General features: G+C 44.7%; 5 protein-coding genes and 2 long non-coding RNA genes across 23 annotated transcripts; 5 read left to right on the top strand and 2 right to left on the bottom strand.

Annotated features, from left to right (window-relative positions):
* Positions 1-6,507: 6,507 nt before the first annotated feature.
* On the top strand, positions 6,508-110,424 carry MAPKBP1 (mitogen-activated protein kinase binding protein 1). Of its 5 annotated transcripts, none has more exons than XM_056346160.1 (32): positions 6,508-6,783; positions 7,479-7,817; positions 37,377-37,468; positions 61,258-61,320; positions 61,922-61,979; positions 65,016-65,186; positions 68,079-68,216; positions 69,048-69,230; positions 69,838-69,855; positions 70,394-70,554; positions 72,742-72,931; positions 73,897-74,043; positions 74,947-75,131; positions 75,241-75,332; positions 75,713-75,838; positions 77,569-77,639; positions 78,091-78,212; positions 79,271-79,346; positions 81,883-81,994; positions 82,576-82,639; positions 85,462-85,587; positions 91,777-91,925; positions 92,628-92,677; positions 93,171-93,407; positions 94,389-94,558; positions 96,154-96,299; positions 96,785-96,955; positions 97,815-97,893; positions 99,435-99,745; positions 100,533-101,594; positions 104,898-104,983; positions 105,984-110,424. In XM_056346160.1, exons 2-32 carry the CDS (start codon positions 7,701-7,703, stop codon positions 106,275-106,277), a joined length of 5,067 nt encoding a protein of 1,688 aa, XP_056202135.1. In that variant the 5' UTR covers positions 6,508-6,783; positions 7,479-7,700; the 3' UTR covers positions 106,278-110,424. The 5 variants fall into 5 exon arrangements, with proteins under 5 accessions (XP_056202135.1, XP_056202134.1, XP_056202138.1 ...); XM_056346159.1 differs by having other exon boundaries at positions 7,474-7,817; XM_056346163.1 differs by having other exon boundaries at positions 6,509-6,783; positions 7,474-7,817; positions 100,533-101,444.
* A 46-nt stretch (positions 110,425-110,470) lies between these two features.
* JMJD7 (jumonji domain containing 7) lies at positions 110,471-118,722 on the top strand. Its single transcript, XM_056345226.1, has 8 exons — positions 110,471-110,556; positions 110,934-111,087; positions 111,935-112,188; positions 112,855-112,911; positions 113,320-113,415; positions 115,228-115,304; positions 116,392-116,551; positions 118,101-118,722. The coding sequence occupies exons 1-8, from the start codon at positions 110,490-110,492 to the stop codon at positions 118,187-118,189; spliced, it is 954 nt and encodes a 317-aa protein (XP_056201201.1). The 5' UTR covers positions 110,471-110,489; the 3' UTR covers positions 118,190-118,722.
* On the bottom strand, positions 116,930-119,651 carry LOC130152170 (uncharacterized). The gene is made up of 3 exons (XR_008822905.1): positions 119,382-119,651; positions 119,056-119,169; positions 116,930-117,294 (listed from the first exon to the last, which is right to left on the bottom strand). It is a non-coding gene; the product is annotated as an uncharacterized LOC130152170 (long non-coding RNA).
* A 114-nt stretch (positions 119,652-119,765) lies between these two features.
* Positions 119,766-123,747, top strand: LOC130152168 (acyl-coenzyme A thioesterase 1-like). Its single transcript, XM_056345225.1, has 3 exons — positions 119,766-120,263; positions 120,931-121,133; positions 122,469-123,747. Exons 1-3 carry the CDS (start codon positions 119,798-119,800, stop codon positions 123,069-123,071), a joined length of 1,272 nt encoding a protein of 423 aa, XP_056201200.1. The 5' UTR covers positions 119,766-119,797; the 3' UTR covers positions 123,072-123,747.
* Positions 123,748-130,328: 6,581 nt separating this feature from the next.
* Positions 130,329-182,736, top strand: LOC130152167 (cytosolic phospholipase A2 beta-like). Of its 13 annotated transcripts, none has more exons than XM_056345213.1 (26): positions 130,329-130,517; positions 131,444-131,760; positions 131,938-132,082; positions 132,281-132,834; positions 134,380-134,545; positions 135,003-135,121; positions 156,823-156,895; positions 158,080-158,256; positions 158,892-159,028; positions 159,735-159,866; positions 161,074-161,132; positions 163,190-163,232; positions 164,483-164,546; positions 164,937-165,064; positions 165,176-165,286; positions 166,319-166,356; positions 167,275-167,410; positions 168,384-168,520; positions 168,781-169,003; positions 169,625-169,742; positions 170,791-170,928; positions 172,114-172,218; positions 172,788-172,973; positions 175,974-176,140; positions 176,647-176,833; positions 180,034-182,736. In XM_056345213.1, exons 6-26 carry the CDS (start codon positions 135,080-135,082, stop codon positions 180,276-180,278), a joined length of 2,646 nt encoding a protein of 881 aa, XP_056201188.1. In that variant the 5' UTR covers positions 130,329-130,517; positions 131,444-131,760; positions 131,938-132,082; positions 132,281-132,834; positions 134,380-134,545; positions 135,003-135,079; the 3' UTR covers positions 180,279-182,736. The 13 variants fall into 13 exon arrangements, 12 of the variants coding, with proteins under 12 accessions (XP_056201188.1, XP_056201194.1, XP_056201191.1 ...); XM_056345219.1 differs by having other exon boundaries at positions 131,938-132,415; positions 132,575-132,834; XM_056345216.1 differs by having other exon boundaries at positions 131,938-132,447; positions 132,575-132,834.
* Positions 182,737-185,200: 2,464 nt separating this feature from the next.
* Positions 185,201-284,395, bottom strand: SPTBN5 (spectrin beta, non-erythrocytic 5). Its single transcript, XM_056344847.1, has 67 exons — positions 284,247-284,395; positions 281,753-281,920; positions 280,367-280,486; positions 279,424-279,581; positions 278,340-278,568; positions 274,887-275,518; positions 273,756-273,894; positions 272,115-272,347; positions 271,524-271,677; positions 270,427-270,627; positions 269,053-269,259; positions 267,695-267,886; positions 266,802-266,954; positions 265,268-265,398; positions 264,073-264,324; positions 263,404-263,691; positions 262,514-262,760; positions 261,544-261,683; positions 260,455-260,554; positions 259,528-259,698; positions 259,271-259,435; positions 258,303-258,529; positions 257,543-257,729; positions 256,078-256,278; positions 254,806-254,922; positions 254,050-254,213; positions 252,306-252,438; positions 251,361-251,506; positions 250,509-250,623; positions 248,469-248,579; positions 247,149-247,328; positions 242,895-243,098; positions 241,503-241,652; positions 229,079-229,183; positions 227,897-228,082; positions 223,580-223,735; positions 222,758-222,949; positions 221,353-221,448; positions 218,528-218,646; positions 217,779-217,893; positions 215,876-215,989; positions 214,214-214,335; positions 213,415-213,577; positions 211,391-211,579; positions 210,272-210,349; positions 208,743-208,915; positions 207,610-207,700; positions 206,831-206,977; positions 205,117-205,254; positions 204,133-204,389; positions 203,783-203,969; positions 200,788-201,000; positions 200,231-200,427; positions 199,431-199,635; positions 198,515-198,709; positions 197,380-197,535; positions 196,733-196,950; positions 195,048-195,237; positions 193,913-194,089; positions 192,310-192,414; positions 190,669-191,289; positions 189,628-189,699; positions 188,169-188,255; positions 187,671-187,762; positions 187,391-187,476; positions 186,764-186,899; positions 185,201-185,500 (listed from the first exon to the last, which is right to left on the bottom strand). Exons 1-67 carry the CDS (start codon positions 284,355-284,357, stop codon positions 185,371-185,373), a joined length of 11,634 nt encoding a protein of 3,877 aa, XP_056200822.1. The 5' UTR covers positions 284,358-284,395; the 3' UTR covers positions 185,201-185,370.
* On the top strand, positions 190,884-203,878 carry LOC130152033 (uncharacterized). The gene is made up of 3 exons (XR_008822860.1): positions 190,884-190,958; positions 193,194-193,262; positions 203,801-203,878. It is a non-coding gene; the product is annotated as an uncharacterized LOC130152033 (long non-coding RNA).
* Positions 284,396-284,965: the final 570 nt, after the last annotated feature.

Genomic DNA, 284,965 nt, shown 5'->3' with positions numbered 1-284,965 from the left:
TTCAGCAGCTACCACATGGTATTCTGATCCCCGCCACTGAAAAATGAACATCACAGACAGGTCCTGCTTCTGGCAAAAATTTAGTAGAGCTGTAACATATCTTACCTCCCTCCCAAACTGGCTAACGCACAATGTGTGGGACAGGCCACAGCTAGCGGGGATAACTGTTCACACCTACTGCTGCACTAGCTGAGAAGCTGGAACAGAAGTAGCTGCAGCTGGGGCTGCAGCGTGGCCCTCGGGGAGCTGCAGGCACCTGCAGTGCCCTGGCAGGCTTGTCCCCACCACAAAGCATCCAAGCACTGATGTGGCTCTCTTGAGGACCATTCACAGCACGTGCTGCCAGAGGTGGCTGCGAGAAGTCCTGCAACCATTCCTCCAGGCTTAAATCAGCTGGCCCAGATTTTTGTTTGAACAGTCACATCTGCCAGCTGACAGCAAGCTTGGAAGCACACCTTGCTGCACACCGGATGCGCACGTGCCTCAGGCACCAGGTGAGTCATGGCCATGGTTTGACAGCTGAACGGACACATGTGTGCACTTCGCTAATTACGTTAAAAGTAGTTTTAAATGAGGGCAAGGATCTCGTTGATCCCTTGAAATACAAGACTGAGACATAACTGGGCTAGTTTACCTGTATATAATAGCAGAGCCAAAATTTAAACGGATTTGTCATTTTTTCCTTCAGTTAGAAGCACATTCTTCTAATTCAGAAAAAAAAAATAGTTTAGCTGTGCTTAGGCCTTCTGAGTACATCTGTGCACGGTTTGTCTTATTACAGAAATTACCTATCCTTGGTGGATACGAGCCTTTTCTAAGCAGCATCCTCCTATCTTCAATTGGGCTTTCTACACTACATATTTTTCTCATATTCCCCATGCTTTCCCTTAATCAGCACAATTTCCTGGCAGCCAGCTGAACGGCATTCATGCATGTGTGTTTTTCTGTTTTTTAAAGCTCAGCTGCGATCTATTCTCAGGCATATTCTCCCTGGATGCATTATGACCCATAGATGTCCATGTGACTTTTCCATGGGAACACATGCAGAAAAGACCCTGTGTAATTGCTGGAGGGAATCTAAACATTTCAAGTCAGGTACCAGAAGCCTGATGCAAAGACCCAGGCTACAGTTGGAAACAATTTCCAGAAACTTGTTCTGCTTATCCCTTGTAGCTGTGGCAATAAAGGAGAGAGAGAGAGAAGGGACAAAGCTCACTGTGGGAAAACAAGTCAACAAAACCAACTGATTCTGGGCTTGATCACTTGACATGCTGTACATAGAGCTTTGGCCTGCAAAAGAATCCTTGGTGCCTTTTGCCTGGGAGAACTCACATCTAATTGAGAGGTTAATAATGAAATTATTATTAAGCTTGCAGTTGTTTTCATAGTTGGAGAAAAAATAAATATAAAATGTCCTCTATATATTGCATGCTAGCTGCTTTTGCCCTCTACCCATCTAGTTTATCATGTAGTTATTTTTATTGTGGACTAGACCAAAGCTATTTATCTTTCCTCCTCCACCCTCTCTCCCTGTCTGAGTGCCTGCTGTTCACCGTTCTAACAAGTCAACAGGTGGGAAAAGGCATTAGGACTCTGCTGAATCAACACCCTGTGAGGCTAAAATGATAACCATTAGCCTGACTGGAAAGCAGCACCATGATCCTTTCAAGGTTCTTACAGAAGACCGAATGCTCTTCTTCCACAGAGTGTCAAAGTTTGTGGGGAAAATGTGTTCTCTGCTCTTGGTCTGAAAGCTGATGAGGAAAATGGCAGTGAGGGGGTGGAGCAAAATGCCTCCCCGCTATTTTTGCAGACACACATCAGCAAGTTCAGCCCATGCTCTAAGCTGTCTGGTAGCAATGAATGTGCAGGAGTGTGACGCTGATCCCTGACTAACTCACCTGGTCTCTGAGCTGGCCTCAATTGCTCAGGCTGGCTGCCACAACTTGCAGTTTGGAGCTCCCTCTAGTACCAGGAGAGCGGGTCAGCTCCGGCATGTCGGTGTCTGAAAAAATGAAAACCTTTCTCAGATCGGTTTCTCTAAGAAATCAACAAAAAGATGGCAAAAAACAAGCGGATCAAGCAACTGTCCTGGTCATGGCTGCAGTGTGGTATCAACACGTTGGGGGGTTCCAGAAGCACGGAGCACCTTGCTGGCCCATCACACAGCGCCTGGGCAGCACTGGGGGGATGGGACCACTGCCCGCATGCAGCCAGTGCAGCACAGCTGGCTGGAGAGTCACCTCCCGCTCCCCGCCTGGCCGCAGGTGGTGAGAGGGGCTTTGTGTCTAAGAACAAGTCAAGGAAAGGATTTAATAGCACACTGAGAGGGCTTGTGTAGCACTTCTGCTCCGTTGCTTTGTGTCTTCTTTTACATGATAACTTTTTTATCATGATATTTTTGAGTAGGAAAATAATTTTGTTTAAAATCACTTCTAAGATGTTCCTTTTGCTTGGAGCCCTACAGGAGAATTACAGGATTGTTTGCAAGATGCTATTTCTTAGAAAAGCACAGAGGATTTCTGCAGTAGAGAAAAACATTTTCAGATACTTGGTTACCTAATGCTTAAAAATACAGCGCTTAATGCACTGAGGCATCTGTTCTCATTACTTATGGCATCCCTCAGAAGACCACTTTAAGAACACATCACTCAAGATCAAATGCTGCAAATGCCAAAGAAAAATGATGTAATTTATTCATGGTACATTGTCCTTTCTGGCAAGGAAGAAATCATGACCTCTAGAGCAAAGCTGAAAATGCTGTTGCCTTCGGTTATCATTAACTGATCTCAGTCAAGATGCTGCCCTGTGGAGACAGGCTCTACAGGAACATACTGTAAAAGACAAGCCTTGTTCTGAAGTAAAGCAGTCTACAAAAAAGCAAGCAATCGTGAGAAGACAATAGCAGCACAACAAAAGGAAGAGCAGTATTGCTGGGGTGGGTGAGCACAGCCAGAAGCACACACACCATCACAAGCCACACGTGTGCCTTTAATGAGCTTCGACAGAAGCAGCAGCAATGACTGGCCAGCAGATTACCAGCTTAACTGCTGCCGTGGGAGAGCTTATTTTGGACACCATGAGCATGAGTAACATCAGGAGGCGTATCATGGAACAGTGGGTTTAGCAACTGCTTCTAGACATGCCACTGGATGAAAAGTAGTTTATTTCTCTTTGAGTTGTTTGGTACTTATCGGAGGATAGGACTGGCAGAACAGAAACCATGCAGGTTAGCATCATCTCCTCTGGTTTCACCCAAGCTAAAGCTCTAGTAGTTGTAGAGTCAGTGCAAGGGTTTTGATTGAATCTTTCATAAATTTGATATTACAATTGGAAAGTTGAGCCCTTCTATCGATGTGGTAGGTGTGTGGTAAGACTCGTACTGCAATACCTAGAGGAAGCTGGTGATTCCTGCTTGTTTTCTTTTGTGTTAATATAATCAAAGAAGAAAAGAGCAAGTGTTTGTATTAATAAAACTATAGACAAAGTTTATTTACAAATCACTGGCAAGATCCTACTATTTAGGATGAGCTGAAGAAACGCTGTGACATTTTGTCCTGCTTAAAAAATAACTAGAAAGGTAGTATGCTCTAGTCACAAAATCAGAAACACCCGTTCCCCGTCCCAGTTCCTTTTCACAGAATTTAGAAGTCCATTGATGTTTCACAGTTAGCCTGTCTCTTCAGTCACTTCACAGACACAAAGAATTGTAATCACAAATCACTTTATGCTGTGCTCAGCTTTCAACAAAAGAGGAACAATGCTAGTTCCTTTTGAACAGCATCTCCCAAGCAAACATCTCAGCTGTCCCTTGTTTTCAAAGACATCCCTCAGTTCTTCCGCAAATGTATGCATGTTTCTCCCAAATGTGATGACTCTAACGTTTTACTGTTGAACAGCAGAAATTTAAGAACTATCAACTTTCTCTTTTTTTTTTTTTTTTTTTCTCTCCCTGCACAGTGCCAGGGCCCAGTCCTTTACAGGCTGGTGCACATTTTTAACTTTACCATGCCCAGTGTGAGTATAGTTCCACTCGCTAGAACTGACAGTCTGGACAAAACTAAGCACACGTAAAACTTCATAGAAGAGCAATTTTATTTTTGCAGCAGCAGCTCTGGTTTCCTTCATGAATTTCTCCTCACCCTTAGCAACAGGGCACTGTTATTCAGCAACAGGACAATAGGGTCGGTAGGAACAGGCAACATTCACATTTTTCTTGAAGAATCCTTTCCTTATGTGCTACCTCTTGGGTTGCAGGCCATGTCTGGGGCTGAAAGCCAAGATACCTAAATGATTCTAGGATTCTATACTTATGTTCCTAGCTCCCATGGACTTCCATTACTTTTATTTTAAAAATAATTGCAAGGTTACCAGCTCTTGCAATTCTATTGTAAATTTCACAAAATTTGGTATCTTTTGGAAAGCCCCAGGTCCTGGAACCTCGTGACCTTTTGACATAGAAACAAGCATGGATTTCTCTATGGTACCTGTGTATCAAAGCTAAAAGCCTAACAAAAGTTAGAAACTGATATTTTAAATTTACTTCCTGCAGGTTACTATGACATGACTGAAGCTGATAAGAGGTTAGAAAGACATCCTGTGTTATGCCTCTGAGTGTTTTTATCAATACATGCAGGTTTCTGACCAGTTAAACCTTAACATCCCAGTCCTGCAAGCCCTTGTGCCTGACCGGAATCCCACTTTGAATACAAACAATCTTTTCTTGAAATTCAGGTGGTGCAGGTTCACACAGTCACAAGCCGTGATGGTGGCAGCGTGCTGGCCACAATGGGCACCATCAAGGGGAAGACCATAGCCCATGTGGATCATCTGTTGTGGGAAATCTCTGCCTGAACTTCAGCACACTTTCGTGGACTTTACTTTTGGAACAATCATCTCCGATTGCTGTGGGTACTCTGGGCTTGAATTAGTCACTGAAGATGGGACAGTCACCAAAGATGGGAAGGGGGGGTGGGCACCCACAATGGGAAATGGGGAGCGGGAAAGATGTTCTGAGGACAGATTCCAATAAATGGCAGAGCATGTGAAGGAAGGGGGTGCTAGCAGGACTTTCCCATCCTAAGAAGTGCTTATTTTCTTTCCCTGCCTGTAGGCCTTTGGTGTGGTATGTTTTGGTATGTTAGGCCAGTGTGGACACACACAGTCTCTTTGAACTCTTAGAGAGAGGGTTACATCCTAAATGTACGCCCTTTGATATCCATTCAGACTTGGTGGCCGGTGAAATCTGCCCCCCCGTCTCCTCTCACGTGGTTAGTAGCTGCCATGGCGTGGCAGGGCAGCTGCCTGTCCCCACTTGGGAAGCACAAGAACCAGCGCAGTGGCTTCTGAACTCTCCCGTGGGGAACAGGTGTTGGGCAGCTACAGAGCACAGCCTTCCTGCTGGCCTGCTGTACGTTTGCTGCTAGGCCCTCGCCTGCCAGGAGCCAGCACGCAAGCGTCCACATTTGTGACATCCCTGCATCTTGATGTGACAGTGGGCTGTCCGGCTCCCGGCAAAAACTTGGGAGAGCTGATGGAAGAAGGAGTTCCAGGACCTCCTGGAACAGGTGGGAACATCTGGAGTGCTACCAGGACACTGTACCAGGCTGTGGGGTCCCATGGTCATCCAGTAACACCCAGCTCAGCTGCCATGGGTTTGATTTTGCTGGCAGCCTCCACACTGGCTAGCTCTGTGACTGCTGTAGCCCCAGTAAAGGACACAGAGCATTAGATGTGCACCACCTGAGCCAGCCTACCCGGCAGTAAGGCGCTCACTCAACACTCTCACCTCTGTAGCAAAATGCAGGACCCACATCTTTCCTGAAGCACCCTCAGCACCATGGCCCTCAAGAAGGCCTGGAGACCCCACGGGTGCCATGGCAATGCTGTGTGCGGCAAGGCCAGCCCAGCTATCCCACAGCACACGGGCACGGGCTGACCCCGCTGTCCCCTCTCCCACCCGGGGTGGCAGGACAGCAGCCCCCCAGCCCCCCGCCCTGTCACTTCCCCGGGGGGGTCCCCTCAGCACTGGCAGGCTGTGACACCGAGCCAGAAATGGCTCCCCAGTGCGTGAGGCTGGCGGGGCGGTGCAGCACCCCCTGCCCCAGGCATGGGGACAGCGGCAGGGAGCACACAGCCCAGAGCCCCGAGGGTGGTGAGGGCCCTGAGGGGGGGGAGGCCCTGAGGGGAGGCGGGGGCACACGGCCCGAGGCCCTGAGGCGGGGGGGGGCGACCCTGAGGGGGGCGGGCACGGCGGGGCGCCTCACTGCGCCCCCTCGCCTTCCCGCGGGTCCGGCCCGTCTGCCGGCTGGGGGCCGCGCTCCCGGTGCCCCCTCAGAGCCCCGGTGCCCCCTCAAAGCCCCGGTGCCCCCTCAAAGCCCCAGTACCGCTGCGCGGCGCGATCCCTCCGCCGCATCCCTGCCCCGTGTCCCTCCGCCGCCCCCCCGCTCCGCGCCGCGGCCTGACCCGCGCGGGCCGCCGTAGCGCGGGCGGGCGGCCGCAGGGCTGCCGGGGGGGGGCGGCGGGGCGGGCGCTCGGCTCTGGGCCGCTGCGGCCGGCGCGGGGCTTGGCGGGCGGCTCGGCCCCCCGCGCCTGGCCGAGTCCTGAGGCTGCGGAGCCGCCCCCTCGCTGCCGCCGCCGCCGCCGCCGAGGGTACGGCCCCCGCCCCGCCCGCGGGGGCGGCCCGCGCCGCGGCCCCTCCTCGGGGGAGGCCGGCTGCATGGGCAGGCGCTGCGGGGCACCGTGGGCGCCGGCCTCGGCGGCGGAGCCGCTCCTGGGCGCCAGGTAGGAGAGGCTGAGCCGGCGGGTTCGGCGGGGGCTGGGGCTGGGGCGGGGGCGCCCCGCAGGCCGCAGCGGGAGGGGCTGGCGGCTGTGCCGATCGGACCTTCCGCTCCCCCTCCTCCCCCCTTTTTCGCCCGCTTCCCGCCGCCCCCGTTTGCAGCGGGGGCTTCCAGCCGGCCGGGCCGCGGGGGGGCGAGCCGGGGTCTGCGGCCGCGGGCGGCGTGCCGGGGGCGGGGGTGCCGTGCGGTCCGCCTGCCTCCTCGGGGCACCCGCTGCAGATGTGTGCTCCGAGCAGAGCCAGACCGTGAGTGGGGAACTCGCCGCGTTTGCTCTCGGTGGGCTTCCGCGGCTTGCCGTTCGGTCACCGAGCGCTGCGGGCCGCGAGGGCGCGGTGCGGTGCGGTGGGTGCCTGTGGGGCAGCGGTGGGGTTGGGTGCACCCACAGCCGCTCCCGTGGCACGAGGCTTTGCCTTTGTTGTGAGGCGATACTGAAGTGCAAAAGGTCTAAATTTTGGATCAGGGCATTGGTTTAGATGTGCTAATTGATACTTAAAGGATGATAGTTTTTGCGGAAGCCTCCGAGAATAAGTAATGTTGTGCCCACCAGTAAACTCTTGCCTTTGGCATTTCTTGGTGAAGAACGAGGCTAGAATTTATTGCAAATGCCGGATTGACTCACAGGGGCATCTTTCAGTTTAGGTTACTGCTGATTTGATCCTCTGGACTCTGCAAAAGGAAAGCCTGCCAGCCTCTGTTAATAGCTTTGTGGTGTAACAGGAGTGGAGCTCCCAAGCAGAATCGCTGAGAGATATGTGAACGCGTGTGAGCAAAGCTGAGCACGTTGGTATTCCTGCCTCAAACCTGGGCTCGTTCCCCAGGCACAGTTTGCCTGTGGGGTGAATACCCTCTTGGCACCTGAAGATGATGTCGGTCGAAGGGTCTACAATAACAAGTCGGATCAAAAACCTACTTCGCTCCCCTTCCATTAAGCTGAGGAGAAGCAAGCCTGGGAACAAGCGTGAAGATATAGGCAGCAAGGTGAGTGCCATGTGGTGCGGCTGGCATGCTTTAACTTTGTTGCCTAAGGTCCTGTCTGTGCAAACAATACTGCTGTGGGAGACCTGGTGTAACTGTAGAGTGATGCAGAGCAACTGATACATGACTGTAGTCTGTCTTTTAGTTGGGGTCTTTACTGCACTGTGGATCCTTGCTAAAGCCCAGATCCCCACTTCTGAGACACACTCTTTTCACTTGTGTGGTACGTACTGGGTCTGTATCAGAAAGTTTTTGGGATTTCATGCATTGTGGTGTGTGTTGTTATGGATGCCTGACAGGAGAAATAGAATTCTGCCTCTTCCTCCATGTTCCCAACTGCTAACCTCCATTACCAGCAGCTAATGAGACACAAGAGCCTGTTCATCTCTGTAAGCACTTGCTCTCAACCCTGCAAAAGAGTGTTCTGTGAGCATGTGGGGAAGGGTAGGAGGATCCAAAAGATGGAGGATGTGAGATATGTCTCGGAGGTGAGTGTTCAGATGGGGTCTGTGTTCCACAGGCCTGCTGGATGAGCTTTCCTCTGTGTTCCTCCTCCGTGTGCCTCAGCTCCGCTTCCCTTGGGGATGTCTTGTCTGGGGCGTCATTGCTTCTACCTGAAAAATCCATCATTCTTCTTGGTGGCGTGGAGAATTCCTGCCAGTCACTCACTGGGAATTGACTGGTGTCATGAGGAGAGGAGGATGACTTAACCCCAGCTGCAGGGAGAACAGGAGCTGGATGGCATTGCCTTGTGCTGACAGCAGGTGCCTCTGAGTCAGGGCTCCTCATTCTCCCCCTGCCACTGATTCACCTGTAAACCTGGGCAAACCACAGCCTTTGCATAGCTCGCTCTCCACATAAGTAGAAAGCTTAATCCCTCCCATCTTGTGAAGACTCACTAATAAATAAGAAATGCTTGTAATCCATGACTGGAAAGCACATTCATTTGTCTCAAAACAGTACTGCTTCAAAATTTCTCTCTCAGGGTGAAGAGTGTGATTAAAACTTCAGGGGAAATAAATGACACCTTACTTAAATGGCCTGTCCCCAGCCTGCAGTCCTCGTCTCAGAACTCTTGGTTCAGGTCAGAGTTTCCCTGAGATGGCTGTTTAATACCAAGGAACACAATATACTTCTTTTGTCAAGCAAGAGAAAAACCTGCTCGGCTTCCTCAAAGTTGTTAAGAGGAGGGTCCTTGGTGTTTGTGCATGACCTCGGTGTGTGCAATGTGTTGCATTTAATGCAGCCTGTGGACTGCCAGTGAAATGTACTTTGCAGCTGTTGCTGAGGAGCAGTTTGTTGATCTCTATTCTGCAGAGACCTCTGTTGAAAGAGCCAAAAGCCACCTGTACCACCATGTACTACAGCAGGCACTGGATTCTGGCTCTAGGAACGGGAGCTGAGGGCTGCACACTCCTTTTCAGAGCTGGGACCTACTGCTACGTATGCTGGCTGTTCCCTGATACCCGTTTCATTTTGTTTTGCTTTGACATGAGTTTTGGAGGAGCTCCGTTGTATCCTTTGTGCTGTCTTCCAGTGTGCAGCCAGGGCTGTCTGATCCCCTAGGGATATCGTGGATTCATTCGAACACCATCAAATTAGGGTTTGAGGGCTGGATTTTGTGTATCTTGTTAGTAAAAGCAGTTTATCAGTGAGATGCAAAGGAATCGATGGGGAGTTTGCTGGCAGAAGCAATTTGTCAGGATGAGGAGTTAGGTGCTGGTGCTGGTTTCCTAAAGCAATCTGCTCTGAATTTCCCTCAAGTGAGTTATGGCCTGCCTTCAGCGGGACAGCTGGAGCAGGCAAGGCAAAAAGGAGTGGGCCCCTTACCAAAGATCCAACATATGTTGGATGTCTGTGGAGATGTTCCCTCTGCTATGTGTGTGCTCCACTGCCTTCCAAGGTGAGAAGCAGCACTACTTTTCTAAAACAGCAGGAAACAGATCCTCTCAGTCTCCAATTTGTTGTGAGTGTAAATCCTTTGGAAATGAAGCTGAGCATCATACACATCGCTTTTGAAGGATCCTTGCTGACCTGCAGAGAGGGTTTTTTCAGGCTGCTTTGTCTCTTGGACTTTTTGAGAAATGACTGCTCCAAGAGATGCATGTGACTCTAGTCACATGAAATATGGAAGGGGCTATGAAGCTGATAGCTTTGGCTGGTCACCTATGCTGAATGCTGCTTGGTTGCATAGGATGGAGTAAGACTGCGGCGCTAAGTTAATGCCTGAAAGGTGATAGTGTGCTTTGTATGTGCAGATGTAGGTGAAGAGCAAGCCCTCAACAGCCCTGTGGTTCCTCTGAGTCCCTTGAGCTTTATTGCAACCAGCTGCTCAATTTAAGATGGACAAGTACCCTCAGTGGGACTGCCTCAGCTTCCAGTGCTGTGATTTTCTCCCCACGAGTGCAAAGTGTCCATGGTGTCCCTGCTCTTTCCTAAACAACCCTTTGGTGGTGTGAAGCCTGCCAGGCTGTCTCAGCGGTGAGGGACAGACCCCTTGGACAGTTTGTCATGCTGAAGAGAAGCCCTGTGAAAATTGGCTCCTTACAGCAAAGCAGACATGTAATGCCAGGCTGGATGTGGGCAGGCTGTGGGAGGCTGGCTCCGCAGACCTGTTTGTGCATTGCTCTGGAAGGGGGAGTGTGTGTAAGTAGAGATATTTTGCATGATGGCTGTGCAGGACTTGCAGTGTGTTACTTGGGAGCTGTACAAGAGAGAACTTGTTTTGTGACTTTTATTAGGACTTATTTCTTGCCTATACTTTAATGCCTGGTTTTACGGAACAGCTACAGGAGATCTCTACAGGAGTAAAACTAAGGAACCAATACATAATCATTGATACTTGAAAGAAATAATAAATAAAATAAGGGGAAGGAATGGGAGCTCTTTAAGTAAAGTTTGTTGGCAAGTTGGGTGTAGTGTTTTGTTTTCTTGCTGCTTTTTGGAAACAACTTATATTTTGTGGGAGTCCTGATTTTTGTTGCCGTCTGACTAACTCTGTTTAGACCTTTTCTGTTTTTGTCTTCTGATGTTTGTGGCTCAAATCCACTTTTTCTGTCCTCTCCAGATCTCTGGTTTTTGTGTTGAACAAATATAGACCCAGAGTACAGTGACTTCAGTCTAGACCTGTTGATTGTTGGGATTGTAATGTGTCTGTGTGGTGCCTGGAAGCTAAAATTTCCTCAGATAAGTTGGTTGGCCTGTGTTCAATTTCTAGATGATTACTAGCCCTACCAGAAACCCGGCCATGCATCTCGTCACCGTGCTTGTCATTCCAGTAGAGATGCAGGGTTAAAAACTGGGCACAGAGTGCCTTTAGGCAGCATCGATCACCCTGAATGAGTGGCACTAGCAGGACAGTGGGGAAGTTAAGGGTCAAGCTGTCTCCCATTGCTAAAATGTCCTGGTTGCTGTACTGCCCTGCAGCTTGGCTATGTAAATCTCTCTGCTTACAGAAGTAATGCACCTGAACAGGTACAGTTCCTGCAGGGACTGTTCATGTTCACAAGAGTACAGCTTAACAATATAAGCATCTTTTAAACTGATGTAGCTGTGCCTATTGTAGAGTGTACGTGTGGCGGGTATACTCAGTCAAACCAGATTATGAATATCAATGTAGAAACAAATTGCTACGAAGTCTGCTACAGGCTTTTCCCGAAGAAGGTAAGCTAGTGGGTCAAAAAAACCCAAACACAAAACCACACAGATTTGGAATTTGCTGCATATTTCTTTGATCTCTCTTGTTTTTTTTTTCTAAGCCAGAAATATTTCAAGTTGCCAAGTTGGAAAGAACGCTTCGACTAAAACCTGACATTCCCCAGCAGGAAGTCATTCGGCACGGGGACTGTTGTATTGTGGTCTCTCCCCTGCCAAGTGTCGTGCAAACATGTGCAGCTGGAGCGCCTGTTGCTGCTCCATGATGCTGGGTTGGACTGGGTGGCTCCACAAAACCTTTTTGAGAGCTTTTGTTCTGAAAATGAGCCCTGACTAAGTAGCTCCTAGTGGGACAGTGTTTCCTGTCGTCCTTTGGTGAGGCATGGTCTGTTCTTACTGCCAGCCTCTGGGCTCCCGTCAGCCTGATGGGAGCTTCCCCGTTAGGGCAGCAGAAACATGTACGCATACCTCTGTGTCCTGCCAGCGAGCAGACACAGATTTAAGAGGGAAGCGGATCCATGGAAGCTTGAGACCCCTCATGCCTTGCCCTGCCCCTTGTGTTCCTAATGCAGTTCTCCAGCTCCTCAATCCCTTGAGAAGCTGCAGGGCTCAGCTAGGACCACAAGCTGTCCTGGACACAGGAGAGTGGAGTAATGTTTCTGGCCTGGCTGTGGCTTCCTGCCCTCAGTACACAGGCCTTCTTGTTTGAAAATATTGTAGCTTCCAACTTGAATCAGTTTAGACCACTACTGGTCTTAACCAGATCAGCAGAGAACTGCTGAACCTGAACTGGAGCAGAACCAAAACCCACAAGTTTGATTCACTGATACAAACGCTTCAGAAATCATCACCTCTTATTAAATCATTTAAGGTGAAGTTGAGGCTTGTTGAGGAGTGGGATTCTTTGTAAGTCTTTGGGTACAACTTGGTCCTGCAGCAGCAGAACGTGCTGGGTTCCTCATGGGCAGAACTTCCCAGGGAGCTGGCTGTGGGGCTGAGCAGCCTGACTCTGTGGGTGAAGTAGAGAGCAGCCTGTCTGATGCTGTCATAAGCTTTTGTTTTGGCAGGATTTGGAAGGGTCTTTCACATAATGGTAGTGCTTTTGAGGAGCCGTTCAGGCAGTATTGCCCTTCTGCACTCCACTGGAGTCTGAGTGGTGCTCAGACCGCCAGCACTGGGACCAGCGCAGCCAGTGGCACAGCTGAGAGGATGCCTCTAGCCCTGGTCTGGCCTTCTGCTGCTGTGCCTGTTCTGCTTCAGCCTCCACGAATGCTGCTTGGCCCCAGCTGGTAGCTAGGGATCTCTCTCCCAGCTCTGCACCGCTCAGTCTGAACACACCCAATTGCTCCAGCAGCCTAGGGGCTGCTGTCCAGAGGCAGAGGGGATTTCCTGTCTGTGTCTGGTCAGGCTTATAACAGCGACCCTTAAAGCGGAGAACGGAGGCTGGTTAGCTTCTCCGCAGCCAGACCTGCATTTCGGTGGCGTGTCTGTATCTGTGGATTGTCAGTGGAACAACTGAGAGTCTCGTAGCTTAGGGGCTGAATCTTTCCCTGTGGGGCTGCTCTTGTCCCCTGTACCCCATCCTCAAATACACAGTGCTCAGGATGACCCTGTGTTCATTTCACACACAGATTTTCCTTGTTCCATTCTTTGCTATAAGAATGTTATGCCTTGACTTGAAATTACAGAGTGATCTGGCTAGCTCTCCTGGCCTGAGTTGGAGCCAAACATGAGTGTTGAACGTGACTTAGAGCCACAGGGCATATCAAAGCCAAAGCTTTTCTGCTGGAGGACTGTAACACCGATTGCTCTCAGTTCTTGAAGTATGGTGGATATAAAAGGATATAACAGTTTGACATGTTTGGTTTTGTAGCCTGCAACAGTATCCATGAGCCACTGTGATCCTTCTTGCCAATTTTGAGACAAGATTGCTGGAAAGATCCGCCCTTCTAACCACCCCTAAACAATGTGCTGTCTTTACTGTAAGAGGCACCAGGAAGACCTCTCCGTGACGGGGGGAGAGCGACAATGTGCTAACAGCTGGGGTGCAGTCAGCATAAATAACACAAACCAGGTCATTTGCCTGGTGGGTTTAAATGGGTCTTGCTTCCCTGGGTGCTCATATGCTCCTTACCTGGGTGGTCTTTTAGAGCTGCTGAGGCCTCGCCTTGCGTATTGTTCTTTACCTCCTTCAGATGAGCTGGGTATTCCGAGAAGGCACGTGGGACTTAGCTAACCTGGCTGGACAGACTCGTAAGCAGGTTTTACTCTGTTCCTGCTGTGCTGGATAAGCCGTACACATATAGACTGATGACCCCCTTTTGCTTGGTGGCTGTTGTTCTGCAGTGGGCTGTGAAGCATGTAGGGTTTCGCCAGAGACCTGGCTGGGATGGTAAAATGGCAGAGGTCAGGGCTGGTCAGAGATGTTGCAGGTGGTACATTTGCTGCTGGCTGGTCAGAGCTGTTGTTCGCTGTGGCGTATGGAGGTGTGGCGGAGAAAGGCATCCACGGACACAGTGGAAAGGGACATCCTCCAAAGTGTGCCATCTGTTTCGCTAGCTGTGTGCTTGGTACTACCTGTGGTGTATTGCCTCATTAGTTTCAGGAGGACAGAACAGTTGAAGTGATGGTTGGGAGTCCAGCCAGGTTGGGCCACTATCTGCTTTTGTATCATCAAGGGTCTGCAAGAGCCTGTGTATTATTTCATTCCCCTCTGTGTCTAGTGGAAAGCAACTGCAGGGCATCACCTCCGTTTCCAGCTGAGAAAGCGATGATCAGCATTTTGTTGGCCTGGTGAATCTGAGTAGATATTTTGGTTCCTGTTGATCAGGTCGTAGGGAGAAGTTGCTTGATTAGTCTTGGTACAGTTCTCTCTGTGAGAGTGAAAGCAAACAGCGTGCACTAGCTAGTCTTTGGCTTTTTTAAAAGGTCTCTTGTCTCACTGTCTGGGGCAGGGAGTGGCACTTACATGGCACTCAAACAGTGCTTAGCAGAATGGAGCCCTGGCATTAGTGCTGAGTGATCCCAGCTAAGGTCTAAATAATTAACTAGCACCAAGCCCAGTTTCAGTCACTTCAGGCTTCTTTTTATGTCTGATGTACCTGCCTCTGCAGAGCTGCAAGTCTCTGAGGGCTCCTGTACGTGCGTAGCAGGGTTGCGGGACGCTTTCTGTTCTGGTTTCCAGCTTCAGATGTGGGCTGGTCCCTGTGCCTGAAACCCTGCAGACTCTGCTGAGGCTGTGCCCACCGAAGGGTGGCTACTGCAATTCAGAGAAAACCTCCCACTATTTGCTTTCACCACAGTGGTGCTTAGCCTTGCCCTGAGCATGTTTGCATGTTGTGCAAGGAAAATATAGCTGAGGCCTGCGGCTGTTGTAACCAGCAGTGGATCTGTGCCATGTGATCTGTCTTCAAAAATATTGGCGCAAAGGTGAGTCACTGCTGGTATTCGTATGACCATAGACTGCAGGAGCACCCCATCACTACCTTCCTTTGGTGAGCGCTGGACGGACACATGACAAAGTAGACCCAGCCCAGAGGAGCTTCAGGCTTAAAAAAAAAAAGGTGCAGGGGGAACGGGATATGCTTTTCCTGTACAGACATGGCTCCAAACTCCTTCAGGAAGTCTGAGGCAGATGTAGAAATTGAATCCTGATCCTCTGAGGCCAAATCTTAGCCTTAGCCACAGAGCCCAGCCTCTTGCAGATTACCAGGGATGTTTCTCACCTTTCCCATGTGAGGACTGTGTGTTCATTTAGGATTATTTGCTTAAAAGTCCCAGACTGTTGTGCTGTTGTAAATGCTGACTTGGTTCCATTGTCACTAATGATTTCAGTAGCTTTGGTGATGATGACTTTCCAACAGGCTCAAGCAGATTAAGCACCATATGAATTAGAGCTGTGGAAACCCCAGTAAGCCTTGTAATTTTGCTAGTGTCCCAGGAGACCAGTACTGTTGTTAGTTACTGTGGGGAAACTGATTGAAAATAGTACTATAGAACAGCCTATGAACTGCTGGTGTATTCAGTGTTTCCAAGTCAATAGCAATAAAACCCAGTCCTGCTTGTTCTCCCAAATACAGTATTAAAACTCACGGCTGGTCAAGAAGGCTGATGTGATTTAACAACTAATAGGAGATCTCATACCTGGTGGAATTTGAACAATGGCATTCTTTCCTTACAGTGATGTTTAGGAGATGCAGAAATTAAAAAAACACTTCACATAGTTAGGCTGAAATTTCCCCCTCATGGATCCAGAGAGACTCCTTTCTCTGGAAGAAAGAAGGTTATTGGAGGTTGCATAGTGGTAGAGAGTCATAACACTAACAAATGGCTTGAGAGCAGGCAGACGGAGGAGTTTCTGAAAGGAGAAGGCAACTTTATGGCAGTGTCAGTGGATTGAGGGATACAGACTTGTAAAGCTCTTTGCTCCTGTTTTTCTTCCAAGTAGGCACTGTGAAAAAGTGTTGCCCATTCAGAAATCCTTCCTTATCGGCAGGCAGGCCCGGCACAGGGCAGTTGTTGTTTGAAGTGCCAGTCCTGAAGTGTTATCTGCGTCTCCTGTGCTCGACAGTGGTAGCCTCTGAGCTCTCCCAAGGGCTTTGAAATCAGTTACTCACCTCTGAGTAGCACATAAGGGGCTGCTTGCCTTTGAAGTCTTGTTTGTATTAGGGATGCTTTCATTTGAAGGGGGGGAAGCGCCATTGCTCAGGCCAGGACTTTGCACCAAAGGAACTTGAGTTCATTGCACAGTCCCTGATGCAGTCTAGATGCTGGAGTTGCTGAAACATCGAACAGGACTGAGGGTGCAAGGAGTGTGTGCAAGACCTGCCTCCTTTGTTGGTGGCAACCCTCGGTGCTCAGTGTTTCAGCCATGGCTGTACTGTGGGGCTGTGACCTGGACTGTAAGGGGATGGGGATGGTGTTGGAGGTATCCAGAGTGGGCATGAGTGTAGGGGTGTACTTGGCTAAGCACTTGCCTGTGTTTAGAAACAATTTGCAAGCTGAGCTTCCACGACAAGCTGTCTTCGTGGTGACACAGCGTCAAAAGAGTCTATTGAATGATCCTGTCCCTCAAAGAAACAGGCTATACCAGTAAAAGGACTTCTTTTTGCCAATTACATTGCATCAATATTAGCATCTTTTCTGCAAGAGCTTTGTCTGGGCTAAGAGTGATGTTTTTCACGCTCCTCACCAACGCTTCTGTGCTGCTGAAATGTGTAATGGTAGAGTGAACCTTGAGACAGAGCTGTGTATTTTTTTTTAAATGCTATTAATCGTTTTGGGTTCTGTGCTGTGTGCTGCAGACTGTCTCTGAGCCTTTTCCCCCTCAATGGAAACCAGACAGGATAGTTACCCACTTATTGCGAGGTGTCCCAGCATCCAGGGTTTTAGAACAGCTGCATAACTCCTTGCATTTGGCTTACCTCCCAGTTTTGAGCTAGATATAGTGGTCCCAAGCGCAGTTGTTTCAAACCTGCTTTGGGGTGTCATCCTTCTTGAGCAGCTGAGTCCAAAAGCATTGCTGACTGTAAACTGGAATGGATAAATCTGGGATCTGCTTCATTCGTTCAGTCCCTTCTTGTCCCAGCTCACCTGGTTTTCTTGCCTTGAATCACGGCCAGACAGGCTTCAGAAATGGTTCTGCGTCCCTTGCCCAACCGTGGGGGCTAGCTGGAGGGTGTTTGTCCAGCCTGTGCCTGAACCCTGCTGTAGGGAGTGGTTGCGGAGGGGAATGGGGATGGGATGACATAAACCGCTTTTAATGAAATGCATTAACAAGTATTTCTGATGAGCGTGCAGTGGGCCTCAGTGGAAGTAGTTGTTTTGAAAAGCCTGAGCTGCTTTTGAGGCTGGAATTGGGATTCTCTCGTGCACTGGGAGGATAATCGTCCTGATAATCCACGGCTTGTGTTGCATGTCTCTGCAGGCTTCCCGAGCTAAGCTGTTGAGATGTCTTTGACATGCAATCAGCGGCGTGAATAACTGGCGCTGGGGGAGGAGGGCGGGCAGGGTGCTCTGGGCTAGAGGCAGCTTGCCTCAGCTTCCTCGCTGCCACCTGCTTTGGCTGTGGTGATGGCCATAACGTCTGGAAGAGCGGGTCTCCTGCATCGCCGCTGTGGTGGGGGGCTGACAGAGGCTTGCTTCGCGAAGCTCTTGGCCAGCTTTCTGTAGCGGGGATGCAGATAAGCTTTTTGCTTTCCGAGACCTGTGATCCATACTTTGTGAACGGAGCCATCGGTGGGAGGCAGGGCAGAAGATGCAGTGCCTGGGCTGTCTCTGCGGTGCGTGGCAGCTGCTCCGGGCCCTCGAACGGCCATCTCTGCCCAGGAGGGCCCGAGAGCCAGCACCACCTTCCGCGAAGCCAGCGGGCTGCCTCGGCCTTCTGCCGGGCGGTAGGCTGGGGCGCAGCCGGCGAGCGGCGCAGCACCGGGGCTGCCGTTGCGCGGACCGGCCTGCCTGCGCGCTGCCAGCCTGGCGGTGGCCGGGCGCCTCCCGGCTGCTCCGTGCCCCGCGGCGGGCGGGCTTCGGCCGGGCGGGCTCCCTGCGCCGCGCCGCGGGGGGGGCGGGGCCTGCGCCCCCCGCCGCCGTGGACAGGCCGCCAGCCAGTGGGAGGCGGGGGGCGCTCTGGCCCCGCCCCCGGGCGTCTGGGCGCGCCGAGCGCGCGGCGCTGCCTCTGCCAGTGTCCGCGGCGGGGTGGGCTGCGGCTCCGCGCCCCCAGCGCGGCCCGGGCCCTGCGGCGTGCCCAGGAGGCCAGCAGCGCCCCGGCTGGTGTCCCACACGGCGTGGCCAGCGGGGCCGGGGCAGTGCCCGTCCCCCTGCGCTCGGCACGGGTGAGGCCGCCCCTCGAGCCCTGGGCTCAGCTCTGGGCCCCTCACGGCCAGAGGGACACTGAGGGGCTGGAGCGTGTCCAGAGCCGGGCGGGGGCTGGGGGGGCTCAGCCTGGAGAGGAGGGGGCTGGGGGGGCCTGGTCGCTCGCTGCAGCTGCCTGACAGGGGCTGTGGGCAGGGGGGGTCGGTCTCTGCTCCCACGGAACAAGCGACAGGACAAGGGGACACGGCCTCCAGCTGCCGCAGGGGAGGTTCAGGTTGGATGTAGATCGGGTGTTTGGAACAACTGCCTCACTGAGGGGGTGCTCAGGCATGGGACAGGCTGCCCAGGGAAGTGTTCGAATCACCATCCCAGAAGTGTTTAACAACACACAGGCGGTGCTTAGGGACCCGGTTTAGCGGCGGGCTTGGCACGGCTGCGGTAATGGTTGGACTTGATGATTTTAAAGGGCTTTCCAACCTCAGTGATTCTAATTTAAACAGGTTTTGGAAAAAACCAGACAAACCAAGTTCTAGTCTAGACAAACCCTATATAATATGCTGAGTGTGCGTTGTCTCCAGGCAGCGCCCGGCCCCTCGGCGGGGCTGCGGTGCCCCAGGCCGCGGGTGGCCAGCGGGGCTGGCCGAGCGAGCGCTCCGGGCTGCCTGGGCAGCGGCACCGTCCCCTGCGGCAGAGGATGCGGTCGCACGGATGCAGGGGGCAGCTTCCAGCGCTTTGTCTCTGCCAAGGAAACTGAATTGCCCCGTTAGATCCACTTCAGTTTGTGGAAATCTGTCTCTTTTTTTTTAAAGAAAAGTGGTTTACAGGGCACCTGGGGAGCTCGGGTTACCACGGGTGAAGTACTGCTCGCTGTGGAGAGCCCTGTGATGTTCCAGCAGGAAGAGGAGAGTGCTTGCTGCGATAAGGCATTTAGTTTTGCTGTCAGTGCTTTCCAGAGGTTTAAAAACAATTGGGAACAGTCATCACCTATTGCTTAAAGGTTCGTTGGCAAGCAACAGAAACGCTTTCTGCGGGTAGCTTTTTCTGGCACTTAGGGCCTGTGTCACTGGGAGGAGCAGCCCGGCTCCCCTTAGCCAGCAGCCCCGGCTGGGGAGGTGGCGGTGTAAGGAACACTAACTGCAGGCAGAGCGGAGCTGGCGTTCCTGCCCTGGGCTGCGGGGCAGGGAGCCGTGGGCCTGGAGCACATTTGTGTAGCATTTGGGATTACTTGAGTTGGGGAGCTCTCGTGCTGAGGACGTGGCAGAACTGTAAATCATCAGCGATCTGTGTAAGCTGCGGAAGCAGTTGGGGCATAAGGAAGGGCTTAGAAGCAAAATCCATTATAAAATGCCAAAGTGGGTGATTTCCTGTGCTGGGGAGGGGGGTCTTGTCTCTGGGCAGCAGAGGGAACGCTGCCTACCTGTTGTGGCCATCCCTCTGGAAGAGGGATTTACTTCCAGGTCTGCCACCTGGTTTCTGTCCCATGTCCTGCCCTCCCACTCTCCACTGTGATTTAATGTGGATGCTTTTCTCAGATCCTCAGAAAGGAAACTGCTGTAAACAGCTGCCAAGCAGGATTTTGCATTGTAGAGCATACTTAAATGCTGGGGCCTGGTTGCATGATGGTGTGAGTATGTTTCTATTTTTCTGCTTGAGTGTATTTAATAGGAAGAACATATTCAATTCTGGTGGAGCGTATGTTACTTTTCTTAGTGTGCCTGCTAATACAGTAACGTACAGCCCACCCTTTTCCCCTGCCTATAAGGTCCCACTGGTATTGTGTTACAGCTGTTACGTACACAAAGTCTTGCACAAGGCTTCGTGTAACATTTTTACAGTCATGATGACCTTGAAGGGTTTGAAAGAAAACAATGCAAACGCTGGTGACATTCCTGTGGATACAAGCATGTGCTTAATTTTGTGTGAGGTAGTATGAGTGTGAGTAGTTCCATTTCACCCAGTGGGCGTAAAGATAAGTGCCTCTGTGGCTGATTGCAAGATCAGACTCTATGTATGATGATTCATTTCATACACATAACTGTATGTGTGTGCATCCCTGATATCTATATCATGCAGGTGTCTTCATCATGTTGTTTTGACCAGCTGCACTTTGTCCATTAATCCATATTCCCTGGCCATGTGGGTTACCAGTCCTGAGAAGCCCAGAACAGAGACTGTTTCTCTTTCCCTGCTTCCCATCCACCAAATAAACAATTAACCAGAAAAATTCCATTCTTCTTTTGTACCTCCATCATCTATCCCAAAATATGTACTTGGTTTCCCCTTTTCTCCCCAGTTAGAGGCTCCTTGGCAGAGCCTCTTCTGATCCAAGCAAGATGCTGACCTGACGTGTTCAGGAAGGGCAGTTTTATCCCTGAAGTTACAAACAGGTTTACGCAAGGATAAAGCTAGGTTATTTAACCTCCAGGACAAGAGACGCCTGTCTCTGCGGAGGCCTGAGATGGTGGTCATTAACTTTTCCACATCACATAACCAAAGATGCTGGTGCCTTTATAGATACTTCTGAAGTGTTGATTATGCTTTGCTCCTCTTTAAAGTCCAGTCCCATTGGATTCAGAAATAAGAAAAGGCAAGATATATATGTATTTTTTCTTAGAACATGTTAATATTTAGCTGTTCCAAAGAAAAATGTGATGCAAGGTTGTTTTAATGTAGTCTGGGAAGACTGGTGGAGCTGTCTTTGCAGCCCATGAGAGGGACAGTCTGGTGAAAGGCATGGTAATTATCAGCTGGTGGTTGTCTACATGTGGTAGCAGAAGCATCCTCCTTTAGGAGAGGGAATATTGCAGACACCTGTCTCCCTGTGGGCTGCTGCCTGGGGTCTGGCTCACCTGGGGTCATGTTAAAACCTAAGTCTAGCAGTGGGATCAGTGTCCTGTGGGTTTAGAGCAGGTGCCTCTCTCCTCTATGTGCCACTGAAGTCCCTGCAGCCAGTACCAAGGGAAGTACATTTTGGATGTCGATCCGTGGCTCCTGCACCTTGCCCTTCTTGTTTCTTTTCAGTATGTGAGCTTAGGGTATTGGACTAAAGTCAGACTCGTTAAAACATGGTGGCACTACTGATGTTTTCAGTACAAGCAGGGTTTGCAAATAGGACTATGCAAATCTGACTCTTCTGTTTGTCCAGCCTTTATGTTTATAAGATTATTTTAAAATGCAAGTGGATACTGGCAGATGCTTTATGTATTGCATGTCAGCCCTTATGCTGGCCCACACCCTGGTCACCTCTATGTGGTCTCTTAGCAGTCAGGCACTATATCTTGATGTGACAAGAGCTGGCTGTTAATTTAAAGCTATAAATCTGTTGGGGCTATAGTGGAAGTCTGTCAGTGCTGTGCAGGTGGCAAGTGGCTTGCTTAGCTTCTGGGTGGATGACTCTTTCTTTTTTTTTCCTAACGCGGCTTGTATTTCTGCAGTGGTAGAGCCTGTTCTGGTCACAGTGGAGCAGCAGTTAACAGCATTTATGGGACATTCTTTCCAATTGCTGTGGTCTAAACATATGTACACCAGCATTGAGTTACTTCTGCCTGGAAATAAGCCACAGAGCTATATATAAAATATGTTTGAACTGTTGCACTAATGTTGTTGGTATAAATAGGAGAAAGGGGTAGCACCAGGGCTTCCCTTCCTTAGAGCTGATTCAAGAAGACTTCCCAGTGCTCCACTTTCAGTGGAAAAGGCTGGGGAAGGTGGCTGAAAGCAACAGCAAAACTCCATATGCTTCAGGGAGGAGCATAAAGTGCAATGTACTTGGGTCTGGAGCATTGGCTTCCTGCTTGATTGTTGCTCAGCTCGTTTCTTTTCAATGGAACATCTGTCAGAGATCCCACAGGGTTCAGTTTGTAGCAACCTGGTCCCCCAAAGCCATGGAGTTCTGTCTGTGACAGTGTCTTGGGTTTTTGTGACTCCAAAACTGTTGCTGAGTTTTCTTGAACTCTTTCTGGCAGGCATTTCGGTGCTCAAGCTATTAGACAAGTAGTCCAGGTACTTCTAGTTGCCTTGGTCCTCGTGTTGTGACATCTTATAGGGAGCAGTATTTTGAAGTGACATCATTGTGTGGCTTCAAAGGTGCATTGGGATGCTGCTGTCATCTTTTGAACCATGTGAAGTGTCTATAGGACTTCTCCCAGGCAGTGCTTGGAAGCGAAACAACTGCAATTTCTGAGTACCTTTCTGGTTCTTTGTGTAAGATTGTTCAGTGCAAGTCTTTGCTTGGTCAGCTTGGCTGCTGTAGCAGATTGTGCCAAGTCCTGCAGGCCTTTCTGTCACTAATAGATTTTTATTTTTTTTTTTCCAAAAGAAATGTAGGAAGTGACCTCTACAGAAATAACAGAAAGTGCTGATAAGTGTTAGTCTTTGCTTGTGGCTGATGTTAATTCCATCTTTAAACTCTTAAGTGCTTGTTTGTCTTTGGCTAATTTGTAAACAGGTCCTTCCACAATCTTGTCTCCTGAGTGCTTCATTGCAGGTATCAACATGTGATGTTCTAAGGACGTAAGAGAGGCAAGGTCTGCAGATAGAAGTCTTTTCTTAAACAGACCGACACGATTAGAAGAGTGTCAAGATTGGGGACAGGTGGGAAGATTTTCAGGGTTCAGTGCTCCATGAACAATTCTCTACAGTAATTTCTTTCTGCTTTTTTTTTTTTTCACTCCAGATCATCAATTGCATTCTTACAACTCAGACAGGCAATGAGCTCCATTTCATCTGACAGTTCTTCCCTGGTCGGCGATGGGAATTGCAGCCTGACTTCACACAGGGGCCAGTGCCTGTGCGGGGGTGACAGTAAAGCTTGTGTCCAGTGGTTGCCGGTGTACCACAGCAAGGAGTGGACACAAACTGTGTAGAAGCTTTACAGCTGTCTTTTTGGTGGAGGGCATAAAATGCAATTTGAACAGGGTTAGCATAGTGGCTCAGTACAAGTAAGAGTCAACAGCGATGTTCTGACTCGTAAGCGTTGCTTTGCTGTGCAGTCTCGCTGCTTGCCTTTCAAGTGTTTGTCTGCCTCTTACATCCTTTGTTTAAACTGTAGAAATGTACTTAGGACTAGTAGTTCAGGTATTTCTGAACTACGTGTGTCACTCAAAGTTATTTCTTACCAAGACAGATTCTGCTAAATGCTTCAGAGTATGTGAATGTTTCTAAAATGAATGACCAGAAAGTCATGCGCTGGGAGCATTGACTCTTTGCTGAAGACTGGAGTTCTATACTCTCTTTTTTTATGTTCTATATTTTACAGCAGCAGTTTTTGCTAACAACTAACCATGTAAGAACAGACGTACTTTGTGAAGTGCTGAAGGAACAGGAGCTGGTTCTGTGCCTGGACCTAGGGCTTTCTGGATTTCTAAACAAGGGCAGTAAAGACATGGTGGTTGTGGTTTGCTTTTTGGAAGTGTGGCAGGAGCTAGTTGGTGACAAAAACAAAGGGGGTTTTAAGCCTGTGGATAAAAATTGCTTCCTCTGAGGGTGGGTTTCCTTCCTCAGTTCTCACATTTGGTAATTCTACCAGTTACCCCTGCTGCTGAGCCTAAACGTAAGCTAGAGGAGACTGCCTTTCCAGTGTTACCTCCCTCTGTCTCAGGTTTTTAAGTCACTTAGATGGCTGCCTGCTCCCTTTTTCTTTTTTTTTTTTTTGTCACCTTTAATGAGCTGCTCAAATAAGTCAGCTTCTCTTGGAGTATTGTGCCTCTTGTTTGCAGACTTTGTTTCCTTCAGGAAAAGGAACTGAAAAGGTGCTTGGGGAAAAAAATCACAGGAGTGATTTAAGGGCAAAGTGTGTGAAGGAAAGTGGGCTGAATGAATGATTTAACGAGTTTGTTTAGGATTGCTTTGTAGTTATCTTTATAACCACTTGTCTCTGTGTGGTTTATTGTCTGGTGGTAGTTTCCTCTGTGTGTGTGTAAGGGAGAGAGGATCCATCGTGTTTCTTGCTGCTGGCTCACAGCGGGAGTTATTCAGGTCTTCGGAGTGCTGGGTCTAGGCCATAAAACTTGCAGGAAATGTTAAGTATTTGGAAAAGACTAAACCGAGTCCTGTCTTGGGTAGCTGTGACTGTGAATGGTGATTGCCTTTCCTGTAGTACCAGCGTGCCTCTTTGAAGCAGAAGGATGGCCCGGTGGTGTGTGCCTCAGTGAGCATGTGTGGGTTTGCTGGCGCTGGCCGTGCCAGTGGCCAAGCAGCAAGTGCAGTGATGGGGACACTGTGTTACTGGTGAAAGACTTTCCAGCTGTGCTGGAACAGGAGGTGGTGGCAGGGTTGTTGAGGCGGCAATGGAAATCAGTGCTTGTGCTGTTCTCTTTAAGTTTTGTTTTCTCGATCTTTGGCCTGCATTCCTGTTTATCACTTCTCCTGGAGGACATGGTCTCCTTTCTGGCTGACAGGAGAAATCTCTTGGGTGCTCAATATGCACGTTGACTGACAGATGCGAAGAGCTTCTTAATTCTGGGATGCCTGGAGTGCAGATGATGATAAAGGCTCTTCTGTAAGAAGCTTATTCCTCAGGGCAGAGGGCAGGGAGGAGTAAAGGAAGGGATTGCCAAGAGCTAGGCAGTGAGTGGCAGCTGGGGGTGGGTGGGAAGCTTGGGTGGCTCCTTCTATATATCCTGATTGGGTTGGGAAAAAAATAAATAAAGAACTCTTTCATGTTTTCCTTTGATTCATTTTTAAGCATTCTTTAAAAATACTGTCCCTAGCCTTGAGCAGGAGTGAGATACTGCAATGGTGCAGCATGGTTGGTGCAGTAGATAGCTGCTGGAATTTGGGAGGGAGGTGAGGTTATTCCCAGCTCTGCTGCTAATTTGTTGCACGACCATGACCAAGACATTTTGCCTCAGTGCTTCTGGGCTTTTTTGCCACCTAGTCCTCTGATCTCTTTATAGATTGCAAGCTGTGTGAGAGTACATGTTGCTGCCTGCTGTAAGCACAAGAGGCCTTCATGTTTGTTGGGGCTTCTTGCAAAGGACCATGAAACAAATACTACATAGTCCAGTCAGCATTTAGGGAAAGACTGAATGCTAATCTCTTTACCACCTGCCTCCTCTGTAGGGGATGTTGTCTATGTGATAAGTGGCGTGTACTCGCTCTGTCCCTCCTGTTGTATTTATTCCAATCTTAGCAAAATTGCTGGTAAGTGTTTTTTTAAAATATATTTTAAATCAGTTTACAACAAAAAAATTTTCTAATGTCCTGAGGATGTGAGTGTGTACTTTTCCCCATAGCATCACTGCAGTCTTAGGGAGATGCACATGTGGGAGGACAAGGTCTCTAGTCCTGGCATGGTTCAGGTGTTACAGGCAGGAGCCTTTGGGCACCAGGAGGGATGAGCTCTCCAACCTCCGGTGGAGGGGATGGATACCTGCTCTTGGGGAGGAATCTGGGCATAAAAAGGCGAGGGTTTTGCATACAGAGAGTCTCTTTAAAGCTTTCTTAGGGACTTAAGTATAGGATTTACAGCTGTCCCCTTCTCCAGAGGACCAGTGTGGTTGCCTTCGTGGCAGTGCAAGCTGGGTAGGTAGGGATGAAATCTAGAGATTTGAAATTGGCAGTTGATGACTTTTAGGACAGAACTGCTGTGCAAATCAGCAGTGAAGGATAAAAATAGATTGATTTGGAGTGGGACTTTATGCATGAATAAAGAAATAACAGATGAATTATGAGTGTCACCTCAGGCAGTCTGATGAAAAGGCGCTTCTGCCTCCTGCATAGCTCTAGCTTGTGTGATTCTACTCTTGGGCTCAGGGTCAACCACCAGGTTTCCCCTCCAAGCCTTGTCAAACAGCACAGTGATCTGTTTATACCAAAAAAATAAAAGGCCCAGTGAGGAGAAATGAAGGGGAAGAGGTTTGTAACATGGTGCTTTTCTTGAAGTGTTGAGATGTGGCTTGCTTTCTGTGGCTGTCCTCGGCAAGGTTCACTGCGAGGAAGGCTTTCTGTGCCCTCTTTCAGCCTGTCTTCCCTGTGCCCAAGTTTAGTTTGAACCCAGGCGTTGTTTATAGGGTTCAGCAGGAGGTGATTTAGGATGCAGCTCCTCACCATGGCGCTATCGGTATTAAAAACGCCGTGTTATGGCCCATGTGTTTGAATTCTCTGGAGTCAGGAGTTATGTGGAGCTGCCACGGTTTCCTTGGAGTGGATGCCTATCTCTGACATGAAGCTGTGGACTTTTAACTGTCAGCTGTTTGTATTTAGGAGCTGGCCCAGCTTTGGCCGGGGCTGTGGGGACCGACTTTGGCAGAGCTGCACAGGCAGCAGCCTTGCCAGTCCGTGCCCACATCCCTTTTTGGCTCTTTTCCTTATTCTTGTCTCTTCCTTCTTATGAGTGCTAAAGCCTGAGTGAAAGAGGGCGAAGAGCCTTTTCTATCTGGGAAGTGATGATTAATGATGATAAACGGTGACCCTTATGCTGAGAGAACCGTTTGTGCCTGCTTGATTTCAAACCCTTATATGAGTAACTGAATGCTGCCCCAGGGAGCCGTATTTTTTTTTTTTTTTCCCCTCCTATTATTATTTCTTCTCACTGAAGGACTTTCTTTGCCTATATTCAGGCTCTGCGTATGGATTTGGAGGAGACCAATATGCAACACTGCCAGAAAGTTAGAAGTTGTTTCCTTTGATCTCTGTTGGGACAGACTAGGAGGATGTTGCAACTCCTTGCTTGTACCTAATCCTTTTACAGATTAGTCTTAGTCTGTGCAGGGGAAGGTGAATTGGTTGATTTTCCATTATGAAGAAGAAAATCACTGGACAAATTGCCTATGTGGGAGGGCAAACCCGCCCCCTACGTAAAGTCTGGTATCTTGCCTGCTCTCTTTCCTTATGAAAAAGTAATGTATGTTTGCAAATTGGAAAAATCTGTTCCTTGTGAAGAAGTGGTCCTGCACAATTCCAGGTCCTGAGAGCTTAAGGAATGGCTTCTTTGAAGCCTGCCCACACAGGATGCAACTCTCTGTTGTGTCCCATAGGGCTTGCCTGCCCGTGGAGCTGGTCTGATTGATTCCATGTGCAGATGCTTAGTTTGGAATCAATCAGGATTGACTCTTCATGTGCCAGCAAACACGTGGCCTATTTGATGTCACTTTCTTTTTTAAAGTGTACACAAACTTATATTGACAAAAAGAATTCCCCACACCAAAGTCAGAACAACAACATTGCAACGCTGACAGAAGTGGACAATTTACACACACTCCACCCTTTGTCCCTTCACCATGCTTGTATCTCTGAAGCTCAGGTATTCTGAAGATTTTGTGAAATTTTCATGAAATCTGAGCCATTGCCACTTTTCCGGTGAGAATGACGGCTGAATGGGAGGAGGAGAAGTCGCTGCTTGTGATGTCTTTAGCCAGGGTTGATAAGGTTACATGTGCCTCTCCTCATCCCTGCAGTATTTTAGAAGAAATTGGACCTTGGTGTGGGGGTGGGGAAGAGAAAAATGGGGGATTGCGCTGGTGTTAAGTGAAGAAACAGAAGGTAATTATGTAATGATGGCTAGGTCATGCTGCAGAAGCTGGTAGGAAATTAACCATCTATGTGTCTTTTGCGGGCCACATACACACTTGCAGATGTGTGCTGCTGACAGTTCTGAGTTCCTAGCAGAGGTGCTTTCAGCAGCCTCCCACCCGCATCCCTGGGGCTATGCGGTGGTATTTGTGGCCTCCCTGGGACTGCCTTACTCCAGGCATGAAGAAGGCAGCAGAGTGCAGATTCAGCACGTACCCCCTGACAGCTGGGGCTGACTGGTCGGGAATGCAGTCCTGACAGCTGGAATCGGACTGAGAGCAGCCAGCACGGTGGGGAGAGCAGGCAAGAGAGGCTGTGTGGAGAGATGGACAAACGCACGCATGCTGTGTGCAGGCGCATGTGGAGAGACGGCTTGTAGGGACCCTGGGTTGCTCACATTCCCCCTTTCTTCCGCCTCCCTCCCTGTTTTGTTCCCAGTTCTCTCAACTGCCTGGATCATTTTTAAGAAATGCATGCACACCCCTGTGCAACCGTTGTAGTGACACCTGGCAGAGCCATTAGAGCTGAGGCTCAGCATTTCCATTGAAGCACCCCCCGTCCCACCTCTGCTTTTATGCAGGTTTACAAATGTAATGTAATACTGCCCATAACTCAGCAATTCAAAACCTTTGGGCGAGTCGGTTTCTAGCCTTACCGCTCTTGTGCCAAGGTGCATCATTCATAATTTGTGTTGTGGGAGATTGTTCCTTGATGTTCTTGAAGTGGTTATCATGAAATCAAGCTGCCTAGAATTGGCAGCTGCTTGTTGCACGTGACAATGTTCTGGTCAGGTGTGTGTGGGTTTTTTTGTGGGTTTTTTTTTTTGTTGTTGTTTTTGTTGTTTTTTTTTAAATTTAAATTGGCTAAATTGTGAGGGCTTGTTCAGCAATCAGACATAGCTCTGAATCCTTTCACCCCATGAGTGCTGCTTCACATTGAGCTTTGGCTGGAAACACCTTGAAATGCTGCAACAGCTCTGTTTGGTAGATTGCATGAAACCACTTTGATGGTCCTGGAGTGGTTCCTGTGGTCAGTTAGGCAATTGGTATGAGTCTGCAACAGTGGCAGCCAGCAAGGCTTGTAAGACTTACTGTGAGAGATGTTCTGAACTGTCGTGTGTTGGAGCTTGGCTTACTACTGTTGTTTCTGCAGGTGGAATATTTTCAGTCCCCAGGCTTGTCAAGACAGTACTCTGCTAGCACTGGGTGCTGAGGGACAGAAGGCTGAGGCTGGAAAGGAGGGAGAGGATAGAAAAGCTTGTTTAAAAAAAAAGGGCATGTTCTGTGTGCACATATGAAAACAGGGGGAGGCACTGGGTAGCTGTGGGACAGAAACCAACTGTGCAGCTAGTGGTTTTGGTTTTTTGTGCTTTTGGTAAGTCTGACATGCCCTGCAGTTAATTCTTTCCACCCGTCTTCAGCCCTCCCCCTGCCAGACCAACAACAAAAGCCCCAACTCCTGAAAAAACAAACAGGCAGAGGAACCTGGGCCAAAGCCAGATCATTGCATGTCAAGCTCAAGTGCAAAATGAATATCTCACAACTGTGTTATAAAGTCCTGAAATGAAGGCTTTGCAGTGGAAATGCTGACAGCCCCTTAAGTAGAATAGTATACCGTAATTAGTGTTCTGTGTTTAACGTGCCAAACAAAGCGCAGTAGGGCTAAATGTAAAACTCCAAGCCTTTGTTTTTCTGGAGCGGTAACAGGAGATCAGACAGCGTGTTCAGATGGTGGATTAGAGCCTACGACGACGTGTGCATTGGTCCCTGGGGTTTAAACGTGCTTTTTTGTGGTGGGGCTTAGGGGTGGCAGGAGCCAGCTGTGAGGGTTGGTGCCCCACATCAAATGTCACTTCTGTAAGAAGTAGACAGCGATTTCTTAAATGCTGACACTGACAACGTACAGCTATGGTGCATTTTCATGTGTTGGGTGCCAGAGAGTATTGGTGCGACACTGCTGTGTTGCAGTACAGAAAACACGCTGGAGTATGTGCAGCGGTGCTGAAAACCGGGAGCAGAATATAGGGAGATGGATGTGAAAACCACGGTGCTTTGTGAAACTGGCCTGACATTGGAGCTCCATGTGTCAGTGTGTTGGACCAAACAGTACTGGGGTCTCAAGCTGGGCCATAAAAGCATTTTATTTTTAAGGCAAAAGAACAGATGATTATGTATCCACTCCTCAGACAAGGATAGGGATGTGCTAGGGAAGGCTTTCCAAAGAAACCCTCCTGGGTTACGTATCTCTGGGATTTCTGCGTCCACTGCTTTCTCAGGAGTACGTGTCTTTGCAGTATACATTATTAATATAGCCACATTCAGGCAGGAGAGGGATGAGGGCAGGCAGATTGTGCAGTGGGTGATAGATGAACTCTGATGGATGTTGTCTTTTCATGCTGACTTGATGCCACTACTTAATTAAATGGATTCAAACGTTAACTGTGTTATGCACAGGCCCATGGGAAGGCTTTTAAAATATAACTTGTCTGCATGTGGACATTTATTGAAGTAGCCATTCTGGAGTGGAGTGGAACTATTGTGCTGCAAGCAATCCCTCTGAGGATGCTGCTGTTCATGAATAGGTGCTCACAAAGGCATGGAGAAGAAGGGGGAAGTTGAAATCAAACTGTTGCTTCAAGAATAGGATTTCCCTTTCCATAGGGCAGCAGAGGAGAGAATGGGGGAGAAGTTTCCAAGTGCAAAGCAGCAGTTCTTAGCCATGACTTTGTTGAGCAGGTGACCTCTTTGCTGCTGTCTGTAAATGATCCTAGATATCAAAAAGGCAGATTGAGTGTAAGGTATTAGTGGGGAAAAAAATAATGGAGAACAAAACAGAAGACTATATTATTCTGCTCTGTAAGCACTCGCTGTGACTACACCTTGAAAGCTGTGTGTTGTTTTGGTGTTTCCTCTTCATCTCAGGAAGGATATAGTGGACCTGGAAGGTCATCGCAGAAGAACACCAGAGCTGATCAGAGATGTGAATTGGCTTTCAGGAGAGCCATGAACTAAGAGAAGACTCTTGTACTTGGAACCCAAATGACTTGGGTTGATAGCATAGCTCCTCACAAAATCATGAGCCACCTAAAGGTGATAGGTAGGTGGGGATTAACTATCCACGCTCTCTTCCTGTACAAGAACTAGGGCATATTAAATGAAACTAGTAGAAGTGAGGTTTAAAACAAGCAATGAAAAGTTGTTCTTCTTGCAACATGTACCAGACTGGTGGAGTTCCTTGCCAAAAGATGTGGACATGTTGTGGTTTAACTCCAGCCAGCAACTAAGTACCATGCAGCCACTTGCTCCCCCCCAGTGGGATGGAGAAGAGAATCAGAAAAAAGGTAAAACCCAGGGTTTGAGATAAGAACAGGGTTTTTTTATAGTTGAAATAAAATATGATATTAATAAAAGTAATAGTAATGAAAAGGGAGACAAGAAAGAGAGAAATAAAGCCCAAGAAAGGCAAGTGATGCACAGTACAATTGCTCACCACCCACTGACCAATGCCCAACTCCTTGAGCAGCGATCGGCCCTCCCAGCCAATTCCCTGTGGTTTATATACTGGGCATGATGTTCTGTGCTATGGAATATCCCTTTGGACAGTTGGGGTCAGCTGTCCTGGCTGTGCTCCCTCCCAGCTTCTTGTGCACCTCCTCAGTGGCAGAGCCTGGGGAATAGAAAAGTCCTTGACTTGGGGTAAGCATGACTTAGCAACAACTGAAACATCAGTGTGCTATCAGTGTCACTCTTCGCCAAAACCAGGACAAGAAGGCTAAGCTTTTATAGACATAGTGAGTAAGTTCACCATAGAGAATTCTACTGAAATAGGTTAAAAACTGAGAATATCTATTTTTGTTATTGGGAGATTGACAGGAGGTGAGAGAATCAGATTTGCTTTCCCTGCTCTTTAACAGTATCATACACAAGTGTATGGATAAAGTTTTTGCTGACACTTCTCCTTCACTTATGGCCACAAATGGGAACAGGAACTGGGGCTGGATACTGGTGTCTGATCCAAGCTGGCCCATCTCATGAAGTCTGGAACAGACACGTCTGCTTGCTGGACATGGTTTTCCCAGGCTGTAGCCTCTTGCCTCATGCTGTAGGTACTGGGACACATGGGCCGCCCTGTACAGCAACACCAGTTTTCTCCCCTTGGTGGTCTTTCTGAGCACTAGAGTGATGCATGTATTCTCTCAAATGCTTTGCTGCTTTCTTTCTATGCTTAAATAAATTGTCTTTGTAGAGAATGACAAGTTTTGGGGCTCAGAAGAGAATGTGGATAGTATTAGAAGGCAGGAGGTGAGATGATAGAGTCAGAAAACTCTTCAGTTTCTTTAGCATTTTTTCTTTGGGGAAGAGGGGCTGAAATACTACCAAACTCCTGCTTAGTCTTTTGCTGGCCTGGGGTGGATGATGGGGTGAGTAGCAGCATCATTCAGCTTACAGCTGAAACTTTGAGGGATGCCTGATGGTAAAAATGCCTTTCTTCTGAAATTTTCCTTTTCTCTCTTTCAAGCTGAAGCCAGACTGCAGAAGCCTGCTGGTGGGCCAGCAGGGACACAGGAGCTCGTACCCAGCAGCAGCGGCTCAGTAGTAAAGCAGTGTGGCTGTAGGGAGGGTTCCTGTGAGCCCAGGTCGGGCAGGACTGCCACTGTGACTATGTTGTCCCCTTTGGCACCTATTTTGGTGGAAATTACTACTGTGCTGGGTGGGCTTACTGCTGCTTTCTCACAGCATGCTGCTTGGGTGTGCAGGCCAGTGTTTGCCTTCTGCATCTGCTGCGTGGCTTTGCAGTGTAGGTGGTCCCGAAGGGATGCAAAGGTTGGAAGAAGGAGAGTTGTTTGCAGGGGGATGAAGTTGGGTTGATCCTTCAGGCATTTCTGTGTTACCCTTCTGGCACGTGGAAACAATTGCCTGTGGTGGTAACTTCCTCAAAATAGCAGAAGCAGCTCATGCAAGTAAGAAACTTGCTCTCTGGGAATGGGGAGCAGCTTATCATGCATCTTGTTTTGTGAAAAGACAAACGAGGCTGGCAGGGACTGTTGAGGCCAGCCCTTCCAAGAGGATTGTCTGCGCCTCAGCAGTAAGGCAGTGGCATGGTTTTGTCAGGCAGGCGTGGGCTGCATGGGACCGTGCCTGAGGGGGGCAAGGGCTGCTCTCACACCTGCTCCTTGACCGGCAGGTGGGACTGGGCTGCAGCAGGGCCCACTCCCTGGGGAGGCTGGCTGCCCTGAATACCTGTCGGTACCTTCAGTCCTGCAGTTCAGGGCTCTGCTGGTCTGGTCCTGCCAGCTGTGGGAACTCTCTTGGGATCTGGTGTGGAAGGAGCAGGGTAAGTGAACTGCTTAGGCACTAAAATGTCTTTATGTGTTTGTGCAACTCCGAGCAGCCAAATTTAGATGTAAGCCTGTAAAATGGTTGAATATCAGATTGTGCAAGATGGGTGATAGCTGCACAGCTGATTCTGGTTTTGGTGCCTAAGAGTGTGTGTTGAGCCTCCAAATTTGGAAAAAAATTGACCTTAAATGAATGGAGACGGGGTGATTACAGGTAGCATAGCAGCAATGCAAAGCGAACTGCAGAAACATGTTGCGTGTGGATCAGTTTGATAATGCTTGCAAATTGCTTAGGGAACCTTGACTGATAGTGCCAAATGCTATTAATAGAAACCTTGAGATGCAGTAACAAATGCGGATAGCCAGCCTCCTCTCTGTGCCTCTAATTTAGGCGCACAAAATGACAGGTTTAATCTTGCAGTTGTTTCCAGGCTTGAATGTGGGTGGTGAGGTGGCCCACGGGTTGCCTGGGAAGGACGTGTCCGGTGACGGTGGGAAGCAAATTGGGCCGAGGTGGAAGCTGTTGGAAACACAGTGTCTCAGTTCTGCAGGGGAACTCTCCAGCCCCTGTGGGTAGCTCAGATCAAACTTGGAAAGGTGTGTCAGGGAGTTTATTTCCAACTGGGCTGTGCTGAAGCATCACCTGGGAGACTCGTATGGTCAGCAGTGGTTGTGGCTGCGTAGGACTGGGAGCCCGTGCTGGCCACGCTGAGGAAGCGGGTTCCTACCTTGTACGTCATAACTTCCAAAGTGGGATAATGGCAGTCCTGTGTCAACAAATTTGCCCCTTGCTGGCAAATGTTAATTCCCGATTAGGAAGCTAAAGTTGGTGTACTTCTGCCCTAATTAACTATATTAATAATTTCTTTCTTTTAGCAGGCGAGCTGAGAGGAGTCCTGTTTGTACTGCATTGTTACCTGTTGCTTATTCTCTCTGAAACATTTTCCGTTCTTCTGTCTGGTTTTGTGACAAGTGACTGACTATCTCTTGCCCTTACGTTACTAGTCTGGAGGTTGTTCACGGGGATAAAGCTGTGTTGTGGGCAGGGCGGTGGGAGTGGAGCTCACAAGTGTCGTAAAACCAAATTTGAATGTGCCTTACTCCTTTTCAAAGCGAGTTGTTTTTAATATTCAAGAGTTATCATGCGGAGGTGTTCTAAGAGCATCCGTTGGATAGGCTCAAGGTGACCTTTCAGATTCTTTACATTAGGAAGGTTTTAAAGCTAAGACTGGGGAGTAAAAGAGGGATATTCCTTTTCAGGAAGCTAGTAATGAATCTCTGGACACAGGTATCTGTTCCTGTGGCAGTAGGCCTTGTCAGTACCAGTGGTACGGTCTTGATAGTCGTTGTCTTTCTAATGTTCCATTAGAAACTGTTTCTAATTGAATGAGTGATCTGTTGGAGGCCAGCAAATGCTCACTGGCAGTGGAATAATTGGACCCAAAGACCAAGATACTTCTTTTGTGTCAAGCTGCATGCTGGCCATGGGAGAAAGGTAGGCTTACTGCCTGCTAGTATTGCCACAGATGGTCCCTTGGCAGAGCAGCACGAGGCCCCCACAGACCCTGGAGAGGAGGGGACGCTGGAGCACACGTGACTTTGTGCAGTCGGTGGGGTGGGAGTGCCAGGGGAAACCAGTTACTGCTCTTCAGTTTGTCTTAAAGACTCAGAAGGGGCAGGTTTTTCTACACCACCAAGTACAAGGTGGGTTTTGGAGGTGCAGCTGGGTTGACCTAGTTGCCAGTGAAAGGGGACAGTTTTTCTTTCCCTGGCTTTGAGGTCCCCATGGCTTCCCCAGGCTGGCAAACAGAAAACAAAAACTACAACATGGTTTTCTGTTGGCTTGGCCTGCTGGGTAGGCGCTTGCTATGCCAGTGCTGGCACGAGGGAAATGGCAGGGGAACTGGGCTGAGTGGGATGAGGGAGGAAGGACCTGTCCCCTGCAGAGCAGGCAGCTGTAAGATGAGCCCGGCTGTGGCACAAGACTGCGCTCTGAGAGGCTGATGTACATCCTTGCCGAGCAAAAATATACCTGTGGGTGAAAGCAGGTCGCTGCATTGCTGTTGAATAGCTGCATAGCCAAGGTCAAGTAGTACCTCTTAGGATGGCTGCAATTACAGCCAGCCTGAGCTAAAGCCCGTGCTGAGCAGCATAAGCACAGCGTTGCTAAATCGATGTTTGCTGACAGCACCAAGAAATTGGTGCCTTATCTAGGCTGGAGCACTTGAATGGCACATGTCTCTTCCACCTCCTCCTCCACTGTCAAGAATGCAGTTTCTGTAGGAATGCAAACCTCTCTTGGTTTGATGAGTTGGGAACTGCTGATACGATCTGGAATCTCAGCAGTAGAAGCATTGAGTTCTTTTTTTGCATTTGTTGAGGCTGCTTTAAAAATAAATGTGTTTTCAAGTATTGTGAGAGAGACTGGAGGAGCAGATACCCTAGCCTCCCTCATTCCTTCCCATCTCTGTGCTCCCCCCGCGCCCCCCCCCCCATTTTTGTTCCAGCATTAAGTTGGAACAAAAGCATTTCCTTTCTTTACCAGTGGATTTGTAAATGTATTTTTAATTGTATGTTTTTATACTTAACAAAAATCTGGTTCAGTTTTGTAAAAGCTATTTTTTCAGAGATACTAATTTTGCAAGGGAAGGGGACAATTTGGTGTTCTTGCATACTGTCTCAAAGTATCTGGGGTATGTTATTACTAAAAGGGAAAAAAAGACCAAGTTGTTCCAGAGACTGGGGCATGAAATCTTCTACTTGCCATGCCACTGGTTTGAAGGCAGGCCACATTTGAACTAGCTGAAGCATGGATGGGTCACTTCGAATGGTGGCACCTCAGCCCTGCTTTACCTGCTGCAGCAAGGTGGTTCTCCGCGTGGGGTTACTTCTGTCACTTCTTTAGTAACCTGGGCCCTGAGCTCAGTGAGACCTTGTTTCTTCACCCTGCAGCTGAACTCCTCTGGTCTGGTAAGCTGTGAGGTGAGGGTGGCCTGAGAAACCTGCCCTGCCCCTGCCTTTTGTGCACTGTGTTGGTATAAATACAAGATGCTAGTCTTCAGGGCAGCTATTAAAGATAGCAGTAATTATTACAATAGTAACTTCTTATGCCGCGTCCATGCCCTTAAGGCCTTAACCAAATGTAACTTAGATGATGATAATTAAAAACAGAAAACTGTGACCCAGTAAAATCTTTGAGTTTGGCACAGACAGCAGTGCTGAGGAGGAGTGTATGCGTCAAATATATAATATGTAAAATCAGGCTGTGCAAATGTAAAGGAAAGAGAATAATCTTCTGTTGGTCAAAACAACCTCAGGGCTGAGAACTGGTCTGTGCTCAGAGACTGAGTCCTTTCATGCCACAAACCACAATTTTTGTGTGGTGTAATCCCACTGCAACCTTTTGCTTTGGGGTAATTGCTAAATTCTGATGTTTTCTCTGCCGGGGAGTGCTCCCCAAAATACTGCATTGTGTCTGTCTGTTGCCCTCCTTTCCCCTTTTGTTTTTGCTTTTCCCGGCTTCTTGCCACAGAGGCCTGGCTATGAATCTTTGTATCTTCCAAGTAGCTCTTCTCAGTTGCATTTTTCTTTTCCTAAAAATAGTTGACATCTTTGCTCAGGGGGAAAGCAGACATTTTGCTTTACTGTCTCTTGCATGGGTCATTGGCATGTGGGCTTGTGAAACCAGTCATGTAAGCTGCTGTCTCTTGATATTCCTGGGGAGGGATGCCCTGGGCCACTGGACATGGTTTCCAGATCGAGCACTGTGGGAAAACTGACTGTTCAGTTCCTAGGAATACACGGGGCTGGGACCAGGCTGAACCATCTCTGGCTGGATGGAGGAGATGAGGAAACAGGTCAACTTGGAAACGATTTTCAGGAAAGAGCTCTGGAGAAGGTGGTTTGCTGCTCTTGCTGGGAGAATGGGAATTGGCGGGCCGTGAATGTGAGTCCCAGTTTCGCACCAGTCCTGTTTGCTGCTTGCAATCCTCTCTGCAGTATGCTCTGGCGTAGACAAAGTAATCAGTGAATTGACAACTCCTGTGTACCCCAGCAGTATTCTACTGTGCCTGTCTTGAAAACTGAGTAGAGTTGCTTCTATACCTGGGTGCCTGTCAGTGAATTTCTAGGAGCTGTGATTCTTCTCATCACCAGTGCGAACCAGACCATCAGCATCTGTGTACGGGTCCATGTGAACTGCACTTGTATTTCATGATTCTTCTTGTTTTCTTTTTCATGTTCGTTAGGTGACTTTGGAGAAGGTGTTGGGGATAACTGTGTCAGGAGGCAGAGGACTAGCCTGCGACCCCAGAACCGGCCTCGTTGCTTATCCGGCAGGGTGAGTTGCTAACCGCATTCTTCAAAGCTAAGATAAACCAGGACTGATGCATCAACTTAAATATATTTGGGGTGTTTCCACTGTGGCTTTCTGTAGGGAGGCTATTTACTGTTCTTCAGTCTTTTAACACCAGAGAATGATGAGACTCAGAATTGCTGGTGTAATTGGCAAGGGAGAGGGATTGCATTTTACCTGTCAAGTTTTAATGGGATCCCTTTTAATAAAACCCCTCTCCTTCCTCTTGCTCTAAGCTGGGAATTAAATACATTGTGGACTTTTTAAGTATGCTTTATAATGTGGTGAACTTAGACATAACTGGAAGCAATTCTCAAGCCAGTGAGTACCTAATGAAGCAGGTGATGCTTTCAATGAATTGACAAAAGCCTTTTTGTATATGCCCTGCAATTTATGAATCTCCACATTCCTCATCCAAGTGCAGAGAAAGATTTCAGGCTGACAGCCCCTTGTATGTTGGTTCTCTGGAGTGCAACACATTGTCAACCAGTCTTAAGTCCAAATAGAGATACCCACAAGTATTTGATGGACATCCATATTTGATGGACAGTGAAAGTGCTACCTTCTGGATATAGCTGAGGGCTGGAGAGTGGCTTTGTGCATTGCATATTTAGCAAAATCGTAGACATCTGGGGCCAGATCCTGATCTTGCTGAAGGCAGAGCTCACCCAAAGGGCATGTGTCCCTGGAGGCGCAGAGCATGTCAGAGTTGCTGGTCTGTGGGATGGGACTTGTCTGAAAGAAGGTAGCCCCTGAAAAATTTTAAAGGAACCGTGAGAGGTGCAGGTAGAAGTCTCATAAGGGATGGCATTTTGAAAAAGCTGGGGAGGAAACACATTTTATCCTGCCAGTGGAAGTGTGGCTGTTGAGATGGGGTATATGACATATATCATATGACTTGGATGAAAGGATATGATACTGTAGTGGGAATAGATTGGGAGGACAGAAGAGCGACTCTTCAGGAAAAGCCTGCAGTGCTTAATGCAGCACTGTGTGGGGATACTCCAGCTGGCTGGGTTGCAGAAGTCTGTATGAGCGTGGCTCTTCCTCTGAGCTTGTTTATTCTGCTGGTCAGCAAGCTAAAGGAGAAGAGGAAGGACAGTATCTCCAAGTGGCATCGTGCAGAGATACTCTTAAGACATGGAAGCTGGAATTACAGGATAGGAACTTCCACAACAGTTATAGATGATGTTTTCAAGTGTACAAGAAACAGGCTAGCAACACTTAAGGATTCTGTGTTTGTGGCCAAAACAAGAGATGGGGTCAGTAAAAGTGGCTAAAAATTTTTGCCCATTCTGGTGATATCCTAGTTCACAGAATCGTTGTAGCTGGTGGGAAGCACTTGAGATCTAGACCAACCGCCATGCTGAAGCAGGGTCACTTAGAGCAGGTTGCCCACAACCTCTTTGGGCAGCATGTTCTGGTGTTTGAGTACTGTCACAGTAACGAACAAACAAAAAACAAAAAAAAAAAAAAGGGGGGGGGGGAGAAGTGTGGAGTGTTTGTTTTCTTTTCCTTTGTGTTCAGATGGAATTTCATGTGTCCTAATGTCTGCCCATTGCCTCTTTTTCTGCCAGTGGGCAGTCTGTTAAACTGCAAACAATTTGAGATCCATGTCTGCACTTGACCATATCTGTTATGCTTGAACTCTTTGGAGCCAGGCAGATATATTCCAGCATGTGTTGTCTCTTCCTCTGCATCTTTTCTGACGCTGAATATGCTCACGCTTGAAGAGGGCAAGGAGCGAGAGAAGAAAACAAGTAAACAGATGTTTTGAGCTCTTGCATAGCTAAAGATAGATGCGTTTTGTTAATAGCAGTGTCCTCTGATGAGCTTGTGCATTGATTTAATCAAGCATGAGGACACCTGGGGATTCTTTTGGGTAATTAAAAGGTTATGTGGTTCCTTAGGGCTTTACAGGGAAATTCCTGTTCTTACTTGTTGGTGGTAGCATCTCATGGCCTGGACACGAAACCTATGGAATATACCAGATGTGTGTTGTAACAGTTTAATGGCTTATATGACTTGCTGCTATTGTGCCGTGGCTGGTCTGTTTTGTGATGCTGTTATGATTTGCTGCAGTCAAGATAGTCTCTAACAAAACTAGCATTAGCTGAGTCAGAACACAAGAGGGGTACTGGTGCAGACCTTACTGAGTTGATGCAAGTTCAGTTTGTTGGGTTTTATCTGGGGTCGTGTTCCCCACTCCCCCCCCGCCCCTTCTCATTTCTGGTGAATTTCTCTTGAATTGCAAGAATCCTGGCATTTCTGGTGCATTGGCTTTATTTTGTTTCTGTTTGTTTGAATTTACTGTACACCAAAGCTGCTTACAGGAGGCTGATGTAAGCAGACTGGGTATGGCCCAGGCACAGTTGGTTCATGACCTGTCCAGGCAACTTGGTCATCTTCAGCTGTGCCTCAGGTATTCCAGTGATTTCTTCAGCCTTTGCTCATGTACTGAGGTTTTGCAATCCTGACATGCAGATTCTCTGCTCCTCCAGTTTGTCCTACACCTAAAACCTGAATTTATGTAACAACTCTATATTTTCCTAAGAACACTTTCAACATACCTGAATTCATTTGGTTCAGATCAAAACAGTTGCCCCAGGCATCCTGACTTCATCCACATCAGGCATACAAATAACTATGTGAACGAGGACTTGTGCGTGAGAAGCTTTGGCATTCTTTGAGCGGGACCTTAACTCTGGTCTCTGGTTTGCCTAAAATGATTAAAAAAATAAAAAATAGTTGCTTTTCTGAATTTTCTCTTTGCTGGACTTTCTGAAATCTGAGAAGTTTTTGAATCTTGTGAAAGAAGCAGTTCCCAGCACAATGCAAGCTCATTCCAACTCCACAGTGGTGCCAAAGAGCTGAGTGTTACATTACTCTTTCTTTTCCTGCTCACTGGCTTTTGAACCTTTTATCCTTTCTCTTCGTTGACCCTAACAAGGCTTTCTCTCTGGCAGTGTGTGACAGCAGCTTTGCTGACCCTGGTACTGTTTTGGTAGGATGTTTGTATTGTATAGGAGGCCTTTTCTTCACATCTGCCATGAAGGCTAAAGGCACTGAGTACTGCAGATATTCTAGGCCACCACTTTCATATAAAGCTGTTGTTTGTCTTGGGAGATAAGTCAGTGTAGGAGAGAAAATTACATCCTCTCCAGAGATCTTATATCTGCTGCCTGCACTTGCCTATTCTTATGCTGGCAAGCGAAATAAACCCAAAGTTGCTTAATTTGATCTCTGTTAGGGTTATGCAGTGAGTAACAAAGTTGTTCTTGTGGGAGGAGTGAGTGGGACAGAAATGTACTGAATTTTTTATTTCTTGTGGCAGGATTGATGCTCTGTCCTTTTCTTTCAGTTTTTTCCCCCCTTTCTTTTTTCCCTGCCCTTCTCTCATTTTGGTTTATTATCTTTTTTTTTTCTTTTTTTTTTCCCCAGTAGCTAGTTGAGGTCGTGTTTCCTAGAAACAAGAAGGGAAACAAAGCTAAGAAAATCCTCTGAGGATGACTAGTATTAAAAAAGGGGGGGGAAAAAGTGTGTGTGTGTGTTTGTGTAAAATGTCTATCTGTTTAAATTCTAGACCAGCTGCTCAGATAACTTGAGTCCACTTAACCTGTTTTTGGTTTTGGGATTGTGTTTGCAGTTGTTTTTTAGGCCTTTAGGTTGGTGTGAGTGATTTATTTTGCTTCTATTATTTTTTCCTGGGCTCTCAACTGGTCATGGTAGCTGGTTGTGAACCTTGTCTTTGTGTGAGGCACCTGCCTGCTTGAGGGAGCAGCCTGTGCTTTTTCTTGAGTAGGAGCAGGAAAGTAGTGTTTCATACTGGTTGGTGTGCAGTGTCTCTTAAACACTGTTCTGTTATGTTTTGGCCAGCTTAAGCCTCTCTCTAGCTCTGCTTCTCAATTCCCAGGCACTCTAATAAAGGTTCAGCTCTCTAGCGTAGCTCTTTACATAAAGCAAATTACATGAAGGCGGACAGAGGTTTAATATAGTCAATCCTCTCTGAGCCATAGTGAAATGAGTTTCCTTGGGTTTCTCTCAGAAATTACTGTGGCCAGTACAGACACAGCCCCTGCTAGCTCTGTGTGTGCGCAGCACGTTTGCTGAAGAAGTGATTTGGATGCCCCCATATTCAGTACCATTTCAGAATGACTAGTCACCCTTATTTGTAGATAGGAAGGGAGGAACAATAATCGAAGGAGCTGTACAATCAAAGTTAAGGTGAAGATATTAAATCTTTTCCCCTGCTGCTTTTTGCTGCAAGATCTTGTTGAAGAGCTAGGCTTGTTCTCGCTTCAGCTTTATCACCTTGAGGCTTTTTTTTTTGAGATACAACAGCTAATATTTAAAAGTGAAGAGTGGCATGATGCGTTCAAAATCAGAAGATTGCACAGCTGTCTGGGTCGCATTTTATTTTACTGCTACTGTGGCATGCCTGCTGGATGTCAGCGCAGCAGCCTCTTGTGTGCCAACCTGCACTGCAGCAGAATCAAGCCACAGCCTCCTCTTCTTGTTTCACAGTCTCTCCCCCTGTTCCACCCATTCCGCATCCCCGGCTGATTTGCAGTACTGAGTGGAAGCCTCTTAACTCTGTCACCCCTTCTGAGTCATACCCTCCTGGTCCCTGTCTGCTGGTCCAGGGAGGTGTCAGGTCCTGCACTGACAAGGCAGTGACCACAGCCTGTGTCATAGTGAAGGGAGGAAGGGGATGAGCACAGTGGGAATTGAGTGAATTTGTTTTAATCTAGCTAGGAGTCTGCTCAGCATGTGTGGAGCAGTCTCGCGTAATTGAGTGGTAAATTCCACTGGAAGCTGAAAGAGTGAGGATTTTTCTTTTCCAGAAGTGGTTGCTGGTTTGCTCCCAAATACCTCTTTCCATTTCCGATAGACAGGCTGTAAGGCTAAGTGATTTCCAGCTCATCCACATGTGGAGTCTCTTGGAAAGTTTTAATCATTTTCCATCATTATATAGATAGATTACTGCACAACATAGTAAGTTATCAGCTTAGAACAATTTCCCTTTACCTGGAGCTGCGTATAACCCATAATGAAGTAACATATAGGATAAATCTTGCATAATTTTATGAGGCATGATGCCTTGCTCTTCCTTTCCTCTTTAAAGTGAAAGGTTTTGGTCCGTGGGGTACAGGAATGGACTGTGAGAGGCAGGTCTAGTAGTTGACTGCCAGTGAATGAGGCAAAATGCTGTTCTGAGTTCTTTTCAAGACTTAGGACCATTGTGCCCAGGTTAGTCATCTTGATAGACCCAGTGTAGCTTTTGGTACATGTGCAGTTTGTGCAAAGCTCTGCAACTCTGTGCAGGTGCAGTTCTTCACTAATTCTTCCCTAGCATAAATGCTAATGCCATCAGGCTGTATCCCAAATGCAGCTTGGATGAGTTCAAGGACACTGAAATATTCAGACTGCTGGGTTGTCAGTAGATAAATCCGGTTCTGGTGATGCAGGCTCCTTCAAGGAGCTTCCAGACCTCTGAAGGCAAATTTCTGGGCCTTCTTTGTATGTTCTTTTCTGAAGGAGAATCCTGTGGTGTTGTAAAGATTGTAGAAACCTACTCTAAAACGAGGACAAGTTCTCATCTGTGGTTCAAAGTGAATTTCAGTGGCCACACCAGAGGCAGCTTGCTTTGCCCTCTTTAAAATGGGACAGTTGCCTTTCAGGAGTTAAACCTCTTTCCTGGCCCATCTCCCAAGAATCTGGACTGTTTACGTATTTCTTCTGTGAGGGTATTGCGCTTGTACCTGCCATCTGGGAAGATTTGCCAGCTGGTAAAATTGTGGTGGTGGACCTGGAGACGGAGATAAGAAAATTCTTTTCATTGAGATTGTTAGACACAACTTGAAGAGCTGAGACTGTATCTGGGTTTGAGTTGGGCCACTACAACCAAACCAAAAAAGTTTTTCTGTGTCGAGAGGCAGCAACATCAGGTTACAGTGTCCTGGAAGTGTCCAAAAAGATGAAAAGTAACCAAATCCTTCCCTCCATTTCCTTCCCCAGCAAAAGCAGATTTCTCAGAAAAAAGCAGAGATACTTTAACTCTTAAATCTCCCTGTCTTAAGAACCCACTGGAGGGAAAGGAGTGTATCTGCACTGAGGCATCAAGACCTGAAGTGTAAAATACTTCTTTTCACTCCTTGCTTTTATTGATGTAGATTTGACAGAGATGGGGGGCTGTGGAAGGCTAATGTCGTTGTTTTTTGGCAAGTGAGCAAACTCTGCACTTGGGACAAGAAAATGGAGATCCCCTTTGCAACAGTGCTTTATTCTCAGTCCAAAGAATCATAATTTTGATATTTTATTTTGCATTGATGGATTTAAAGTGGCTATGGCCTTTCCCCTGCTGTCTTGCTGTTGGCCTGTGAGATTCACAGATAACAACCATGCAGTCCTGGAGCAATTGTCCTCTTCCCATCTAGGTGGCAGCTGGGTCTGCTCTGAGTCCCCATCATTGCACTTCAGACAGAAAAGACCCTGCCTAATGGAGTAGGTGCAGTCTTACCTGTATGAGCCGTTTCCACGTGCCTGTAGAGCTAGGCAGCAATTTCTACACTGATTTTTGCTTGGTCTCCCTTTTTGTGAGTGCTGGAGACCCTTCCACATTGAATCTATGTCTCTGTAATAAAACTGCACCTAAAACGTAGAGTTGTTTGCTGAACGGTTGTGTGTTGATCCAGCTCAGCTGTAATCTCACTTGGTTTGGCAGAAGCGGAGACGAAGCAGCAAACAGAGCAGTACCGCAGCCATCATCTAGAGCTGCGGGCAGACTCCCCAGGTTTAAGTACTTAGCAGAATGGAATCAAGGCTGTCAAACTGACTTCCAGGCAGTTTCCATCAGCCAGCCTCCAGGCATGTGTGCATGCGTGGGGGCTTTTGATGTCATGTCTAATTAAAGTCTTTACCTATGACAAAACAACTGAGGATGTAACACTTGGTAGAATGTTAAATAATGAGATAGCTGCGAATCTCCAGACCTGCAGCTAACCTGCCGCACAGCAGAAAAGAGAAAAATAGGACAAACCCTCAAAATAGCTGGCAGAAAAGCTTCTTGCTAAATCAGAGGGAGACTGTGTCAATTCTCTGTCAAAAGTGCTGCTGTCTGTGCTGCACATGGTGAAGATTGCAGCACTGGGGTGCTGCCAGACTGCTGGGGGGAAGGTATGGGGAGCGTGAGCCCTTGACTCCAAGAGCTCAGCTGCTGGCTGGGGCGGTGGTTAATGTCATCTTTGCCAGCAGTGGCGTAGGTAGAAGCTCTTCTGGTGGACAGTGAGAATGTTGTGGGATTTTTGGTTTCAGTCCCTGTGTGACTTTGTACCTTGTGTCACACTTGGTTGAAAAACTAGTCAGGGCGGTGCTGATGTTTGGGGTTGCCAGCTCCCTTTGAGACAAGCTGCTGTTTTGCTGTACATAGAGCTGCTGTTTTGCTGTACATAGAGCTGCTGTTGTGCTGTACATGGAGCTTCTGGTTACTTCTCCAGAGTGCCATATGCTAATCCAGCTGTCAAGTTAGAAGGGGGTTGGTCACTGTCCTGTAGCCAGCTGCTACAGCCCTGGGATAAGCAGAGATGAGATGTGATGCTTTGTCCCACAGTTACTATTTGAGGAGCTGGCAGCAGCAATAGGTCTGATAGGGCATCCTCCCTCAAGCCGCCAGGTACTGATGTGCCCATTTATCCCCTGTCTTTCCACAGAAGCCATGTGATAGGAGTCCTTTCTCCCAAACCCCTTCCTTTGCGTACACCCCATCCTATCTGGGGTGAGCCTGTGCTCATCCGTGCATCTGTGCTTCCTCCTTTCTGTCAGGCACCCAGCAAGGGCTGGGCTCCGGAGCTGTGCTGGATGTAGGAGCATGCTGCTGCATCCTGGCGGAGCCTCCCTGAGCGAGGAGCAGCAATCTCTGCTTCCTCTTGCAGCCCTTCCAGTGGGTTGACCCACCCTGTTGACAGGCAGTACCTGCTCTCCAGGATCAGGGATGAATCACAGGTGAAGTCTGGAGACCCTTGGTAGCAACAAACTCTGCTGTTTTTTAGAAAAAAACCACGACAGGAAGCCTTGACCTGTTTAGATTGCCAGATGTTTTTTGACATTTAGATTGAATTGAGAATTTTTCAAGGGAACAGTCCAATTGCAATGAAATATTTTGGGATACGCTTCACAATTTTTTTCACCAGGAATTCTGTGGAGAGAGGAGGTGTATGAGTGGGAGCCTTTTCCCAGAACAAATTGTCTGAGAACATCTTGGCGTGTGGCAAACCCTCCTTTGAGTTGAACAGAAAACTGGTTTCCTTTCAGAGGTGAGCTGGTAACTCTTCCTCCTTCCCCTCCTCACCTCCAAAATTACAGGGTTGGGGGCAGGAAAATCATGGAATCATAGAACAGTTTGGGTTGGAAGGGACTTTTAAAGGACATCTAGTCCAGCCCCCCTGCAATGTGGAGGACATGAACTAGATCGCGTTGCTCAGAGCCCCGTCCAACTTGACCTTGAAGGTTTCCAGGGATGGGGCATCCACCACTCCTCTGGGCAATCTGTGCCAGTGTCTCGCCACCCTCAGTGTAAAAAATGTCTTCCTTATAGCTAGTCCGAATCAACACTCATTTAGTTTAGAATCATTACCCTGTGGCCTATTGCTACAGGCCCTGCTAAAAACTTTGTCCCCATCTTCCTTACTAGCACCCATTAGGTACTGAAAGGCCACAATAAGGTCTCCCTGGAGCCTTCCCTGGGCTGAACAGCCCCAACCTTCTCAGCCTGTCCGCACAGGAGAGCTGCTCCAGCCCTTGGATCATCTTTGTGGCCTCCTCTGGACCTGCTCCAACAGGTCCATGTCTTTCCAGTGCGGAGGACTCCAGAGCTGGATGCGTACTCCAGGTGGAGTCTCACCAGAAAAATGTTGTTCTGTGTTTGGGATGGTAGAGTTTGAAGGACAGGAAGACTTCTCTGAGAAAAGCCAGCAATGGGGAAGGGGCAATGTATTGTAGGGCATGGAAAACTGAGGCTCTTTTTTTCTCTATTTTTAGTCTGCCACGGGACTGGATGGTAGAGAAAAATCACTTGTTTCTCCCAGCTTGCACCTTTTTCTAAAAATAAGAGTAACAGTTTTCTATTTTCTCCCTTGTAGAGCTGTAGATAACAGGAGCTGGGTATTAAACGGATTACTTAAAACCAAAAATACCAAACACCCCCCCTCCCTCCCCCCCCCCCAGGACTTAAAAGTGCTGTCTCATACAGCTGTCCTTACCTTTGCTGGTTTGGGTGCTCTTCTCCCAACATGACACACTAGCCAGCCCTGAAGGCGGTGGTAAGAGTCCACAAAGACATGTTGTGCTCCATCTTACGAGCCTCTGCAGTGTGCTGCTCTTGCTGCGTGTCCCACAGCTGGTTCCATGCATGGGAAGTGAGCTCAGGTGACATTGTGCTAGTATATGCACAGAAAGTTAAGGATGTGATTAAGGCAAAGAACACCAGATGCTGCTGACGCCGCTGCCCCTGTGTCCTCCTTTGTACCTGTTCCCAGTTCAGAGCAAGCTCAGTACTTGGCAGAGAGGAGAGCAGAATGAGGCAGTGATGGAAAGAAATGCTCTCAGAATGGTTTTGTAGAAGGAAATTGGATGGAGGTTGCACAGGCATCTCTTCAGTGGTGCCTTTTGCATTTTTTTTTTGAACATCAAAGCATTTTTACATGCGATTTCTTTAATTCAACAAAATAAGTAAAAACTTTTGTTATTTCACCCCTCTTCTGTTCCGTACTATGTACCTTTGAACTCTGACCTGTCAGTACGGCAGCATGGCACACAACTGTGTTAACTATAAGCAACTTTTGTACTTAACTGCCAATGAAGTTGGGGATGGTTTTTAGTGTAAGAATGAATTGCAGGACCCTTATTCTGGGCCCGAGAAGGCTCCTTGCCTGCAGTGTGCATGCAGGCAGTGTGAATGCGCTCTCACCTCCAGTGATGGAAATCCTGGAGAGAGGGTTTCTTCCTGTGTGCCGTGCTGCAGTGGTGTGAGCAAGCTGTAAAGTTTGCTAGTGTGGGTAGGGCAAGTCTGGCCAGGTAGCTTCAGTCCAGTGTTTGCTGGGCAGCCACAAGTATTAGCTGTGCCCTCCAGAAAGTTTATGTTAAGAGCGTGGATTCTGGCTGCTGCTAAAAACGTTTAGTGATGAAGAAAGTGAGAGCAGGGAGATGGGAATGCCCTTATCTTTGCAAGGCTGCAGTGAAAATTCTTGCGACAAAGCACTTAACTGCCCTTGAAGCTTCCCTGTGCTGGATTCCTGAGGCTGGGAGCAGGGAAGGATAGGGCTTCTTGAAGGAGTCCTGTGAGTTTGCTGCTGTTTGAGTTGCCTGACAAACCCTATTAAGGAGAACTATATAGTATGTGCTTGTTACTGTTTCCATCCTAGTTCCAAGGCAAATATTCCAGTTCGCTCAAGGGGAGAGTGCTATTGTGCCTGTCAGAACAGCTACAATAGTTGCAGTTTTAATGATTATATTTGTCACATCTGACTTTAACCTGCCTTGTTGAGAGGCTGACTATCCTCAGTCTTTCACTGTACCGATTGTACCAATTTGATTTTTAAAATGGGAGGCAAGCTAGAAGTAATCCCGTGTAGATGGTTAGTTTGTTACTTTGTGCTTTGATCTCATTAATCAGCATGTGAACTAGCGGGAAGTTGCTGTTTAGGAGGGATATAGGCCAAAAAAAAAAAAAAAAAAAAAAAAAAAAAGCAGTCCTGTGGTGAGGGTCACTTGCTCTTTATGAGCAAAGAAACTAAAGCAAGAGAATAAGCATGTCTGCTTTATTTAATAACAGAGCTAAATGCTCTGGTAGAGCTCTGCCAGTGGGAAGCTTTGACAGGTTTGGAAAGCTATTGCATGCTAGTGAAATAGGGAAGAGGAGCGGTTGCAAAGCTCACGCTGCCTTGGCTGTTATGGAACACCAAGGCCTTTTCTCAGCTGGAAGCTCTGCAGCCCCCCAGGGTTTGCCCATTGCCTGAGAAAGGAGGGGGATGGCACAGGGCAGGAGTGCCCAAAAGCCTGTGTACCTGCAGGTAGCAACCTGCTCTCCTCGCTACCTGCTTTGTGTCTCTCCAGCAGTTACACCTCCTAGCAACCAGTGCCTTGGTGCAGCAACACGGCTTGCTTGTGAGCCAAGTCCTGAGCTTGCATAAGTGCGAGGCAGGGGGGAATGGAGACCGAATAGCAAAGTCTGGGATGAAAATGAGATACCAGCTGCCTCAGCTGAGCTCCACCCTTTCTAAGAATCTCAAAACAGGCACTGTGTCTCCTGGCAACCTAGACACAAATCATAAGAGTTTAACTTCAAAAAAGTACATACAGTCCAAAGGACATATCCCATCACCAGGTGTGAACAACGGGGAGTCTGTCCTTCTCCTCTTCCTGGAGGATCTGGCACTGTAGATGGTCTCAGGTTCCACTCAGTGTCAGGAAGGCAACAAGTTAAAGGTGAAAGAGCATCATGTTAGGAGAGCTAAGAAGTGCCAAGAAGCCGTGTATTTTGTTTCCTGTAAGCATGCCCAGAAATGCCCTGACTGTTGCTTGGGAAGCAGATGCAGGACTTGGCCCTCCCTGCTAGGCTAGCGCTGGCAGCCGTGCCCTGCAACACACGCACGTGTGCACTGGCCTCTTGTGCACCTGCACCCGGTTCTTTTGGCTGGCAGTCAAGGACCAACAGAGCTGATACCAGCCAAGTCCCTGCCTTCAGTGTCAGATGCTATGCTTTTGCAGTCCTAACCCAATGCTTCTTTGTCTTGGACTCTAACCTAACCACGTTCGTCTGTGACAAGAGATACAGATGTATGAAAAAGCAAAACTGGATTCTACTGTGATTGCTTCCCCTTCCAGAAAAGCTGTCTTTTCAGATCTGACAACTGATCCTCATTAGCTACTCTGAAGAAGAATTTTAGTGCATTTAAAATGCTCTATATTATGCTGAAATACAGGCCAAGCAGAGGTAAATGTTCATCTTCCATTAAAGCTGGAGCTGTCACAGGGCTCCTAAAAAGGTAACGTAGGCAGAATTGAATTTTGCCACTCTGGCAAGGCCTGAGCTGTTCCCACTCTGCGAAGCAGCAGTGCTGGGGCAGGGTGCTGGTAAGAGTCCTGGTTCGGGCCCAGGAGCTGCAACAGGCTTCACCTGGGCTGTGGCACCACCAGCAGCTGTGGGGCGAAGCAGGTGCCCCCCTGCCCCTTTTGCCAGCAGCCACCAGCCCGACCTTGCAGGGCTGTCAGCAGGCAGGGTTGGCCGGAGGCTGCGTTGCCTTTTGCTGGCCCTGGCAGCCTGCTGTCCGAGGCAGCTGTGAGTCTTGCCTGTGCCTAGAGGAGATGAAAACAACCGACTGACTGTCTTGAGTGGGTGATTCTTTAACTCCATGCTTTTGAAGAAGCAGGTTTGGGTTTTGTTTGTTTGGTGTTTTCTTTTCTTTCTTTGTCTCTGACAGTTACAGAGATACAGCAAGGATTATGCTTACTGAAGCATTCAAGGGGAAAAGCTGCTCCAGTTTCTCTGCCGCAGTGGGGGCTTTTGCTGTCTGCTCTGGAACGCAGGAAAGATCAGCGATGGGTCAGTGGGCAGCAGAGGGTCCTGCCCAGCACCTTACCCCCCCCCCCGCCTGGCCATCCTCCCCAGGGAGATGGTGGTGGGGAGCGGGCTGGGAGGCAGACCTGCCTCAGCCTGCTTCCTTCTGAAGGTTAATCAGACGAGAATGGAGAGTTGAACTGTATTACTCTTTGTCTTGCTCCTTTGACTGATGCCTCTTTAATATTGGCTACACTGCTTGCTCATGGTAAAACAATTAAAGCCCTGAGGCATCTGCCATCAGCCATCATGTTCGTCTGCCCCAGATGATTGGTTTGATGTATAGATCTTTCTCCCGGCTCCTAAGTGGCTCAGGCATGATGAGGGAATACTCTGGCTGCGCTTGCTGCTGGAAACCGAGGTGCTGGCCAGTTGCTCGCAAGCGGGATATGTTTTTCCTCTGGGTCTTGATTTTTAAAAGAAGACACTGAGCTTTTGTGGCTTTGTGGCGTGGTGGCAACTGCTCTTGCAGAGAATTTGGTGCAGACGTGAAGTGCAGAGCGAGATATTCCCCTGCGTCTCTGCAGGGAGCCGCTTGCTCCCAGGAGGGTGCCTTCAGGGAGAGCTCCCGTCTTCTGTCTTCTCTCAGTATACTGTTGGGCTAGAGAGCTGAATTTGCTTGGGGCTTGACGGCAGATTTGATTATTCTACAGGAATTTTATTGTAAACTTTGCTTCTCTTTATCTCTTTCTGGCCTTTCCTTCTGAACTGCTATTCTCCTGGGATTGTAAAAGATTTTTTTTCTTTTTTTCCTTCAACTTGCTGTTTTCATTGCTTCCTTTTCCCCTAGATCTGCGCATTTTCTTTTTTCTGAGGCACTCCCTTTGGGCATTGATACACTCAATGTTGTTTATGGGCAAAGAGGAAGCACCTCTTACCCATGTGGGCTATGTACATAAAAGAAGGCAAGAATTTATTGGTAGTATAACTGAATCCTTAACACTAACTAGAGAGTCATTTTACTCTACCAGTAATTATTACAGGGAAAAAAAGAAGGATAATGCATTAGAATACTTCTATATTGAAAAAGGTCTCAATAATTGTGATAATGCAACTAAAACTGTAACACATTTCATTGTTTCTATTCCTTTTCCTGGTGTTACCCTCACCCTTGTCTCTCTCCTCTGGATCATAAAGGCAGTCATTGTAGGGTAACACCATAAATTCTCAGCCTTTGTAGCCCTTCACCAGGAGGAGCATGATGTAGATGTTGCTGGATTTGTCCTCAATCCAGGGTCGACCTGGGTTGTTTTTTATATGTTTGCTAACACACTTTCACACCTTTCTCTTTCTTAGTTGGTCTGCAGCTCCATGGTGCTTCTATGTATGGTATCTTTCATGCACATTGGGTATTTTTTAATTTGTTACCCCTAAAACCTGTTTTGTTCAGCTCCAGGTCTGTATTTCTTTAAGGGACCATCGCTGAATTGTTCACAGCCATGGGGTCTCTGCTGCCAAGCACGTACGTAGTCTCTTATCGTCCCATGCCTGTGTTCCTCTGCACTGCATCCCGCATCTCCACTTCTCAAGGCTTCTGCTCTCATGCCATTTCTCTCTGGTACATTGTGGTGTTAGTTGCAAATATCTTAGTCTACATAAAATAACTGCTTGTTACTGTTATTTATATAAAACTATGGGTGTATCACACTAAGATAAACAGAAGTAAAACAGATTAGCCCTAGACACCTGGTCAGTTAGAGAAATTGCTGTCACAGCTCAACCAAGTGAAATAGAGCTACAGGCAGGTCAGGCAAAGTTCAGAGCAAGGAAGCACAGGGAGCCTGAGGCCTTTCGGATTCCGGACAAAGCTTAGGGGCTGTTGCTGAGAATGGCAGACCTGGGGCTGTCAGCCAGATGCTGATTGAAGAGGGACTGACTTTTGGGAGCCGGCGAGGGGTGGGGAACAACTGGGGAGCAAGAGGTCCCCGAAGCAGGTGTCCTGGCTGGTCTGTCAGGACAGAGTTGTTCTCTTCTACGTGCTGATGTGCCTGTGACAGCTGTAACTTTGGGAGGAGACCTCAGCATATGGAGATGAGTCCTTTGTCAAGAATTAACACAGTAGGCTGTGATCCTGTAGCATCCATCCTGGAAAAAGTTGCATTCCCTGTCCTGATGCAAAGTTCTTCAGGTTTTCAGCTGTGTTCTGGCTGTTTGTTTCATCCCTGTTGGTTGCATCTGGGAGCAGCCAGGTTCTGCTCAAGGCTCTTTTTTCTACTGCTTCTCCAGTCTGACTGATCGGCACATTCTCTTGTCATGAACTGTCTCAGTGATCCTTTTATTCCTCCAGCCTTCCTATCATCAGTTGCCCATTGCTCTAGCCCCCGAGGCTGCTGCTCATTTGCAGTGTTCAGTGGGTGTTTGCCAAGAGTGCTGAAATAAAATGCAGCTCTGCAACTCCTACTCCCAGCCTAGTTGATTTAATGCTTCATGTAGGTGTATTGCTGGCATTGCTTCCCTGCCCCTAGGGAAGTGAGTGCTTTTGGAGAGAGGGAGGGAGAAACCTGGACTCTGTATGTGTGCGTGTGTGTTGTAGTCAGCCATGAGCCATATGTACGCATGTGTCTGTATATACCTACATACACACGTATATATGTGTGTGTCTGTGCACATGTGTTTTTCATCAGTGGCCTGTGTCCTTTGGAGCTCCTCAGACGTGCAGGCTGGCAGGCATTCAGCGTGTGCGCGCAGCTGCTGCTTTGCATGGCTTCCCTGTGGCACCTGCCTTTACTGCGGGCTGAGGAGAGGCGGGGTGCTCTGCAGGGCAGGTGAGGTGGCCTGTCCCCTGCTCTGCTGGGGCAGGGTGTTAGCCCTGGTTTCTCAACCCTGAGTTTTTGGGTTTTTTTTCCTCTCCCGGCTTTGGAGTATTCAAGGGAATTGGGATGTTTTGAAGGTGAACTTCCTGCTGAATCATTGGTGACTAGGCAGCCGTGAGCCATAACAATTAACTGAAATAATTTTCATCTTCCTTGCAACTGTAATGATTCCCACTTGGTAAACTGGTTTAAATTTTGTGGTTTTCCTCTGAGCCCTTTTCTCCCCTCTGCTTTCCCCACATGCATTTCTTGTCCAAGTCTTTCACAATCTCAGTCTGGCTTAGGTTTTTGCCCCCTGGAAAAGGTGCCTCCTTATTGCGCAGCTCTGTGAAAAGCCACTGCTCTCCTGAGGGCAGTACCGCTGCGTCTCTGGCTCCAGCGTGGCTGCTGTGGGGTTGTGTGCAACTTACCCGATGAGAGACAGGAACCAGGCTGTCTTTTATGCCTGCATCCATTTTGTGTGAAGTGTGGGGTCTGGGTTTGTTTTCCAGAGTCATCACCCTGTCTTATGTTTGCCCAATGTCAGAAGGGTTGCCGCTTTGAAAAATCCCGCCCCCCCCCCCACCTCCTCTTCTGCTCTGCCCCCTTAAAAAGAGACCTTGAAATAACCTGGTGTTTGTTCCCAGGCTAAGATGGAGTTTCCTGCGTGTGGTAGTGCCAGGGAGCTGAGGTTGTGTGGCAGATCGGCTGGACCTGCTAGAAATCGCGGCAGGCAGCACCTTTGCTCTGGTAGGAGGCAGGCAGGGGGACCGCGGCGTTTCTCCTCGGTGTTCCTGGTAAAGCTGGCACTTCAGTGGTGTCTCTGCATAAGCGAGGAGAGGCCTGGACCGGTCGGTGTGCGGGCACAATCTCTGTCCTTGTTGGCTCTTGTCACTGTTCTACAGTTGGACTTGATGGTCTTGGTTGGACTTGATCTTCAAGGCCTTTTCCTACTTAGAAGTTAAATGTGATCTATGTGTTGGGTTTTTTGAAGTATTTTGGGTGTCTTTTCAGATCTGTGCATCTGTCCTCTGCCGCCTGCAGCTTGAGCTCAGAGATGCAGCAGGTTGTTGTAAAGATGCAGTCTGGCAGGTGTGAAGGGGCTGCCGAGAGCCAGAGCCGCCGCCGGGAGCTGTCGGCCACCCGTGGTGGGAGCGCATTGACCCTGTGCAGGGCAGGGGCTGAGGAGGAGCTTCGTGGGCACCGCTCCTGTCCCCTCACCTGCAGCAGAGCCTGTGCTGGTGGACAGGCACAAACCACACTGTAGCGGATCATGGGGATGGCAGCATCTCGCCAGGTGGTGCAGGGAGCAAGTTGCCTGTTCTTCTGGATGTTGATGTATCACATGGGCACTGGTGGGTTTTCTGCAGGAGTGGTGGGCATTTTGAGGCTGCCGTATTTGGGGATGTAGTATTTGTTCTCTTGTAAGGCTTGCTTTTCTGTCTCAGTCCATTGAAGGTTGAATGGGAAGTGATCTGTCACTGGTGCTCAGCACCTCAGCTGAGGAGAGCGATTGGAATGCTGGCCTGCGGTTGTGCAAAGCCTATGACACTGGGCAGAGAGAGAGAGAGGCTGCTGTGCCGCTTCATCTTGCGTTCCCGTGTACTGGATACATCTGCCCTATCAGTCAATGCAGTGGCTGATGTGTATTCAGTAGGTTGAAGTGGCGGGGGGAACAGAGGCTGGCTGTCCTTGTCCCTTTGGGGATTTTCCCTACAAATCCTCCTTGGCAGTTCTGCCCTGCTTTCGTGTCGACTCAGTTTCCTGTGCTGCTCTCCCTCCTCTCGTGTGCGGGTGCCCACTGGCCTAAGATATCTCTGAATGTCACATTTCTGGAGGCTGGGAAAATAGTCTGGACAAGTGTCTTAAAATCTACCCTGTTCTTCCCTGGGCCTGGGCTTCTGGGGGCAAGATCTTCGGCTTCAGTTTGGCCTGGTGGTTCTTGTGGTTTTTGGAGCAGACCCTGCTCTGTGGTGTGTTTGAGCTCCCTGTCCTGCAGATTTGGGGTGCCACACAGCCTTTTAAACAGAGAAGACATGTCCCTGGTGGGCAATCAGAAATTCCTACACTATTAGCCTAGCATCATAAATATATCATTCACTTTCTTCACAGTGGGTTTTCTGTTCGGTATTCATGGCTTTTCATTAGCCTGCATTGGTTTCTGAAGCGTGATTTAGCTGCATGTGTCAGGCTCCCGCCTTCCCAATCTTCTTGGCCATGGGTTGGTGCAGGGAGCTCTGAAGGCTTTTCTGCTCAGGCAGCAACACCTGAATCTTAACCTCTCAACATGCATTTAATTAATATAGCTTGCATGAAAATACCTATTCAGTTACATAGTCAGCATGCACATCCTCTCTCATCACTGTTAGCCCGCTCCCAGTACTGGCTGTGAATTAAAGAAGCTTTTTGGCAGGAAGAGTTGCCACATAGAAAATTAACACCAGCTTTTGTAGACACTGCTTCACTCTGATCAAGCTTCTCTTGGCAACCGGTGCGGTGTAAAAAAGATTTTGTTCTTATCAATGTCTTTTTTTCTTTTTCATGCATTTAGTGCGTAGGAAGCTATTGCGCTCTCATTTGAATAGCTTTGGGTGGGGGGAAGAGAGGAGAGTATAAGCCAGAAATTGAGAAATGTACTGTTTTTGAAGGGATGGGACTATTTGCTCTTTTCATTTATTCATGCAGCAGTATGAAAGGATTATATTGTGGGGGGGAAAAAAAAGCCAACGTTTGTTTTTTACATCTTAATGGAGTTTTCTTTCCTTCATACAGCATCCTCTTTATAACATAGGCTGCATGCGTTTAGGAGAGCAGGATTTGACCCAAGGAGGACTCGACCCATGAACTCTGCCTCCAGTCACGTGTCCCACAAGATAGGGCAACGCTGAGCTGAGGGGTAACTTGGAAAGGAATGCTATCGCAGGCTTTTAATTTTCCCAAGCCCCCTGGAGGGGAGTGTGGCCTGGGGAGGAAGGAAAGAGGAAAACTGACTTCTGCAGAAATCTGGTTTTTATTAGTTTGTTAAAGGAGGATGAGGAAGGAGGTGGCTGGGGGAAGACAGCTAAGACTAGAGGGATGCGTGGGGAAAACAGGAGGACGACGAGAAGAGTAAAATGCCCAGGAACTAGGATTTTTGTAAGAGCAGGACTGAAGCCAGTAGGAGAAGAGGCAAAAGGAAGGGTGGGGGGAGCTGCATGGAGTGACCCACTGCTGCTGACTTAGTGAGTCAGATACTTCATGTAAGTGTGATACTGACGTCCAATTCCTCTCCATTCCTACTCCTATATTTAGCTTAGGAAAATTGCTTCTTTTTCGTATTTTTTTTTCTTCTTGCTGGAGCCAATGGAAACTGCTATGACGCTGCTTTCCTCCGCTCCCCCCCCCCCCCGCCCCGGGCCTTTGAAACACCACTAGCTTTTTATCTGCATATATGGTGCACAGTTGTGCACATGTGAGGTAGGGCTGTCTTCATGGAGGTTTGGAAAGCTCTGCAAGGAACCTTCCTCCACTTTCTTGTTGGCTGAACCAAATGGGCTCCCTGATGGGGAGGGTTAGGGTTGTCTGCAAAAATCTTTGACATAGTTGTGAGAGTTGATTCTGTCCTTCCCTTGTGTTTGAGGTTACCTGAGTGTCCTGCAAGAAAGAGGAGAACTGGAAAAGATTCCACAGCCAAGTTGTTTTTAAAAGCTGCCTGTATGAGGAAGGTGTACTTAAAGTTGTGGGGTGGCATCACAGACCTAGAAATAATACCTTTAAATACGTACGCTGTTGCCAACAGCCTCTGCAGGAATCGGCGTGCAAACAAACAGGACACTTGATCTCAGCCGGCTGATAGATGGTTTGTACAGCAGTAATCCATACAGCAGTGAATAGTTTCTATAAACATCTTGGAAATCAGAACATACTTGTGGATTAAAAAGGTGCTGAGGTCATCAAGCCTTGCCCACAGCTGCAGAGGAGGGGTAAGGTTTGTGCTGAAACAAGCGTGCTAAAAATGTTGACCTTCTAAACAGCTAGTGTATGCCAGGGTCAGTGTTTCTCTCTGTAGGTCCCATCTGAGGTGCTGTTGGAGCTAGTCTTAGTTTGTATGTTGGCACTAACGTTTAAAAAGATGTCTTCGGACAAAGATGGACTGAGACCTTGAATTTGTTTGGAAAGCTTCAATTTGGGAAAGGGGTGGAGCAGGTGGAAGAGGTGACCATTTTAGAGGTGAAGGTTTGAAGTACCTTGCTTTGTACATCCACAGTTGGAAGCTAGGAGCAAGCAGATGAGTGCTTTCTTTTCTTGCGTTCTTTCCATCCCGCTGGCTGTAAAATACGGAACGCAGCCTTATAAAGGAGCAGACAAAGGTGGAGGATGGAGAGATGGGTGTATGCAATTAATTTTCCATGGTAATTATTTTTATTATTTTAACTGCTGTAAGATTAAAGCCAGCATAAACGGAAAGGAGTAGGTACTCTGAGTCTCCTGAGGGCTTGGTAGCCTTACTGGACTTGGAGGCAGTGTGGAGCAGGTGGGTCAGTGATCTGACCGTTCAGTGTCTCCATTCCCTGTATTTTGCTAGCCTGATTTCCTTGGCTGAAACGGAGCTCGCCCAGAGTACTCGTGGGCTCTGAGCCACCTTGTTTGGGAACTGCTGCAGGTTCTGCTGGAGAATGACTTGCCAGCTGCGTGGTGGGGAGGAGCTCCTCTGGGGCTGAGCTGTGAGTGTCTGAGCAGGCAGCTGAGGCTGCCCTGAATCATAGAATTGTTTAGGTTAGAAAACACCTTTAGGACCATCGAGTCCCACCATTAACCCAGCATTGCCACACCCACCACTAAACCATGTCCCAAAGTGCCACGTCTACACGTCTTTTAAATGCCTCCAGGGATGGGGACTCCACCACTTCCCTGGGCAGCCTGTTCCAATGCTTGACAACCCTTTCTGTGAAGACTTTTTTCCCTGATACCTAACCTAAACCTCCCCGGGTGCAACTTGAGGCTGTTTTCTGAACGCTCAGAAGAGACTGAAGTGCTAGAAGTGGTTCCTTTCTGCTCGTTGAGGAGATGCGCTCTCTAGGACGGAGTGGGCCGAGTGTCTTCCCACGCTTGAGAGGGAGCCGATTTTCAGAGTTGAGTGCTCCTGACTCGCGGAGCAGTATGTGTGTCCCGCTGTAAGTTTGGTGGTTTGTGGCCTGCCAGCTTGCTGAATAAAGTGTCCCTGGAGTTGGCTGGAGCCTTTGTTGCCCTTGTGTATGGCAGACAGGAGAGCAATGGTAGACAATTGGCATGGGACAACATAGCAGCAGGGTGGCTTTTGTTGAGTAGTGGCTAATTTAAGAAGGCAAGTTTAGAAGACTAGTTTATCCTGGCTAAATGACTTTATTGGCAGAGAAGTTCATAACCAATTAGCAAGTTACATTGCTTATTAGCCTAGAACTCAACAATGTACAGTCTTGTTTCACTGAGTCTGAGTTAAGTTTACCTTTTCGTGGCATGAATCAGTGCTTGCTGACCGGTAAGGAGATACTGGGACTTATTTCTCCCTGCCTCCAGATAGCGTTTATTAATTATGGGTCAAGCTCAGTGAATTGAGCATAGGGTTGTCTTAAGACAAAGTTAAAATACCTGGCTGCTCTGGCACTAGAAGCCGCGTGGCTCATGGAGCGGTTTGCTGATTTGCCTTGCTGTGTGAGTGGGGTGGCTCTTGCCTTCACCGTGGGCTCTGGCCTTGGCCAAGGGCTGTGAAGCAGGGGGGAAGCCCACGGGCAGACAGCCTGTGCTGGAGTGCTACTGAGCTGAAATTCATGCTAGTAAGTAGCCAAGGGCTCTGCCGTGCAGGTTAATAACGGCAGAGCCCTGGACCTTTGCGGTTCGCTATACTACTATTCTAGGAAGTGGTATGTTTGCTTGCCTGGTTTTAAGACCATGGTTTGTATTTTGCATCTTTCCTGTGTTTTTTAGACTCTGTTCAGTTCTCTGAAGTCCTGTTTTGCTGCAGAGTTCCTCACAATAAAACAAAAACTTAAATGTAAGAGCTGTATAGGGAAGTCTTTGCCAAGATTTCATGTCTTTCCTTTATTCTTTCAGGGTTTTTTGAAGCTTATTTTGAGCACAATTCATCCCTGTCATAACTCAGCAGGATTTTGGTCCATTACCCCTATCCAACTCCATATAATGGGGCTTTGCTTTGCTTTTCTGATTAGCTGGGGGCTTGGGATTAGATAGGAAGTTAGCAGATGTGAAAATCTATTTCATATCTTGTGATTTGCGAGGCTTAACCTCCCCTGACTTGTTAATGGATCACAAACCACCTGCTTCTTTACATTAATCCCTCAGAAATATATAGCATAGCTTTGACTTGAAACTTTCCAGATTGGTTCCCCAGGGTAAAAAGCACAGAAGGATGGGTCCTGGTCTGAAGAAACTGCTTATTTACACTTTCCCTGCTCTCTAACCACAGCTGTCTGCTTTATCTATCAATTGGTGCCTTTGTTGCCGTGGCTTTCAGGGTAGGGCACGAGTGGAGAAGGGCAGGTGGGACGGCACGGGTGGAGAGGAGTGGAGCAGTGTAAGGGTGTGCGTGGGGGCATATCTTGGGAATGGTTGGTGCTTTGGAGGTTAAAGCTTCGGTACCCTCTGAGGGCGTCTGCTTTGAGCTAGCGATGTTAATGGAGCGTGACAGCTTTGGCCAAGGACTCTGAGCTCAAGGTCTCGGTGCGTTGGGTCCTCCTTTCTGCTCCCTTGTGCTTTTCAGATTTAACACCGCTTCTGGCAGGGTAGCCCACTCAGACCAAGGGAAGGGTCAGCTGCCTGGACTAGGTGAAGAGATGCTGGACGCATCGCAGGTGCTGGTCAGCCCTGAGCTGTGCCTGCAGCACCGCTAGCCCTGCCAGCTGCTGGGGACGCGGAGAGGGGCCTGGAATGACGTGGCTCTTGCCCTCGGCAGCATGGTGCCAAGGTGTGCTTAGTCCTGTGCATGAGTGTGCAGCTTGCAGTGTTGGGGAGGTCTGTATCTGTAGGTGAGGTGCAGCAGTAGGTTTGGGTGATGCCAAAAAGCTTTTGCCTTTCTGGTTGGCTGCTTCAGGCCAGCTCCTCCACTTCGCAGTCCCGTGTGTTTCTCCCCCTGCCTGACGGCCGCAGCCTGGCACACATTGCAGGTGAGCCCCAGCGCGACGGTGCCGCCAGTGCAGCCCCAGCGTGGCGAGGGCGGCTGGCACCGGAGCAGGGGCACCCTGCAGTGCTCCAAAGCGCTGCAGCGGAGAGGAGCTGGGACCCTGCGCACTCTGGCAGCCAGTGCTAGCAGAGGGACGAGCGAAACCCACAGTTTCTGTTTTAGAGGTGAAGTGGGAGATAGGACCCAAAGTCATCAGAGCAATTACTGTTCTGTCTCCTTATTCTCTCAACAGTTTAGGGACGGGGTGGTAAGCACCATGTGTTTTCTTTTACTAGTCGCTACTGCTCTCTGCTATGAGACAAATGCTGTAATGTGAGAAATGAAAAATTGTGTGGGGGAGTGGAGAGGGCTCTGTACCTGGGACTGCCCCAGCCTGGTTGTGATGGGCTGAGACCCCGAGGCAGTGTGCTATGGGCAAGGTTCGTGGGGAAGTGGGGCCTCTGCTCCTTCCCTCATCTCCCAGTCAGCAACTGTTTTGCTCTCAATGGAGGTGATTATGTTGCTTACCAGCAGTTTACTACTACTTGCTTTTGCAGTTCATCTTGCTGAAAGATTTCTGAGAGGCCCCTGAGCAAGTTGTTTATTCAGATACATCCCTTGGGTTGGTGGTTTTTGGCATCCTATGTCTCTTTTCTCACGTCCAGCCACTTCTTGTGCTATGCTCAACAGTTTCTGTCCTATCTAGTGTTATGGCCAGGCACAGGAATTTAGCCCCTCTACCTCCCCTTCTTGCCTGCGCCCCCCCCCCCCCCCCCCCCGCCCTTTCTGAAAGGGATTTTCTGAAATGATCCCCTCTTTTTTTCTTCCTGACCTTCTTATTCTGTTCTAGACATGCTGGTTTGGTGCCCAGTACATAGGGCCACTTTTATGGCAGGGAATGTAATCCACTGGGGCTGTTGCACAAACTTTCATGGTTAACCTTTTAGTCTGGCTTGAGCAATCGAAGAGTCAGGCCTCCCAGATGCTGGAAAGGTAATTATTTATGATACTAGCATATGGCACTCCTGAACACAGGAGAGACTTGTGATTCCCCTCTGGGCTGCTCTTTTTCTTTGTGATTTCTGGTTAACCTTGGCTCAGTCTTTGAGATATGGGGGATGAAAAGCTTTTTGGGACTGCTTTTGCTCTGCTCTGCTAGCAAGGGTAGCTCTTTGGTTTTCTTTATACATATCATTGTGTCAACTCTTTTTGTTCTTCTGTTTCCCCCATCTAGGTGTGTTGTTGTGCTGTTCAACCCTAGAAAAAATAAGCAACACCACATTCTAAACAGTTCCAGGTGAGTGAAGCTTTAAGCTGGGCTTGCTTTCTGTGGGAGGTGAATTCAAGGTTTTTTCGGCTTGAGTGAAATGCTGGAGGTGTCACTGCTCCAGGCTAAATCCCCTCAGTGAGAGCTGCCCTGGGGAGAGGCTGCCTGCTGTTTGACTGCAGCTCCTTCTAACTTGAGCTGAAATTGCTGACGAGGTGCCACCTCATAAACATTGTGGTCCCGTGAGGAGCTGCTGACAGGCATGACATGGAGGAGATCTTATGAGAACTCTGTAATATCTGATTTTTTTTTTTCTTCCCTCCACTGAAGACTTATGATCTCATTATTGAAGCCAGGACTGGGATGTGGTCCTGCATCTGGAATAAAGGCACAAAGAGGATGAGTCTTGACTTTTGGAGCTTTTCTGGTGCTGTAGGCATGCTGCTTGGGACTTGGGGAGCAGGGAATCCCCATGGCCCGTGTTAGACCTCCAGCAAAGCCAAACCATTGTGTCAGGCTTTGTGTGATTTTAGCCTCTTTCCAGTTTGTCCCAACCTACTCCCCAGTCATGACATATTGAAATGAAATCACGTGTTGGAAATGTTTCTCAGTGTCATTTTCTCTGTTTTAGGAAAACAATTACAGCACTTTCTTTCTCTCCGGATGGAAAATATTTGGTTACAGGAGAGGTAAGTGGGAGAGGAGAGAGGGCATACCTGTTGTCTGTTGTATTTTGAAGCAAGACAGAGGGTGTTTGAAGAAACGAGCCAGTGAGCTGCCTTGGCACAGGCAAATCTATTTCAAGTGTTGCATCTCTGAGTGGACCTGCTGGGTTATGGGTGGCTCTGAGTGCTCCCGCTGGCAGTTTTTCAGTGTGTTGTCACTCATCAGCTTGGGGGATGGGTCTTCTGGGGTGGCATCTGCGGGCTGAAGGTAGAGTGGAAATAAGTGGAGTGATACACAGCGTGGCTCTGCTCTAGCGTCAGTGAGTGGACCTTATTCTTGGTCTGAGTTTAACATCCCTTTAGGATTTCAGGAAGTAACTGAAGCCAGTAAGAGTGTCGTGGAAAAAGTGAAAAGTGCATGTGGAATGGAGCTTTAGGAATAGTGACAGAAGACACTGGTGCCTGTGGTTTGGCATCGTTGTTTGGCTGGGGGCAACAATTGCTCTTTCCAAGGGTGCCTGAGGGGGAGCATGAGGATAAGTGCACTGTGAGTCTGTTCTGCATTAGAAGTTCAAGACGGGGGCTGTGTCCTGAGGCTGGAATCGCCGGATGTTAGAAATCACAGAAATGCTGACTGTCCCCGATACGGCTGAGCTAGCTCAGTTTGCTCTTGTGTGTGATCAATGGTAATGTACCACTAGGCTCTGTGCCTCTCAGATGTGGGGAGGGTCCGCGTGTGGAACAGGTCCCCTCCTGAGCCTCAGCCACAGAGAAGCGTGTCGCAGCCCTGTGTCAGAGCTGTCAAGGCGGAGGCTGTTCGCCCCATGATGGCAGGATGGCAGCTGGCATGTCACCGGGTGGCTCCCAAGCTGGGCCTGACTCCTGCATGGATCTGGCCAAGGACAGAAACAACAGTGTTCTGGGGTGGAGGCTACCTTGACACGGAAAAAATCAGCACAAATTTTCCATTAGAGCGTCAGGATTGTTGTTGTTATTAACTTTCTAGGGAAACCATGAGGGGTTTTAGCTGTAATTTGTTTTAATGCCTCTTTACACTCTGGAAGCCTTAATGTAATAAATTCCCTTTTATATTAAAATCATAAAATATAATTATTATTTTTTCTTCCTGTTGTTCAGTTCTGATGCCTTCTTTTATTATGTTTTTTAAAATCTCTAGTGCTCTATTCTTTTCATGTGAGGTAGGAAATGTGGCAAAAAATGAGGTGGGTTTTTTTTCTTACTAACAACTCCGATTTTTCTGTTTGAAACTTAATTGGCATAAATGGCAAATTCGGGTGGTTTTTTTTTTTTTTAAAAAAAAAGCCTTTCCAGTTATACTTGAAAGGGGCTTTTTCTTGCCTTGTTGCAAAACGTGTCTCCTCTTGCCCTGTTGTAAAACCATTTCTTTTTTGGGTATCCTCCCACGTGTCTGAGATTTGAGTTATTACATAGTGTAGTAGTGTCCCCTGCTGGTGTCAACAGTCTTATTTTAGTGCAACCTCTGTCCCATAGGGAAATGCTCTCTTAGTTTTTGTCAAGCTCACTTTTAGCAGTCTTCTGCTAATTCTGTGTAGTTACACCTGAGTTTTCTGCATGGCTGGCTTTTCCGGAAGGAGAGCATGGAGGTTAGTCCTTGGACGCTATACATAATACATGTCTCTTATGCATTTCAAATCCAGAAGAATATTTTTTTTTTTCTCCTGTTCTTCTTTATCCCCATGGAGGCATAGATTCCTCATCCATGGGGATTGCGCAGAGCTCACTTCTGGTAAGCGTTTCTTAAATAAGGAAATAAAAATTCAGTTTGTTACGGTCTTGGGGTGTATGCTAGGATGCTGGGAAATACCTATATATATATATATATATGTATATACGCACATATGTATGTATGTGTTTAAGTACAGCAATTGCTTTGAAGAGCAGCTGATACAGCTCATTGTAACATCTTGCCAGCCACCTTGAGACCTGAGCTCTGCCTTGCAGGAGGGAGGACTGCACCAACTGCGGTAAAATCTGACCACGGCATTTTTCCAGGCCACAAGCAGTTACCTGGCAAAGCTTTTGAGCAAGACAATTAAAACTGTTACAGTTCTGAATTTTTAAAGCTTTGAACTTCTCCTCGTGATCAGACTTGTGTCTCCCACACAATCAAATGACATGCTTAAAGCTGATCAGAAAGGGTACCGTTTTGCCATGTTGCCATGGATATGTTATCTTGCAAGCTACTGTTTTGACAGACTTCAATGAGAAATCATGAGCAGGCTCTTGAGTAGGATTTGCCCATCAGGCACATTTTTGGCCAGCATTTCAGCTCATCTTGTGCACCTGGTTTTATTTTGGTTTAATAAAAACCAATGAAACAAAAGAATAGAATCGTCTGGCAAAAGGTGCTGCTGAATTGGCATTTCTGAGGTCTGTGGCCTTCTGTTTCTCTGGAGAACAAGCATAAAACCAGAGGCTCTGTTCCCTCAGCACCATCTTCTCTGACACTGCCCATAGTCTTTCAGGCAGCATCGGTGTGTTCCCTTTGTGACAGAAGTGATGCTGCTAGCCTCCCAGAGGCCTCCCTCCACTGGTGTGTGATAGTTATGGCAACAGTCAGGTCATGGTTTTGCATGGCATGACCTGGCCTGAGATCTCGGATGTCCACGTTGTGTTAGGAGCAGAGGATGTGAGGGCCTTCTAGTTCGCCAAGATGTGATCTATTATCTGTATTGTCTTATCATAGTCCTTTTTGTGAGCTGAGAGTTTCTGTTGCAAAGATCAGGGATGTGCATCAAAAGTATTGTAGTCTCTGGCTGTTTTGTGAGTAGTGTAAGAAAAGGATTAAAGCAGGAGAGATGGTATTAATTCTTCCAGGCACCTGCTGAAATGCATATGCTCCTTAGGTTGTCAGTCTCAAGCTGAGCTTCAAAGAATCGAAGGAACCTCTAAACCCAGTGCAAATGCGCCATCTAGACATCTTTTTCCAAGGCCCCCCGCCCCTTTACGTGCTCGGCTGTGTCAGAACTGACCTCGGGGGTTACATTTCCTGTTCTCTGTCTCCTCTCGCCCCCCCAGAGCGGGCACATGCCAGCAGTTCGCGTCTGGGATGTGGCTGAGCGAACCCAGGTGGCTGAGCTGCAGGAGCACAAGTACGGCGTGGCCTGTGTGGCCTTCTCCCCCAGCTCCAAGTACATTGTTTCGGTGGGCTACCAGCATGACATGATTGTCAATGTGTGGGCATGGAAGGTAAGTGCTCCTGGAGGTAGGGTGAACCCTGAGGTGCTACTAAATTTAAAAAAGCAGATAGTCTGACTGCAAATTACTTCATCTTGCTTTCTGCTTTATTTAAAAATTCTGTTGTTTGTTTTTTGACATTCATAGACACAGACAAGTTTGGACATGGAGAGAGCTATGGTCCCTTAGGGAAGGTCTGAGTCACTTCAGTGAAGGGATGTTCTTTATACTTGGGGACATGTGACATCTTGCTGTCCAGCCAGAGAAGCCTGGACCATGAAACCTTGTCAAAGCCTTATGCTCCTTCAGAAGCTTATTAAAAACTAATTTATGAGGTGGTTGAGGAAGGAAGCTCTCATCAGCCAGGGATTTCTTTTGTGGTTTAGTGGATGCTCTTGGCTTGTTTTGTTTTTGTTGTGCCAGGGGTTGTGGTACTTGGATCCCATCCGTGATGACTGAGAAGGGGAACATTGAGAAATCACAGTGTGTGAAAGCCAGTGGAGGTCACACTGTCTGCCACTGTGTTGGGGCAGCACTCTGTGGAAACAAAGCCCGTGTCATATCCTCTAGAAAACATTTAAGTGTGTGCTCTTTGTATATAAGAAAGGAAAAATTCATTGTCAGCAGGCTTGGAGTCTTCCGCATCAATAAATACTAAGCACTTATTCAGCCCCTGCTACCTCTTCAGGTGCTGTAACCCTCCCTAAAAGAGATGCGGCTTAAAAAAAACTTAAGTCCATCTGTGAAATCTCATGGGATCATAGAGTGGTTTGAGTTGGAAGGGACCTTAAAGACCACCTAGCTGCCACCCCCTGCCACGGGCAGGGTCACCTTCCACCAGCCGGGGTTGTCCCCAGCCCCGTCTAGACATTGCCAGGGATGGGGCACCCACAGCTGCTCTGGGCAACCTCTGCCAGTGCCTCATCGCCCTCACAGTGAAGAGTTTCTTCCTCCTATCTGATCTAAATCTGCTCTCTTTCAGTTTAAAACCATTGTCACTTGTCCTGTCACTACGCTCCCTGATAAGAGTCCCTCCCCATCCTTCCTGTAGACCCGCTTTAAGTACCGGAAGGCTGCTGTAAGGTCTCCCCGGCGCCTTCTCTTTTCTTGCAGCTTGTAAGTCTGTGCTCATTTAGTATGTTACTCTCTTCATCATGTTTCCGGTGTTGTAAGTTAAGATCTCGCTGTTAGTTCTCTCCTGCATGAGCTGAAGCTTGACCTTGCTATTTTTTCATCTAGCTGAACTGTGTAGTCATAATACATGTGGATGTCCATGTTGGAAACTGAGTGCTCAGCCTGTGGTTCTTTCTAGTGATGCAAACGAAAGTAGTAACTTGGAGGTGGTCATAATGCATGGCATCTGTGGGACAGTACTAGTAGCTTTGTTTTCCCTTGCTTATGCAGGTTTTTCTGTTCACTGTGATCCTGTTTATAGTTACGTCCATGAGAGCTTGTGAGGTGAGGACTATCGCACCCTTCTGCGCTGAAGAACACGCACTTTAAGCATACGCTCCAGGCTGTGACTATGGGGGGGGGTCCAGCTAGACTTTATTTTGCAGGCTGGGCACCAAAACTAGAGGGGTTTTACCTGACCAAAGCCAAAGAAGAATAAGAGACCAAGATGTGAACACAGACCTCCTGAAGGACTTCCCTGTACTTCTAACCACAACCCTTCTTCTGTCTGCTGCTTTGATTTCCCTGTTTTTCCTGGCTGGGAGACTTACGCAGTCATTTGATTGTGATGGAAAAGAAAACCCCTGTTGTCTGTAGGGTCTCCTTGCTTCCCTAAAGAAAGGCCACAGCAATGATCCAGATGTGGAGGTCTGCAAGGGTCCTAAGCCTTTCTGTGTGCGCTGTCTTGAAAGAAGTTATGTTAATGTCTGTCCCCCTTGCTTTTTCCCCAGTCTGGATTGGGGGTCCCTCCATGGTCATGGTGCAGCAGCCTAGACTCCTCTGTTGCTGGTTTCTTCAGTTCTGTCAGCACACAGCCCGGTGGGCCCTTGGTTTGTGTGCTGAGGGCATTGCATTGGGAAGACCGGGAGCAGCCGAGTCCCTAGAAGGAAGGGTAAAAGAAAAGAGCGAGAATAAAAAGTGGCACGCTGCTGTCGATTGTGTGCTACGTGGTTGAAACCCCCCAGCAGGCTGAGGGGAAAACTTACTCTCACTTCTACCGATCCCTGGGGAAAGGCAGGGGGAGGAAAACTGAGCGTTGGTGGACAGGGAGCTCCTGCCATCTGACTGTTCTACCTGGGCAGCATCTGTTCTTGTTTTTGGTCCCTCCCGTGTTCTTCCTCCTTTCCCAAACTCTTTGATGTTTTGAGGTGCACATTTGAGGCGTAGCAGATTTGGCTTTGTCCCTTCCAATACAGGCATGGTCTTTTTCTGTTTTGAGTCTTTCAGTAAAGCACCATGTCTTTAAAAAGAAGAGAGAATTTATGGAGGAACTGGTACCGTTTTCCCTGTGGAAAATACCTGTTCCCTATCTTGAGTGCCTTGCCCTTACTGCTGCCGGGAGGCTGGGAGAGCTCTTCCTCATGCTGGCTTACATCTGCTTTTGCTGTTTAGAAATGGAAATGGCTTTGCTCTGAGCTCCTGGTGACTGTGAAACCAATGTGTTTGTCATGGCTCAGACAGTAAGTTCCTGCAGGCGCTAGTGCCTGCTGGTTTGTTCTCGATCCCAGTCAATGTGGAAGTGGAGCTGAATGTAAATGTGAATTGTACTATCTGCCAGATCAGTGCTCCCAGCTGATGCTGGGGAGGTTGCATTCAGGGGTGAACGAAAAATAGTTTGAGCCTCGTCTTTTCCCTGCTGCGGTGCTTGTACTGGATATATGCCTGCAATTGAAATAAGTTCCTTTGCTTCTGAACAAAGAAATTAAGCTATCTAAACGATTATGTTTCCAGAAAAACATTGTAGTGGCAGCCAACAAAGTCTCAAGTAAAGTGACAGCTGTGTCATTCTCGGAGGACTGCAGTTACTTTGTCACTGCTGGAAATAGACACGTCAAGTTCTGGTACCTGGATGACAGCAAAACCTCCAAGGTGAGAGAAGGTGCATCAAGGCCAAGCTGTGGGCAGATATTTCCATCTTGCAGCAGGGTGGATTTTGCCCCAGTGAGCTGTGGGAAGTGGGAACCCTTTGATTTTGCTGGGATCCAAGTTTAGCCCTCCACCCCAGGCTCTTGAGTCTCAGTCTCATGGGCTGGTAGCACCAAACGGCACCAAAAGCTTGTCTTACCCTGCACTAAGGTAGGGGCATGGCTCCTGGGGTTGTATAGCAGCATGCTGCTTCTTTAGTAGTCACATGTACTGAAGGATCAAAAAAACCTAGAGAAGAGCTGCAGTCACTGAACTCCTTGGAGCGCAGAGGTGGGAGAGCTGTTTGATGCTGGTATGAGCATCTCAAAAGGTCGTCAGTGTTACTTTGAAGTGTCAACTGACATTTTTAAACTTTTTAGCTGTTCTGTTCTTCTCCAGGGAACAGGATCCACATATGATAATTTTAATGTGTGCTTGTGAGCAGGTGTTCCTACTTCATGCTTGGACGCTGCTTTGGCGCTTGGTATAAATCACAGATTGGCCATGGAAAGGTTGTTCTTCCAGTGATTGATCTGCTCTCTCTGGGTCATACGTTTGGATGCACAGTTTTGGTGGCATTGATAGTGTTCTGTTCTACTCACGTGCTAATACTGATGGTCCCAGTACACTATGCAGCCAGTGGGTCTGCAGCAAGTAAAACATGTCCCTGCCTCTCCTTGTAGGCTGTTTGCAGTTCTCTTTCTTTGAGGTGCTTCAGCACTCAAGGCTTGATGTCCTAAAAAATGTCTGTCTGCCTGGAGTGCCTTACTCTAACAAACTGTTTTTTGTTGGTAGGTCAATGCCACAGTCCCCTTGCTAGGTCGCTCGGGATTGCTTGGAGAACTGAGGAACAACTTCTTTGCGGACGTGGCTTGTGGAAGGGGCAAAAAAGCTGACAGCACCTTCTGTATCACATCCTCAGGCCTGCTCTGTGAATTCAATGAAAAAAGGCTGCTAGACAAGTGGGTGGAGCTGAGGGTGAGTGTTACGTTCTCCTGTCCTGCAGTATTTGTGCCTGTTGAAGCAGAGCAGGAGCAACAAATAATAAGGGTTTTGGAGCGCAAGCTGGACGCCAGCAGTGAAAATCATTGGGCCTCTGCCACTCTGTGATTTAACCTGGAAGGACAGGTAAAAATAGCATTGCTTCTTGGCAGAGGGGTTGTATTAATCGCTGAGGCTCTTTCATTCTCAAGCCTCACTGTTACAGCTACTGCTCTTCTGGCAAAGCAATGTCCTCATGCAGCTTTGGCAACCCCCGCGTTGTCCCTCCTGGATTGGCCTGGACAAATAGGGGTTTTAGAAGGATTCTGATTTCTGCCCACTCTGCAGTGTCATATTTGGCTTATGCATCTCAAACACAGGTTCCCAAGGCTGGTTTGGCTATTCTAAACCACCAGCTTGGCCCATAGTTGGAATTTGATCATGTTTATTTTCCTTTCAATTGAATGTAAGGTGCCCACTTGAAAGGATTCAGCGTATTAAAATCAAGGTAAAAAAATCTTTCCATGCTTTCACTCAAGTGAAATGCCTCTTCTTTTCTTTCCTTTCCTTTCATCCCTAATATCTGCCTTTTACTCTCGCTCAGAATACAGACAGCTTCACAGTAAGTTGGAAAAAAGTTTTGCATTGAACTCATCTCCTTATCACCACACTCCATTTTGTACCATTTTCTGCCATTTGTACAGATCCCAATGGGAGGGGAAGAAAATCCATTTATTTTTTTTCCTTATCGCCTTGTGAGAGGTAATGTATTGGCATGCTAGTGGAGGGTGAGGTGCTGCTTGCCTGCCAGTGGTGTTGAATGTCACAGAGGAACAAAAAAACATTTTTGCATCTTTGAGTAAGGCTCAGCTGGAGCAAATATGTAGCTCTGCTGACGTCCTACCACAGTGGGTGGCAGAGGAGGTGGGCTTTTTCCTTAACCACTTGGAATCTGCAGTGGACCTTGGCTGGGAAGTTCCTCGGAAAGGAAAAATGGATTTTTAAGCTTTTTCTTACTCCCAGGGCTCGACTTCACTTCAGCTCTTCTGATCATGACTCCTTTGTCTGTCAGTTTGCTGTTCTCCCTGTTGTGTGTCCGGTGACCTTTGAAGCGAGAGCGCATTGCTTATTCGCCTTCTTGTCTGCTGTGTCCTCCTCAGACCACTGTGGCAAACTGCATCTCTGTGAATCAGGACTACGTCTTCTGTGGCTGTGCTGACGGCACCGTGCGGATTTTTAACCCTCTGAACCTTCACTTTGTCACCACGCTGCCAAAGCCGCACTTCCTGGGGACAGACATCGCGAGTGTCACCGAGGCCAGGTACCGTGGAGAGGGTGGAAGGGAGCAAGGCAGGCTTGTGGGGTTTAGAACTCATCCTTGGACCTTTGTCATCTGGAGTGTGCTCTTCCCATGGATTTACACTGGCAGCCTGTTGCAGAGCTGCGTGGCCGCAGCCTTGCCTTGTGCAGCTGGGCTACAGCCCAGAGCTGGTGGCTGCACTGCACAGCACGTCTCGCCCCTCATCTCCCTGGGCTTGCTCAGGTCTGGGGGCTTTTGTCGTTAGTTGCTACGAGCAAGCGGGCAGAGAGGGCACAGGATGCTGTGGCACACTTCAGTCATCCCTGTACCCTGGCACATCCTTTGCTTATCACTGGTAAGGGTTGAAGACTTTCCTCCGTACCACTATAATGACATTGCTAAGAGATGCCCAGGCTCCCACAGGGCATTTCTTCGAAGTCTCCCTTGCAATCTTTTACAGACCTAAATCTGCTATTGTCTGTAGTTTTTCCTCTCCCTCAATCTTGTGCCTTCTTGTCTTGATTTCCTACCTTGTTTCAGTATCTTCTGCCTTGGCCCTCTATTTCTCACCACCTGAGGTGGGTGATGTGATTTCTGTACAGTTCTATCTGCTAGCTTGTGGAGGCTTATGCTAGCGAGAACCCTTCCTGTGTGGCTGTTTGCCAGTCCTGATTGGAGCCTTTCCCAGTCGTCTTCCGTTGCTCTCTTTCACTTCTGTCACTAGTGGGGAAAGAAATCCAAAGGTGTGTGAATCCATCAGCCATCATTCCACTGCATATATGGAGTGCCCACATCTACAGATACATACTCCTTTGGGGGTTTGGTTGTTTGTCTTTCTTTTCCCCTTGTATCTCAACAGGTTTTCTCTAAACTCTTCTTGGGAATTTGAGGTAAAGGTTCAAACAGTGCACTGTGTAGTTCTTCTCCAGAAGAGGGGAGCTGGAAGAGGAACTCTCTTGATTTAAAACATTACTGGTTTCTGGTAGTGCTGAAGTCAAGCAGTTTTGTGTATGGACCTCTTAAAAATACTCCCTGCTGCTGTCACGCATCAGTCAAGCAGAAATATTCATGTGATTCTTAAACATGCATTTCTAGTGCTGATTACAATCTTAACAATTTTTTTTTAATTGCTTCCAAAGAAGCTTGAGAATACAGGACGATTCATACTCCCATGCATGCCAGAAGCTCTCTGTGGGATGCCACTTGCCTGCAGTGAACTGCCTACAACTATATCAATGACGACTTGATTTTTTGATAGGACCTGGCCTGCATTCTTCTAGCCCTCAAAGCTTTGCACTTGCAGAAGCAGGGCTCCCATTGTCTGGTGTGCTATGTCCACTTTGGCCCTTACCCCTGCACCTCCATCAGTCCTTCTAAATTACCTGCTTTCAACACCCTGGTGTTCTAGCTATAATTGCCTTATCGATATCATTACAGCATTGTGGCATAACTGTGTTCACCTCAGGTCAAGAGAGCAGCTCCTTTACATGCATGGCAGGAGGACTTAACAGAGACTTACTTCTTCCCTGGAGAGGAGATACAGGGTTTGCATGGCGTGATCATGGTCTGACCTGGGGAAAGAGGTGTTTCCTTGTTCTGCAGAATTCCTCTGCTTTTAAGTTTGCATCGGAGAGCTTGCCTGTCTAGCAAGGACTGTGCCCATCCGCAGTTGCCCATCTTGGGAGCAGCATCAAGCTGGCCTGTGTGGGGCAGGGGTGGAAGGGAGTCATGCCAGAGAAGTGGCCGCTGAAATGGATTGTTCCTTTGTCCCTTGTGCTGGTGCTGCAGGACTGCCCTTCCTGCAATCGGTAAACGAAATACAGTACCCACCAAAAGATGATCCTCCCGCTCCCCTTTGTTTTGAGATTGACTTGGATTTTGCCACCTGGCTATGCAGGGGTAAATGGTGATGATCTCCAGGGATGATCAAGTGTCCCATCTGGTTGTTCTTCAGGGAAAGCCTGCCACCTGCCTGTGGTGAACCCTTGAGCTGAATAGCAAAGAGAATGACGTTTGCCATGGGACTTTCAGGCTTCTTTTGGGACTCTGGTTGTTCAAGAGATGAGTCTTCCCAGCCAGTGACTCTCTCTACTGATACATGCCACAGAGCTAGTGCCCTGTAGGGAATCTAAGCTCTCATGCTTTACCTCCTTGCTCTGACCCCAAGAGAGCACAAGTTAACTGGGCTGTTGTTCTCTCTTTGTGCAGTCGTCTTTTCTCTGGTGTGGCTGATGCAAAGTATCCAGACACGATTGCCTTGACATTTGACGCCACCAACCAGTGGCTTTCCTGTGTATACAATGACCACAGCCTGTATGTGTGGGATGTCAAAGACCCGAAGAAAGTAGGCAAGGTGTACTCCGCTTTGTACCACTCTTCCTGCGTGTGGAACATTGAGGTATGTTGTCTGCAGACAAGCGTTGGATTGTGAGTTGCAGCTGAGGAAGTCATCCGAAGAGCTGCTAAACTTGAATGCAAACACTTACTGCAGAGAGAAAGAATTGACTCAGGCTTCCTCCTGTGGTTAGTGTGGTTGCTGCGGGGCTTGGGTTGGAGCTGGGAACAGTTCTCTGGCTGCACTTGCAGTGGCTGACGAAGTGTGTTAGATGCAGTGTGTTACTGGGAACAAAATGTCTTACCATTAAAGGGTGAGAGGTGGGAAGAGGAGCAGAACTGGGCAAAGCTGAATGTAGGGGCTCCCAAAAGATTGGTTTAGGTCTGTGGTGAGCAAGTGCTCCACAGTCAAAGGAATAAAACAAGTGGTAAGATTTCAACTTGGATCCTTCTTAACCTGTTTACCAGGACATCTGGAATTAGCCTCTCAAATGGCTGTCATCTTCCAGTCTGACTAGTTGACTTTCCCTCGGAGGGATGCAAAGGTTGTATAGGAAACAGTGTAATTGTTAATAAGTTGAAATATGTCCAACAGTGGTCAGGAAAGGGGGAAGTGGAAAGAAAGTGGGAAGAGGTTGAGGACTCTTCTTGTAATTATTTGTTAATTACACATCACCCGTTTCTTCTGGATTATATATCAACAGTAGAGATGAAAGTTGAAAACAGTGCAAGGTTGTTGCGTGGTCTTTGAGGTGCTCTTTGAACTATTAGAAACAAAGGGTGCTGACTTGTTGCGCACTACTTAAGGGGATGTTATGCATTCAGGGAAGCACAGTGAGCATTTGTTTGAAGTGGATATGAAGCTCTGGTCTGCAAACAGGTTTTCATTAGGAGAATGGGCTGGCTCCTGCCTTTACACAGCAGAGAGGACAGTCCTTTTATCTCATTCTGTTTTGAAACTTGCTAGCAGTGTCTAGGAAGCCAGGTGCCAGGCAGCCTTACTCAGGGGTTGATTTTACCTGCCCTTAGATGTATCCGGAGGTGAAGGACAACAATCAGTCGTGCCTTCCCCCTGGTTCCTTCATCACCTGCTCCTCTGACAACACCATTCGTCTGTGGAACACTGAAAGCTCCAACATTCATGGCACAGCCCTGCACCGCAACATCCTCAGCAATGTAAGATCCTCAGTTTTGATCACCTCCTTGCCCCTGCTCTTCCTCATGCACAGGTATTCCCAAGTTAAGGCCCAAACTTCTTTGGATCTCTTAAGTCAACACAAGCTTCTCTGTAAACAGAGCACAAGTCTGGTATGAACCTGAAGAAATATGAAAGGAGTATCAGGTGGAAAGACAGTTTGTCTGAAATGGTCCTGGGAACTACTGCTTTTTCCATAAACGGCCCAAGGATTTGCCAAGCTTAGTGTCTTCCAAAATGGTTCATATTGTCCAGGAAAGCTGTTGCTCTTTCTCCATCTCTGTAATGTGTAAGCACTTTAAGTTTTGTTTGGAAAAAGTGTATTAAACGAGGCAGAGGTTTGGGAGAACTGAATGAGAAACTTCTTACACTCTCTTCATGTATGTAAGAGTGTACACTGAACAGTGATTCCTTAGAGATGTTTTCTTCCATTCTCAGTTGTGTTGGAAGATCCATGGGCACAGCAGCCCTGACCTGCCCCTTCTCAGCAATCTGCTATGTGGAAAAAAGCCTCCTGCTTTTTCTGCCCCTGCTTGAGAGGCATGGGCTGACTTGGATGATCCCTCGAAGTCTATCTGATCCCTGCTGTGTCCCCTACTACTTTGTAATCACTAGTACCAGAGCTTGTCTGTTGTGCGGGAGATGCTGTTAGTGTCTAGCTTGAAGGGAAATCTTTTGCAAAGGATGATCATGAGACACAGTTGTGAAACTTTCATCCTACAGTATGAAGGGGCTGAGTGCTTGATCCTAGCTAAAAGATCCCATCAATTACAGCATTACTGCCAGTGAAGTGTATGTGTTGGCCAGGAGCCCAGTTTCTAAGGCAGATGCTCACTTCAATATTTTGTAGCTGGTTAGTATTTGTGCGTGTATTGTATTCCCAGGACTTGATGAAAATCATCTATGTAGATGACAACACTCAGGTACTTCTGGACACTGATTACAACTCAGCAGGAAGCGCAGACAAAGCTGATGCACAAGTGATGGATACAAAGGTGGGAATACGCACTGTCTGTGTCAGTCCCAGCGGGGAGCACCTGGCCTCAGGGGACAGGATAGGCACTCTCAGGTAATCCCATAGAGCTTCTGGTGCAGACTGCGGGCTGGGCAGGCGTGAGAATCAAAACCAGGCCTTGCTAATTATTAATAAACGTACTGAAATCAGTGTTGTGTCTTAGGATATATGAATTGCAGTCTCTGAGGGAAATGCTGAAGGTGGAAGCCCATGACTCTGAGATCCTATGTCTGGAGTACTCCAAACCTGACACAGGTGAATGCAGTGGAGCTTCTTCCCTTTTGCTTATGAATGTAGTGTTGAACAAGTCAGAATGTCCAGCCTTTGTATGTCAATACTTTGTGGTGAGCTGCTCCGGCATTTCAGAGCAGGCTTGTAGCATTGGACCAGTAGAGCCAGCCTTCAAAAAAGGCTTCTTTCTCATACTTTTCCTTGGAATATTAGAGGTTGAGATTGAAACTACTTCTGTTATTATAGTGCGAAATCCAGGGGTGTTCCTTTCTGTCCATTCATGTAGTTAGCTGCAGTATAATGTTTTTGTCCCTGGGATGACTTGAGAATCTGTTTTAAAATAGTGACTGAAGAGCAGATGACTTTTTAGTAATGGTCTTGCACTCTTTTTAACTTCCTGCCAGGCTTAAAGCTCTTAGCCTCAGCCAGTCGGGATAGATTGATTCATGTTCTGGATGCTGGAAAGGACTACAGCCTGCAGCAGACCCTGGATGAACATTCTTCTTCTATCACTGCTGTGAAGTTTGCAGGTAGAGAATCATGGCCTCCCTCCAAAGCTGGATTTGAGCACTGCTCTTTCCCCAGTGTGCCTGTCAAGTAATTTTAACTGCTTAAATGCCGGGATACGCCAGGCTGAAGCTGCAGCTGCTTTTTTGTCATCTTCTGTAGCTGCAGTCTTAACAGAAGGTGGTATTTGGCGATACTCACCGCCTTTTCCCTTTTGCTTTTTTCTCCTTTCCTTCTTCCCCACTCAAAAAACCTCTCCTGATTGAAGCCCTCAACATGTCTTTGGGAAGCTGTTTTCTGTAATGATTTAGTCCCTTTAGCTGATGTCAGATGGCTATACGCTGTTCTTGGTGAGGAGAACTGTGGAACAGTCATCCTCCAAAACAAGTCCCCAAACCCATAAAAAATGTTTTGGGATTAACTAGTCACAAATAAATTTGTCATTGCAAACTGGTGTAAGACTTTGCATTCACATAACGGAGCACATTGCATCCCCGGCCCTCGGTCACTGCTGGTGCTCAGACGTCAGCGCAGTGTGTTGTGCTGTTGTTGGAGAGCAACAGGAGTTGGCCGCTCTGCAGGGGGAACCAGTAGCTGCGGGTGGCAGGAGGGCAGAAAGAGGTAGTGGCATCACTGGTGATGGGGAAGTCCTGCAGTGTGTGAATGCGGTGGGACAGATCAAGGCCAGTGACAGTAACTAGACCCAGCCGGTAGTCCTGATCACCAGCCAAACCCACAGTGGTAAGGCAGGTCAGCAAGTCAAGGTCAGGATCAGTCTGGAGACAGCGAGCAGCGTCAGCCACAGTTTGGTGCCTGCCAGGCAAGCCCATGGCAGCGAGGCAGGTTCAAGTTGGGAACCTGAGTCCATGGGTCAAGGTCAGGATTTGGATCAGCGGGGTACGTGGCCAGGCACAGGTGTGGCTGCAGCGCTGCTGTGCTGTAGCTCAAGTTGGTCTTCAAGGATGAGAACCTCAGCTTGGAAGTAGCTCCCAAGTGAAAAGACCTGGCTGCAGCTTCATAGCAGAGGCTCTATGAAGCCACTGTGAGGCTTTTTCAAGTTATCTTCTCAAGGAGCTCCAAGGCCAGCAAAAGTTCCTCTTGGCAGGTGTCTCTGTTGGTGACCTGGCCTGGAACGCCGCCAGCCCAGCTCCTAGGAGGGAGCTGCACTCGGGGCCCGCCAGCAAAGCCTTTGTGCTGCTCTGGGAGCGAAGCGTGGTTGTGCTCGAAGTGGGTGCTGTTCAACTGGGCTCCGGGGGTGCTGGATCCCTTTTCATTATGTGGGGCTGTATCAGGTGTTGCTTTGCTGAAGGAGCGTGTTGGGTACAAAAGAACGCTAAGGGGAGAGGGGAAGCTCGACCCTGCAGTAAGGAAGGGCAGCGAGAAACATGTGACTGAGGACTGGAAAGTGCCTATTGCCCGTTTTCAGCTCATACGGAGTGTGAACTTGTCACACTGCTGCAGAGTGCTGTGGCACGTAGGGAATAAGCACGTGAGCATGCTGTTGAGGGAGAAGACAGTTATACCCTAATCTGTTGTTGTAAAGCCTCTCCACTAATGCCTTGTGCACTCGGAGCATTAACAAATGCTGTCCCAGAGAAGGGGCTGGTGTTTCACTGCAGCACCCTGCTGCTTAGGCAAGAGTCAGTCTTAGCTAATCAGGACTGGAATAAATGAGCAGTGGTATAAATGAAACTTTTCCTGCACCTTGCGTCTGTGTTTATCTTCTGATCGGCTCCTGCTTTTTTTGTTCCAGCCAATGATGGGAAAGTGCGAATGATAAGCTGTGGGGCAGACAAGAGCATCTACTTCCGTACTGCGCAGAAGGTAAGCTTATTAAAGCTTTTTTGTGTGCTTTTTAAAAAATAATCTCTCCACAAAGGAAGCACTTTAAAGAGTGATAGCAGTTTTGTCTGAGCTTGTTGCTGTTTCAGCCTCAGTGTCTCCCACTGACTCAATGCAAGAGATTACATTCAGAGAACCAGTTCTGTGAAGCGTGCGGCTGCTCCCATCCTGACCTCTTGCAGCTAGATGCAAAGCAGAGAACCGTTAGGATATCTGCTTTGCTTTTGCTGCCAGGGCTGTTGTGAGGAGTCGTGTAAGACTGTGGGCTGGAGGGAGGAATTCATTGTGCCTCCAGTCCCAGGGGCTCCCAGCAGACCTGGTTAATGGGAAGGGCTGGTTTGTGCTGCCTGTGTGAGAAGACTCGTCCGTGTTTAGAAGTGTTTGGTAATGGGTTAACTACTTGATTTTGACACAGTCTTTACCCACTGCTTAGACAGGAGAAGGGGTTCAGTTTACCCGAACACATCACATTGTTAGGAAGACCACTCTGTATGACATGGATGTAGACCCCAGCTGGAAGTACGCAGCCATTGGATGCCAGGATCGTAACATCAGGTTAGTTTACTTCTTGCCTTAAAATTATTTTTACAGTTATAAATGAGTTGGCTAAGGCAGCCCCATCCCCATCATTGTTCCTCTAAGTTCTTTGACACAGCATTTTCAGACAGATCTGAGGCCACACCTCACACTGTGAGGTTGAACTCTGCCTTTCCCTTCGCTGATAAAAGGCTGTGGATACATGCAAGTGCCCATGGGACTCTGGGCTTCTCCCTGGGTGGCTCTGCAGAGCTCAGCCTTTCTATTGGGAGAGCAAGTGTGCCTGCCTTGGCACCTCATTGATGTGTGGGGCAAGAACTGCTGTGCTGTGGTAATTTTTGCTTTCAAAGATACGTCCAGTGAGAAGCTGTGAGGTCCTGTAGGAGCTTAAAATGGAGCTAGTTGTGACTGTCTTTGGACAAGTGGAATCCATTCTCTGCTTCCTTTCTATCCATTTCTTGAATCTGTCTACTTCTACCTTCAAAGCAAAGGAGACTCTCTGTAGTTGTGTGTCGTCTCCTGTTATATCTGGGTGAGAGTTTTGGTCCTACATAAATACCACTGCTGAATGTGATTTGGTTTTGTATTTTACTGTAAATAAAAGGTTTCGCTCTCTTAACCCTTTCCTTCGGTATGAAGGAGTCACAGGTATTTTTGTAGCAGGGAGGACTGACTGAAGCATATTAAGAGCCGTGCCCACTACGTAACTGTTAGGCATTACAAGGCATGGCAAGGTTTTCTCCTTCCCATTTGATCTCTCCTTTGGTGCCGTGATGCTATACTTGTTTTCAATTATCAGCTTGAGAATTAAGCCTCAATTGTAATTCAGTTAATCTGCTTGATAACATGTCATCCAGTCTTGGGCTTCTACGTTACTGTCAGGGTTGTTTAACCACCGACCATTTACATGGTTCAACATAGTTCACAGAGATCATTTCTCCACTTCCTGTGGCTTGGCCACGTCCCCGTGTCTCACGTGGAATGAGGGACAGAAAGAGGAAGGGACCCTGGTGATAAGAGACACAGAGCAGTACCTGGGCAAAATGAACAATGTTGTCCTATGTTGTACCCCTCAGGGTTTTCAACATCAGCAGTGGGAAGCAGAAGAAGCTTTACAAGGGATCCCAAGGTGAAGACGGCACTCTCATCAAGGTAGGCTGTTTCCCTGTTTCCCCAGCTCTTCTGAATGCAGCTCAGGGCTAAGAAAATGAAATACAAATCTGAATACATAACTTTTTTAAATTATTTTTTTCCCCTCTTGCTCGGTACTTTGTCCCTTATCCTGCTGCTGCTTCCTCCTCCCTCCATCCTTCGGGGCTGATAAGGTATTTGGTTCCGTCATGCTAAAACAGGAAAAAAGTCAATGCTGAAGCTGACACGTAACTTCCCTCCCTGTCCTGTTTCTGAAGTGAGGCACAGGCCCATGCTGTAGAAGCTAGTAGAACTGAAACAGTATCAGTCAGGAGAGGATTTAGTCCACTCACTTTAATAGTTTCCTTTCTGCTCCAGAGAGCTCATTGTGGCTTTTTTGACTGTTTTTGTTACAGTCTTTAAGGTGGAGTTGCCTGTTGATCAGTGTTTGAGAAATCTGTGATTTTCAGAGGGCAAATACATGTGAAACTGTTTGAGTTGATGAAATTAAGTAGCTTCTGCCCTGAAGAGCCTGTACTCTTTGGATGTTGGAGTGCTGGCCAAGCCTGGTACTGCTTAGAGAGGTTCTGTTCATGTTTCACACCTGCTGAGGGCATCCTGGCCCTGGGGGAGGGGAGCATGCCTGCTTCTGCCACGGTCCGGGCTTGCCCTGGTGAACCAGGTGTCTTCAAGATTCAGCATTAAGAGTGATGCCAGCACGTTGGGATGTGGAAGAAATGCATTCTTGTCTTTAAAGGGGGAAGACCAATTGACACAACCAAAATATCTCTCAAGTTGCCAAACAAGCTTCTTCATTGTATTTGTTTTCACTGATAATTTTTCTACTTTTTAAACCAAATATTTCTGTTCAGCTGCACAGGCTGGCAGTATTATTATTAAGGGCTGGAAGGCATGTCCTGTGAGGAGCGGCTGCGCACTCTGGGCTTGTCTGGTTTGGAGAGAAGGAGGCTGAGGGACGACCCCGCTGCTCTCTGCAGCTTCCTGGGGAGGGGACGTGGAGAGGGAGGTGCTGAGCGCCTCTCCCTGGTACCCAGGGACAGGATGCCTGGGGAGGGATCAAAGCTGCGCCAGGGGAGGTTTAGACTGGCCATGAGGAAGCACTTCTTTACCGAGAGGGTGGTCAGGCCCTGGAACGGGCCTCCTGGAGAGGCGGACGATGCCCCAAGCCTGTCAGCGTTTAGGAGGCATTTGGACAATGCCCTTAATAACATGCTTCAGCCTGGTCAGCCCGGAACCGGTCAGGCCCTTGGACTAGATGATCATTTTAGGTCCCTTCCAACTGAAGTAGTTTAGTCTAGTCTGTTACTGATGGATGTAAATAACTGGGCAAAAAGAGAGAGGAAGGCAAACAGCTTTGTTCAGTGTCACCTCTTCTGTTTTACAGAGAAAGGTAAGTTCTCTTTCTCTTTGGCCATCATAATTCCTACAAAGTTTTTTATAAGTCAAAATAATGAAAATGGTACACTTTATTACTGGTAAGCTTGGGTGCTTGATTATATCTTTCGCAGACCACAAACCATGAAATGTTGCTGTGAGCTGGATTTTTCGTTTTTAATATGTTTTATGGTTTTGGTTTTTTTCATGTGTGGTTCAAGTGGGGAGTCTCAATTATTTTTAATGTTGCTTTGCTCATTTTTAGGACAATTATGTAACCAAGGGATTATGGTTGTCTCTGGGATTTAAATCTTCTGATTTCTGAGATCATAATATACATTGCAATTTAACAAGTAGAACTCAGTGACATTGGAAGCAAAAGACACTTCAACAAAATAAACATAGCCAAATAAATTTATCATTATTTAAATAACACATCTCCCTCAAAACCCACTTTCACTCTCAGTTCCTTGAAGTTCTACAAAGGACAAAGCAGACATTTAGTGACAGCAGCTGTATTTGCTGTGTAGTGCTGCTATAGACCTAGCAAGGGATTCAGAGGGGGGTTTATGTTTGATCCAAGATAAAGCCACAAATGGGCACATATGAAAAAAAACCAACAAAAAACCAACCAACCCAAAAATGGGAGTTGCAAATGCTGAAGATTTGACAGCATTGTTATCAAAGACAATTTCTCAGCAGTGTTGAGTTCTTTTTCAGTTTCTCTCTTCGAGATTTGAGTCTTTTAATATCTCCCTTTGTCAGCTCTCTTTTTTTTTTGGAGGGTGTGTTTTGGGGTGTGTGCATGTGTTATTTTATTTTGATCTTAAGATAGACGAAAGGAAGACCCCAGTGGTTAAAAGGAGGTAGGAGAGAGAGGTATAAGCCTGTCCTTTGGTGATGGTGCCTCCAGAGTCATGAAGGCATTTGATCTAAGTGCCTTTAGTCTTTGATTGGGTTGCAGATAATTTTAGTAGTTTAGTCACGTTGGAGATTTGTCGAGGCATGCTGGATAACCTGGTACTCAGTTGAGTCCTGTGGGAGCTACTTGCTTTTTATTCTGTTAACTACTATGACTGTCTTGGGTATCCTGGACCACTTTCTTGCAGTCTGAAGGCACTTTCTTACCAGATCTTTGCACTTCTCTTGCCTCCTAAACCAGGTGCAAACAGATCCCTCTGGTCTTTATATTGCAACCAGTTGTTCTGACAAGAATCTCTCCATATTTGATTTCTATTCTGGCGAGTGTGTTGCAACCATGTATGGACATTCAGGTAAGGCACGTAAACTTCTGGAAATGCATTTTTTTCTGCTATGACTATATAGTAGGGTCTGATACTAGTCAAAGCTTTCTGAAGGTTCCTCCCCACCAGAGTTTACCCAGTGGGTATTTTGCAGTAGGTTATAGTTGGATGAAGTTGTAATAGCTTATTTCATTGCAATTTCAACTTTTTTCAGACTGCATTTTGCATTGTAAAATACAAGCACACGCATGCCTGTCAGGCCATGTATTTGTTTATGCAGTTTCTCCAATAGCCTAAAAGGTGGTCTGTGTTCTTTCAGCATATATTAAGTTTCATTAGATACACCCTCAGCTCCTACCGTGCATGGGCTATTCTATTATAGGCAAAAAGAGACTTCAGTCTTCCTGCTTATTTTGCTGTGGTATACCCTTTCCACGTCAAGCCTAGATTCGTTGTTAAATGGCGTTGGCTTTAATCAGGATTCAAATTACTGAGCACAGATAGGCTATTTGGCTAATGATCTCTTCTGTCAGTTGGAATAATTCAGGGAAGGTTTTCCTTTTTTTTTTTCTTTTATTTTTTTTTTCTTTCTTGTGCTTTATTCCACACAGAGATTGTAACTGGGATGAAATTCAGTAATGACTGCAAACACCTGATCTCTGTTTCTGGTGACAGGTAAGAGCGGTTTGCTTGTTTGTGATATCAACTCATGCCATTTCACACTGGATTTAATGTGTGTCCTGAAGGAAGGCAGAATTATTTTCTTTTTTTAATGAGGAATGCTTTATGAATTTCAAATCAGCCTCAGAGCTTTCCGCATCCTAAATGTGCTGTTGGCAAAGCTCACAAAGCTTATATTATCCTTCCCTGGAAGGAGACGCCTGGGTGAAGTACTTCCCTTGTGGTTTGCTGAGCATGGGTGCTATTCCCTGCTGGAAAGGAGACAGGGAGGTGGCCTGTTTCCTCACTAGCCTTCAGGGCTGTGATGTAAGGCAGATTGTGACATTCTGGCCAGTGGTGCCAGAACGTTGTCTTGCAGCACTCCTGTTGGTGAGGTTTTACCAGGCAAGTGAGTCTGTCTAGCAGCAGCAGGGCTGGCCTGTCCCAGCTCTTTGCTCCAGTCCCTGTGGTCCTCTTCCCCACTCCCCGCCATCAGCTGTGCTGCAGGGCTGACCCTCATAAGCCGATTCAGGTCCCTACCTCAGCACCCCTTCCCAGCTGAGTTTTGTGCTGATTCGGTGAGCCAAATCAGCTGGCCAAAAGCTCAAGTAATCACTAGACTGAGCCCAAGGGGAAAAAGAGACTATATGCCTAATACGATGATTGCAGAGGTGAATGGACCCACTGCTTCTGGGATCAGTGAATGCTTAAGTCAGCTGAACTGAATAAAATTTTCCCTTTGAGAAAGATGGTTCCTGGAGTGCGATTTGAAGGCCAGAGCAACCCAGATTCTCTTTTTCTCTTTTCTATTAATAAAGCACAAGTGAACTGGCAAAAGAGTTTTAGAGGGTGAGTTGTTAGAGAAAATACAATATATCACCTTAAATCATATCAGTTGGGTTTTTTATGTCTTTCAGTAAAAAATAAATAATCTAGTTTTTCTCTTTCTTTACCTTTCATGTGTGTAAATAGATTAGGGGAGAAGCTTCTGAAGAGAGAGTTCTTTTGTTGTGGATTCCTCATAAATTCCAGAAACATGGAAGATATGAGGTCCCGGTGAAGCTTGTAACTTGGTACAATGTTCACTCGTTGGCGGGCGCAAAAGGGTCATTTTCTTCACTGAGGGTGTGGAGGAGATGGGTGAGAAATGAGGAAAGGATTTGTGAAGAACTTTGCCATAAGGAGATGAGAGAGCATGTTTTTCAAAGGGGAACGGGGGAAATAGTCTGTTCACACACAGCAGCATGTGCAAAGAATTAAGCTGAGAATAGAAAGAAAAACGGGAGTGAGGAAGGGCACAAGGAATGGGACACCCATGAGAGAAAAGTATTGCAAGGGGAGAAAAAAAAAGGCAGCAAAAGGGGTAGGTGGGAGAGTGCTTCTGTAGAGCTCTGCATTGGATGCTGATGTATTGACAAGTTCGGGCTGTTTGCTGCTTATCTCTAGGCTTTGTAGCTGTGAGGGCGGGATAAGTGAACAAGCCAGATTTGCTTTCTGAACTTTGTTTCCTGCTTTTCAGTATTTTCTCAGTTGCAGTTAAGCTGGAGAGAGCTGCTGCTTGAGGGGAGGCAGCTGGCTGGGAAGCTGAGGCAGGAGGATGACAGCATGTTCGCTGCTGATGGGCAGCATCTGTGTGTGACTTCAGGAGCTGGAGTGACACTCCAGAGCTTTGTCACAAAGACAGTGGTGCTGGGGGCAAGAAGGGAATTTTTAGATTTTCATTAAAATCTCCGCAGACTGCATAAGCGGGATTTTGGTTTTCTTTTTGTGTGATATGGAAATAAAAATCTTTTGAAGTGTCCTCTCATGAGAGGGAAGAAAACTGAGAAGATCAGGCATTCAGGATCCTGGTGCTTTTGGCATTTGCTCCAGGTCAGGGAGACCAAAATTCATAGCCCTTGTTCAAAATGGCAGAGCATGTTAACTTTCACAGGCTAGCAAGGAAGAGGGGAAAGCCCCTCACTGAAAACTCCGCTGTGAATTGGAGTACCCATGAGTATGGTGGCACTGATGGGTCTTGAAGAACCGGATTAAATCCTCTTTGGGTTCCTAGGTAGGGTGTAGGATTTTATAAGTGATAACAAAAGCACCACCTCTGTGTCAACATTGGCGTAAATATACCCAGCTAGACAGGAAAGATGCATGAGATGGAAAGAATTAGCACTGAGGTTAAAATTCAGAGAAAATACTGGTCACTTTATTTTCTAGTAGCTGAAGGTGAGATACAGTATTCTCTAACATGATAAGGATTTTTAAAAAAAATTTTTAGCCAGATTTCTGAAGAAAATGAGAGCAATGAGATCGCACTGTATGTTTCCCTCTGTCCAATGCTTTTGAATCCATTGACCAAACTCAATCGAATTCCTTAAAAGCTTCCCTGAGAGAGTCCAAGTAAAATACTGGGAGCGCTGGAGAGGCTCCATGGTGGGCGTTAGGAGGGCCTTGCCCCTGGGGGCAGTTGCAGTCAGAGGCTGCAGCTTGGCCACCGCTTGAGGATGCAGAGGGCATCTGTGGGCGCCGCGTGCCCTGCCGACCGCCGTGGGGCTGTTAGAGGGGCTGTTACGGCACTTCCCGCAGCAGCTGGTCAGATAGTCAGATAAAGGTGTAGGATCACAGAGCAGTCTGTGCAAATCTCTCTGCCGTTGCTCTCGCCCACAGTAGGTTTTACCCTTTTGCCATGAGGCTTGTGATGGGATTGAGTTTCTGTGAAGCTGTTCCTGTGTGTGTCTCTCCCCACCAACAGACAGAAGGGCTCTTGTTTGCCTCTGCAGTGGGAATTGATAATGTCAATAAACCAAACTGAGACTTGACCCTAGCCTCACCTTTCCCTCTTACAGCTGTATCTTCATCTGGCGTCTCAGCTCGGAGATGACCATCAACATGCGGCAGCGACTGTCTGACATGAAGCAGAGAGGGAAGCAGGCAGAGAAGTCTTCCCCGCACAAGACGGCTGGACTCATGAGGTAAGCAGAGTAGACTGAAAAGAAGTGGCTCGCTTTTTAGGGTTTAATATGGGAAGCTTGGCACTGGGATTTTCGACAAAAGTTTCACTGTCTTCACTGATAGCATCTTCCAAAAGCTCTCTCGCTCTTCTGTTGGATTTGCTGTGGGTTTTGGGGTTTTGTGCCCTCCCCCGCCTTCTTTGGATGTAGAAACCTGACTGTGATCTTCCAGACAGACTGACTTAGTGTTGCTTCACTGAGGGCAATGTGTCTGCAATGCCCCTTGTGTCTTAATTTATTTTAATGATGTGGTCAGAAAATTCAATAAGCAGTTTACCTAGCAGTACTGAGACTGGTGCACAGCATCCCAGAAGAGAAGCCTTGCTCCTTCATGAATACAAGTTCTCTGGGTCTTGGCTGAATGCAATTTAAAGGCCGTTTTCTGCAGTGTCGGTACTGAAGTATACCCGTGAGCTGTACGAGTTTGCGATGTTGATTGTCATTCTGAAAGAGTCCTTACAGTTGTGCTGTTTCTTTATTAACTATTTTCCAGAGGCTTTGATAAAGGTCACCTAAAACCAATTAATATAAATAATAAATATAAAAAGAATTTTCATGGGAAAAGTTTGTGGCAGCTAATCATATTATCATTTTTTGCTGGGTACACAACGTATCTAAAAACAAACTACCGCAGCCTACAAGCTGAATAGATCTAAATTTATCTGCTGACCTTTCTTTAAAAGTGGTGCTTAAACACAGACCATGGCTTTAAACAGAACGAGACTGATAGGGGATTATGGATTATTAGTGTAATGTATTTGGTTTCTCCGTAGTTAGTAAACAGCTAAGACTAAATCAACCATAAGCAATGCAGGAGGGAGTCCTGACCGAGCTGATATGGGATAAAAGTAAGGAGGGAAGGATAAACACGGGGTTTTGGTACTGTGTCCCGCAAGTTTCCTCCAAATGATTACAGATTTGAGTTCTGGATATAAAAGTGCTGAAGTGTTGGAGGATTTACCACATTGGTTGTTGTGGTATTGCAAGGACCTTCCCACTCGCTTGGTAGCAAGTGATGTTGAAACAAGCCTGTCTGCATAGCTCCATTTGAGAACGTCTCGATCTGCTCGTTCTTCCGACAAGTCTTGTCTAATAAGTGCTTTCGGCAACGATGCTGGGAGAACCCAGGAAGCCTTTTTTCTAGCTAAAATTCTGGAGCTGTCAAGCAATGTGCTTTTTATAGCAGACTCTCCATTATTCCAGCAGCTGCAGCCTTACCCTACCGAGGCGCAGCCTGTGACAGATAACCCCAGTCCTCTTCCACATTAGGTGATACTTGTTTCCGTCACAGACGCTTGCTGAAGGGCGGTGTTAGTGCCACGCCAAGCCCAGAACTTTATTAAACTTGTTTGGTAACCTCTTTGCAAGCCTGGAATCTACTTGTTTGGTTAGCTTTGAAAGCTTGTTTTCAGTTTTGATCGGCCACTGTGGTCACTGGAGATCAGCAAAGACATAACTCCTGAGCATTTTGGATTGGGACTGAAGATGGAGGAAGAGCCTTTTGGACCAGCATTACTGAGGTGGGAGAAGGAAAACTAATGAACTTGATTAAGATGGGTTTTCTAGATGCCCTGTACCTGTTCTGGTTGTGTTTTCAAAGTCTGTCTGTGTAGGCTGCGGTGGAGACTTGGGTTGCACCTTGTTTCAGGACTCACAGTAGTATAAGAAAGCTCCCTGCCTGGTGATATGTCATTTGTTCTGCTAGATTTTCTCTGAAACAGTATTGCTAGGGTTTGGTGCAGAAAGTAACGCATTCTGCTAGTTCCATGTTATGAACTGACAGGATGAATAATCACAGTAATATTGGGGGAGCAAAACTGAGCAGAGGTGGCAGTGGGGAGCTTAAGATTTCCAGTTCACAACGGTGCTGTCCCTATCCGGCTGTGTCTGGCAGGGCAGGGATTGGCCTGGGTGAATAACATCTGGAGCACACAGGAGATGCCTTGCTGGGTCGTACCAGTGCTCCATGAAGCCCAATATTCTGCCTGTGACAGTGGCAATGGGAGATGCTGTTTAGTGAGGCAACTGTGAGCCTTGCTATATGAGCCTTTGGGGTCCGTTTGTTTCATGCACGTTGTTACATCGTGGATGTTAAGAGGTACATCTCTACCTCTGCCTTTTAGTATTTGGTTGTGGACCCATTCTCCACTGAATTTGTATAAATTCTTTTTGAACTTCATAATATTGTCTGCCTCTGCAACCTCCTTTGGTGGCAGGTTCCTGGAGTTCACTGCTATGGAAAGAAGGACTTTTTTTTTGTCTCTGTTAACAAAACTAGCAGGAGTGTGGTTTGAAAGCTCCTTGCTTCTGAATATTGTGAGCTTTGGTGAACTATTGTTCTGCATCCAGCTGTCTGCAGTCCCCACGGTTTTGTAAACCTTTATCATAACCTTTTCCCCCAACTGAAGAGTCCTAGCTCTGTCCTCGTCCCACCAAAAACTTCCAGGGAGTCTAAAGTTTCTCCTCTGAAGGATTTTGCCGACTCACCTTTATGGGATCATTTTGGAACTCATCTGACCAGTATCACCCATCGTTCTCCATAGTGCCCCTGAGAGCCTTTCAGTTCTGGTTGTGGTAACTGCAGATGTGTGCTTTTCTCCTGTCTGCTGAACATAAGGAGCCTTGACTGTTCGGGGGAACAGAACTTGTACCCAGCTGATACTGCTGGTACGTTTTGATTTTGAGGCATTTATATTTTCAGAGAAAGAACCATGTAAAGGCCTTTTAATGGGGTTTTGATTTTGATCCAAGTATGCATTTGTGGTTTGGAAAAGCTTGTCTCAAATTTTTGGAAGGGAAGTTCTAAACTGATTTTGCTGTGGAATGTTTGCAGGGCTTATACTTGTGTTCTGGCTGAGCATTTACATTTTTGTGTTTTAATTTTAAAAATCACCCTTTCTGTGACTTTCATTGAAACTCTAGTGTAAATAGCAGGAGATAGAAATGTTATCCAAATTAAATTGGCTAAAACTTATATATGTATGCTGAAGAAGTACTGTGTGCTGTCAGATATATTTGGAAAGAAATACTCCTTATCAAATTCTCGGTCAGGCTTTGGTCCAGTCCAGGAAAGCTGTGTGCCTTCCAGGGCTCAGAATGGGCTAGGCTTTTGATGCCAGATCAGAAGTGGTGTCCGAGTCTGTGCTGAACTGCCGCAATTGTAACACCTGGAAAACTCTGAAGTCAGCAACACTGTGATCTTTCTGTGGGGAAAAGCAGGATAACTTTCTTTTTAAAACCCTTAGTCATTTGGGCAGGGCGAGGGGGGCAATTTGTTAGTGATCCCTACCACACAGGATGTTGCAGTTTGACAAATACAGCCCTAGAGCTGAGGGTTTAAGTAGCACAAGATCAGAGTGGGAATGCTCTTTAAATGAATACCTCTTTAAATGGATAGTTGCCATTCTTGTTTGTGTTGTTTTGTTTTAAGAAAAGAAAGAAGAGTTGAATTCAGGGCATGCAAAAGAATAGAGTACCTAATATCAGATGTCTTAATACTAGAACTCCATAAAGACGTGGCACTTTTAAGTCTACATACGTGTCCTGGAGACTTTCTAACTGAAGGTCCTTCCCTGCTGTTGACTGTGTCCTGGCAGACCCTTCAGAAACCGGGAGCTGCAACTGACTCTGCCCGTCTGTACAGAAAAAGATCCAGACGTAGTACTAGGATGGGATAGTCCCTCAGCAAAGGAAGAAGGCAAGAGCGAGGACAGTTAAAATCCTTGCTCTGAGTCACATGTATCATGAGAATTGGACATGTCTGTACATGCTACTCTGGAATAACTGCTCAGAAACGCTTGTTCGGGTATAATGATGCTTTGCTGGGGTTTGGCTGAACCTGCTCTCAGCCCGAAATTGGCAAAACCCAGAAGTCTTACTCCTTCACTTTCAAAACGCTCTCATGTGGTGCTTCTTTGGAAGCAGCTGCTGGGCTTGCAACCTCACCCTACCTTACTCTGACTGCCATCTAAGCATGAACAAGAACTAAGGAAGAGTGTTGAGGAGATGTGTGCAACAGAGTGGCTTAGAAGAAAATCCAGAGCACACAGGGGAAGGCAGGGAACGAAAGGAGAAAGTAGCTAGGTCCAAGCTGAGGGGCTGGCTTGGGCAAGCAAAACACACAAGACCTTGTGAACCTAGGTTTTGTTTTCAGGAGTATCTCGGTTTCAAGTCAGTGGGCCTAAGATTCTTTTGAAAACCCCATTCAGGTATCTCCCTTCAAGTCACAGGACTGAGTTGGAAAAGGATATTCGAGTTGTGAAGAGGAGGATGTGGAAAGGGGGCGTGATATTTTTGCTGCGGTAATGCAAGACAACCTTATGTTTGTTTCAAACACATGTGACTTCATAATTTGTTTGGCACTTCCTGTGAGGTATGAAGGAAGCCCATCCAAATTCCAAAACATGTTTTGCATTCTCTTACTCAGCTCCTTTGAGGATGTCAGAGCATACTTTTTCTCCACTTACTAACTTTGTCAGTCACCGTCTGATGGACAGGGGCCATCTTTCTATTTGTAGCACAAACACATTGGTAGAAGCCAACCTCTCTCCATTTACACCGAAGACAGTACGTGCAGCGTTCAGCAAACATATAGCCTTGCCTTGCTGTATCACCTCATCATAGTGAGGTGTTCAACCAGTTAGATGTTGAAATGTCTATAACAATCCAACCCTTCTTCCTCAATAAGCTCCTCCAGCCACCGTGATGGCTACAAGCAGAAGTATGCTGTCAAAGTTACTGATACGAAGTTAACATTGCCTGCTGTATATAAATGTAGTATACCTCATAGCATGGAACAGGCATCACCTCAAACGTGCTCTGGTGCTTGAACTTTGTTGGGATTCCCCTGCTTAGACACAAGAACCTGAGAATGGCAGTATGGACACCCAAAGAGACAGCAGAGAAGCTGAAGAGACTGACAAACTCAAATGTCAGAAGTAGATGAGGACAGCCAGCATGGAGCCGTTTCACTGGAGGGCTCGGCAGGCTATAGTCAGTTCCACCCTTCTTTTTTCCAGAACACCTCAAAGCTCATCTGAAAGGGTTGGGTAGTTGTGGCTCAGCCACTCCTGATAAAATGGAAGTTAATGTTCTGCCACTACATGGGAAACCACTGTAACTACTGCTCACCGTGTCTGCATGCTGCCTGCTGTCTGTCAGCTGCAGCAGAAGCTGCTCTGTCGCCAGGCCGCTCTGTACTTGGTGGATGAGCTATTTTCAATTCATGAATAATGCTTGGCACTCAACACCCACCAGTGACACCTATAAATGTCACTAATGATGAGTTTGGCACTCTAGCTCAAGGCCATGGAGTGGGTGCTGCTCGGATTTACTTGTTGGGGATTCTTTATTTGTTCAATTACCGTCCAGAGTGGGTTAGTTGATTTGGTTCTGTTGGCTGAAGGGGTGAGGGGAGGGTGGGGAAGAGCAAGAGGAGGGAAGACAGACAGAGCTTGGTGTTGGTAAGCTCCTCGATTGGTGCTGGGGAATTCTATGCTGGGAGTGCCTCTGAGCTCTGTGTGGGAACACTTGTGTGATAGGCTTTGATTAAAGACCTGCCCCAAGCGTGTTTTACATTATTTCTGGTGCCTGAAGGCTAAAAAGGGCAGCAGGGTGCTCCTAGAGCGCGTGGGCTGCAGCTGCAGGTTCTGCCCGGTGCAGCCCGTGGTACAAACCTGCCTCTTATGTGGTAATTTGCCATATACCCGATTGTTGTCAAACGGGGAGTATCTCTGTGGTGGTTTTGATGTGTAAAACTTTTCCAGAGAGGAAATGCTTAAGGGTGGGGAAAATATTTGCCTCTCAAATACACTCTGCCATCTTGACCTTATCAGTTGGCGGGGTCTGAAATGCAAGGCCAAGTTTCACTCCACTTGAGTTTCTCAGACCCGTTTACTTTTGTTCTGGTTTCTGTCGTCCCCGCACCTGTGCGAGGCCGTTGCTGCGGCAGGCTCCACACGCCTGGGTGCGGGGCTTGGCTTGCCCTGTTTCCGCGGTGGGTTTATGCTGGGGGGAGGGCTGCGGGGGGGAGCTGAGGCAGCCTGCTGAGTGTGGGTGGGGATAAGGTGGAGAACTGTCTGGCGTAAGGATCAAAATGGTGTGCCGTTCTTGAGACAGACCATAATACTCCTTCTGATTCCTACCTCCCAGGCACGAGTCCATCTCTGCCCTGTCCTCTGTGCCTGCACTCTCATCGGACAGTGACAAGGATGGTGAAGATGAAGGGAATGATGAAGATGAGTTACGTGGGCTGCAGTCTTTCCATATTCAGTCCGACTGCAACACTGAGAGAGACTCAGGTACAAATGGGAGAGGGGTATGGGCAGAGATGGAGAAAAATGGCCTGAAAAGTGGGAAGAAGATGAGAGACACTGGCTTAGGGATAGCAAGATATGGGCAGAAAGAGAAGGACCGCAACAGAGACTGATGGATCGACACCAGTGCGTAATGTGGAGTTGCCCATTCCTGAGTCTGAAGAGGGGAGCGTTTCAGAGTTCTCTGATCAGAAATTACTGTTAAATTCCCAAGTTTCTTGCTGGTTCCAGCTGGCCAAACAAATTTTGAATTAGTGTCCTGGGCTTGGGTCTACAAGCTATTAGGAATCCACAGAAGCCAAAAGAGATCTCACAGGGGATTCTAGAGATGTCTGACAGAACGTATGGTAGAGATTACCGTTACTAATTTGAGGTACTTTTACCACAGATGCTGCAGTGTATTAGAGCAGGGTTTTTTCTCAAGCCTTTGGTGGGCGACTGCGCTGCAGCAAATGTCCTGCAGTGGGTCAGCTGAGTTAGGGAAAATCTTACATAAAACAGTATGTCTCCATTAAAATTTTGATACAAGCATTAGGTAGTCTATGGGAAAGCATGTGTTGATGGTGGTCTGCTGGTTCAGAAGGTGTAGGAATGCTGCCTTTGAGGAAAGATGAGGTAAGGGGTCTTTAAAAAGCTGGACTGCTGGCCAAGGATGTCAACTAGGTACATATCTTTTTACATTTCCAGACCCAGACCTTACCCTCTCAAGAAGCCTTTCCCATTGGGAAATGAGGAGGGTGAGTTGCTAAACCTTTAAATTGTATTTCTTGTCATAGGGAAACTGGAAAAGAAATTTCTGTGGAGGTTAAAAACTTAATTTGCACTGGTGTGAATGAAGGGTGCGGTGGGAAACTGAGAAGCTTCTCTGTGAAGAGCAACTTGAGGATGGTAAAACGGAACCTAGTTTAAGAGGCAGTTTCACTTGGGATTTTTACATTGGTATCTTTCTATTAGTTGTTGTGCTTTGGCCCCTTCATTTCTGTGGTTCTGAAGCTGATCATATACTTGGATCCGAGTGAGGCATTTAAATGTTCAGTTATGCAAGAAGCAGCAACAAAAGTATCACATTTTCTCAATGCTTTATGGTTAAGGGAGGAATTTTAAGCTGTCTCACAGGCTTTTATAGAGATGAACATAATTGCATTTTTCTGTGGGTCTTGTGTTTTCTCTCCTGTTTTTCCATCAGCAGAACTCAGTCCCTAAGACCTTCTTTCTTTCAATTTCCCTCAGGCTAAAGAGATAGCAGCAATGCAGCACTCAGAGGCACCAGCGAGCAAGATGCCCCGGCAGCGTGGGCGCTGGTCCCAGCCAACCAGCAACATAGAGATGACTGTGAAGTCCATGCTTGACTTGCGTCAGCTGGAGTCTTTCTCTGTTTCCCGTTCCCCGAGTCGAGACTCCCTGTCTCAGAACAGCAATGGGGATGACAGAGAAGAGCAGGCAGATCTTCCTGTGCACATCAACAAAGTAAGGGCAGTACTGTTCTGAGGAGGTGAATCTACTCTTGAGCGCATCTGTCCCGCCTCTATTTATGATTACCTCCATTTATGACTACCTGATGCCGTTCTTAATATCATTAAAGATGGCTCTAATTGCCTTCTGAGAAACTTCTTTAGATAACTCTTCTGCAGTTAGTCCTCCTGCAATGTGTGACGCTGCTATCTTATAGTAGAGCCCAGGTGGAATCAAGGTTTCTTTCTAATGACAGGCAAGACCTTGTGTTTTCTTTTAGCTCATTGATTATTTATGGCAAAACGAAGCTGAGCTCAGATGTGTATGTGATTACCTGTTAGCTCACTCCACTGGGGTGCAGTTTCTTGACTCCAGTAGCAACTGACATGTGGCTCACATGATGCCCTTAGTTGTGGGCTGTGTTAGATGATTAAGTTCTCTTTAATCTTTGTATTGGTGAGTCACAGCAAGTAATGTGCACTCATCCCACAGAAAGCTCATTCTGGTAGCAGTCTGTCCTGGTTCCTAACTGCATTAGAATTTTTCCTTCCTTTATATATATATATGTGTGTGTGTGTGTGTGTATGTATGTAAAATAACTGCATGACTGAAAAGAAGATTGGGCTTGTTGTGTGCAGTAAATTCAGTGTTTCTCAGCTGTGGCTTGCAGACTTCTCTGAATAATGTTTGACCAGTTTAAAAGGTAATGGAAGGACCTGCTGCCACGTGGATTATACTACTGATGTCTGGCCAGACAGGGATAGGGAGCCCAGTACTTTACTGGAGAATTTTCAGGGACTGCAAATGGGAAACTACAGCAGTAGTCTGTCAAATTTAGTGAATAAGGAACAGGAAAGACATAGGAGTGCTGTGTGCTCTGATCTCAGATATCTATTCCTACTCGGTGTTGTAATGCATACTTTCTAGCTCTGCACAGCACTTGCTGACTTCAGGAAAAATGCCGATAATATCTGGTTTTCTCTCTTTTTAAACCAGGTTAGCAGCTCAATACCTCCCCAAGATAACCGGTCTTGTTTGCGACCCCAAGTCATTCGGCTTGTCTCTTGTGAAGACGGGATTTTCTCTCAGGAGCTGGAACCTTCTGAGAGTGAGGAATGTGTAATCTACGCTGAGCAAGATGAAATCCATCCCACAGACCCTAGCAGGTTAAAAATAAGCTCTCTGCTGTGCATGGCTTAGATGTTTCTGGTTTAGTTTGCTTGGAGCTTATGTGGTAACTTGAATGAGTTGATGTACTGTCTGATTGATGGCAGGCATGCTTAGTTGAGAGTTTTGTGCCGGCCTGATGCTAAAGGAATCTGAAGGCACCATTAAAATAACCTTTCCTCTGAGGAAACTGCACATTAGCAGCCTCCTCCAAGCTTTTATTTTTGTGGAATAAACAACTTCGGAGCAGCCTTTTTGCTTTCTCCCTTGTCTGGGTTGAAATAAGCAAGGGAAAAATTGGAAGCTGGAAACCCACCCAACAGTGATGTGTATGTGGCAGTGAAATGTCTGCCCAGGAGAAATGACAGGACGCTATTTATGACACTTTCAAACGTAATTGGGCAAGAATTTAACAAATGTAATATGTGATGACCCTTTTGTGGGAAATAGAATGGCTTGCCATGAGATAGATGAAATTGAAAAGAACACTGGAGACAGCGGAGACCTTTTTTTCTTCCTGTGCTGTTTCTTCTGGTTTAGTTTTACCCTCACTTAATTTTCCCATTTCATTCTATGCTCCAGTTCTTTTCCTTCCCTGAATTTTTTTTTCTTCCCTTCCCTTCTTAACTAAGAGCTGTTTAATTTCCTCTGTCTCCTCCTGCTCTGTCACAGAGTGGGCTGATAGCTTTAGGCAGGCTGTTATGTAAGAGTGCATGCCAAGATTTTGCAGTTGAAGCTACTAGGTTTCTCCCAGTTTCTTTTTATTTACAATTTTAATTTTATTGTGATACATTTGGACAGAGCAGACCCACGTGCTGCTCCATGATGTAAGAAAGGGAGCCCCCCCGGTGATGGTGGATATAGACTGGAGGCATCTCAATGTATACAGAGTTTACATGCTGCCAGGGGTAATGGGCATTCAGTTCTCTTGAGTGACTTCTGCACCCCACCTTGCATTGGAGCACATCTGAAAGCAAAGTATTTCTTAAAGTGGAAAACTGAAGTCCTCAGGCATCAGGCAAAAGAACGGTGCTGGTGTCATTTGGCAAAATAAAACTCGTGAAATCACAACAGTCATCAGGAGCCCTGTCCTACAATATTGAACTTTTGTAGACATTCTTCAGTAAATTAGTCTTGTTCAAACCCAGAATCTTCTCTGTTTTGCAACACAGAAGTTGCCCAAAGCAGCCGGGCATAAACATGGAAAAAATAGTATATTAGGGCTCAAATCTATGGCAAACTGGAGTTTCTATCATGCAGGTACAAGCCTGGTTTTAGTCCCTTTTTCACGGTGTAGACCTTTACATGTGTTCCTCACCTGTGCTGGAAATCAGGCCAGGGCGGTGCTGTGCTAGTGCCTGAAAATCATGGGAAACCGGCAGTGCCCTGGAAGTCTGACAGTCCCCTTGAGACTTCACTGTCCAAGCTTAATGAAATGCAAAAAATATAGTGCATAATGATGAGAGAAATCAACTTCTTTTTAAAGCCTTACTTTTGTAATCAAAGGTGTTGCTAACACAGGTAAAGACTGTGCTGCTTTACATGTAAAACAAGTATCACTTCTAGTGCTGTATCTTTCCTGTCTCTCTCGTAGTGAGTTCCAGGTAAAAGCATTGCCCCACGGGAAGCTAAGTAGAGGTTATCACAGTAATGGATGCCCAGACAAACACAGTCCTGACAGCGCCTGCTCTGTAGATTACAGCAGCAGTCGTCTGTCCAGCCCAGACCATCCGAACGAAGGTAAGATGCAAAGACGTTATAAATGTATTTGTGTGATGTGGAACAGTGCAGAAACCAGCTGGGCTCGTTGTGTGCCATGTTGATGAGTTGCTCTCCTGATCTCTAGGACCTGATGCTTTTCATGAGCTGAAATGAGGTCACTCTCCTGTTAGTTTTGCTGGTATTGCTGTAAAGATTTGGGCACGTTTTAACAGGCACTTCAGTGAAGCCACTGTCAAGGCAGGAATTGGTTAATGTGTGCTTTCCTTGTGCACCTTTGGCTTTCTTTTCCCTTGCTAGGTAAGGAGGCAGAGTTAGTATTGATAATCCCATGGGCTATGCTGTTTGGGGGATATGGTAGATCAGAGAATTACAGTGAATGCTGACTTTCGCTTTAACTTTCTGGGTCCACTTAGCATCTTTGCTGAATATTTTTTGTAACCTGGCTAATGTTACCATGATTATGCTATTACAGCATTTTTTTTTACCACCCCGCCCCTCCCCAGATTCTGAAAGCACTGAGCCCCTAAGTGCGGATGGCATCTCGGACCTGGAGGGAGAGGAAGGAGAGGAGGACGTGGGCACTAGCATGCCAGAGGGAGAAATCCCCCAGATACCCGATCAGGAAAACTTCCTCAAGCAGCATTTTGGGACCCTGGGCAGCACGGATGGGAGAGGTATGGCGTTCTGCTTGGTGGGGGCGACGTTGGGAGGTCACTCCAGGTTTGTCCCATGTATAAATCAAACCAGGCTACAAGTTCTGCTAGGCTTTTGTGGAGGGGGGTGTACAAGGGGGCAAAAATGGGGACCCAATGTAGAGAGGCCTGAAGAGCGACGTCTGTTCATCTCCATCGGTCTGTGTAAGTTTGTGCAGGTGAGGCTGGGGTCTGGGTCAGCCAGGGTTAAGTGTTGGCCCTGGAATCCTCTTCTCTTGTGCGGGGACTAGTTTTTCCTGTTGCACGTGAAGGTTTTAGCTGTGTTCATCCCCCACCCCCACCCCCGTAGGTGACATGTGGTGGCCTCTAGTGGTGTATTAAGGCATAGCAAGTGCCACAAAAGAAAAGGCTGAAATGCTGGGTGGAGGGAGAGAATAAGAGGAGACATCAGAGTGGCAAAGGAGCTGGTTAGTCTTTTATCGACCAACTCCAGAACAAAGCGTATCTTTTTAGAATTGATAGTGGTTGCAGGCAGCATTATCTATGTGAGTTGTCTGGTTTTCTTTCCCCCTCCCCGCCTTTGTTTGGTTTGTTTTCTGCTTGATGCCTGTGCCTCACAGTCCTACAGGCAGGATAGGACACAAAGGGAAGCAAAAAAGGAGGAGGCGTACCCTTAGGGAGAGTAGCAGTTTAAGGCAGAGTAACCTAAGTAGGACAGAAAAGGCAAAGGCAGTGAAATTTTTTGATTCTCTGTGGTTTGAACTCAGAAAAATCCCCGTGGATATGGGGGAACATTTGATAGTCTGTGATAAGTAAATGCACGTGTCAGAATGTTTGTTCTGTAACTCCCTTTTTCTCTTCCCTTTGACCAAAATTTTAGGTGGCTCATGTAGGAATCTGGAAAGAACTGAAAACCTCAGCATTTCCTCTCGCTTTCTTTCCCAGTCCCCGGCTCTCAGGTATGACTCTGCTTATTTTCACTGTTTCTGTCTTGTCTCTTTTTACTGGCGTGAGTAGGTGTCGTGCTAGGCCCTGGATCAAAACAGTTGAGCAGACTTCTGCCCTTGGTGTGCCTAGGCACAGCGAAATGTTAGCAGAGCGCCTGGCAGGCTGGCTGCAGACCCTCGTGATTTGCGTATGCCACCCCATGTCACTTCAGCTGTTGTGTTTCTTCCTAAAGCAACACTGTTGTTTTGTTCTTTTTTCTCTCCCAACAATGTGCTTAATTGTTTAATGATTAATGCTTTGATTGATTAAGTTGGAGGAATCGCGAATCACCTAATTTACTTTTCACTGTTTATGCTCTGTTTATTCTTTTGCATTTCATTCAGCTTGGACAATGAAAGTAGGCTTGCCAACTTTCCCTTTGTTTTACAGCCCTTTCTTACTCAGCTTTTTTTCTGAGTCCCATACCTTCACAGGGTGCTCATGCAAAGCCCCATGGAGATACTATTCTTCCAGAAAACCTTTAACCCTAAAGCACCTGATGAAAAGGCCTCTCCAAGCTGTTTCCCTTGTTTAAAAAAAAATCCAAAAAAACCAAACAAAGAAAAAAAAGGAAGAAAAAATGGGGTAAATACTTGCATCAATTTAGGTTCATAAATTTTTAAAACGGAGAGACTCCTGTATTTCTCTAAAATGACAACCTGAAATCTCAGCTCAAATTAATTTTCATTGTACAGGACTGAGCAGATTTGAGTGCATCTTCTATGGTTCACCAGCTGTGTCTAAATACCATGTTAGGGAAATTTTTTTGTCATCGCTGTATTCAGCTGCTGTCAGGAGTGCCTCTTAGTCTGTTTCTCATTGGGGCTGTATGTTTGGGAGGAAAGCCAGTGGTTAGCTATTGTGTAAGCTTCTAGAGAGAGAGCTACAGTGGTGAGGGAAGGAATTCACTGGTGATCTAAAGATATGTAACAAGAAAGGTAGTGTTAGGTTATGAAAACCTCTGGGCTTTTAACGTGTTCAGCTTTTCAAGTATGCCAGACTGAAAGTTGCCTGCTTTCCGAAGGAAGCCCACTGTGCTTGTCTGAAGTAGAGAGAGAGAGGCAATTAGGCTTTCCTCTTGAAGGTACTGATCCCCTTTCCTAGTTCATAATGTTAGGAAAGTATAATCACTTTCTCTTAGGGTGTCTTAGAATTGAAAAGATTTCATTGTTAGTCAGATGAGCTGAGAGAAGAGACCCGACCTGACTTTGCCCAGTCTTCCCTCTGCCTGGAATTTTTCCTTCTCTTTTGCCTTCACCTTTTGCAGCGTGATCCCTGGAAACAGTGACCCAATGCTATTTGTGGTCGTGCAGCCTACGGTTAAATGCCTGAAGACCAGTGCTTCCAGGGATGCATAGAATGAAGCGGTAACAGTCTAGGGCATTTTTGATGTTAGAAGAATCCAGATAGGGAAGGGCTCTCTATCCCAGAGAAACTGGCTCAATGCCTATGCCTGTTTTTGCAGGGCAACATACTTTTTTTTTAACTGGGATTTCTTTATCGTGTTGTCTAGACGATTGTCACTCTCTTCATCAAATCTAATACTGGATTCAAAGCCCATTGAGCCACCGACACAGACCAATCAGTTTACACCAGACCTGTTGAAAAATGGCAGCAACCATCCTGGTGATGGATTGGAGAGCAGCCAGCTCCTGGAGAGTGTAAATTCAAATCGGGCGGTCTATATCCAGAAAAGGCGCAGATCAGCTTTGGAGGCCAGCAGAACTGGTATGGCTCCTGGACGGGTTACCGCATCCTTTGCAGAAGGCCCTGTGAATGCCGTGATGAGAAAGGCCCAGTCAGTTCATGACCTCGTTCATGAGGGTAAGGACACAGGTTGGAATGAATAGTGTAAACCTGAGAATGAAATGGGGAGATTTGAGCTTGAATAGACTTTAAATTAAGCTTATGTCTTTCTGTGTTCTGAGCTACGTGCTTTGCATATCTTCTAACTCTTAGCCTGTCAAGGGAAGACATTTTTAATTTGTAATGCAAATGTTGATCTCCTAATTATCAGTCTCTGATATTTGTCTGGCAGCTGTGGGAGGAGCAATGCCTAGGGTGACACGAACTATTTGCAAAGAAATTCTCTCTTGCTGTGGGTGGTTGCTCCAGGCCAAGACAGAAGCTCCCCAGGGTGGGGAGGAAAGAGGGATGGAGGATGCAACAGGGAGCTGACTGTATCCATGCCCTCTGTGTGAAAGAACTCCATTTTTGCAGCAATCAACTCATGAATGATCAATAAGCACTCAGTTTGTTTCTTAAAAAAATAAACCTAATCACTGCAACATCATATGTAAGTTTTTGCCTGCTTCCTCTTCCTCCGGCCTCTCAGTTAACAGTCACGGTGGTCCGAGGTCCTCTGGCCATACACTTTAAGAGCAAGTCTCTCTTGTCAGGTAAGCAGCAGTGTGTGAGCAGGGCGAGGGATGGGCGAAAAACGAAGCCTGTGAGGCTTGGTGACACTCACCTGAAGTAGTGGTTCTGTGCAGCTCTCCCAGGGGCTGAGCTGAGGCACAACAGGCCAGAGCAGCTCTGTTACTTGCCGGTTTTGGAATTCACTGCAGGCTCTTGTCTATTTTTGGTATGTTTGTCTGTTTAATTTTCACAGATAAGGGTCCTGGAGTGATACCCTCTGCCAAGCAGCGTCCTCAGACTCTTTTGGTGGTTGAGAAGGATCCCAGACCTAACAATTGCAGGGTGTTATCAGCCAGTATGTTGAAGATGGATGGATCTGGTGCTCTGCTGGCCAAAGATGTCAGGGCTGCAAAACCAAAGTCCTACATGAACCCCACAACCAGCTTCCGGGCTAAGATGTCAAGGAGCATATCTGTAGGGGAAAATCTGTACCTTGGTTACTCCACCGAAATGCTGACTGACGGGAGGACTAGCCCTCCAGTGGCAGAGAAGACACAGTTTAGTTCCACAGCAGATGCTGAGAAGATTAAGCTACCAGTGAAAGAAAATGTTCCAGTGAAGCCAGCGCTTCAGCCAGTTGTAAACTGCTCATCTCCCAAGTCCTTCCACAGCAAGTTGGCATCATCAAACCGAGCACATCTGATTCTTGACATTCCCAAGCCATTGCCTGATAGACCCACGCTGGCCTCCTTCTCACCCACTACCAAAACAAAAGCCCTGCTTGAGCCACAGTCTCCGCAGTCACCTGCTGGGGCCTGTAGAAAGAAACCCTCTTTTCCTGAGGTCCGAGCCTCCAAGCAGGAAAATCAAACTGCTGGGTCTCTGGTTCCTGGTAGAGAGATCCCAACAGGACTTGCTAAGGAGAGCCCAGCGGAGAGTTCAGTCTCAAGGACAGGTTGCCAGGATGAGCAGGGGGTCACTAATGCAAAGCTGAGGGAGCTGCCAGAGGGCCAGCACCTAAGGTCTCCCGAGGGCACGCTGCCCAGGTGCAGGGAGAGGACCGCCGGCATCGCCTGTGTGCTAGACAGCCAGCCCGGACTGTGCCCACTAGACCCCGTCAGGCCGAGGTCTCCTTCATCTATAGCTGCCTCGGCACAGGTCTCAGGTGTGCATGGATACCCATCTCTTCTCTTCCCCCTTCTGTCTCCTGTCTTTGTGAACCGCCTCACGATCCCATCACATTTCTTTACGTCCAGCTTCTGGCCTGTCTCGTCCTGTCTGCACCTGTCTCGTTCCATAAGCCATCCCCTCAATGGTGAGACACTTTTTCAACCTGACATCTTTTTCTCAGTCTTTAATTTCCATGTTCTCTGGGTCTCGTGTCTGAAGGTCCTTTTTAGCTGAGTGTTTTGTAGACTTCAGCAATCTCATGTGCGCGGTCGCACGTTACCCATATGGGCTCAAACCCCGTTCTGGCCAATGCTAAAGCTGATGCGCTGGGATCCTGGCGAGCATGTCGGTCACATCCCCTGTGCCCACCTCGGAGCGTGTCTGACCAGCAGAGGAAGGTGCAGGCCAACACGTGCTCGCTGAACCTAACAAGCACAGATAATAGTGAAGTTACGCCAGGCAGCTCCGGCTTTATTTTGTGAATGTGCAAGCGTGCAGGGTCCAGAGGGTTTGCATACAATTTTCTCATGTGAGATAAGGCTTGACCAAGGTGAGTTCCTTGCCGTAGCCACCCATGAGAGCGAGAAAGTCTCTGTGCTGCTGTCGCTCTGCTTTGAGCACATTTGCAAACTGCTGTGCAGTGTATGTGCAGGCCTTTGGGTTGAAGCATAAAGAACATGGATTAATATTTGAATTATCTCTAGTTTGTAGAAAAAGGTGCGAGGTGGGAAACTGTTCTACCTGCTGAAAACAGCTCTTGGGTCTTTTACAGGCCCTGGTTTAGGGTAGTTCCCCTGAATGGAAACTACTGGGTAACTTCAAACTGAAGCAAAAATCCTGCTCTCCGAGGCAGGAAGACCTCCAGTGGCAGGGAAGACAGTGTTTATTTCCACAGCATGTGCTGTAGGACTAAAACCTCCAGAGAGGTTTTTCTTTTGCGTCACAAGCTGAAAGGAAATACGCCTTCCTGAAACAGCCGGCCAAGACGTGCAGTAGGAAGCTGGATGTTCACCACCACACCGATACCTCGTACCTTCAGGGGCCTATGCAGTGCGTGGTGTTTATCCCTTTTACTCTGTTGTTGTATCTGAGAAGGGGTGCCTCTGCACTCCTCTGATTGACTACTTTCTGTGGTGGCAGGCTGCTCCACCATGCATTGCAGTGGTTAAGTGCAATATTTCTGCACCACTGCAGAAGGATAATCCGGTTTTGATGCACTGTTATTTTTCTTTTTGCATTTCTAGAAGGATGAAATGTCCTAATGAAGCACTCTTATGTAAAACAGGAAACGTGGTGGTTTGTCTGAGGGACCTGCTGTTCTTACACCATAGGGTAGAACAGTGAGCATTTCTAAAACTTTCAGACCCTCCCCTCCGGAGTGAGGTTTCCTCCAGCAGCAGATGCAGCCGGGAGCTGTGGAATCACACTCTACAGCAGAGGAGTAACAGCCCAGTTGTCTGTACTGGTTAGGCTGAGTTTTCTCTTCTACGCTTGGGAATCAAGCTATGTATCACACGGGTTTTGGTCAGTTGCTAGGAGTTTATGTTTGCAGAATTAGCACAGACAGTGCAGAGAAAACAGGTTTTTTTGCAGCAGTGATTTTTTTTTTAATTTTATTTTTTTCTAAGCAGCTTTCAATACATAGCATACCCTGACAGAATATTTAGCAGCATCCTGTAGTGAGTTAGAATGATTTAGCACAGTGGATCCCCGATTTTAATTTTTTGTTCTCAGCAGACAGCTGTCAGCCTTCAGCTTCTTTCAGACCATGTTTCCCAAATTTTTAGTGGTACATGCTGGAAAAGCTGTTTAGATCCAAGTTGGCTATAGCTGTGACCAATTTACTGTGGCTTCTGTGGATCACGGTGTGGCAGTTGATTAGAACTCTAGGGTTGACAGAGACCTGTTCTGCTTCTGCCTCGCTCTGTGACTGGGTTTCCAATTAATTTTTCTGTCCTTCCATTTTCCTGCCTGCATAACAGCTGCTATAAGTAGCTGCTGGACAAAGAGAATTGTCTTTGTTAAAGCATTTTGACATCTACAGTTAAAATGCTGTAGAAGTGCTTCATACTGTTGCTGTGTTTAATGTTCTCTGCTGGTTTCTGAAGAGCTCTGCTCTGCACACCTGAGAGGTGGAAAATGCCTGTTACTCAAGCATTTATGTTATGTTCATGACCTTTCTCCAGACTGGCAGCTCACAGAGCTGGAGACCAGCGTAAAAAGCATGATCAGAGGAGAAATCCAGAAACAATCATGAGAAGAAACAGCTGGGTTTAAAACAAAAAAAAAAAAAGGGGGGGGGGGGGGGAGGGGGGCAGGGGGCAGCAAGAAAAAAGAAGGGGATGGGTGGAAAAAAAAACCCAACCAAGAATCTTGGGCTGCAGTGAAGCCTACTGTGCTCAAACTCTACAAGGCTGGGTGATTTGGGAACAAAAAATGCAGATGGAAGGATTTGTTCATGCCCCTTTGTTCTTCTAGATGTGTTTGTCTATGTATAAATGTTTTTCTAGCTGTATTTGTTTACACATCATCTAGATGTATTCATGAAATTAGTTAAGGTCCCCTCCAGCCTGTCAAAGATGATGCTCTTAGAATTGCAGAAATAATAGTGCTAATATGACCAAGTTTTGGTTTTAGGTAACAAAAGGAAGTCCAATGGCCTTTGCAAATTGAAGATAACTGCAGATTTTGTGTCTGTCTATGTCTTTGTTCATGGTCTATGTTTAACTCATGAAAGCGTGGATTTTATTAAAACATTGCAGGGCTTCAACTCTGATGCTTTGGAGATAATACCTGGTGGGGGCAGGCAGGAGATGGTGTGCTTCCTTTTGTTTTTCATTGTCAAGTTACGGTGTGTCAGCGGTGCATATCCTGGGGAACTCAAAAATGCGATTCTGTTGCGATTGAGGTGGTTTGTCAACACTCTTCTGGACCTCAGTCCTCACTAGAGAACACTGTAATAATTCAGTGTAATCCTTCATCCTCAGTGCCTGGTTGCACGCTGTGCAGAAGGATACAGGAGGAGGAGTGTGTAGATTTCTGGCAAGGTGGAGGCTAAATTAGAGGCTGTTCGGATTAGTCCCTTTTACCACTTCATTCAAACTTGACTTTTAATTGTAATTGAGAATGGCATGGGTAATCTGACCGTAATAAAAATCTGCGATCTGAGAAAAAACATTGCTGACTTTGGAGAGGCTAAAGACTGGGAAAACAGGAATGTTCGAAACAAGCAGCATCTCTGGGTAGTAAGAAAGAAAGCTTATGCAGAACTTGCCTCTTTAATGATTGGCTCAAACCAGTCTTAAAAATTGAATAAGGAATAAGAAGAGTGTACATGTGGTGTTTGAAATACGTATTTTAAAAACTGTTTTCTTACTCAACTGTGAGGTCGTGGATGTTGGAGTGTGTCTGTGCCTTAGTCTGGGTTTTTGTTTTTTCTCCCCTTCAGAATCGTGCATCAGCGTAGAGCAGTGTGAGCACGTGGTGTCCGAGCTCCAGGACAGCATGCGCAAAGCTATTCACCTTTACCGCATGGTGAGTGACCTCAGACACGGGCTCTCTTACAGCAGGTTGGCTTTACAGCCCGCGAGCATCGAATGTGTGTGCCTGCTGCCTCAAGGCGTTCTCTTGGTGGGCTGTTCAGTGACACGAGCTGCCTGGTTATCCACTCGACTGCACCCTAAGCTCGTACCGGGGAGGCAGAAACTCCTGATTTCCAGCTTTTAGATTTTCCCAGTGGCTTACTTTGGTACTCTGAACATATCAATTTAACTTGTCAGTCTGTTTAGCCCATGTGTAAACTGAAGACATCAGTACTTTCTTTTTCAAAGGGGTATTAGGGAATTAGTTGTTATTTATACAGTGCTTCAGAGATAGGAAATATTAGAGGAGCTTTAAGTTTTATTATCCCCGTCTGTTCTCTGTCTTTGATGCCTGAGAAAAGGATTAACAAATGTGAGATACCATGGGAATCCAGCTGTGAGAGGGAACGTGCAGCCACTCGCCTGTCCCTCTCGCTGCCAGAGCAGAGTTACGTGCAGAGCAATGTAACAGCTCTTCATCTCTTTGCTTAGCCTCGGTCTGTCGAGCCTCCCATAACGAGCCAGAACCTTCGTCAGGGAGCTTCTGCCATGTGGTCCTCTGCACCTCTGGCCCTAGCGCTTGCATTAGCGCTCTGACCTTGCAGCTGGCAGGCAGGACGAAAAGGAGACTGTGGCCTTGTGCTGCAGCTGGGAGACATCACACCTCCTTAGGCCCCCTTACAAGGGGAGCACTGCCCGAAAATGTGCTTCCCATCTCTGTCCTCTTGGAGCAATGCTGCTGGATTTTGCGTGACTAGCAGTGTTGGAGGCATGCCCTGCTGTATGACTAAATTGCAGTCTCGAATGTTGAAGAGAAGGACATTTGAGTGGTCTGCAGATCTTTGTGGCTTCACTTCCCTAAAGGGCTGAAACTGCTTACTTGGTGCTCCACCTAAACCCCAGTGCATTCTTTTCTTACACCCCCCCCCCCCCCCCCCCCCCTGTATTTTCAGGTACTAAATGATACAGAGTCTTCTGCTGACAAAGACAAAATAGCAGGCCTCCTGACAGAAACCTTCTCCTCAATGAAGAAAGAATTGGACTCCCTGAAGGATGAGGAAGAGCTTCCAAAGCTTAAGGAGGCACTGGCAAAGCCACAAGATGCTGCCAGCCCACTGAATGAGGGATGTGGTGCCAAGCTACCGAGCCCCAAGAGTTTGGGAGATGAGCAGACACTAGCTTTGCTGGAACAGTACTCAAAGCTATTGCTGCAAGCTGTGGAGCGACGCATGGACAAAAAACTCTAAGGGGGGAGGCTTTCCGGTGTTTGTGAATACACAGAAATAATCCCAGGAGGAGGACCACAGAGAGAGCTTCAAGCCGATGCTGTCATCACAGTGCTCTGGGGCTGGTGGGGAGACCTTTACAAATTGATTTCAACTGACTTGCTCGAATTCTTAGCAGTGTGCTGGCCACAGTTTTAGTATTTTTTCCCCGATGATCTTCAACTTCCTGTCTCTAGACAAAGCCTTGAAAAGAGGAGTTTGGAGAAATTGCCTTGAAATTTCTTCATAGCCAGGAGGTCAGGATGTTTGGTACCTAAAATCTGGTTTATTCAAGAAATTCTGAACTGCTGACTAAAAGCAGAGTCCAAGTGAAGCCAATCCCTTCTCCCCAAGGCTTCATGAGAATCAAGAAGCAGACTTTTAATGGGTTTATTTATTAATTTATTTTTCTGACTGTTGCTCTATGTCACGTTTGTGACTGTTATCTTTGTCCTTTAACGAAAACTGTCAATCCCTTTGCCATATCCCAGCGAGAAACAATCTTTGTATTATAAACCCCCAACAGGGAGACAGGCTGGAGTGTCTGTGCAATTAATGAACTGTTTTCTGCTTAAATCTTGTCTTGCCGTTCTTTCTTTTCCTGCCTTAGTTTTGTCACCTGGAGTAATCCTGCTGTTGTCATGACAACCCTGTCTGCTTTTCTCTTGTCTCAAGACAGTCCCCACACCAGTCTATCTGCATTTGCTGCCAGGGAAGGCTCTGCAACCCTTGGACCATGCTTTGGAAATTACTTAATGAATTCAATAGTGGTGTTTTTATCTGGAATTTGATGTTATATTGATACTTTAGACTGGGGTTTCTGCAGACATTTTAAAAATGGGGTTTAGATGCAAAACATCAAAGTTTGTTTCCGCCACCTTTCATGACTAGGAATTGGATTTTGACTTCGATGTTATCGTGACTGGGAAATTCAGGGTGATGATTTATTTGTTGAGAAGCGACATGGAAAAGCTGGTTTCCAGCTCTTACAGCATAACTCTGGATTGGAGAGTTCTTCAGTGCAATAGCTCATCCCTGTCATTTGTTCACTTCGCTGTGATAGGAAAATGTCGTCTTCCTCCTTTTCCAGGAAATCAGAATATTTACATCCCAAGAAAGCTGGGATCCTCCTACCTTATGTAAAGCTATTTCAGCTGCCTGCAGAAAATGGTTTCCCAAGAACTTTGAACAAGATACTTTGGGATGTGGTTACCACCATTTCCCCTGCCCCCAGCCTCTTGGCTTTTCATGAATTTCTGGTCTGAGAAACAGGAGATCTTCCCTTCTTGCATTTGTGTGTTCCAATACTCTCCTCACCCCGCGGAGCTTCTTTAAGCGCCTGCTAACTTGTGTTTGTCGTGGGTTAACGCTGTCCAGCGATGGGTTTTTTTGGTTAATGATAAGCTAAAGGAAAAAAATTTCAAACCGATGAAATTCTTCAGCACCTTCCCCTTTACTCCCCCTCCCTTCCACAACAGGGACAGATCCCACAAAAATGCTTTATTTCTTCCTCCATCGCCAGTCAGTCTTGTATTTAATTTAAGGCAGAGCAATGTAATCCCAGTTTATAAAACTAATGCAAGCAACAAGCTTTTGGTGGGAGAAGGCAGCCCGGCTGCATCACTTGGCACCACAGGTTACAGGCATGAAGCAGTCTTCTTTCATTTTGCTGTCCAGGCTGTCATCTCTCTGAAACCCTGTGGCGCTTGGAAATGCGGTCCACTGGCGTCTCTGTCTTTCTGTGACGGGAGAGCTGCAGTGCAGCCTTTTTTTCTACAGGGCTGGCCAGACTGGTGTAGGATGACCTGTTTCTTCCGAATAACTCCAGGGTTGAATAATCTACAGTTCTCGCTCTCCCCCGGCAGGTTTGCTGGGTGATCGCTGCTGCCGCCGAGTGCTTCTGGAGAGCTGGCAGCATGGGGAGCACTTTGAGAGCTTTCTGGCTGCTTCTGCCTGTAATTTAAATTTGCCTAATCACGTTTCAGGTGTCCTTGCTAACCCTTCCTTCCGTGGGCTTGTACTGAAACTTCAAAACCATTATTTCCTGGTCCTGTCTCAGCGTTGCACGGTGCAGAGTCAGCCGGTGTGCGAGGTCCCGTGGGCAGCTTCTCTTGCACAGAGAGGTTTTGCAAGGGCAGGCGCGTTGAAAACTGGAGGGCAAATTTCTGGCAGGTTCCTTGAATGAAAAGGTGTGCTGGAGGTGCTGCGAGTGGAATGTGTGATGGCAGTCATGTTGGGTCTGTGATGGAGCTAGCGTGTGTCAAGCTAGCTTTTGAGGTGATTAGTTCCTCCACTTTCAGACTGTGAACATACGTCCTAGTGCGTGGGAGATTTCTTGCTGTACTGGGGCCACAAGACACTCAGGTAAAATAGCAGTCCCTTCAACCCAGGTATCTTTTGGTACCGGTGATAACAGGTTGAGGGTCCTTTACACTACTTCCCTGTGCAATCTTACTCCATTTTGTTATTTAAACTGAGATAGTGACAAAAAGGGTCAGAGGCCATACAGAAGAGCCAGTGGCGAGAGTGGAATTCCCATTAAGGTAAAGAGCAACAACTGCTGGTGTGGTGGTATGAAACAAAGCTCTTTGGAAATGAGTCGCATGAAGCAAATCTGATTTTTAGACTGATCCAAGCGGGCTTTGCTTCCTGGAATGGATTTTGTGTGGGGTCACAGCTGTGTATGGGAAACCAGAGGTTAAATCTGATCAGGATGATGGTGAGAGAAGTGTTGGGCAAGTAGATCAGCTGGAAGATGGTTGCGTAGTTTAAAATAGACTAGTATGTGTAGGACATGTGTGAAACCAGAGTAGCGGTAGAGATGGCCTTGGCCTGAGAAACGCCGTTTGGCCAATGCCTGTGAAAAATACAGTGCAGAAAGGCTTGGGGAAAGTAGCGTTAGGCCTGAGGTGGTGATCTCTAATTGTGGAAGGAATTGGAACGTATTTGTGTTTAAACAGGGTCTGTTGGGCCTCTTGTTTCTTTGCTTGTTGTCCTCTGAGAGTGTGTTTTTTTCTGAAATGGCGAAGTTGTGTGCCGTTTGGCTGAGGCCTGGCTGTGGGGGGTGAGTAGCAGAGGCCCAGGGGAAGAGGTGCTGGTGCCACAGGTTTGCCGCTGAGGAGGCAGTGTTGCTCTTTGTTGTTTGAGACTGTTCCAGCTCGATTCCCTGCTAACTTCCTATTGCTGGCAGTAGGAAGTGTTCCTAGAAATCCCCATTTGCAGAGGACGGGGGATGTAGCTGCGTGGGTTCCAGTGCCACAGGGGTGGGGGTCCCTGGGCAGCAGCTGGTGGGTGAAGGGGCCTGAGCCCCTTGCTGCGCCGCTGGCATGAGGCCAGGCTCTGTGCTTCGCAGAATGCCTGGAAGCATCATATGGGCCTACATACATACCGCTCCCGCCACCCTGGCCTTCCTGGTGGAAATGAGAGTAGCTGTTGGCTTTGATTTGTTGCTGCTGTTGGTTTGTTACTGTCCTGTAAATAGCGTTGCTTTCCAAGTGGGGACCCCCGGGTCTGCCGCCCCCCCACCCCCACGTTCTTGTGCCCCCCGGGGCAGTGCAGTGGGCAGAGCGGCCAGCGCACCCCATGCCCCCGGACGGCTGGCGGCTCTGCCCGTGGGGGCTCTCTCGTCCCCTCTCAGGTTGTCCTCCCCTTCCCGAGGGAGCCCCCCCAGCCCCCGGGCTGGCAGGCCGCGCCGAGGAGTCGGGGATGCTTCTTTCCGGGAGCAGAAACGTACAAACTTGGGGCTTTTTAGAAGAAAGAATATGTATATAATTATATATAAGGGAAAAAAACAAACGCAGAAATACAGGTATTTAAGCACCCTCGGTAAACTCGTGCGTGCGGATGGAGCCCCCCTGCCGCGCTTCCATGTAAAACAACAAAAAATTAAAAAAAAAATACTCTTCTGCTTTATTTATAAATGTGCGGGTTTATACTTTTGGCTTTAGGTTAATAATCCTTTAAAATGTCTCTCTCTTTTTATTCTTATTATTTGGAAAGAAATAATTAAGATCGTTCGTTGGGGTTTTTTTGCACTGTGAGGCTCCCCCGGAGCTGTTTTTAACTCTGTATCCATTTGTACTCCCGTGTCTTAAACCGTTTCAATAAACATGTGACCGTTGGGTCCCGAGCCGCGCCAGTCGTTGCCGGGGGGCGGGCCGGGCGCTCATGGGGCGGGGCCGGGGCCGGGCGGTCATGGCGGCGGGCGCGGCGCTGCGGGCCGTTCGGGAGTGCCTGGCCGCCTTCCCGGGGGAGGCCCGCGGTGAGCGGGGCGGGCAGGGCCCGGGGGACCCCCGCGGGAGGCAGGGCCCGGGGGCGGCGGCGGGGCTGCTGCGGGCCGCAAATGGCGCCTGCAGCTGCTCGTCCCGTGAGACCGGGGCCCTGGGCAGGGTCCCGCAGCCGCCGCGGCGCTGTCGCCTCCGCCGCTCACGTAGCGCCTGCGCGAGGCTCCCGCGGCCCGGAGGGGCCCGTGGGGCGGCCCCGGCCCCTCCCGCGCAGCCCCGGGGTGAGGGAGCGCCTGGGCCCGGGGCCGCGCTGGCTCCGGGGGGCCGCGGGGTGGGGGCCGGGGGGCGGCCGGGGCCCGCCGTGCGGTGCGCGGAGGCCGCTGGCCGTGGCTGAGCAGAGCCGTTTGCCGCGCAGAGCTGGGGTGGCCGCAGTCCGTGCCCTGCCTTGACGGGGCCCCGTCCCCGCTGGAGTTCTACCGCGGGTGGGTGGCCCCGAACAAGCCCTGCGTGATCCGCAACGCCCTCGGGCACTGGCCGGCGCTGGAGCGGTGGGCGCCGGCCTACCTCAGGTATGCACCGGCCGCGGCGGTCCGGGCGGCTGGGCCTCGCTCTCGTCCCCAGGATTCACCCGGGCTCCTCCGGGGTTCGGGGTGAAGGTGGTCGGCCTGGCCAAAGCGGCATAAATTTGCTCCTGCAAAGGCCCAGCCCGGCCGCCTGGGATGTGGTACGGGCAAGCATTTTGGCTGGCAGCACCCATCCCCTCGCCGTGCGCCACCCGGGCCTTCGGCAGCCCGGCTGGAGTGCTGACTTGTTTGTGATGGAGCACACCTTGCTTAAAAAAAAAAAAAAAAAAAGGCTTTCTAATGATGAGAATTTTCAAAGAAAACTTATTTAAGAGGGGATTTATGGTTAGACCTAAACCCTGTGGGTAAGACCCGAATCTGTGGGTTTAAAGCTAAATCTCCTGCAGAACTAAGGGCTGTCAGCCATGTGGTGTGTCTGTCAGTCCCTGCCTGCCCCCCTCCCTCTCCTCAGTTGCTGTTGAACATGCGGCCACACAGATTTGGCTGGGTTGAGTGGTCCTATGAATATCAAGCTCCACCACCATACATGAGGAGAAGCAGCTGAAGGGGCCCCTCTGCCTGCACAGAGGAAGAGGGAGCTCCTTTGCAAACTCGCTTGTCGGGCAGGAGAGGGTTCACGGAGGCAAAAGATACAGCAGTGGCCTTACCAGGGAGCAGTCGGAGCAGAACACCAGAGTCCTCCCCAGACAGTAGAGAATCTAGCTGAGAGACACTCGGCTGTGGGACGCTAGGCTGCTTATGTTTGCTGCCTGAGAAATGTTTTCAAAATAACTGGTGCCCAGTATACAGGCCAGTTGCAGGTCTGGCTATAAACCTTTGATTTGTTTTGCAGGGAGGTAGTAGGTCCCAAGGTGGTGTCTGTGGCAGTAACACCAAACGGTTATGCAGATGCAGTGTTTCAGGACAGGTTTGTCATGCCAGAGGAGCGCCGAATGCCGTTCACGGACTTTTTGGACATTGTCGAGAAGAAAGTGACCTCTCCCAACGTATTCTATGTGCAGAAGCAGTGTTCAAACCTCACTGAGGAGTTTCCTGAACTTGTTTGTGATGTGCAGCCTGACATACCGTGGATGAGCGAGGCACTTGGTAAACCTACTATTCCTTCTGCAGTCCATAAATGTTTTGTATGGAGCTGTGAAACAGTCTTGCTAGGTATGTGGTGAGCGTTTGTTCTATTTCTGGATGCCACAGTTCAGTTTGGTAGTGCCATATAGCGCTTCTCTTGGTATAGTGGCTTTTCACTGATTTAGAGTCATCTTTTGACTCAAGTTCATGCTGTTGCTACCAAGAGCAGCATAACAAATGGAACAACACGCAGCCCCCACCTCCTTTGGTAAAATTACAGTATTATGCTGTTCTGTTTCAGTTGCCTTCTATTTTGCAGCATGCCTTTCCTTAAAATGTCGATGAAAACTACTTACTGTGAGCTCAATCTCCTTTTGCAACTGTGTGTAGAGGTGCTTCACTTTCTCTGTGAGCTAAGTCTTAAGGATTCAAAACACAGAAACAGGATCGTAACTGTCAGTTTGGGGTTGGGTAACATGATGTTGTGAAGTCTGATGGGCACTAAAGTGGCTTCCAGCGCAGGAGGAGGTTGCTGTTGATCGTGGTGCTATTTGCAATGAAACCTGTCATAGTTACGGAGGAAGGTAAAGGACAGAATCTGGCAGAAAATTATCTCAAACTCTTTTGAGCGTGATGCTTAAAATTCTTTTTTAGTTGACAACATTTCTCTGTTCCCTAACCATACAGGGAGGAAGCCTGATGCTGTGAATTTCTGGCTTGGGGAATCGGCTGCTGTGACATCTTGTACGTATTGCACGGTGCTGTAGGTCTGCTGTGTGCCTTCAGCATAAGTTTAAGCGGGCTTGTTTTGGGTTGGTGGCGCAGTAGGGCTGTGTGTTTTTTCTGACAAGGCAGTTCTACTTTAATGTGCTTCTTTGCGTTTGCTCTCCTGCACTGCTGCGGCCTCTCGCTGCCGTGGCACTGGGTGCGTCTGCCTGGCGTTGTGTCAGGCGAGGCCCTCATTGGCTTTGTTGAATACATTTGCTACAACATGTGTTGTTCCTTTCCACTGCTGCTGGCCGCAACAGGAAGGAGCGGCCTGGTAGTAAGAGGACAAGCTGATGCTTTCAGTTTGCTGTAGTTTATGGTGTAAAGCAGGAAATAACACTGATTTTCTCTCTTTCTCTGCCTGTCTTTTTTTCTCAATCCTAGTACATAAGGATCATTATGAGAACTTGTACTGTGTGATATCTGGAAAGAAGCATTTCCTACTGCATCCACCGAGTGACCGTCCCTTCATCCCCTATGGTACATGATTTACTGTGCCGTATGTCTGGAGGCTGGAAAGAGGAGAGACTAAAATATTGAAGGATACGAAAAGGGAAGCAGAGATAACGTTCTGATGCTTATGCAGTGTTACGCTTTCCAGTGTGAACAGAAATCTCTTCTGTTCTGTGCTGCAGGTAGTTTGTAACATAAACATGACTCTGAGGTCAAGTTTTCCAGTCCTGTACAGTAACAGGTTCATTGATACGGCAGTCTCTTCAGCTTTAGAATATTTAAATTATTTAAGTATCTTGTCGGTATTGTAGCATGTCAGCTTTGACGTTTTGCAGGTTTGGATTCTTCCTGCTAATTCTTTAGGAAGAAAGCCAAGAAGCTGAAAAGTAAGCTGTAATTTAATGAAATACCAAAGTTACTAACTGAATCTCTGAAAACTGAAGAAATTAAAGAAGAGATTCTTATGGCAGCATTACTTCGCATTGCCTGTTTTCTGTTTCTTCAGTTTGCTCTGTTTCTTTGGGTTGCTTTCCTATGTGTGCAGTAGTATGCTATGTTGCAGTGTCTGGAAGGTGGACAGCTTAACTTTATACGTCATAAAAGAAGACTTTACTTTCCCATTCCTTGACTTTCAAACCATCAAATTAAGTGAATGCAGAGTGCTATATGACACTAATATAATTTTGCCTAGATATGCATGCGGCTGCAGTATTTTTTTGTTTGTTCGTTTTGTTTTATTTTGTTTACACGCCTTGAAATCATAGACTCGTAGAACAGTTTGGGTTGGGAGGGACCTGGAAGATCATCTAGTCCATGCCCCCTGCCATTCACTAGACCAGGCTGCTCAAAGCCCCGTCCAGCCTGAACCTGGAACACTTATAGGGAGGGGGCACCCGCAGCTTCCCTGGGCGGCCTCTGCCAGCGCCTCGTCACCCTCATCATAAAAAAATTCTTCCTTCCATCCAGTCTAAATGTACCCTTTCACAGTTTGGAACCATTGCCCTTTGCCGTGTCACTACAGGCCTTGGTAAAAAGTCTTTGTCTTTCTTATAAGCCCCCTTTATATACTGAAAGGCCACAAGAAGGTTACCCCAGAGCCTTCTCCTCTCCAGGCTGAACAGCCCCAGCGCTCTCAGCCTGTCCTTACAGGAGAGATGGTGTCATATGTATGTGAATGTATGAAACACTTGTATGTTATATGAGTAGTACTTGGTAAAACAGGGATAACGCTTATGTTTTATAGTGTGTAGTAAAAAGATGACTCCATTTTTTGAACATCAGGCTAGGAGAGAAACTCTCTCAAGGGAGGGCTTAGAAAACCACACATGCTGAATCAGTGAAAGAAGGGCAACTTGCCTACAGTATCTGAAGCAGCTGATGAGCCCTGTTGGATGGAATTAGGAGTGAAAGGCTGGCCACAAGTCACTAATAACTCCTGCGGGTGCTGTCTTGCTAGACTGACCGAAGAAGGAACGCCAGAATATAGAACAATGTGCAGGTCAGGGATGCATTTGTGACTTGCAAAAGGGAAACAAGACAGTTACTGGAACAAAATAAGACCAGGATTAAAATGGATTTTGAGGAGAATAATTCCTGTGAAGAAAGAAGGTTGGAATTCCAAACAGGAAGGCAGTTCAGTATTCAGACTGACTTAAAAATAAAAATTAAGAAACTGGTTACAATTTGAAATGGATAAAGGGAAGGACAGTGAGGACAGTAAGTTGAAAACGGTTTTGTCTTAATTTTTCTTGCAGTTGGTGAAAGTGTGAGATGCCCTGCCATTAGTTTCTCTTGAGTACCATGCTGAGTTGTGTCATTTAATTCCTTCTGTGGTTTCAGAGCTCTATCAGCCAGCAACCTACCAGGTATCAGAAGATGGGTCATTTGAAATTGTGGATGAGAAGAACGCAGATAAGGTAAAAAGCATATGGAGGACACAGTTGATACAGTAAAGACTGTTTTGGGCACTGCTGAACCCTTAAACTGAGCATATTGATTGATATTTAGGAATCCTTCATTGCTGCAAAGAGAGTGCCCAGGTATTTCACTGGTGTTTTACTGTTTGCAAAGGATACCCAGCCTCCAGAAAAGACTTTTTCCTGCACATCTGAAACCATTGATACCATAAACTATCTTCCTTGCACCAAACTTAAATAGATCCAGTAAAGGACTTTAAATATGTCAACAATGAAGGAATTTATTTTCATTAAGACTGAAAGAGACTCCTGCATTTGCTTTCTTTTGGCCCTCTACTCGGGGCTAGATTTTGCTCTACAGCAGTATCACCCAGCGCAAGAAAATACCTGTCTCAGTGAGTAAATTGTGTTTTCTTAGTAGCAGTATTTATTTGATTAAAATGTATACGTCTGGAGGCACTTTACAAAAGCTTGGTAGCTTTTTGTTTCTTCTCTCCCCTTTTGCCTCTGCGGTGTGTGACCAATGCTACAGCTGAACTTCAGCTGGGGCTTTTTCTGTGTTTCCAGAGTGGTGCTCATGGAATCTGATGGGAACATGCCTGTAATGGAGTACGGTGGAGTGCTGAGGGTTGTGACACTGCAGGGTGTACAAGAAATGAAGGCAGGCAAGAGGGATTTCCCAGCAGAAAGGGGGGTTTAGCTGCTGGGAATAAAATTAGACCAGACAGCTTTAGAAGAAGAATTTCTAAAAAGAGCGGTGCAGATAAAATACTCGTGTACTGAATGTAGGAGGAGTAAGTGACTTAAGGGGCTGGAAGTGTTTTTGAAAGTGTGTCACGAGGCTGAAATTTCATGGCTGACATTTGGCACCTTTTCCCTGATTAGAAATGCTTCACTGAAGGAGGCAAATTTTTGCATCCTTGACCTATTCCCAGTGGAATGTAGAAAGCTGTGTGGCTATACATGTTTTGTGAGGCAAAAAGAAATGTTTTGTAACTTAATAGGTTTGGTTGGCAGTTGTTTTTCTGGCAGCTTGCTGGAATTTTTTGCCAGGGTCCATACCATATGCATACTTTGTTGCTTTTAGGTGCCCTGGATCCCCCTGGACCCCTTGAACCCGAATCTGGAACAGTATCCAGAGTATGCTAAGGCAAAGCCTTTGCAGTGTACAGTGAAAGCTGGTGAGATGTTATACCTGCCTTCTCTCTGGTTCCATCACGTGCAGCAATCACATGGCTGTATAGCAGGTAAAATACACAGCAGTTCCAGATGCGTGTTTGAACGGTGGTGACTGTGCAACTAGATGTCCCACAGCAAAGCATAACTGGGACCAAAGATCCCTTTAAGATCGTCTGCTTCTCCTCAGGAGGAAACAATGATCTTGGCACATGGGGCTAACGCCTTGCAGTCCATTTTTCTTGTAAATTCATGGCATTGTTGGCAAGTGCTAGGGATGTAGCAGAAGGAAGGGCCTTTCTAGTTGTCGAAGGATAGCTGATTCAGTGATCACGATGCAGTTCCTGTTTATGACGTGGAGCTAAACCGTTTGCCTGCCTAGCCCGCTAACTGCAAACTGGTTATGGAAACTGTGTGTTTTGTGTGCTGTGATCACACCAGCAAAAAAGGATCTGGAGAAGAAAAGGAAACCAGAAAGTGTATGAGTTCTAGGCATGGATGTAGACACAACACGGAAGGTAGTCTCTTGTCATGTGAGCTGGAATCTGCTCTGACCCAGTCTCTTGCCTTGCTAATGAGCCTACGCTTGTGTTACTGCTCTCCTGCACTTATCAAAAGTCTTGTCATCTCTTTCTTTGTAGCGTTTATCATCATCTCTGTCTTTTTTCTTTTTTTCCCTTCCCCAAGGGAGTTTCAGAATTTCAAGCAGTGCTCATCTGGTGGAGGGGCAGGGATGGTGCAAAGTGTTATTTGCAAGTTTTGCAGGGTTTGAGGAAGTGTTTGCTGTCCTTTACCTGGAGTAATCCCATCTGCCCTGGAAGAGTAAATAGAGTATTTAGAACATTTGTGTAACACTGCAAATATTGCAAGCCCTTTTTTTTCCCCAGTATTTGCAACACTGTGATAAAAAGGCAAGCTAGTGGTAAAGCACTATTTCTGATTCTTTTTCCCCAGTAGTGCTGCATCGGTCCTTAAAAGAGTTGTTTCCAGTTGCAAGCCCCCAGCCACTCTCCTTTTCTCTGTCTGCCAGAAATGCTAAATAGTTGATGAGTTTATTTGGCCTTTACTCTGTTGGTCCAGTGAACATCTGAAGTTAGAGCATATCCTCCTCCAAGAACCGTTGCTGCGATATTATACTGCTTGGCTTATTTTTTCTAGGACACATACACCAAAATTAAAATTAGAAGCAGAATTAAAGCCTTGTCTGATTGGTGCCCACTGTGAAGTAGTGGTGAATTTGCCATCCTTTACACAGTCAGAGGAAGAGGGGTTCCTATCCAGATATTAAACTTCGCAGCATATTGGGTATTTTTGGCCTAAATAGAAGCATGCATTTTCTGTTCCTAAACACTTTCCAGCTTCTGCTCCAAGGAGCCCCCAGTACAGTCTGAAGAGGAGTTGGTTTGGGTTATGACAGAGTTGCATTGGCAGCACTAGTAAAGAGCTTTAATGTTTGCTTATGTTATTTTTGGCTGTAGTCAAAGATCTTCCCATTTCAAAGTCCAGTCAGTAATAAGGAGAAGCCTGTACTAGCCGAACCGTGTAGAACAGTCTTAAATACATTTGTAAATCATTACACTCTAGCCTTAGAAATGTTTTTCCTTTTTCTTGTCCCCTCAGTGAATTATTGGTATGACATGGAATATGACCTTAAGTACAGCTACTATCAACTACTAGATTGCCTCACAAAGGCCGTGGAAGTGTTGTAGCAGAGGCGGGAGACTCGAGCAATGATCTCTCTGATGTGGTACAGTTATTGGCATCTGTGGCTGGAGTACAAGCATGATTCAAGTGGAAGGAACTGAACAGTAAATTATCCTCAACACCATCTGTCAAGCAGGTCATGGCTGTTCTGCTTGCTTTCAGAGCCCGGATCAATTGGCGAGTGTTTTGGGCTTGTAAGTGGAAGGTTTGATAATAACATTTGTAGGTCTTGACATGTTGCCTCAGTGATGGTGAGCAAAATGAAATTTGAAGCGAGAGGCAATCCAGGTTTTGGAAATCTGAAAACAGAAGCCATGACGGTTTGTTCAGATCTACAGATTGTTTTCATAACAAACCAAGCAGACGACGAGGAATCCGCTCTGCCACCCACCTGCGCATCAGGCTGCATCAGTCCAACATACGCACTCTGCCAGGGGCAAAAGTCCTGTCCAGTTGTAATTCACTGCATTCAGCAGCTGTGGTGTTTTGATGGGGAGAAATTACTACTTCTGCAATAAAAGGCCAGTTTAAAAGCTTATTTCTGTACTAATTTATTTCTTTTTTTTTTTTTCAAGTGGTGTGGTGGCTGGAGGATATCTAGGAGGATGTCAGTGCTGGCTGTTTTCCATGTTATTATTAAAATATTACAAATTTTTTGTGGCTTTTTTTTTTTTATTCTAGTTGCAATGCTGTATGCCACTGAATGCATCTAAGTTTCTGAGATCTTAGAAAGAAAATTACAAAAATATTACAAAAATAAAAAAATGTTACAATGAAATAAATATTAGAAAATGTTTTTGTTGTTTGGTTTTTTGGTTTTTTTTTTTACAAAATTACAATTGTAAAGTGAATTGAAAAAAATAACAATTACCTTCCCGGTGCATTGGTGTGGAACTGGATGAGACTGTTTGTCTGGCCGAGCCCCTCTGGGTAGGACTAGAAGGCTGTTAAATACACAAACTTTGCAGAAAGGTGGGGTTGTTGTCTGTGAAAGCAGAAAGTGGGTATTTATGGTCAAATCTTCAAGCAGTTCTGTAGAAACAGTAGCAAAGGGGGGGTGTGTGTTGTATTTTCCACATGTTAATTAGAAAAATGCAGATACCCTTTAGACAAGATGGGTTATTAGGAAGAAAAATTTAATCTTTGTTTCTTCTGGTTTTCAAAGAAACACAGTTAGGGCATAAAGCATCATTTTACCTTCTGGTGCTTGTCCAGCCATGACCGAAAGCTCGAGAGCGATGAAGGGCAGGCCTGGTTTGGCGGCTGGGTTGCAGGTAGCACGTTGCTTCAGGCCCTCTGGCCTGTTTGTGTGCGCTGCGCCTTGGCCAAAGCGCCCGAGCCAGTTCTGCAGCTGACGCTGGGCCGCCCCGCTCGGGGAAGGCGAGGGAGGATCTCTTCGTGTCCTTGGCTTTTAGTCCTGGCCCCGCACGCCGGAGCCAGCGGCGGCTCGCTGCAGCGCGGAACTACGGCTCCCAGCAGCCCGGCTCGGCGGCCGGAGGAAGCTGTCACGGCGGGGCCGCTGGACTTTGGCCGGAGATCGCTCGGCGCCGGCCCCGGCAGCCCGGTGCCTCCCGCAGCCGCTGGAGCGGGCAGCCGGCCCCGCGGGCGCTGGGATGGCGGCGGAGGTGGCGGCGGAGGTGGCGGGGCCGCCAGCCCCCCGCTGCCTGCTGGATGACCCCGTGCAGATCCGCGTGGCGGGTCTCGCACCGTGGCAGGCCGTCACCCTCCGCGCCAGCCTGCGGGACGAGAGCGGGGAGCTCTTCGAAGCCCACGCCCGCTACAGAGCGGGCAGCAGCGGCGAGCTGGACCTCGGCCGCTCCCCGGCGCTGGGGGGCAGCTACCGGGGCGTGGAGCCCATGGGGCTGCTCTGGTCTCTGCGGGCTAAAGCTCCCTACAAGCGCCTGGCAAAGAGGAACGTCCTGACCCCTTTCCGCGTGGACCTGGAGGTGTACGAGGGCCACGGGGACATGAGCTGCTTGCTGGGAAAATGCACCAACGAGCGATGGGTTTTGGGAGAGGGGGTGAAGAGGATTTCAGTCAGAGAAGGTCGTCTGAAAGCAACCCTCTTCCTCCCTGCTGGTGAGTTTTCACTCAGTTCTGGTTTTCCCTGGGTGAATTGCAGTTTGCATTCCTTGGGCAGCGCTTAGGTGTCTTGCTCCATGTGAGTACAAAGTCCCTTGCAGCTGCTGTGACACTGCATCCCGTAAGGGCAGCCTGGCTGTAACGATGGGCAGAGCAGCAGCAGGGCGAGAAGGTCCTGTGGCTGCAGGAGGAGAACTGAGAAACCCAGGGGTAGTTACCCAGATCATGCCGACGACTGGATTGGCGTAGGTCAGTGCTGGCACTTGTGGGTGCATTTCATATCCCGAGAATTCCCTCCCTGGAAAACCTGCTAGCACAGCTCCTAATGAGGCGCGGCTGATGCAGCAATACTGTTTGCTCACGGGAACCCACTGGCCTGGGCACATCCGGGCAACGTCAGCTGAAATTCATGGTGGGAGAAGGATGCCCAGCGTGGGAACCTGCTGTAAGGAGTTGTTAAGAGAGAGAGAGTATCCACATTCTTGTTCTTACAGTGACTCTATGTGTGTGCCCGAGAATGGCAACCTCCACGGAAAGCTTCGGAGCATGATTTCCTTCCGATACCTGCTGTCCTGGTGCACGCTGAGGGGGCACTACTGAAAGGACAACCACAGACGCTTTTCTCTTTCATTACATATATACACACACACCCCTTTCGTTGCAGGACGTGGTCCATTCCCTGGACTTATTGATTTGTATGGATCGGGAGGAGGTCTTGTTGAATACAGAGCGAGTCTCCTGGCTAGCAGAGGCTTCGTGACGCTGGCTCTTGCCTACATGGCCTTTGAAGATCTCCCAGCTATGCCAGACGTTCTTGAACTGAGTTATTTTGAGGAAGCTGTGAACTTTTTGCGGAAGCAGCCACAGGTGAGAGACAAATTAACAGTGCTCTTCCTGTTGGAAACTATTTTCTGGTTTTCTAGTTGCAGTGCTGTATGCCACTGAATGCATCTAAGTTTCTGAGATGTTAGAAGGAGACAGGGTTGCGGGAAAGACAGCGTGATATGAGGGAGGGAAAAGCACGGGCCTCAACTCTAGTTTTGCAAGTAGCTGGGTAGCTGGTTTTGCACAGTGTCTTGTAACAGTCTGTAGGGGGCTGTTGTGCTAAAACCAGTGGTTTTTGTAAGATCAAATCGAAGCACGTCCTGGATGAGAAGCACAAAACTCCTTAAGCAGGAAATCTTAGGTTTTTTCCCCACTTTTGCATCTGTCAAGATTTTAGAAGGAAAAAAGGCCCATTGACCTTTTCTACTATTTCTGCGATGTTACAGGCTTTGATTCCAAGTAAGTTTCACAAGACAGTAGTAAAACGCTGTAACAGAATCCCTTACAGTTGTGGCACTGGAGAGTGCGCCATGTCTTAAGAAGCTGCAGCTGTATTTGAACAAGTATGTAGGATGGGAAAGACACTTTATAGCAATATGTTATCATACTTAAATCGAAAGAGACCAAGAGAAATCAAGTGGCATTTAAACTTTGAATGGAGTGCTACTTAATGTGATATTAATTTCACAAAGTTACTTATGTTCTAGCATGTGACAACAGGAACGTAGCCAGTGTGAGAGCAGAATTCAGCCTTGCTTGTCTGTCTTTTTTTCTCACAGAGCTCTGAAACTTCTTACAAGACACGTATTACAAAATCAGTTTGGTGCAAAGAGCCTTCACTATAAATAAGTCACTTTAAACAGTTATTGGGCTTACTCGGCCTTTGGTGTAATGAACCTTGTGTTCGAAGACAGAGCAGAAGATAGAACAGGTCAGCTGTAGGAGAGTGTCAAAAAAACAGTAGCGTGAAAGAAAATCGGTGCCGGTAAACCCATGAAAAAGTGGTTTTCCAAAGGAGACCTGAAGAGAGAAGACTGAGGAGGTTTGGAGACGGGAGCAGTAAAATAACAATACTGAGAGCAGGTGTCTAGCTGGGATGGGAAGGGAGCAGAGAGGCTTTGTCTATAGGGGTCACAAGGAAGAAAAAGTGTTACAGGAGGGAAAATGTTGAGGAGCTTTAGAATTCCTGGTCACTCTTGTGGAGGCTCAGCAAAGGGATGGATACAGGAGTGGTATAACCTGAACGGAGGGAGGGGAGGGGTAAAATGTTGGGTGGTCTTAGTTGGGTGAGGAGTGAGGAAGCAGGACTGCAGATGTTATGTCAGCCCAGGAAATGAGGAGTAGCTGATAACGGTTGTTTTCATAACTGTGTTTCAGGTGAAAGACACAGGGATTGGTGTTTTGGGCTTGTCTAAAGGAGCTGATCTAGCCCTTTCCATGGCCACGTTTCTACCTGGCATCAAGGCAGCTGTCAGCATATCTGGAAGCGGGTTTAATAGCTTAATTCCCCTGCAGGGGGATGGTTTCACTCTTCCTGCCCACCCGTATGATTTGGGGAGGATGAAGACCAGGGATGAATCTGGCCTAGTAGATTTTTCAGATGTCCTACATGATCACAGGGACCCCGCGACTTGGGATTGCCACATTCCCATGGAGAGGTCCTCGGCTAAGTTCCTCTTCCTGTCCGGACTGGATGACATGAACTGGAAAAGTGACCTCTATTGCCGGGATGCTGTCCAGCGCCTTCGGCAGTATGGACGGGAAGTAGAGTTCTGCTCCTACTCTGGAGCGGGGCACCTCTTGGAGCCACCATACTTGCCTCTGTGCCAGGCTTCGATCCACAAAGTGCTTGGGGTGTTTGTGCACTGGGGAGGGCAATGGAGGGAGCATGCCAAAGCCCAAGAGGACGCGTGGCGCAGGATACAGGCCTTCTTCTGGCAACACTTGGTGGACTCAGACATCCCTAGGAGTAAGATGTAGAGGCAGCTGTCAAAGATGGGGAACCAGGGCTGGTATTTCAGCTCTAACTGAATCGTGGAGGCTTATCAAAAGTTTCCTGGCTTGCCCTCCTCTAAACCCCACTGTTGCATAGCTGTTTATTTTCATTCCCCTTCCATTTTTCAGTTGAATTTTAGTTGTCTTTGGCCCCAGCTGCGCTGCAGATTGGCACCATTTTATATGCCCATGTGCTGTAGTCACCTGAGGAAAACCCGTCATCCCATCATGTGCATTGCATTTGTACTGAGGCTATTGTTGCCCTCAATCTCCGACTGTCTCCTTTTGTAGCAGGGAATGCTCTCATAGGAGGAGTTTTCCCTTGAATAGTTTAGTTTTCCAGTTTTAATGAACCTAGATGTAAACGGCACTTTCTTGGGGCAACACATTAGTACACTCACCTTTCTTCATGGTATATCATTTTCTCACATTTCTTAGTAAAAAGGTTGTGACAGTTCCGGTCTCAGCTAAGCAAAGAGGTACTCTTCTGACTTATTTTGAAGTGCCGTGATAACATTTTATTGCTGGTCCCTCAAAACCCAGAAGTGAATCTTACTGAGGTCACGCTGGTTGTATCTCCTGCTGACTCCAGATAAGTTACACATCAGAGTAAAGCGTCTGCTGCACTACTCAATAAATGCAGTGTGTATGGGTGTACGCACCGTTTGCTTGGCAGTATCTGAATGAAGCCTTCGACCGTCTTTATGCCTATAAATACACAGGCAGCAATCCTGGTGTGGTCACAAGCTGCTGCTGCGCCTCGCTGAAGAGTTCAAGTGCAGTCCTTGCCTCCTGTCAGGGAGGGGAGCGGTGGGGTTTGCAGCAGGGGTCTCACAGTGCTCGAGATGGGGGGGATACAGGTGTGGTGGGTTGACCTCGGCTGGGTGCCTGGTGCCCACCAAGCTGCGCTATTGTGCCTCTTCTCAGCAGAATGGGGGGGACATGATAAGATGGAAAAAGCCCTTGTGGGTCAAGATAAAGGCAGTTTAATGAAGCAGTAGCAAAAGCCGTGCACGTGGAGGCGAAGGAAAACAAAAGATGTTATTCTCTACTTCCCATCAGCAGGTGGTGGCTGGCGGCACCCTGGGAAGCAGGGCTTCAGTGCCTGTGGTGGTTGCCTCAGAAGACAAACGTCGTAGTAACAAATGCCCCTCTTCCTCCTCCTCCTCCTCCTCTCTCTTAGCTTTTATGTCTGAGCAGAGGCCACACGGTAGGGAATATCCCGCTGGTCACTTTGGGTCAGCTGTCCCGGCCGTGACCCCTGCCAGGACCTTGCCCACCCGCAGCCCCTTGCTGGGGGGATGCTGGAGAGACAGCCTTGATGCTGCGGGAGCGGGAGCGCTGCTGGGCCGTAGCCAAAGCACCGACTGTGATTGCCCTGCTGCCACTGCCGCTCCTGCTCCCCGGGCAAGCGCAGCACCGTGAGGGCGGCTCTGGGGCCCAGCCGGACCCGTACAGCTCCGTACCTGCTTTTGAATGCCACAAGTCAGCTCTCCCCTGCGTTAGGGAGGAAGAATAAAGCCGCCGCTGCTGCTGAGCTCCCGGGAGCCCTGCGGAGCGGGCTTTTGGTGGTCTTGCTGCTGTAGTGGACAGGTCAGTGACAGCTGGGAATGCCACTCTTCAGAGAGGACAGACCTTGCCTTCTGGGGACAGTGTGCATGATCCCAGCCATTACTGACGGCCAAACCTGCCAGCAACAGCTCCAATCGACCTCATGCTTTTGTGGGATAGTGGCACACGGCAGCTTGCTGGCGTTTTCTAGGTATCGGGTGGCATCAACAGAGTGAATTTTGCTGGCTGGAGCAGTCGGGGCTCCCGTTCTGACCGCAGAAGCCAGCAGGAGCTGGAGGTCTCTGCCTTTTGCTGAGGCAGCAAGACATGCCCTGAGAGGGCAGTGGTCCCTGGATTCGGATCCCCCGGGCCGGGAGCCCTGCGGAGCCGGGATCCTGCTGAGGGCAGAGCCCTGCCCTGGGCTCTCGGCTGCGGGGAGCAGCGGCGGCCCAGAAGGAGCACGCGGGGCCTCGCAGGGCTGCGGGCCCTGCTGCAGCGCAGGGACCAGCGCGGCCCTCCCAGCCGTGGGGGGTACCCCCGGCTCCTGCTCGCCCACACTGCTCGTCCGCCAGGTTCTGTGCTGTCACCTCTTCGTTTCTGTTCGCCCCCTCTGTGTCCAGGGTGCCCCTCACGGGCTGTGGTTGTTCCAGATGAGCAGCGAGCCGGTAGGACGTGGCAGAAGAGCAACGGGCAGCAACAGGGGAAGTCAAACACATTTAAGCAGTCCAATCTGAGCAAGAGATGTTTTCTTTTCCCTCTTTTTTTTTTAATTTTTATTTTTTATTTTATTAAAGCAGTCAAAACCCCCTGGCTTATCGATCCATGTTCTTCTCAGACTTGGGGCACTAGTGCTACAAGTACTTTTGTTTTACTGAGCGTAGTGTGGCTTATGCAGAACGGGTTGTTCTCCAGCCTGTGGGGTAGCTCACATCTATTTTAATCCCTCCTGGGGGGAAGGCAGACTGTCTCAACCTCCAATGGGCAGATTACAGATCTATGTTTCAAATTACAAAATTGTGAGCTTCTGAGAAAATACAGTATCTGTAGGAAACTACCACTGAAAGGAAAAATCCTTTCCATCAGTACATCACAGTGTGGCCAGGGGTGCTTCCGTACAGTCTGTGCTGTTGTCACATGCAGCAGTCGGGGTTAAGGATAAGCGGCCTTGAAACTAGAGGGTCGAGGGGGCTGCCTGGTGACAACACCACATAGGACCTCTTTGTTTCGTTGCCCTGGAGTGAAAGCTTTGCTACTCAATTAAAAGCCCTTTGTTTATCACTTGGGTGGTAGCTGCCAAGAAAGACTGAAAAAACTGGTTCAGCTGAGCAGCTCTGTGCCACGTGCAAACAGGAAAACATGTCGGCCAACTCAGTTGCACTGGGAATGCTTTTTAAGTCAGCTGGCCTTTTTTAATTAAACTCAGGTTTGAAACTTACCTTCAGGAAATAGAAACTGGGAACTGGAGGGAGACTCATTTAAAATAATTAGAAATGGCCTAGCTTCAGTAAAATGCTTGTGCCTGTTCTGCAGCATTTTGCTGAAGACTTTGACTACTAAACATTTCTTCTGCTGAAGAGATGATTTAGACAAATGGAGCCAAGATCACAATTTTTTCCAAGTTAGTGGCAAAAATTCTGCTAATTGCAGCCTGTAGAGTCAGGGTGCTTCATACATTTTCTCCAAGCCTATGGAGTACGGACAACATCAAGAACAATGTTGAAGTTGTTACTTAATGAAAGATAATTGACCTTTAGCTGCAAAAGAGAGCCTACGCCAAGCTCAGCTGATAAAACTAATACAAATTGGATGGGGAAAGCTATTCTTGTAATCTGCTTGTAATTGAAAAATGCTTCAGATAAAATAGAGTGCAGAAGGATTAGCTTGAGCAGAAAGATCTCGGCTTGACGCTTACATCAGTCATGCCTTTGGTTAGCACTTTGTACTACATTTCTGTTACAAGAATGAGAATGGAAAAAGCTTGTGACAAGTCTCTTAAGAAACTGTGAAACAATTCCCCCACATGTAGGCCTCTGTAAACACATTCATTATAAGGGAACAGTCCATCCTGTGGTGTGCTTTTGGGGCAGGATGATTTCCCTAGCTACGTTGGAATCAGGCAACAATAAGGATTGCTGATTTGCCAGTGGATTCTTAAAATTTTCCTTTTTTGCTCGGGTTCATCTTGTGGTCTCTCTATGTAGCAAGGAGACTACCCAAAAAAGAAGAGAAGCAGCGTGAAAAGGCATGTCTTTGGGTGGAATGTCTCTAAATTCTGCCTTAGCCTTATTGCCCAGACCCTGTGAATTTAAGATAATTGGGGGGAATGCAATCGAAGTTATGTGAAGCATATATGGCTTATTTTTTTTTAGATTAGGTGTCCCTGAAGCAGGCCACAGGCTGTTTGCACGCTGTGAGACCTTTGGACACAGCTTACCCGTTTCAGTGTGGGCTTTTGGATCACAGTGCAGGTGACTTTCTTTACTAGGTTCTATCCTGCTGTCCTATCTGCTCAGTAAGGCCCCGTGAAATGCTCCAGGGACTCCCAACAGTTTGGAGACATTTGGGCACTGCGAGGGGCAGTGTCCTCTGTACTTCTTGAGGGTTCTTGAAAAAGCTAATGGGGTTCTTTGCCCATACTTTGACCTTGTGTTGTTAGGCTGTGTACAGCTGAGGAAGAAAGGAGTTCTTGATGTTCTTCACTGGAGGACCTGCAAGTACCAGGTCCAGTTAGGTATTTAGATGAACATCAGCTAAAGCTGATCCTGAAGTGCTTTGATACACATACAGTATCATCTGGAGGAAACTGTGAAATGAAAGTAGCCAAAACGCCTTTATTAGAGAAAAGTGAACCACAGGACAGGAGAGGTGAAACTTCTTTGAGACCGTAGCTGCGCATTGAGCACTGTGGCTCTGCAGAATGAGGCTTCAGTGGAATTCTGCTGGGCGCTGTGCTGAACAAGGAGGTCTCAGTGCAAATGTGCTCCGGTAACACTAGTAGCTTCTTACCCAGGAGAAGCCGCATCTGTCCCTGGACACCTTCTGCAGGCAAGGGTGCTTCGTGGCCACAGGTCAGGAGTGAAGTGACAGATGAGAGTATATGCTGCGCAGTGTAATTTAGAAGTGACCTTTCGACATCCCCCGTTTTTGTTCCCTGTGTGGACATGAAAGTGTAGAGATGGTTGGGGACTGGGTTTTTTGGTTGTGGTTTTTTTTAAAAAAGATAAATCAGAACTTACTCAGTTCTCTTAATACGTTATCAGATCATTTGTTATCAAGCCGTGGGATAAGACCAACACTTGATGACAAAATAAAAATAGTAAAAATTTTTGCTGTATTTTGCTAAGAAATATGTAATTCTGCCACTTCAGGAAAAATTGCTGTTCTGCACTTTTTAGTGCTCCATACGTGTCATTCAGAACTGGAATCTGAGCCAAATGTAGTATTAGGTACAGAGAAAGTGATACTTTGTTTGAAGTTTGGCTGTAAGGAAAATTAACGTTTCTGGTGAACTAAAGCTCCTTTCAGCATTCACTGCAAAATATCGCTGCCATTTGTCATTGTCTGGGACAAAAACCAGAAAAGCTAAACCTCGCTGTTTTTCAGAGTCTCAAAACATTGTCCATGCAAAATTTACATTAAACCTAAAAGTGCTTGGGCCCTGACTCTAGATAGCACTTAGAGAAAAAAAAAAAAAAAAAAGAGTTATGTTCTATTCATTTAGGCTTGTATCTTTTCAGTTACTTAAGCCACTGAGCATTTAACATCTTGCGTTCAGACTTTAAATTTATGCCTGCATTAAAGTCACTTTAGTGAAAGGTGCAGTTTTATGCTTCAGTTTAACTGTTCTAAGAATACCTTGCTGCCCAAAGGGACAGTCATGCCTTTTTTCCTGCTTGCTGACCTAACTGAGAGGTAGTCCTATAGGGGGAAAAAACCAAAACAAAAAACCCAGCACCAAACAAGATTAAAATGTTCAGCCGGATGAGAGAAGGAAGTAGCAGGAGTGTGCATTGGGTTATCAGGAGAAGCAGGGGCAAGCGATACCGTGCCTTTCAGGGTCAGTGTGGCCACATGCCAAACCAAGATAACCGAGTAACTCTAGCAGAGTTACTAGTTATGTTTGTCATAACTAGTCTGGCTGATTCTAAATTATGGCCCATTTCCATATACAGTGAGGTGACTGCTTGGTGGCTCATTGTGGGCTGCCACTGTTTACAAAGGATCTGGTCCCGAAACAATAAAGTATTTGGTATTGGAGGGAAAATAGTGAAATATGAGTATCAGATAGGAGACAAGGTGGCCAGACAGTTGAAGGGAGATGTCCTGCGTAGAAACAGACCGTGCATTTTTCTGCCTTCAATTAGAAAAGAAAGTTCAAATGCGCCACTGTCATTCTAATATGCTATGAATTCAGTGAGACAGTTTTGAATCAATAAGCCTGTGCCATCTGCAGGATCCGTCCCTGGATAGTGTCAGTCTGACGTCCTCAGACATCAAGCACTAACTCAAAGTGGATTAATTTTTCTAGCCTAGGTGCTGGCTGCACAGAGCCTTGGCTCCAGCCATCCTCCCATCTTTGGACCATTTTGGATCAGAGGCACCCATCTTCTTGATGCAGGAAGACTACCTTGATACCTAACGGCATCACTGCTGCTGTGGCGGAAGGGGAAGAGGTCAGTGGTCTGTACTTTTTGGTAGAAGCATCACATCCAATTGCTGGAACAGCCCCCAGCACTTACTGCTTCCCTGGCAGTCTGCACAGCACTCCCCGTAAAGCTGAGCCCTCCTGGGCTCCATTTGGATCAGCAACAGGCACTTTCCTGCCTCCCAGGAGTCTTGTTCTTTCTATGGCTGTCTGTACACTCACCTAAGGGCACGATGTCTGCTTTCTCTTTTTTCTCTACCTCTTGCACAGTCTGCTTCTGTCTCACTGGCTGTGACCCAGGCGATTCCAGTTCCAGGTCACCTTTACCATCTAAGTATACACACAAAATGTGACCAAAAAGAAAAAGTGATTATGATTGCCATGGCAATATTCCTGCCACAGGTCCCATACAACTCCTTATCCTTCTCAGTCTGTTGCTTCAGAGGTTTGTTCATAGTTCTTGTGATCAGTGGAAGGCCAATGCCTTCAGCCTGTAGTCACTGATACATTGCGTCCTACGCTCTTGATTTCCAGTACTTCTTATCATCAACATTTTATCATCATCCTTCGGCTCTGTGGAAGAAAATATTGGGCTGCTGAAACATGGTGGCTTTTTAGAAGATCTCTTACAAGCCATGTTGCCTGTTACTGTCTCACAAGTGGGTTTTTTTTACTAGTTTCTACTTTTCAATGGGAAAATATGTAGAATATGTAGAAATGTTTCACTGCAGTACATGCAGTGGAATTTCAGTATGTGCTGAATCAGAATCATAACTCAGCTAGGCAAAATAAAAAATCAACTAAACCAGAGGTATAAATTGCACATTTCTAAAGGAAAAAAAAAGACAGAAAGTGCATTCAAGGAGTACCAATTCTTAAATTGCCCCCCTTCATAAAAGGAAGTATGTGAGTGTGTATGTGTTTGGGGATGGGTGTATATAAATGCGTGTTGGAAAGGAGGGGAGGAATGGAGAGTGGAAAGAAAAGGAAAAACAGAAGACTAAAAAAATCTGGTTTGTAATTACTTGTATGTTCTTTGTAGAAAGTAGGGTCCCCAGCAGAAGTGTCCTTCTGCCAGAAGACTTACATCTGCAAGAGAAAGCAAGACGGCTCAGGTCCTGACCAGGTGGCCGGCTTCCCCGTGCAGGGCCAGAGGCGAGCATACAGTGTGCGCTGCCTGCTCCGGGATTAGCAGCATAAGCATGGTTAGGAGATGCTAATTGTTCAGTCGCAAGGTGAGTCGATTTTCCTCTGTAAGGCAATGAATGACAGTATCAGCAATGGCCACAGGACACAATACCTTCTTGGAAACAAGTCACTGACATCTGTAATTTGTATACTTTCATAACTGAGTGGCTCTGCAATCGGTTATTGTTAGTACTTTTCTTGTCTTGGGATGCTGACAACTAATGCTTTTATCAAGAGGTAATAACTGCTTTCCATCACTGAAGCTCTAGTGACAGGTTATAGAAATTTTCTCAAGATCTCTCACTTTGAGGTCGATGTAGAAGCCAAGGAACAAATTCTGCTTACTTCATTGCTTGTTGATTCCACACCGATTTTTCAGTCACTAATCAGAATTGAAAATAACATGGTCCTTTGTTCTCTAACTGCCAGAGAGTCACGAGGTGAGAAAGATATTTTTTAAAATAATCTTTTTCTCCTACTGGGGAAAAGACTGGCACTTAGTTGCATAAATCTGTTTTATCCTCTTAAAGAAAGGTGGTAAAACTCTCCTTGAAATAGCCGTTTAACTACAAGTTGGGGCTCTCTGTGGGGATTACGAGGCTGGGACTTGTGCCTCGGCTGTGCTTGTTTAGGTTCTCCCACTTCCTAGACTAGGGTTCCGACCAGCAGGGTGTTGGTTATTGGTACATGGGTGGTTGTGGTAGGCTCAGAAGAAAGTCTTGGGTTTGATTCCATATTAGAACAACCAGTTTTGAAATCTCCGTATTTTTTCACAAGGTGAAAGCTTTCTTTTATCAATCATTACGTTACGCATCATATAATGTGAAGTTAGTCTTTTGGTATTTCAGCTTCCTTAGGGTCCATGGCTCATGCTGCGCCCTCTCTGTGTTTCCCCTGGTTCATATGGAATATTATGCCCTAAGAGGGGGAAGGAAGACCAGAGATAAGCGTTAACATTTTCTTTTTTTTTCAGTTGTCTCTGGCTACTGAATGCATTTTGCATAGCCTAAGAACCACTGTCCACCAGCATAAGAACTGCTGGGGCAAAGCCAACCCCATGCATCTCCTTACATGGCCTTATTTCTTCTGAGGCCTGAAAGCAAGCTTTGGTCCTGGGAGGTGCAAGTGCCTCGTAGTGCCTCAGCAGAGAGTTCAGTCATCCCCAGGCCAGAGCGATCTGATCTTCTCTCGCCACTTCATTTTCTGGTGGTTCTGGTTGCTTTCTGGGCATGTTCATCATTTGTGTCTGCCTGATGAGCCACGTAACAGACACCACACACCAGCTGACAGGTAGTACTACTCTATCTTTCAATTCACAAATTTAGCAATAATAGCTTGAATTTTTAAGAACATCGAGGAGTCATTTGCTTCCTCTCCTTTGCGTGTACGAGCTCTCCCTTCCTCTGGGTTGAAAGGAGAGTAGAATTTTTTAAGAGAATATTTATTATCCTTCTCCATTCCTTTCAGTTCTCCACATAAGGCAATTTGTCTTTCCAGTGCATCTACTTTGCTTTTCTTCGCCCTGCAGAAGAGCATAATTTTGCGTTATCAATGGACTTAAGTCCAGACCTCAAAGGAATGCAATTTCCTGGGCTCAGGAAAGAATCCAGAGGTTAGTCTCATAAATCCTGTGCAAGCTCTGTGGCTGTTCCAGCTCTTAGCCAAGTTTGGCAACAGGGTCATTTCATCTAGCACTCATGTAGTAAAGCACATTTATGACCTCCGAGCCAGCTGCTCAGGCTAAATCATTGTCTTGCCTTGACAAATGCCTGTGCATGTCTCAGCTGCTTTCCTGTTATTCTGTCCATAGAATGATGCAAATTCTCCTTATGAGGTGGTGTTCCTGGAAGACAGAGCCTCCTGCTGCACACAAAAAATAGGGAGTGATTTTTATGTGGGTCACCGCATGCAGAGCTGACAGAGTCAAGGAGAGCCTGGCTGGAAGGTGACTTGGAATAACAAATGTTCTGGGAGCAGGTGAGTGTCTGTGGCCTGTAAGGGTGGTTCTTCTTTGCTGAGGTCCTCAGTTCTGCAGTGCAGCGTTCTGTGTGGAGACAATCAGGAATGCTTTTATCTCTGTAAGTTTTTTCTTCATGTGTTTTAGGTTTTCATTGAAAAAAATGTAAAAACTGAAAGCATGTTTTCAATCTTTTCCTGCCTCTGAAAGGGATAGCATCAGGTCACGCACCTCCAAACAGAGTTCAGCAGAAAAAAAGAAAAACTCTGCTTTCTCAAAAGCCATTATCATCTGAAAAACGTTTCATTGAAACAAGAGATGCTCTTGATGAGCTTGGATCACATCACTTGTCTGCTTGGTTGGCAGTTCTGCAGCACCCTCAGCTCTGACCTCTGTGGGCACAGCAGGTATCTACCGCCGCTTCCAGGGAAGAGCCACACACCAAATGACCATGTTCTTCTGGGGTTGCCTCCAAGGCAGCTAGAGGCCTCAGCTTCTGCTGTTGACCTCTCCTTTGTCCTTGCTCCTTTGTTTCGTTCTACTCCTATTTTAGCCTGTTTCAGTCTGTTAGGGGTTTCTGAATTCTGCTTGTCTTTCTTTCCTCAAGTCTCCGGTAAGAAAAATGCCAGCTTTATTTTGAGCTCTTATTGTTGACAAAGTTCATAAACCAAGTTCTGTGTCTCTTATTATAATACAGATGATCGGTTTATGATGATGAAGTAGGTTGAAAGGAAAGGTATTATCAGGTCTCGGGCTCCAGCCCAGTTAGCAGGCTCTCAAACTGCCACATACTTCAGTTAATGGTGGCGCGGGCTCAGGTCTCTGTGCCACTCTTACTGGCAGTTTGGGCTGCTGCCGCAGCTGAGTCCGTTCTGGGACCAGACTGCATCAGGGAAGGAAGAGCCTGGTGTATTACTGTAATAGAGAGGAGAGTGTATGTAGAGGATTGAAGCTGGGTTAATTAACGTTGATAACATACAGCTGTGGGCTGGCTGCAGGGGCGGTGGGTTGGCTGACATGGATAAGGTGCAGCTGTGGCTGGTTCTGTTAAGTAGTTAAATAGCTCTGAGGGGTATGGAAGTGGGGTACTGGATGAAGAGGGACCTGGAAGAAGCAGAGGGAGGAGAGAGCGCACCCCAGATCTAGGAGGGGCCCTGGGAGAAGAAGGAGGCCCAGATGAGGAGAGGCTGCCTGGAAGAGGAGCCTGGATGATGAGAGAGTCCAGATGCAGCACAGGCAAGCAGCAGGGTGGACTGGCCTGCAAAGGATGAAGAAACAGCATGGGCAGTAGATGAACTGTTGAAACCCTGTTGGGGATTGGTGGCCGTGCCGGGGCAGGGCGTGGGAACTACTTACGGACATTAACCTGGTATGGGATGGTAAAAGCCTTGCTGTGGCTGGCTGGTTTGGATAGTGCTGTGACAATTATATATTAGAAAGATTTAAAGACATTATTTGCTTCAGGGTAGAGGGGCTCAGTCAGTGCTTATGGTATTTCTTAAGGCCTCATTGTGAGATGAGGAAGAAATATCAGGCCCAGCACAAACTCTTATTGCAGAGGTGGATTTCATACATGTAAAACAAATCTGTATGCATGAAGCTGGGCTTTAACAATATGGAGATGCAAACACTGCTATGGCAAGGATTCCTGAAGGGAAGCAGGACCCTTTCTTACCTTTATCATTAACATGTGACCGTTTGTTTCCATATCTGGTTTAAGTTTGCCTGAAAGAGAGGATGTGTCCTTGCTAGCTGTGGATGTCCAAGGCATCCTTGGCTTACCACCATCCCACAAAAAACACCAGCAATCCTTGAACATTAGTCTGGATTCATAGAGGGTTTTCTGACAGCAGAATACCTTCTGCTGTCATAAGTAGGTCTTCTACCCTTTTTAGAAGAAAGAAAGGGTCTCTTTAGCAGTATCTGTCCACTCTAAAGACTTCTTGTTTCAGCTCAGCCGGTGGAGTCCTGAACAGTCTCCAGGATTTTTGACCATGAGACTACTATGAGACCAGATGTCAAACATCCTGAAAAGTTTCCAGCTGAAATCAATGGGATTTTACGCATTTGCAAATCTAGATTGGTGCTAGAGTGAGCAGCATCTTACAGAAATGACAAGTGAGTATAGAGACTGATTTTTTTTTTTTCCTCTTTATGTATTCTAGAATCATGATTTACTGGAAAGGTATGAAGTCAGTAGTGGAGCAGTAGGGGCTTGGGGATTGAGGCTAGAGCGTTTCTCTGTGCAGAGATTAGCCGTAATGACTGTTGGCCATGAAACTCCATTCTGGGTATAGTCTGAAGGCTGGCTGCTTTGGAGTTTCGCTGGTATGTTGCCTTCAGCTGACCTTTTGTGCAAGAGCACGCTTCATCCAAACCCAGCAGAAAGAGTAAATATTTTCTTGGCTGTGGAAGAAGGTAGCTGTAAAAGATGGTAATGGGGGGGATAGGTAAAGGTCAGCAGAAATGTATTTATACTTATATATATATATAGCAGTATATCAGCTCCAGCTATGTGTTGCTGAAAGGAATGTTTGTTCCCCAGATAGTTATCAAGATCAGCTTTTCATGGCAGGAGACTTGAAATGATGTCCAGCTGATGCTGCTTATTTCATTATATTGCTTGCTGGAAGCTTGCTTGAAGGGAAAAGAATGAACTCTGTTCTCTCACTTGGATACAGCGTATTAAAAAAGGTAAGATTTGACAGGAGATGGTTTAATTCTTCTACTGCTTGCTTAAACAGTATATTGGTTTTTTGCAAAGGAGCTGTAGCAGTTGGTAATGAGAACTGGAATTCACTTCCAGCTCTGAAAAGGGGATCAGAAGGTGGCTCTCCAGAGTAAAAAGCCTTTACAGTTGCAGAAACAACAGTACGCACATCCTTTCTGAGCCTTTTCCAAAGGCTCAGCTGCCCTGGCTGGGTCTCACACAGTAGGTTTAGAATTTGTGGTTGGCCCTTGCCCTTATGCTCTCCTGGCGCTCAGGCCCATGAGCCACATGGCTGCAGTGTCTCGCCAGCACCCGTGCTGTGCCGTGTCAGCTGGGTCACTGCTGGCTTGCAGCACTGTCAAGGATGCTCCTCCTGATGTGACTCTACCAAATGTCTCCCCTGACAAACTGCTTTGCTGTCAGGAATGTTGGAAAGAAAGAAACCTCAAACGCTTTCCTTGTCCTCTGAAGGAACAAATACTGGTGTTGAGGAGTCTGTGCCTGTCATCGCAGACTCACTGAGGGACTGTAACCAGTGACTCCACACTGTTCCTCTTTTCTTGACTTTGCGAATGGGTTAGCTGTAAATCTGCCCAGAGCTTTGCACTGCCGCAGTAGTAATAGTTGTTATTATTATGATTGTTGAAATATACTGCGAAGTCTCAGAGTTGATTCAGCTGGCTGTGTATTGCCCTGAATAACTTAGTGTTACAGGGAAATATAAAGTCCCCACTGTCGCAGGCTTTGAGGTTCCATTTATACAGTCAGTGCAATGCAATTAGCCTCCTCAAAAACAGGGAACAGGCAAACATAACCTTCAGCTGCTAGCTGGGAACCCTCGTGCCATATCCAGGTGAAAGAAAATACAGTATGTTCTGGAAACTCTAATCAGGAGTCTAAATGCAGGATGCTTTGGTTTACTTTGACATACAAGGATTAGAGAGAAAATACTTGGATTTGGGTCTATAATGGTGGTTGAGGCTTCGGCTGTGAAGGACTGCTGATTTGTCTCCAGTCCGAGGTGTTGAGTCTGTGCACGCCTTCTGTAGGCTCTCCCAAAGTCATCTGAGCCCAGAACAGCGACCTTGTTTGCTCAGAGCTCTGCAGCCTGCTTGCCTGGCGTGTCCCCATCCCTTCCTTGCACATGTTTCACACTGTCAGGGTTTTGAGGTTTGATCCTATGTCTTCACTTCTGAAGTGTCTTGGGAGTGAGCACTGACAGAAGCACATATAGATGAGGTATAAGGCAGGAACGCAGGGTTACTAGCGTGGGGGTTCCCAGCTTGCTTCCCATGTGATTGCGGTCATACTAAGCTTTTTCCGGGTATTCCAAAATGCAGTCACTGCAACTGAAGCCTGTTGTTTCAGGGGAACAGCATAACCACTTTGACATACAGCTGTTTTATTTAATTTGATGAGATGGAACAACCCCATTTAGATTCAGAATACAGCCAACCATAACACAGTTGTGTGGTTGTTTTTGTTTTTCAAGCAAGAAAAATTCTACCATAAATATACAAGCTTTACACTCCGGAAGATGGGGAGGAAAATTTTAGCATCAATGTGCAAAACTGTATAATCACTTAATCATTCTCCATCCTTGCTGTAGAGAGTATGCCTTTTGTAGCGTATACTGCCTTGGTATGTGTTTTGCTTTCCAGCGTGGATGGTTCTGTGAGCAGCAGGGGGGGCGTTCTGTAGCCTTTATTACAAAACCCTCCTCCTTTAAACTATAGGTTTCACCCCTCTGCAGGGCTGCCCCCAGTCCCTACGCAAGCCTGTCTGTGGACAGCACTTCCTTTAGCAATGGCAATGATATTGAAGGGTGCACCTTGTGAGTCACAGGTAAGAAAGCTGAGGAGAGAAAATAAGTGTTAATATAATAGAAGGCTCAGCTGCTCAAAGCATGGTCATTGCAATTGCCTGTATACCATGGGGACATGTGCACTCCCCTCCCAGCCTAGCAGAAAGATTGCTATTGCTGTAGCCAAGTAAAATTTGCAGGTCATAAGATGGCAGCACAATCTCACTAGTCAGGGTGACAAAAGCTGAGGGATCAGGTCATTAATTTTCCTCACCTCAAACTCCCACTTTGCGCAATCACAAGGTTCTGTATCTAACTAGCTGGTGCTTCCCGGGCACTAACTACTATGTATATAAGTGAAACTGTTACGTATGTGGGTGAAAATCCTGTTACATCACTTTTCAAACTAACCTGTTTAATGTAAGTTCAGATGCACTGTATAGTGTTGAAATAACATGCTGGTGTGACTTTTTTGCTCAGTGTTGAGCTCCAGGTAGGTAATTTATCTAACTAATTAATAAAAAAAGCAATAATTTTGGAAGACTGACTGCAAAGCCTATACGACTGAGAGTCATTTGTTATTTTCCCTTACTTTCTCCTCGAGAGCAAGATATTATGCACCCTGCCTCAAAATACTCATTCCTTACTGAACATTATTGACTCAGTCCCACTATAAAAAAAAATATATTCTCTGTGAAGAGCTTATTTAATGTATTACTCTGAGGGATAAGTAATCTGTATTCAGTTGTCATCTGCCTGTTTGCCTGCTTGTCTTTGTGTCTCTCTTTCAAAGAAATCTGCCGTTCTTACCATTTGCCATGAGCTGTACCCTCTGAAGGTGCAGTACTTGATTTGGAAAAACCCCTGTGTTTGGAAGGGATGACTCATCACAGCAGTCACCATGTTATATAATGCGGAGTGATAACAGCTACCAAGAACATTTCTGGCAGCAATATCCCCACTTGTGAATTTGAATACTTTCCTTAGAAATACCTCTGTTTATTTTTACAGATATCTGCATATACTTGGAAGGAAAGCAAGCCATGAGAACAAGACAAAAAACTATAAGTTTTCAAAATTAATTACAAAATTTTGTGGTATTACTGCAGAGTTAAACCCCAGATGGTTAGGCGCATCTTTCAGGTGCGCTTCTTTGAAAAGAACATACAATCATAGTTCTACTAGCTGTTTGCATCTACCAAGTGGGCATGGTGTTTTGGCACGTGTGCAAACTGCGCTGATGGGTATCTACTTGCTGAACTTGCAGGTATGTTTTTGGAGGACACTTTTGCAGGCATCGGACTTTTGAACATAAACTGAAATCCCAAGTGGTCGTTTGCTTTGGTTTGTATACCTGTTCAGATGACAATTTCTCTAGCCACGTTTACTCTCACTAGTCAATATAGTTGCGTTGGAGCATCCTTAGGCTAAAGTTATTGGCGGGGGGGGGGGGGGGGCGGAAATTGTGCACCCCCCTTGCCATCAGCATGTCACCTCCGGGCTGAGCAATTGGCCACATGGTGTCACTGTGTCTTAAGGCAGCAAAACCTCTAGAAGTAAAAGCCTTTAACAATTCCGAGTTTTCAAAGTATCCCAACCACGTGATACCGAAGGACATGCTTGAGCAAAAGTGGCAAGGTCATGGAAGCTTTGCTGTAGGAATGTTTTAGGAAGATATTTTATGCAAAGCATCTCTTTCCCAGCTTTTTGTACCTTTCTTGAATGTATCAGACAAATGTTTTTAGCCCAGAAGCGCTTGTTGTCCAGATGTTTGCATTTTGGAGCATCCTTATATGGAGAGCTTTATCTGAAATCCTTGCAAGTCAGCGATTTACAAACTCAGTGGTGCTGGCCTCATGCTACACTAGTCACAGCCCTTCTCCTTCTGTCTTTGTCTATCTGAATGCACAATATCCTTTGGCTCTGCTACACAGGGGAAACTTGGCCTTATAGAGCTCAGAGCAATATAAACTGCAGCTCCTGGGACCCACACAATGCCATTTAATCCCTGCTAGTCCTGAGGAATACTTTGCGCAACACACCTGCTCAAGAGAGCTGTGCCAAAAGCTGATGTATGGGGTGTTTAAGGAGTTTCATAATGTACAGCTGTAGCAACACTAGGAGAAACAGTTGTGTACAGATACAGTATGAGCCTTAGCCAAGAAGATGATATCTGGTTCAGGGCGCATTGAACGACTGCAAAGTCTGTGTGCAGTAATAAGTGTTGGTGTGTGCTGTTTCTTCTGTAAAATGGTAAGTGAGCCTAGAGGAGCAGGCCTTATGCTGACATCCTGATAGCCTGTGTAGGTTAGATTTAGGATTTTATAGGAGGAGTAAATGTCTGGCAATGACTTACCACCCATGTGGAGTGCAAGGTGCTTTGTTTTGATTGCTAGGACGTTAGGTAGTTACAATGCTTTTCCTAAGTCAGCCTCCTGCTTTGTATGAAGGTTGCTCTCTGCATAGCTGCTGAGAACAAGAGCATTGTTCTAAGATGTGTGTTTCTTTGTAATAGTTTTGCTGCTGATTTTTTTTTTTGGACCAGGAATTCAATTGTAATATACCTGTTCTGATGGCTGGTATCTTCCACTGAAGTGCACAGTCAAGCCATATTTAGAGTTATTAGGTCTACAAAACACAGCTCTGAAAATTCCAGTGCCTAAGTATGAATTTTGGTGCAGTGGTATGAATGAGGAAATGGCTGTGTTAGTCTGGCCTTGAATGGGACATGAGATTAAGTGCTAAATAAAACTTGGACTGTCAGATCTCACAGGCTGGAGTAGAGCAGAGATGCCCTGGGGCGTGTGCCTGCCTTGAAGAGGCAGCAGCAGCACATAGGGTCTGCTGGGAAGACTGGAACACGTTTGTGAGTAGCAGGTTAAGTTGTGTTTCCCCTTGCTACTTGCAATGTAACAACAGCTTAGAAGTATTTTCAGCGATGTTTATTTAGGAACACTTAACTTGAATGTGATTTTGGCCTATGGTTCCTCCCCTTTCCCCCTCACTGTCGGTTCTGTAGTTATCTTGTCTGGAAGGATTCTCCGTTGGCCTCTGTGCTGGTGGTGGCCCTTAGCACGGAGCTTCTGCAGAGGGAAGACCATGCCATGGTTCATCCTGGGGGTGGAAGAGCCTGAAGCAGAAGGTAGCACTGAATAGTAATGCAGAAAAGCAGGTGGGGTCTACCGCAGGAGAAGGTAGTACAGCCAGACTTGGGAGTGAACCAGGCACCTTGCCAAAACAATTTGTCCTTGTTCCGCAAATCTTGGTAATGGCTGACCTCATTATCTAGACACTAAATGTCTCTTGGTAGTGTTCAAGGAAGTTCTCTCACAACTATAATTATCATGATGGCACTGCTACCATGATGGTGTATAAACTATAAACAGGAAAGGCTGAAACCCACTGACACAGATGAGATGCAAATGAAGGGCTGGTGCCTCTAATATAGGAAAATGAATAAGAAATGGCTGAGGAAATCCCTCTGGATTTGTCTCTAGGAACTGTCTTCAAAATGTTTGCCCAGGAACCAAAGGTGTGAAGGAGGAGAAGGATGTGTTTCCTCCCCTTGTGGTTTTATGACCCTCAGGCTCTGGAACCAAGGCTCCTTCTGAGAGAGCTTTTATATGTTGTCCTGTGCAGTGTATTTCTGGGAAACTCTGTTGCTCCATATTTGTTGGAAGAGGTACGCTACGCATCAGTGCCAAAGGCGTTTAGTTTCTAGTGCTGTTAGCCTACAGAGTGAGTCTCCTTGAAATTATGGGAGCAGCTGGTGCCTTCCTGTGAACCTTTTTTTAAAGCACATAGACCACCACTGCCTATGGATATTTGTCAACTACAGGCTTCTAATATATGTTTGAGACATAAAGAAAAGCTTGATGCATGGAAGAAAAAGAGATTTTTTAAAGCTAAGTCCAGCTATGGTTTAGTCTGACTTCCACAATGCATGCCTCTTTCTCAGTAATTCCTGAATAAAGTTTGTAATGTCTGATTGAGCTACAGTCTCATCCAGCCATGATTTAAATTTAGCTATCATGTGGGAGGGAAATGTGGTGTGGAGGCTGAGAAAAGTCAGGGGTTACAGCGCGAAAGGAAGGTGTGGGAGGGAAAATACATAGTTCAGCTATAACACAGGTTTCAAGGATCAGAAATAGGATTTGTCGTTTATGGTACTGTGGCACTGCAAAAAGTCGACAGTGAGCTCCATTTTGCTAAAAGTGATAAAAGTTCCCAGGTAAGCTTGCTCAGAAAAAAACCTGCAATCTAAATAGATCGCGTGAACACCAACACAAACAAGAAAGTAGAAGGGCAGGAGTTAAACAATAATTAAGCTGGTAATAAAATGTGATATGTTTTGTTTTTCATGGGGAACAGAGAGGGGACGCTGGGCTAATGTTTTGTGCATATTCTTGTGCACCTGAGGTGGTGTTTTAACTGTGGACTATTCTATTAGTATCAGTTAGACTGTTCCTGAGAGGAATGTGTGCAAGTGTCTGAGAGGATCAAAACTTTTTGTTTTTTAAATGCCTGAGGTAACTGCTAAATGAGTAGCAGAAAAGCTGGTATTGCCTCACCACAAAACCTACTAATGGATTTCCAGTAGCTGCAGATCAGGAAGATGTGTCTGAATCTTTTCAGCACATGTTTTTCCAACAGCAAACGGACAACTATGAACTTCCAGAATTTTACTGTAGATCGTTTTTTGACTGGCTGAATTTTGACTAGTTCCCTCTGTAATCTGGCATGGTGAGGGACAGGAGGCATAGTGTAAGAGATGAGGAATTTACTCATGCTTGGCACCATGCAGGTAGCAGTAAAGACTCAGAGATGCTCTGTTATGTTTTGTGTTAGACACAGTCCTGACACAGGCAGAATGCATAGTAGTCGTGACTATGTATTCAGAAAGAAGAAAGTGAAGCTTGGATGGTCGCAGCCAGAAATAGAATTAAGAAATCAAACAGGTGTTCCTGTCTCTAGAAGCTGAAATGGATTGGCTTGGGTTCCTCTGTACAATTCTTTCAAAATGTTAGGTATAAAAGGAGTTCTTAACAGACAGCTATTAAGATCTGCTCCCATTTAGGAGAGCATCAAATAGCTTTACAGTATCTTTGATTCCTTGTTTCTTTGTTTTGCAATGGATACTGTAATATATTGTTGAAGTTATTAATATAGACTTCCTAGTATATTAGTATGTTCAATGAAAATTGAGCTGCCCTGCTCAGTACTTCTTACAGACTGTCCCTGGTGCCGAGTGAAACCATTAATTAACTTACTGACTCCCAGGTTATTCCCTACAGATTGAAGAATTTTTTGCTGGGGACAAGTGAGCAGTGTTTAGCTGCATGTGTAATAATGTAATAAACCCATTCATTTAATTTGATTCAGAGCCACATAAGGCTAGACAATGTCTTATGTGGAACAAGATGTGTCCTCAAGTATGAATTCAGAGGGTGGGACACATTTCTGAGCCACGCTATGTCTACTGGATGTTTTGGTGCTCCTTGCACCATGTGTAAAATGATGTCTCCCATGACAGGGATACAGTGAAGAACACACTAAATTTCGCCAAACGTTGGCAGTGCCAGTAAACAATGTTTGGGTTCATAAATGGAAGGTGTCTAAAAGGGATGTTTTCAAACAATAATTATTTGGAGGAAGGGCCAGTCATAATCTATAACAATAGAATCATGATAATTTTTGTTTGTATTTCTAGTTTCTTTCCTCTGAGATGCCTCAGTTTCCCTGATGTCAGGTGAACTGGCTGTTGTTACTTTCATTTCACGCTACAAACTGTTTGCTAACTTGCCTAAGACGTGCAGAGAATTTATGACAGAGCCAAGGAGTTATTCAAGTGGAGCAGGGGATACGTTACTAGTTTAATTCTCATTTCCTCTCTCCCCTTTTTTTCTGTAAGCAGGACCATGCAGTTGTTGCACAAGGTGTTCTGTGCTCCACATATCTGTCTGTGTTGTCAGCCATCTGTGTATCAGGTCTGAGGAGAAGGAAGAAACATCAGGTGTGTTAACAAGTCAGGCACTTCCCATTCCCAGTTTTAGCATACATGAGGAAGTGATGTCTGATGAACAGAGTTGATCATAGGTTTTCTGATGCAATACTTCTCCGTTTGAAAATGTTGATTGGGTTCTGTATTGCTGGGTTGGCTGGTTCTCCAGCTTCATGAAAACCTGCTTGGAAAGTTGTCATGCTGTCGTAAACCTTGTGGACCCACCTGGCCTGTTCCACTGGCTACCCACCATTCTGTGATGCCATGACACTGCTGGCTTCTCCCAGTCACCACGGGCTACCCCCTAGGCTGGTCAGCAGTTGAATGAGCTGCCCTTAGATGTCCTTCAGCTGCTGGCCAATTCCTTTGCTCACAGCTTCCTAGATCTCTTAGCTTTGAAGCTCCTCGCCTGCTCAGGTGACTGCCTAGCACCCATGTGGCAGCACAACAGCTACGCAGGCAAGGTCCTGGCCTGTGCACCCAGGCATCAGCCCAGAAATGTTTAAAAATCTTTCTTATAGATGTGAGTGAAACCTTTCTGGGAAGGGTGAGGGGAGGTGTGCCAGCATGATTTCCTCCGAGATGAATGTTCCGGTTCCCAACACTGGTGCAGGCAAGTCACGGGACATTTTGCCTTTATGCAGTTCATGGCTTGCTTGCTAGTACTTGGCTGACAAATGCATGTGGTATGTGTGTGAGTACACAGCAGGGAAGACCAGCAATTAGTGGATTTGAATCATGCAAGGCAAGGGTCTCTGCCACTTTGCAACATATCTATTGCAAGAGGAGAGATTGCGGAGTAGAAATTGTGTGTGTTGCAGAGATGGCACCATTACAGGTTGGAGTTCTGCTGCATTGGCAGGCTGAGGTTTAATTCCTGGAGGTATTTGTGGGAGAGGTCACCATCAGATATCTAGTCTTCCATTAGATCACTACCCCTAGAAGTCGGAGTCTCTGAGTAATAGCATCTCCTCCAGCCTGGACCCTCCCTGGCTAGGTGCAGGAGACTTAATTTGGGACCCCTGGCACATACATCTGGATCCCCTGGTAGAGGAGAAAGTGTAGGTAGCTTATTTTAATGTTTCTTTCTGAACAGACTCAATGCCTCTCATGACCTACACAAAAATTTTCTGGCTTGTTGGCCATACCATGTCTCACCTGCCACATAAACCATGAATGCTGGAGGCCCAAGGTTAAAAGCGCCCTAGTTCACTGAGATGCCGACAGCCATAAATTTCTGTTGGCTTTGGTATAAGTTTCTATGGTGTGTTCACGTGTTTCAAGAAGCGTTGTGCAAAAATCTTAGGACCTTCAGAAGTATTATATGAATTAAGAGGTTAAAAAAGATCTGTGCTGGCGAAAAATCAGTTTTCTAATAGAATGCAAGCATTTAAAATTGTGATCAAGTGTTATATGTGCTGCTGAAACAGAAAAATTAAAACTGACCTAATATGCGTGTATAGAGACATTCAGAGATAGCATCAGGCTCCAGGGCTGACTCTGCCTTGGCACAGGTTAGAGTAGCTTTCCTGAGACCAGCTGAGACTCTTGGTGTGTTTCATGTGCCAGGCTGTCTGCTCACACTTGTCTGCCTTCTACACTGTGTTAAGGGAAGTAGGTGACAGAAAACGGCTTTCATGTGGCCAGAAGAAAGCAGAGAGTGCTGTCAGCAAGGTGAATTCCCGATTGCACTATGCGGAGAGTTTTCTGACTTTGTCACAAGAGTGATGCAAATGGACTAGAAGAACAGACACTTACCTAATCAAGATATTTTTTTTGTCAGAAAATTTTTCTATAGGAATATGTATCAATGCAGAAGGAGCTTTTCTGTTAAAATCCTCATGACTCTGTAGAGCTCATGAAGCCCTAATGAAGCAGTCTTCTACTGTCAGAAGTTATAATCCACCAGGAGTGAGTCATGGGGTTCTTAATTGCTGTAAGTAAGCTTGCAAGGCTCTTAACTTGTCGATAAGGATAAGTTAAGACTGGTTATTCTGTTTTAAATTGTTCCTATAATTTGGCTGATGTCTAGAGATTTTTTTAATCTATTTTCAGTTTTTTAAAAAATAAAAATTTATATATTTTCTGTCTTGAAAACCTTGCAATAACCTTAGAAGAACCATACAAAGAGGTAGTGAAAAGCCCCACGGCTTTCTGGTACTAGGTACAATGAACTGCAATGATCCACTTGCAGGGATGTGCGCTGAATCATCTAATGTCTTTTCCACCTCTGATACTTATTTCCCTGTTAGTCTTGATGCTTTGGGCAAGTCTTATGGACAGTGCCATTTGCCCATGCTCACGTTCCCACTACTGAACTTGAGGTGAGTTTGTCTGTTGTAGTAAGCTGAGGTAACGGCTACATGCCACTAGAGAAGAGCAGTCCTGGAAATCTGTCAGAAAAAGGAAAAGAGTAATTTTCTGTTGCTTTATCTCCTCAAATGAATTTAGCGTTTGGCCAGGAGACTGCCAGAGCCAATACTGCTGAGTCGGGCAGAACACTCTAAGCTTGGGACCAGGGTAGGAGCAAGACCTCCTATTTTAGTGGCAACTAGCTCTTAGATGAATTTTGCTGCAATATGAAACTTCACCCTCAGATGTTTTGAAGCCTTGAGCATTTTCAGATATTTACCAAGGATTCTGTGCCAGTATTCACTTTGTGATCAGCACGGCTGCTACAAAGGCATACTTTGCAGGTATTTCCGAAGCTACTGATGATACACATGGTACTCGGATCACCCTGAATTGGCTGTTTCTGTATTTCTTTGCCTTGTCTCTATGCTCAGATGAGTGCTTTTCTTACGTTCACACTTCACTGAAGTCTTCTAGATGACTTAGCTAGCATCAGCCAACCTATGTCCTAGTTTTTAAATAAAAAGCCTACTGGTTAACTATACTAACTTACAGAATAACATAGTGAGGATATCCGCTACTGTCTTTAGTCTTGTTAGTTTTGGAGGGCTACGTAGAGGAGAAGTTGTTGCCAGGAATGAATGAATTGAAACCTTAATGACTTGCATAGTATCTGAAATAAATCCTTATTACATCTTTTATCCCTTTCTAAGCCAATGTAAGGGCTGTGTTTAGGTAAAGGTAGAACCTTGAATAACATCACATAAAGGGCTGAAAGAGGATTTGATACAGCAACAGGGTTTAAAGGAAATTCTGCTGTGTGTGTCTTAGAGTCACAGTAACATTTGTTTTTTAATTACTCTCACCTAGTATAATAACATTGGGTTACAAACTTTCCTTGGTAGATCTTGCCCCGAAGAACTTACAGTCGTAGAGTGAAAAACAATGGGAAAAAACAAGTTACTCTCTCAATTCTAAAAAAGCGACTGTTTAAAAATACAAGAGGTTGGTGGCAACTAAGAAACCCTTCTCTTGATAATTTGAAGCTAAATACCATAACCATAAGTCAAGTCTTCCTGTCAGACAAGTGGTGAAGTGTAATGCTTACCCAACTCTTCCAAGGTCTTTACTCAAGCAATTTCATACTGACATCAGTGTCAGAATATTTGAGTAAGATCTGAAGATAAAGGTCTCAAAACTGGCTTGAGTGGAATGACATTGAAATGTCTTGCTCAATTATCTCAATTAGATACTCTGCAATCACTTGGTTTAAAATAAAAGAACAATTTCTAAACATAAACACGGTGGGTTCTAACTTGTGGCTTTACATTGACGTGTCTTGGAAAGATAACACTCCTGTCCTCAGATACCCCAGGTATGTAAGTAATAAGCAGCTTCCTCCCACATCGAAGCTGCAGAGATCGCTATCTTGCCGTATTTGCAACCACACCTGCAGAGTACCTAAGGAAATTAGTAGCTCTCTTATTCTGGCCAGGAAAAAGAGGCAGTGATACTGGCTTTACTGTACAATAATCTTTGTTTAAGAATGCAGTGGTTCGGGAGATAGGTAAGAGGATATAGCACCTTTTACTTTTCTGAAACAGGTTTAGATCTCAATAGCCAGCAGGAGGGTTCATTTACAAATGCTGCTATTGCCTGACTGCTCCTCAGAGAGACAACTTGGTATTTTGTTCTGATTAACATCAGGCGTGCTGAAAATGGTTGGAAAACTTTCAGGGATCTCAAATAATTAGCTGTGTTGTTTTGCTCAAAAAGAAGGGGGAGGGGGCAGGCAGTGAAAAAGTAGAAAGCTTTTATTTCAAAATTAAATGTTTTGGTTTTGAAAGGTCCCTAAATCTGGGCTTGCTGAAACTTTGCTTTATAGCTTCTGGTTTCACGTGGCAATGTTGAATTGAAAAACAGAGATATGTTTTAATAAATTTTGTTTGGGTTATTTTTTACAGTGGTTAAATAACTCAAATACGAGGAGAAGAAATTGGGGGATGAGCTAGGGGAAAAAATTACTCTTTTGCCCAATTTCTGGGAACATTTTGGAAAATTTTTGTTTGAATTTTACTAGAGACAATTACTTTCTCAGATTACTATAACTTTTCTGACCTAGACACTGAGCTGAACAAAGTACAAACTGATTTGAGGCAAAGAGAAAGCAAGTGTCATCTCCCATTGTCACTGTCTGGCATAACTAGAATTCTCTGCAAAACTGCACTGTCTTCCACCTCAATCTCCTCAACAGTGTGACTGCATCTAGCCCTAGGGAAATCCATCACTTACCTCTACTTAACGGCTTTCATGGGATGAACAAACTAATGTTCTCAAACAAAATCACAGGAGACTTATATGTAGAGTGTTTCAGTAATGGCTGTCTTTGCACATGAAGCCATTAGGATCAAGCAAGGAAGGCCGATGAAGATTTGAAGTGCTTCACTGAGGTCAGGTTTTTGTACATCAGAGTTGAGATGTGTGTATGAAATTTTGCTGTGCTGTTGCAGGGGTAAATAATGAACTCCATCCACTAAATGAGTCTTCAGTACTTTTTATAAATTCTGTCCTAGCTAGCTTTTAAGTTTATGCCAGCAGCAGGATCATCCAAATCGCAGCCATTTAGAGCTACTAGCATTCTCCTGCTTGGTATCTTGGACTTGATGATCTTAAAGGTCTTTTGCCACTGAAATGATTCTGTGATATGATTCTATGATCTGGCAGCTCAGCTGTGACTCTGAGTATCTTCTTGCAAGGGGCTGTTAGCGAGCAGCCCACCGAGTATGTTGCATGAAGCTGAACACTGTATTAATTAACTTGTTTCTTGTGTACTGGTAGCAGCATGGGCTTACATTCCTTCCGTTCTGATCCTGTTTCACATGTGCATTATCCAAGTGCCAACAGGTAGTGTAATTTGATATGTCTTTTAATCAATTTTCTCCCCGCATAGCTTATCTCCAAGTACTTTCTTTATGTTAATTCAAAAAAGAAATAAGACTCAGTCATAAAAGTGGAGCAAACTAACTTAATTAACCCACAAAATCTTTCTAGAATCCCTCTTTGTCTCCTGAACAGCCTTTTACAAACTGAAGCTGCAGGTACAGTATTGCATTTTTCTGAATTTAACTCCACTGGTAAGAGCCTGGCATGACTATGTCCCCCTTCTAAAAAGGGGAGTGGGGTGGAAGACTTTCTGTACCTTCTTGAAAATACTCATTGTATACATTGTACTGTGCCCTCTTTGCTTTAGATTTAACCCTTTAGCTTCTCCGTCCTTCCTTATGAGTTGACTTCCTTTGTCTTGCTGTCCCCATGCTGTACGTGTTTTGTGTCTGTAGTAAGGCCTGATATCACATAGCCCACCTCCCTCACGTCCACGAGGAAATAGATGTGGTACGTGTCAGCATGTGCTGTTTGTTGACAAGCAGCACAAAATGGTTTATGTATTTTGGCTGCGCTGATTTGTTGGAAACATGAACTTCTTGGAGGGGCTATTGGAAAAATTTGTTCCATAGCTCTCCAGAATAACTTTTGCACCTTGATTTGAAGACATTCTGGGAGCTTTTTTCCTTCTTTCCTGTTCCATTAAGAACTGGGTCTCCCTGATGCAGCTGTTCTGTATTTAATGTGTTGCCCCGTTTCCAGGCAGATATACCTCTTTTTGAGTGGAGTTTATTTTTCTCTGGCTTTCTTTCTATTTGCCTTCTCTTTAGGAGGTGGATTTGTCAGCCTACTACTTTGATCTCTCAGTTCACTGCAGCAACAGAACCTGTGATCAAAGCTGCAACAGCAATATAAAGGAGGAAAACCCAAATTCGACTCTGAATAAAGAGCTTTCCCCCTGGCTTTCTCTGCCACTTTTTTTCCTTATCTCTGGAACTGGGATGTTGTGGACTCCTCCGACCAAGGAAGCATGGGGAGGAATGCTTGCACTGCAGTCTTGACTGCCTCTGCAGAAATGCTCAAGTGAGGCAGTCAAAACAATGTCACTGCAGGAGCACAAGTTCTGCATGGTTAATAGCAATCTGGGGTTCAGAGCTTTCTGATGAGTTTGCCTTATTTTTCTGGGAGTTCGGTTGCTGCCCTTTGGTTTGCTGCACATACACAGCAGACCTTTGTTTGAGAGATCTTTCTTTTTAGTATTTCAAAGATGACAACCTAACCAAGCCCTCAAGTTGTCACCCTGCTGGGTGAGCCTGCCTCCAGCCCTCACCACGAGCATGGTGGCTGCATTGCCAGCCACAACAGAGTCTTTGTGAAATGTCAGTTTGAGCAGTTGGTTGTCACTTGCATAAGCCCAGGAACATCTGACTAGAACTGACTTTCAACTGGTAACAGTTTTTTGTGCAGAATGCTTTAAAAAGCTTTAAAACGCTTTTTAAAGGCGATCTACAGTGTGCATCTTGACTTTCAGGAAAAGTATAACGCCAAAGTTCTCGGGTAAACCTTTTTTCCTAAACAGTTATTGTGGTTACATCTCATTCTTTTTCTTTTTTTGCCAAAAGCCAGACTCCTAACTACTATTAAATGAAAGAAAAACAACTCTTGAAGCTCTCCCTTTCCATCAGCGTGAAGCATCTACTGCTTGTTTGGTGAGGCTTGGTCCTATCTGATTATTACTGTCTCCCAGTGAGGATATTTCTTACTGCAAACTGATGGTGGCCTCCAGGGCTTTTCCAAGCCTGGGTCTGCATGACATCCAATGGGAAACGGTAAGTGTGTATGAAGGTACAGTTAGAACAGATTGCCTGGAGCGATGTCCTGACAGGCACCCTGTGGGTTGTCTGTTGGCATCTCAGAGTAGGCACAGAGAGGTGGAGGGAGCCATACCTGTGCCATCTCCAGAGGATGCCTTGGGACCCACCACCGTCACCAGCAAGCTGATGGGCGCATAGGATGGGAATCACGTGGTCATCTTCTTATGAGAAGTGTGTAGAGGGGGAAAGCCCAGAAGGTGTGTGGCTTTCTCCCTACCAATATTTATCTCCATTTCACCCGCACCTCTGCATTGGGCAGGTAATTGTCCAGTAGGTACTTCAAAGTAAGGAGGCTTGATTTACTAGCTGGCAGAAAGATTCCCAATAATGTTTTAAAACAAGAGTTGAAAAGAGCATTTGGTCTTCCACCAGAAATTTTAATTGATGAGAATTGTTTATCCCCTCCCTTTGTTTGTTTCTGGAGTATTTTGTAGAAGACCTTAAAAGATACTGAAAATTCTAGCTAGATGGAAGAGATGGGGAATGAAGGGACTTTCTGAGTCCACCCGAGAACCTGGCTGGACAATGTCTGGCCAGTAACGAACAACGAGGAAGCATGTGAAGGTGTGTTACCGGCAGCTTTCCCTCACCTCTGCCGCCGCAGCTCTCCCTCTCAGATGTAGGTAGGCGCTCCTCCACGCAGAGGAGGCAGAGGGTGGAGCTCAGCACCTCTATAAATTATATGTGTCCTTCAGGTTATTTCAGCAGCAACAACAAGCTGTGAGCGTGTTTGTCAGCTGACGGGTCTGCCACCCAAACTGGGTTCTGTGTGCTGTCGCCATCTGGCCCGCCATGGGGAGCCCACCAGCCCAGGTAAGCGCGTGGTGGCCCTGCCATGGCCCCCCACGCCAGGTCCAGTGCTCCCAGCCCCCCCCGGCCGCGGCGCAGAGGTGAGTGCTGCGGGCCATGTGGCACGTCATCCCCAGCCTTGCACACTTTCCGCTGCCAGGTACGCGAGCTTGGGCAAGAATGCAGCGCTCCCCTGCTCCGGGAGGCATGCCGCCGGCCGAGCGCTGCGGCAGACGAGGGGCGGCCATGGCAGGTACCTCAGCGTCAAGCAAACATGCTCGCCCCACGGCACGCTTTGCTCAGGGCAGCACAGGTTTGTTGCTTTCCCCTGCCAAAAAAAAAACCAACAGCTTTTGCTAGCATCAAAGCACAGTTTATATTGCTTTAGCTGCAGGGGAGAGTTCCAATGATCTGTTTGGCTGGTTTAGCTATCTTATGTAATGCTTCCAGTATGTGCGTTTCTAGTAGAAGTTTTTTGTGTCTGGGCTCAACTTTTCTAATAGTAAGTTCCATTCACAGATTTTTAACTGATAGTTTTTCGTATAAATCAACAGATTTATTAGCTGACGATTATTTTCTCATGGATATCTTCAAAAATAACGGACATAGTGTCCAAAATGCAAGATGTGAATTATTTACAACTTGATTGTTCTTTATGTATCAAACCCTACGTTGGATTTTGCAGCAAATAAATGTGGGCATTCATGCATTTTAAATATAGTGAGACACAGTATTACATGCTAGGGCCTATAGAGAATCACTAAGAATAAGGAATACTTACTATACTTGTGCTGTGGTAATATTTGCAGGTGAAGTTAAAGATTCAGGAAAGTATCAGTAGCTTGAACAGGTAGCTCAAATGATAAATAAAAATATTCAAACATTGGATGCTCAGGGCAAAGAATATAAATTATTAATGTAATGTACTTTCTGGATAAAATTTGTTTCTGGTCTATCTATCTGTTAGATCCAGAGCCATCTATTTAGTTATAAATATTATCCATCAATTTTAAATATCAATTTTCTATCTACTAAGGTAATTCTGGATCTGATAAACGAGTAGATAGATGAGATGTAATTTTATCCAGAAAGTCTCAGTTACAGCAAAAGCTCTTGCATTTCATCCTAATGCTGCAGCTGCTATTCCATGCATGGAGACATGCTCCTGGTTAACAGGCAACACTGCCAAGAGGTTCAAGTACAAGCATAGTTCCAGGTCAGAAAGCTCCTCTCCCCAAGGAAGGAGATTCATTTGATACTGGTATTGGCAGATAGCTCTGCCATTCTGTCAGGAAAATGCATTTTTCAGTATGTGTAAATTGGTAAATTGATATGGAAATCAGAACAGAGTGGGTTTGCGTTTGTTTTCTTTATTTTGGAAAAAGCAAGCTGTTTAGAAAAGTGTGGATACTTTGAACTATCTAGGAAGACCTACTAAAAGTCTCCCAGTTAATTTTTTGCTGTTTAAAAAAAGCTACCAAGTTGGCACAGGAGTGATGGACAATATTAATTTACAACTTCCTAGGAATGCTTTTGATATTCAGGACATGATCTTTTCTTCTGCTCGCACAAGAATGATCACTCTTTAGCAGTTTTATTTTGTGAACTACAGAATAATTTTTACGTGGTAAAATACTCAGAAATTCTGTCAATATAAAGCCCTGAGGGAGCCATTCATACATGTAAGGAGGTGACCAAGAGAATAGGAGTGGGGGTGCACCCCAAATCCGCAATGGCTCTTGAAACAACCCATCCATAATATGAAATTACAATAAATACTGGTAAGGCAAATGAGATTTCCTCACTAACTGTTCAACTTCCAATGATAAGATTTTGGATAACTGTGATTCCCAGGGAAAATGAGGCTTTCATGGTCATGCTCACTCCTTCTATCTCCTCTCCTGGTTTTGCATATTTCTACAGTCAGTTGCTTTTCCCACCAGGACTTTGCATTCCGCTAATTTTAATGAAAATAGGTAGCTGGTTGGAAGGACAAATTGCTAGCAGTATTCACGGCAGTGTTCTCACTGATAGAGGGGCTAATGAACTCGGCCTGTATGAGACGTTAAAGTATCTGTGTGGAAGAGAGTGCTCTGGAACCAGGAAGGTCATGAAGCTTTTTTTATAATTTAGAAGCTTATAGCCTTAGCCTTAATTTGATAAATTGCTAAGCTGTAGTTGAACCAAATCCTCAGGATCTAAGATAAAATAAATGGTAAGAATACACCAAATGATTACATTTGCTGAAAGATCTTGTACATAATATAGCTTCTAGTGCACCACTGGAGAAAGAAAGTGATCTGTGAAAGGAGTAATAATTCATGTCTGAAAGATATTGGTAAAGCTGAGTGGTAATTCCTACAGCTATTTACAGAGAGTCAAAAGACAGAGCAAACTCCCCAAGTAAAACTTCATAAACTTGGTGTTATCCCATGATGATAACTTCACTCAGAGAACTGCTTAGGTTTGGTGCAGGGGGAGTGAAATGCAGATGTTCCAATCGGCCTTCCAACATGCACAGATTGAGGACTCTTTTGGGGAGTGGGGCTGAAGATTAGAAAAAAAGAGCTGGTGATAGGAGAAGGTTCCCAGATTGCCAGGCTCTGCAGAAGCTATCCCCATAGAAGACTAACCTTCTAGTGAAGGTGGCCATAAGGTTTTGTTCTTGGAGCAGCATGGAGGGCAATAAGGAGTGAAATCAAACATATGAGCTATTGGTAGGTTTTCCTTATTTTGCTGCCACCCAAAGTCCGTCTTTGGTAGGCTCCTCATTTATGAGCTTTGAGAAGATTTTATACTCTCAGAGTTGCCTTTTTGAGATGAAACCTTGAAGTGACTAACTGCCTGTAAACAGGAGAATTATGTGCCTTACTGAAGCTGACTGGCATATGACTATTCCCTGGAAGTCAGACAGCTGGCCAGCAAATGTGTGTTATTACAATCAATGAGATGTTGGCAACACATGTGGATTTGCAGTTTAAGGTTTGACACAGCTGTGGCAATTCTGCTATGCTAGTTTTATCTCCTCTTTATTGACTTTTCTGCATATTAAATCTGAAATGATTCCCCCTCAAAACTCTCTTTGAGAGTACAGAAATGTAATTTAGTACTAAAAGCTATCAAGGGAAAAGAAACTTGGTTCTGTTTTTGTGTTTTGGGGTCTGTTGGGGTTTTTTTTGGTTCCCCCCCACCCCTTGCTTTCTAGCCTACTCTTTGGGTCTCTGGACATCCTACTATTGTCTGGAGTGTTATTGTCTAGGATGCAAATGTAGACACGTAGATTGTCTGCACTCTGTAATTGGCCTCAGCATGGCACTACTAATTTTCCAGCAAAAATAGAATGATGCTTTTCTGGGAAAGCCGCCTTTCGTCCTGGATATTTACTGAGGGGTTTTGTTACTCTGTGTGCCTATGCAGGGAACAACGTTTCTCCCAAGGAAGTGAACTAAAAAGACCAAGACCAGTACAGCTGCAGGACTGTCAAGAGCTGTCGGGATTTAGTGTCTGTACTTACCAATTTGTGTTAATCATGGAATTACATGTTGCTTTTCATGTTGTGAAAACAGCAAATGGTCTCTAACCATCATTACTTTTTCTAGAAGGGTATTCTGGAGTGCCAGCGCTTTGGGGCAAGGATGTTATTTTAGACCACTCAAATCAGACTCTAGAAAATTAGCCCTGCCTTTTTCTGATGAAAAAAGAATTAGTTCTATTCTGAATGGTTATTGCAGGCTGGAGTAGCTGATGTCTTGGGAGTAGGATGGCTTCTGGCTTCTGCTGGGGATTTGCACAGCCCATAGGGTTTGTTATGGCCACGTTTACCCATCTGAACCTGTTTATCTTTTACTTTGCAACAACACAAGGACTAAGCTGCACCAAGTCAGAAGTAATGAACAGTCATCTTTGACGTTTCCATTGGTGTGCAGGTGTTGACATGTTTAAGGGAAGTGATTGCTGTTGAAGGGGGAAGGGAGGAGTAGTGAGGCTCTCTGTCTGTGGGAGAGGAGGAAAACATGACCCCTATCACAACTGAGAGTGCTCTGATGGTGAACTGCAGGTGCACCATTTTTATAAGCAATTAAGAAATTTTCATCAAAAAAGCTTCAAAGCAAATTGTATACCAATATCTTTCTCCACTGAAGACAGGCTCTGGGAATGGTTTGGGCTTCTGTTGAGCAAGGGGCAGGTTGATTACAAAAGAACACAGAATTAATGTGTTAATTCAAAACAGCTCTGTAATTGTCTACATAATTCAATATTTCATGTTAATGAAACCCACTAGGAATGCCGACTGAGTGTTCCAGTGGGCACCTCTAATGTTAAATAACTATTTACACAGCAAAGTTAGTCAAATTCTTTCAGTGCACAACTGGAATCATATGGAAGCGTCCCAGCTGGAACTTGTAATGTCCAGAATGTTCTAAATATGTAAGTTTCAAATTGGAGGATAACATAGTAGAAATGGTTCTTGTCACACAAGAACAAATGTATCTTAAACCCATGACCCCCAAGGCTGCCCCCACCGCTGCTGCACTGGGCCTTGGGCAGCTCCGCACAGAAACCACCCCTGCAGCCCCCTGCTACCAACACCTTGCCACCAAACCCAAATACACAGTTCAAATGGTATCCGTTTGATTTAAAATTTACCTCTAAATAGAACTGAGTGAAACTGGATGAAACTAATAAACATGCTTAATAGTCTCCAACCCATTTAAAAAGAATTTCAGATTAATTGTAGTGAGTGACTCCTTCTATAAAGAAGTTTCTCCTTCCCCAGCACTTTGTGTCTCCAAAGTTAATAATTTCAGTATCAGGAAAATTAGAGTGCTAACTTTCAAAATAAAATTCTCAAATTGTTTAGTTAGTGTAATGAGATACTCTCATTTAGACAAAGAGATAGGGTGTTTCAGTTAATGAGTAGTTTAAGCTGCCTTTTACGCTAATGAAACACAACATGATGTGGCCCTGTTTTATTAGTGGTAGCAGGACTGTATGTTATTATTGCTGACAAGCTGTGCTAGTATGCAGAAAAATAGAGAAAACACTCAAGACAAAATAGAAAAGAAATTTCAATCTTCCAGTTTGAAAAAAGAAGGAAATATTTTCCCACTTTTAGTGTTAAGGTTGTCACGTGTCTGTATATGTGTGTTCGTTGGGCTTATCAGAGCATCTTTTGAAAATGGCCAATTATGTTCTGACCAGCTTAGGCTGGAAGCTTGATTCTTTGTTAGAGCTAGGAATAAGTAGCTTGAAATAAGCATTATGACAATAGCTTGCCTATGATAGAAATAAATTTCACGTCTGTAAGGGAAATGACTCCATTGCCTTCGGTTTATTTTCAAGATACCTAATGATGTGGGATTCTGTGACATTATGCCCCAAAGCAGGGCACTACTTTCTTCATCTGAAGGGTCTCTGCTGGGTCCCTTCATGCAAAGTCTGTAGTGCATTTCTCTAGATGAGCTAGACCTACTTACAAGCATCACAAAACCATAGTCCTAGTTGGGATATACAGCCAGAAGTTTCTAGCTCGCATCAGTAACTACCATGTTCTGGCCAAGTGTCAGTGCTGTGCCAGGAGCCAGGCAGGCAGCTGCAGGTTCCTAGTGTTGCCTTTCAAAGACCTGGTTTTGACCTACATGTGGTACCGGACCCTTGGCAGACTGGCAATACAACTGTCACCACAGCTGTGCATGGATCACGTTGTATGAAAACAGGCACCTCTGGGGTGACTATGAAAGCTTTCCACACCATTGTCTGAGCCCGAGTTTTCTTTCTCCGTGTTCTGTTACTCAAGCTACTTAGTGAACAGCCCAGCATGCAGTCGTGTTATTGTCTCAGCATGGTGCACTTCCACTGGAGGGTGATCCCCTCGCTTCAAACAGACAAACAGAAGGACAGGCTGTCCCCTGTACTGTTGAGAATGCATATTGTTTTTGTATTTTGAGCTGATAAAATTAATCGCGTTTGTTTTCTCTGCAGATGAAGTTTTGCCCCATCCACATGCTTTCTGTAAGAATCATACAAGCTAAGAACATCAAGTCAAGAGACCTGTGTGAGTTGTGGTTTGATTGTGTTTTTAGTCAGAGTTTACAGTAAGCAACGTTCCTAAGTTGTGAAGGTATACAAGCAATGTACATAAAGCGCAGCCATAGAAGTACTAATGCCAGGGCTATAATTAGATCAAATGCCTGAGGTATCATTAGATTGAAGGACATATCTAGTGGCATTCCAGGGAACTGGTGAAACCCAAGACTCCCAGGTGAATTTTCTGGGCCAACAACAAGGGAAGGTAGACCTTGTGAGGAGGCTGCAATTTGTAAAGCTGCTTGTTTGGTTTTGATGTTCAGAATTGGTGTAAATCATACAATGGACTGGAATTTTGAAACACAGGCCACATATTTAGGGACCTTTTATTGAAACGTATCAATTATACACAATAATTGAAGGTAAATTAGAGAATTTCAAGCCTTCTAAAATACAGTATCATCTGGGGTATTTGCTGTTCTCAGATGACCAGTCACATTAAATTATATGGATGGTTTCTGGGTAAGGAGGGCCTCTGCAGATCCAGCCCTAAGCACGTGCTGAATGTGCAGGCAAAACAGACTTTTCTGGGTACTTCTGTATTGGACTTTCTTTGCCTCATTATCTCCCCCTCACAGTCTCCTGTGGCTCCTTCTCAAGATGTACTAGGGACCAGCCATTCAGCTTCCATTTTTGCAGAGGCCTCCTGTGGGTTCCTCAGTCAGGACAGAGACCTTGAGCTGCCTTTTCTCATGCTCTTGAAACCTCTGGCCTGTGTATTCTTCCAGTGAAAATCGACATGTTCAGCCAAAAAAGCATCACTTTGCAGCAAGCTGCAGCCAAGAGCATTCGCATCTCTCCATGCAGGGCCGAGCACAACAGGATCCCAGAGCAGCCAGGGTGGGAAGGGACCCTCGGAGACCACCCAGCCCAACCCCTGCCAAAGCAGGCTCTCCCGGAGCAGGCTGCACAGAGCTCATCCGGGCAGGTTTGAATGCCCCCGGAGAAGGAGACTTGGCCAACCTTGGCCAAGACCAGCTGTGGGGGGAGACCGGAGCCGGCGAATCTCCTGTTGGCTGGTTAGCTGCCTGCTGAAGGGCTTCCTGTGGCATGTGCCACGTGGCAAAGTCCAGAGGTGGTCACGAGAGAGGGTAGTGTGACAAGGCCTGTGTTTCTGAGTTTCAATGATCTCTTCTATCTACTCTATTGAAGGGACAGTTCCACTTTCCTGCCAAAACCTTGCGGGGCAATGTTATTCACTGCTTGATACCAGTCTGAAGTATTTAGGCATCTCGGGCTGCAGTAGACATCTTCAGTCAACTCCAGACTCCAGCTCTGAAAGACACCACCTTGGAGATTTGCTTTCACACCGTTGCCAAGCGTCACAAAGTAAATGTGCTTTCCCACCGTGGCTTTTCCCAAAGGATGGCCGCTCGAGGCACTGACTGCACTAACCATAAGGAGTAGATGTAGGCTGGAAGCGAGATGAAGAGTCCTGACTCACTCAGGCCCCTGTGTGCATGGGCCTGCGCTGGCCTCTAGCTACAACAGGTCTTCTTTCCTCATACCTAACCCTTCTAGACAGCCATCGTGTCCCCTCCGCATGTTTGTGCTGCCGCACTGAGCCAGCAGTCTCCTCTGATCTTCTCTGTAATGTGTGTTCTCCTTTCCTGTAATCATCCTAACAGCTCTTTTTGGAACTACCTGTAGTTTCAGTTAAACTTTTTTAACGTTGTTGACCGGAATTGTAAGGAATATGCCAGAGGAATGGTCAGTGGGGACTTTTATACCTCTTTCTCTTCGTGTGGGAAACACGGCTCTTAGCGTACTTTGTGTGTGCATTTGCAACTTGTAGTTACCCAGGAATTAGATGGTTTTCCTTGGTTGCTTGCAAACAATGGTTTCTTCACTTATTCTTAAAAAAGGTAGTAATATTTGTTAGTCCCCAGAATCATGGCCTTGCCTTGCTTTTCATCTATAACGTTGGCATCAGTTTTTTAATTTTTAATTTTTTTCTGCTGCAGTGACCGCATCAGACTGCTATGTGCGCTTGTGGCTGCCGTCTGCTTCAAATGGAAAGCTTCAGACCAAAACCATCAAGAATTCTGACAACCCTGTCTGGAATGAGACTTTCTACTTTAGGATCCAGAGAGAAGTTGAGGTAGTAAAAAAAATAGAAATTTCACCATTTTGAATAGCTGGGAATCGTCAGTTGACACCTTGTTACTTAAGTTATTTAGCACAGTTGATCAACTGCTTGTGTAACAGAATTTGCAACTGTCTGGTGAGCACAAAACAGTACACGTATGCAGTAGTTTTCCGCTCAGCCAGTTACCAACATCAGTGATAGCAATGCCTACATCTGAGCTAGTCCAGATTCCTTTTGTTGTCATCTGGGAGAAATAAGTACTGCTGTAGCATGCTTCATCTGGGCTATTTTGGATGGCTAATTTGAAAAGAGCTTTCCCTCTACTGGTGGTTTTAAGGGAAGGGTAGAGGAGTTGCTGTGGTGTGGACAACAAATTTAATCCTACCCTAAGCTGGGTAGTTAAGAGAACTCTGGGGATGAAGAAACTGAGTAAGTATGCTCTTTGGGCAGGCTATCTGTAGTGCAGAGCACTGACTTCTCTTCTGTCTCAGGATAGTGGGAGCTCTGTGTTATAGGTAGTTGCCTCCTATTTCATGATAAGTTTCCCAAGAGTGGGTTGAATAAGTGTTCCACATTAGCAAATGCCTGAAGGAAAGCACGTATTGCTTTATTCTTAGCACTGTGCTAGTCAAGCAGCTGCAAAAGCCTACAAGCAATTTTTTGTTTCTGTGTAATAGCAGCTCAATAAGAGTTCTTATTTATTTTCTTCTACTACCAGAACATTTTAGAGTTGGCAGTGTGTGATGAAGATCCACTCACCAAAGATGACACACAGTTCACAGTTCTTTTTAATGTTGCTAGAATCAGACCTGGAGAGACGCTCCGTGAGACATTTGCTTTGAAATCAGAGGTAAGAACTGAAAATACAGGAAGCGATTGGCAAGACCCCATTGTCCACATTGGCTTCCATGTTAGGTGGGGTTTGGGTCTGCACAAACAGATCTCATGTTATTATCAATATCTCATCACAACAGGTGTTGCCATGCTGGATTTTTCGCCTTCGTTAATCTCTTTTCACAGATTGAGAAAGTGAAGCAGCTGCTCTCTCATGCCCACCGTCTGTGGGGGGTGGGTGGGAAATGTTAACAGGGAGCATCTTTAAACAGTCGTTTTTATCTTTTATAATCTACATAAGTAACTTCCTATCCTTTCAGCTTCGTTCCACTTTTGTCACACTTAGAGGCCATTTCCTCTTAAGTGGCAACTTTTTATTAAAAACATGAAGAGAATCCGCTCACCACTTGAATGAAATGGTTCTTTCAGGCTTCTCCCATTGGTGTTCATGCTGGGTTTCCTAGGTGATTCAGATTCCTCTAGCCTGTAATAAAAGGACACCTGTTCTGCTAACATTTTTGGTATACTGTTAAGGAGCCTGTGAGAGAGAGTTGCCCAGAGAACAGAGCTGGGAAAGGCCCGTGACAACTCCCAGGTTTGTCTGAGCTGTGGCTGAGGGATGGCTACATGCTCACTGCAGGAAGGAGACAGTCCATACCCAAAAGAACAGCTACTTTCCAAATGCTGAAAGCTGTTAAGGTGGATCTCCCTTGTGACACTGCAGGCTGGTGCCATGCACTTCTCAGCCAGTGGGTGAGTCACTGGGAAACAGTGATTCAATAACCACTGCAGTCCAGAGTGCTCTTGCCTGCTTCCTCTCTGCTGCATTCAGTGTGAGTGTGATTTAAATGGGTTGTACATGGAAATGACACTGGCATTAGTCACGTTTGTTGCTGGACTTCAATGTTTTTCCCCCCCAGTGCACACCATCTTTGCAGAAAGCCATTGCATTTCTGTTTCAGTCAAGCTTTTGCCCTCTGATTGTATCTTCAGAAATATGTATAATTCTACATATCCTATAATGGGGGAAAGGCACTCTTACGTGCCTTTTGCAAGCCTGTGGTTTCCATTGCAAGCTCAGCTTTGGAAGAGGTAACACACAGCTGTTTTGGTGACATTAGCAGAGGAGATGTTAGCCATGGAAGTGCTTTTCAGGTGTGTCTGCACTGCCAAATTCTTGCAGCCTCCAGTAATCTGTATTTATTTTACCCTTTTGTTTTTAGAAAGAGAGGTGCACTAAGAAATGGGAGAGTTTGGAAGTGGAATTCTGGATAGAAAGAATGTGAGTAAAATTCCAAAGCTGAAAGGTATAGATCTCGGAGAAAGAGGAACTCTTCCAGCTTTTCCTCCGAGCAGTGAACTGAAATTACAGTTTCAAACTTTTTTTACCTTAACTTCCCCAGCTAATTCTGCCTGTCAGTGTATTTCATACAGATCTTACCTTCTGTTCAACATGTATATGTAGTAACATTGGTATGATGTGATAAGTTGCACACAAGAGGTGTGTAAAATTTAAGAGGTGCTCTTCAAGTTGTTAATATTAATTGAACAATGCCTAGAATGCTGTGGTTTCTAAAAGACCAGAAAACTTGGATTATTATCACAATATGTACATAGTTGAGTAGACAGTATTAGAAAAGTCACCCATTAGGTGATAGCTTAGTTAAGCTGAAAAAAATACACAATCAACAAATAATAAAATTAAGACCATCCCCCTCAAAGTGGTAATCAATGTTGTCTGGAGGAGAAAAAAAACCCCATAAGATAAATTTTATCTCTCCTTTAAATGCTATCACCAGTTTGATTGGGGAAAAAAACCAAAACGAAAAAAACCCAAAACCACCACCACAACAACCACCAAGCCCTAAGCTACATGTTCTGGCATATTTGATCTTAGCATTACCAAAAAAAAAATAAAAATATAGTTCACTCAGAGCTAACTGCATGATTAGAAGAAGGAAGTGTAAATAAAGCTACTCATTCTGCAAAAGAAAATCACTGTTGTTCTTGGTTAATTTATCCCACAGTGAAAGTAAAGAAAATCTATTTATCTATGATAGATACCTTAAGAGATGGTATAAGCACCTCGTGCAAATGTGGAAGCAGTCACAGCCAGATATATAAAAAGGACAGAATGAGATGCAGTGCTTACAAACTGGACTGAGTAGATTCAGACTAGAAATAAGAGGAGTATCTTTCACCATTTAAGTTATAAGGCATATGGGAGATCCTCTATCCTCAGAAGTCAAACCTAGTTATTTCCATTTCAATAAATTCTACAGCTGAATTGGAAGTTTTAAGGCTGGAAGTGGTGCTTGGTGAAATACTCTGCAGCACTCTCAAAACTATCAAGCTGCAACTAGTCGTTTACCATCTCATACCAACATACTCTTCGTGCCAGTCCCTCTGCTGCCTTCTCCTTGTTTCTTCTCATTCAGGATGTGCGTGCGCTCTCTGCTTCTTCTTCCTCTCTCCTTCTTCTTCCTCTCTCCTTTGGCTGCCCAACCTCTTAACAGAACCAGCCACAGCTGCACCTTATCTACATCAGCCAACCCACCGCCCCTGCAGCCAGCCCACAGCTGTATGTTATCAATATTAATTAACCCAGCTTCATTCCTCTACAACTGTGGACTTTACAGAAAGTCAAAGGTTGTATAACTACATAACTTTTAATGGTCCTTTCAGACATATGAAAGCACTTATGAATGAATGTAACATCATGATGTTGGAGTATTGGCCTTAATGAGCAATGCTGTTAGAAGACTTTATAGTTTACTCATAGTATTAAATAACTACATCCATTCAGTGTACGTCTTACAATTCAAAATGTCTTGGACAAAGGCTTTCTATTACTTACCTCTGTGTTTTCCAGTCATACATGTAGCACAGCGGGAGTTAATTCTTATTTGCTGTTCATTTATGATCGGTTGTAAATTATAATCTGGAAGAGTCAGAAACGTCTTTCCTAATAAGTATTTGCAGAGCACATTAATAGTAGTCTTTGCTTTCCCCAAGTCTTAAGGTCATTTGTTAATAGCAGGACATGATTCCACATAGACCAGTATGCTTTTGTTCTGCTGTATCTTAGCATATAGTTTTAAGCATGGGTATTTTTGTGGGCATTCCTGCCTTTCTTCTTGTTTGGCTACTACATTTTGGTTCACGAGCTCAGCAGGTGATCATGTATTATGCCTTTTAGAAAACAAATTTTGATACTAACATAACTATATTGGATTTTAAGCAGGAAAAGTCATAAAACTACTATTTAAAAAAAAAACAAAAAACCACCAGATACTTACACAGCTTTTGTTTGTTTGCCTTTTGATTCTGTCTTTTCAGCCCTGGCCCTCCAGAGCGTCTCATTACCAATGATGTCCTAGTGGTAAGGTTCACATATGAATTTATCTTGGAGTGACTTTTCCTTCATTTTCTATTCTCTTCTCTTCCCCCAGCCATCTGACATTTTATAGAGAAAATACAAGCTACCATGACAGATTAGAGCATGGTGTGCATTATAAAGTGAAGCATGTGGGATGATTCCCATTTGTTACGGCTTAACTGTTGCCCTCTCCATGCAGAAATAGAAGCTGTGTTTCTTGAAGTCCTCAGGTATTACAGACATCAGTATTTTTGCCCAGCTGTGGCTTGTTAATGTTGCAGAACCCCATATTCCTTGGTGTTTAAAGTGAAAACTGCTTGTGTTTCATGTAATACAGCATGGCACTTGGCAGGAGAAACAAAAAGGGCTGAGTCTGTAGAAGGCAATAGTAAGTACTCAGTGTGCTTATGACCGGAAGGTTATCTAATGTAACAGCTTTCTGGGAAATGGGTTTTTTAATAAAGAGTTATTTTACTTGTTGAAACATAGAGTCCTCTTTTGGTGTTAGTCAGTGTGTGGCACATTACCTATCTCCTTGGGCTGGCCCAGCAGCTAAGGAGTACAAAGTACTTCATGCCAACCACTCCAAGCCTGCGCGTGATTCGCACACGCTAGCCTTTAATAGCCCTGAGGCAAAGTAACACATATTCTGTTCTTTCCCCCTCATTTTCTGTGTGAGGCATAAGAGCTGTAATGATTGGCATGCATTGTTCCTGAAATGGCTTGGAAAACTGTCCTGGCATGAATTATTAAAGGTGAACTGGAATGACTCAGGTGGAGGGTAGGGTGGAATAAATCCATGATCTCCCTACATCAGGACCAGCAAGAAGATGCTTTGTAGACTAATCACTGCCACAATACAGAGAAACTCATCATCAGGTGTTTTCCCCCACCCTTCCTAAATAATTATCAGATATATGTGTAGCTATTTGGGCAACAGTGCGTTGTACAGAGTTTCCGGATTTTGGGATAACTTGGATGGGTACAGCAACCTGTGGCAATGCGCCACTGTATGGACGAGTTAGCTCTGAAGCAGTGTAACTGGGTTACTGTCCTGGGATAGCAGTGTAACTGGGTTACTGTCCTGGGATAATGAGCTCGGATTTACGCTTGTGCAGCTGGATTGTTTCCAGCACTGAGACCAGTTCAGTTGGCTCTGTATTATAGGTAGCGTTTGCTGGCATGATGTTTCATTATTTGCTGCAGATGTGGCGTTTTGTACCTTCACATTTTTCCACTCCTGTCTTTTACAGTCCCGTGAGGTTTGTTGCTTGGATGTGCGAGTGGACATTAATGAAAGCAGGAAATATTTGCAAGGTATGCTGATTTTCTCTGTGAAGCGAAGACATGACCAAATCAGCCTGTCACAGTAATTCAGACCCAGATAGAGGCATTTTAGAATACAGAGACATCTACAGACAGTAAAATGTAGGGGGATGAAAGTCCCTAAACTGCCTCCGGCTGTAATGCTGATCCCTGTGTCTTTTCCTTGTCTTTTCCACCACTTTGCTGGTGGAAGTATGAGGGAGTGCTTCCCCTGGGAGCACTCCCAGTTGTGGGGTAAAGGCAGGAGTACTGGCTCCTGGGCTGTAGGAACCTTGCCACTGTGGCAGCTTACAGAGGAGTTCCTGCAGAAAGTTTGCCGCCTTTGTTTGCTATTTTGCCTGAACAGCAATATTATTCTCTGCACAAATCTGTTTTCTCCAGAGGGCAAAAACCTGGTGCTTACGGTGCCTGCATCTCATGAGGGAACGCAGAAAAGTACAGAGGACACAGATACTTTCTACTTCCATTGCGTGAAGGCTTGGGAGCCGGTTCTCAAAGTCAGGCTGCAGGTAATGGGCACTACACAATACCGTGTGCTTGTTTCCAGGGTCACCAAAACAGTAAAGAACTGGGTTGTTTCTATTCTGTGAATAAAAACTATGGGTTTTTTTCCTCTGTAGAATGTTTCTGATAAGGAAGATGAAAATAGCAATTTAAGTGACACCTTAACAGTACCACTGAAATTTCTCCCTGTTGGACACAGAGTGAAAGTAACTCTCCCTGTAAGACATGTAAGTGCTTCAACATTTATATGATCTTTTGGAGAGAAGAGTAACTCTCAGTGTTTAATACCATAACATTTTATATATATCAATTAGTAAGTCTGAGAATTTTGTGCAAATACACGTTTTCTGTGAGAAAGGTTAGTTTTCTCAGAGAAATATCAATATTCTGTCCATAAAATCAATAACTGGGAATTTATCCAGGCCAGTTTTAGATTCGCTTCAGACCAACCTCTGCTGTCCATGCACAGTTAAAGGTGAATATTGAATACCCCTAGCAAGGCTTTGGGATGGCCTGCTGCTCTTTATCAAGCCCGGGTGGCTAGCTCAGTCTATATACCTGAATTTTAGATGGCTAAAGTTAGATGAGTTGAATCTTGCCCTCAGAGAACAATTCTATCCCATTCTTCTCTGCATACAGTCGTGATGTTAACTGGTGGAGAGATACAGCTCTAAATTGCTTTAATGCAGCAGTAATGCTGCTGTGTGGCCAGATGAATGTTAACAACAGTAAGACATCCTTCCTCAGACCTTGCAGCAAATGAGGCAAAAATAAGAGGAGGAGAATTTCTCAGCAGCCTTTCTTATACAGAGAAGGGAGCACAAATGTCTGTTTTGCCACTAGTGGTTCCCCACCTGTCTCTCTGGGCGCTCTTTTACCTCCAGTAGTTTTTTGTAAGGGTGTGGTGACTTGTATTTTCCATCACTGTCTTTCATCTGGCCTGCTGTTCTTAATCCTCAAGAATAAGAGGGTGGCAACGTGCTGCTGCTGGGTTAGGATGGTTCTTGGAGGTATATTCACAGTGAGGAAGAAATCCTGTTTCACAACCCACTGATCTGACCACTTCCACTCCTGCCTCTTTCACTTCTCTGTAGAATGTTTGGTGTTTAGTTGCTTTCCTTCTGTTTCCCACTACAGTTTTCCAAAAAACTGTGTGCAGAGTGGTAGTGTTGGGGCATTCCAGGAGGCACTAAAAATCTGGATTTCAAAACTACTCTTTTCCCCACTTCACATTCCTGCTCTTATTTCTTTGTTTACAGAATGTGCCACTGCAGTTGTACCTCCAGCTAAATGATTGGTAAGAGGACTATTTTTTTCTCTGAAGGTTTTATTGCTCTTTGAACTATGAATTCTAGAACAGAATAGCCTTTATTTAGATACAAGGAACGCACAAGACTAGGGGTAAAATACAACAATAGCTCAGTCAACATCAAAGACTCACCACAGCAGATCAAAGTTAAATGTCCTTAGGGCAAAAGAGTCATGCCAACATGCAGGAAAAAAAAAAAAAAAAAAGGAGAGAAGGAAAAAAAGAAGATAGTTTCAAACAGTGAGGAACTTAGTCACTGGGTGTCCTTTGTGTCAAAGAATCAAAGACTGCAATCGGAGGCTTCTTCAAAAGAGACACAGAAGAGGCAAGAAGGCAGAGTGAAAAGGGAATTTGAAATAAGCAAACCATCCAGAGTCCAGACATTACTCAAACCACACAGGTGTTCTTAAGAAAATAGATCTGTGGCTCTGGTGATATCAGTAGAAAGAAGCACAAGCTAGGGAAGATGAAATGTTGCACTGTAAAATAATGAGAAAGACAACGTATAAATCCAAATTATCATTGTACTGTTTCTGTATAAATCTGTGGTACAAATCCCCATGAAAGACCTTGGTCGATTCAAGTCACCCTTTGCTCAGAAATTATATGACACAGAAATTAAAAGAATTCAGCTTACAAAGCTACTGAAAGACACACAGAAGCCTTTATTTCTTCATAAGTGCCATCCTTTTCTGACAGTAAAACTTACACTGAAACATCAGAAAGTAGAGACCATGCAGAAGCAAAGCAGTTGATTTCTTTGAAACTGGAAGCTGCATTTCTGTCTCTAAATCTGAACAGTGAATCGTAATTTTTTTATGACATTTAGTAACTGTAGTTGCTAAAAATAGATCCATATACAATTTAAACATCAGTCCTATGCCTCTGGATTTACTTATGTTTCAGCACAGAAAATCTAGATGTGCGCTTCGGGTACAATCTGTGCCAAGAAGAGCAAGAATTCCTGCAAAAAAGGAAGAGAGTGGTTGCCAGTGCCCTGAAAAGGGTTCTTCATCTGGAAAGAGATCTGCATGGACACGAGGTCTGTGAGTTGGAATCCAAGCCTGGGGTGTGGGTCTGTTGAATTAGAATTGCCACAATTCTCCACAAAATTTCGAGTAATTTTTGTATGTTGATGACAAACCCGCTGATCTGAATGGCAGCAGAATAGCAGTTCTCCATGTGGCATACCCCATACTTCTCTAAAATTTCAGCTCAGCTGGTCGTGCCCTCACTGGTTTCAATGGGTCAAACTCCTCAGGGCCTAACGTACCACTTTTCTAAGCCAGAGTTTCCAGCAGCGTGATGCAGTGGGTCAGCAAGATATGAGGCACTGGTACGTTGTGATAGACACAGCCTACCCAGACAACCCAAACCAGTTAGGAAAACAGGAGTATTTGAAATTCACCTTGCATCAGAAATATTTATGAAAACATTGGAAAGACCCTTCTTTGCACTTACCTTTTTTTTTTAATTATCAGAGCACTTTACACAAAACCTCAAAATTCTTTAAGGTGGAGAAAGAACATTTTATAACAAGCTCCAGCTGAAGTATGTTTTGTTGCAAAGATCCAGGGTGAATTTTTAAGTGAACATTTACTTTCTTGCTGGAATTGTATTTCTTGAATGGATGTTGTTCAAAGAATAATTTTTTTGCTTAATATTTTTTTTCTAAACTCTGCTCAGGACTTCCTTGAATCAATTCTTAATTACATTTATTGCACTTGCTGTTATTTATAATAAAATAATTTCATTATCTGTTACTAAAGAACAAGAGGAGGACAGAAACTTAAAATCACTGCATATTCAAAGTCTGCCAAGCTTTGGGGTTAAGGGAACCTACTGAATATCTGGAGGTTAATTTAAAAAAGGTACTGGTAAAGACTGGCTGAACGTTTATTTAATTTAATTGTCCTCCAATGAAGTCTGCTGAGGAAATTATAAGAGGTGTAATTAGACTTTTCCAAGTCAGCAAGTGAGTAACTTTTTGAAGATAATACTTATGTTTTGAACAGGTCCCAGTAATAGCTGTTATGGCAACAGGCGGAGGCCTCAGAGCAATGTCAGCTATGTTTGGCCACCTCTTAGCTCTTCAGAAGCTAAATCTGTTGGACTGTGTTACCTATCTCACCGGGGCTTCTGGCTCAACATGGTGCGTATAGAAAATGAGATTTGTATTTTGAATGACTGTGACACCACATGCCCACACAGTGAGGGAGGTGCATCTCTTTTGAAGCCTTACATCGTTAATAAGTGAACATAATTCCCTGGTAAATCTATTACTGTTGGCTCTCAATAACATCAGTTTAGGCTTGCCGATTCTCTTCTTTGATGAAAATGGTTGGGCCAACATAGTAATTTTCCAAAGAGATTCAAGCACACGGATGATTTTCTCACATTTCTGTTCTTCAGGACCCTAGCAGATCTGTATGAGCATGCTGACTGGTCACAGAGGACTCTGGAGGGGCCACTTAAGGCAGTAAAAGAACAAGTGACAAAATGCAAGCGCAACCTTATGTCTGTAGAGCATCTGAAGTACTATCACAAGGAACTCGCTGAAAGGGCAAAAGCAGGACATGTGTCATCTTTTACAACTCTGTGGTCACTTGTTCAGGAAATGTTCTTACATGAACGGGTATGTACGTGGTCCTGCCACACATTTGGGAACCATCCGCTCATTTTCTTTATAGAACTTTAACCTTTGAAGGCATGACATAGTGTGTGGAACAAATCAGAAGTGATGGAGGCATCCTGGTGTGATTTGTAAACAATGACAGAGGATCTTGTAGCCAGGATTTTCCAGGGTAGCTAATGGTTTGAAGGTACCTCTGTGCCAGGGTGCCCAAAAGGTAGCAACTTCATTAGGTAAACTTTCAGAAAGGACTGAGCAACTTCCCCTGAAAAGTCATGTCTTTTTATAAAGTCTGTTTCTAGTTGAACACTTAAGAACTAGAGTAATCTGTCTTCATGTGAACATTAGCTCCAACCTTAGTAAAGATCTGTGGGATGCAATCAAAGCCCTTTGATTTTAATGAAGATGTTACTAGGTATCAAAAAGGCAACCAGGAAGGAAAGTGCAGGAACATGAAGGAAGAGGTCTTCCATTAAAATGGAACTTACAGTTTCCTCTGGGTTATAAAACATCTGCTATCTATTCATACTCAGGTAGATTGTGTCACTGTTTTTGCCTTTATGCTCTTCCAGAGGTTTACTGTGATATTTTTTTTTTATTTTTATTTTTTATCTCTTTGATTAGCCAAGAAAGTACAAACTCACAGACCAGCGCAAGGCATTGGAGCATGGACAAAACCCATTGCCTTTCTATGCAGTCCTCAATGTGAAAGAGGAAAAGTTCAGTACTTTCAAATTTAGAGGTAAGTATTCCTAGAGTTTCTTCTGACTGAATAGGGCCTAAAGAGAGTTCGGAGGGAGGGAGGGTGCATGTGTGTGGGAATAAAAGGAGAGTATATCTGCTGCTTGCCCTGACTCAGTATTCGTCTTTTAATAAAATGTCTTTTTTGTGAACTGTTGGGTGTTGATTAGAAAGAGCAGATCAGCTGGGTAACATCCTTGGGCATGAAAGGGCATTTCTGAAGATCTGGGCCGAAGTTCTAGTTTTGCCACAGACATTGTGAGTGTGAGCAAAGCGTGTGATCTCTTTCTGCCTCAGTTCCACACCTATAAAATCACTTTGATTCCTTAGTTTGTAGAGGTGCTGTGAAATGTAATTGTCCCTCCCCTAAATACTACAGTGATAGGGGTATGAAAGTGGAGTGAAGTATGAATGATAGCTGTGATGGGTGTGATATGACACCCTTTAAATGGGCACAGGCTACATTAAATAAAAGGTATTAAAATGAGCAGATACTGGAAAAAAGCCCAGTTAATACTTATATGTGGTGAGGTTTATAGCTACTGTTCTACTGCAACACCTGTACGGGACAGCTTGAGGCAGGGAACCGCGTGGCCATGCCCACACCGCATTTTCTAGTCTGCACCTGATGTGTCTTCAGGCTGCGATGTTGTATCGTGCAGACTGGCAGGTTTGGGTTAGCAGAGGTCTCATGCCACTCATTCCTCACAGGCTGGATCACATTTGCATGTCATACATTTGATGCCTTCGATTTAGAGAGGCGAGTGGGATCCCAGAATCTTTACACAGAAATACATAGCTAAGCTTTTGAAGCTAATGTTGCAGCCTGTTTCTGAGGTGAAAAACTGAGTTCCTTTTGTATGCAAATCATCTCTCAGCTTGTCTGGAACTGGACAGTGTAGTTTGCAATACAAAGCCACGGATAGTACAGAGCTGCTAAGACTAGCAGGATCCATGGAGCTCGTGGACAGCTTTGTCCGCAGGGGAAGGGTGGGTTTTTTCCCTTATTTTCATTACAGTAAACATGCTATGTGTCAATTCTTTTGTAGAGTGGGCAGAGTTCTCTCCTTATGAGGTAGCCATACCAAAATACGGAGCCTCCATTCGTTCAGAATATTTTGACAGTGAGTTCTTCATGGGAAGGCGAGTGAAGAAGCTGCCAGAATCTCGGATCTGCTATCTGGAAGGTGACCTACATGTGCAATATAGTTAATCACAACATGGTAGAAAGCACGGTACTAGCTAGCCACTGGTCTGTGTACAACATTCCTTGCCAGTAGGTCTGCTCTAGGTCTTGATTCCATGGGCTTTTTGCTCCTTTTGTACGCTTCTGCTCTTTGAAAAGCTTTTTTCCTCCTGCCCTCCCTTTTAACCTGGCCAGATTTGGGAATGTTGAAGCACGGTTCCCCTTCCCATTTCCTGAACCAAACAAGAAGGTGAAGAAGGCAAGTTAAGGAAATAATAAGCTTTTCTTCCCTGGCCAGTCATCAGGTCTTCAACTACATTATCTGTATTTCTAGCCAAGGCATTGCTGGGGCAGAACTGGAAGGAGCTGAAAATAAAATAGAACTAATCTAGAACAACCCACAAAGGTGAGAACCATCTGAGCTTTGTGGGTTGAGAATGGTGCCACTGATTTTCCCTGCCCATAAGGATGAAGGAAGCGCTTTTAAACTCCATCAACTGCTTTGACTGACTATTCTGCCTCTGAAGGTGAAGGAAAGAGGAATCCATCTGCCCCAGGGAGATTTTTAAATCCTTGTCAGACTTTTAGCTTTTGGTACTGGAAACAAGAGTCCAGTGGAGACAAAAATCATATTTCTTTCACTGTGAAGTCTGCTAGAGATTGAATTTGTTCCTCATGTGAGTACCTGGCACAGGGCTTAATGACAAAGGATAGTTCTTTCTTTTCCAAAAGCAGACTCACATATGGAGCCAAGTCTATTCTGATCCTGGACCAGCTGAACTTCACGGAAATAAAACGTGCCTGAAAGGAAAAAACAGGTCTTAGATCAATTGAAAGAACAAATCAGTTTATAGAAAGGCCTTATGCTTATATGGCTTCGCTGTGCTTTCAAAGCTTGCTTTCTTTCACAAGTATACAGTAAACACTCTAAAACATTGTTTGGGTGAGTGACAACTCTTATTTTGTTACCCTGTACTATACAGCGAATGGTTTGTGTGCTGTTACCTCCTGAGAAAGAGCACTGAAGGGCTGACCCCATCGTCTGTGAGCTCCGTGAGCCCTGCTGCTTAAGCTGTGTCATGGCAGGGTCATTTCACGTGGGCCAGTAATAGGTGGCATGGATACTTGTAATAGTCGCTGGTTAACGTGGTGATGCAGGATTTTTCTCATGTGGTTTGACTTGCAGGTCTTTGGACAAACATCTTTACTAGGAACTTGCTCGATGGCTTGTACTGGTCCTCAAATTCAAATGAATTCTGGGAACGATGGGCCAAAGATATGGTAGATATAGGTAAGAGTTTCAAAATCAGTATTTGTTTTTGACCGGACAGTGCTTTCTATCCAGGAGAGGATTAAGGAAGATCCACTATTGCTACTGGTTATGAATAATCTCTAACATCTCCCTAAATTACTGCATGTTGGTTGCCTTCCCAGCATGATTTTCACCTATATCAAAATGATCACTATGTGATGTTTTAATTTATTTTATTTTATTATTCTATTTTTAACTCAGAGGCACGCTTCATGTTATTTACACACAGTTTTAATTTAAAATTTGCCTATGGTCTTCTAATTACTCCTCCCATGACTGCAGATGAGAAGGGTGGCTTTTACTGTACGCAAAAGTACAAAGCCAGTGTGTCATTTGAGAGAGTAAAAGACAAAAGCTGTGCTTGCTTTGAACAAAACAAAGTATTTCTTTGTTTAAATGGGATTGGTCATGTGCGTATGTCTCAAGCAGACTGCAAGAAACAGGGAGGGGAAGGACCCACGGGAAGACAGCAAGGGCGTCTAGCCAGTAAGGGTGCCTGGCAGGACAGATTGCTGATGGTTTTTCTCACGGTTCTTTTTATATTTCAGAAAAGCATTCCCCTGAGGATGATGTCACTGTCATCGAGCCTCCGTCTTGTTTGTCAGGGAAGTTGTATGAAATGTTTCAGGACATTATGACTAAGCGTCCACTACTGGGAAAATCTCATAACTTCCTGAGAGGCTTAGAATTTCATAAGGATTATATCCATCAGAAAAAATTTATTGAATGGAAAGGTAACTGCAACAAAGAGTTAGCTGCAGCGTGCAGGTAACATCTCAGATTTTTTTTTTTTTTTTTTTTTTTTGCTTTGGAGATCTCATATTTAGAGAGATTTTTCTCAGGGTCTGGAAATCTGCTGAGAAGGAACTATGTTCATCGTGTCTGTTTCTTTAGGGTAACAGGTTAAAATGAACTAGTCCGTAGGCCACTCTTTCACCTCCTGAAAATATCTGTAACTTGTATCAAAGCATGCTCTTCTACAGGAAGTTTGTCACTCTGTATAGGTACATTTGTCAAAAGATCCAGAAGGGGTAGAATCTCTTGAGGTCAAGAAACAAAGCTAACACTGGAAGCATAAAGGACCGGCTGCAAGCACGTGGTTGCCCACGTGTGGTATTACTGCCGGATGATTTATCCATCCAGAGACCTCTCTTTAACCCTTCAGAAACAGAAATACCAAGATCCAAGAGTAGAAGGTTAATGTCACATAGGTTTAGACTGTATATATTATGCATCGAGCTTACACATTCTAAGTTGAACTGCAGTTTTCTGTGGCCTGTGCTGTGCAGTCAAGCAAAGTCATAGTAGTTTTGCCTCTAAATCTATGAAACAATCTGTGAAACGATAGCAAGGTGATGGAGCTGAGGTTTTGTGCATCACAAACCTTCCTGCAATCGCAGCATCCTCATTTATTTGATGAGCAGGCGGCAGTGTGGGGAGGACCCCGCGTTATTAAGGTTAATCTGACTTCAGCAAGAAAACACATGTTCTCTGCCTGCTCTGAGTCCTTGTCTTTGGTAACTTAAGTTTTCTCTCCGCTGTTTCATGCAACTAACACCACTTTTTTGTTGCTGGCTGCCATTGCTACATGGTTTGTTGACAGTAGCAAGAGGTGGTGGAGCTTTTTTGTGGATTAAGGCAGAGCTCACAGTGTGCTAAGTGCTTTTGAAATGTTCAGTAAGCAGAAAGTCTATGTCCTAAAAGAGTCTGCTTCAGAAGAAACAAGTGAGAGAAGGAGAAAACAAGTAGCATAAGAAGGGTGGGTGAGAGAAGGAGCAAGCACATAGCTGAAGAAGGTGGATGAAGGATAAAATTGTCAGTCAGTAAACGTTAAATAAGTAAGTAAATTCTTACATTTGCTAGCTAGCAATTTCATAAAGGCAAATGGGTAGAAGCAGATTTCAAGGAGGATTCGGAGGAAGAGACCATAGGGACACTGAAGACTGCCTCAGGCTAGATAATCTACAAATAAAATAAGTGGAAAACATGAAGCCTGGAGTGGGAAAAATGAGCAGATTTTCTATCCTCGTTTGGCTGCCTGCATGTGACCAAGCTAAAGCCAGGTATGGATCCATCGCTAGGAGCCAGAGGAGATGCCAGCTCTGTGAGCAGAAATGATAGGCTCACGGTAGGTGAAGTCTCCAAAATACAGCTGCATTTTGAAGGCTTCCCTGCAGCTCAGGCTAGCTGACACATTAAAACAAGACTTTAAATGCCATGTAAAAAGCCTGATTTTCATGGCGAGAAATCTGAGAACTCATAGGCTGGAATTAGTGCAACACGTCTACAGTAGGGTTCATGCTTTCAAGGGAATTCCTGAGGCAGGACTTCTTTAAAGTCCCTTTTTGGGTGTAGGATGGAAAAAGACTCTCCCAAGGAAATGCCTAGCTCTGCTTCACATACCCTGCCATGCATAAATGCTGCATGGTTCCATCTCCATGATAAGAAAATGGGGGTAATGGAACATCAACTGAAAATACTCACCAGGACAAATAAAACTAAAAACTATGCTCAGTTTCTTCTGTGAGGGACTGCAAGCAAATGTCTCTCATTGCAGCAGAATCTGTGAATTCTCAGCAGCCATGAATGCTAAAATAAGCAAATAATTTTATAAAGACCTGACAGTGAGGGAATGGAAAAAAAAGTATGACTTATTACTTCAGGCTGCTGTCAAACCTTCCAGGCTTTGGAACAAGCTAGAGTTACTCTGCATGGTTCAAATCAACACTACAGAATGAGGCCAGGGAGGCAAAGAGATGGAAAGAAGTGCTGGAACTTAACCTGTAGTGTTTCTGCGATCAGCAGTTTCTTACAATACAAGCACCAATAACTTAAGGCTCAAGGGGCCTGTTCTTGGCTTTGCTACCTTGTTTTGTGAACTTGAAGAACACTCTTAAACCACTATTTTTGGTATTTAAAACCAGGGCAAACTTTTTTTTTTTTAATTCCATGGGACTAGAAATGGTACCAAGGGAACAGCAGTGGCCTTGCTGTCTGCAGGGCAGACTGGTGGGGTTGCTAGCAAAGAAGAGTCCACCTAACAGAAACCGGCTTTAGATCTCAACTTGCCAGTTGGTATAATCCCCTTTCAACTCCTTTGATGTTAATGTGAGGTTTAATTAATTCAAGCAGTATTTTAAGCTGTTGATAGGGGATGCTGTGTGCATGATACGGTATTTTTTTTGCGGCGTGGCTAAGATGATTTGTATGAGAGATCACTGAAAGCAGGTTGAAGTCACATTTTTCACCCTGGGGGAGGAGTTTAATCCAGAGAGGAGAATGCAAAAGCAAAAAAAGAGCAATGCAAAAGTGCAGCGACATACTGCATTTGTTAGATGTGTTGCTACACTGTGAAATTGGTTTTGTTGTTTGTGTTTTTCCCAGTTCTTAGGGGCAAAAAAAATCGGCTAAAGTCTGCATTCTGTGAAAAAAATCACTCCCCAGAGCAGCTGTGAGGCCAGCAGAGTCTGTGTCTCGCCTGTCCTCTGCCTAGCTGCCTCACAGCCTGCCTTTGTGAGTGTGCCGGGGGAGCTGGTAGCAGGCCAGGGGTGCTCAGACCTGCAGTTTGGCGGGTGTGCTCCTGCGGCCGCGGTTGCGTGCTCGCATTACGGAGGGAGGTGAGCCTGCTCTTGAGGGAAACCAAGGGGCTGGACTTAACACGTTAGCACAGACAGAATTACCGAGTCCTCCTTTCCTACCAATGCACCACTAACTGTATTCAAAATGTTTTTCAGACACTGTGCTGGATGCTTTCCCTAACAATCTGACACCACTGCAGAAATATCTTTGCCTGATAGATGTTGGCTATTTCATCAACACCAGTGGTGCAGCCCTTTTCAAGCCAGAGAGGAATGTAGACGTCATTATCTCACTTGATTATGGTCTGGGGAATGTGTTCAAGGTGAGAAGATTAACATGCTCTGCTCCTTGCGCCCTGGTAAAACTCTTCTTGTGTGATTAAAACTGTTAAGTAAGCGGTTGTCTAAGTCTTGATCGTATACTGAAGGGCAAAGCAGTCTTCATATCTTGGAGGAGGAAAGAAACTTTCTTCAAGACCAGAACTATAGAAACTGTTAGGCTCTTTTCTCTGCGGTGGATTGCAGCATACACTCCCAAGGATCCTCAGGGAATGCAGTAACAATTGTTTGCTGGAGAAATGACCTTGATCTCTCTTGGTCTGGCCTCATGACAAGTTCTAAGCATGGCTTTCATGCTAAGAAGCATCTTCTGACATGTGGTGAGTGGTGGCAGAAAGTAGGGTTATACTGTGGTTGCTTTGGACTACACATTCATTGCAGAGTGGTGCGAGGGACTGAATTAAGTTGCCATAGTATTTCGGTGATACCTCAGTAAGCCTGACTCTTGTCTTAGTGTTAGCTTTAAGACAATGACATTCTGCGTTCACAGCAATTGGAGATGACGTACAAATATTGCAAGATACAAAATATCCCATTCCCCAAAGTGGAGCTAAGTAAAGAAGAGGAGGAGAACCCAAAGGAATGTTACGTGTTTTCGGATGCAGAGGACCCCAGAGCACCCATAGTAATCCATTTTCCCCTGGTGAATGACACCTTTAAGGAATTCAAGGAGCCCGGTAAGTTCAGTCGACAAAACTGTACTTTCTAGTTAAGTTTGGGCCATTTCTTTTTCCACACCTTGGGCCTTTTGTCCTTTGTAGCAATAATTCTAAACGAGGGCACAGCCTTTGTGTGAGTGAGGCCATCCCGTCTCCTACCCATCGCGGTCATACACATATATTTGCCTCTACCACTGGGCTACGAATGAGCGTGCTCACTCATCTCTCGGGCTGGGTTTAGTTTACCACATTCAGCTCAAAGTACATGAGTTTCTACTATGGCAGGGGAGAAGGAGGTGTTGACTCTTTTCCTGTTAACCCAGTCATGTTAACCTGCTCGCCAAAACTGGGACTATGTTCCCCATACACAGAGTGAAATTGTGTGTCCCATCCAGTAAACCATGATGTGACAGAGGTAGCTGAGACGGGTTCGTATCTCCCACTGATTAGCCTCCATGTGCTGCTCAAGAGGCAGGGTAGCAAACCACCGCAGACGCAGTGATGTCGAGTAAGACACGGGTCAGATCAAGGCTTTAAAACACAACTCCCACTGCAGGGCATACTGGAGAAGGAGCACTTGCAATGGTAAGATGCTGGGGAAAAGGTAGGGCCAGAATTCTTTCTCCATCCAGAAGAGACTGAGAACATCTTCCACCTGCTTCTTCCCTCCCCCTCCCCCTCTCGATTTAAGGCCTAGCAGTAAGCAAGCAGGCTGGGCACCAGCAGCTTCTCCCATACCCTCGCGTTTTGGTGCCAGCCACCGTCCAGGTGGAGAGGATTAGCAAGCCTCTCCAGCAAGAGTGGTGATTATGTTCGTGGCCCAAGAGTCCAAGCAGGAAGAACTGGCGCGTGGCTGCCGACAGCTGGGTTAAGTAATTCTACTGTGAACTTGTTCAGAAAACTAAATAGCAGGAGGTGGGTGTTTGGGGGATGAAATGTATAGTTGGCATAGGGGTAAGAACCATAAAAGTCACTGACTGCCCTACCTTGGCCTAGCTGTTATGTGGTGCTGGTACAAGCACTGTGGGAGAACAAGGTTACCTCCTTTGCTAAAAGACGGTGAATAGAAACAGCTGCCAGAAAAACTCCATTATCCTGTGGTGTACTCAAGGGAAAGCCTCTTGTCCTGCACTTGTTAAAGAGCTTTGCATGTAAGTTTGGCAGCTCTGTGTCCATGATTAGCAGACAGCAAGACCCTGAGTTTCCCAGGTAAGACAGCTCCTTTCCTTTCTTCCTTTCTCCAGGGATTTCAACAACAGATGTGGCTTTGCTATGGGGCACACGCAGCTGGGTCAGTTCCACATGGAGGCCCATCGGGTGGCCCTGGGCAGTGGGGTCTGCTCTCAGGTCTTGTCTGTGAACGCAGATGTGAAGCAGCAAAGGCCGTGTTAGGACAAGAAAGCCTCAGCACAGACCAGGTTTTTCCAACAGTCTGTGGGATACTCTGCAAAAAACCAGACAGGCAGGTGCCTCTGCTGTCTGCCTTCACCTGAGACCTTCCTCTGTGCTGCAGCTTGCGCCGCTCTCACGCGCCACCGTTTGGGTTGTCAGGCCACGGGAACTTCCGCTCGCCCTTGCAGCTGCTCAACACGGCAGACGGGGCATCCGCTCTCCTCCCAGCTTTACCCCAAATTACACTGTGAGAGTGGGACCCCAGCAAAACGGATGCTTCTGAGGGAATGTTTGCGGAAGGTTATGAACAGCAGCAGAACGGGTTATGTAAAGCCCCTTTTCTGCTGTGATGTTCACCAGTGCTCAGAGAATATGTGCGGTAGGGACTACACCAATGAGGTCACATGTAGAAACTCCATGAATGAACGGAGGAGATAGACCTAGTAGAGGGGACTAAGCTTGTTCAGTGGAGGCTGGAGATGGTCCAAATGGCGATGTGTGGTGGGATACGGGCATTGAGCAGTGGCTAGCAGGTACAACAGGTGAGAGTGTTAGTCTCTCTGAATGAAAGGGGGGTGAGATTATGCAGCGCAAAGCAGCTTCTGCAGCTTCTCTGTGCTCTGGGCCCAAACTCATGAGCTGTGATGCTCACCTGCGTCTCTCCGAGCAGCTGGCGATGCATCCATCACATTGTCAGCCAGCAACTGACGTGGGCGGCTGGGGTCCTTGGCAACCTGCTTGCGTGGATTTCAACAGTGGAGCTTTTCATTTCTAGAGGGCTGAGAGACACCTTGTGGAATGTAGGTACTGATTTTTCTAGCTTTTGACTATTTGAATTCTGGAAAAGAGAATCAGCTTGTGAAGTGCCCATATATGACGCAACTGTGCATCATATACGTGTGTGTGAGGCCAAGACTGTGCTTGAGGGAGATGCCAGCTGTATCTGGACGTAGACAGCACAGATAAGGTGGGTTGCAATATCAGGAAGCCGAGTGGAGCAAAACTTGGACATTTCTAATACTTCTAGTCATAGCCTGTGCCCAGCGCCCTGAGATCACACTGCCCAGAAACCACTAGGTTAGACTAAACCCCGTAATGTCTCAAGCAAAATTAATGTGTCATTTTCATGCAGTTCTGGCAGATGCTATAGGGAGTATCTCCGCCATTCGTTTGTAGCCCCGCTGACAGTCATCTCACAATACATTCGTGGTTTGGGCATATTTGGTTCAGACTGCAAGGAGATAAGTGAAAAACAGAGGCAAAAATTTAGCTCTTAACATTTTGTAGAATGGAAAGTATGAAGCTGCTGAAGTGCCTGGTGAAGGTAATTAGGGTGTCCAACCAAAAGATTGACCTAACAGGGACAATTAACTCCAAGGAGTTGAAGGCTGAGAGGCTGATGTGGGGTGCTGTGTTTCCTCAGCACCTCCCCATGCTGCACCAGGCTAATCAAGGCCTGATCACAGAATTGGGAAGGTGTTCCAGGTGTGTGGCATGTCTGAGAGCCAGAATTACAGGGACTGGCAAAGGCTGTGGACCCAGGGGCACGCTGCCCAGGAATGGCTGTCTGCAGGGGCAGGATGAGGGGAAGGTGCCCCCCTGCTGCGGCATCCCCAGGGCTGCTCTTTAGCAGGAGGGGGAAGGAGGAGCAGCTGGGGAAGCTGACCAGGAATGGCTTTTCTAAGCTGTTGGGGGGAAGCGGGGTGCAATCTTTCTTGGAGGACGTTTTTCACAGCAGGTTATACCAAGTAGATTGGTCCCCTCCAACACCGTGTGTCTTGTGCTCCAGATTCAACTCGTCATGGTGGTTTTTGTCTTTTCTGCAGGGGTAAAGCGCTGTCACTCAGAGATTGAAGAAGGCAAAGTGAATCTGGAGAACAACTGCTCACCCTACTACCTCATTAGGCTGATCTACTCCTCTGAAAATTTTGACAAACTTGTGAACCTGAGCAAATACAACATCCTCAATAACAAAGACCTGCTCCTCCAGGCACTCCGGAGTGCCGTAGAACGGAGGAGAAGCAGCAGGACTGGGAATCTCCCTGGCCATTCTGGAGCTGGATACCCCTAGGCTGGGTTTTCGCACTGTTCCCCACTGAAGGCTACGACAGTCACATTACAACATATCACAGTCACTTTATAACATGTCACAGTCACACTGCAACCACAGCATTCACTGTTTGCAGGGAACTGAGAAAACCATAACATTTCTCATCTTTGCCTTGTTCAAGATCCTAGCTTTCAAAAGGGTTTATTTAATCTCCTTCCCTCGAGTTTTCAGACCATGAGAGCCTCACACTGTGGTCTTGTTAAGAAATTAGGGTTCTGGCTAGCAGAGACCTTGAGGATCTCCCTGATGTTACAGCGTATGGTGGTGGTGATAGTGATAGCTCTTCATCTGTGCCTGTCCCTCAGTCCTGAGCCCATTGTCGGTGTCTTTTTAATGCTTTGTTACAAACCAAGTCCTGGCCATTTGCATTCAGTAATGTCCAGATTTTCAGATAGGCTGAGCAACTAGAATTTGCACTGAATGGGTGGGCTCAGCTTTGCAGTCAGGCCAAAGAGTCATATATCTGTGAACAACAGCCAGACTGCAATGTTGACAACTGCGTTCTGTCTGGCCCCTTCCCCTTGCTGATTTAGAAATTATTCCTTTTTTCCATTCCCGTGCAAGAGTTTGGCACAGAAATGCTGCTCCAGACTGCCACGAGGGGGGCAGTTACATTTCAAGGAGAGAGAACATTAGCTACAAGGAGTGAGTACGGTTCTTTTGAGTGTTGGCTGGAGGAAAAATTCTGCATAAGGCATGAGTGATTGTATTAATTTATATGGGTAGTGTCTTTGTGCATTAGAATGTCAAGAGCCTGAAACAAGCTTTTGATACCAGAAACTTGAGGTGCCTAATTACCATAGACTCAAGTACATTTAATTTAATAATTGTGACTGAGACATAAGCTGGTGCTTCTTACGTATGCAGACTGAATGTAGCATAACATAACTCGCTAACAGAATGCATAGCCACTGCATTTTTCACATATAGAGGTTCTTTTTCCCTTTACAGTCTTCTACCCCTAATATCATAGACAAGGTATTTTTAATAGGTGATGCACTAAAATAGAGCACAAATTAAAAAAAAGGAAATTCTTTATCACACCTCTTTTTTTTCCGAAGGTTTTCCTCCAGTAATGACACCTGGTTTTCATTTGCTTTGGCGTGCGGTGAGAGACTTTGCCTTGAATTAGGAGCTTGGAACATCTTTATAGCCCTCCACTATGTTAAAAAGATGGTAGGGAAGGACGCTGAGCAGTGAGAGAGCTCCACAGAAGTCAGAGAAGTTTCCAGACTTCCTGGCACTGAAGGATTTGGACCTGCTTCTGGCTTATTTAATCCAAACACAGCATGTTCATCAGAACCTCCAAGGAAAATCTTACACATTTCTTGTGTGTTGGAAATTTACTTGATATCTAAACTTAGTTTTACTTGAAATCCAAAATTAGACAAAGGAAGGGAAACAGGGGTCTGCCTGTTCAACCTTGCAGCCCAGAGGCACAGGCCAGCATGTGCCCCTTGAGGGCCCATATAGTCTTAAACAATAATAGGATTTTTTTAAGTCTGTTTTTATATTTCAGACCCTTAAATTATGTGAGGGCTGTATCATTGCCCATCAGAGTAGGGTGGGTTTTTTATTTGTTTTGGTTGGGTTTTTTTTTTTTGTTTGTTTGTTTTTGTAGCATGAGACTGAGGGAAAACGTTGCTGACCTGATGGTGTGGCAGGAGGACCTGGAGGGCATCTGTGACAGCGAAGGCTGCTGGGGGACGCTGCAGGGTGGACAGACCCACAGCGGGCACAGTCTTATCCATGGAGCTTGTTGGGAAGCGGGGGCTGGCACGTGCTGTCCCTCGAAGCGCACCTGGGCTCCGGTTCGGAGCATGCTGCTTTGCAGAGCCTGAACCCCACCGACCCACGGCGCACAGCTTGCAGCGGCGCATGCTGACCAGCGACCTGCGCGCAGCTCTGCACCTTGGGCCTTGTTTCCCGCGGGATGTCCGCAGGGTCTGAGGAAATGGGTCGCAGAAGCACCGTGCGTTTGTCCCAAAGGCCGTGCGCTTGCTGCTTGCCTCGGTCCCGCCTCGTGCCACGCGCTGCCAAACGGCTGCTTGAGTGGAGCACATGAAAACCAAAGTGGGCGCCGCAAGGAGAAAGCCGTCTCCACATCTCACCATAAAAAAGCGTGAGCGAAAAGGCAGATGACATGTCTATAAACGGTCTTGCTGTTCTGGTGTTATGTTTGCTTAACCACCGACAGTGAATGCATGCATGAAAAACCTCATCCAAATTGCACCCCAGATCACTGCGCTCATATGAACATTATGCTGGAAAATCCCCACAAATCTAGAGCTTGCTATCTGCTGCCAAACACAAAGGAAACAAAAATTTGTTCTTATAGTTGTTAGCTACTCTTTATAGAAATTGCTTGCTTGTGTCTTTTAACTGTTTAATAATATATTAATGAAAAATAAACTATTGCAAAGAAGCAACAGACCCATGGAAGTCTTTACATATTTAAACACAAGACTACGTTTTTCCCAGTTGTATTAGCAGTGCTTGTGCTAGATGACTGCTCTAGGGAGGTCACTGGTTTTCAGATTTTCTTTTTGTGGGCACCCAGGATTGGTTCCCGTCACACATATAACTGGGAAATGTGTGACAAACATTTAGGCCGTTGCACCTCTGTGATGCCCCGTATTTAAGGATGCATGGGATTTCCTAAAGCCTTCGAACAATTTACCGTTCGGTACTAGAGGAGAGAGGAAGTAGGCAAGAGCCCTCTGGCCCAGAAACGGCACACAGCTTCATATCAGAGCGCTGCTGAGGAAGAGTTTAGGTATCATCCTTTGTGACCGCCTCTTTTAATCCTAATGCTAACATATTCTATTCAGGCAGCAAGATAGCTTGTGCAAGGATTTTAGCTTTCTGCTTCAAGCATTCACAACTGATTGATACAAGCACCGAGTAGCATAAAACTGCATGAAATGATAAAACTGCCGACCAGTGTAGCAGCATGGCAAGTCTACACAGAGCCTTAAAGGACCCATGGGTAGATGGAAGCAGCAGTTTTAATAATGGTAATGACATTGCTGACAGGAAATATATCCCATGAAATCCACTTTCAAGGGATATAAACCAGTTCCTGGAGGTAAAAGAGTTATTTGCAGCAGGAAGGCGAGAATGAAGCGAAGGAGCACAGAGCACGATCGGGTTAAGGCTGGGAAGCCAAACTGATCTCAGTGCCCGAGGTAAAACGACACGACATTGCTTCAGTTTGTGCCTGGCCACCTCCTGGCAGCCAGCGCTGTCAGAAGACACATGGTCAGAATAGGGCTGGTAATTTTGTCTTTGAGCATGCCTTCTTGCAGCTGCGTCTCAAGGCCAGTCCTCCTGCTGCTGCACAGCACGGTGTGCATCTCCCCTCAGACTCTCTGGGAAAGCTCCTCTGGGGTAAACAATGTTGAAACACCTCAGGCGCACCCAGCGTGGATGCCACACAGCCAGCAGTCACTGCTGGCAGCAACTAGACTCTTGTTGAGCAACGGCAGCTGATGCCTTGTGGAAAGCAACAGCCTGAGCCACCCAAGCTGCTTCCTCAGTGCCCTGCACGGAGCCAGGACCGAAGCGAAATGAGGTGTAGGGGGTGAGGCAAGCAGAGCCGTGTGGAGGTGGATGGAGCCTGCAGCTGGGAGCACACAGCGCATGAGGCTTCTGCTTCAGGAAGCCAGAAGTGGTAACAGCACGAGGCCTGGGCAGTCCAGCTGCTGAGATCAACACGGGCCACTACATCACTCTGTTAGGGAAAATACTGAGACAACCACACAACAACATAAAATGCTTTAAGGCATTGCCCCTGTAATGACTGGTGAGCCCCAGCTTAGCTGTGGGTATGGATGCTTGGAAACCCAGACTCATTCTTTGATTAACATTTGCCATGCATACAATCACAACAGGCTTCCACCTCACGAGCTGCCTTTTTTTCAAGCCCCCCGCCTCCCAGCCAGAAGGACATCAAGAAAGCTCGAGGACTGCACCAACAGAAACCTCATGAAGTTGAACAAGGAAAAGTGCAAAACTCAGCACCAGGTGCAGAACACGCCCCTTTGTCAACACAGACTGTGAGCAGCAGCTCTGCTGAAACACCCGGCGGTCAGAGCGGACGCCCCATCAGTACGAGTAAGCCGCGCAAACAAAGCAAACTGCGCCAGCGGCTGTGCCAGCAGAGCAACCCCCGTCAGGAGTGACGAGGACATGCCCGTAAGATGGAGGACAGTCCAAAAGGCCAAGAGTGTAAGGAGGGTAAGTTGAGACTTCGTACAGATAACATGCTACAGGACACGCTTCTTTCCTTCCCCCAAAACACTATTATATAAATCCTACTCCATCCAATTTCCCAATAGGCTCTTGTTAACCTAGGTTTTGGTCCTTCTGACAGCAGTGGTCTAGGAACTAGACTTCCTCCTTGCTGTTCTGCTTTTCCTCTCCTTTTACACCAAAAGACTGATTGTTCAGGCATAATTTCAGTTTGAGGTTCCATTAAAAATGAGTAACACTGCAGGAATTTTTTTCCTGGTAACCTCCTCCAGAAAGAACTGGCAACTACTCAGGGAACTGTTGGTTAATGTGTTGTAAAAAATGAAAGACTGTGGAGACTACAAAACACTGCAGGAATTACATAACAAACGTTCCCTTTGAGACTTCTGCCTCTGTGGTGTCCAACCCTCTCAAATCCTGCGCATCACTATCTGCAAAGCTACTGGCAGGAGGCAGCTTTCACTCGCAGCTTACGCCTCCTGCTCTGCTCAGTGCTCCCCATTTCTGTCTTGCAGTCACTTCACTTGAGCTGTCTGGCTTAAAGGTCTCCGCTCTTCCATTAGGTAACTTGGAGTAGGTAACGCGTGGGTGACAGAGCCACTGCATACACAAAATTATACCAGATGCAGTCCTGTTTAATTATATTTAATGGCTTTACTAGATTTAATACATAATTAAAACAAGTGGTGTGATTAACTTAAAACATATCAATACATTTCCAGAGGGCTGGGTTAAGATACAATGGTGAAGAGGTCTGGTATTCACTGAGGCAAATGTCATTTTTCTCTTCTTGCTTCTACTACTTGCCACTTGGTTCTAGGCTTAGAGTGGTGATGGAGGCTTGTGTCACTGCAGTCCCATCTTTCTTAAAATCTCTGGAAATTTCTGCAGACTCTCTCTCCAATTTGATTTTGAAGGAAGGCGTTCTCCTGTCAACAACATGCATCACCAGAAGATCAGCTGCAATTCAGTCACGCTGTACATGTAAGAACTTGTTGGGCATCTAGCTCAGCAGCAAAATTCTACCAGGCAGAGGGACTAAGGATTTCACGTCACGGCCTGTGAGATTTTTACAGGTTCCAAATGCAAAAGAAATTGATTTACACTACAGGCTGAATTCCTGAATTTGGCTGCAGCTGTGTTTTCCATGCCTGTGTCTGGATTCCCAAAACAGCCTTTGAGGGAAGTATTCCATCAATGCAACTTTTGACAACTGGTTTGTCAAACCCTCCCTAAACTGGAGGCGGGGTTCCTTTCAGACCCTGCTGGAGAGAATGTTCAGAGGAAAATCCAAAGCACCTATTGCAGACTCCTGCTCTGATACCCTCATCTGCTGGAACAAGTCTTACCCCGTTGAGCATACAGGTAACCCTGTCTTCAGATCAGATACTTCATTTCAGTAACTTTGGTGCCTACAACAGATGACATGAGAGTTCCTCTGTGTGTCCCAATTTTAAGTCATCAACCACAGGCAAGATAGGGCTGCCTATGGTAGAGGCCCAATTTGAAAAATGGGCTGTAGCACATCAGAAATGGCACAAATTAATTAAGGATGGACCATACTCAAGACTAATATATTTTACTGGATTAGAATCACGGAATGGTAGAATCGTTAGGTTGGAAAAGACCATTAAGATCGTGAAGTCTAACTGTTAATCCAGCATTGCCAAGCCCACCGCTAAGCCATGTCCCTAAGTGCCATGTCTGCACATCTTTTAAATACCTCCAGGGATGGTGGACTGTTCCAGTGCTTGACAGTCCTCTCGGTGAAGAATTTTTTCCTAATATCCAACCTGAACCTCCCCTTGTCCTGTCGCTTGTTCCGTGGGAGCAGAGACCGACCCCCCCTGCCCACAGCCCCTGTCAGGCAGCTGCAGGGAGCGACCAGGCCCCCCCAGCCCCCTCCTCTCCAGGCTGAGCCCCCCCAGCCCCCGCCCGGCTCTGGACACGCTCCAGCCCCTCAGTGTCCCTCTGGCCGTGAGGGGCCCAGAGCTGAGCCCAGGGCTCGAGGGGCGGCCTCACCCGTGCCGAGCGCAGGGGGACGGGCACTGCCCCAGCCCCGCCGTTTCTGTGACATCCATGACAGAAAAGCAGGACTTTTTGACCTCAGGACAGTCTCCCTTTGTAGGTGACCACTACCCAAACACAAACAGCACCAACAACTGCTCAGCCTTGCAGCACAGAGCCCCTACCTCAGGAGTGAGCTTTTGCTGGTTACTCTTTCAGCAGTCTCTCTGCCTGGGAACTCCCACAGTCCTTTCTTGGAGGCCTCTGTGCTTGAAGTAAAAGGCTGCACCACCACTGTGGGATGTGATCTGTTACTGTGTCCTGTAAAGTCAAAGAACACAAATAAAACTCTCCTGAAGTAGTGTTAGATGCAGAGTTTGCTATTTCTGGGTCCGTAACAATTTTCTCTGAACACCATTGTTATAACTGTGCTCTGGCTTCCTTTCCAGGAAGCTGCTGCCTAGTGAGGTGTCCAGAAAGAGATCTAGATTCAGAAGAAAGGCTGTTGATCACGCTCCAAAGCAACTCCTTAGTAAAAGGATGAATGCAGCCCTTGGGCAAGGCCCCTCCCGGGCAATAACCCGATGTCAGCCGCAGTACAACTGAAAGGTTGCTCTGCAAGTCACCCTGGGCACCCTCCTGCCGGGTCGTTACAGTGCAAGGTGGCAGGTGACTTGTATACTGCTGTCTGACAGAAGCAAGGAGGACAGCTCAAATTGCCCCAGGCTAACGACCCCTTCTTATTCTCTTCCCTTTCTCTCACCACCGCCTGCTAAAAGCACAGCTCATTCCTGAAGGAAGTGGGAACGTACCTATATTATTCTGTAGTAATTGCAGCCAGTCCTCCATCAGTGCCCGAGAAGGTGCTGCAAAGAAATACTCTGCCCCATCTCTCAGCCTGTAAATAAGGATAGCAGGAGGTGAATTCTAGCTAGTCTTACCTTATACCTTCTGTCCTTGTGGGTGGGGCAAGCACTGTAAGACCTCTCAGTTACATCTCCTAACAACATATAGTCTTATGAGTCTGCAAGCAAGTAAACCATATGGCTAGCTGCGTAGGCTTTTATTAGTGCACTTCTCTGCAAGACTTACTGCAACATGAAGGCATTCTCTTTCCTGATGTAATTCACCAGCCTCTCACATTTGGCACCGGGAATGCTGAGGGACAGGACTGCGGATACGTTCTGAAGGAGGATGAAATTAAAACAAAATGTCTTCTGTGTCATTTCTGCTAGGATTCAATTGTATACCAACCTGCATGCTGACTACACACCCATACTATCTTTTTCAGCTTCTAACTTTACAACTAGGATCGCTGAATAGGAAAATCCCCAGAGGAACAATGGACTATTGTGTTATACCTTAAATGCAATTCTCGAATAAGATACTACTTTTAAGGAGTATGTTTGAAGATTTCTGAAAGCTTATTATTCTTACAGGTCGTATCAGTTCAGTAACTGTTGAATTTTCACTCAGCTGACATTTGACATAGAACCGATTACCCCAGCCTCAAACCAAATCTTTTCTTTGAAATGCATTTTTACACAGCTAAACACAGAGATTACTAGAAAGATTCACAAACTAAATTACCTTAGATGCTTCTTTTTCATCATTATACACATGAAGCTTCAATCCATCAAGTTTCACGTAGAAGCATTTCCAAGACCTTGAGCTTGGCTACATGAATAAAAATGGTAACAAAATTCCACTGTTAGCTACATATCCTATTGGAGTAGTGAAATCTTTCATGTGCAGCTTTCACAGGAAGCCTGGAGCTGTCCGAATTATGATCACAAGAGCTCTCTTAGCCATGGTCATCCCCTACAAAAACAGAACCTGCTGTAGTTTCTGGCATAGGTGATTCAGGAGGGGTCTCTCTGTGAGTCAGGACTGAACAAATGACATAACTTAGTGCAAGCAAGCTCTACACCATGTTGTGGTCAGCAACATCTTTGAGAGAATGTAGGTAATCAATGTTATGTCTATTCTTGGCCACTAAAAGCACCACTTTTTTCCCAGCTGGAACACTGGCCCTGGCCTGCTGGTCACAGTCTAGTTTTGTTAAGCGTGCGATTTCAATCTACTGTGGCTGCTGAATTCCTCTTCATTTCCTGAACTAACCCCAGTGGAACGCTCCTGGACACTGCAAAGTAGCTGCTATTTCCTACCCCACTGAAAGGTTAGCCTTGTGCCTTCAGGCCCTTCTGGATGAAGGATCCTATTACTTGAGTATATTCTTATTTTGTTAGGCCAGTGAATCAAGTTGACAATTTGGTCATTCAGAGAAAAGGAAGGAAACAGTCCTGAGGAAGAGAAGTCATAACTTCCCTTTTTTGGTAAGATGGAAGTTCAGTATCACAGCAGACTATGTTCAGCTTATCCACAAGAGAGGAAAAACTAAATTTCTCTTCCAGAAGTCTCTGGAATCAATACCGGATTCAATTTTTTAAAAAGGTCTTTCAAGTTAGAAGTTTCAGAGGAAACATTATATGGGAGAAACAATCCAAGACAACTTGTTCACGTGCGATACCTCAGCAAACACTCAGATGTCTACATATTGGTGGTGAGTATTAGAAATTTCCTGCCCTGTTATGATCATTAGCCCACTGACCTGAAGTGACATTCTTTCCTGGGATAAGAATTTAGATTTTCATTCAGCTCTCAATTAAGCAAACCACTTCTTCAAAGATAAACCAAAACCTTAGTTTTTTCTAGCACAGTTAGAAATCACAAGTATTGGGAACATGGGAGTGAGGGCTTCCTCTACCAACAAACCACCACATGCTGGTACAGGGTCTTGAAGCTTGCATTTTTGTCTTTCAAAACACTGATTTCCCCCCCATCTCCAACTCAGTTGATATATTGACATCTGTATTTATAATCAGGGGGACATAATTAACATGTTCATACAGCCTAGGCTCTGGTTCATAAATCCATTAAATGTAGAAAGATAGTCTTCTGCATGATTCCCATGTCAGGGAATAACTCATGTAACTCCCATAACTCAAGGAAAGATGAATTAACCCAAAGTGATGGCATTTGTTTCTACCTGTTGTCTTCCTGGAAGGAGCTGGTCTCTCTTTTCTAGGAAACCCTCCATGTGCTGAAGACTTGCAGAAACCTGACACACACAAAACCATTGTTGTTTTAACTTTAAAATGGCCCTTAAACAAGTGTTACAATTCCTGAAGGTCTTTCTAGATAAATTCCACCCAGAGAAACTGACCTCTACTACTTCTAGCCTTTACATTCACAGCACAGCTACGAATCCTCTCTAGGTTGCAGTCACATCTCTGATATACTACCTAAATGAAGAGAATGCTCATGCAATTTGCTCTGTGATTATTATTTTATGGAATTATGCTCTATTATATCATTAAATGCAAGTTACAACTTAAATTGCTGAAGTTATTCATACCACCCCTGCAATAATACTGAGTTACACCAATGTATAGTGTTGTACTGGTACGCTTGGGTACGTAACAAACACATTCTGCAAAGTGCAAGAGGGGAAGGGAACAATTTTTACCTGTCCATGAGCAGGCAGTGCATTTCCCACCAGGGTGAGCAAACAGGAGTTGCTGGTTCTAGTCCTGCCCCAGGTCAGCTCTTTGGCAAGGGTGCCACTAAGCCCTGCCTCTCTCTGACGTCTACGCTCAGTGGACAGAAGCACCACCGCCTCACACAGAGGGGATGGGTGAGGCAGCAGCCTGGCCTCTGCAAGACAGCATCTCCTGGCTCTTGTTGAAGTGCTCTGCTGAGTATTCAGCAGCATGAATATCCTCCAGTTTGGGAAAGAAAAAACAGAAACCAATATGGTTGCCAGGACCTAGGCTATAAAACAGAGCCAATTAAAAATGCTTTTAAGCTATACCTAGCTGCTTCAGTCAACCATCTTTTTGGAAAGCATATTAACTACAAAGGCATATAAAATGCCTCTTGCTGTTTGGATCCATGACTGCATCCACTGCAATGCCCACTGTTATAATGCTATCTATGACTTTCACATGGAACCTCCTGTATTTCCTTACTTTAACTAGTACAAGCTAGCGAGTCCATGAGGAGAGAGCCAGGAATCCCCGGGACTTACCGAAGATGTGTTCTCTAATCTCTCCCAAGAGGAGTTAGACAGTAGTATGTTTGGTGATTTATCTAGTGACCTTTGGCCAGGCTCCGGTGGAGTTGCCATTAGTTTTGACTGCAGGCTGGAAAAAGAGGAGCCTTTAGCACTTTTTTCCTGCGGTGATAAAAGGCCTGTGGCATATGAATCTGACAAACTGCTGCTGCACTGCTGGTTTATGGGAGCAGGAGATAAAGGAGAGCTTAAAGAACTGTGACTTTCCGAAGATGTAGCTTGTGGGCTCACCATCTTTGGTGTAGGTAAAGCGATAATCTCACTGGGTCTCTTCTCAGTTTTCATTCCTGTTTTGCTGCGGCTCAGCACTTCTGGGACTCCCCCAGCAGTGACTTGTTGGAATGCTGACGGAGACTTTTCAACAGGGGAGAAAACAGTTTCAAGTGGGGCCCTCTGGGACAGGCTGGGTAAGGGCACAGATGGCAGCGGTGGTGTGCTCTCTATCTCTATCGGTTTTGGCAGTGTTTTCCTTCTGTCAGATGTTTTTCTTTTCAGAGAGGGAACCCGTACAACTTTGCCTTTATCCTTCTGCTCACTCTCTTCTGTGTCCACTTGTCTCAGAAGATTGATCTCCCTCTGCAGGACACAAGTATTACATTTTTTTAAATGACCTGCACTGCATTCATGGGTACTTACCTAAGATATTTTTATTTTAAGCGGGGATAGTTTTTCAAATACACTGTCTCCTGGCATTGAATTTTAAGGCCTGTACCTCCGATGGCATCCTTAAGAGTTAGAACTGATCTTAATTGCTATGTGCTAAGCATTATTTTGTTGCCCAGACCATGAATACTGATGGCAATTAATCACAAATACAGTGAACCCTGCCCTTGCCAAGTTTTCTAGAGGCAGTCTTTAATAAGCTCTAGAGGATCTATGCTACTCTTCTCTGGCACTACTTCTTTTAAGTTTGCTGTAGGAACAGTTGAGTATCCAGGGGTGTTCTCATGGAAGATTTTAGAGCGCAGGACCTCTGTCCCTTCATTCAGCCAATCTGCAAATCACTGAACAAAAGGCAGCTCAACTAAACTAATTTTTAACCTAAGGCCAAACACATAAGCGATGTTTTGCTGGGTATTTCAGGAAAATTAAAAACGTATTGAAACAGCATCTGCGAGGCTGACTGGATATTTCTGGTACTTAATACAGTCTACTGCGGAACTCTGATGCCAGGAGGAAAAAGGCTTATTTCTGCCTTGGCCTCCCTTTATTTTCAGCCCTTTGCTATCCTCCAGCACTGTCAGGTGGCTGCAGCTCTCCCTACTGAAACCCTGAACGAATCACAACTCTCCATCCATGTAGCAAGGGATCACCCTGTTTATCACACAGCAATGTGCACTACGCATCCTTTTTGCTGGTCCTGAAAGAAGAAAGCTTCCACTTCTCCACTAGAGCTTTTTCAAGCTAGTTGGACGCTTTTGATCCATGTAGAACAGCTGAGAAAGAGAGCCGTATCTGCAATATCTCAGCTCTGGTTATTCATTTCCTCCACCTCAGCACAGGAGTTCATTCTCACATGGTGTGACTGAGCCCCAAATATTCAGGGACCCACATCATCCTGTCTCATACCTTCTACATCAACTTTCTACTTCTCACCTTAGTTTTCCTGCTGAGCTGAGCAAATTTCTCCTGCTGAGCTGCAAGCATCTTCTCAAAATCATGGTGTTTCATCAGTAATTCCTCTACTTCAGACACTGAATCCTGAATGGAAAAACGATCAGATATGGAAATCCATCAGAAGAGATTATGTCTAAGATTTTCAGATTTGCCCATTCTATTTAGCCAAATGATGATGCTGAAATTTTTGTAATTCGATGTCTAAACCCCTGGTAGTGTGTGAAAAATCTTAATTTACACTTTAAAAAAAAAAAAAAAAAAAAAGGTCAGCAGTGTCTCCTATACATGAAAAAAAGAGCTCAAATAACAACCTTCTTTTTTTGTGTGAAGCCATTGATACCCCAGCTTCCAACTATAACTGTTTACATACAGATTAAGTACTTGGATTCCAGCTTGTGCTAGGCATAGGGTTTATTCCTGCCCTACAACACATGCGTTAAACCTCTGTCTTGTTCTTTGCTGAAATTGATAATTTTCAATATCTGAATTTATGACATTGTTTTCCCATCTGTCCTGGTTTTGCCTGGGATAGAGTTAATTTTCTTTGTAGTAGCTAGTATGGGTCTATGGTTTGGATTTGTGCTGAAAACTGTTGATAACACAGAGGTGGTTTTGTTATTGCTGTGCAGCGCTGAGCGGTGCTTACACAGAGTCAAGGCCTTTTCTGCCTGTCCCCCCACCCCACAGCGAGCAGGCTGTGGGGCACAAGGAATTGGGGGGGAGGGGGGGACACAGCCGGGACAGCTGACCCGAACAGACCCAAAGGATGTTACATACCATACGATATCGTGCCCAGCGTATAAAGCTGGGGAAGAAGAAGGAAGGGGGGAAATGTTCAAAGTGGTGATGTTTGTCTCCCCAAGTAACCACTACACATGATGGAGTCCTGCTTTCCTGGGGATGGCTGAACACCTGCCTGCCAGTGGGAAGTAGTGAGCAAATTCCTTGTTTTGCTTCGCTTGCAGGGGTGGCTTTTGCTTTACTTATTAAATTGTCTTTACCTCAACCCATGCATTTTCTCACCTTTCTGATTCTCTCCCCCATCCCACCAGGGGGGAAGCGAGCAAGCAGCTGTGTGGTGTTTAGCTGCCTGTGGGGTTAAACCACACCACCATCTTACAAACCATCAGAAAACAGTCAACAATGAGAAAAAACCAAAACTACGGATGCTGGTGTTTAAATAGCAATTTACAAGCTAGCTATCAAGCCATCTGTGCAAAACATTCTACTGCCCGACACGAGACAGGGAAAAACCCTTTTTCTTTTCAAAACAGGCTCTCAGCATGACAGGGCAGGGAAAACCGAACCTTCTGCCAGTTATTACATGAAAAAATGGTCTGGAATTCTCCCCCAGCCTTCTACCACACCCTGGAAGCCACCGCCTCCTACAGCCCATCACCATGTCAAACGCAACAACTGTCCTGGGCTCATTCTGTAAGAGGACAGAGCTCCTGCCCCTTGGCGTCTCAAGGGTGCATTGCTGTTTAGATTGTGATTAACTTCAGGCCTAAGCCGACACATGCTCCAAGCGGACTGTATATGCGAAGAGGCAATTCAATAGCATTGCACTGTTGTTACTCACCCCACAGCTAGGATCTGAAAGAAAGCCCTCCTTGGCAGCCAGCCATGCTTCTGCTTGTTCTAGCTCTCTGCGGAGCAATTGAACCTCCCAGTTTTCTTCATATAACTCTTTCCTCATGTCCCAGCTCTCCTTTACCTTCTTCATCAGCTCTAACAGCTCTAACAGTTTTTCTTCAATCTAGAAAAATAACATTTGCAGTGCCGGGAGGTGAAAAACCCAACCAGATTTTCAGGTGGCAGCCAACTAGTGTGTAATCTGCCCTCATGATCCAGAAAATCACCTCTAGATAACTTTGTGGTGTTAACATAGTTTAGGAAGGATGTCTGAGTTCTCATTTTTCTTACTTGCATTCATTTAGCCTGTATGTTGTATAGCCATGTATTATAATTGTATGCATATTCCACATACTGTATGACCAATATCCTGCGATATGCTTTCCCATGATGAAGCTTTATACCCAGGCAATTTGTATCATAGAACTAGTGAGAACCAGCAGATTCAACAAATACATCCATTTATAACAATGGAGAGTCTTAAACTGTGTACAGTTCTCTAATTCTTTCTACAACGCAGTAATTTTGCATAAATTCTGGAGATGTTTTTGATGGTGTTATCTCTGAATCTACACACAATACCGAGACAAGCTTGGGACCACTGCAAAGGTCAAAGTCTAAAAGCACACAGACAATTGGGATCACAGAAATGTTAACAATCCTGCTCTTTTGGCTCTATAACATTTCTGAAGAATTACATATCTTCTGGTGCACTTGGGGACATCACTGCATCCTATAGCTGATTGCATTGTGATGCATTTTATCTTAAGTCTTGGTTAACTAAATGCTAAAACCTCATTTATGAGGCACATCTTTTCTGTGGAATAGCGATACCTACCCACCTCGCCGAGCAGTGACTGTTCTTTTATGGTCAGCTTCAAAATCAGTTTTTAGAGCACTAAGAACTTTAAAAGGTGTATTATTTTTCTACATGTCAAACGAAGTCCACAGCTTTTAACAACAGAGAATCTGACTGTCCTGTTCAGTTGTTTTATTTTGAAAGACAGACACAGCTGCAACTCCTGCCTGTTTAATGTTGTCTGTGTTCACTCGTTTGTAAAATATTTAACTCATCAACACACCTCCACAGACATGAAATGTCCATTCTTCATCAGGTCACGTCCTGCCCGCTGCATTTCTTCGTATTTTAGCCACTGTTTCTCTATCTCACGCTTGTATTCCTCATGACGCTTGATAAGCAGTTCAGCTCCCAGGACATCATTTGCCAGTTCCTCAGACATCACTACTGCGTGCATCTCATTGGCCCAGGCCCTACAGAATAGAGACAAAAAGGGTAAAAAACAAGTCTGCTGTGTACTCAGGAACGCCCACCTCCCTCGGCTGTGGATACATTTATACAGTCTTTTATTTGCACATGAAAGACAAACATTCAAATAAATTGATCAAGGTTCACTCATGCATCTATGGACTTCGATGACCCGATACAATATTCCCAGTGCTGTTTCAATACATAGCCTGTTAGAAAGGCAGCTGCAGCATCTATACATACATTGTACATTCAGATCCTCAGCAAGAACCTTAACAGCAGGTGCCTAGGCTGTATGCACTCGCAGTACTTTTATACATGGTACAGGGACACGGAGACTTTCAGATGTCCACCTGAGTTTATCACCGTGCATGAAAGTACTTCATATGCATACAGCGCACTCATGCAAAGAAGCGTAGTGGTAGATACTTTTTAAGGAAAATTTTCTACTCCATGAGCCTCAGCTGGCATAAACCAATGCACCTTGATTTACCTGAGCTGAGGATCTATCCCCTGGCATGGTAAATGTCCAATAGTCAGAGGTAACCACTTCACTGTCTTTGTATTTCTATTCGTGTCATGGCTTAACTCTTTCATTAACTACAGTGAATGAAAAACATCCGTATTTCTTCTGTGAGTAATCCTATTTAAAAACACAATTTCCATCAAAAATGATACATTTTTGAAGAAAAGGACATTAAAATGATAAAATATACTATTTTAATGTTGGCCTGCCACTGAGTATAGCATATTTCCATTAGTTATTTCAATTTTTACATTAGATCTCTCTTTATAGATACTCTGGCATGATTGATTTAAACAAAATGAGATGTTTAGCTCAACGTATCTTTTTTTAAAAACTGTGTTTTGTAGATGCTTTAAACATTCAGCATTTTGTTCTAATTCGGACCAAAAAAGGAAAAAAAATATGCCATGGAATTTCCCAGCAACTCAATTCTTGCAGAAACCTGACCCCTAATAAGAATGGACAGAAGAGTGTATGCATATAGGCAATGGCATTAAATACATGTGGCAAAACACTTTCAGCACTTGAGCAAGTACTAACCTATTCTAGAAGGTTATCTTTAATGTAGTTGCTTTGAATCTGAGAAAAACAGGCACTGGCGTCTGTGCAGGTGTACAAATTACATGACTACCTAGCCGAGACACCCCCATCTTCCTACAGAATCAACATGTTTCCAATTGGAATTGTGAGACTACCCAAGCTATCCAGAGTGACTGAATTCTCCAAGACTGTCTAGGAAATAGTCTAAAAATGTGGGTTTGTCATGCACGCTGTGCTGAAGTGCAAGTGGCATGGTCACCTCTGATGTGTTGTGAAAGTGTGCTGTTGAGAAGATGCCATGTATCCAAAGGGATTTACAAGTTGCAGAGCACCTGGGACAGGAGTCAAATAACTGACAGGTGTAATTTAGAGAATCCTATATGGGAAAGACAAGAAATAAGGCCCACTGCCAAACTCGAGGAGCCAACACGTACGTCAGCTCCCTGCAGTCATTGAAGTAGAGCTGGACTTGTTCTGCCTGGCTCAGTCTTGCCTTCCTCTGCAGAAACTTCTTGTCCAGGTTTTCCCAGCACTCCTCTGCATCTGTGAGTCTCTCCATGATGTTTTCCTTGACTTGAGGGTATGTGCGGCTGAGGTGCCAAGCCTCTCCCCGAATCCGTTCCAGCTCTTTCATGATGGCTCCTAGATCTCTCTGGAACAGACAGAATGGATTGTAAGTGCAAGTCACTACTTATATCTACCAAAAGCAGATTTGAAAGATGGTGCATGTTTTCTAGGCACTGGCTGCACAGAGGCTGGAAATACGACTGAATATTTTGAAAAGTGTGGAACTGAAGTCTCTTGTAGTTCAGATGACACCTTTGCAATTACAATAACAATTTGGAATAAATTTTAGAAGAGCTCATCCTTGGAAGCAAAAGTATTAATTATATAAAACCACATTATTATAAACAGGGGGGGGAAAACCGCTTCTGTGAAGCACAAAGAATATTTCAGGATGCAATAAATTTATCTTCTGTTGGCCTGCAAGCAAGACTTGAGGGTATTTAAGATCAAGCGTCAGTCTCCTTTTTTTGTCATTTATGCTTTTCTGCCACTGCTTCATGACAGATCCCCTTACCTCTACACCCTCAAGCTGGCTGAGAAGTGTCTGTACACCTGGAAGATCGTATCCATAATCTTCTATATCCACCACTGCCTCTTTCTCCTGCATCCAGCCCTTTACTTCATCCACATCGCGATCATACCGGTGAACTTGCTGGGCTGCTCTTAGATTCTGGAACAAAGAAACAATGTAATTGTAATACTATATATCATGTCTGCAGCATAAAAAAGGGCAACCCTAGTATGTCCTAATGCAGTACAGACTGAACAAAAGTGGGAGAAAAACCCCTTCCCAATTGTCATCTGAAAGTGAGGCATTCAAGTTAGCCTGATTTCTCCAAGTTCTGTTTGACAATGGAAAGATACAGTTGTCTCCAAAGAACAATTTATCCCTACATAAATGAATGATCAAGATGGAGAGCATGCATTACCCTCTAAAGGTAAAGCTCTCAGCTATAGAAAGTGTCCAAAAACCTTGCTTGGAATAGAGGCCTACACTACAAACAGTGAAAGTAAGAGGAGTTAAGTGGAAATTAGGTGTTCTGAAATGAGAGGATTGAAAAATGTTCCAATGCGATTTTACATTCAAACTATATATTAACAATTGCAATGCCTTTACTGCCGCTAACAGACAATAGTGGGCTTGAGCTACTTCATAAGCAAAATGTGTATGTAACAGTAGTGAAGAATGAAGAAAAGAGTTGAGGGCATCTGACATTTTACGTTCTCTTTAAAGCAAGTAAAAATGCTGAGTTCTATGTGTTCTCTCTGCTTTTCCAAACACATTTGTGACTGCAGTTTCACAAGAGGGGATGAACTGATTTAACAGCTAACTGCTGCCAAAAGGTAGAAGTTTTGGCTTTGTGTCCTCTATCACCTTCTCTCCCACACCCCTTCTTTGACTTAAAATAACTCAGCAAAAAAATCTGGAGACCTTTCATCTCGTTTAATAAGCTGAAGAAGTTCAGTAAAGCAGCCAATGTAAGCAGTGGCCATAAAGGCAAATGGATCAAGAAAGAACAGAATAGAATACACCTGCTGCTCTTATAAACCCTGTGTTTTAACATGAGCAGTACACTGTTCTGCGAAAGGAAAAAGGACATGGGAAACTGTAGGGAATTCAATGGCCCAGTTTTTCATGTATTTCCTACCTCTGTCCTTGTCTGGATGTCATGGCACAGCTTCTCCCACATCTCATTGATTTGCTTTGTTCTCTTCTGGATAACGTCCACCTTGCTGTGGCCCTCCTTCTCTAGTTTAGATGCTAATTCATTTAAGGAGACAACTTTGGGGTGACCCAGAGGCTTCACCTCATTTACAAAATCTTTAAACTTTTTCTCCAGCACCTGCAGGATAAATGGGGACACAGACTTAGACACAAGAATTTCTGCTTACATCTATGAGAGAGGCAAAAGGAATTACTTTCTCTGTACACAAAAGCTGTGTATTGCAGTCTACAAGTGCAAGTAACTTGATCAACTCAGATGATGTGGAGTCAGAAGAAAGCATCTGTTGTCTTGATCATTTAACAATTTATGTCTCAAAGAAAAATCACATCCTGACAAGCAGATGCCACCCAGATCAAAAGCTAAGAAACACAACCTGTTTGGCTGTCCACATATGCAGCAGCTGTTGAGGAGTGGACACGATGAATTATACCTATACCTCCTTTCTGAGGAGAAATTTGTCCTTTAAATCAGCAGCTCAAAGTGTGAATGCTGCATCCCAGTGTTTTTCCACTGAAATTGTTACAAGACCATGGCTTTGGTCATGTCAAATTTTTTAGGCCCTGTCAAATTTATAATCAGGGCCAGCAGTGTGGTGACCTCACCTTATCCTAAGAAAAAGCTAACCTTCTGATGCACCTACTTCTTCTGTTGGAGGATGCTACCTCAGAGTCCTGTATAAGTAGACAGAAAAAAGTCTGTGTTCTTGCTGCAGAGATAACTGGTTAGCTTAGCTTTTGTCACTGTAACATGAGTCACTGTCAGCAGCTACACAAAAATCGCAGCAAATATATTCCTACTTTGCCACACAATACAAACAATACCTTTTATTTTCTTTTACCTCAACATCATCTAAGTCCTGCCCATAGTTATCAGACTCTGCTACAGACTGTTTACTGGAAAGCCATGCATCCACCAGCTGGAATTCTCTTTCAAACTGATAGACCTGGAATTCTTCTTGCAGGCGTTTTCTCTGGGTCTCAGCCTTCTGTAGGAGAGACTGATAGTCTGCTAGGATCCTCTGGAGCTTTGAAAGTATGGCTGGACTGCAGAGAACAAGAATCAGAATATGTCTTTGTTTTACTGGCTTTTTTGAACACTGTCTTTTCTGACAGGTTGAATTTGCAACACCTTCAAAATACAGAAGTAACTATATAACATCATGGAGTGAGTTATGCCAAGCTGTTAAAATCAGCTAGTTTAGGAAATTAAAGTATGTCGTAAGAACGGCTGCTTTTTTCACTTCCTTCTCCCCAGGGTCTAAAAGCAAACTGGCAATGAAAACCAGCAAACTGTCAAAAACGTCATTCAAAAAAAAACCATTTCATTTCCCAAGCCCAGTTGGTTTTGAACCTTTATGGTAAATGAGAACTAGATGACAGCTCCTGGGAATAGACAACGGACAAAGATGATGATCTGCACTAATTGGTGTTTTGTTAAAAAACAACAGTCATGAAAACAATCATCAAGCTTTTGAGGGCCTGAGTGTGTGTGAAGGTGGTGAAGGAGGGGTTGATGTCCCCTGAAGTCATATTTGTGAATGAGCCATCAAACAGCTACTGAAGGTTGAACTTTTCCGTACATGCCTTCTCTGGGCATTTCCACTAGACCTGGAGCAGAAGTCTGTTTTCACTTTCCTACCTCTCTGGGCTGTCTTTGTTTATTAAGCTGGCACCTGTCTCCTGTACTTTCTCAATCCGGGGCCTGAAACCATCCATGTCCAACTTGGTAGCTTCAAGTTTACGAAGTAAAGCTTGTGTGGATTCTTCATTCTTCCCATGATCGGAGATCTCCAGAATGAAGCTCCTCTCTGCCAACCATGCCTCCACCTCCAGAAGCTGCATAAAACACCAGGATGAGCCTGTACATAGCTGTGATTTAGCTCAAGACAAAGAAAACTGGAAAGCAGTGGTGCCCAAATAGACACATCAGTGAAAACGGACAGCAGCTTAGGTGCCTTCCTGCAGGGCAATCTAGCAGACACTATTTGAAAAAATCTCTACCCAGAACGCAGAAATTATCCCTCACTGCAGTTAGTTGGAAACATAAATGTTACTCCTCCACTGTATTCATGTTTACCAGATATGAACAGTATGAATTCTGCTCTGATCTCAGCACTTGCATCCATTGAACAATAAGGATGTTGATTCTTTTAAGCAAAGAAAGACCAAAATAAATGTCTCGGAAACCATCTTTACCTCATTCAGGAAGAGGTGGGCCTCATATGACTGCATGAGTCGCTGTCTCCTCTCTTGAGCCTCTGCCTTCAAGGTTTCTACCGAAGTCTCGAGCTCCTTCAGACGCTCCATAATCTTGCGAGAGGCTGAGTGGCCTCCCCTCACCAGTTTCTGTCCTGTACTGAGCACTGCTTTGGTCAAAGCATCCCGGCTACTTATCTCATTCTCCAAATTCTGGAAAGAGTAAAGAGTAAAATGACAAGACAAAAAAAAACCCCACCAAAACTATAAAGATTTTTATACCAGATAATGTGGTCATGTAATTCCATTATTAATTTGTTTTCCATACACAAAGATGGGTCAGTGGTGCAAAGTCTGAGTCAATGTTCAACACAGATTGGAGGAGGTTTTGGGGGTGAAGGAGTGATTAGAGATCAAATAAAGCCTTGAAGTCTGGACCTTGGTGTGCACCCACCTCAGAGTGTGGAAGGAAGAGTTTCTAACCACAAACTTCTTATCTGTGGATTCCAGAATATACCCACTGCACCCCATTACACAATGTTTCTTGAATTAAAATGTGTCTAGGGAAGAACAATCAATTCACTTGCTCATCGGTATTTATCACTTCCCAGTGCCTTTGTAGAAGATGCAGCTTTGCACAACAGCCATTGCGAACACGGTGGGTACACATACAACCAGGCAGCCAAGAGGACACGGAGAGAATAAAACTGCCTGAGCCAGTTCTCACAGATTTTAGTTGAAATTAATTTCTGAAGATTGGTAGATTTTAAAACCATATGGTGTTTGCCTGGTGGGCAAGGACCGTGACATCAAATTCTCTGTGGATGGACGTGCATTCCATGGCTAACTATGCCTGAGCACCTTGAGCACAAACCCCACCATGTTTTTTTAATTGTTCTGTTTATTTTCATAGCTATGAAACAGGCAGTTAGACTGCAGTGCTGTGTTAATGTAGAAGAGACACCCTCTCTCAGGAGAGGAGCTGCTTTTTCAACTTAAGTATCAGACTTGGCGGGAAAAGAGCTCCGATTCTAATCTTGCCTTTAACTTCCCCCTATTAATTTCAAGACAGGCACTATGTTGTTGAAAAGTGACACTGTATCTGACCCCAGCAGAATGGAATCCAGTGGCAAAGATTATAAAACATCTTGTACTGTGTATTAATAATAAACTAGCAGCAGGAAGAACAACTTTGCAGTTGAACATTTAGGACCATGCATTCACAGTACTTCATTTCTAACAACAGAGATTTTTAAAAAAAGAACAACAGGGGAGAGGGGAATGAGGGCAAAACTGTTCCAAGCCAAGCAGCTGTGCATATGCATATTGTATTTGTATGTAAAATGCAATTTTGCAAGAAAGTTTTGGGGGTTTGCTTTGTTGTTTTTTTTTTTTTAGTATGATACATTTCATACACAATCTCTTTTGTGGTAACAAACCAAGGACTGAATTTTGCAAATCTGGCTCATTAAGACAAACAATTGAAGGTGGAACTAACAGTATATTCAATTCTTGACTGTTGTGTTACCTCTGACATTTGTTTGCCTGTAAGCCAGCATTTAGGAAGACAAAAAAAAAAAAAAAAAAAAAAAAAAGTAGAGACTCTAGCTACTAAGAGATCAAGAATTCAAAGCTTATATTTTAATACTGCTTCTGGGAAAATAAGCAAAATGGCAGGAAGAATTGGCATTTTATCATGCACTGGTATTATGGTCTATACCTCTCATTCTCACAGTTCATTGAAATATTTTGAGACCTTGCCAATTAACCCAAAGATAATTGCAGCCTAAAGCAGTACCTCCACTGTTTTTTCAGTTATCCCAAATATTTTCTCAGATTAATTCAGCTCAAACATTCCTTTCTTCTGTGAACCTCATTACTTCCCTACCATGTCAATCAACTCATAATTTATACCTTTTATCATGATAAAGCAAGCTTTTTGCTCTTACTGTCTAATGTCAAAGTCAGCAACTGCATCTTTCTTAAATACAGAATTTTTACAAGTATGAGAATTATATCTAAGAAAGTGCAAACTATTCAGAATATACCTATGGGTCTCACTTAGGAATATTCTGAAAGATGCATTTAAAAACATTCTATAATTCTTCATTAACTGGGATAAATGAATATACTTGGGCTTACACTCTCTCTCTCTCTCTGTGTATATATATATATATATATATATGCATATATACCTCATACATACTCCCACTTTGTAAGATCTTCTGTCTTTCCCAGCTCTATTGCAGATGGCACAGATTTTCCCCAGAGGCACTTGACCTGGCACTTAAACGGGCTGTCATTTGCTAACATTGAATACCAATAGCTACTGGAAACTTTTAGCAGGAATTTTTTTCTTTTTCTCCCACCTTTCAACTGGTATTTGAGATGACAGTGTTCCGGGCACTCCTTCCTCTGATGGCCCATCTGAATATTGTGAAATAATCCAGCAGCTAGCTATCTTGAAAGCTACCACTGGAATGAAGGTCGGCTAAGGATCACCATAATATCCTGTTAACTCCCTCCCTTCAGAGCAGAAAGGGTTTGGGGGAAAGATGTTTTCATGGGAGCTCATCCTGAGACATCTAAGCAATGAACTTGCTTGGATCTTAGTGAGTTTCAAAGAATATTTTTTAGGACATCTCTTGCTCAAAGAAGCTAGGACAGCATGCACAATGGTTTGTAAAATCTATTTTGTGTTGCAAAGGCCAGGTTCTGAGCTCAGTTCACAGAAAGAGCCCATTTGTCCACAGAAAAGCATATGGTGTGGTACCTACACCACTGCAATGATAAGCAGCACAGAATCCCTCATGTTGCCAAGTCATGGACATATTCTTCAAAATACGTCATTACTGTTAGACATGGGTAAGAGTAATCCCCGGCATCATGCCTCCTGTTAGCCGAAGCACAGCAGATGAAGTTCGCCAGAGGCAAACTGAATACCATGTTCTGGCTTTAATTCCAAAGACTGATAATGGTTCTCACAGGACATTACCTGGTGCTTTTCTTGTAGACTCTGAACAGTTGCCAGGGATTGTCCATAATCCCTCGAGGAAGCCATGGGGAGCTTCTCATGAACCCAGGCCAACTCCTCATCAACATCTCGGAAGAGCTGGTACTGAAGCCTGCTTGCCTCCAGACTCCCACGCCTCTCCTGCAGGGGATCACATAGACTTTTGTACCTGCGGGTTTTAAAGGGAACCCAATGAGGATCACAAATTAATAAGGAATGAATGCAAAATGTTCTTTTCAGTATGATGTAGAGAAGGAAAGAAAAAATATGCAGGGAAGAAAAAGGCTGACAGAAGTAGGAAGAAGATGGCAGGAGACAGGCCAGACACACACCTCTGCACCAGTTGATCCACTTTCTCTTCTAGTTCATCAGCAAGGAAATGCTTCTCCTTCTGGAACTGCTGAGCTGTGACCACAAGCTCTTGCAGCCGGTCCCTATGTCCAGCAATATCTTCCTCCAGTTCCTCTTGTTTCTTCAAATGACTGTTCAAAACCACCAGATCATTGCTACTGTATGGTGCTTTCAACTCATTTTCCACATCTTCCAACCATTTCTCCATATCCTCTAAACTTCGCTGAAAATGAAGGCCCTGAGGACAAGCAAGAAGAAAACGCCGTTTAAACCTTTAGGACAAACAATATGATATAAAAGTCTTGGCCAGTTCCAGTAAGAATTACACACAAACACAGAGAAGCTTCCCAGTGCTCAGTGAACCCTTCCCAGATATGACGGTTGTTCAAATGAAGAAGGGAATTCAGTCAGTGAACGCAAGAACAGATGTAAAGAACATCAAGAGCTAATCTTGTGTTGCACAAATAAAAATGATGGGCACAGTACCTTAAAAGGAAGCCATTTAAAAGGGAGAGCTCTATTTTACACCCAAAGAGAGTCTGACAGCCCATGCAAAACTTGTAGGCATGAGAAGTCATGTGCCTGGAGCTAGAAGAATGAAAAGCAGCTGTGGGCTTCCTTCTCAGTGTGTTGGAGAAAAGGTGCCATTGGGATAGATGCAGAGAGTTGACATATTTCAATGAATACATTTTCCCTCAGTATCCCTCTCTGGAATCCTGATCTAAACGAGCAGCAGAAAGCAGAACAGACCACAGCCTACAAATCCTTTTCCCTCCATAGGGATCTCCAGTTCTCCTGCCAATTCCATTCAGTGAGTCCATACTTAGTTTCTTTGCTCTAATGGTCTTGAGGAATCAGGTCTGACTGTATAAAGTGACACACTCGTAGATGAGATGTGTAGCAAGGCAGCTGTGCCGTCTCTGGAAACGACACCAAGACCCAACCACTGGCATCACTGCATATACCTTGTAAGCATCCTGCAGCTTGGCCTGTTTATCCTGGCAACTTGCTAGCAGTTCCTCCCACAGCTCTTCCATTTCTTCTAGTCTGGACTGAATGGCTTCAGGGGCATAGTGCCTCTCACGGAGCATCTTCTCCCCTTCCTACAGCAGAGAGAACAGTCAGTTTTCTTCCTTTGCTGAATGCACCAGAATGTGTCACTTTTGCCTCCTTAAACAAAGTCTACTGGCACTGCTATGTAAAGGGCTGGCTGAAGCCATCACTTCCTGACATAACAGACAGAGGCTGCAGAGACAAAGAAAAAACAGGTAAAGGCAAAATGCTTATTGAAACTAGGGCAGAGACTGATTTTCCTGGCATCTAAAATGATCTGATATGGTAGAGAACAATACTAGAAGACAAAGAGTGGAGAGAACCTTCATTATGCAACAGCTATGTTGCCTAAAAGTTGGCAGGGAGCCTAGTTTGCAAGCAGTCAGTATTTTCTGTCATGTCCCACATTATATGATCACTGTTTGAGATTGCCCAGACACCTGTCCTTTTCTACTCCCTTCCCTGCATGTTAAGAAAGCACTATCTCATACAAGTGCACCACCTGTATGAGATAATAAAACCTCTTTTAACCATGTACAGGTTTACACTACTGTATTATGTTACAAAAGTCTGTCTGCATTTCTCATCCCTGAGCTGCAGTTGCCAAACAGATTGGCAGAGGAGGAGGTAGAGGGGGCACAGCAAGACCTCCATCAGGTAGAAGAGACTGCAGGTGCATCCTAAGCTGGGACCAAGTTTGCTTTCGAAAGCTAAACTGAGCTATTTCTACATATTGCCATGGGGAAGAGGAGGCACAGCAAGACAAAGATGCTATACCAGGACAGCAGATGTTAATTTTCCTCTAAAAAGCAAAAAAGACAGGACATCAGGAAATAATGAGAAAGAGATTGTGCAAACAACTCCTTAAAAACAGATTAAAAAGAATTGTTAACTACACTACTAAACTCCCCTGTTGTGTCTGCACACAGAGGGGTTAAAAAGGTTTTTTTTAAAAAAAAAAGAAAGGGAGAGTGTGTTTCTACAATACTGGATGCAGATGAGTCTGAGGAGGGACTCTATCCCTACTGCTTAGTTATCTATTGCAAACTACAGCTAGGAAGCACTGTGCTGAAAATAAGGTTAATAAACATGTAACAGTCTGTCCTTCCAAACTCATCATCTGATCCCAGCTTTTGCCAAGCATCTGACAAAGCTTGTCAGACTTCCCTCCTGTCTCTCTTACAAGCATGTCTCTGGGAAGGCAACACTTAAAAACTCTTCTTGATCCTTTTTGTTGGATACATTTTACATGACTTGTTGAAGTTCTGCTCCCAATCAGCCAGATTCCCTGCTGGAAAGAAACAGGTGGACCTCTAAAGTGGCGTTCATGCCAGACAGAAGTCCCTAACGTCAGTGGACTGACCTTTTCATCGAAGGCACCCATCTCTTCCCACTGCATGCAGAGTGAATACAGACAGCAAGCTCACACTAGACAGTAAGAGGGAAGCTGAAAGAAACTGACAGACTAAAAGCATAAGCTTCCCAGTCTCCTCAGAGAGAATGTCAACAAAGTCAGCGAGGGGACAGTGATCACCCCTCGCTTGCTTGAGATCAGTGTAACTCAGCCTGCCCACAGAGCCTTTCAGGCCAAGCGCCCACCCCTGCCATCAGCCCCGTTTCTCTCACAGATCTGATGGAGTCCAGGCGATTTCTATTGGCCATGATCTCTGCCTGGAAAGTCTGGTGCTTCTGCAGTTTGGTCTGCAGATTGCTCGGATCCTTCCAGCTATCATCCTTGGCGATGCTATTCTTCTCATTGATCCAGGCAGCTACCTTTGGAGAGGAAAGAACAGAAGTAGAAAAAACCTCCAGTGTTTCTTCAGCTCCGACCTGTCAAGGCTCTCCTCTAATATGTATAAAACACAGGACCAGTGAGCAGGGACACAAATGAGCTGTCTTTCTGAGGTTCTACTTCCCAAAGCTCCTCCCATCTTTCATAATGAAGTGACCCCCCTATCTGTTCACCAGCACTGTTACCTGGAAAGGGGGCTGTCTCCATGAGACAGTCCCCAAGCAGTGAAAAAGTGCATGGGCACATGTGTGCATGGGAAAGAAAGGGCAATTATCTCCCTATTTCTAACCCACTATCAGTATCTCACAGGAAAAGAACTGATTTGTCTCTTCCCATGAATTTTAAAATGGTAGCATATTCCTTTTTAATGCATTTATTTCTTCTGCATTTTGCTGGCATCCAGTTCACAGTAGATCTTTTCATCCGGTGACTGAAAGGAAGCTGTGACTTTGAAAGCAGACAAATATCCCTTCACTCTTATCCTCATCTTTCCCAATACCATCCCATTCCAGACTCACTTCCTTGATTCTTCTCACAGTATATCCCTTCAGGGATTCAGATCTATGCAGCGCAGTATGTTTTAAGAAAACAGAATACCATGAATCCTGTGTACCTCAAAGGAATTCCTCAGCAACTTCTGCAGAAGCCTTGATTCCTCCAGCAGATGTCTGCGAGCAGCAGCATTCTCCAGCAGTTTCTCTTTTCTGAGATGAAGACAGATGTGTAAAAGCCACAGAATGAATTAGACAGAACAAGAGTTTTCAGTTTTCATTTCTAAACCACACATGCTCTAACCCTCCATTCTCTAGGAGAGAAATGTCCATAATACGCAGCCTCCAATTATTTAGACCATCAGAGAAGATGCTCAGGACACTATAGGAAGGATTACTAGCAGATAGGTATGTTTAAAGTACACACAGATTCTGTATATATGATATCTGCCTCTAGGAATCACCATTATTGCCTTTCAGGGTACAACAGAACATAAATTCAGCATCTTTCTTATATAGAAAGCCTATGAGTATGATGGTATTTGTCACTGATAAACCAAAACTACAACATCCTTTCATCTTTTTTCCAAGTGTTTTTCCAAAGCAGCACTTTATTCATGTTAATAGTTCATAGTATGATCATATGAATAAATTCATATGTTCACTTGAATCATAATGGATCTTCAATCCCTCTTCATAAATTTTACGTATATATTTTCATATGCCATAGCGCTGAATATAACTGCTTCTACTGTCAGCATTTGCTTAAGATCAGAAATATGCAATGTGCCAGGAGAAAAAGTAATTCACATGAAAGAGCAAGATCTGATCAGAAAAACTGCAAATTCCCTAACAGACAATTTGAGCAGGGCTTTAAGATCAACCCCATTAGAGCAGTGAAAAAGCACTCGTGTAGCAAATGACCTTTCCTGATGGTATTTAATGATAATGAAGTATTAATGGCACAGCAGGCCTCTGTCTTTTCTTTGCAACACTGTCCCTAAGGCCAGGCCAGGATACAGAACTACAACGCCTTTTTCTGAATCGCACTCCCCCCTCAACTGTATTTCAGAAACCTCCAAACGAAATACTGACTAGACTCTGGCCAATTTGGCAAGACCACAGGGCAAAGTGCAAAGCTGAGTAAATGCAAACCAGTTTATGGTTCTCAAATCATTTAAAAGATATTAGTTACATGGGGAGAGTCTCACTGCAAAATAGATGGGTGGTTGACACGGGAAGGGTTTAACTTCACCTCCTCAGAACAGCCTGGCATCTGTTGCTGATGTTGTCCGAGTCATAATGCTTGTTCTGCATTAGCTGCTGAGCAAATGAAGCCATCTCATCAATTTTCTCCATCTGAGCTTCCAGGGTTTTTTCAAACTGCGTGTGTTTCCGCTGTAGGCTCTCCACACTAGACACTGAGTCCTGGATAGAGTTCAACAAAGGGAAGCTGTTTTCAGAGTTTTTTCACCTACAACACCCATAATCCAGAAACTAAATGGCATTTACCCCACATTTGCAAGCTGTCAAGAAAATGTATTGGTCTTTGAAATTTACTGGCACTGAATCCAAAACTTGGGACCTAAATAATGTTCTATGCATGGCCTGAGGCCATTCCTTCAGTGTCAAAACTGAATTAATGGCTGATGCTTAGCTTCTTCTGCATGTTATCTGAGATCAAACTGAGATCAGACTGAGATCAGTTAGAGTGAACAAATATATCATAGAATGAGATTAAAATTAGAGCCTCGGTTTCAACCCATGGAATTTGGAAGAGCTCAGATCCAGATCTGAATGTGAGGACTGGAGTCTGACATTACAGTTAATCTGGAGAGAAACACAGAATTTGACTACTTTAACATTTGTGAATCCCAAGCTTAATGAGTCAAGAGTTCCCTTTTCAGCACCCCTCTGCACTTTTAATTTTAGAATCAGTGGTGTCAAAATGTTGTTGCCACAATAAACTCTGATCTCCCACTATTCTAAAGGAAGCAATAAAGCTCACATCAAATGGCACAGAAAAAAAAAATACTATCCAAACTTCTGGGTGCTTACATGAGTCATTGGAAGGAAAAGTACTCACAGAGCATTTTCTGTACATTACTGAGCTTAATATGACTGGAAAACGGGTGGCTCCTTCTAAGACTCATATACTTCAATGGAGAGACTATAAATACATGCCTCCAGGCTGAAAATTAGAGACAGACACCAGCCACTAGTGCTATATGTTTTTCATACTATTTGCACCAATTATATCTACACCAAACTCTGAAATGTAATTGTAGTTCCTGCAGACACAACTAATTTGGTAGCGCTACCTGTACAAGGTGCAGGGTAAGCTAAGTATCAGGATGTATATCCAGCATCCTGCACAGCTTTTGCAACCCATGCATCAGTCTGCGGTTTCAGTTATTGCAGTGTTACTGGTACCTGAGACAGGTAAATTTAAAGCTACGCCGGATGCATCAGCAGTGACAGCAGTGATGATTTGCACACTGCTGGCAAGTGTATTTGTGTCAGATATGACCAGCTAGAGAGATGCAGGCTCATTTTCCTGCTATAATTGGAGTAGTTGGACTGTTTCATTACTCCTGAGGCTGAGAATCCTATCCTCTGTAAACTATCAAAGAAAGAAATCTGATCCTAAACTGTCAACAAGACAGAGCAGCAACTTCAGAAGGAGAAAGATCACAGGGAGGGTCAGAGCACATCATCATACTTCACAGCTCCCTTTCCTCCAGACTGATTGCAGAGAAAACTGTAATTTCTCAGAGCACCTACCCCTAAGTCCTCATTAGCTAGGAAGGCCTCTTTGCTGCTGAGCCAGCTCTCAGTCTGTTCCACATAGCCATAGAATTTCTGTATAGGGGGAAAAAAGCAGTCATAAACATGGTGTAAAGCAGAGGCAAACCTGACATTGGCAGAGTATGCTGAAAAACCCCAAACTGCATAACACTACATGGCAATAAGCATTAGATGCTACAAAACCCACATGCATAACAATTATTATTGTAACTTTCTCCTTTATAGTATCATTTTTGGGGGTCTAAGACATAGGACACAATACAAGTACTGGTAGCTTGTTTACTGATAGTGTAGAAGAGTGCTGTGTGTGGTAACTGGCCAGTAGAAAGGATGGTTAACATGGTCTGAAATAAGTAGAATGTAATGCATAAAGAAGCATGAAATCAGCCCTGTCCACATGACTTAAGTTCGCATATATATATATATATATATATATATATATATATATATATATGAAGCAGTTTAGATGGGACTAGTAGCACCAGTTGTTATTTAAGGTACTTGACATTCCCTACTGTAAAATCTCCATTTCAGCTATTTCTAACTTTTGCCAACAAGCCATCTGAGCAGAAATGTTGAAAGTGAGATGACTGTTACAGGGAAGTATTTCTGGAAAACTGCAGCCAAACCAGTTCTTTTCTTAGAAAAAAGCCAGGGAAAGAAATACAGTATTCTGTCCATGCTAAATTTTTCTTCAGATTTTTTTTTTTAAAAAAAAAAATACTTGCTTGTCTCCATGTTTTTTCTGTGAGGTTATAGACTTCGGTAGGGTAGTGATGTTCCATTTTAAGTATATGCCTTTTGCCAGCTGCATGACAGTCTGATCGCATTTCACTAAGTTTTATAGCCTTTGAAAAACATATGAGCCCATATGCCACAGAAATTTCTTTGATTTGTAAAGGCACAATTTCTAAAGACCTGCCATCACTGAAGGTGCTGGGCTCTCAGCACACCTCCCAGAAACCGGTGAAACACACTAGTAATACCCAGTGTTTAATGTATAACTTTCATTGTACCATCTTAGAAATTTGCTGTTTATACAGATGAAAGCTGTCAGTGGCATGTGCATTCTCTGCTGAATGTTTTTCTACTCACCTGTAAAACTTGTGCCTGAAACAATTTTCTATATTGCTCCTGCCATGCTTGGATCAATTGAGACCAGGCTTGCTGTAGTCTGGAGAGGGACTGGTGAATCTCAGGGGTTGCGTAGTGACCAGAATTGGCAAGTTCTTGACCATAGTTACCGAGAGAGTTGAATCTTTCCACTCGTGCTTCAATCTCCTCCTAAAATATATTACTAACGTTGATGTCAAGGGTTTACAGAACGCCAGTTATTCAGAATACAAGCCTTCAGGGGAAGAATATGGGCTGTAACTTTCCAACACTAATATTTGTATGGAAAATCATTCATCTTTGAGCTATGTTACTGAAAGAGCACAGAACTGCCTAAGAGAAAACAAATATGGACAATAAATGACTATACTGCTCTAGGAACAACTGGTCTCATACAAATCAAAATTGGGATTAAATTTGAAACAGATTAGAAAATGCTTAGATATAAATGAACACCGTTTTGAGCACCCATAATACCATACCCTCCCAGTCTTCCTACATAAAGGTGGTTCTTATAAGAAACTTTCCTCTCCTGCCAAATAAGATGGCATCAGATTATTACATTAAAGACAGTTTTACTTTATTCTGTGGTGTTAAAATGAAATATATTTAACTTTTGCCCTTACCCTGAGGAATTAAGTTATGCCTACATACTGAATCCTGAAGGTGAAAGCAGTGCAAGCAACCATGACCCCTGCAAACTGAATGTGGAATTCCTAATGTAACTGATTTGAAAATAAAAATAACCATGCTGTGAAATAATACCATGTATTAACTCATAAACCACCATAAAACCCATGACATGTACTGTTAAATGTCTGACATTTAACTGCTGGGTTTAGGGCGTTTCTGGGGGGTAATGCTGTTCAATCATAAGTAACGAAACTGTAAGATAGCCATCCTATTTGTTTAATTCGCATCAGCAACTTGTGTTCAACTCTATTCTCTCCTAAAAAGTTTGGTTTGAGCCACTAACCTGAACGAAAAAAAACCACCCTCCACTTGCCTATTATTTTAGTCACCCCAATACAAAAGAACATATTGCCTGGATTCCTGCTTTTCTGTTTACTAACAGATACTAAAGCCTTAGATCTTGCTACCATCTAAATTTGGAGTACACTGCATCAGTGTGTTTGGGTATTCCTATTGGGACAAAGAATTATTAGCAAAAACATGGTTACATCTGTGACGTGAGAGAGCATTGTTAAAGTGGAAGGCTCTGAAAAAGAAGATGACTTCAGGTACTTCATACTAAATTCAAGTCTAGAAAACTAATCAGAATCTACAAACCATTCATGCTAATAATGTGACCCACAAAGCACTGGATATTAGTCATGATTCTGGGAACATGATTTTTAGAAAAAAAACCACGTAACTGCAAAGAAAAGCCAACAGCTGAAAAATAGCTATGATGCTTGGGAAAAAGCAAAATATTAATTGTTTTCTAGGGTTAATTAACAATATAACTCCTTTTAGAAAATTCACCAAAAATATTAGCCAAATAAGCCACCAAAAGATCATGTGGTAATCAGTACTGGGATATGAAGTGTTTCAGAACTGAATGTGTAGTACCATCCAATGGTAATTTACTGCCCAGTGTTAGACAAACTGCTGTTTTCCTCCCAGGCAAATGGAGTTTGCATGACAAAATCTAACTCAAAGCTAGAATTAACTGGCATTAATTTTTTGGTAATCTCGATAAAGAGATCAGCAGTGAGTGTGTTTTGATACTGACCCAGCTTTTTACCTATAGGGTTGGACAGCAGTATAGACAAGAGCTAATGGGGCTTTCTGACACCCTTTGCAGAGACATGAGCTGCCAAACAGCCCATGTGGTAAATGTTCTGTCAATACGTAGGTGACTTCTGCTTCTACCCTGTTACTGTTTTCACAGTCTTTTCACCATGTTATTGACAGGTGCATGCAGCAAAATTCTGCTATGTCTGCAGCAATTAATTCCCATTGGAAATATTCCCAGTATAACTGGAAGCAAAAATGATACTTGCCTTTCTCTGCTGATGCTCCTCAATCATGCTTTCTGCTTCATTTGCGCTTTTAGGAAGCCCCCTCGCTTCCATCAAACCTCTGATGTTTTGGGTCCAATCTAGCATCTCCTTCATCTCCAAGTTAAACTTCTGCAACCGATACGAGGCTGCCAGCTTCTCCTTCCTGCCACACAATGTGCAGTTCACTATTATCCAACACAGAATTATCTAGCTGCCTCTCCCTCCCCATTTGCAGAGGAAGGTATCCAAGGAGAAGCCGTATGAAGTGAATTCAAGCCTCCTAGCTTTCTGTTACAGCTCCTAATGGTCAAACCAAAATCACAGGTGATGCATGCTACATTGGAGATAACAAGCATACCTCATTTTCTATGCCAGTTCATTAGGACAAGAAGGGTTAAAAAGCCTTCCTAGCTGTTGCTTTCAGCAATGATTACAGCTCAGGCCTAAGTCTTTCTTGTTCGGGAAAGCTTCAAGAGGAAAGAAATCTTCTAGAACCATTCAAAAGTAAGTCTTTCACAAAGGCTTCATGATAGATTCAATTGGATCATCTGGAGGAATTTTAGTAACATTATTTAGTGGGATAAACCACAAACTCACTGTATTAGTTTTCCCAGAGTCACATCAGTGGAACTTTTCTTGTACTAAGTCACACTTATTCCAATGCAGGTGCCTTAGCTGCCTGTATAAACTTTGTAAAGGATCCTCAAAAACTTTTATAAGGCCTCCAGCAAGTAGATTTGAGACCCCAGGGAGCAACTGTGCTCCTCCCAAGAGATACACAGATCATCAGAAGTCTTACCTTTGTTTGGCCTGTCCCTGGAGTCGTAGCCAGTTGTTTTTCATCTCCTGTTGCTTCATAGTCAGTTTGACATTTATGGATGGATTCCTTGTGGAAAGGCGGAAAGATTCCAATTCCAATGGCTGGGAAGAGATTTACAGTGGGGTGAATTTATGCCAAGAGCTTGTATTTGTTCTGAGTTTGCCTTTCAGGAGTAGTTCATTTTAAGATCCCAGTTTTCAAAACCAGATACTTAAATCAAAATAACAAAATACACAAAGGGACTTACTATATGCATTGTGCAACCACTCAGGTGAAGAAAGAGAGGTGTGTGTTCCTTTACATGCACAAATGTTAAATTTACAATTAAGTAAGTAGTTTTGCAGAATAGAGACAAACATAGAGGACAATTAAGTGCTAATTGTAACCTCTATTAGCTTAATCTAAGGGTAAAAAAACCCATGAATATGTGGTAGTACACAGAAGCAACCAGATTTGCCTTTCAGCAGAAGACTCAGAAATCTTTTGTATCTATCTCAGCTAACAGCAGCATCAAAACGCAATTTTCAGTGTAGACTTCTAGTTGATGCTGTTTTCCTTAACACAGCCTGATAAACAGTAATGAACGCTCACCAACCCGGGTTTAAAGTTGGTATCTTTCTTGTAAAACTCCATCAAATTGATGAAAATGAAGAATTTTTAATCATGCAGAAAGGAGAATATGCCAGACTGGTTTTAATCCATAGGAAAAGTACAAATATTATACTTTGTACATGGTATTTATGATAGCATGGAAAAAAACCCCACAAAACACCCCCACACCAAACCCAAACCTTGCTCATCTTTGTTTCCACGCAGCACTCCCCTGCACAGCCTTGCTAATGCTATCTGTGGAATGTTGACTAGTCATCACCCACTTTTCATATGAAAATTGGCTAACAAAGTCACAATGTGTTAAGGTATCACACACATAGTCACCATTTGCATACTACTGTGAAGAAAAAAGTTTAGGGAAAGTTTGCAAAAATAAGTTCTATATGAAGAGGCTTAAAGCTGTAACCAACAGTGAAAACCATGAGAAGTTGACATAGGATTTCTGCTTCTGTGGTTTAGCTGAAAACATCTCTTTTTGTTAAAAAATATGCCATTACATAGGAAGTCAGACCCATATTTAACACTCAACATTAGTCCTAAACGATGCAAACTGGTCATTTCAAAAAAGCCAGAGCTGATCAGGCAGGTAATTAGAACCAAAGAGTTCTGGTTTTGATGTGTATGTAAGAAAACTACATACACTGTGGGATTTGCATTTTAGTTCTAAACAGAACTAGAGTCATGATTTTGGTTCAAATCAGTACAGAAACTGAGGGAAAGATGTAGAGTTTAATTTGGATTCCACACTTTTCAAAAGTGTCAAAAAGTCCAGTCTAGCTTGTAGGTGAGGACCAGAGAATCAGCCAACATGTTAAAAATGGACTTTTCTTAGATGTGTTGCATTAAAAGAATATCATTTGATATAATAAAGTAGGATTAAGCAGCACAGTATCTTACTGGGAAAAAAATTTGTGCTGCATTTCCATTGCAGTGCAATTCACACTAGTAAATCATGCTGATTGTTGTACTGTTCCCAAGAAGCAAATATCAACTTTTTTACAGTATCCTCTACACTTCCTAATTTCTTACCTCCATTTTGGACTTAATAATGCTAATTTCTCTCTCCATTTCTTCATGCCTTCGAATCAGGTTTTCCACACTTTCCACATCTTTCCCATAATCCAGGGCTTGTATCAGTACACTCTGGAGGGGGCAGATGCAAATGGTGAAGATGACAAAAAAGCAAAAGGATCATATCATAATTCTTTCAAATAGTCTCCTCCCTCACTTTTTTGTATTGCCTCCTGAATGTTCTTATCAACAGGGCACCTTGTCTGCACTCCTTACCCAGACTGAACAAGAATTCACAACTCTTTGAACAGTGGCAATTCTATGTAAGGTGCCTTTGGCCATTCACATGTAAAACAAAGACAGGAATGCTTCCCTGCATTTCTCAGTCTTTCTTTTCCCTTTTTTCCCTTACACCAAACAGCCAAATATTTCCCATTGAAATGTGGCACATAAATTTTCAAGTATGTTTTATGAAAATACGGAAAATAAAATTCACACTCAGAATCCTAAGAGAAATGAAATCCCATACAATGAAGAACGCATTTGTAGAAGTTGTTATAAAAACTTCAAACCAACAACCTTGTAACCTTAAGTATCTGCCTACTGACTTACAATTAACTTAGTACTATTAGTTATGTGGATGAAATAATTAGGCTTTATAGAGCCTTTTTCTTCTATTAATCTCAAAATTATGATCCAAGATATGCATTTTTACCTCGATTATCTGAAGGAATACAATTTTTATACAACTCCTCAAATGCACATTTAACATGTCTGCATTGCACAGCAGGGAGAGCTATGCAAGCTACTGTTGAATGAGCTAGCTTTGAATTTGGATCAATAGGAATCGCTATATTCAAGCTAAGGAGATAATTCAGAAAAAGCTCTATGGTGGCTCATCTAACCGGCTATGGTATTCAGAACCATCTTGGCTCAGCACTGTCTGAAGGAGGTGCACACCTGTGTCAGTAACACAGCAAAAACCAGACACCAGTCCCTTAGCTTCTCCGATTTCTATCCTACTTACCGCATCTGCCTGTGTTCATTCCTTGTGGAAGGATTCACCAGACCACATGGAGAAGTTCACAAATGCAAAGAAGCTGCAACTTAATTACTTGTGTAATTCTCCTTACAGTTAGTGGAAAGACAGACTGCTGGAACATGTTTTATCTCATCCTCAAGAGGACATCTGAAATAGGTCAGACGCACTGAGCTCTAGAAGTACCTGCTTCTTTCTATTGACTGTGGAAGAAACCATGGATGACTACTTTGGATATAGCAACTACTCACCTAATACTAAAAGTATTTTAGGCAATACCTTTTGACAAGAGACCATTAATTAGAATCACAAAATAATTTAGTTTGGAAGGGTCCTCTGAACATCATCTAGTCCAACTCCTGCCCAAAGCAGGGCCACCTTAGATGAGATTGCTAGATGAGATTTGGATGTTTCCAAGGATAGAGAACCCACAGTCTCTCCAGGTAACTTGTTCCAGTGTTTGATCACTCTCATTGTGGGTTTTTTTTTTCCACTTTACATCTATTTGGAACTTTTCTTGTTGCCATTTGTACACACTGACTCTGCCTGTTTCACTATGAACCTCCAAGAAGAGTCCAGCTTCATCTCCTTTGTAACCTCTCATTAGGTAAAGAAAGAGACATCCCTTTTTATTGCAGACTCTACTGTGTCATTTCTCACAATACAGTTCAAATGTACCTTTTTAGCTGTGAATGCCTTAAAGTTGGTGATCTGCAGTGTTTAATGACATTTCAGCCTTCCTACAAACCTGATACACAGACAACTATCAAAGGTCACTGCTGGATACTCAGTATCCCTCTAGCAATGGGCACACCTAGGTTTATCACTGTTGGCCAAATATAACATTTTCCCATTTCAATTAGTCAAAATCTGAGAACTTACCTTCTCAGTAATTCTCTCTGTGATGTCGTCAATTTCTCTGATTAAGGCATGAATCTCTAGAGCTCCCTCTAACTTCTTCCTGTATGCATTCAGGTTACCATGGAAACTGTTCCACCTTTTATTGAAAAGAATACTTTAGAGGTGCATTACAGAGGTAAGGATTTCTACAGCTGAGTTTCATAATGCTCAGATCTAAGTAAAAAGACAGGATTTCTGAACTACCTTATGTATTGATCTCCAATTCCCCACAACAGGGGACACATCACAGAGATAAAGCATCAGCCTGACAAGACTAGCTGGCTATATTTATTCCAAGTTTTCAGGATGGTTTGGGGGTTAAAAGCTAAAAAGTACCAATTCGGTTTCCCTAAACTCTCAATAACCTCACAATCCCTATGTTCATGCTTTTGGCTCTTAGCTAGTGGGCTGTGAAGTAGCAAAAGCAATATGCGTTTCACCAGGACAATTATGTGCACAGATGGAAGCTTCATGGATCTAGTGTGTGAAGTGCTGTAAAGTGGCATGTTTGCCTCCAAGGCTAGAAACACGACTTTGCCCCTGCTGGATTAGAAATCCTTCTGGCTAACTGCTCTGACAGTCTCAAAAGGCAACTCCAGTGTCTGATGGCTGGTAGTCGTGATATTAAAGAAGGAAATACACGTTGCAAATCCCCCATTTACCCCAGCCCAAGACACCTCATCTTCCCTTCTTGTTTTTGCTTTACACAGAAGCTTTAAAAGCATACTCACTTCTCGCTGAGCTGCTTCCGGCGCTCATATATCGTCTTTGTTTCTTCCTTGTTCTGTCTCTCCAATTTCATGGCCAGCGTATTGATAGCCTTGATGTGAGCATCATCCACTGTCATCTCCTGTAAAGTCAGAAAAGGAACAAAGGTGTATGTTTGAAATGCTTGTTACTGAGTTTTCCACTGCAACGTGAAAACCAGCAGTCACAGCAACAAGCAAGAGATTTACCTCACTACCAAACATTTCAGACACATGGGCTTTGCTCTGCTACAACTGCTGGTGTTACCAGTCCCTGATGAGAAGACAGTAAAGGCAAGGAAGAACATTAATGACTACAAATACAACAATGATCTAGGTCTAAATGAGGACCCTTGGAGCTTCATTTCTAAGCCAGGAATCCCAGCAGGGGCTCATTTGCTGAAGAAACATAGGTGCAGTTGCTGGTTACATAGGTGGCTGTTGAGGAACTGCTGATGTGTGCCAGTACTCGCTTTTTTTCTAGACAGGCTTCTGTCCAGAAGTGCCTTCTGTACTGTGGACAACAGGCTTAAAATCTACAGACCTAAGAAACCCAGACAGCCCATGCCATTGCGCTTTCTTCTAAAGCAACACCACTGTATTTTAAAAGGTATACAGAGTCTTCAAGGCAATTTGCTTCCCGGGTATGTACCAAAGAAAGGATAATATTTGCACATTGCACGTATCATCTGGACTATAGTGGAATAATTGTTTTTTTGGCGCATGATGGACAGCCAACACTGAACACTACTCTAAGATTCAAAAACATTCTCTGTTTTTCTAAGACCAGTAAATCACAAGCTTGGCAGGGAGACATTAATCACTGGTGTAGTAGAAACACAGCTGCAGGATGCCAGCACACTGTTAATAGAAGTACTGACTCCATTTGTGTTTTATTTATGCTACGTCCAAACCAATGTGCATGCTTCCATATGTGCTTTACAATTATACAGAGCCATAAAGTAAACAAGAGAAACCAGCAGACCAGCCAGATATTCTTCAGAAACCCTGTAGTCGCCTCTCCGGGGAAGTAACAGCAGCACAATGTGACAGAATATGAGTAGAAAATCTGGCTGCCATCAACGCAGGATGATTGCTCCCTACCCTGATCTCAGATCTGCCTACTGTGGAAACCGAGACTGGCTGGCTGGACATGCTGTGCCAGGACCTGCCTGCTTCTGTGTGTATCACACCTGTGAAGTACTGTATAACTAAGCATTAGCCATGAGGGTGTCACTGTCCCAGCCTTTTTCGGCAGGAGTCGTGTTCACAGTGGCAGAGGAGCAGTGGCTACACGCTGACAGCATCTAAGGCTAAGAGTTTCCTGCGGACATAAAATCTGCCTTAGTTTAAGGAGACCTTCCTATTTAGAGTGTTATCTGACTAGAGAACTGGGGTGTTCCTGCATCTTTCAGCATCCTTCTTTTGGCTGGTACAACCTGTAGCAGAGCCCTTGCTCCATCCCTTAGCTCACAGTTCAGCTGGTGAGGACTGAAGGGCCAGTGAAGGTCTCTTCGCTAACGCCCTCGTGCTGAAGCTGAGTATTTTGACTCTCTACCTAAATCAACTACTAATGCACTGTCACAGGAAATTCTGCCAGGCTCTGGAAAGGGGAGACAAGGGTTTTCTTCCAGGTGTGAGGCATATCTATACTGTTACTTTCCACAGAACAGGATTGTCTCCTTCTGCTTTTAGGCAACAAAAAATAGAAGATGGGAGCTACCATAACAGGAATCGGCAATAAGCTAACAGGCAAAGCATAATAAATATTAGAAAAGAACATAGAGTAGACACAAAGTCCTAATATACCTCTTTCCAGACCTTCCTCACAGCTTCCAGACTAGCAAATCAGCACAGCAATCTTTCTTGCGTGACTCTCACACCTGTCAGTCCACATCTGTAGCCGTGCACACAGAGAGAACCAGAGGCTGCGGCAAACGCATCCCCTCGATGTACGGCCTCACAGCTCTCATGGTGGGAGCTGAAGCATATCATAGAGGGCCCTGGTTGTGGCAGGACCTGTTCCCCAGCATTTTCAAGGTTCCAGGTTTGGTGCCCAGGTTACCACATCTCACTGGGGCCAGAGAGGCAGCTGGTATGACTCAGCACCACAAAACAGGGTCAGAGATCTTAGCACAGAGGGGTGAACTGTGCAGCTATCTTGTCACATGGCTGCTACCCAAAGTGTTATCCATTGCTCTATTTTACTAAATGTCCACTTATTAACATTATGATTCATGACTAAACACACGTGCGGTATAAACAAAGGCCCCCAAATAAACATGTTTCATTTGAATGGAGGAATATGAGAAAGTTGACTGTTTCTCAGGACAACAGGAAGGCAGAAATAAAGGAGAGAAATGGAGAAAGCGGTCAATTATTTTACAGGCTTCTTCATGGAAGGTCTGTATCAACTTTCTGATTCAAACAAACGTGGCTGAAATAATAATTTTAATGCACTTTTGGATGGAACTCACTGTGACTCTGCAGACTGCATGAACCGAACTGCAAATGTGCTCAAATTCAGGCTCACACAGACAGCTTTCCAGTCACGTAATGCAATCAAAAATTCTAGGGTTGTGTCATGGGCGCCTGACAGCTCTGCCACGACATCATCAAAGCAGAAGGCACAATGAGGGAAAATTCTGTCTTTGTTAATGGCTTATAAAGTGGCAATGCTTCCTACCCTCCTCATCTTTCCCCTCCTCAGGGTACTGTAACTGTATTTGCTACCTGGATATACTGTTAGGCTGAAAAGTTAATTGCTTCTTCCAGCCATGCAAGAAATGTGCATGGAAAACACCTCTTACCCCTGATGATGCTCCACGAAACTCATTCAGCTTTTTCATGAGCTGCAGGCAGTGTTCATAGTCATTTCCCACATCACCTACATTAATCATGACTTCCTGAGGAAATAAGCAGCAGACAGGCAAACATTCAGGTTAAGAGTATAAGAACACAGCACAACCCAATGCTTATGTTGATGCAGTAAGTTCTGTGATGCATCTGTCAATCACCAACCTACAGCTTCTGAAGTGGTCTCTTCTGATCTGTTCTTTAGATAATTATGAGACTTAGTCACAACACCCTCTCCGATCTATTACTGATTATGGAAGTCATCTCTGAGTGAAGACTTAGTGTGGAAGGGTTAAGGCCCCAAAACCAAGGAAGATGTTGTGTGTACCTTAGATACTTAGTTGAACAGAAGTGGATCCAGATGGTTGTAAGGTAAGGGATGGGTGTAAGATAAGGGGGATCAGGATAACCTCATGGTAGACAACTCAGTCTTGAGAACGGATGCACTTGACCATAGAGATAAGAAAGTTACAAGAGGATGGTAACAATAGCCTCAAAGGATATTGTCTATTGATCCCAGAACTGAGTTTGCGCAGTAGTAAAGGTCAATCAGTGGGCGCAGTGAAGAAGACTACAAGCCTTCATCTGAAGACCCCTACGACCATCCAAAGACCACCAGGGAAGACAACTGCACATGTAGACCAGACATTTGCATATATCAACGAGCTCCAGGAAGTCTCATGTATATGTAAATGATTTCTCAGAAATCTTACGAATATGTGTAACTTTATGGTTTATAGTCTTTAAAAGTCTGCCAGATGGTTGCAGCACTTATGGTGGAGCTATCCCCAGTGCTACCCCAGCGCTACAATACAGAATCCCTTACTTAATAACAGTCTGCTGTTACTGAGTTTAATTATATCGGACTCCTTACCCAGCCACACCTAGCTTCCCACTTCGGCGAGGTCAGAAAGCAACGAGTGTGGATGCCACTGATCTTTGTATCAAGTGGATCAAGTGAAACTCCCTTCACTCTTGCAAAGTGAAACTTTCACATTTGATACACAATGAGAGTGCCTGCTTGGCAAAAGCTTCAAGTCTCTTCCATCCTAGCCTGCTTTCATTTCTCTGTCTCGATAGTGACACACAGGATGACCATAATAATCACAATCTCTATGTGCACATTTTACATGGGAACATGCGCTAATACTGTCCAACTGACTCTGGCATGGTAACACTCCAGAAAATTTCTAGAATTTGTTGAATTGTTCTTTTCATATTGTTTGTAGAACATGTAATGATTCTCCAGGCAAAAGCCACTAAGAAAATACCCTGGAAGATAACACATTTATCAGATGTTCACTGCTAAATAGCAAGTCTCTAGTGTGCTGCTTGGGCTACATACTAGAATTCATTTACCTTCTCCCTGATCCAGGCTTCCACCTGGTCCACCTTCTGCAGAAACTCCAGGAAGTCCCGGCTATCCTCCAGCATCTTTCCACGAGCAGCAACAGCTCTCTTCAACTTCTCCCAACACTCCTGAAGCATGCGGACCCGGCGACGGATCTCTCCTGATTTTGGGTGGCCTTTTGATACCAGGGCTTCTCCTTTCTTCACATTCAGAAAAAGAAATTAGAAATTAAAGTTGCTACTAATTTTTAATGTGACATGTTACATGAGCTTTCTAGAAGGACTCTCTTACTTTCCTAACCTGGCCTGCACAATAGATTACTAATGTAAATTCCCACTGCCCAAATGATACTGCTCAGCTGGAAAGCTTTTACATCTGGAAGGAATCAAGAACACTAGGATTTGAGTATTTCCCTTCCAGGAATTACCTTCATGGAGAGGAAGCACCAAGACAGGTATTAGAGATGATTGTGCCCTTCAGCTATGTGATTCATCCAGTTTCAACAAGATTGTTCACAAACTAGGCATGAAATCCTATTTAACTTTTGTAGGAGTAATCACCCCAGGCAAGGAAGAAGTCAGTGATATCTCCCTATTTGGGCAATAAGGAAAGATAGTAATTCCCTGGATAGAGCAATTAACAAATCTCTCTATTTAAGTTAACAGTATTACATTTCCATGGCATAGCAACTGGGTTCCTGTCACACAAGAGGGATAACTGAGATAGAAGTGGTGAACAAGCTTTCCCTTCCTTTTCATTTCAACTATCTGTCCTTCTCTGGATAACCAGCAATAATCTGTGAAAACACTAGCAGGGTGAAAGAGTGTTACCTTATTAACAGCTGTGATGATTTCTTCATTTGCTAGAATCTCTGCCTCAAAGACCTGATGTTTCTGCAGCAGCTTCATTTTGTCCTGCAGACTGCTAGGGTCTTGTATGGAAGGATCCTCTAGTTTCTGCATGCGCTCACTGATCCAGTCTTCTGCCTGCAGCAGTGTGAGATACCAGAGTTAACACAACAACTACATGCTGTCCTGGGGACTCCTCCCAAGACACATCATTGTTCTATGCAAGCACGTATGCCTGGGCTAGGTAGGTTGAGCTGGGAGCTGACAGCCAAGGTGGCTCTCCAGTTTCTGAACTATTCTGCTTGACAGGAAATAAAGACAGGTAGGAATGAAAATAACTTTTAGCTGACCACAAGAATAATGAAAAATTCTTTGAACACCCCAAATTTTACCACAAGCCACAAACAAATTGTATAATCTTCTAGATTAGATACAGAGAATCATTGAGCAGATATGCAGCCTGACATGGCAGACACATTTAAAATGAGATTATGACACCTGAGCCTTGGATTAGGGCTCTTGAGTTTCATCCCCTACTTCTGTCACTGACCTATCTGTAAACTGGATTAAGATTCTTAAGAATTCTGTGCCTCATCTATAAAACAGCACTAACGTTCCCTGATCTCAATGATGTTTTGAGACCTAAATGGAAAATGCAAAGCAAATAAAGCCTTTGTGATGGGGCCAAGCACTAGTCAGATTATTGGAGACCAAATACAACTCTGTTTGTTTATACTTCACAAAATTCAAAATTGTCTGGTCGGGAACATCAGACTCAGACAAGCAGGTGAACCACAAGGACTAACAAAGGAAGGGTTATGTGTTTCTCTTAGGAAATGCTTTTTGCAGGGGACTTGAATGTATGCAGAATAAAATAAACAACAGGATAGTGAGTCTTCACAATTTCTTTGAAGTCTGCTAAACATAAGCCCTTAGTACTCTAGGGAATATTTTCTATCCATCAAAATATGAGAACCAAACACCTGACATATGTTGTTAACTGATCCTGTTGTCCTCAGACCACTGAAGAAACCTAATGTTTTGACAACACAAGAACAGCAAACTGAAGACAGCTTTACCAGTTTCAAAGCATCTTAGCTGTCCTTCTGCAACTGTGCTACATGCACACAAGCCTTGACAGCTGGGGGATTTTCTCAGTTAATTAACGATCTGAAGTGTTGTTTCAGCCGCTGAAATTCTATAAACAATAACAGAAATAGCTTTCACTAGCAGGGTGCTGTCCAGAAACAAAAAAAGCACAGTTCGACTTAAACAGGAGCCTTATGTCAAGGTTGCCCAGGACAGCACACTGTAATTTGCTGTTTTCATTTCTAACACCTTTCTCACAAGCTAGGGCCTTCTCTCATTACCCAGTCACACATTAACGCTTTAATTTCACTTAACTGACTTCTCATTTCAATGGGAGAAGCTCATCCATACAATGAGGATGAGAAACAAATGAATCCCCTGTATATAGCCACTTAAAGGGCGATTTCTCTCCTACTTTTGAATAATAATGGCTTAATGACAGACCAAACAAAGCCATTTAAAAATAATAAAAAACCACATCTGCACTCTTAGTGGCTTGGTTTATTTTAAGGCTTATTTAGGATGGCTCTAGAGAGTGAGAGATGTTCTCCTGGCCCCATGTCCACATCCTGATATGAAGCATGGCTGATCTGTGTCCGGGTTTCAGCTGGGATAGCGTTAATTTTCTTCACGACATCTGTTATCTCAAGATCTTTCTATGGAAAGACTTAGGGTTGTTCTGACAGGCATTGTCACTTTATTGAGGACAACAGTGAGACTAGTGTTATGCTCAGTGTAGGCACATGGGACCAGCCTTATTTCTACAGGACTCAAAAAATGGCAGCACTATCAATTTCAAAACCTACATTTTCAAAATTTCAGTTACTGTAACCTCAGGAGCACAAACATTTTGTAAACTACATTGAGTCTTATTAACTAAAATAACTAGAGCATATAAAGGATGTACCTGTTCCAGACATCTAGAAATAACACTTAATTCTCTCTCACTCCTCCAAGATGAAGTAGTAAATGTTCTATTCTCTTGTACAGCAGGTGAAGGGGAAGTTAGGTGCCACTAATATGATGAGCAAGTTTCAGTCAGTGTTAAAACTCAGAGCCAGCTTTAGAAGTCAAAACTTTCAACTTTATGACTTTTCTTCTGCAGTAACACAAATACACATATTTCTAGTTAGCGACCGGCTCATTTGCCTTCCATGTTAACACTGGGGTACTGATACTGTAACAATAGGACAGTCTATAAGTGTCTCTCACCTCTTTGGAACTAGAAAAGTACCGTATTTCAACTGTAGGAGAGTGTGTCTCACTTTGAGAGCTGCATGTTATCTCTTGAATTAAGTCATTGCAGGTTTTGTGCAGAAAAAAACAAGTCCTGTGTCCTGAAAAGGGTACAAACTGCAGCAGCTAGCCTTCTAAGCAGGCCACATGGTGTTGAGCTCTTCATCCTCCCATCAGTGGTCACAGACTGTGTTGTCTTTGTACTAAAGCATGTAGCACTATGCAATTGCTTCTAGAGAGTAACTAGAAGACTTAATGATGACACCAATCACTCTTTTCTGCCAAAAATTCTGTTTGATCAATAGAAATTACTCAAGACGATTGCAGGAGAGAGGGTTTTTACGGGAGTAGGACCTGAGCTATGGGTATTGCTCTCCTAATAAGCATAAGCAATGACCTCATTGAGTTCACAGCTAAACTCAAAACTCAACTCTGCAATTTAAGCCCCCTTTGAAAACTATTCTAATATATGTGAACTTGTACACACCCAGAACATGATAAAAATCAAATTAAACATTCCATTCTACCCAACAAAGGGAAGGAACGATATTGCTGAAAGATTTAATTTTTTATAATTCCTTGGTGGCATTCACATTCTACAGCAGCAGGCAATAAATTTAGATTAGCAAGGTAAATGAACAGGTACTTTGAGAGCAAAGACATCCTATCGAACTCTTGGCTGAATTTATGTGGAGAAAGTGGATGAGAAAAGGGAAATGTTCCTCACTATACAGGGCCAGATCCTCTGCTATAAGTGTGTGATTCAAGAATGAAGGGGGACCACAGCCTAAGCACTGATTTGACAATTCCAGAGCAATGGGAAGAAATGCGGAAGTATTGCTACTTAATGGGTTGATTCTACCTCTAGGAGGGCATTGGCAGTTTCTCCAGAGAGGATATTGGCAGTTCTGTGACTTTTCCATCAGAAGCACATTGTGCTTTTGAAAATATTAGCAGTGTGCAATGCACCATCCATTCCCCTCTGCTAGTCCACAAGGTGGAACTAGCCATTACTGGCAAATTGGTTCATGTGATAGGAAAAGTATAGCCAAATGCTACAAGCTAGTATTTGGCACTGTAAATAATTCTTGATAAAGTTTGTTTAAAAATAAAAACAACAGTGTGCTGCTCTGGCCCTTTAGTGTAACCAAAGGAGAGGGTAAATGTCTGACTATTTTTGGGAGGGAGGAAATTCCAAATATATTGTGCTGTAAATGGAATTTTAGCAGCCATTTATACCTTAGATTATTATTCTTCTTAAAAAATATATTTAAAGAATTGGTTGCCAGCAGCAGCTGTGTTACAAACATTCATTCTCCTTTGGTGACAATCATAATCTGATCTGTGTCAGGACACATCTTTTTTCACAGGGTAGGAGGTGACAAGCACTTGTAATTTTTCTTTAAACCATGGATGATGTGCCATGGGATGCAACAGCAGAAGGGGTGCATACTAGACCAGCAAGAGTGTTTACAAATGTCCCCTCTGGGCCTGTGTGCTCTTATTTATGCCAGCACACTGGACGCTAGTACATTTTTCAGTCACACACATTGTCCTGCCCTTTGAAAGACTGACCTAGTATGTCCTTCCAACAGCAGTGCCAGGAGCAGAGCTGTTCAGTTACAGGACTGAAGCCAGAACAGGAGACAAACATATTCTGCAGAGACCCATGCACTCACCCTGATTTGAAGTATCTTTTCTTTCCCACCAAAGGAAACATGGAAGTTTTGCTTTCAGTAGCTTGATTTTAGCAGAGCTCCTGACATGTAAAGCAGCTGTAATAGGCACAATGCCACAACTACGGTATAGTAACAGCAACGGCATCGGAGCACCCTTTGTGTGAGCGTGGCAGGAGTGGCCATACCAGAGTAGATTATCAATCCTTCAAATCTCTGGCAAGGGTAAGCAATTCATCCAACAGAGGCAGGCAGCTCCTCTGCCTTTCACCCCCATCCCAGTCTAAAACCCTCTTACCTCTTCCAAGTTCTGGTAGAAAAGTGCCAGAAGAAGGGCAGTCTGCAGCTTCTCCCTCCTACTCTGGGATAGATCCTTGATCTGATGCTTTCTCTCATGAATGGCATTCAGTTTGTGCTGGAATTTTAGCCCTTCCAGCTCACCAGCCTTTTCTAGCCTGCTTGCCTGTTCTTGAAGAGACATCATCTGAGGAGGCAACAAATCTGAAATTACTTCTATGGTTCCAAGTGGCATGAAAGAAACAAAAAGCAGGCTCCTTTCCATACATAAAAAGTCTTTTTTTTTTTTGAATGAACCAAGAGTAGCAGGGACAAGTTAACCAGCATTCCCCCATCCTCACCATGTACTATGTTACACCTATGACATCCTTGTCATTGGTCTCTGCAGTGAACCCTGGCTACTTAAATGAATTAAAACTGCAGCTCCAGGAGTCCCTATGCCACCATTCATCCAGTGCAAGGCATCATGGAGCAAGCCTGACACCCATGAGTGCTCAGGTTTTATTGCTTTGTGGAAACCAGGTGTTGGAAGGTAGCTCTCAACATGAGCAATCATCCTGGCAGGGAGCTGGCAGAGGTTCTGGGAGCTCATTACTTCTGGGAAACCCAGGCACAGCCCCAGGCCTGAGTTTAGCCATACCCTGGATGAATTACAGCAGTGGCCACCAGCCAGGCAGATTCCTTTACATGTGGGTGAGCAATTCAACATCTATTCCAAAGGTGCAAAGAAGCTAGCCAATTTGGTACAGACGTGGTATACCAAACGTACATTTAAATAATTAGACAAGTAATCCTCTCTGACCTATTGTATTTTACTGGCTTTAAAAGCCACTGATTTCTTTTTTTTTTTTTTTTTAAATGAAAAAAGCAGGAACTTCTGACATTCGTAACACACAATATTGGCCTGTTTCAAACATTTCTTCTGGTAAGTGCCATTATTCAAGTTGCTAAACAGTTTTCCTGTCTACTGCAAGGCAATACAAGCAGGACTTGGGCATGGAGTGTTTAACAGTTGTTCTCCACTGCTCTGCCTCTTATTTCCCTGAGCCTCCCCATTTTCTCTTTGGTTCAATCATATCAGGCATATTGCACCTGTCAGCAATTTATTGTGTTGCCATGTTTAAAAAAATGAAAATAATTCTAGCTCATGGGTTGGTAGAATATTTGCTGTTGATTTTCATACCTTCTCATCCTGTGATGCCAGAAGCTTCTCAAAAGCCTCATGTTTCCTTATCAGCTGTTCTACTTCATCTACAGAGCTTCCGAGGCCACTGCTTTTCAAATAAATCTATAAAAAAAAAGTGTGATATTTTTAAGGTGGATTAATTATCATATAAACCTGATGCATAAATGTGAGAAGAGGTATTAACTCCACAGCTGAGGGTACACTTGAGAGGGAAAAGAAAAGGAACAGGAGGCAACTGAAACTGAAGATCAAATAGTAGAGTCCCATGGTCTTGAGCAAGAAAGAGAAGCACTAACAGTTCCAGCTAAGGAAAGTGACCGATCGCTGCTTGTCGCAATCGCTGAGTCACAAGGCTGGCAGTGAATTCCAGAGGTCTAAGCCATCCTTGTAATCCAAAGTTAGATTAACACTGTCATGTCTGACAGATGTCTGTATGATTCCTTCTTAGAAGGCTTCCAATAACAGAGACTTTGCAGCCTCCATGGGCAATTTATTCCTGTACTTTTACTGTTAGCCTGAAATACAAATACCTAGCCTGAAAATGCATTGCTACCACTTCACCTCATCATATACTGCCCTTTTCACACTAAGGAGATAATTACTAAATCTAGGCTAAAACTACCACGATCTGATCAAACATTCCACAAGGGCTGTGTCTTCTTGACTCTGGATTATTTTTACTGCTCTCCTCCAGATTCTCTTCATTTCCACTTATTTTGAAATGAGTTTCCTAATACTTGATGCCATAAGTGGCAATCAGCAACAAGGCTGTCTGAGTGAAGGTAGTGAAGACAGCAGAGAGCTTACGTGTGCCTTTCAAGCTGTAATCTTCTGCGTGTATCTGTGCATGGTGTTTTAACTTGTACACAATACCACGAACCAAGTTCACCTTGCAATCTACTGTAAGCTTCCATAAACTTCTCAGAAGAACTGCTATCAGACCAACTGGTCCCCATTATATCTTTATGCAGCTGGTTATTTCTGAAAAACGTCACAGCTTGCACCTGCACCAAGTGCACTACATCTGTTATTTTTCCAGGCCATCTTTCCAACTTGCCTGCATTCATTTTATTTACTGTCTGTCCTGTCATTTCTGACACAGAGAGACCTTACTTTAAAATAACAAATGCAATTTTAAGGAAACTGACCTCTGCACTATTCACTTTTGACACTGTGAGAACCTTTTCTAACTAATTCACACACTTCTGAGGCACACCTGTGTTTCTTGACTCTTTTCTACTGTTAACAAAACTGGCCTCCCAATTATTTCTGCCATGCCTTCTCCTACCTTCAGTTTTGTCAAATGCAAAAGAACAAACAATGTAGTTACCTATTAACAAAAAAATAAGCTTTTCTGCAAGCCAGTAGGAATTTATTCTTTTCCAGTGGATTTAGTTGCCTGCAGGTTCTTCCTTTATTGAATGACAAGATGACAGCAGGACAAAAAAACCCTAATCAGAGGCTGTGATGGGACATGAGCAAAAATTACCTGTGGACAAGGTTCACAGGGGAGTAAGTATGACTGGAAAGACTTTTGAAGCTCAGGCTGCTATGAGGGACTGTGTTTATCAGCTGGGATATAGCACTGTGTAATCCATTCTGTGAGCTCACGGAATCCTAGGTATTTGGATAAGATTGAGAAATTCTAGCCAGCAACTCTACCTGGGTAAAGTACAATTAGCAGAGATGGAAGAAGAATTTGAGACCAGTAATACAGTGCGAAAGAATTAAGAGGCAAGAAAGAAACCGAGTAGAATCAGTGAACCAACACAACCGCTAATAGTTTCAGAAGATGGCTGGTGAAGAACCTAAGTTAATTTGTGCCTTAAAACCACAGACATGCACAGGAAAAAAAACGTCTAAAGAGATCTCTCTTGCTTTGCAAAACATTGCTGTTCCACAGCAATCTTACAGGCTGTTTTTTATAGGACAGAAAAGATACTCTCTGGCAGCTGCTTTAGAAAACCAGTAACGGTGCTCGCTGTCGGCACAGAAGCACTTGATGACTGTCTAACCCCACAGAGTATCTTCTGAAGAAGTTTCCCAGGCGCATGTTGTGTGCAGGGGAATCCACACCTACGGGTTGGGGTCTGAGTGCACCAAAAGGCTGTGGTGGCCCTGAGCATCCCCCAGATGGCCCTCCCAGGGGTCCCCCAAGGCTCAGCCCTGGCCAGCCTTCCTGAGCTGCGCTGAGGGGAGGTCTGAGCCTGCCCTGGTCCTCCTGGACAGAAGCCAGATTTCAGTCATTACCTCGCTCCACCACCTTGATCTCCAGCTGTTGATGGACCTTGTTACTGCTGCTGCCAGCCGGTCCTCCTTGGCAGCTGTGACTAAGGGGACTGACAGGCAGACCTGGCCTGACTTTCTCGTTCATTTTGGGGACTTAATGAGAGGAATATTTTGCATATACAGAAAAATGCACAGAAGAATATCATGCCCAGGCCAGATGTTCAAACTGCTTTTTAATAACCTATGCCGATTATCAGAAGAAAGGTGAATAAATCCCAACACGGTAATCGCTGTCAAGAAGAGGGGAAGGCCACTGTACAACAGACCTAAGTTTTAATAAGTCTGGCCCATTACATTAATCACCAGGATGCCTAAAGAAATACATTAACATTAATGCCTCTGTTATGCATGTTAAATACGACCCCCACCCGAAGACAAATACTGTGTCATTCAAACTTTAATCCTTTCATCTGTCCTATTCATCAAGTGTGTGAAATTATGACAGTTTGTTTGGTTTTAATTTGCTCTTGTGGAGGAAGATCTCTACACGTGTGTATTCCAGATCTGCCTACTGTGATGCTCTGTTAAACCACCTATAATTACCATCCATACTTACACTGCTGTTACTATCACGGAAATAAAACGTTATTGGCTAGATTTAACTCACTCCTGTTTGGGGTACACAAATGTACAGTCACATACTGCTTGTCTATTCTGGTGTTTTAAACACTGCTTTAAAAGCACTGTGGCTTCTCTGTGATATTTTGTGGATTATCTGCCAATTTTGGTCAAAGAAGATTCACCTGAGGAAGCAGAAAATTCCTGTAATTTTCCACATGTTACTCCTCAACCTTTATTTAGCAACTGTTAGCAGTGAAACTGCAAACTCTGATACCTGAAATGCTCAGCCATTAGTTTCTCTGCTCATATATCTGTGGTGGAAGAAAAAGGCAATGGATATCTACTGGTAAAGACGGTTACTTTCTTTGGAAAAGAGAAGAGAGACATCTGAGAGCGGGCGTGTGGGACGGTGAGTCATAAGCAGCTGCCACTGGAGTTCTCAGTGCCTTGCTCCCACTGAAAATCACTGCACACAAGTAACACCAAGCGTTCAAAGCCCCATTCCTTTAGCTGTTACAGCAGTGGGAAAAAGTCCTCCTGAGTTCCAAAAGACTTGGACCAGGTTCTCCAAGTAGAAGCCTGGGCAAATGCTCTTGGGTACCCAGGTTTTAATACTGAGAAAGAAAACTGGTGCACAAGAAAACCGGCTGCCTAAGTTACAGGAGAGGCGACAGCAGTGCGCTTAGAAGAGAGCAGCCCCAGCAGTACTAACAGTGCTTCTTGGAGAGCTGGTGAGGTGAAAACTTTCCATTCGTCTTTTGAATACAAATCTTACGAGAGCAATTGCTAGAATCAGAACTGCAACATTTTTTTCATTTAAGCATTTGTTATACCAATCTGAAAGCAGAATGGAAACTGGCTCCCATGCCGCAACGCTGGCCTGTGGTCAACTACATCACTTTTTGGCATATTTTTAGACAGGTCCCCAAACTCCTGCTTTGAATGAGATGTGTTGATTTCACATACAAAACACTGCATAGCTCTCCTCAGGTAACATACCAGGCACACAGCAGGTATAAACTTTCTTTCAAGTCTGTTTCTGTTATGAATCATGGCCCATCATCAGGAATGTAATGTTCAGCCACAAAAAACACCAAAGACTTCACCACTGGCTACATAATGGGCTCATTTTTAAGTGAAGACTTGCAAAGATGGTTAAAACCACAAAATGAACTTGGCCCTTTCTGAGATTTGAGATGAAGCATGAAACAAATAGCAAAGTTGTTAACAGTGCAAAGCACAGAAGCAGAGGTTTTAACCCTACTTAACTGCAGTTCTTCACCATTTCTGAGCTCATTGCATAAATTTAGCCACGCTATCATAAGACTTCTTACATACAAGCTAATGCAGAATTAAATGCAAAAAAAAGTTCACTTTAAATAAAACAGTACTACATACACACTTCATGTGACAGAACAGGCCAGCTCTAACTGTTGGAGAAAAACTGAATAAAACATTTTAGTCATTAGGGTAACTATGCTCTCTGGATGCTGCAACTTCACATTTATATACACTAGGAGCTGACACAGCCCTAAGGGAAACTTGCCTTCCAAGAAGTGTCATTTTTATTTCTCTAGAAGAAAAACTATTTTAAGTATTTGTGCAAATTCACTCCCTTCTCCTGCTTCTGTTCTTCACAGTATAACAAGCTCCACAGGTTTTGCCCCTCACTGCCTGCCCTTGACTTGCTGCTGAGATTGCTGGAACTCCACTGAAAATCTTTCAGCTCTAAGCATGTACTAAAAGCCAGATTTACTCCCCGTTTTAAATGACTTCAATTAAAGCATGTAATCAAGTCCAAACTCTCTGCCAGGTAGATAACAACAAGGTTTGATTTGATTTACTTCTGATGAATGAAAATACAAAAAAGAATTAATGAAAAAAATTTTTAGCAAAGTAAATAAACGCACTTCATACCATGATTATATATGGTTCACAAATATGTTGTACTACGCTTCATTTGAATAAAAGTTATAACAAGCTATCATGCTAACAAATACATACACCTCTTCTATCATAGTGACATCACTGTATTATTGGCCTCTGGCCTCACAATCTAGATGCAAAGTTCTAATGTTAAAAGTATTTAAAATTTCCTTCCCCCCTCCCACTGCATACTCTCTCATTGGCATAATTATCCGATATTGGAAATGTACATGGGAAAAATACAGACAGAAGTCAGCACTCGTTTTCTCATAACTGCTCCAATCCCTTACTCCCACCTATCTCCTCCTCCTTCAAAATTCACAACCTCAACCTCTATCCTCTAAGTAGTAGGTGTCAGACTAGAATCCTATGCCCACAAAACATCATCAGTGAAATAATTACTTATGAAACATTTGTCTGAAGGCAGACTAACTTCCTCTTAAACTCCCCATAGCTTCACTGCTAGAAACTTAGCTGCAGTATCCAGACTTGAGATGCTGTGGAGACTAAATTCCTTTCATTTCCCTCAGGAAAGGGTGGTACCTCTCTTTTTTTAAGGGGGGTGGGGTATGTGTGTGTGAAGTGACATCTTCTTACACACTTAAATATTTTGGGTTTTGAAAAGAAGTATTACTTTTAAAAGTTACAAAACCAGGAATTAACTGTCTAGAAAGAAATACAGCATAATCTGCAAGTAAGAAAATTAAAACAGTGAAACAGAAAAAACAAAGAAAAACTACACTGAGGATTTGTCCCAGGTCCCAGACTGACTAGCAGAGAAGAAAACCAGTTCCTGGCTCTGAAATCTTGAACCTTCACAGTGCTGAACACTATGACCCAATTATGCAAGCTCTGTAAGCACATGCATAGCACTGAACATGTCATGTTGACAATAGTACTCTAATGGTTAAAATGAAACATTTGTTAAGTGCTTGAGCAGATCAGAGTGCTCAGCTTCATTTCGAATGCATTAAGCTGTAGCTCCAGTCTCGGTGACAGCAGAATGCAAGCAGCTTTCTGATTGTCTCAAACATCATCTCTCAGGAGTGGGAACATGGTAGGAAGCATACAAAAAGAAATCCACATGGCTTCATTAACAGAACTTAATACTTCTGTTTGCAAACGTTCCTAGAATGGAATGGAAATCTTCACCGCTTTCCTCCCAGATCCAAAGGATGCAATATTAACAGCGATAGATGGACACCACGTGCTCTCTGTGTGTTTGGAAGTTGAAGACGTGGTGTGAGCTGGTATGTTTGTCAAAAGGTTCTCAGGGCATAAGCTCTCCAGAGTGCATGTTTCCTGGGAAGGTCTCAAACCAGATCTTGCCCAATGGCTAGAAAGTAATCCTGAGCAGCAAACTGGATTCATTGATAGAGAGAGGCCGGCCCCCATCTCCACAGGGTGAAAAGGTGGACCAGCTATATCTGAACCATGCGTTTTGATAAAGGCTGTTGGACTTGGGCTTCTTCTAAATTCTCTTACCACATGGATAGGCATAGCAGTCCAAGGGGTGGCAAGTATCAGGGTGATTTTGGAAACCTTATGGTGAGCAGGTGTTAGACCATCACATGGAGTCCTCCTGAACTCTGGCCTAGATGAAGGGTGGTTCTGAAAGACAATCAGCTCTGGATTTAAATCCTTGCTCGTGACCTCATTCCCACTAGCTGTATCTTCTCTTCCAGTCAGCACAGCTGGGGACAAACATACATCTCTGGAGACAGTCTGCTGGGGAAGGCCAGGATACTTAGAGGAAGTCACATGAAATCTGGTGATTTGAAGGGCTGGAGACCCACCTGAAGGGAAGTCTTGTTTTGGTTTCTGGGATCCTGTTGGAAGACCGGCTGGAGTTTCAGGCACCTTCTCTAACTGCGGCATGAGCAGGCCTGAATGAGCATGACTGCCTCCAGGGGAATCTGCTTGAAAAGGCTTTATCGTCAAGCTGCAAGTTGAAATGTAAAGCTTCATTGAAGCATGGAGGTCTGGCATTTGGACACTGCACTGGCTACAGCCTTGTTGGGGTGGGAGAGAATTGCAAGGTTCCAGGGATGCATGCAGATTTTTGCTGCCAAGTGTAGAAACAGCTGGAACAGCAGACAGATCAACGTCCAGCTGTGATGTCCAGCTTGGTGGAGCTTTGCAGGAAAGGACATCAGAGGGCAAAGATACAGCAAGCTTCAAGGGACTGTTTTTTTCGGGAGAAATATGATGAACACTTTTTTCTCTTTTTGAATATTGCTTGTAAGATGCAGATGTTGACCGAATGCCAGAAACCTCATATCCACGTCCCCGGGGGTCCCTGGGAGGGCTGGAACACCTGGATGCCTCATCAGAAGGACTGACACAGCGACTAGTGATCCCAAAACCTTTCCTCCGGTCTGTGTGTGCCAGGATGACATCTAACCTTGAACAGTAAGCTTCAGAAGACACACTGCTTGGTGGTGAGCTGGCATTTCCTGCAGCAACTGCCTGACCGGTGGGAGGATGCCATGCTGATGCTGGCACCTTTTGAAAAGGCCTGTCCCGCACAACAGATTCAAAAGGAGGAGGTGGGGTCATTCTGCTGGAAGACAGCATCACTTCCACAGTGGAGATATAGGTTGCAGATGAAAGATTGCAGCGATGGTCCCTGCATGACATTCTGAAGCTTAGTCCTAAACGATGCAAAAATCAAAGCCACAGGAACTTGCCTTTCCCCCTGTTTTTAAAACCAACTCCTAATCCTTTTTCCTTTGGCACTGTAAATTTCCATTCTTCCTCTGAAGCAAAGGAATGAGAGATGAATACACCTTCACCAGAAAAAAAAATTACAAACTAAGAAAATCCACATTCAAAATAAAAATGCACAGCTCTTCCAATACTGCTACCATTGCCTGTCAGGTCTGCAAAGTGATACGAGTGTGGGATAAGCAGAAAGATAAATTACAGAGCATAAGGCTCTGCTCCCTGAGTGTTCTGACAGTGAGACTGCAGACAGAGTAGGAGGGAGCCAAAAACGCCTGCCAGAGACAGCCTGCGAACTCACTGTTATTTCATCTGCGAAAAAAAGGAAAGCAGCTAACCTGAGCAATGCATCTGCTGCTGTAAAAAGATTAGAACAGAGCAGAGTGTACTGGACACTGCTTCTGCTCAAAGCAAAAATGATTTTTTTGCTTCTTTCTCTTTTTCAGCTGTTGCTTGTCTGCACTCCAAATGGCAAGATCTGAGTTTCCAGGCCTTAGGAGAGTTTCCTGTAAGAGTTCCATGCACTGGCACAACCGAATTTGTAATAATAAAAAAAAAATAGAGAGATAGATGTTTGCCTAATTTTGTCCACATGTGCTCTATTTTCTTTAGCATAGAACAATCCTAGACTAAATATTGCAGAAAACCTTCTAAGGTTTAAGTAACCTGGATGTAATATAAGTTGCTGGCATAAAGTCAAACCTGTAACACTGGCATCGACAGCGAATGAGAAAGCAGTTCTCAGTAGTAGTTCTTAGCTCTAAAACATTCCTCTATGGCCTTCTTCCTTCCCCTCTTCCTTGCCGCTGGGGGAAAGACTTGTTCTAAAGCATATGAAGTACTGGGAAAACAGGATCAAAAAAATTATGGGGTGGCAGAAGCTGCCTTCTCACACACTTATTTTGCAGATGTGCAAAGTAAAATGCACATGACTGAGCTTTACCTCAAACACAAAAGTCAGATGAAACATAAGGGGTGGAGAGATTTATACTTGTTTCCTGACAGGAATCCTTTTTGCATGTGTGCTTGCTTTTGTCCTTTCTGAAAGCACTAAATGACAAAATTCCCATTGGGAAAGTAGTCCGATAGTCTTCAAGTGATGCCTTGGCTGAATACTTTTTGAAAACGCATTTGAAAGGACTGCTTTCCTACCATCCTGCCTGTCTCCCTAGGGACCAGAGTCTGCATCACTATGCAGCCACATTTTAATTCCATATAGTAGTAGTAAAGCTGCATCCAAAAGGAATACATTCCTCTTCCAATTTTTTTTCAACTGCAGAGAAGTAAAATACAAATAGTGGCTAAGGAACTAAGTGAAGCAATGAACTAAGTTCATTGCCAAACTGTATATAGCGATCCACAAGGCAGACGGTGGCAGCTGCAAAAGACAGCTCTGCAGTTCTTGCTATTTCTCTCTCATTCAGATGGGAGTCTAGCAGCACAGGAGTGACTCACTTGAAGAATGACCACACTTAGAGATGAGAGAAGAAAAGCAGTGGGGGGATAGTCTGGGAATACAGGAATTCCAGCCATAGAGGAATCAGAATTGTGGTACCGTTTCTATTCAGGGCCAGGCTGACGCACTACGTATTAAGGCAGAAGGTAAATTCCTTCCTGTTCTTCTGTGAACAGCAGCAAATGAGCCACCTCTTGCAATGATTTGCCTTCTTTGTTGATTTCATCCCATAAATTCTTCAAACACAGCTTATTTTGTATGTAAACACATATACCTCTGTCGTCTCAGCAGCATAACAGCCTAAACCTGCATCACTGTATTTATACTCACTGTGGACTGACATTGCTCTCGACACTGAGGTGCTCATCAGCATTGCCAGGTCTCAAATCAGTAAAACTAACTTAAAGACAGCAAAATATGATTTAAAATGCACAGGTAGCAATGGAATATGAAGTATAGCTGAGACATACCACGAAGAAAAGGCAGCTACCTAGGAACATTGGCTTGCCTGAGAGCTAAAGAGTATTGGTGAAAGCACTTTTGCTGAAGTGTCAGCTGTGGGTTAAAAGCAAGATGACAAGAATGGACAACTCAGGAATGAGTCACTATGATGGAAGAAAGCTAGTCGCTCATGAAAGGAAAGCTGTTCACAGTATCGGCCTAACTGGTGCATCCAGAGTAGTGGAAGTTGAAACTCATCCTGAATGCTCACAGCTCACTGAGGATCTGTTTGCTTGCATCCTTGGATATGAACAAACTCAGCATCTTTTCTTCCCATCTAACAGCACTTGCATATTTCCTGGGTTAAATTTCAGCACTAATCCATAACAGTCTCTTCTAGGCACTGTGGTACCTTGGTGATGGTAGGGACTATTGTCAGTGAAGAAGGAAACATATGGCTGACTCTGATAATTTAGAAATCCATGGCATTCTGTAATTCCTTCATGTATTGTAGGTAGATACATGGCCACCAACTGCAGTATCAGGGACATTTGTCTATATGGCAACACCACTAAGACCTACTTTTTTATAACAGTAACTCTGAGAGCATGCAACTGCAATTCTTTACATGTACAGACCTCTCACAAAAGGAACAGTTCTTCAATCAGTGGTAATCTTCTGAGGATTAAATATAAGCAAAAAGAGAAACAAAAAGTTTATGAATCTTCCTTCCGTAGCCAGAGGATTCTTTTCAACGTAAGTGTTCTTTTTTTTAAAAAAAAAATAATTCAGAGGCAGAGGGTGGTGGAGGGAACATGAGAGCGTATGCATGCCTCCCTCATTCTCTATACCTGCACGGATGAGACCAACTTGTCATCATTCCCCTCTCCTTATTTTCTTGTCATTCTCCCTGACGGTAAAATATCTCTGTGAAGGGGTGCTGGGAGGGACAGCCAAGTATCCATGCTTTACTGTTCCACCTCCTGAACTCAGTTCTCACTGTGAGTACCAGGCTCCTTGGAAGTCCACAGAGAAAATCCTATGAAAGAAAGACTCTTGATAATAGAACTGCCCTTCATGATCCTCAGGGTCACAGTCTTCAATCTAGGCTTTGCTTTGGTTGAAGAAACTTGTGGTAGGAGGCAGGCACTGTAACTGATCCTACCAAGAGCATTTCCCCAGTCTGTAATGAACACCCACCCCTTCTGTAGCAGTCTACCTCAGAGCATATGGCAATGGTAAATTCACCTGAATAAAGAAGTAATATGAATTGCAGTTTACTTGTACAGAATGTGCTGAGGGCATACCAGAAATGCCAGATGCAGCCTCTTTCATGTAAGGGTAACATAGTCTTTTGCCACCAGGACTCATGACTGAGGGGCAAGAAGAAACGCTACCCCATAGTAGCTTCCTATGCATTTATTTACCTCTGAGGTATATACAGCAAAGCAGATGCCACAGCCACAGAGTCTCTGCATGTTGGCTGATCTCCATTTCATGAAAAGAGAAAGAATACAGTTGAAAAAATTAGGTAGAGTTTATATTTTCCCTGACAATGCTACTCATGCAGGAGCTTAGCTTACAAGCAGTATCACTGCTTGGTAGGAAATCGAGACTGATATAATGCAAATTGTGCCATTTGTTAATTAAGCAACAAATAAAAAAAATTATGGGCAGAACTATGTAATATTTTATTCCAGAAACTGAACCTAGGTGAAACACTCTTAGTTTCATGTTTCAGCACCAACTCAGAACGCAGGCCATGCTTGCCAAGGGTGCCAATTGTAGGGAATTATGGAGATACGCATTTCCTTCAAGGAATGAGCGGCAGAAGGCTCCAAGCCCATGAGTCCCAATGGGTTAAGTACCACCACATGGCACAGTTCAGGGTCGGTTTTCCAAAAGGTTTAGTGCCAGTGACAAAGCACTGGTGGAAAACAGAGCTCAGCACAAACTGAGAGCCATTCATTACATTATGCTGCCAGTGGTCTTGGAGAATTAAGAATTATAGTTCCTTAACAAAAAATGACCCAGAGATACAACACTCCTTCAGCTTTGCTTCAACCCTTCAGTTGGGCAATCTTCAATCCTCTGATGTGGTTTGCATGCCAAGTCTCAGCACACATACAGCAATCTATCAATCCATGAATTTGCAGAGTGTGACTGGAAAAGATGTCTGAATTCTGCACTCAGTTTTGTCACAGCATATGTCAGACCTCAAGCTGGAGCCTTTTAGAAGGTTGCATGAATCCAGGAAAGTGCAAGAACAACAAAAGATAATCTAATATTGGTGGAAAAAAAATCTATTTCAAGAGCTGCAAAATGATTATAAGAACTTCCTTCTGTCTTTGCATTAACTATATCAGCTCGTTCTTCTCATGAGAGGGCTTGTTTCATTAGCTCATCTTTCTCTACTGCATCCAACAGAAACTAATATTCCTTACAATCAAATTCTTTCAGTTGTTGTCCACACTGCTATCAACCGCCTTGCAGAACCGAGAAGTCAATTCCTTTTCCTGGATTAACTCACACTGCCAACATCCATATCCTACTAGCTGCATTTCCCCAGCACTAACCCTCAGCCTGGGGTGAAGTTTCCAGCAAAGTAATCTCCCTGTCCTCCTTCAAATACTGTTTACAATTTCCCTTCTCTCTGAAGCACACAGAACAACTTGCCAGTGGCTAAGCAGTTTGCATGCAAGTTGACTAATACTGGACTGTTGACTCCCTCTTCTGTTGTGACTGATCTGCTGGCTCTTGTGTTCATTTGCAATGAATTATCTTTCAGCTAAGGATCATCTTTTTGCTTCTGGTCCACACCTAAGCCCCATAAGAAATGCAGGTGCTTGTACATTGCTACGGTCTCCAAGGGATATCACAATGCATATTATAGCAACAAAAAAGTGTGTCTTGTCAGTACACAGGATTTTAAGTTGTAGGCGAACAGCAGTGCCCCTTTTAGTTTGGAAGAGTTCAAATGCTTGAAGGGTTTAAGTACTTACCTCAAGTTTATAATTCACTCACCTCCTGTGAGTTTAGGAGCATGTCCAGGTGATCCCAATCCTTGTAGAACATTTGTTCTTGGTGTATTTTCTCCAGCCACTCCTTTTTCTGTTTCCATTCATTGTATACATTTTCCTTCTCTTCCAACAGAGCCTGTAGCTTCTGCTGAACCTGAAAACCATTTCCAATGGAAAACTCATGTTGGTCTTTATACCACATGGACCAGGGTAAGGTGCGAGGAGAAAGGATTAAGTGGAGTGGTGGATAAGCCCTTTGAATTGCAACAGAATTATCAAACAGAAAAAAGCAGAACAAGCTCTAGCACTTACATCTGGTGAGAAAGAGAATCAGAGGTATCTCATTTCCGGAATGGAGAAGTGCTTCTTACAGCATATACAGCACCCCAAGCCAAGAGCAAAGAAAGATAACTGTTTCACAAGTGTACCTACCAGAATTAAATCCTAATTCTTCATTACTTTTAGTCATAACAGTGCAATTATAGCACTTCAAATTGGGATAGGACAGATACTTAGAGAAGTTACCAACATACCATATCCTCCTAATCAGTGAATACATGCCTCAATGTTAGACCATGTAATTTCACCTTCCAAACTTTGTATATCCACAGGCCTTCTATAAATATTTTTCCCTACAGTTTTCTACAGGCAAGGGACTTTACAGACAGGAAGATTTCTAGTTACTGTGGTAATACATTGCAATATTCAATTGCAAAATTTTCAGGAATTAGCTTGGTCAGATGGGAGAGTACTTTGCACAAACTCAGCCGTTTTCTGAAGATAATCAAGAGACAAGTTAATGAATTGTCAGTGGAGAAATAAACCAGTACATACTAGAAAAGAGATAATACTGTAAGAATCTTAGAAGCTATTTGTCTTGAGTAAACTGACATTTTGATTTCCATCTCTCATTTGCAGGGAATTAAATATACCAGCAGAAATCATTACTACAGAAAATGTTTCAATTCATCTCTAAACTCTCTCATATGTTTGAGTGTTCTCATTCTTTGGTTGACAGGTTTTTGTCCAGCCTGATCTGGTATGGATATAGCACTGTAATACGAAGCATAGTATTCATGTGAAAACCCAGTTTGGGAAGTTGGCAGAATTATCTCCACTGCTCAGAACACAGCAAACTTCTCAAATAAGCCAGCTTTGCTGCAGTGGGCCCTCAGGAGATGCCAGCACTCGTCTACTGCTCAGGTAGGATATGGAACAGGTGTTTTTCTGCTCAAACTAGATAACACATTAAGGCAAATGTAAGTCATGTATATGGAAATTGTGTGAGTGTACACATGCTTTTGTATGCTTACAGCACAATATAGTGTAGAATGATAGTTACACTGGTGTTGAGCAGCTGAATGTGTGTGCCCAAACTCAAACGAGCTTCAGTTACCTCCTTTGAAGCTGTTTCCTCATCTTGCAAGAGTGAATGTCCTAGTTGTACAACATGACTGTACTTCTCTTCTCGGGCTTCAATCTCTGCCAGTAGCTGTTGATGCTGGGTAAGTCTCAGGCTGCTAGTAGAAATGTCCCGAATAGTCTCCTTGGCTCTCATTTCCCTTATTATTTCTGCTGTCCATAAGATATAGTCCCACACCTGGAACGCAAGAAAATGTGGAAGCTGAGGTTAGAGCTCAAGCTTGGGTTATCAGGCAGGAAAACCATAAACTAGCTGTTCAACTTTAAGTGAATAATAGGTAATAAAATCACAGATAAGAAAGAAAAAAATTCATTAGGGTTTAGAGTACTTCTAGAATTTTAACAAGGGAGGATAACATGACTGCAAGAATTCCTACATACTGTGATGGATCATAATGTAATATCATATCAAACTGTGTTATATGACATCAATGACAACATGATATCTTTTATTGCCCTTTAGTCTGTCATTTCTTAAGTGTTATTATCTGGTGTTATTCCTTCACAGAGGATAGAATAATATCACCCTACTTTTCTGTGACTTAGCTTTGGCTAATACATGTCTATTTGAAACTTAAGGTGTACACATACTCTAAAACAAGACTGAGAATTTGCAGGTGAAAAACAAATCCACTCACTCTAATAAAGGTGGAAAAAAGGCAAGACAGAAAAAAATGCTTAAGCATTATCAAGTATGCAGATTCAGCTCTTGAATTGTGTGACTATACAACTGAGAATGGCACAGAAACACAGTTCTAGAAGGAACAAGGATGTAATGTTAGTTCACTTTCAAAATCTGATGAACCAATAAACATATTTACAGTACCTTAAAACGCCTGAAGTATTCAGCTGAGGCAATTATGAGCAAGTACATCCTAAACCAAATCTCCAAGAATTATTTTCTGACTGTGACTGGCGAAATTTGTGCAAGTAAAAATAATTTGACATTTTCTGTGACATTCCCTGTATGTCTTTTTCTGAATTTGATTCTGCACCTTCACCAGTCCACTTACTTTAAGCACCTCACTTCAATCTGTAATAGGTGTTTTGCTCTTATGTGTCCATTGGTAAAAAAACAGGGCTGCAAAGGACTGAACTGGTGATTATATGGATGATAAATTAAGTTTTGTTATAATGTGATTATATTTGGATTAGTTTATTTGATTCTGAGTTAGTTAACAATCTTTAAGTTTTTAAGTGTATTTTAAAAAACCTGTTATATATAGTAACTGCTGAAGAAAAACGCTCTTTTACTGCAGAAAACTAAAAATTTTCCTGTTGTGAATGGTTGCTGGCTTTTCTGCTGAAGGAAACTATGTAATGGAAACTGCTTTGTGCCTGTTCCATTTTACTCAAGGATTTTTATCCGTATCATCAAAATTTTGTACAGCTCAAAGCTGGCCAGGAAAAAACATTTTCAGAAAAGCACCACAAAATTGAGATTGGCCAATCTGGGGTCCTAAGAGTTTAGGCTTTAAAGCCAAGGTACTCTTTTCTTAAGGCCAGTGAACATAGCTACAAAATTACTCTAAAGGACTGTGGTCCTTCTAGAGGGGTCCACATAGTGCACACATATTGGCATCATTTTGATTTGTAGAACTAATTACAACAGCTGGATGTCACTGTAGAAACTGACATTGCACTTGGCATGGCAAACGTCTAAGAATCCTTGAGATTGTAAACTAAGAATTAGGAAAAAAAAATATCTTTATTAATCTCAGGATATTTAATGCAATGAAATGAGTCAAGAGCCAGTAAGAGGTTATTGGACTGCCACTGCCAGCAACATTTAATGACAGACTAGGCGTCAGCCTGCAGGAAACACATAAGCAGAGCTCAACTGAGACCATGCTGATCCTAGCACAATCTTCAGAACAAGAACCTCAGATCATTCAGAAGTACTTTGAGCCTATGTCTAAATTCCTCTGCTTTGACAGAGTGTTCTGGAAGGTTTGGAGCCCTCTGCTGTTACCGTGTATTGTCAGTTAGGGCCAGCTCTGCTGTTTAATCAGACTAGAATCGTACTTGATGGAATGAAAGGAGATACACTTGATGACTGTGCGGAATTCTCATTTCATGGGAACGCTTATTTGGTTTTGTTTCCCTTCTTAATCTGTGCACAATTTCATAACAAAAAAGCCCCATGGATTGCATATGAACAACACTAATGAAAAATGTACACCAGCCAGCTGTGACTAACATCAAAATTTTGTGGACCTATTGGCACAGCTGAAAGAGGAAAGGGAGCAAAATTGCCTCGTGCTCAGCAGTTTGGGGAATGTTCTGCAGCAAAGCTGCTCTTACCTACCCTAGATCTACTGAGATTCTTACAGTCATTAGACATGGCTGTATAATCCTGCCTTGTCCCATCTGGGCAGAAAGATGAGCTTACCGAACTTGTGGAACCAGCTCTTCATTTCTTCAGGAATTATTGTCAGGAAAGGAGGTGAAAATTGAGAGGATCAGGAATACTTCTTGCCAGCAGACTGACATCAAAGAGACAGAGAGGTACCTGAGGCATAATCCCATCTAGGCATGTCCCTGAGAATACAGCCACCTGGCTCGGTCATTTTGTTTTATGATGTTAAGAAAGTGCCTTAATGACTGTGTAGCCCTCTATTAAGCACTGACAGATAGATTTATACATTTCTAAGGTGTTCATTGCTTGCAAATTTACCAATGAAGATGAAAGGACACTCTGCCAGACCAAGAAACAGGCTACAGATTTGCCGTTCAGATCACAAGATGCATCACAGACTTCAGCCAAAATGCAAACCAAAGGTATTTTGTATCGTTCCAGCAATAAAAAGAAAAAAGCACCCTCACCAACCAGGACATTTTCTATCTGAAGTCAATAGATAAATTTATGACATAAAGTTCTGAAATCAATCAATAACAAAGCAAACTGAGTGACTATGCTATAACAGATAAATCCACAAAGATCCATCTCCTGATGAAGCTGCCCCCAGGCTGAAGACTTCAAGAGTCTAATATATGTTAGAAGAATACATACTAGAAGAAGTTTGCCTTGTTCTTACTATCATTGCTAGGTACTGTCAGAAAGACAGTAGACAAATGAACCCTTCACCTACATCAGTAAAGCCACTCTAATTTTCCTTAGGTCATATTCTAAATTAATTTTATTTCCCCATCAACAATTCTGCACAAAATAGTGGATTCTTAACAGTTAAAAAAAGCACGCAACCAAACTCTCAAAAACCCAAAGTGCCATAAACTGGTTTGTGCCAAATGCTGGTTTGAACACTTTTAAGAGACTTAAAGTGGATTAGCCTAATTTGCAGAAGCCTCTTATGCTAACACAAAAGCATCACGTACACTCTATTGTGGTCTTGATACCAGCTCACAACCTTAAGACAAACACATGGAAAGCTTTTTTCCAGGTGAGCATACCCTGGATATTCTCTGCTTCCCAGCAAACATGGAAACAGAATGTGAACTACCACAGGTATCTTTAATTGAAGTTACACCTGGAATAGTTCAAGAATAAAAAAGACATACAAGTATTCTAGAAATCTACATTAGCAACTTCATGATAAAAGGGGGCATCCTTGCTGTTTTAGTAACTGCTCTTGCAGAACATCCAGCAATAATCTACTGATTTGCAGTAGTGTAGCTCAAGTGACTTCACTGAGAGCGACGTTTGCCAAGTATTCTGTGGCAAATCACAGCTCAGCAACCTACTGAGTCCTTTGGAGACAAAGCTACTGTGCATTGCAGATGGTACACTGATATATGCATATCACTGTGGTTTAGCAACTGGAGAGGTTACTGCAAAGACCAGCGAGTTGTTGATACATTCCATGAAGTAAGTTAACTGAGGGTTACTGCACGCCCTGAGAGAGAGAACAAACTTCTAGCCATTATAAAAGGGAGTCTAACATCTGTTTTTATCACTCTTACTCAGTGGGAATTGCAGAGCTTTGAAAAGACTACCGCTACTCCTGCAAAGCGATGACAGTTTCTGACAACTATCAGTTATCCCATACACTGCCAGATACAAGCCTTCTTCCACACAGAAGGTAAAAGATCCATAGCCTCTAACACCCTTCTAAATAGCTGCAAGCACTGAAATACTTGATTAATAACACAGATACCACCTGCAGCCTTTTAAATCAACTTTGCAGCTTGGAACTATACACCTATGATTCACACACATTGAAAGCAGCTTTCCTCTGTGTACCAGTGGACAGAAGGCAGAAGTGCTTACATGTGCCTGAAACTGGTAAAGCTTGTATGCTTGTTCCAGAAGTTTCTTGCGCAGTGCCACTTTAAACTTTAGGGCCTTCCAGTTGGTCACTATCGCCTGCTGCTTTGCTTTCAGGTCTTCCACCTGCTTCTTTGAGCAATGGGTTAGAACATGATCTGCGGAGTGGATCAGCTCCTGCAGCTACACACAGGGACAAAAGAAGACAGTAAGAAAGAGAACCATAGAGATTCAGGTAGTATCAGAAAAGTTATAAGGGTTATGTTAATTGTACATGAAGCTACAATTCAAGTAACATTTTCTGATCTCATTTTTCTCATGCTAAACAAAAGCTTCCCTAATTTCAGTTCTATGGAATAACAGTGACATCCAGTGTTTCCTAAGGCTCATCACAACAGTAATTTTTCAAATAGGCAGACAGATTTTGTTTCTCCTTTTTACCACATCATTTATTACATCTGTAATGTAAATAATATCTAACCATACTGTGTTTTCCCCAATGACTACACAGATTAACTGCGACTACATTCTCTTCATGCATATCTCATGATTTTTTACCTTTAAAAGTAACAAGCAGCTGGTGGGATTAACTCTAGCATTATTCGCCACAAGGCCAAGGCATGAGGCCACTGATATTACTGGGATAACTACTTAAGTAATGTCAATATAACACACACAGTGTTAACTATACCATTACATTTACTAAAAAGGATGAAAACTCATACTAGCGTTATTGGTCTAGTTGAAGCTAAGCAAATCTACACACAAGGAAACTGTTCTCGTGAGCTGACACTTTTCACAAGTTTGTAAAATGAGCCCTATACTTCTTTCTCCCAGTCCAATACCTATCCCTCTAAACTTGTTGAAGATTCCAGACTGCCACCCCATCTTTCCTTCTACAATCCTCCATAGTCAAGCAATGCAATCTGTGTTCAATGAATATTCAGTTTCTCTGCACGTGCACCAGATTGTAGATTTTTCTTGTAATCGCCTGGAATGCTTTGAAGGCGGAGGTAAACATATCACAAAGCCTGGCATAATCATACATTTTAAACAGTGATCAAAAATATCCCTGTGAATCACTTCAGCAGCGTTCATTATACTATGTGCCTTATTTGTAAGGTTTTAAATGGCCTACTTTATCACTGTCATCAGACCTTGAACATATTAAAAAATCAGAAGGCTAAGGAAGATCCTTAGAGATTTCCAGTCTCTCACAGAGAACCTGTAATAATTTGGTTCACGATACCAAATTACTATTATGATTGTCTTGGGAACCTGAGTTTTGGCTACACATTAAAGACTACACATTACTTCCATTACCTGCTGATCATTCCCAGAGAGCTCATGCTCCAGGGCCACATGGTTTCGGAGCTGGGTTTGCACACCTCTCATGTCCTTAGCAACAACATCTGGAATACTTTTGGACTTCTCCTAGAAGGCAGAAATCAGAGAAAGCTTTGTTACTTTCTACTTCCAAGCAAAACACACTACAAGCCTGCTTGTGTAGTGCAACTCTTTCTGCAGTTAAGGACATCCTGGGTTACTCAACTATGACAGGGAAAAGGAAGCTGGAAAAATCTGTCCTAGTGCATCTTCCTAGTAATTCGGCTGTAAGTATCTTAGTGATTAAGCTAGCCAACCAGAGTGTGAGAGATGAAGGTTCAAGTCTTTCCTTGATCAGACAATACAGAAGAATCTCTTACAGACTCTGTGCTGGGAATCAATCTTGAACAGCTGCTGCAGTGACATATAGTGAATTCTTACAGTAGCATTATCAACCAACAGTTTCAGGGCATTCTTTGGGATACAGGTGGTCTGTCTTGTGAACATCTTTAGATAAAGATTTAGTTATACATGCTCAGGAAAGATTACTGTGAAGACGAGAGAAATGGAGAGACCGTCACATAAAAGGAGACTTAAACATTTACTTAGCTCAGCAAAGGTTCAGGGGGACTTAGCTGTTACAGAGACATGCACTGGGAACACAGCAAGCAAAAAGAAAAGGCACTTCAGCTGGAGGACAACACTGTTGCTAGAATAAAATTATCAGAAACTAGCTCCAGGTCAACTGAGGTGAAAATTAGAAGAACATTTCTAACCACTGGACAAGTACCTTTCTGTAACAGATTGACAGGCTGGTCTTGGGGTGCCAACAACTCCTGTAGGAAGAGATGCATGCTGTAGTTGCCTATGCTATGATGGTACTGGAGTTGGTGACTTAAGCAAAATCTTGTAGATTTCTACGTTCCTATGAGAAATGGCTTTCCCTGGTAGACATCTAACCAGGGTACACAGGAAAGGATGGGCAAGATAACTGGATTGCTCTCCCACACAGTAGTGAAGCTTATTAACAAGATGTGACCCAAGAAGGTGTATTGGTTGCCAGGACCAGGCTCAGAATGGGGATAGACACAGTCAGTCTGTGTTTCTGAACTATCACTTGTCACTGCCACAGAATTAAGTACTTCATCACTGAAGTTAAATATGCCCCAGGTTCTGAAAACCCCAGCCGGTATACAGTGGAATATTATGACATTTGATTTTCCATTCATAACAGGGAAAGAAAACAGGAACACCATAGCTGGGCAGGGCTGCCTCTGCCAGCACAAGCAAACAGAAAATCTACTGCATGTAACCTAACAAAGCTCTGCTGCCTTGCAAACACTGGAAGCTCTGCTGGATCACCACCTCCTGTACATATCTGCATTAGAGAAACCACACTGCTCTTTACAGCAAGGATGTGGTTTCTCTGTGAAATTCTTCAGGATGCTCAGATAAAACTGAGGGCTGAAGATTTGCATTGGGAGTTCTCCCCTCAGTTTTCACACTGGGACTGTTTGAAATTATGGCCAGTACTGGGAATTGAAATGAGAGGAAAATATTTTTGGCCCGTCTTTTCACATCGGGTCACATGATTGTCTGACAACCTTCCAAGGCTAACTATAACTATCACTGTAACGCAGACACCTTTCTCACAAGACAGTTCTTTCTTCAGTACATAAAGCTGATGGTTTACAAAGAACCACCACAGTGAGGCAGTAAACGGTTTCTTAGGCCTGATGACTGCAAACATTACTATATGCATTGCACTGTGGCCAACTCAGCTCAAGCCCCGGTTTTCTCAGCTCATCCCACAGAACAGCAACTCCAGCTGCACTTGGTTTCACCAATGGTTCTCATAAGGTAACCAGTCAGGCATCTAAGGATTTCCTAGGATTTTTTTTTTTAACATTTTTCCTAACATATAGGCTTCTTGCTGACATTTTTAAGTCAGCAGTAAGCACACTGAGAATCATAATACTCCACAAATTACGCTGAAATGAAGTTTGCATTATATGAGACTTTCCAATTATTTTTTACCTCAATATGGGACAGAGCATCTGTTAGATCTTGGTAACACTTGTGAATTGCCTCAGCATCTCTCAGATGCTCGCCTCGTAATCTGGTGGTCTCCAACAGCTCCTCCCAGGAGTTCCTACAAGGGAGGATGGGGAAAAGAACCACGTAAAACACTTAAACCAGGAGTAAAGGAGATCGACAGTCTGAAGAAAGACTAAAACCAAGACCTCCTCTGACTTTTTCATTCCTGCCATTAAATTCTCTTGGAGCAATTCCCTGCTGGGCAGCATGTCTCATACGTTACTCTGTCCATGTCCTCCTGTCTGCTCCAGGCACTTAAGCAGATGGTCCTATATAAGGGTGCCTCTCTCTAATTTACTTTTCAGGTGTTATATGCAGGACTTAAGAGAACTTATTCAGATCGTACTGTTTCTTTATGCTTCTCTTCTGGGTCATCTTGGGCTGATGTCAGACCTAAGAAGCTCAGAACATCTTAATGTTGTTCTGCAGAGCAGTCAGGGGATTCAAACTCAAAAATGAGAAGCAATAAAGCAGCAGCTAAACTCCTAGCCTTTCAGTTAGGTGATCCTGTTTCAAAGGACAAAGGAAGTTCACTCACCCCTTACTTATAAAGCACCTCTGATGCAATTTACAAGAAGGCAAATCAGCAAGCAGATAATGTCTGCATTTATAGTAGTCTATTTTTAAATGAGGCATGGCAGCAGCTCTGTATCAGCGAGCAAACCACATGTCTTGCAGTTAGAAAACTGGGAGGACATGCCTTATCCTTTTCTAATTCCTTGTCACTTCCTCATCCTCCTTAAAAGTGAATTGAAAGGATAACGTATTACAGAGCTAACACAAGTCTCTTACCTTAGCTCTTTCTGCTTCTGCCGAATTTCCCTGGACTCAAAATGTCCACAGTTCAGCAAATTGTCTGCCAGCTGCTGGCAAGCCACAACTCTTTTCCCAGCTGCTTCCAACTGGTGTCGGAACGTGTCATATTTGGCACAAAGTTGCTTTTGAAGGAAAAACAGCAGTAACAAAAAAGGCATTTTGAGTGGTCTCTTTTCCCAAACATACCTGCCCAGTTATCAGAGCATAGCCAAAAGACATATAATAAGCTGACTGTATTTGGAGACTGAGAAACTGCAGAGAATGACTGGATTTTACCACCAAAGACCATGAGGAGCTACAAGCTATTCGCAAAACATGAGGTTTGTGATGTGGATAGGAGGAAGAAACAATTACTAAGGATAAAAACAAACATTCAATGCAGAATTCAATTATTCTATCACTTGTTTTCACTTCATCAATGCAAATGTGTATTCAGTACTATAACTGGATAATGTAGTCTGGTTTTAAGATCTAGGACACAAGATATTTTGAAATTAATTATAAAAATGAGGATACTGAATGGCTATTGATTTCTAACAGGCTGACATTAGATTAGTCTCTGTGCCATGTGAAGACATGTAGCTGCAGATGTCTGTATATTAGAATTTATGATGAAAAAAATCCTTAACGGACACAACACTGAAATATCTGGTTATTAAAAATAGAAAGGAGCTGCTCTCTGGAGGTGCAGACATTTTACCATGCAGTTGTTCCACGCAGCTCGGCCCCCACAGTAACAGGATGTGTTAGGCAATGCTGCCTGCCTGTTGAGCCAATCCTCCCCACCCACTCTCCACCCTTTTCTCTTCCTGTCTCCCAGTTATTTACACTTACAAGTTTTCAAGGACAATCTTAGAATCCTTTTACGGTCTCATTATATAGAGTTTGGTTGATTTTTGATCTGTGACTCAAAAAACTCACCAAGACATGTTCATAATCATTTCCATAGTCTTCAGAGCCAGCTACTTGTTTCTGCTGAGTGATCCAGTCTTGCAGATCTTCATATTCTCGTAGAAACTCATGCAAGGCAAGAGTATCATCCAGCTTCTTCCTTCTGTTGGGGGAAGGAGACAAGACAACACAATTAGACCAAGGGAATATAAAAGGAGGGCAATCAGTAACTTTATTCCTATTAATCCCCAAAACCTCTCACCATCAAGACTCACTCTCTTTAATGTAAGAGCTGACTTATTTCTCAAGATTGGAACTCAATCAGACTCATCGGCTGAGTTTCCCAGAAGAGCACTGTGCCTGCATGAGCTCTCTCCCTGGTTTGGGGTTTTGGGGTTTTTTTGGGGGGAATGTTTGGTTTTGGTTTTGGTTTTTTGTTTGGGTTTTTTTCTTCCCATGAGAATGTCCTTCTTTCCTGCCCCCCCCCCAACAAATCTGTCCTGATCTGTCTTTCAAAAAATAACTGCAGTACTTATGAAAATGAGAAGGCAACCTTTCTAATGGAGGATGGTGTGCCTGGAAGGCAAATGTTATGAAATCATTTTATGCAATTCTGCTCATATTTCTTGTTCAGCAAAATTACTGCAACCTGCTGCATATTTCTTAAAATCTGGAGTTTCTTACAATACAGCCTGACATGTTACAGGCCTTCCACAGTAAATAAAATATCAATATTCCATCTGCTAACACTGCCTGGCCATTATGCAAATGTTCCAGGAAAGATGAACGTGGCTTCCCTGTTTGCTTCACAAATGCTCTGATATCACAAGAGATGTAGCCTGATGAAAAAGTCCACCCTGGCAAGCAGATGCAGATCAGAGGTACAAACCAAAGCACCAATAAGGCACCATGAGACCCAAATTAGCATTAAGCATGAATGAAAGCTAAACATCTCTGTGTTCAACACACAGAAACATTTTGATATTTCTCAATTAAGTGTTTATTTTTCTGATTTTCATTCACAGGTTTTTCTATTGATGCTTGGCATTTCCTCTAGGCTTAATTATTCTAGTATTCAGACTCATCTATACGTTATTCTGGTTGCAGAGCCCCATTCCTTTTCTGAGTGAAATATTTGTGGAGGAAAAACCTAAACTGTTCAGGCACTTTTTCCTTCCTGAGAACAAACCCGAAGTGTTTAAAAACCCCATGCACAAGCAAACTGTCCTGTTGTAAACATCTTAATGTAACAATAATAGAAAGGAAGGGAAATGAAAAGTAAACAACTCATTCAAGTGTAAAACCCTTCTTACATTAGTGCAGCCACCAGGCATAAAGATAAGTGTAACTGTGATTGTCTCCCTTCTGCTATGTAATGAAATAAGACATTTTCAAGCAATATTAAGGAAACCTTTTAAAAATATTTTTTTCATTTTGATAGCAGATTCCAAATACCACAAAGGCAAGTAAGAATCTGGCATCTCAAGTCACTTTACAGAAAGATGATGAAGGGCAAAGAGGAAATCTGGGGGCCTGAAATCCTTAATATGTAGCAAAACTCCAGAATAAAATGTAGAGTTCTTGCTTAGCAATAATGAAAAGCTCACAGGTGCACAGAACTAATACAGAAACAAGCAATTCCCTAAATACTTGAAAAAAAGAGGACATAATGGATATGATCTAAATTCCAGTGAGGTAACTGGAGATAATCCTTCATTGACTTCAGTGGGCTCTGCATCAAACCTAGTATCCAAGAGGCAGTTCTAGTTTATACCTCACTGCTGCTAGTTCTTGCAGCTCCTGGAGTCTTGAATGAACTTGCTCCTTTGGTGCATCAACCTCAACATACTGGATGGAGCCCACAAGAGAAAGAGTTTGGGCACTTTCACTCAGTTCTTTCATCATATTTTGGTAAATGGCAATCTCATGCTCCAGTGCCTGGCAGAGAAAAGAGTGGATGGAAAGTCAGTTGTTCAAGACACCCACTGTTTGAAATTCTGCACCCGCCTATGGTGTAATCATTGAGACATTAAACAAGAGAAAATTTTTCTGGAAGCATGTGATGTTTCCAAAACTTGATCAACTTTAGATAACTCTCCAGCAAACTTCTTTTGAAAAAAAAAGTGTACCTAAATTCAAACAAATTAGGTGAACGAAGACAACTGGAATTTTGTGATGCATTATTAGGCAAAGTATTCCTGAAATTATACTCTATTTTCATCTTTGATTATAGGGGGAAAAAAAGCTTCTGCATGCATCTGTTGAGACTAGAAAGCAGGTATCAAATCATAGTCAGTTTTGGCCTCAGGAAAACAAGATGAGAATATTCACCATTCTCCTTTTTCCTCAAACTATATATTTTCCAACCAGATTAGTAAACTGCATTGATCTCTTCTGTCTATTCACATGTAGACATACATCAATGCAAAGTATCTTGTAGATGGCTGGACGCTTAAGTACCAAAAAAACTTTACAACCACAGACAGACCAGAAGATCTAGCCTGTGTACAGAATTTAAGCAGAGAAATACCTTATGTTTCTTGAGCAGTTTCAGTGTTCCATCTTCATCCTTACCATAGTCCTTACTTGTTGCCAGGGGATGTTTTTCTGCTATCCAAGCCTCCAGGTCTGCAGTATTCATTAGAAACTATCAGTTAAAGAGAAGGTAAATTAGTTTCTACCTTAACTTTCAAAATAAGTAATTTTTTGGACCTAATAAATTCTAAATGGAGGGTGCACTGCAGGATTTACTGTGATCTTTTACTGAATAACAAATAAAGACTATTTAATCCCAAGAACTACTATTCCACGCTGTTCTGTGAAATCATATTAAGATGAAAGAGGCCACAGATGGAAGACTGTGGCAGGATAATTAAGGTGTTCTCCAGGCCTCAACGCTCTGGCAGTAAGTTTCAAGTTGTCTCACTTTCTTCACATCACTATCCTTACTTGAGACTTCCTTTACCTTATTCACTAAGGGTAGGGGCTAACTGTGTAATACCAGTGTGATATTTCTCATTCCCCTTCCTGATAAGTTTGAATCACCTATAAGAATCAGGCTTCATAAAGCTTGTAGTATGTATAGCTGTTGATAGACGGAGGAAGTAACAGAGAGATGATCAGCTTCCCCAATGAACATAGTTTAGGTGGGCCTATGAACTCTGTGCAAATGCTGTTTATGTCTGCAACAATGCATGTGTTATCTGAATAACTGCACTCCTACATGAGTCACTGATGACAGAAAACTTGGATCACTGAGATAAATACTTCATTCCTTTTTTTTTTTTTTAAACAAGCTAAACATAAATGTCCAGTATCCTGTTGAAAATAATAGTGCCAAAAGTCCTAACTCGCTCTGACAGTGAAAGAATGTTATCAATTTCTCATTATCATTTTGTTGTCTGCAACAGGTAAAGGTTGGATGGCACAAGAGATCCCTTCTTTACCAATTTCCTTGTCATAATTCTCCAGTCTGAAGGGCCACTTCAGGATCCATTGCATTACTTAAGTCAAAGCCTCAGGCTGTATAAAGATATTAAGAAAGGAGCTACAAGTAGGAGAAATGTGTTTTATACACAACCACGAGGGATGGGTACAGAGTCCAAGGCAGACCTCTAGGGCAGCAGGTCTAGATGGGGGCTGCATTCAGCTATGCAACCCAACCCTCCATTCTCATCAGTCTGGCCTCAAGCAACTGAAGTGGATACAAATCCCAGCAAAGCCGTTTTGTTAGTCGCGTTAAAACTTTGGTCCTCTTTTTTGTCTGAAGAAGCTACTGTGTAAGCACTGCTGTAATCTGTACCTCCTGGAAGCCAACTGAGTGCTGCAGCTGCTTCATCCTTTTCTCACAGGACTCCTCCAAGCCCTGCCAGGCAGTCACAAGCTCCTGGCATTTCTCACTTATTTTCTGAGCTGATGGATGCTGGCCTACAACCATTGTTCTTCCTTTATTCAGGACCCGCTGGACTTGCTGTTTGTGGGCATTCACTTCTGCCTGCAGTTCCTGGGAATGACATAAAAGAAAAAAATAGGAATATAGGAAGGGTATGCGAGGACAAAGAAATTCTGTGTGGTCCTCGTCCTAAGCAAAGCTGGCAGCTTGTGACAGTGGGCAGAGTATATAGCTAGTGGACACAAGGACTGTCTGTTTCTACAACAGCTGCAGCCTCAGCCACCAGTCTCAGCCCTGCTTGTAAAATGCTCTGCTCTTGTGCTGCCATTGAGGGAGGAGCTAAGAGTCTGTTTGAAATTCTGTGGCAGCAGACATCCCTTAACTTCCCTACACCCTCAGCATTACTGAAGTCCTCAGCCTGGTGCTCTGGCCTGGTCCTACCCCTTCTCCTTACCCCTTCCCCTGCCCAGCAGCCGGGGAGGTTTGGGAGATGGAGCAGGACAAGGGATGAGACACAAAGCTGAGGGTTTCAGAAGAGTGTTGAGCTGCTGATGGGAAAATAAAATATCCCAGAAGACGAATGGGCTGGAGGAAGATGGGAAGAGAGACATTTGTCAACAGTACCATGAAAATCATTAGATTCCTGCTCCATAAAGCCTCCCAGCTGCTCTTACAAACTTTCTCATGGAACTTGCAATCTAAGTGCTGCAAAATCCAGTGTTGTCTGTGGCGCAGGGCAGCCCTGAGGTGCCCCTCGGGTGGTAGGAACTGCTACAAAGAATCAGACTCTCTAGAAATCAGTGTTAACCTGTCTTTATAAATATGTTGACTGCAGCTTGTTCAAAGCATTTTACAAGCAGTACAGAACTAAAATAAACATTAAATGGCTGTTATATGCTCTCCTAGAGTCTAGCATGCACAAACCTCAAGACTGCATGTATAATGAAGCAGTAAGCAGAGAACCAAAATAGGATGTATAACAGTCAAAGTATCCAACCTAGATCAACTCACAAAGCAAAACAATTGGGTTTTTCTATTTAGTGTCAGGTATACCAGCTTTCCATCCACTTCTAATGGGAAAAGCTACAAAATTTCTCAGACTACTACTGCAAAATACGACAAACTTTGCAGTTACCACAGGAATTTCATGTTTGCTCTGCAAATCATCACACTTCTGACTTGTCTCAATCAACTGGAACCATTTTAGCTGGGCAAGCGCCACAATCAGTGAATGTACTCATTGGAAGTGTGGCAATCCACTTTGCTTGCAATGACCTTCCTGAAGGTAAAGGAGAATTGCGTAGGTGCTGGTTTGCAGGCTGAGGTGAAAGGCAACATGCCAACATGCTGTAATACACTTCATTAAAGGAGTTACCTTGTGTTTTTGCAACAGGCTTTGAGCCACATCCAAGGACCTCCCACAGTTGGTGGAATGGGCAATAGGCAATCGTTCATTAATCCAGTTCAGTTCCATGTCATGATAATGGTAGAACTCGTAGAGATTCACTGCAGCTTCCAGCGACTTCTGCCTCTTATCAAGAGGTGCTTGCAAAGACTCAAACCTAGGGGCCACCAATTAAATGTATATTAAAACAAAGTTTTATCCTGATTCAGCCAAGGGAATTAGGCTTTGATACCACTGTAAAGATTAGAAAACACTGGACAACTCTTTGCAATTAAATGTCAATGGTTAGTGCTGGATGCCCATACAAGAATTCGTTCTCCAGAAGGCTACTTTTGGCAAGGAGACTTATACGGTAACACTAGACATAAGCTGAGGAAAAGTGATTTACACTTTTGAAGTCCTAGGCTTGTCCTGTGATGTTTTAAAGAACTAGTCACTACTGAATGCTGGATCACTGCACCTCCTAGAAAGCTCTGGGTGACCTATGGATAAGCAGAGGACTAGAGGAGGAGTGCAGCAGGCAAGAAGCAAGGTCCAGTAATAAAGGTTTAGGCAGGTCAACAGGCAGCTGTGTAGGTGCAGATCAAAACACAGTTGTGGTACAACCAGGGAGAAAAATCATCCCTCAGTATGGGTTAAACCTAATCAACTGAAAGGCATTTTCTCGAAGGTAGAACAAAAAATTCTATTTGTCACAAGGGATGGAGACAAAAAGAGAGTGGCATCTCACCTTTTCAGATATTTCTGTGTTTCATCCAGAATCCTCTGGGAGTCAAAGTGATTGGTGGCCATATTCCTCGCATGAGATACAACAGAGTTCATTTTCTCTGCCAGTTCACGTGTCTCATTTTCCAGCTGTCTGTGCTGCTTGAGCAGATCACGGCTGGAGCGTAAATCATGGCCTGTCTCAGATTCCTGAAGAACTTTCTCGATTTTCTCTATCTTCTTTTTGGCATCCTGCCAGGAAAAATTACAGCACACTCATACTGACCTTTCAACATCATTTTCTTTCACTCGGCACCTCCCATGACAGCTTCCTGGACACAATTTTTAAATCCATATGTCGTTTCTCGGTAACATGATGGCCAGGTACCTCTAAGAGGCATCTCATGGGAGTATTTTGTTTTGCTCGCTATTTTGGAGCACTCTTCTCTCCAAGACACTAATGCACATTGCTAAAAACAGTCTCTTTGAACTATCTTCAGTGACCTAATACCAAACAATCAAACAATATCCAAAGGCTTCAGATGGTAGCTACAACACAACAGCAGTCCTATGACATACTGGTACCTAAACAGCTTCACAGCACATTGTTCCTCTTATACAATTCGCCTGGATGACAATGGACTGAACACAGTGCCATGCTGCCAGCCTCTGAACTGACTCCAAGCAAGCGTTTATGTTTGCACAGCACTGACCCATGCAGAGAGTTCTGTTTGTTTTCCCAGTACAGGGTGGCCGGAGAGTTCAACAGCTTTGTGGCCTGGTGCGGTGCTGGCACTGCTACCCTGCTCATAGCTTTGGAGTGAACTTGGTCAGCGTTACATTGGGGTTTCTCTGCTGAGTCTGCAGAGAAAATGGACACCTTAAAATACACATTTTTCTCAATGGTATTCTGCACTTTTTTGTAAGGACCACACAACAGAGGAACCAGGCTCCTAGGCCATTCCTCCCCTCTGTTCCCCATCACCTCCTCACCTGGAGCAGTTCCATGAGCTGTTCTTGCTGCCCAGCTTGTCTCAGCTTGTCGCCTCTCTCTATCATCTTGCCATACAACTCCTTCCACTTCTTTTGAAGCTCTGACATCTTCTCCTGGATAGAAGTTGCAGCATAATGGTTGCCTTGAATCAGTTGACTTCCTTTCTGAAGAAACATGGCACATCATTTTGTTGAGCAAATCATCATCTATGAAATCTGTGACAAGATGGAAAATTTGCCTCCAAAACTGCCTTCACCTTTATCAGTGTGGTGAAGTGCTCCTCATTAGCCATCATTTCCTTCTCAGCAGCCTCATGCCACTTCAGTTTGCGTAGAACATTTGTTGGATCGCGATAGGATTCATCTGATGCAATCTTATACTTCTCTTCCATCCATATCAAAAGCTCTGCAGCGTCACGATTAAACTCCTTAGAGAAAGAAACAGGATTTATATCAATTTAACTTATGATTCTGTGTGGGTGTACAGTGCAATCCTTGCTGTTAGGATCAAGCCTGATTTTTTTCCCCTAAAAAACCCTGTACATTTATAGATTTATAGAAAAATATTTATGTATGTGTGAATATATATAGAAAATGTGTAACATGTATTTTATGCTTTCCTGTAAAAGTTGTTCTACATTACCAAAATTCTTAATTGAAGACGTATGATCTTGAACCACTGACTAGTTTTTAAGCCCTTGGAGTAGTATCTCTTTGTCTCTTTTTTACCACTTTTACTGATCTGTTGCCTCTAATTGTCAGTGAAGGTTTTCATTTTTGATAGACTATCATCCGTAATTGTCCAATCCTCCAGTACAACTTTGTATCCCAGCACTGGAAGCTAAATTTGGTGTCAAAAGTACAGTTACAGGAAGTAACTGTGCCAAATTATTAACAATAATATGTAATGAACAGAATAAACTTATCCAGCAGATGAAACATTCTGTTCATATTTTTCATTCGGTATCTCCAGTTTTGTTTTGGAATTTTGCTATGGTCACGGCTTTGAAGATTCATCATCAGTGTATCACTGGCTCCCTGGAGATTGAAATCCTGTCTCATAGCCAAAGAGAAAGTGAGCTGCAGTAGGAATGTTGAGCATTTTGAGATTTGTCCCATGTTAAGGCAAAGGGTAAAAATACTTCGCACACACCTGAGCAAATTTGCAGTATTAGTTCTTTTACCTGCAGCTGTAGGGAATCCAACAACCTCCGTTTTTTCTTGTCATTGCTTTGTATCAGCCGCTCCCACCTTTGCTGGAGAGTGACCATTCTCTCTTCAATACTACCAAGAAAAACAGGAAATCCAATGCAGTACTAGTCATACTGCTTCCCCTTGGTTGTACTGTAGTCATGACTATGATATAAAGGGTGTCTAGTTCAACACCTCTGTTGACAGGAGGAAGGGATAGATGGCCCTGTCCCATGACCATGCTGGGCTCACCTGGAAAGCAGTGAGCACTTGCCAGCTGCGCTGGATTTTCCTTTTGTACGGCTGAGTTACATTAGTGAACTGCAGTCATGTATGCGTGACTGTAACACCCAGACCTTCCTCTTTCCCAAATACTCCACTCTGATTAATAATTTTCTCTGTGATGTAAATGCAATGAGGCTCTGAAATGGCCTTCTAACGGTGGTAGTGGTGGCAAGAAATCAGATTTTAAGAGCAGTTTTGCAGGTTTGTGGAGGAATTTTGAAGACATTATCACCAGTGATCACAAGAACATGGTCTTTTTGACCCAAGAGGCTCAACTCTGAACCTATCTTTCTAATTCTTGTTTATACAGAGGCCCCCTTACTAGATGCTAGTGGCTCTAGCAGAGTAAAGGAATTAGATGACAGTTCAGCTTCAACAAAAACAAGAAGGAGCTACTCCTGATGACTTATTTTCTCGTGAAGTTTCTGTAATTTTTTAACAGAAAACATTAATTCTAATATGTGATACCGATAAATGAAGGAAAATCTGTTTCATGTCGGCATTTAATGAGTTTACATTAAAGAAATTTTAACACTATATGTAATTTATGATACAAGGTGAATTATTCTAGCATTCTGTCAAATGCCACTTCTAACCTAAAGCATTTAGCTTATTTTTCCTGAGAGCATAGGAAGTCTGTATCTTTCTGAAAAAAAAAAATTAAAAAATCCTTTTTTCCCCCTTCACCCAGCAGATCACAGCTTGTAGGTCAACTAAATCCTGGCTCTGAGAAAGTTTTTCATCTCACCCTAATCACACTGGATCAATTAAAGCTAAATAAAAGAGTTTGGACTCACATGTGAGAAGCGAAGTGCCTGCTCTCTATTAGGTTCATCCCATTTTCATTAAGTGCTTCAACTCGTCTCTTCAGTGCCATTAGCAGTTGTTCAAATTCCCAATGTTGCTTCAGTAGGCTTCGAGCAGCATCTACATGATCCTGCATTTTAAGAAAGAAATTTTGATCAAGTCTTTTCTTAGTTGTGTTGTTTCTGTAGCAATGAAAAGTAATCCTGGACCTTATTTTCCCCCATCTCTTTCAGGCAGGAGATACACAGTACATTTTGCATGTCCCTAAGGATGTTCAGGGCCACAAACAAGCAGTTGGTGTTTGTATCATATCTGGTTCCTCTGTTTTGTTTCCATTATGATTCCATTTTCACCTTTTAAGAAAATCTGCAGTCTGAATTTATGCCAGCACTCTGGCACATCTAAGGACATGCAATACAAAAAGCCATAACTATGTATTATCCCATCCAGTTGACCCAAAAGCACTGAAGTTTCAGCTGAAAACAGAAAAGATGACACAACCTCCTCCTTCGCTGATCTTATGAATATTGCCTGCATTTGTTTTTTCCTTCATTTGCTTTAACGTTCTTAAAATATTCAATAAAGAGAAAAAGCTTTGTTTTTTAAAAGTCATGTTTTTACTTCACACAAAAAAAAATATGTTCAAGCTGAACCTTTTTTTTAATGGTTAGCCACCAAACGAACGAGGCAATTGTATATAAACCATCTGACACGTACAAACACATCGACAAATCACAACTCTAGCTGTTTTTAAATTTTTTTTCTGAGAGACAATGAGCTTTGCTCTCATTAAGATAAGTAAGAACATAAGAACACTAATAAGAACCTGAAAGTCTAGCTTCCAAGTACTAAAATTCCATGACCATAAGAATGAGGAAACAGATCTAATTAAGAAATTTGCTGCTACTCCCTGGATGGGAAGATGAAGTAGGAGAAAATAAAATCAGCTGCTGTACATACCCCAAGGCCATCCCCCCTGAGAAAGGCCTCATGGCCAGAGAGGGCTGCATTGATACGGTCTCCCTCCCTATTGAACTTCTGCAATTCCAGGCTGTCCTGCAGCTTTTTCCGTTGCTGTTCCCACATTTTCTCCAGCTCTTTGTACTCCTTGGCAAGCCTCTCCATGGACTGGTAGACATCTACGGTCCTCCCGTTACTGGGTTTTTGGTGGATTACTTTGCCCCCTAGCTCTTCCAGCTGCACAAATCTTCCCAGAGCCAAAAAAAAAAAAAGTGAGACCTCACTGCATGAAGGAATTATGAATTCTCATTCATCACAGCTCTTTGCTCCCTTGGCAGTGCCTAGACATTAGCTTCCCCCCCTCTCTTTCCCTCCTTTCCTGCTAGCCATTGATGTGCACTACAAAGTGCAGCTGGCTGTTTGCTCAGGGATACATGCTGGAGGCAGCAGCGAGGTTTCCCCATTTGGACCAAAGGTCCATATAAGCAGGCTTTCCCATGGGGAGGAGGACCAACAGTATCTGGAGCTTCGTAACAGTGCAGAAGGAGATCGGAAGATGATGGCAACTGGAAGCATAAGGCCTGAGAGGAGAAGGACTGGGGCAACTAAAAGTGCAGATGGTACTATCCAAGCATGTCAGGAGAGCTTGTGGAGTACTACTCCAAACATACAGCTCCTCCTTCTCCCTCCATCAGCCATCAGGGTAAGTACGCAAAATCTGAATGGATTTTGTGTTTCAAAGTTTCTTTTTGACACTGTTACAAAAGCACCTGAATAAACTCTCACTGTCACTTTCATATACAATTTATGTACATGATAGACAGGTTTCGTTTTCACAGTACTGTTGTCGTTATCACCCCACTCTGCCCACGCTGACAGAATCTGTCTACCTTTCTTTCTGAGACCTAATTTCTTTCAGCAGGTCCTGATGTTCCTTCAGCAATTGCTCTGCAGAAACCACATCCACACCCATTTCTTCACTGCTCAGTTTCTCCCGAATGCCTTCTGCCCACAGCAAGAGCCTGCAGCTTTCTTGCAGGAAGGACTGTTGATCCTGGGCCTGCTGCAGAATGTTCCAGTTCTTTTGGATCTCCATCCTGAGCTTTGCCAGGAGCCTCTCCATGTTCTCCACCTGCTCAGTGATGGCCCTGCTCTCCGCAGGGTTAGTGTCCTTAATCCTACAAGAGGAAATAAAATACACTCAACTGGATGAACCCTTCAGGCATTTAGAGACTCTTTAAAAGGAATGGATTTGGATATTTACACTTCCATCAACAAGAAAGTCTGTGAAGGCAACAAATGTTCCACAAAAGCAAGAAATACCAGTGAGAATATGGTGTAATGCAGAAAGTGCATTCCTGTGAAAGCCTCTACTAACACTGTTGTGATTCAATGATTCATTCCCATTGTGAATGCACAGAAAACTTAAGGCAAGTCAGTTCTTCACGTTGCTAGAAAAAGAAACTTCACAAGCTGCTCATTCTCTTTATAGCCATAATTTACAACATGATCTTAGAGAACTAGCAAAGAATATGGAAACAAAGAGCAGGTTTCCTTACGATTTTGCAACACTCCTCAAGTATTCAATTTTCCTCTCAATCACCAGGACCTCTCTTCGAACTGTAGACAGTTTACGCTTGTCTGATTCCAGCCCAGCAGGTGAGTTCCCTAGTTCCAGACCCCCGAGTTGGACCATCTTGTCTTGCAGAAGTACTCCTACGCTCTGACAGTCCTGAAGAAATGTCCTCACATCAGCCACTCCAATCAGCTCGGAGCCCTTCTCCTCCTTGAGAGTTTCCATGCGTTCCCACCTGGGGGAGGAATAACCCGATTACTTGCATCTAGCCTCAGCCACTACCCCAAAACTTGCCTTCACCTAGAAGAGCAGATTCAATGTACAGCCTTTGTCATACATGAGCTATATCCTTTTTCCATTCAGAAAAACTCTCGTATAAAGATTACAGCAGGACTCCAGTGGGCTGAGGGGGTGAACACTAGCACTGCTCCACAGCCTCAAAGTTCATCTCAGTGCCATCTCAAGCAAGGGGACCCCGTTCAGGTGACCAGAACACACCGGACATGATGCAAATAAACAATAGTGGTCAAAATGAGGACCCGGCTGTGCCTCTTGGCCCCAGCTCAGTGGCACGGTGCCGGGAGCATGCACACAATAGGTACTAAATACACTTGGTGAAGTCAAACAGGGTTTCAGTCCCGCTCCATAGCTGTGAAAGGCACCCTCACCCTGGTGTTTAAGGAACAAAATCAGATGCTACGGTGCAATACAGATGGAACTGCTCTGAATCCATCACTGCTGCCCGGGGGCAGATTCACACCCCGCTTCAGCACACACCCACGCGAACTGCTGCAGTTTAAATACCTGTGCGGGCCCAGAAGCAGCCCCCGCTCCTGGAGGCAGCCGGGCGGCGGGGCAGCCTGCGGCCGGGCACTCACCTCGGGCCCCGGCCACCGGCCCCGCTCGCTCCCGCTGCGGCGGCTGCCCTGCGTGCGGCGGCGCCTCTCCTCACCCCCGGCGGCCCGGCCCGGCCCGGCCCGCGCCGCCACCGGCCCTCCCGCTCAGGCCGCGGCCCGGCGGGGACGCGCTGCCCCGGGCTGCCCCCGGCCCCGGGCCCCTCTGTGGGCGCCAGCCGCCCCGGGCGCCCCGTGGCACGGTGGCTCCGCGGGGCCAGACCGGGCCAGACCGGGCCGCTCCGCACCCGCCCGCAGCGCCCTGGTGACCGGCAGAGCCTTTACCTGCGGGCGATCGTTTCCAGCCAGATCCGGATCTGGGGATATTTGCTGGGACTGGCCTGCCCGTACTTCACAGCCAAGTCCTCGATCTCTCCCAGCCGGCCTTTGCCCGCAGCCAGTTCCACTAGAAAATTCTAAAATAGAAAAGATACAGGAACGCAGAGCCTGGGGTGCTTTCTGGGCACGCAACTGTTAATAACGCGCGGCATGGCCCGGCTCCCGCGCTCACAGCCGCCCCCCGGCCCGCCCGCGGCCTCCTGCAGCCGGCGGCTTGCCACACCGTGCACCCCGCACCCTGCGCCCTGCACCAACCACCGCACCCTGCGCCCTGCACCGTGCACCCTGCACCAACCACCGCACCGTGCACCCTGCACCAACCACCTTGCACCACACTGCGCACTACACCCCGTGCACCACATCATGCACCAGACCACACTGTGAACCACACTGTGCACCACACCGTGCACCCTGCACCACATCATGCACCAGACCACACCGTGCACCACACTGTGCACCACACCACACCGTGCACCTTGCACTACATTGTGCACCAGACTGTGCACCACACCACATGTGCACTGTGCACCGCACCACGCCGTGCACCACACCACACATGCACCATGCGCCACACCACACTGTGTACCGTACACATCACTACGTGCATTACACTGTGCACAGCACTGTGCACCACACCACAACATGCATTACACCATGCACCACACCACATGTGCACTGTGCACCACACCGTGTACCACACCACACTGTGCACCATGCACATCATGCAGCACACCATGCACCACACCACACCGTGCACCACACCATGCACCACAACACACCATGCACTGTGCACCACACCATGCACCACACCACACTGTGTACCGCACCATGCACCACACCACACTGTGCACCATGCACCACACTGTGCACCACACCACACTGTGCACCGTGCACCACATCGTGGACCACACCGTGCACCACACCATGCACCACACCATGCACCATACCTCACCGTGCACCACACCACACTATACTGTGCACCACACTGTGAACCACACCATGCACCACACTGTGCACCACACCACACTATACTGTGCACCACACCGTGCACCACACCACACCATGCACTGTGCACCACACCATGCAGCACACCACACCATGCACCATGCAGCGCAGCATACCATGCACCACACCACAGCATGCACTGTGAACCACACCATGCACCACACCATGCCATCCCCTCCGCTGGCACACAGCATGCCATCTTCCCATCATCTGGCATTTTTCTTCACGTGGTATGAGATAAACCATAACAAAAGTCCTTTTGTACTGTGATACAAAAGGAGAGGTTGAAGGGACATAATTACATTGGCTTCAATAAGCCTGGCATAGTTTATATGAAAGAAATATCTGATCTATACATGATTCCGTATGATGAAATGAATGAAAAGACTCTCACAACTGCATTTCCCAACTTTCATCTAGTGTCCCAAGGGCAATCCAATTAATCCTGTGATCTGTGAGCAGGGAAAAGGGGTACCTGGTATTTCTGCTGCATGACCTCTACGTTGTCTGCTTGAGGCTGGAGAGTCCGGAAGATGTTCTCTTTGTCCTTCATCCATGACTGAAATTCTTCACAGGAGCTACAGAAGCGGTAATATCCAATCATCTCCTCCAGAGCCTTTTTTCTGTCCTGTAAGACAGATGAAGACTTAGGTATTGTTGTAATAACTCCTTGCTGTTTGAAGGGGGGGGGGGGAATCCTTGCATTTAAACTACACTACCCAGTTGGTAGCTTAGCAGCTTAGCGTTTTTGCCAGACTGCTGAAAGAGAACAAACGTGTTAACTTAAGATCACAGTTCTTCTTCCCAGAGCAACAGCGGTTTAAAGGCGTAAGAGAAGCAGCTGGAGAGCGCTCAGCCCCGGCAGGCCGCCAGCTGCTGGCAGAGCAGTCACCTCAGTCCCCTCAGCAGCATGCAAGTCCCACACAACATGGTTTTGTTGGTCCTTGGGGCAAGACTGTGGCAGGTGGGAGTGAAAAGTAATAATTGGAGACTGCAGATTATGCTTCGGGTTTTTTGGCTTGATGTTGGTTTTGTTTGTTCTGTTGTTATTATTATTCTCTGGTATCAGGTAAAACAGCCCAAAGATTTAGGAGCTGCAGCAAACAAACATTAGGGAAAGAAAAGATTACACAGAAGAATCCAGTCTTCATCACTTAAAAAGACTAGAAGGTAAATGGGAAGTTTGCCAACATAAAATACATTTTGATACCAAACTGCAATGATATTCTCAAACCTTGCAGTCCTACAGGATTGAGGCACGTTATTAAACTGAAAAGCAGGAGCCAGCACCGCACTTTAACCTCACTTAGCTTTGCTTTGGACTTGACTGGTTTTGTGAACTGCAAAGCACAGGAGGAGATACTATACCTCAGCCATGCTCTGTAGATTTTCATAAAGTGAATCTATTTCGTCTTGGGTCTTCCTGATATTCTCTGGAAGAAAATGAAAATCTGGACTGGCAGTTCCAGGGAATGCAGTTTCAGATGTTGCGCAGGTTCGACTGAACAGCAGCTTTGCTGTCTTTTGATTTAAGTTACTTGGGGCTTCCATCTTCACTATCTGTTAAGTAAAATTTAAGAGAATCAGTGGGTGAATACTCCTGATCCGGATAAAAATTTCACATGTAAGGAAAATTTGGCCTTGCTAGTTCAAACCACAGCATTCTGACCCTTTAAACAAAACATTTCCAGTATTTGTTTGAGTCAGTTTCCTTTGTTTTATTCTGAAAGAATAAACTAAATAACTGAAAAACATTTTAGTTTTGTTTGAAGAAGTTTCATTTAGCTCACATTAAAATATATTGATTCAGTAAAAATTTTCATTTTCTGCCCACATCAAGGTTGTTTGGGGTTTGTTTTGTAAAATTCTTAAAATTGCCAACAAAACAGGGAATCAACTATGCCCACAGTTCTGTTTGTAGTGATGATTTAGTACCTGAACATTTCCAATTTCAAAGCCTGTGAGTGCCCTAGTGAATAAATGCTTTTATTTGCACATCAATACTTTCTTGTCAGATTCTTTTTCATGTTAATAACAAAGCAATAAAACTTCTGTTCCAATAAAAATTAATGTTGGAACGATCAAGGTAAAGGAAAGACCCAAAATGGTGCTCATAGCTCTCAGACAGGTTTAGCTAAACGTTGAGTGACCATAGAACTCTGAAAGAAACAAGCTATGCAATGTGTCACTCATCTCCCCTGAATTCTGTTGTCAAATGAGCTGATTCAAGTCAAAAGTTCCCCTTCCAGTCAGCGGAACAGAGGGGCATCTGCAGATGTCGACTTCACCTCATGCGTCTTAAACACCTATCCTGGGATGGCACGAATTGCTCCTGGAGCTGTGGGATGGTTCATCACTACGTTGGGATGCAGAAAGAATTTGTAAAGATGTTTAGATTAAATGTCTGCCTTTCAAAGCTGATTTAAATTAATACTGTTATGCAAATAGAGTGAGAAGGTATTTGTGAGGACTGGTAGAGGGAACTAATGTAGACAAATACATTTCTAGCATTTCACAGAACACTCACTAGGTGAGCTACAACTGGCCAATGAATTTCTTTGTCATCTAAAAATCTGCCTCAATTCTCACTTAAAATTTCTTCTGGATTAAAAACCCCTGCTCTTGTTTAGGTCATTTGGAATATCCTAGTCTGGAAAAATCAAAACATTTTACACATTTCATTTACATGCTTTAGCAAAATGTGACTAAATCCCTCATCCACTTACCGCAGCTGGAGCTTGCCCTGCTGCAATGTCAGCCTGCTCTTTCAGGCGTCTCATCTCAGAGGAGTAGGCTGCGATCTCCTTCTCCAGGCGCAAGTGACGATGCAACAGCGCTTCGGCACTCGACTCATCTTTTCCGTAGTCCTTGCTGGCCAGAAGGGGCTGCCTTTCTCGCAGCCATGAATTTGCTTCATTGATGTCAGCAAAGTACTGAAGGAACACAGGGAAGAAAACACTTGGATTCATCCTGAAAGTATCATATTCAGCTCCTTCCTCTTTTGAACATTATTAATAAGAAGAAACGCTATTAGGTCTATAGCTATAAGGTTATTTCCAGGTATTGTGAAAGCTATGAATAAGGTAGCTTTAAATTCATGATGTATTTCATGATCACATCAAGCACAGGTAATTCACAGAATCACAGTGAGTAAACAGATTCAATAATTGCCTATCTAACTCTTTTAAAAACTAACTAAAACTTTACGGTGCTTAATAGCAGTGGTAAAAAGAACCTACTAAGTATGATGTTGGTAGGCACCACGTAATTCCAACAGATATTTTCTAAAAGTTCTAAGGAATAGTCCGAGAATGAACAATGAACTCAATCTACAAAAAAAATGTTTCTTTTTTTTCCCAGAATTTGCAGACTGCCTGGCTATGGTTGTAAAAAAGCAAAACACGATTGAGATCTAGAATAAAGGTACAACAGAAAAAAAAAAGAAAACCTATTATAGTGAAAGAAAAAGAAGAACTAAAACACCATAATGATGTTAAACTTAAGAGAGAATTTGGACTTTGTCAAGAACAAAGCTGTTAAGTTTGGTCAGGCATCTCATGGGAACAACAGACAGAGCAAAGAACTTTAGGAGAAGGAGAGTAAGTATACCTGAGATAACGTTACGTGATTTATGAAGGCTGCTGTTTGTGAGAGCTTTTTATTTGCAGATGTGTGAATGTTTGTAGGTGCAAAAGTGTAAATCAGAATGGCAGTGGCAAACATTTCCCAGGCTTTGAGAAGTTCATGGTTGACCCAAGTCTTACGGACGTTTTTTTCATTGTTGCTTTTTGGTCGAGGTTTTTTTCATGTTAGAAAAATGTCACACAGCTACCCAGATCCCACCCGCAGAAAAGACTCTGCATTAGCACTACTACGTGAGCTATTTCCATTAACGTTTTTAACTTAGTGCAACTCCCAGCTGCTCCAATCTTCTGCCTGGCTGGTTTGCAGGAGGATTGAGACTCTGCTGCTGGAGATCTTTTTGAAGGTTGACACCTGAAGGCTTCCTGCCACTGTTGCCCTGCACTGTGGGGGCATGGGGCAGATCTGAGCCACATCCATGTCCCCCATACCGTGCACCGCAGCACAGCCCTGCTTACCTGTTTGATGAGAGCAGCTGCTTGCAGGCGGCTTTTGCGATCAGCCACCTCATCTTGGAGCTTCTGCCACAATTTCTGGAGGTTGTCTGTCTGCCTCAGAATGTCCTCCTGGCGTGCAGGGTTCTTCTGGCTCAACTCCCAGCCCCTCCTCATCACATCCGTACACACGGCCCTGTGGGAATTGCACTCCGCTTCCAGAGCCTAGCAGAAGGATGGGAGACATGTCAGCATAACTCACTCCCCCCCAGCTGAGAGCAAAGAGGGGGGCCGATTCTGGGCCTATTCTCTGCTACTGTAATACAGACGCCTCCGAGAGCCTTGTGTCTTATCCATGCCTCTAACTCTTCCCTGAGCCCTGAGATGATTGCCCCTTGGCTCCCCACACAGAAGTTACTGCCCTACTTTTTGCCTTTGATCTGAAGCTTGTTAGGCAGTCTTCTCTGAAGGAGATACTTGTTTGTCATCCACCAATTCAGCTGTCTTACACCTTCCAGAAGCAACAAATACGCAAACATATGCACACAAATGTAGACTAAAAATTACAGAATAGTCTCCTGTTTCAGTTTTGTCACGCAAGTTCTCAAGTCCACAGGTCTCTTCACTTGTTCACAGTGATTCTTTGCTGTAAAAAGGCAGTAGCTCATATAGCTAAACTTTTGGTGTTAGCCCACAGCAAGCTCTTAAGGAAAATGGTAAGGGATTTGCAAGCTCACACAATGTTATCCATCCTGCCTACTGATATCTGTCTTTCCACCATCTCTTTCTTTCCCCACATCTCTCTTGGCCAGGAAATGTGGGTGGAAAAACAAAACCAAGCAACCTTTTTTCCCTCCCATCCAAAGTGAGCTAATATGGAGCCCAGTGTCTTCACTAGAAGCCACACTTCTAGTCCAATAGGAAGCGTATTCCTTCTCTACCTTTTCCTTCCCCTCTTGGGAAAGAATCCCTACCTGATACATTTGTTAAAAATTCCAGACCCTGGTCATGACACTGGAGATAGCAAGTGGTTTGACAGCTTACTTTAAGGGCTGCACTGACTGAACTGAAGGGCATAGATGTTCTAAAGTCTTTCTGTAATGAAAAGCAAAGAAAGATACCTTGTGCTTCTGAATAGAGGCTGTAATCTGGCTGACATCTTTCCCTAGTGTTGTCATTCTTGCTAGCTTACATTTCTCAGAGATCCACAATTCTTCCTCTTTGCAGTCACGGAAGAATTCAAAAAGCTTCAAAGCCTCTTCTAGCTGAGATTTTCTGAAACAAAGAAACAGTATATATACAGTCAGAATTAGGATCCCATGGAGACAATGGTAGTATAACCACAGAAGAATCTAGAAAATCCAAAATTTGAATGCCTTTAATTCCTCTTTGTCATAGATTAATATATTCATGCAAGACAACAAAGAAAACAAAATTACAGTTCCCTCTTCCTCTAGGAGCGGAGGAGAGAACCACATGCTATTCAGACTTCACATAAAGCAAGTCATAGTAAGTGCTGAGAACGACGCTATTCTTCACCTATGAAAGCAAGTGACCTCTTTCAGTTAACCACAATCAAGACACTCAAGTGGTGTTATGTCTTTATAAATGGAGAAATGAAAAATTTCAAATGCTGGGAAGCTGTATCTTCTTGTTAAGGGAATGACTGGTCGTCCTAATCAGGAAGAACGGAGCCAGAAGCAAAGCCCTACCGTGACTTGCTCAGAGCTGTAAGGTTCTGATACAGCTGGCGAAGCATCTGCACTTTTGCATAAAGCACTTCTGGTTTAACTGTGTTGTCCTTGCTGATTTCTGCTGTCCTCTGGGTGATGTGTGTCAGTCGATCATCATAGGAAGAGATCTGTGAGTCAACCAAGTTGTGCTTCTGCAGCAAATCTACTGCTTCCAGGAGCTGCTTCCCACAGTCCTGGGAATTCACTAACACCTGCAAACAAGGCGTGAAACAAAAGGCATTGGCAGAGAGTGCATCCAGGGGCTCAGTACAAAGAAATCAGCTGAAAGGTTCCTGTTGACTCTCATAGCTTCTAAATGTGAAAGAATGATGTCAGCTAGGTAAAGCTGAAAAACTGCCTAATTAGAGGAATCATATTTTTCTTTCAGTTTCACAAGCTAATGGCAATAATGCAGTTTCTATCTACTGCAGTGCAAGTAATGGCCTCTCCGAATAAGCATCTGTTTTCACACTTAAGTTATTGCTATTGATTAAGCACTCAAGGTCTCAGAATTCATGGGCACAAGGAATAGCCCTTTGCTATACACCCACCTGTAGGCAGATTGTTTCAGTGTGTTTGGAGAATTCTAGAATATCCCATGTTACGGTATGTTTTGACTACAATGTTGTTTGAGGAACTTACTTGCCTTTACTATCTAAACAGTGAAAGTAAGTACTTCATAGTATTTAATGGCTGATGAAGTTACCAAGTGCTTAAAAGGCTGTCCTCTTTCTAACTGTATCAATGGATACAACTATCAATCCTATTGTAGGACATTATCTTTCCTTATCAATCTTCTGCCATATCCTCAGGCTATCATGGTTCCAACATCACCACCATTAGGTGTTCTTTGCTTACTAACACTAGGACAGAAAGATTTGTAACTTATGGATAGCTCTTTAATTTGAAATTCCAACTTCATATAACATATATATTTCAACTTAGACACAAGGCAACCCAGAGTCATAAGGATTTTTCTGTCCTTAAGTAAGATACAGCAAGACAAAAGGATATATATATATCTCCTGCCATTACAAAATCAATATGAAACCAGTTATTTCCTATGCTAAAGAGAAGTCTTTGCACTCTGATGCTCTGGTAACACCTGGAAATTCTTACTAAAAGCAATCACTGTGCATTTACAGTGGAATTTTTCACTCTCACAAGTTTAGATACCTGAAGGCCAGACATATGCCTGAGCTGGTCCCCACCTGTATAACCACTGGAAGTACTTCCAGAAGGTCTTTCAGAAGAATTATGTGGAATGGGAACAGGAGGCTGTTTTATTCTGTTTTTTGCTTTTACACTTCTAAATTTAGGTGAGATTTCTTCCCATCTTTGTTTTACTACATAACTCTAACCTGTAGTGCACTCCCTGTAATACCATATCTGGCTTTCTGAGTAGGGAAAGCCCCCGCAGCAAAGCCTGGATTTTCTCATGTGGTTACCTGCAATGACGAACTGAAACGCACAGTTAAGCATTCAGGTTAAAATGGTGTATTTTTTCTATAGCTGATAGACTTATCTTTTGTTAGCACCAGGCAGTCCCTGGAACGTAGGGGCTTTTTTAGGGACGCAGACAGCAGTGCAAGCTGTGTGCTGGTGGAGAGGGCTCAGTACCTGCAGCTCTTTCAGCTCCTCCATAATGGCATCGATGTCCCTCAGGAGACCCAGAATTTCCTGCATTGCACCCAGGGAGTGTTGTCGTCTCTGCAGCTGATGCAGAAGATCCTGCCACTGTTTTGAAATGCTGTTTTGCCTACAAAGGAAGGGAGAGAGATGACCAGTTTGGACCAAAGAACTTGGGTGGCACTGGTAGGTTCTCAGTGCTTGTAGCTTTAGGGGATCTAAATGAACACACACAACTCTTGCCACTAGTGCAAGAGGACAGGCCATGATCACAAAACAGGTCAAAGCAATGTTGTTATCTAATTAGTGTGACCACGGAGAGGAATTTTGATTAGCACATCAACTGTCATTGCCTTTTTTTGATTTAGACTTTTTTTTTTTTTTTTATGGATCCTCATACCTGAGAACCTACATTGCTTTCATTTGACACAATGGAAAGGCTTAGAAAAAAAGAAGTGGTCTTCAAATGGCTGCTAAAAGTAAAAAATTAATCTAAACCATATCATGAGTCACAATCCGATCTCATAAAGAGTCTGGTTTACTCTTTTATAGACTAATTTTCTTAGTTTTCCCACAAGTTTCTGATTTTGTCTGAAACTGGAAAAGCACTGAAATACCCCAAGAGAAGTTATTTGTATGGCATTCTTAGCCATTCCCAAATCAGGCTATATCCATAATCACAGAAGTTATAATTTCTCAAGATTTGCTCCAAACTGGAGTCAATCCATGTTGTGCCTTCTGTAGCTCCCCAAACTACACACTGGGAGGGGGAGGGGAGTGTTGATTTGAAAAAAAAAAGTATGTATCCCTCTAAGCATTTTTTATGGAAGATAGAATTTTTGGCAGAACAAGCATTTTCATATATAATGAAAATACCTTAAAATTACTTTTCACCAGAAATCAGCCTGGGGGTTTGATCAGTCAAGAAAAAAAAATTTATAGCTTTAAAGAAGATGAAGCATTTGTCTTATCTGCTGAAACTGTTCACAGGTAGAAGATATTTCTGCCAGTTCTACTCACAAGGAGCAGAGCTACAATTCATAGCTACAATTCATTTCCTTCTACCACAGCACAGACTTTGAACTCAGCCTCCACTACAACAGTCTCATAACTGTCACTCACTTCTCCACGATTTGATCTTTGCCATGATAGTTCTCCTGGCTGATGACTGCGGCCATCTCATCCAGAGCTGTGAAGCGCTCCCTCCTGGGGAGCACATCTGCCACAATGGCTTCCAGCTTCTTACTAGCAGCCTCCATCCTGTCCGCACTCTCTGGCCAGAAGTCCTGCTTCCCTATCACTTTCCTCATGTCTTCCAGGTAGGACTCACGCAGGGCTGCCTTCTTCAAAAACCTCTGGGCTAGCTGTTCCAGCCTTTCTAGCCTCAGCATCTCCTCCTGTAGTGCTTTTCCCCGGTTGTGCTCTGCCTTTTCCAGCATAATCCAGTGTTTTTCCACATCCTGCAGCATCCTCCCCTCTGGGGGCAAGTATGGCCGTTGGTTGTTGGCTCTCTGCTTGGTCCTGATGTTGAAGAGATGAGCTTCAATCATGCCCTTCTCTTGATATTTGGGGGGTTTCTCCACAGTGCGGAAGGTCTTGAAGTTGGCCATGAGCAGCCACATTCCCTGAAGAGAGTTGGGGAAGTGACGGTCATCCAGTTCTGTCACCTTGTGTTTAATCCATTTCAGAAGGTCAGAGACCATCTGCTCATATAGAAGCTTCAAGTCATCTATCTCCTTCAGGAAGAACATGACCTGTGATGGGAATATGAAGTTACAAGCCACATAAGAAGCAGAATGAAGAAGGTGGGTGAACAGAAAACAACATCTTAATAAACCAAGCTTAGGATTCAAATAGTTGAATGTGTGTCCAGAAAACAGTATATGACAAGCAGGTTGCCACAGTTATCACATTTTTATACCAATGTGATGACAGCAGTCACATCTGAGGCCAGGTGGAATCCTAGAATAACCTTCCATAAACCACAGATAAATATTATTTAATGTCTCTTTTCAGTTTTTATTTAAGAAAAGGTTAATTTTGGAATAAACAGCATGCATATGAAGACCGTCAGCAGTTCCTACGTGGGCTGACTAGAAAGCAAGAATCCCAGATTGAGGGTTTAGATTTTTTAATTCACAATGGAAAAAACAGATGTTTTTTTTCCACTCATTCCTAAAACCAAAACAACTCTATCCCATCCAATGTGCAATGACACCCTCTTAGCTTCACCACCTTAGGCTATTAGGAAACCATCTGACAAGATCCTGGTTCTCTCACATGCCCAGAGCAGACTGTGAGAAGGGGCTGTTTGACCAGTCTCTTCTGCTGGAATTGTTTCTCTTTATATATGTTATTAGAGCACGTCTTGTAGTCAGACAGGGGGGTTGTAAGGATGTTAACTCTCAATACTAATTTTCCAAGTCCAAGACATTTATCTGTTTCATTTGCGGTCTGGCCTGCCTTTATTTCAAGTTCAGGTAAACGCTGGAACAAACATTTAGGATGAAATCCATAATGAAATAAAAAGTGTTAGAATGAAATCATCCTTCCTCCCCGTTTCACACTTTTCCCCATCTTTGTCTTCTTACTTTGTGTTGCATTTGTTCCTCGCCCTTAAGGTAGCAGCCCTCCTGCAGCCCGCAGGTGTAAGGCTGAGCAAGGCTGCCTGCTCCCGGCGCTCCCGCTTGCTCCAGCCAGGCGGATTAGCAAGGGAGGGGGCACGCAGCAATGGCCCGCGCCGCGGGCGGTGGTCTGCTCTTACCTACAGAAAGCGCACTGGGCAATCCGTAAGGGTCACAGTGTGGGAAGAGGAGTAAAACAGCACCAACCTTTAGTGCAGGAAAAGCAGCCCATGACACCAGGGCTCCCTTCTGTATTTTCTGCCATCGTACCCAGTTCTTGCTGAAAGATCCTAGCAAATGCATGGTCACTTCAGACGGGAGGGGGAAAGGAGATTTACCTCTACGAGCTGATTCTCTCTGCCATCCTGGTCACACACTTAGTCTGAACTCAGAGGCTTCCCTGACAGATTCAGGCTTCCCTGCCCAATCCTATTACTAAATTCAGAGCTGTCTATTTGAGGGGACTAAGGATATGAAGAGATTAACACCTGTTTCGCTCTCCCTCTGAATGTTTGCATGTGTCAGAAGGGCAGGAAGACAGGAACGTAGTATTAGAGACAGGCTAAAAATAGGGAAGGATGCACAGAGAAAAAGAAGCCGGTAAGTGGAAAGAGAGAGAGACAAGAAGGAATAAATACAAAATGGAAGTCAGTGGAGCACAGCAAGAACTGAAAAAGGACAGACTAAGATATGCTTTTTCTGTTTTTTCCCATAATACTAAAGTTATGGCCTGTTTGATCTTCATAGTTCCTTTAACTCATACTTGGTTACTCAAGGACTTTTTCAGGTTTATCAGAAGAAAAATAATGTCTCCTGGACAAAATCCAGAGACTGACGTGTAGACCGCTCAAATGCTGCTGCCCACTCTCCTCACTGATGCCCAGTCTTTGGCTGAATCCCAAGTCCTGCTCTGATCTAAAGGTTCTCTTCAGAGAACATCACTGTTAACCGATACAGGTTTCGGGATCATCTTGTTGTTGTCCCAGACCACTTTGCTAGCTGAGCAAACCCTGCTTTGCAAAAGCTTTTCACCTTATCACCACCAGAGAAGTCTTAGTTTGAATTTTTGTGCCTCCCATTAAGCAATACATTCCCCCTCTCAACTGCACAGGCAGTTCCCTGACTCCAGATGCTCATGTAGGACCCATCCTGAGTGTGTAGGTTTTCTGCAGGCTATTTTTTTTTGTATTTTTGACAATTATTTTGACAGATTAATTTGAGAATAATTTTGACAGATTATTCTGAAGGTTCTGAAGGCGGAAAAGAAATTATCTCTAAGGAAAGTGGCCTTCTCTGGAACAGCTACAAAACTCCTATAGTTTTCCATCAACAGGATGCAAGTAGTTTTTTGTATAACTCATGATTATATATGAGACAAAATGTATGTAGATTTTTTTTTTTACCTTTGGGGTTTTTTTCCCCCTAGGAGTGTTTCCCCTTCTTTTACACTCCCTCATTTTTCACGTCTTTCCCCACCCCGCACCCCCCCATTTTGTACCTGACTAAGGAGTTAGAAGGAAAGGAGGACAACTTTCACAGGAATTAAAAATCCAAAATAGTCCCATAGAATAAGGGATCATCTTTCCTATTAAATCAGAAAATTGTTGACTAGGTCTACTTTTGCCTAGCAGTAATCCTCCCAAGATTACTGAGCTCTGTATACCTAAGCTGCCTTGAAGCCATATCAGTTCTCAAACAGAAACTGAGGTCAAAAAAGGATTCATTTTCAGTGAGACAAATGCAATCCCCTTTAGAGATCAGAGAGTCTACAGACACTTCTTAAGATTCAAGAGATGATAAAAGGTCTTTCAAATGGCTGTGCCATTTGATTCATTTGATGTCCATTTGCAAATGACAGTGAAGTTGAGTTGGCACAAAAAAACCCCATTTCCAACATAAATTTAGCTGTACATATTTAACTTTTAAGTTCTGAACACAGCAATGCACTTACTTTGGTAAGTCGCTTTTGTATTGTCTGGCCTTGTTTCAGTCTGGAGAAGTAGTGGTAATAGAGTGACACATAAGTCATGATGGATCTCTCATCTGGGTAGGGTACTGCCACATCCTCAGCATCCAGCAGTTTGCTGATTCCTAGTTCTTTCTCAGCAACATTGAAGGCATTGTTCAGGTTTTTGATGGGCTGGTCCTGCCGCAGTGAGCTATAGTGAATGAGATCAGGCCTGGGCAAGGAGAAGAACGGGGCATGGAGGGGAAGAAAGATTTATGTTTGCCATAAATTCTTCCAGATCATAAACTGTTTATTAGACTAAGGAATGTGACAGCAATGCTGAAATTACGCTGCCTGACCCTGAGCTTCATTCAAGAGCATTGCTCCTTGCCTCCATAACAGGAAGAAAATTGTCCCTTATAAAACTGGATGTACCACTCCCAGCAAATCTCTGCCCTTCACTTATTTCTCCTCTTCACTGGTGGGTGAAGACCAAAGCCCACTAGACAGGCAACTCTGGAAAAGGACTCCCAGCTGGGGAAGTTGCAGGATTCCCCTGTGGTATCCTGCCAGAAGATGTAGCAGAACTGTTCATTGGAGAAGAAATGTTCGAGGTTCTCCCAGGAGGTTTCTCTTTCCTGCCTTGGGCTGTTTTCTTCACACTTTTTCAAAGGTCCGGAGAAGGGAGAAAGAAAAGAGACCGAGAGGTTGTTTACTCTGTAACAACTGAACCAGAAGGTATCTGTGCCCACAAAGGTCACACAATAAAACCAGTCTCCAAAATACCTTTTTCAAAAGGGCAACAGGAACACGACTGAGGGGCTATAACCAAATAATGGGCAGTGTTGTTCAGATGTGTGAAATTTGATTTGACACCCAACTAAAGGAACTACCAAGCAGGAGCTTTTGGCCCTTCCTTCCTCAGACAGAAAATATTCATCTAAGAAAGGAGAGTCTTCAGTGAAAAAGGGAAAAGAGACAATTTGACAGTTTCTTGACAAGTACTTGTAACTCAGACCCGGGAACAACTTGTGCCGGAGCTAGAAACAGCAATGGGCACCTCCTGAACTGATCCATCAGATCTTACCTGTGAGCATGTATGAGTGCATTGAAGGCCAGTCCATCACTCCAGCTCTTGGAGAAGTCCTTCACATTCACATTGGAATAGCTGGCAGTTTTATGCTGACACCAGAGTAGTAAGGCTTCATTGGCAAACAGAACGTCAGCTCTGCCTCCAAATTCTTCCTGTGAAAAGAGCAGGAAAAAGAAAAATCAGTGTGAACTATACACAGAAGTAGCATCAGCAGGTTTAAGCTTATGTTCCCAAAGATCACTTTGTATTACTCCTGTCCTAGTCACAAATCCCCTCAAAGTCATGACTTGCAGACTGTATCTGCCATTGAGGTAGAATGATTTAACATACAAGTAGAAGTTTTCTACTAAAGTAAAAGTGAATTGAAGGTGTTAAAAAGTTTGAAAATGTTTCTCTTCTGTAAGGTTTGTAGAAATCACATGGAAAGCAAAGCTCAGTTTATTTGCTTCCTTTAGCCAGGAACTAGAACTCAGAAACAAAATATAATGTATCCAGGTCTAATGTTAGAAATTAACAACTGTGATTTCATAATACCTTCATAGGACCTTATTTTTGCTGTACTTAGAGTACCTGTTAAATTATTTTAGAAAGTATACTTTTCTTCAGAGAAAGAGCAAAGGAGCAGCATGCAGTTCAAATCTAGAGAGAATTGTCAGAGAAATTTTTCCGGATTCAAAAGCCAGTAAAAAGTTTGTGGAAGAGAGTGAGGAATATGACTATCCTATCTATCTCAAATCTACAGTTTTCTGTCTCTGAGAAAGCATAAAACAAATTCAATTGCTTTTAGAAATTGCTGGTTGAATAACCAGGTAATGTTGTAAGACCTGCATGGTCAAAACGGTTGGGAAACATCATCAAAATGGCCCTTGCTGGCCTGAAACTCTACGAAGTCTCTGAAATACACTGATCAGGCAAAAAGACAAAGATACTGTTTCACCTTATCAAGTTTGATAGACGAAATCTGAAATCGAAGTATAATGATCCAGATAAGTCCCAGGATTAAGGTTCTGTCGCCATCTACAATGTTCTCAGGACCAATAACTTTTACTTGCACCTGCTAATAAAGCAGTATCTGTTCAGCACAGAAGTACTCACGTCCAGCTAGCTAAATGAGACATCTACGTAACAAGCTGTCATTGAAGAGTGTGTTCAGGCTGTTTTCTTAAGGAAACAGGTTTTATGTGATCTTTTCATTTGTCTATATACCTGCGAGCGCCCATGTTCACACCTTAGCTCTCACGTGCACCCAGGGTGAGTTTCAGCAAAAGCCTGACAAACAGGTGATGGTATCAAAGACTGAAAGTTCCTATAAGGGTTTTGAAAACTGGTGGCTAAGGAGAGGAAAGAAATGCAATTTCAGGAGTGACGGCAGGGCAAACCCAGAGACCATCTCCTCTGTCTGGTCTCCAGTCAGCTGGTCAGTACGTAGCTCCTGGGCTCACCAAACAGTACAAGCATCTCACTAAAGAAGCCACGGCTGCCTTCTCCACTATTACTTGAGCAGCAAGCAGGGTTGTAGTTTATGCCAACAAGGCGTTACTTCTTCAAGAAGTCCAAGCATGCTATATGGCTCCTGCTGTCTGCACGATCCCTTTCTGCAGGCTGGACCTGGACTCACGGGACGAGTGATGCTTGGCTGGTCCAGCTGGCAGAGCCTGGATGTGCGCATGCCACTGGGCCTTACACAGTGCGTACCCTTAGCAGGCAGGTGTTAGCTGCAGTCCCCTGCTCCATTGCATCTGTTTTGTAATTAGCAAAAATCCAGGCATTATATACTTTCCTATATCTCTGCTATGAAACCACGCTGCTTCTTTGGAATTCATACCACAGAGTTGTGTGATGATTTTCCAGAAAGGTCTACAATAAATTGCTCAGAAAAGAAAAAAACAAAACCATACTAACATGTGGCTGAAATAGGGATGCAAAACTGGAATAAATAAAACCACTGCAATGACTTCCTGAAACTGTTAGAATCAGAGCTCTAAACAAATCTCCATTTGTATACCAGGTAGTTTCACCTTTGCTTAATGAAATTTGCCGTCCCCCAAATTCTGGGAAAACAACATCTAGAAAGACACAGAAATGCCGTACATCTTCATTTAGGTATGACTTTTTGTGGGGGAACATTATCTATTTCTAAGTTGTTACTCAAATATCAAAGAAATTCAAATCTGATTACTTTTTCTCTTCTTTCAATAAAAACCTTGGCCTGTCTTCAAAGAATATCTTCTTGCACATTAGAGCAGGGAATTATAATGGACGTAATGCTATAATTGGTAACATACATAAGCTGTTGTGATGTCTAATATCAATATTAACTTACCTTGGATTTCAGAAATGTGATGGCTTTGCTGTTGTTCTCCAGAAAATGCACTCTCATCTTTCCCCGGTTTGGTCTGGGCAAAGCTTCTCCAGAGAGCAGCTCCAGGAGTTGCATGAGAGAGATGCCATCCTTCAAGTCTGTGTAAATATCTACTATCTCAACATTTACCTGCAAAGACCAGTCAGACAATACCGACTGAACATCTGGCCCACAGAACCTTCTACTGCTAGTACCAAACAAACGCCTTCCTGGTGTTTCACCGAGTCTTCTGTATGTCAGTGCACATACGTGAAAAGTGGTGAATCTTAATTCACAGAAAATGGATTTACAGGAGGACTGACATTATTTATGAAAGCAGGCTGAAGTGAAAAAAAAAACAACCTCAGAACTGAGCAAATAAAAAGTAGGAGATTTTGAAAAATAAAAAATAATTCCGCATTTCCAAAATCAAACATTTTAGAAGTGCTGACATTTTTTATTTCAATTCAAATGAATCTTTCCAACATTTTATTCTGAGCAATGCATTTCATATAAAAATTGAGCTGGTAATACCATTTAGTAGCACGGTTTTTACTCCACAGTCTCAATGAAGCCTGTTACACCCAGCTGAGACCTGCACTACCACCCATCTCCGTATTTCTTAGGTAGTCTCCAACAAAGCAAAAGATTAAGATCTCTTACAAAAATGTACTTCGTTGCTGCAGTAGTGAGGTCACCCGTGCTTAGGTGGTAGAACATGACGCGGTGTGTATGGAGCTAACAAGAACTCGACTTGGGTGTTTCCTTTTGGCCTTAAGCCACTAGCCATCAAGAAGTGACGATAAAACCACGCCACACATCCAACAATAATTTACTGTGATTCTGAAATCACGGCAAATAATCTTTTTGTCTTCAGAAAAAAAAAACCAACCCAAACAAAACCCCCCTGAAGTAGTAGCTTTTCCAGTTCAGAGAATAGTTACATGTAGGGGGACAAATGGACAAGTAGCAGACATGTGCTTTTTAATTTTTGACCAATTATTAATCAGTTTAACAGATCTTTTCTCCAGAGAAAGAAGAAAACACTGAAAGTGTAAAAGCAACTCAGAGAGACTTTAAGTCTGTACAGTGTGTGAAACAAGAATTTACAGCTTTCCCTGACCAATTATGTCCATGAAAAACTCCCTGTTTAGTTGCCAACTTAATTTCTTTTTGCATATTAAATACACTATAGGCAGAATTTTATGTTTATTACCAAAAAAAAAAAAGAAAAAAGAAAAAAGATGGTTTAAGCTGTTATATTCTGTGACACTTATATAAATGAAGAATAATTCCATTTAAATTTGTAAAGAAACAGTCTTCCTATACCTGCTTTATACCAAACCCAGCAGCAGTTTTAATAGCTTTGCTGCGCCACCCTTCTCATAAAGATACCAGTCACAGGTTGCTTAGTAAGTTCGAACCAATAGTATCCTTCATGCTAGACGTGAAGCAGTCAGCAGAGCGCCAGAGACTGCCGCAGTGCCCTGTAGGGTGATCGGTCACGTTATGCGGGCTGGACTGCTGGAGGAGGCGGTGGGAGCCCCAGCAGGCTGTCCGGCTGCGCCGCGCCTCACCACCTGCGGCTGGGATGCTCTGGTGGGCTTTTCCCCCACGCTTTTATGATACATGAACAAGAAGTGGGCAGGAAGCCAAGACTGACACATTACTCTTTGAACTTTAAGGAGTTTTTAAGATGAGAAAGTAGATATATTTACCTGTAGCTAAACAGAAATAGCGTTCTACACCATAAACCCCAAACTTTCTGCAGGTGGCACAACGAGAATTTGCAGCTCTCTCATGGTAAGAAAAATAAGTTCAGAAGTTTGTTGTGCTCTGAGGCTGCCTTTGTGCCAATCACCAACTCAAAACATTGGAAACACGGCGCCTAGCACCGAAACATCACTGAAGAGCGGGGAGCTGGAGCAGAACCAGGAGGCCTGGTCCTGCCTGGCATCACCAAGGTCCATTTCCATCACCATGAACTACTGAGACTGGAAACGAACTGGTCAGTACTTGCATGGGAGTATGTCTGAAACTGTTAGACTTCAGGCAACTTTTTCAAAGCCACTGAGCAGCAGCTCAAGCTGGACTGATCAGGCAAAGCAGAAAGTCTTAACTTTTGGCCAGGCAATTAGGAACTGAGCATGGTTTGGGGAAATTCAGACATTTGCAGACACCTTACTTACAGGAAAAAGAAGGGCAAATAAAGACCTTCCTCTGAGATGATCACCAAGATATAGATCACGATATGACAAGGTCATACAGTCTAACAAGGTGAATCCCGATCTCAGGGAAGACATGGAGACGGATGTGAGGTAAAAGATACAGCTGGAGCACTCTGGTTAATCAAAGCTTTCCTCGCTTGCATATATGCAGGAAAAATACGTAAAAAATAAAATAAAAAAATACAGTTGGTGAAATCAATAAAACAAAAAGCAGAAAAAAAAATCCCCATATTGAAGGAGCTACCTACATTATTCCTGAAGAAGATGTTGTTCATCCAGTTGGTGAAGGTCTTCTTTTGCATGGACATACGCTGCTCCTGCAGCTTTTTGATATGGTCTTTTTCATATTCGGTACCCATGGCCACTTAGGAAGTCAGAAACTCCAGTGAGGTGCTCAAGGCTGAGGAGACAATAACATTTGTTTCCCCAGTACCTGCAGGGAACCCAGCCCCAATGGGTACGAGATCCAATACCACACCCAGCACAACACCTTAATGTCCTTTTGCTTGTACTTTGCACTCTCATTTCACTCAACTTTATTTTTAACTTACTTGACTTCTCCCTTTTAAAATGCATCTCTAGTTTCAGGATGAAAGTGTGGCACGTACCTATGCAGCTGTACTTTCTTTCTTTCTATCTTTCTTTCAGCCTCCCCCCAGCCACTTGATCCCATGAGGAGCACCATGAGCTGAAAGCTGCCAGTAGCTCCCTTGGGTGTGCTGGAAGCACCTGGCTGAGAACTGATCTTAGACCCTGTCAGAAAGAGGGATCTGCAAATCACTTCCAGTGCGGTGCTTGAAAGCCTGTTATGTTCTCTGAGGACTGGCTGAGATGCTGCTGTTGCACTACTTTCAGACCAACAGAAATCAAATAGCTGCTTAGAAAGGAAATGGAACCAGCTTGGTTCTTCCCTCTCACCAGTTCAGATTTTGCATGCCTGTTACTGTAAGGATGGTGACACAGGTCC

Source organism: Falco biarmicus, chromosome 7 (assembly GCF_023638135.1).
Source record: "Falco biarmicus isolate bFalBia1 chromosome 7, bFalBia1.pri, whole genome shotgun sequence".
In the NCBI taxonomy this organism is placed as follows: Eukaryota; Metazoa; Chordata; class Aves; order Falconiformes; family Falconidae; genus Falco; species Falco biarmicus.
Note: the sequence above shows the minus strand (reverse complement) of the source record. Positions and strands in the feature narration are given on the sequence as shown.

Coding starts and splice junctions, on each gene's coding strand:
- LOC130152168 (XM_056345225.1), top strand. CDS start 119,798: ATGGCGGCGGAGGTGGCGGCGGAGGTGGCGGGGCCGCCAGCCCCCCGC. Junction 120,264..120,930: donor AACCCTCTTCCTCCCTGCTG/GTGAGTTTTCAC, acceptor CTTTCGTTGCAG/GACGTGGTCCATTCCCTGGA. Junction 121,134..122,468: donor TTTTGCGGAAGCAGCCACAG/GTGAGAGACAAA, acceptor ACTGTGTTTCAG/GTGAAAGACACAGGGATTGG.
- LOC130152167 (XM_056345214.1), top strand. CDS start 135,080: ATGAACTCTGTTCTCTCACTTGGATACAGCGTATTAAAAAAG. Junction 165,287..166,318: donor TAACTCTCCCTGTAAGACAT/GTAAGTGCTTCA, acceptor CTTTGTTTACAG/AATGTGCCACTGCAGTTGTA. Junction 172,974..175,973: donor AAAATTTATTGAATGGAAAG/GTAACTGCAACA, acceptor AATGTTTTTCAG/ACACTGTGCTGGATGCTTTC.
- JMJD7 (XM_056345226.1), top strand. CDS start 110,490: ATGGCGGCGGGCGCGGCGCTGCGGGCCGTTCGGGAGTGCCTGGCCGCC. Junction 111,088..111,934: donor TGGGCGCCGGCCTACCTCAG/GTATGCACCGGC, acceptor TTTGTTTTGCAG/GGAGGTAGTAGGTCCCAAGG. Junction 113,416..115,227: donor CCGTCCCTTCATCCCCTATG/GTACATGATTTA, acceptor CTGTGGTTTCAG/AGCTCTATCAGCCAGCAACC.
- SPTBN5 (XM_056344847.1), bottom strand. CDS start 284,357: ATGGGTACCGAATATGAAAAAGACCATATCAAAAAGCTGCAGGAGCAG. Junction 200,428..200,787: donor CCCACCTCTTCCTGAATGAG/GTAAAGATGGTT, acceptor TGTTTTATGCAG/CTTCTGGAGGTGGAGGCATG. Junction 185,501..186,763: donor AGCAAAAGCTCACTCCTGAG/GTAGGGGCTCTG, acceptor TGTTGTTGACAG/GAGAACGCCTTCCTTCAAAA.
- MAPKBP1 (XM_056346160.1), top strand. CDS start 7,701: ATGATGTCGGTCGAAGGGTCTACAATAACAAGTCGGATCAAAAACCTA. Junction 65,187..68,078: donor TCAATGTGTGGGCATGGAAG/GTAAGTGCTCCT, acceptor TTATGTTTCCAG/AAAAACATTGTAGTGGCAGC. Junction 79,347..81,882: donor AAGACGGCACTCTCATCAAG/GTAGGCTGTTTC, acceptor CTCCTAAACCAG/GTGCAAACAGATCCCTCTGG.